This window comes from Pipistrellus hanaki (assembly GCF_964339955.1).
Source record: "Pipistrellus hanaki genome assembly, chromosome: 3".
In the NCBI taxonomy this organism is placed as follows: Eukaryota; Metazoa; Chordata; class Mammalia; order Chiroptera; family Vespertilionidae; genus Pipistrellus; species Pipistrellus hanaki.
Window position 1 is genome coordinate 80,757,583 of NC_140505.1, and position 269,321 is coordinate 81,026,903.

The following is a 269,321-nucleotide window of genomic DNA, read 5'->3' on the forward strand; positions in this document are numbered from 1 at the left end:
CACCTCTAATTCTGAAGAGTAATATCATCAGCAACATACCTTTCTGCGGTCTTTATAAAGTTCCAAATTAGTAAACACCCTTGGAATTTTAAATACATGCCTTGCCAAGGTGGGCAATATGTTTGAGTCACGATCTAGGTTTCCAGATTAGTCAAAGCTAAGTAAACAGTACCCTAACTAAATTATTTCATAAAATATTTCTTATTTATTTTATTTTACTTATTTATTTTTTAAATAGTAGAGCTGGGACTCAAGTTCTGGTTTCAAAGCTATACTCTCTCTCTCCTTTTTAAAATTTATTTCAGAGAGAAAGGGAGAGGAAGAAAGAGAAAGATAGAAACATCGATGATGAGAGAATCATTGATTGGCTGCTTCCTGCACAACCCAGGCATGTGCCCTTTACTGGAATCAAGTCTGGGACCCTTCAGTCCACAGGCCAACACTCTATCCACTGAGTCAAAGCGGCTAGGCATCTCAATTATTTTTAAAGGTTTGTTGTTATTGTTTCCTTTACGGGATGGGAGGATCTGAACATGCTCCCATCATCTACATAACACCATAATAATGTGTAAACAAGATAATCACTTGGTCTCTTTGATTGTGAAATAACAAATCATGATTAGTTCTGTTTTTATGTGGACATACTCCTGATAAAGACATAGGGTAATAGAACGAAGACAAGTCAATAAATACATTAATATCTCATTCAAGAAAAGGGAAACAGGAAAATTTGAAGTGTGACTTCATTACGGGGGTAGTGTGGTAGTTTGGGAATGGGGTGCGGGTACTTGCCTTGCTTCAGAGTTGCTAGGCTGCACACTAGCCATGCTCTCCAGCGCTAGGATTCCACTGCTTCTGGGATGCCAGCAAAGGTCCCTCCAGGACATGTGTGCTCCTCAACTCCATGATACTGTTCAGGAATGAATGTGGGAGACCAGGCACCTCCTTTTCTTTGCATCAGAAATTGTCCATCAAATGATTCACCGAAGAAAAAAATTTATAAAATTTATGGTAATTAAGCTACAGCAGTGTATCAAAATAAGTTTTTGTTGTTCTTAAAAATTAAAAGCAAGCTAAAACTTCAACTGATGGATTTTTTGGTATTTTGAGAAGTCATAATTCAAATAGAAGAGACAGCCTCTTGCTTCACATCATTAACCCTGAGACAGCTGAGGGTGTAGGCTTCTGCGGCTGCTCTTTCAGGCCTGGAAGTGAGAGACATGAGAGCCTGCCTCCTGGAAAGGGGGCCCTGCCACTTCTGCCCCTTAGAATGTTCTCCAGACTTCAACAGCTGCAGCTGGGCCTGCCAAAGGGGTGCTTTCGTGACACAGAAAGCCTTTCATTGCAGTTCTCAATGCTATTTGTGATGTTTGGATTCTTCTTTATTTTATTGTTTTCCTTGAGAGCTGCTTCTTGTTTGGAGCACCAGTTAAAACTTGGGGATATCTTTTCTTTAGATCACAGTTATTTTGTGCACACAGACAGGTATATAAGTACATTATAAGCACAGCTTTGGTCAAATGATCTTTGAGATGTGATGAGAACACCTGAGTTATTCAACACAAGCCAACATGATTCCATTTTTTGTGTTTTATTCTTCTGACTTCAAGACTTCATCCTACTTTAATGTGAAAAATTTATTCCATCCTATTTCATTTTTTAAATGTATTGATTGATTTTAGAGAGAAAGGGAGAAAGAGAGAGAGACAGAGAGATAGAGAGAGACAGAAGGTATGTTTGTTATTCCATGAATTCATTGGTTGCTTCTTTTATGTGTCCTGACCAGGGATCAAACCCACAGCCTTGGCATATGGAGACAAAGCTCTAACAAACTGAGCTACTGGGCAAGAGCTCTATCCTATTTCGTTTGTTTGTTTGTTTGTTTTTGTTAATCCTCACTGGAGGCTATTCTGACATTGATTTTCAGAATGAGTGGAAGGGAGGAGGAAAGACAGAGAGAAACATCAATGTGAGAGAGACACATCGATTGGTTGCCACCATTGCACCCCAACCAGAATGGAACCTGCAACTGAGGAATGTGCCCTTGACTGGAATGGAACCCAGGGGTGGACCTTTTATCCACTGAGCCAGGCTAGGGCTCCATCCTATTTTTTAATGAAAAAATAAACTATTAGGCCGAAACCGGTTTGGCTCAGTGGTAGAGCGTCCGTCTGCGGACTGAAAGGTCCCAGGTTCGATTCTGGTCAAGAACATGTACATTGGTTGCGGGCACATCCCCGGTAGAAGGTTTGCAGGGGGCAGCTGGTCGATGTTTCTCTCTCATCGACTTTTCTAGCTCTCTATTTCTCTCCCTTCCTCTCTGTAAAATATCAATAAAATATATTTAAAGATAAATAAATAAACTATTAGGAAGATAAATAGTTCAGCATTTTTAAGTGCATGATGCAGGGACGTTGATTTATTCACTTTGTATCCCTTGGTGATACAAATAAAAAAGGTTTTCAAGCTAACTTAGATCTTAGTAGGGTTTACATACACACACACCCACACACACAAATACATGAAGAAGTTAGTAGGGTTTCTTCCTCTTAGGCACCTGTGCAATTAATTAGGACAACAGGGAAGACTTTCATGAAAGTTGTATCTTCAGGCTTACTCTCTTGTTCTTTTAACTTAGCATTAGAGGCCCAATGCATGATATTTGTGCAGGGGGTCCCTCAGCCCAGCCTGTGCCCTCTCATAATCCAGGATCCCTTGGGAGATGTCTGACTGTCAGTTTAGACCTGATCGGGCCTAAACTGACAGTCAGACATCCCTTTCGCAATCCAGGACCCCTTGCTCCTAACCACCCGCCTGCTCTTTTCCTACTGCCTGCCTGTTCACTCCTTACTGCTTGGTTTGTTGCTCCTTAGCACTGCTGTGGAGGCGGGAGAGGCTCCTGCCACCGCCCACACTCGCCAGCCATGAGCCCAGCTCCTGGCTGAGTGGCACTCCTGCTTCAGGAGCACATTGACCATCAGGTAGCAGCTCCTGCATTGAGCATCTGCCCCCTGGTGGTCAGTGTGCGTCATAGCAACTGGTCGTTTTGGTGATTTCACCGTAAGGATCGCTGGGCTTTTATATATATAGACTAGAGGCCCAGTGAATGAATTTGTGCAAAGGTGGGGTCCATCTGTCCCAGCCCCAATTGGGGTGGATTGGCACCAGACCTGTTGGAGGAGGAGACAGCAGGAGGATGGCCGGCCAGCTGGCCCTTACTGGGGCTAATCAGAGCCGGGCTGGCTTGGGGAGGGGCAATGAGTGATTGGTGGGCAGGCCCCACTCTTGATTGGAGTGGGGGGGATCAATCAGGGGTCAGCAGCTGGGGGAGAGGCTGTGGGAGGTTGGCCAGCCAGCCCCACCCCCAATTGGTGTGTCGGGGGGTGATCAGGGATGGAGATGGCTGGAGAAGGGGCTGCAGGCCCATCAGGGGGGTGGGAGCACATTGGGGGTGGGACCTGTCACAAGGAGGGGCCAGCCCCACCCCCAGATCAGGCTGGTTCATTGGCTGCAGTAGACATCATAGCCACTGGATGTTCTGGTCGTTACAGCATTCTGGTCGCTGGTTTTTACATACACATAGTCTAGAGGCCTGGTGCACAAAATTCATGCACAGGGATGTGTGTCCCTCAGCCCATCCTATAAGCACTCTCTCCAATCTGGGACCCCTTAAGAGATGTCCTACTGCCCATTTAGAATTGGGCCTAAAGGGGCAGTCAGACAAACCTCTTACAATCAGGACTGCTGGCTCCCAACTGCTCACCTGCCTGCCCCTAACTGCTTCTGCCTGCCAGCCTGATCACCCCCTAACCACTCCCATGCCAGGGCCAGCTGGCCGGCCATCCTCCTGCTGTCTCCTCCTCCGACAGGTCTGGTGCCAATCCACCCCAATTGGGGCTGGGACAGATGGACCCCACCTTTGCACTGATTGATGTCTAACTGCTCCCCTGCCAGCCTGGATACCCCTAACTGCCTTCCACTGCCAACCTGGTCCCCTCCAATGGCTCTCCCCTGCAGGCCTGGGTCAGGGCCAGCTGGCCGGCCATCCTCCTGCTGTCTCCTCCTCCGACAGGTCTGGTGCCAATCCACCCCAATTGGGGCTGGGACAGATGGACCCCACCTTTGCACTGATTGATGTCTAACTGCTCCCCTGCCAGCCTGGATACCCCTAACTGCCTTCCACTGCCAACCTGGTCCCCTCCAATGGCTCTCCCCTGCAGGCCTGGGTCTCTCCCCCCCCCCCCCCCCCCAACTGGCCCTCCCTGCAGGCCCAGTCACCCCCAACTTCCCTCCTCTGTGTGCCTGGTCATCCCTAACTGCCCTCCCCTGTAGGGTTGATCTCCCCAACTTCCCTCCCTTGTAGGCCTTGTTCCTCCCAACTGCCCTCCCCCTGCTAGCCATCTTCTGGTGGCCATCTTGTGTCCACATGGGGGCAGCCATCTTTTACCAAATGGGGGCAGCCATCTTGTGTGTTGGAGTGATGGTCAATCTGCATATTACTCTTTTATTAGATAGGATAGAGGCCTCGTGCATGGTGGGGGCCAGCTGGTTTGCCCTGAAGGGTGTCCCAGATCAGGGTGGGGGTTTCCTTCATGTGTGGTGCAGCCTGGGCGAGGGGCCTGTGGTGGTTTGCAGAATGGCCACACCCTCCGGTGACCCAAGTGGAGACCCTGGTATCTGGGATTTATTTGTCTTTTATAATTGAAACTTTGTAGCCTTGACTGGAGGCCAGGGTGGGTGGGAAGCTCGGGTTCCTCCATCGCTGGGGGAAACCCAAGCCTCCAGCTTACTCCAGCTCTGTGGCCACCACCATATTTGTTGGGTTAATTTGCATACTCTCTCCTGATTGGCTTGTGGTTGTTGCTTGTGCGCATAGCAGAAGTACAGTCAATTTGCATGTTTCTCTTTTATTAGATAGGTTAGCATGTTGGTTTCTAATTTTCTCCTTCCCTATTCTCCCCCCAATCATTTTCAGCCAATCAAAAACCAAAGAGAATTTCTAAGACTATAAGAATAATGTATTTAACATGATAAGTCATATTTCTAATTTCAATGTATAACTTTAACTCAGGGAAAATGTCATTAATATAAGTTACCTTGTTCAAGCCACAGTAAATATTACAATTAATTTCTTTGATTTTTACCTATGAATAAACATTATAGAGTTCCTGATAGGGTCTTAGCTGTATGCTACATGTTATAACTCTTTTTAGCCTGATAACAATCAGGGATCTATCATAAAGAGTCTTGTTAACTCGAGGGAGAAATTAAGTGGAACTATGGGAAAGCATCATTACCAAGCTAGTGTTTGGTATTTGTAGTGGAGGCTCGAAGGCACCCTGTGGCATTTATTTCCCTAGCTGCTGGGAGTAATGGTAACTCCACCTTCAGCAAAGTTCTCCCCACATTGCCCTCAAAGACCACCCCACGCCCCTGCTGCCAAGGCCATGCCCCCTCCCTGAAATCAGCCTATATTTAAGGACTGGTTGATTATGGAGGGGCACTAGAGCCCACACAATTCACTGTGCCACATCAGCCAGGGCCAGGAGGCCCAGGTTTTGATCTCTATCCTACCACTATGAGGACTCAGCTGTTTCCTTTGAAGGGAAGGAAGCATTAATTTCCAAAGTAACATATCTCTAAAGTCCGCGGTAATTATAACCGTAAGTATTGAATCTTGACTATTCTCCTAAAAATTATAACTAATATCTGTCAACATAAAAAACATTCAAACAGCCCTAACCAATTTGGCTCAGTGGTTTGAGTGTCAGTCTGTGGACTGAAGGGTCCCAGGTTCGATTCCAGTAGGGGGTGTGCAGGAGGCAGCTGATCAATGTTTCTCTCTCAATGATGTTTCTAACTCTCTATTCCTCTCCCTTCCCCTCTGTAAAAAATTAATAAAAATATATATATTTTTAAAACTATGAAAACACACACAAAAAAAAAACCCACAAAAAAACACATGCAAAAAAAACTCCATCCAATCTAAACCTTTAGAGAATTTTTATTAGAATTTATTTCAGCCACACTGATGACATCCTGGGAAGCAAGATCTCAATGCTCTGGCCAAGAACCATTTTGCAGTTCTATTTGTACATGTGGAATTAAGGAGGGAAGGTAGGAAGATCACCTGGTGGGAGAAAGCAAGAAGAGCAAATCTCTATGCCTGGAGAGGATAGCTAAAATTTTGTGCTCCCTTAATGTGGTTACCCTCTGAGGGGTCGGGAAGAGAGGATCCTTCTGGCCTTTCTAAGGTTTGTTAACTGAGAACACAAGAACAATGGGCAGGGCTCAATTAAGGCAGATAAATCTTTTAAACCTGCCCTGTTAGGAATTTATGATCAGCTCATCTTTTTAGGTTACTTTCAGTCACTGAGTTTATCAGCTTTTTTTTTTTTTTTTTTTTTTAAGGTTTTAGGTTTTTTAAAAATATATTTTATTGATTTTTTTTCCCCAGAGAGGAAGAGAGAGGGATAGAGACTCAAAAACATCAATGAGAGAGAAACATCTATCAGCTGCCTCTTGCACACCCCCCACTGGGGATGTGCCCGCAACGAAGGTACATGCCCTTGACCAGATTCAAACCTCGGTCCTTTTAGTCTGCAGGCTGATGCACTATACACTAGCCAAACCAGTTTTGGCTGAGCTTATCAGCTTTATTACAGAGTCCCCTTTTCAAATAAAAGAATTCAAAATCAATGAATCAGTTTTCCAATTTAATTATGAATTTGTGGCATACAAAATAGATTTTTCTCTAAGTGTCCAGTTGACAACAGAAAATATTCTTGTAAATCATCCTTACACTGAGTTTAATTCAATCGCTTTCACTCCTTTCTTCTCTCTGTGCAGGCTTACAGGAGCAAGGGAAAGCCACTCACATATCTCACTCCATCTGGAGCCAGACACATGATCGCATAGGATAGAACCTACCTGGAATCAGGTATTCAAGAAGAAATTAATACTGTGTAAGTATTCTTAAATGGTGATTTGTGAAGGAAAATGGGACACCTTTAAAACAATTTAATAAATAATATAAAAATAATCCTTTTAGGATAAGGTTACTTTTTTGACATAAATATTATTAAGGCATTGTAACTTGCATTAACTCTATCCTTCCTGGTAGGTGCCTTAAGAGAACCTAAACTCCCTCTGTAAGTGGCATGGGGTCAGTTTCTGGCACTGACACCAGGGCATTCTTGATCTTAGGATAAAGGTTTTTACAAATTCACGTTGTCTCCCTATTTTCACCTTCCTTTCATGTTTTATACGTCCTGATTTGGGGTCCTCTCTGGTGAACACTTGGTCTTGCATCTTTTCTACAGTGGCATCCTTCATGCCCGCATTTGACTGCCGGTACTATTACTGCTTCCCCTCTCTTCCTGCCTGCTCACTGCACAGAGCCTGAGTGCTGCCAAGCTCACTCTTCCAAGGGCCTGCCTCAGCATTCAAGCTGCTTCTCCCAACAGCGAGGCAAGGCGTGGGGAGGTGAGGTGAGATGAGGCACGGTATAGTGCGAGTGATGTGGTGGGAGATGAGGTTTGGTTCTATTTTTCTACACTGACCCAATGCACAGTGGGAGGAACTATCACCTGCTCTGGAAGACCTATCATTGGTCAAAAAGGCCTAACTTTCTGGCAAAACTTTCTGGTTACCAGTTGACCATGGAAAAGCAGACACAGTCTTTCTGTAATTTGTCTCCCTAACACAGGAAAGCATCCTGCGTTACCTACCAGCTTAATGGCACTTTGCTTTTAATCTATTACTACCCAGAAGGTCTGTGCAGACTTATCGAAAGCTTTTGAAGAGGTTTTTGGAGAAGTTTTTCTACTCCCATTATCCCTTAAGTAAAACTGCTACATGAAAAGAAAGTAAAGAAACATTTAAAACCTTACATCAATCACTACTTAATTCCCCAAGTTTATCTTCCACCCCAAGTCTCCTCATTTAGTGTACTTCCCATTTTACTCACTTTCCACCCCATCCCACACATCCGTAATATTTCTATGTAAAGAGGACAAAATTAGCCCCGGCCAGTTGGCTCAATTAGTTGTAGCATCACCCCCTGCTCCAAATGTTATGGGTTTGATTCCAGGTCAGGGCACATACTAGATTGTGTTTTTGATCCCCAGTCTGGGTGTGTGGGGAAGGCAATATATCAATATTTCTCTCTCACATTGGTCTGTCTGTAACAGGGCAATAAGTATATCCTGTGTACATTAGCATAACTATAAATTTCTAGACAAAACAGGGGTTCTGTAATAAATCTGACAAGTCCAGTGACCGAAAGTAAACTTTGATTTGACCATAAATTTCTAACTGGGCAGTCTATGGTGGGTAGTCATTCCCCAGGCATACTAGTATAATATATATTGATAATAAAGAGGAGATATGAAAATTTACCATCACACCCTCATAAGATGGCTGCCTACAACCAGGCAGGCAGGGAGGTTAGTGAGGGTCGACCAAATGTCTGAACAAGCAGGCTGCGTGGAGCGACCAGGCTGGCAGGAGGGCAGTTGGGGGTGACCAGGCTGGCAGGGGGTCAGTAAGGAGTGACCAGGCCGGTGGGGGAGAGTTAGGGGCAATCAGGCCAGCATGCAGAGGCAGTTAAGGGTGATCAGGCAGGCAGGCAGGTGAGCGATTATGAACCAGCGGTCTAGGATTGTGAGAGGGATGGCCAGGACCGGGCCTAAACCGGCAGTCAGGCATCCCCTGAGAGATCCCAGATTAGAGAGGGTTCAAGACAGGCTACGGGATGCCCTCCTCATCCCCAGTGCACAAATATCATGCTTGTGGCCTCTAGTTTTTTATATAAAAGGTTTACCTGCCTTAAGCAAGCCCTGTCCATTGTTCTTACGTATCTACATTAACATACTTTTGTAAAGCAAGAGTAATCCTTTTTTAGATCTCTAAGAGGTCTGAGCACCCTCTAGGGAGCACATAATCTTGTTAACTATCCTGTAATCCAATTATAGAGATTTGTCTGCCTTGCTTTTTCCTACCTTCATATAATCTTTATGTTCTCTTCTTAATTCCAAATGTATAAAAGGAATTGCAAAATTGTCGTTTCCAAAGGACTTAAGATCTTGCATTCTAGCATTTTATCAGTTTGGCTCAAAGAAACTCACAAAATTTCTCTAGAGGTTTGGAGTTTCTTATATCAGTGTTTAAATGGTATAGTTGGCAGGATTCTGAAGAAACCCACTCAGAATCACCCTGTGGACCTGGACCGAGTGTTAGGTATAAGCAAAAACCCATTTTGCTCCACTGACTCCCACTTTGCTTTCAGTGAATTTAAGTAAGTTTTTTTTGTTGAAATTGTGGACCTCCTTGCTTAACATAGCAGGTCCAGGACTTTATTTGTGCTGCTCTTAGAAAATCCTCCAGATGGATAAGGGTTGAGATAACCTTGGGAAGGAGAAAGAAAAAAAGAGTTGCTATTCATACAACTCAACAAAAAGAAAACAAGCAATCCAATTTAAAAATGAGCAGAAGACTTGAATAGACATTTCTCCGAAGAGGACATTCTCCGAAGAAACACATGAAAAAATGTTCAAAGTCACTAGTCATCAGAGAAATGCAAATTAAAATCACTTTTAATTTTTAAATTAGATAGCTTACTGAGAATCTGAACAAAATCTTTGCTGGTTAAATGAGAAACTGAACTTTTTTGAGCTCCAAAGAAGAAAGACACTTGCTTCCCCAGCCCTAATCTCAAGTACTTTTAAGTAACAAAGAATATTTTTGAAATATGCTGAGGAAAAATTTCCTCTGAGCATGAAGCAATCCTATAGGATTATCCACTGCATTTGGCTCTTCTGGAGACATGTACGTAAAGGCTGGGCTTCCCTAGAAGTTTGTTCAAACTCTACATATCTCTAAAGAAAACTACAATTAACATAGCAAATTGTGCCTCTGAGGCTGAAAAGCCCCACAACTGTCAGCCTGCCATTAACAGTCCTGGAGGAAGATGGCCAAAGGAGGATCCTACGGAACTTCTAAGTTAACATTTTGTGTGCACAAGTAGAAAAAGCCAACTAAAATTAGGCAGAATAAATAGAAAGCATCTTTAATTGGTCTCAAAATTTCAAAAAGCGGATTTAGATAAATGGGTCAACCTGTGATATTATTTAGGTGGCCTCCCAATTATTTGAGGTATCCTTACCTTAAAAGATCCTTACCTTAAAAGGGAAGAGGTCAGTTGGAACTTGACTTATCATAGATAGATCTTGTCCCAAATGCCAAAACTAAATTTTGACCCAGCTGTTCTTTTGTAAACTAGTTTTTCTCATTGATAAAAGGTCTCTGTGTCTATCTGTGTGAAATAATGTTCCAGCTCCAGATGATATTGTTAAAAGCAACTTAAAGCACCCTGACTGGGTGGCTCAGTTTGTTAGAGTGTCATCCCATGCATCAAAGGATTGTGGGTTTGATTCCTCTCTCTCTCTCTCCCTTCCTCCCTTTCTAAAACCAATAAAAACATATTCTTAGGTGAGGATAAAAAACAAAGACAAAAATGCGTTAGTAAATAAAAGCTAGTTTAAATGTTTTAAGTAGGAAAAGCATGTCTTTTGATGAATTGATAGCAAAAATCTTTACGTTTATGTTTTAGTCAGGTTTACAAAAATAAGTTCATGTTAATCATTGACTTTAATGTCTACAAAATATGTTTCTAGAGATTAAAAATGTCTTCATACATTTGCCTTCATAGTTTTCATTAGAAATTGAGGTTTTAAATATCATATACGTAGTTAAAAGTGGTAGAAAAAAATATTATACAGAGACTCAACAGCATTCTAGAGGAACACAAGAATCAAGACAAAGATTTGGAATACAAAGAGGCAAAGGACACTCCTTCAGAGAAGCAAGAAGAGAAGAGAATCCAGAAAGTTGAAGATAGTATAACAAGCCTCTGGGACAACTTCAAGCATACCAACATCAGTATTATGGGGGTGCCAGAAGAAGAGAGAGAGCAAGACACTGAAAGTCTATTTGAAGCAATAATGACAGAAAACTTCCCCCACCTGGTGAAAGAAATAGACTTACAAATCCAGGAAGCACACAGAACCCCAAACAAAAGGAATTCAAAGAGGACCACACCAAGATACATCATAATTAAAATGCCAAGGGCAAAAAACAAAGAGAATCTTACAAGAAGCAAGGGAAAAACAGTTACGTACAAGGGAGCACCCATATGATTATCAGCTGATTTCTCAACAGAGACTATGCAGGCCAGATGGGAGTGGCAAGAAATATTCAAAGTGATGAATAGCGAGAACCTACAACCAAGATTACTCTACCCAGCAAAGTTATCATTAAGAATTGAAGGGCAAATAAAGAGCTTTACAGACAAGAAAAAGCTAAAGGAGTTCATCACCACCAAATCAGTATTATATGAAATGCTAAAAGGTGTTCTTTAAAAAGAGGGAAAAGAAGAAAAAAGTAAAGATAAAAATTATGAACAACAAATACATATCTATCAACAAGTGAATCTAAAAGTAAAATGAATTAAAAATCTGAGGAACAGAATAAACTGGTGAATATAATAGAATCAGGGGCATAGAATGGGAGGGGATTGACAATTCTCAGGAGGAAAGGGGTGTCTGTGTGTGGGGGTATGGGAAGAGACTGGACAAAAAATCATACACCTATGGATGAGGACAGTGGGAGGAGGTAAGGGCAGAGGGTGTGGTGGGGACCAGGTGAAGGGGAAGTCTCAGTAGGGGCATGGTCTTGTTGAAATGGTGGACCATTGGGGATGGGGCAATACCTTAACTATGAATAAGAGTTGAGGCTGAATTTTCCCTAAAGGGGAGGTGAGGCAAAGGAAGGCAGTCAGGTTTTATGGCCTTCATTGTGAAAAACACTCTGGATTATTTCTATCTTGTGAATGATCATGATTTGGGTTTTGCCATCTGTTATACTTTTATGTATTTTGAATCTACATCACATTTATGTAAGCCATAAAAAGAGTATTAAAAGTTATATATTTTCAGTAATCATAAACAGTTGGACTATATAGGAAAATCCAAAAAATAAATATAACTATTATTATAACTAATATTATTAGCAGGCAGGTAAAGACAAACAATTGGTTTCTGAGTTCAATATCAATCCATAGGTAAACAGGCCTTGTTGATAACTTAGGATAGCTGTGTACATCTGATATTGGCAGCTTCTCCTCCTCAAGGAGTTTTTGATGTTTTTCGTAGGCAAAAGCAAGTGTCAGAGACAGTGATGAATGCCATTTCAACAAGACCATGCCCCTTCTGAGACTTCCTAGGAACGGGCCTTCTATTTGACCAGAAGTTTGGTCTTCAATGCATTCTTAGAATTGATTTATGACCAAAGGGGGTAATTGTGGATGAACATTGTGTAACAAACCTGCCAAGTCCAGTGACCAAAAGTAATCTTACAAGGTGATCTGATCATAAATTCCTAAGTGGACAGATCATAGTAGGAAATCATGCCTCAGGCATATAACTTTAGTAAAAGGTTTATCTTTGCCTTAAGCAAGTCCTGTCCATCCAGGTTAACATACCTTTGAAATGCCAGAGTAATTCTCTTTTCCAGACCCATTGGAGGCAACCACCCTTAAGGAAGCACATAATCTTGGTACTTTGCTTTTTTTCCACCTTTCATGTAATCTTCCTCTTTGCTCCTTTTTTCCAAATATATCCTAGAAACTGAAAAACTTTAATTCTCTGGAGTATTTGAGATCTTGATTTCTTCTTCTTTTTTTTTTAATCAATCTTTATTGTTCATATTATTACAAAGGTTCCTCATTTCTTCCCCCCTCCACCAGGTTCCCACCCCACCCTCCGCCCCTTCCCCATCCCCCATTGTCTTCATCCACAGGTGCACAGTTTATGTTCAGTCTCTTCCTCCCTCCCTTTCCCCAATAGTAAATCCCTTTTCAGATAGTAAATCAGTTACTTAGCATTTTCTCATATCAATAATACCTCCACATGCCCAATGATACACTTCACACAAAAGACATTTCCAAATAGGTCAACCAGCCTCATCCAGGCCCCACCTAAGGCACTCACAGATCAACACCCCAGCGCTATACTAACTCAACACATCCAGATCTAAGCCTTCATCACTTGATTCAGCAGACCCTCAAGTTCCCGCAAAAGTTTCCAGCCATGTCTGAGAGGCAGCCATGGGGCAGGGGCAGGCGAGGAGCGAGCTGTTCCGGGCCTGGCTGCTCCGGGCCTGGCCTCTGTTGCTCTGGTTCGTTCCACAACCAGCTGCTCCGGGTCTGGTCACTGTTGCTCCCGACCTAGTTGCTCTGGACTTGGCTGCTGCTGCTCCGGGCCTGGCCGCTCCCAGCCTGGCAGCTGCTGCTCCGGGCCTGGCTGCACCCGACCCGGCTGCTCTGGGCCTGGCTGCTCCGGGCCCGGCCGCTCCGGGCCTGGCCGCTCCCAGCCTGGCAGCCTCTGCTCTGGGCCTGGCCACGCCCAGCCTGGCAGCTGCTGATCCAGGCCTGGCCACACCAGACCCGGCTGCTCCGGGCCTGGCCGCTCCCAGCCTGGCAGCCTCTGCTCTGGGCCTGGCCACTCCCAGCCTGGCAGCCGCTGATCCAGGCCTGGCCACACCAGACCCGGCTGCTCCGGGCCTGGCCGCTCCCAGCCTGGCAGCTGCTGCTCCGGGCCTGGCCGCTCCCAGCCTGGCAGCTGCTGCTCCGGGCCTGGCCGCACCCGACCCAGCTGCTCTGGGCCCGGCTGCTCCGGGCCCGGCCGCTCTGGGCCTGGCTGCTCCCAGCCTGGCAGCCGCTGCTCCGGGCCTGGCCGCACCAGATCCAGCTGCTCCGGGCCTGGCCGCTCCCAGCCTGGCAGCTACTGCTCCGGGCCTGGCCACACCTGACCCAGCTGCTCTGGGCCCGGCTGCCCCGGGCCCGGCCACTCCAAGCCTGGCCGCTCCCGGCCTGGATGCTCCGGGCTTGGCTACTGCTGTTCTGGGCCTGGCTGCTCCCAACCCGGCTGCTCTGGGCCCAGCTTCTCCAGGCCCGGCCACTCCGGGTCTGGGTGTTCCTGGACTGGCCACCCTTGGCTTGGCCGCCTCCGCCTCAGGCCTTGCTGCCACTGCCCCAGGTCTGACTGCTCCAGTGCTGGCTGTTGATGCTGCTGCTCTGGGGCCTGGCCATTGCTGCTCGGGCCCGGCTGCCACTGCCTTGTGCCTGGCCACTCTAGGCCTGGCCGCCGCTGTTCCAACATTCTGTCCTTTTTTTTTTTTTTTTTTTTTTTAAACACATTCATGTTGCAATGTTGGCTGGTGAGTTGAGTTCTGACTTAGTCTTTGATTTTTCAAGATCTTCTTTGTATTCTTTCTTAAGTAATTTTACTATCTTTTGCTCTCACTTGATTTCTTCACATTGAGAACTTCTTTGGTTTCTTCCTCCTTGTCCTGGGAGCTCAGCAGGTTGGCCTGTGGCATCCCTTTGTTCTCCGCGGGCTCCTGTGCTGCTTCAGCCTGTTGCCGGGGTCGGCGCCGCCCAGGAAGCAGCCCCCGGCCTTGGCTCCGTTGCCCGGGCTCAGCGGTCGAAGGCTCAGGGGCACCCCCCCCCCCCTGGGGGCCCCGTCGCCCGGCTCCTTGCTGGTGCCCGGCTGGCCGGTGTCTGGCAGGGGCTCCGGCTCCTCGTCGCGTTCCTCCAGTCTGGAGCTTTTTTTCTCCTTCCCGCTAGGGGAGTCTAGGATCAGAGTCAACAGACTGTGCTCTGCGCGCAGTGTGCGTGACTCTGTGGGCTCCGCTTTTCGCCGCTCCCCTGGGATTCCGCCTCACAGCCCCGTCTCCCCCTGCTCGAGCCTGGGTCCCCAGGGTCTGGTCCAGGACTGGGGTTCAGAGCAGTCGAAACTGGGGCCCAACACAGCCGGGGCTCCTTTTTCCTTCCCTCCAGGGCAATCCCGCATCAGAGTCAACATTCCTTCCCTTGCAAGCAATGTGCGGGACTCCGGGGGCTCGGTCTTTCGCCGCTCTCCCAGGACTCCACCTCACAGCCCCGTCTCCCCCTGCCTGAGCCTGGGTCCCCAGGGTCTGGCCTAGGACTGGGGTTCAGAGCAGTCCGGACTGAGGCTCAGCGCCGCCGGAGGCTTTGTTTCTTCCCGCTAGGGTAATCCAGCATCAGAGTCAACGTTCAGTCCTCTGCAAGCAATGTGCGCGCAACTCCAGGGGCCCTGCTTTTCGCTGCTCCCCTGGGATTCCGCCTCACAGCCCTGTCTCCCCCTGCCGGAGCCTGGGTCCCCAGGGTCTGGCCCATAACTGGGGCTCAGCGCTGCCTGTTCGGGGGTTCAGCCCAGGCTAGGGGTTTTATTTCCTTCCTGCTAGGGAACGCCAGGCAGCACCCAGCCCTTTCCTCCTCTCCGGCTGCGACCTCTCCGTGCACGCGTGCATGCAGGCGCGCAGCATGTCTCCGTACCTTAGGCTTTTTTTCAGCTTCTCTGATTTTCCTTCTGGTTTTCTCTTTCCTTCTTGTTGTAGAATTTTCAGTCAGTCGACTACCTGTAGCTCTGGGCAATGTCCACTCTACATTTTAATTGTATTCCATTGAAATTGTTGTGTGCTGCTGCTGTTAGATGTCTACCCGAGCAGCCATCTTGGATCCTCTCTGAGATCTTGATTTCTGAGGTGGCTTCAGTTTGGCTCAAACAAACTCTTACAAAAATTCTCTACAGGTTTGGATGTTTCTTACATCAACACATTTATGACTTCCAACCACAGACAGATCTTGCACAAAGCTGTACAGTTATCCTATATGTTCTTAAACAGCCACCTCCACCCTAAATTTCTAAATGGTGCTGTCAAACCTTTATTACTCTCCTTATGGCCTCCTCCCACAAATCATCATCAGATGGAAACTCCCTCAATCTCTTGCCTTTCCTCTACCCAACTATAAATTTATCTTCATTTACATCTATCTTTTCCTCCTTACACCTCATTTGAGAGGGTGTTTCTCCACTTTATCAAAGCTACTCTTGGTAGGAACTTTCTTATCTCCTTTTATGCTTTAGTCTTTCCCATCATCCATGCTATGCTATATTCTAAATTTCTCCCTGACTACTGCTTTCTTCCCTTATATTATGAACATGCTCAATCCTTTCATCTTTAAGGAGAAAAATGGTATTCTATCTTCTACACATTCTTTTTTCCATTCACAAACAACCTTTTTCAAATATTAGTCTATAAAAACCCTATCTGCTTCTTTACTACCTTCCCATTCACTCTTTAATCCACTTCACTTTGGCTTCCATCTGCATTCGAATAGTAAAGCAACCTCAGCACAAGGCAGAGCTGACATCCATATCACCCAATCCAACATAGAATTCTTAGACTTTGGTTTCTGTGTCATTGATCACTGACCACACTTCCTTCTCAGACTTCTCTTTCTTTTGGCACCTGTGACATCACTCTCTCCTGCTTCCATGACAACCTCTGATGATTTTTTCTGTCTTCTTTCCTAATCTTTTAAATTCTAATATTTTCTAGAGCACTTCATTTAATTTACACTTTCCCTTGGTGATTCCAAAAACACATAGCTCCAACTTCCACCTATATTCTGATATATCTACTCAGCTACCCTATGCCTTCTGATTGGAGTATTTAATCCACTTACATTTAGGGTTATTATTGATAGGTACTTACTTATTACCATTTTAATTCTGTATGGCTAGGTTTCTCTGTTTCTTCTGCTCATTATAGCAGTCCCTTTAGCATTTCTTGTAATGCTGGCTTGGTGGTAATGTACTCTTTTAGCCTTTTTCTTTTTCTTTTCTTTTCTTTTTTTTTTTTTAATCTGGCAATCTCTTTATTTGACTGTCTATTTCGAATGATAACCTTGCTGGACATAGTAATCTTGGTTTCAGATCCTTGCCTTCTATTACCTTGAGTACTTCATGCCATTCTCTTCTGGCCTTTAGAGTTTCTGATGAGAAACCAAGTGCCAGCCTTATGGGACCTCTTTTATAGGTAACAGTTTTTTGCTCTCTTGCTGCCTTTAAAATTCTCTCTTTGTATTTAATTTTTGGCATTTTAATTATAATGTGTCTGGGCATGGGGCTGTTTGGGATCTTTTTTTTTTTAAATATATTTTATTGATTTTTTAAAATTTTTTATTGATTTTTTTTAAGAGGAAGAGAGAGGGATAGAGAGTTAGAAACATCGATGAGAGTCATTGATCAGTTGCCTCTTGCACACCCCCTACTGGAGATGTGCCCGCAACCAAGGTACATGCCCTTGACCAGAATCGAACCCAGGACCCTTCAGTCCACAGACTGACGCTCTACCACTGAGCCAAACCGGTTTTGGCCTGTTTGGGATCTTCTTGCTTGGGGTTCTCTGTGCCTCCTGAACTTGTGTGACTTTTTTCTTTACTAGGTTAGGGAAATTTTCTGCAATTACTTCTTCAAACACGTTCTTTATTCTTTTCTTCCTTTATGCCTCTTCTGGCACACCTGCTATTTTAATATTGTTATATTACACATTTTCCCACTGCTTCCTTAAGCTGTCCTCCTGTGTGTGTGTGTGTCTCTGTGTGTGTGTGTTTCTTTTCCCTTTTATTTAAAAAAATTTTTTATAATAAATCTTTATTGTTCAGATTATTACAGGTGTTCCTCTTCCCCCCCCCCCATAACTCCCCTCCATCTGATTCCCCACCCCATGTCCTTACCCCTACCACTGTCTTCATCCATAGGTGTAAGATTTTTATCCAACCTATTCCTGCATCCCTCACACCCCCTTTCTATGTCTCTGATTCTATTATATTCACCAGTCCATTCTGTTCTTTCGATTTTTTATTCACTTGATTTTTAGATTCACTTGTTGATAGGTATGTATTTGATGTCTTTTTGTTGTTCATAATTTTTACCTTTACCTTTTTCTTCTTCTTCCTCTTCTTAAAGAATACCCTTAAGCATTTCATGTAATCTGGTTTGGTGGTGATGAACTCCTTTAGCTTTTTCTTGTCTGTGAAGCTCTTTATCTGATTTTAATTCTGAATGATAGCTATGCTTGGTAGAGTAAACTTGGTTGTAGGTTCTTGCTGTTCATCACTTTAAATATTTCTTGCCACTCCCTTCTGGCCTGCATAGTTTTTGTTGAGAAATCAGCTGATAGTCATATAGGTACTTCCTTGTAGATAACTAACTGTTTTTCTCTTGCTGCTTTCAAGATTCTCTCTTTGTCTTTTGCCCTTGGCATTTTAATTATGATGTGTCTTGTTTGGGGTTCTGTGTGCTTCTTGAACTTGTAAGTCTATTTCTTTCACTAGGTAGGGAAAGTTTTCTGTAATTTTTTCTTCCAATAGGCCTTTAATATCCTGCTCTCTCTCTTCTTCTGGCACCCCAAAAATCTGGGTGTTGGTACACTTAAAGCCATCCCAGAGGCTCCTTACACTATCCTATCCTCACATTTTTGGATTCTTCTTTCTTTCTGCCTCTCTGGTTTGATGTTTTTTGCTTCCTCATATTCCAGATCTTTAGTTAGACTCTTGGGTAAGGCGACCAGATTGTCCTGCTTTTGGCGGGACAGTCCCGATTTCTAAAAATTTTTCCCGCATCCCGGGCATTTTAAAAAAAGTCCCAATTTTTGGAAAGATTGGAAAGATTCTTTCCAAAAATGGGACTTTTTGGGGTACATTGATCTACAGTTGAGTTTCTGTATATTCTTTATTTCATTCAATGTATGCTTAATTTCTGACTGGTCCTTTTCCTTTTTTTTTTTTTTTTTTTTTTTTGCATTCTCATTAAGGTCCTTGAAGGTCTCATCAAGCTTCTCAGCAGTTTTTAAAGATTCTTGAGTAACCTTATAAATGTGGTTCTGAACTCTGTGTTGTCCAGTAGTTTACTTTCCTTTATCTCTCCCATTCGTGACATGCTTCTGTGTCTCCGCATTTTGGCTGCCTCCCTGTGTTGATGAAATGGCTTTGTGTGGTAGGTGACCTATAGGGGCCAGTAGCTCAGCTTCCCCAATCACCTGAGGTGGTCACTCTTGATACACCCCTTTGTGGGCTGAGTGCAAAGTCTTGGTTTAGTTAAGCCTTGATTGCTGTTGGTACAATGGGAGGAATTGACCTCCAGGCCAATTGGCTATGAGGACCCACTTTGTCTATAATGGAAGAACTGCTGTGCTGCAGACACACTTGGCTTGTGGTGCAGGCCTCGTTTCAGTGGGGCTTTGGTGCTCAATGAGTCCGCCTCCCAAATGTGTCACTTAGGGATGTGAGGAGTTGAAATCTGGTGTCTCGCTCTGACCACTAGGTACACTGGCTTCTGGACATCCAATGGGGTGCAGTTCAGCTACTGTCTGAGGCCACCCTGCAGGAGCTACAGCGATAACCACAGTCCTCTCCTCCCTGCTTGGAGCTTGGAGGTTTTGGAGCTAACTGCATCGGGTTGCAAGTTTGTTAGGTTAAACTGCACTAGAGGAGGCCATTCATATACAAAAGCCACTGCTTGGAGCATGGGTGTGTTTGTAGATTGTGTGGGTCAGAGTCTCAGGGTATCGCTAAGCTAGAGTGTGGCAAACAGCGATGGCTGGCAGTGAGCCATTTCTGCCTCTGACCACACACTCTACAAATCTTTAAAGTTATTTCTATACTGAAAATATAGGAATTGGTTTGTCAATACTTTTCTTAAGACAGTATCCAACTTCCTCTCACTGCTCCTGGATCTGATGTGAGGGCAGCTGGTTTTATGATTGGAATACCTGGGAAATGCTGCATGAAGGGATCAGCTAAAGATTTTGTATATATTTGTTTATGATTCTCTGTATCTAAATGGGAATTTTTTCTCATTGTTGCTCTCAATTCTTCAATCAGTAGGGAGGAGGAAAGTGGCAGCAGATGGACCTAAACCCGTTCTTATATTCTCTCTCTTTATATTTTGTCTTCCTTCTTTTTTATTGAGATATAATTGACATACAACATAATGATTCAATGTATATATATCATGAAATGATCACCACACTAATTCCAGTTAACATCACCACACATCATTACAACTTTTTTTCTTGTGATAAGAGCTTTTAAGATCTACTCTCAGCAATTTTCACATATACAATATAGTATTACTAACTATAGCCACCATGTCTATATTTTAATTAGTATAGTTTTATAATGCATTTTGATATCTGACATGATCATTATTTCCTCTTTACCTCTTTTAAAGACTATGTCATCTGTAATTTAAAACCCTATTTGGCTTCCCAAAATGTTCATTATTCTTATAGGGATGTACCAAACATTGGGGTAATAGTATAATACCTACTTACAGTCTTGTTGCAAAAATCAAATGAGTGAATACATAATGCTCTTGGACAATGGCTGGCAGGTAGGAAGTGCTTAGTAAATGTTGGTTAGAACATAAGCAAAAATATAAACATAAGCAAAAATTAGAATATAAGCAACAGTATAAAATCGGAATTTCCGTTTTTGGCAACTATCCTATCACCAACATCTAGAAAACAGCCACAAATATTTGCAGTTCAGTTCATTTTAGTTAAATGAATATTTATGAATACTGTGGCATACCTGACAGATCCCAGAGATCCCAGTGATGAGTAAGAACTGGGCCCTGTCCTAGAGAGGTGAAAACCAACAGGTAATTACTCTCTCTCCACTGTCTCTGTGCACACATCTACCTGAGACACTAGCTGCCACTTCTTCTCTGGTTGATTCCTACCATTGTTCACATCCTTAAAACTCTCAGCTCAGACACTACATCCCACAGAAAAGCTTCCCAGTGCCCTGAAATGGCTAAGGAACCTTTGGCAGCTCCTGTGCAAACCTGTCATGTTCTTAGCAGATAGTAATTTGTCTGTCTCTGAGCACTGACTAGACTGAGCAACCTGAGGTCAGGACCGTGGGTCTCAGCTCTGCTGCCTCAGTGCCCAGCCCAGTCTCTGCTACATAATATGTGCACAGTATATGGTAAGGAAATTAACAATGATGAGAAGACCTAGTTATCTTTATAAGAGGACTTTTTGTATAATTATGCCATAGCTTTAAAAAGCAAAGATATCTACCATACTGCAAACCATCATTTTAAAATGGCAAAATAACCCAAATTTTATGAAATCTCCTTTTTACCCTTCCTAGGTACTAAATTGCTTTGAAAGTTACACACACAAAAAAAAAAAACACAAAAAAAACCCAAAAAACAAAAAACAAAACACACACACACACACACACACACACACAAAAAAAAAAAAAAAAAAAAAAAAACCACACAAAAAAAAACAACTAGGTTAAATGGTGAGAAATTAAAATAATATATCATTGTTGTCTTGGTGAGGTAACCATGAACCAGTGACCCTAGTCCGAAAACCCTGATGGGCATCTGTAGGGCTGGTGTCATTTTTACACAGCAGCACAAATTTCACTCCTTTATAGAACTGTGGGAGAAAGGTGAATCCCCCCATGTCAGAGTATTTTGTAGAATAGCTTTTAAACTGATAAAGACATTATAATATTTCCGGTTGTTGTGGAGAAACAAAGTAAGCAAGCAGTTTGGCTAATGTTGAGGGATTAATTGCTATGATAATTCTGACTGTGGTTCTTGAGACTCCTTCTTTAGACAACACTACCATATAAATCTTATGTTCCTTCAGCGTGCAAGCGAGGAAGACTTTAGTAAGAATATGTGTAAAAATGGTTCCTAAAGTGGAAAAAGGTTTCAAATGCCCTTCCCTGTGCTTCCTCACCTTCTGAGGGTCGTTGATGAGCTCCTCCAGGAGTGTCACCCACATGCTGCCTCGGCTGCGTTACCTCCACTCATTTGGGAAAGCCTGTTACACGTGGGGACAGTGAGGCCATTACCGTTAGGGTAAAAATGTCCCAGAGAATGTAATGTGTGACCCTGAGGAAGGCTGTTAGTACTTCAGTAGATGCAGTCTTAACCCAAGATAACGAATTCCTGATTTTCAAAGTTTCAGGCTTCAGCAAGTAACAGGCAAGAGAGGCTTTGGGGTCTTGCCCATGGCAGCTGTATACTCTGCCTACTTAGATGGCTGTTGTGTCTTCAATCTTAGTTTCTATTTTTTAAAAAATTTAGTTTCTTTTTTTTTTTTTAAGTTTCTTCTTCCATAAAAATTTGCCTATGGTTCTGGCCCCTTAAGAAATACAATCACATGTAATACTTTGAGAAAAAACATAATTATGAAAACCTTGGGGTAATCTTCCATCCAAATACTTCATATTATCTGAAATTATAAAAAAAATAATAATAAAAAAAAAAGTAACCACATCCCACTTCCCAAATCAGAGCAGAGGGAAAGGGGTTTTGAATCTAGCAGTCACTCTTCAGCTAAAATCATTCAGGAAAACAGCCAACATTTAATCAAGTTTAGACATGACTTTCATGGTTGCTACAATGCTTTCATGTTAGGCTTTCTTGTCCCATTCCAAATTTTTTACAATCGCCCCTCCCTCCCCAGGGGTTTTGGAATGAATCATTAACTTTTCTTTTTTCAAGTACACTATTAAATTAAGCTGCAGCCTAGAACCAAACCTTTGTTCTTACTAGCCTTGCTTCCACGTCATTGGCTGGAATGGAAACCAGAAACCCAGTAAGCAGTCCTTATCGCCAACAAAGCAGAAGCAGGGACATTCAGGTCACACTTCTGCTGTCATGCACCATTTGGACTAATTTAAACATTGTTTTTAAGGTTTGGAAAATTAATGCTAAAATTAGAAAAGGCCAGCTTAAATTTAGATACAAATTTGTAATTTCTTTTAACTCATAAGTAATATAAAGGGTGTCCCCCAAAATGTATACACACTTTAATAGCTGATAGCTCAATTTTAAAAATGAAGTGTATTTTAATAAACACTGCCTTTATAATTATTCAAAGTGTGTGTATACATTTTTGGGAGATACCCTATCTGTCATTTCTATTGAGTAAGAAGTGGGCAGTCGTACATCCTTAGCATTGTCACGTAGGCAGGAGAGCTCCCACCACCACCACTGCACTCACCAGCCATGAGCCCGGCTTCTGGCTGAGCCGCACTCCCCCTGGGGGAGCGCACTGACAACCAGAAGGCAGCTCCTGGGTTGAGCATCTGTCCTCTGGTAGTCAGTGTGCATCATAGTGACTGGTTGTTTTGTCATTTGGTTAATTTGCATATTAGCCTTTTATTATATAGGATTATCCATGTTATTTGGGGTTGCAACGTATTCAAATTTGGAAGCAATACAATTGCATTTCTTTGAAACACTGAATACATTTCAGACTTAACACCAGCAAATCAAACTGGTTTCTCATTTGACTTCTCTTCTTTTCCTTAATTTAGGCAGAGTTAAATATAGTATATTTTCTGTGAGTAGAAACAACTACTGTATAAAACAAGACAAGTAGCCTTAATTAGTACAAATAGCTAACTAATATGTTAACTATATTAGGCACAGTGCTAAGTGTTCAACATGAGCTAGCTCATTTAGTCTTCACAATGACTTCCTGAAGTAGATATTGTTATCATTTCCATTTTCATAAGAAAAGAGAAGTTTAATAACCACTTGAGGTTACACAGCTGGCAAATGATCGGGCCTGGAGTGAAACTAAGGCTGCTGTGCTCAGAACCTGTGCAGGTGACCACCACATTATATCACTATTATCTCCCAGCAATCCACTGATATGCCCAGGCTAAACGACTGAGCAAGAGGGAGGACCTTAGGGAAACTTTGCCTTGTTATAAAGTAACTCTATCCACTGATTTTATTGTATATATCTGGTTAATAACCAAATGGTATTTCTGTTTATTATTATTCTATTTTGATCTTTTGCAAGTTTGGCTTGCCTGGATCAGTACCTCCTCCTCCCCTCTGCCTCCTATCCCCTCACCTCCTACCTGCACTTCTCCTCCCTGCCCCCTCTGCTGCCCAGAGCCTGGGCCTGGACTACTAAAGGTGCTAAAGCGATTCTACTAAAGGTGCCTGCAGCGCCAAACAGCCAGCTCACCCTTTACACACCACGGTTCCAAGTGACTATTTGGAGTTGTTTACAACAGATTTATTTGGGAAAAGGCTTTTTGTTTTATTTTTATATCTTGATTTTGATTTATTTAGACTTATCCCATCTAATTGGTTAGAAGCTTAGTACGTTTTGGTACAAAAATATGATTTGTCATTTTGCATTCTTGATCTGTTGCCTCTTAGGAATGTACAGCTCCTCTTATTTGCCATCTGAGGTAGGGGATGCTGAAGTGATGGACATTTGTATTTAATGCAGCTAATGTGCATGGATTCTAGATTTATCTCTTGCTGTATCTTGGTGAGAAAAACGAATTTGGAGTTTAGATAAACTGGTAATTTATAATATTGGAAAAATGCCAGACAGTTTTCTCTGCTTCTTCTCTCTTTTTTGTGAACAGATTCTTTATTAGGCCTTTGCCTTTCATCTGACTCCTTCTCATATGAACCTTTGACATATTTTGTATATATTGCTTATTTTTATATAGATGTATGTGTGTGTTGTATAGTTATATATTTTATTTTTTTAAATTCTGCTCTTTAATAGAATATAGTAATTGCTTGCAGGGAGAAGAATGTGACTAGAAAACAGGTGAAAAGGAGATTTAATTCCACTGTATATACTATTTTTTACCTTTAGAAATCTAAATACTATTTGTGAATTATCTACTCAAATTAATTAATTAATTTAATTTTAAAATAAATTCATTTAAGATTAAAATAAATTCTCTCCTTACGTAGGGTTAAAAGCACCATATTGTTTGCAAAGGAAAAATTATTTTTAAAAATTAGAATAATAAACTGCCAAAACCAGTTTGGCTCAATGTATAGAGCTTCGGCTTGGGGACGGAAAGGTCCCGGGTTCGATTCCGGTCAAGGGCATGTACCTTGGTTGCGGGCGTTTCCCCAGTAGGGGGTGTGCAAGAGGCAGCTGATCGATGACTCTCTCTCATCCATGTTTCTAACTCTCTATCTCTCTCCCTTCCTCTCTGTACAAAATCAATAAAATAAATTTAAAAAATAATAATAATAAAAAAAATAAACTGCTCTGGATAAATATTGTTTTAGAAAAATTCCCTCAAAAATTATTGTTAGACAAATATTATATGATCTTACATATCATATAGGTAGAATCTAAAAAATTTTTTTTAAATTCATAAACAGAAAATAGATTGGTAGTTGCCTTTGGTGAGGTGAGGGCTTGGGGATCTGAAATGGATGAAAGTAGTCGAGAGATACAAACTTTCAGTTATAAAATAAATAAGTCCTGGGGATGTAATGTATACCATGGTGACTATAATTAATAACACTGTATTGATGACTATAATTAATGACATTGTATTGCTTAATTGAAAGTTGCTAAGGGACTACTGGTAGATCTTCAAAGTTCTCATCACAAGACAAAAATTGTAACTATGTATGATGATAGATGTTAATTGGACTCATTGTGGTGATGATTTTGCAATTATACATATTTTGAATTATTAATATTGTATGCCAGAAACTAATATAATGTTATATGGCATTTGTATCTTAATTTAAAAAAGAAAATGCCTCATGGTCAGACAGCAGACAGCCAGATAGAAATCTTAGTTCTGCTACATACCTACTGAGTGTGTCTTTGGGCATATTACATAAGCTTTCTGTAACTTATTTATTCCCATCTGCAATTTGAAGATCTCATACTCTCTACTTCACAAGGTAGCTATGAAGAGTAAATGAGAACCTTTGTGTAAACCCATAGCACAGTACCTAATACACAGTAGATTCTTAATAAATGTCAACTACAAACCAAAAACATGCATAATTATTTTAATTAAAGGTTACATTAAAATAAAGATTTTTAAAGAAGACTTCCTCTAATAATATTGTCATATTCAAATATATATTACAATAACATATTCTTAAAACATAATTTTAAAGATATTTTACTATAATATCATGTTTTCTCTGCTTATACCAGTAGCAACAAAATATGGATACAGTAGTAGATACTGAAAGGCATTTATTACTAAATAGGGAAAAAAGTGTCATACTTGTGGTGGCAAACTAAAAAATTCCCTTAAAAATAAAGAGAAATACAAAGATGATGTGACCACCAGTATTTTTTTTAATATCAGAGAAGACAAAACAATAAGTACAAATATTGTCAAAAAGCTAACAAAATTATCATTTGTACATGACATTATCTACCTAGGAATAATAGAGAAGTCCATTAAATCTATTATAATTAATGTTAGGTGGGTAGTTACAAAACATTTAAAAGTCAGCAGACTATGCCCTGGCTGGTGTGAATCATTAATAGAGCAGTGGCCTGAACACTGAAGGGTTGCAGGTTCAATTCCCAGTCAAGGTCAGGTATCTGGGTTGCAGATTCATTCCTGTCGGGATATGTACGGGAGTCAGTCAATCGATGTGTCTCTCTCACATCAAGGTTTCTCTCTGTGTGTGTCCCCCTCTCTTCTTCCACTCTCTTTAAAAATCAATGGAAAATATATCCTTGGGTGAGGATTAACAACAACAAAAAGTCACTAGACTAAGTAGTGGGACAATAGCATAACCCCATGCAAAAAAATGAAATGGAAACCCTACCTCACTCCAGGCACAAAAATAAACTGCAAATGGATCATAGACTAAAAACAAGAACTAAGGAGGGGAAAAAATGCAGTAGTAAATCTTTGTGACCTTGAGTTAAATATTGGCTTATCAGATATGACACAAAAGCAACAATGACAAAATAAATAATAGTTAAATGAGATTTCACAAAGTTAGAAACTTTTGTGCTCCAAAGGATTCATTCAAGAACATGAAAAGACAATACACAAATAGAAGAAAATATTTGCAAGTTATATATCTGATTTTATCCGATATTCAGAATACATAGAGAACTCCTACAAATCAATAATAAAAGATAAATAACTAGATTAAAAATGAACAAAGGACTTGAATAGACTTTTTTCCAAAGAAGATATACAAATGGTCAAAAAGCACATGAACTAAGCTTATTGCATTTCAATCCCACTGGACCTACTACAATTCAGTCCTGGCACCACAACCCGGAGTCAGCGCAGATCCTGCACGGCGAAGAGCTCACCCTCACAAGACGGCCTTCGCTTCAGACTTCAGTGCATTTGGCCAACGGGCTGTAAGTTCAGGGGGTTCCTTACCCGCTTCAGTTCAGTAACTCACTGGAATGATTTATGGAACTCAAAAAAGCTATACTTATTATTACAGTTTAACTATAAAGAACACAGGTAAGAAGCCCTGGCCAGTGTGCCTTGGCTAGCTGAGCATCATCCCATGCACCGAGAGGTGGCCTGAGATTCCAGGTCAGGGCACATGCCTGGGTTGTGAGCTGGATTCCCAGTAGGGGGAATGCAGGAGGCAACTGATGGCTGTTTCTCTCTCATGTTGATGTTTCTCTCCCTCTCCCTCTCCCTTCCTCTCTCTCTCTCTCTCTCTCTCTCTCTCTCTCTCTCAAAAAAAAAAAATCTATAAAAACATTTAAAAAAAGAAAGAGAATACAGTAAAGAAGCAACTAATGAAGAGACACAGAGCTGTGGGAAAGAAGATATGGGGAATGACTGCTAATGGCATGGGACTTCTTTTTGGGGTAATAAAAATGTTCTCAAGTAGATAATCCATAACCTTGTGATTAAAAAGAACAATACATTGAAATGTACACTTCAAAAGAATGAATTTTATACTATGGGAATTATATGTCAATAAATCTGTCATTTAAAAATAAGTCAATAGGCTAGGTAACAGAGAGTATAATGAAAAAAATCCCATTTAATAATAACAGTATAACAAATTAATTTAACATGAAATATACTAGGCCTATGTGAAAAATTTATAAGCTCTAACCAAGGGTCATAATCAAAGACCTAAGTAAGTGGAAGAATAAACTATGTTTCTGGATATTTTAATATTGTAAAACTCAATTCTTCCTAAATTCACATATAAATTTAATGGTATCCCTAAGGATTTGAGTGAGGGGAGAGAAAATGTGCCAAAATTAGTATAAAAATATATGAAAATTTCCTCCCTCCCTCCCTCCCTCTCTCCCTTTCTTTCCTCCTTTGTTCCTACTTTTCTCTCCTCATTCCTTCTTTTTTAAAATATATTTTTATTGATTTCAGAGAGAGGAAAAGAAATGCCAATGATGAGAGGATAAATGATGGTAGGTTAAATATTTATATATAAAAGAACATTTTTAATGAGTTCATTAATTATTGGAAGAAAATATAGTTTCTCTTAGATTATTATGTAGTCTTGAAAACCAAATGTCTTTCTATTTTGCATTGTAAAATAGGCATGATTACAAAGAAAATTGATAAACTTGAATACTTTAAAAAATCTTTATGCTCAAAAAATTAAATTTCAAAGTAAGAAATTTGAAGAAAAACTAGATAGAATACATATAATTTTCTATGTAGAATACACAGCCTATCTAATAAAAGAGTAATATGCAAATTAACAATCACTCCACTGTACCCACAAGTCACACCTACCAGCCAATCAAGAGCGAGTATGCAAATTAACCCGACCCAAGATAGCTGCAGACACGGAGCAATCACGAGGCATAGGTTACCCAGCAATGGAGGAATCCAAGCTTTCTGCCTGCTCTGGCCAGCTCAGACCTCCACTCAAGGCTGCAAAGTTTCAACGGTAGAAGTTAAATAAATCCCATATAGCAAGGCCTCCACTTGGGTTTGCGGGGGGGGGGGGGGGGGGGGGGGGTGTGTGTGTGTGTGGCCAGCTGCAAACCATCACAGGCCCCTTGCCCAAGACACTCCAAGCCCCAAGGGAACCCCCACCCTGATCCAGGACAACCTGCAGGATAAACCAACCAGTTCCCACCCGTGCACTAAGCCTCTATCCTATCTAATAAAAGAGTAATATGCAAATTGTTCATCACTCCAACATACAAGATGGCTGCCCTCATGTGACACAAGATGGCCACCACAAGATGGCCAGCAGGGGAGGGCAGTTGGGAGGGACCAGACCTGCAAGGGAGGGCAGTTGTGGGCAATCAGGCCAGCAGGGGAGGGCATTTAGGAGTGACCAGGCCTGCAGGGGAGGGCAATTAGGGGCAAACAGGCTGGCAGAGGAGCAGTTAGACAGCAATCAGGCTGGCAGGGGTGTGGTTAGGGGGTGATCAGGCTGGCAGGCAGAAGTGGTTAGGGGCAATCAGGAAGGTAGGCAGGCGAGCGGCTGGGGACCAGTTAGTCCTGGATTATGAGAGGGATCCCAGATTAAAGAGGGTGCAGGCTGGGATGTGTACACACCCTACATGCACAAATTTTATGTACCAGGCCTCTAGTATATCTATAAGTATGTAAACAGGGCTCTTAAAATTCAATAGGAGAAATACTAGAACTCAATATTTTATCTCAAAGGACAGGAACAAACTGTTCAGAAAAGAAGCAAAATACATGGTCGATAAACATTTTTAAAAATCAGGTTCAGCTGTAACTAGTTTGGCTCAGTGGATAGAGCATCGGCCTGCAGACTAAAAGGACCCAGGTTCCATTCTGGTCAAGGGCATGTACCTTGGTTGCGGGCACATCCCCAAGAGGAGGTGTGCAGGAGGCAGCTAACCGATGTTTCTCTCTCGTCGATGTTTCTAACTCTCTATCCCTCTTCCTTCCTCTCTATAAAAAAATCATTAAAATATATTTTAAAAAATAAAAATCAGGTTCACTAGAAATCAAAGAAATTCAACTAAATACAAGATCCTACGTTTTATTTATTAAATTAGCAAAGATGAAAAAGCATGATATACTCAGGGTGACAAGGGTGTGGGGAAAGAACATAATCAACCACTGTTGGTGGGAATGTAAGTTGAAACAGTTTAGAAATTAGTGTTTTTTAAAATTTTAAATATAGTCACTAATCATCCAAGAGATGCAAATCAAAACAACAATGAGATACCATCTACACCTGTCAGAATGACTATCATAAACAAATCAACAAATGACAAGTGCTGGCAAGAATGTGGAGAAAAAGGAACCCTCATGCACTGCTGGTGGGAATGCAGACTGGTGCAGTCACTGTGGAAAACAGTATGAAGTTTCCTCAAAAAACTAAAAATGGAACTGCCATTTGACCCAGTAATTCCACTTCTAGGAATATATCCCAAGAAACTAGAAACACCAATCAGAAAGGATACATGCACCCCTATGTTTAATTAATGAGTTCATTAATTATTGGAAGAAAATATAGAAAAAATATTATAGCAGCACAATTTACAATAGCTAAGATTTGGAAACAGCCTAAGTGCCCATCAGCAGATGAGTGGATTAGAAAACAGTGTTACATCTACACAATGGAATACTATGCTGTGATAAAAAAAAAAAAAAAAAAAAAGAAGAAGGAATTCTTACTATTTGCAGCAACATGAATGAAACTGGGGGCATTATGCCAAGCAAAACAAGTCAGTCAGAGAAAGATAAATATCACATGATCTCACTCATTTGTGGAATATAATGAACAACATAAACTGATGAACAAAAACAGATCCAGAGACAGAGAAACATTTATCAGACCATTAAACCTCAGAGGGAAGGTAGGGGAGGGTTGGGATAAGGGGGAGAGATCAATCAAAGGACTTGTATGCATGCACATAAGCCTAACCAATGGACACAGACACGGGGGAGGGGGGTGATGGGATGAGTGGGGGGGTGCAGTAAAGAGGGCAATGGGGGGAGAGGTAGGGCCACATATGTAATACCTTAATCAATAAAGAAAAAATAAAACCAAAATTTGGTTTTTTAAACAATCTCAAACATGTACTTTTTTTTTTTTTTAATCTAGACATCACACTTTTAAGAATTTGTCCTAGGGACATAACCAGTCATTTATACAAAGCTTTATTTACTGTTCATAAAAGTAAAAAAGAAAATGATATATATTTTAATAGTAGAGTATTGATTTAAAAATTATGAGTGGCCCTAGCTGGTTTGGCTCAGTGGATAGAGGATCAGCCTGCAGACTGAAGGGTCCCAGGTTTGATTCTGGTCAAGAACATATGCTTGGGTTGCAGGTTCACAGGAGGCAACTGATCAATAATTCTCTCTCATCATTGATGTCTCTATCTCTCTCTCCCTCTCCCTTTCTCTCTGAAAGCAACAGAAATAAATAAATAAATAAATAAACAAATAAATAAATAATTGCACTTAAAAATTATGATATACCATATTATAAAATATTATGCATCTATTAAATAACATTTAAATAAAATGCATTTATGGACATGGATAATTTTATTGCATGTTGGTGAGTTAAATTACAAAATGGCATGAGTATATTTTGTAAAAATTATAAATACTATACACACTATTATGGCAAAAGTCTGGAAATAAATAAATCATCAAGGTTGATTCTGGTGGCAGGATTATGGATAATTTTTTTTTTCTTCTTCATTTATCCTATTTTCTTCTTGTTGTTGTTAATCCTCACTCAATGTTATCCCCCCCCCCCCCCATTGCCTTTTTAGAGAGAGTGGAAAGGAGGAAGAGGGGGGGGAGGGGGAGAGAGTGAGAGAGAGAGAGAGAGAGAGAGATATCAATGTAAGAGAGATACATCAATTGCTTGCCACCCACACACTCCCCAATCAGAGCCAGAGATTGAACCTGCAACTGAGATTTGTGCTTTTGACCAGGATTGAATTTATGACCTTTTGGTGGACTAGCCAACACTCTTACCACTGAACCATGCCAGCCAGGCCTATCCTATTTCCATATTTTAAAAATCTTAATTGTTTAAAGTATTACATATGTCCCTTATCCCCCCCAACCCATTGACCTCTTGTAGCCCACCCCCACCCCAGGCCATCACCACCCTATTGTCTGTATCCATGGGTTGTGCATATATGCATACAAGTTCTTTGGTTGATCTCTTCCCACCCACCCTCCCCCACCTTCCCTCTGAAATTCTGAAATCTGTACCATGCTTCTATGTCTCTGATCTATTTTGTTCATCAATTTATTTTGTTCATTAGATTCCACATGAGTGAGATCACGTGATATTTGCCTTTCTCTGACTAGCTTATTTCACTTAGCACAGTGGTTGGCAAACTCATTAGTCAATAGAGACAAATATCAACAATACAACAATTGAAATTTCTTTTGAGAGCCAAATTTTTTAAACTTAAACTTCTTCTAATGCCACTTCTTCAAAACAGACTCGCCCAGGCTGTGGTATTTTGTGGAAGAGCCACACTCAAGGAGTCAAAGAACCACATGTGGTTCAAGAGCCGCAATTTGCCAATCATGGGCTTAGCATAATACTCTCCAGGTCTCTTCATGTGTCTTCAAAGGGTAAGAGATCCTTCTTTTTTACTGCTGCATAGTATTCCCTACTTACATGTTAAAAGTAAATATGTAATAAAATGATTTTTAACAAAGAATGACAATATTCAAAAATTGAAAAGGGAATAGAGAGATATAACTGCTTTAAAAAATAAGAGACTAAATCTCTGAATATACGTTAGGTTACATTGGTGATGAAAAAATCCTTTAGGCTTTGCCAAATGGTGAACTAGACCTCACAAGGGACCGACCATAGGGGAAGAGGAGAGCCTGGACATTCCTTTTGAAAGCCTTTCTGCATGATTTTATTTTTAAACTTGTTTTATTGTTGTTACTCTACACCGGAGGATATTTTTCCATTGATTTTTAGAGAGAGTGGAAGGGAGGGGGAGAGACAGAGAGAGAAACACAGATGTGAGAGAGACACACCAGTTGGCTGCCTCCCACATGAGTTCTAACCAGGGCCTGGGATTGAGCCTGCAATCTGGGTAGATGCCCTTGAGTTGAATCAGACTGAAGGCCAACACTGTATTTACCCACTGATCCAAACCAGCTAAGGTGTGGTGCTATTTTTTTTAAATCTTACTAATGGTCATAAAAGATCTTGAAAAGTGAAAGCTAAATAAATTACACTGATAGAAATGATTTCAAAGAATCTATGATATGGGAATTGTTATATGTATGATAAATTAACGTAGCATCAAAGTCTTATTTTTTAGATGCAGCCACATTTCACTGCTGGGAAATTTTTATGGAGTGCTGCTAAACTAGCTATTTCATTTTATTATTTACTCTTCATTTCTTCCAAGAATACTTGGACTAAAACTGGACTTCCTGTTACTATACTTCTATAAGAAACAAAAATACATTCTAGCATGATGGGATGAAAACTTGGTTCTTTCTTATTGTAATGAATTCCAAGATCAATCATAAGAAACTACTCCCTGTGATAGATAAAAACTTGTGGTTCCACATAGGCCTAAGGGAGGGTTTTCTCTCCCATAATGTGTGTATATGTGCAAAGTGAATAAAGCAAGCTGTTGGCATATCCCATAGTGTATTCTAAATTCTGGCCATTATCCATTACATTTGCCTTTTACATTGTGCCTCATTCTACACAAATTGTAAAGAAATCTGCATGGTTTTGTTATTTATTATTTAATATAGAGTCCCAGTACACAGATTCATGCAAACTAAAAGGAAATTAATTAGACAAAATATTTTAAAGACTAGGGAGGTACCATGGGAGGTGGCTCCAGGGTATGTCCAGCCCATCTCACCCAGTCCCTATCGGCCGGATCCCAGCCGCAAGCTAACTTACCAGTTTGAGCATGTGCCTCCTGGTGGTCAGTGCCCATCATAGTGACTGGTCCAACAGTCAGACACTTAGCTTATTAGGTTTTTATTATTAATATATAGGATATGCTATTAATGAGGTATACTGGTGTCTTGGGTTGAGTCCCCTAGGAAATAGACTCTGAGATAAAGATTCATGTGCAGGAAGTCTATTGGAGAACAACACCTGTAAGGGAGTCAGAGGAGCAGGATAAAGGTGGGAGTCTGGGCTCAGCTACCCTCAGGGGAGCTCAGGAGGTAGATGACTCACCCAAGTTCTCTCATATTGAGACAAAGGAGTGGGTCTTTGTACTTGCTCCCCTTTTGTGTCCATCCCTCACCCGCATAGCAAGGGGTCCTAAACTTGAAGGAGCTGCTTCCTTCAGGGAAGTCCTTGGGAGGACTCAGCTGTAAATTCAGCAGCCAACACCCCAGGTATCTGGAGGTGAGAGGGCCCTGAACCTGAAGGGGGATCTGGGCTGAGTACTATAGACTGAATGTTTGTGTCACCCCAAATCCACGTGTCAAAACCCTAATTCCTTACGTGATGGCACTTGAATAGGATGGGATAAGTGTCCTTGTAAGAAAATGAAGAGACTCATGGGATCTCTCTATGTGCATACATGCACTAAGGAAAGGGCAGGATGGTGGCTCTCATGAGAACCTGGCCATGTCTAATCTCAGACGTTAGCCTCCAGAACTGTGAGAAGTAAGCATTTATTGTTTAAGCCTTCAATCTGTGATAGTTTGTTTTGGCAGTCCAAACTTTCTAAGATGCTGGGCATTGCAACAAATACTACAGATAGTAACAGCCTGACTTTACATTAACTTTGGGACATTTTCAAAGTCTGTCCTACGCAGGGTATATGCGCAAGAGACAAATTATTAGTTGAAGATAGAATTCTTTTTAAAACTTTTTTTAAATTGATTTCAGAGAGAAAGGGAGAGGGAGAGAGAGATAGAAACATTAATGATGACAGAGAACCTTTGATCGGCTGCCTCCTGCAAGTCTCATACTGGGGATTGAGACTTGGGCCTGTGCCCTGACTGGGAATCCTACCTGTGGCTTTCCACTGAGCCACTCCAACTGGGCAAGGTAGTATTCTTAAGAGAGAAATTTTGCATTTTTACCAAAAATATTTATTTTAATTCTAGAGTGGTAAGGTAGGAAAAATGATTACTCTCTACCTCCTGACCTGTTAGGACATTCTAGTAATAAAGATGTAAATTCTGTATCCAAGAGAAAAAGTTTGAATTATATTTGTTTTCTTGTGTTTCTGCCTCTGCCAGATTCGGTCCTTTTGCACTTTGTTTAGGTAATTAAAAAGCCCATAGTAAATAGCAAAAAAACTTTGATTCAAACTTTATCTTAAAAAATGAAATGCAAATGATGAAATTATATTTCACCTTATATTTAACAAAATGTAGGATATAATGACAACTACATGTTTACTCTATATGTCACATGATTGTTTAAAAATTTTGGGCACTTTTTTTTTTTTTTTTTTTTTTTAAATTTTAGAGCGTCGGCCTGTGGACTGAAAGGTCCCAGGTTTGATTCCGGTCAAGGGCATGTACCTTGGTTGCCGGCACATCCCAGTAGGAGGTGTGCAGGAGGCAGCTGATTGATGTTTCTCTCTCATCGATGTTTCTACCTCTCTATCCCTCTCTCTTCCTCTCTGTAAAAAAAAAATCAATAAAAAATATATTTTAAAAAAAATTTATAGTAGCACAAACACATGTTCCTTTTATAATTTATTTATGGAAGATGGGCTTCTATTTGAGGGTTTTATTAGTTTTACTAGGGTCTCTTAATTTTTTAATTTGAACTCATGGGGAGTTGAACTCATTTTTCTTGACCTGCCCTGTGGGATGGAGCCGAAATGGCTCTCCAACATCCCCCAAGGGGTCCCAGATTGTGAGATGGTGCAGGCCAGGCTGAGGGACCCCACCTGTGCGTGATCAGGGTCTGGGAGGAACAAAAGAGGTTGGCCAGCTGGAGAGGGACTGCAGGAGGGCTCCAGGGCATGTCGGGCCTGTCTCGCTCATTCCCAATCTACCAGACCTCAGCAGCAAGCTAACTTATGGGTCAGAGTGTCTCCCCCCTGGTGGTCAGTGCACGTCATAGAAGGTGGGTGAGCAGACTTAGTATGTCATTAGCATATTATGCTTTGATTGGTTGAATGGATAACCAGACAACTGGACACTTAGCATATTAAGCCTTTATTATATAGAATATGCATAAAATATCTCTGGAAGAAAGCACAAGAAAATAATAATAGCTTTGATTGTCCATGGGGAGAGATGATAAATGGTTATAGCACAATACGATGAGGGAAGGTAGGCACTTTATTCTGTATGGTTTTGAATTTTGAATCACAGGGATGCATTGTTTATTCAAAAATAAATTAAAAATAAAATGTCTAAAGTATTTTTAATAAAATGGAAAAGAGTATTTCTGAAGGCAATGGAAGATAAAACTAAATATTGACTTCTTGGCTATGTTCCTCTGGAACCTTGTACTTACGTGTAACTTTGGGAAACATTTATTTTCATTAGCAATTCCTATTTGGAAAATGAGTTGTTTGAATCACGTAGATCAGAGCTGAAGAGTGTCTACAAAAAACCTAACCAAGCTACTGGTTTGGACCCTGAAGCAGTGTCTCCAACCAATGCTTCTTCAGCATACCAACAACAGCATCTCAAAAAGGATTCCAATTCTTTTATTGTATTTGTTGGTGCAAACCCTTTTGGTACACAGTGAGTTAAAACAGAACTCTGCCCTCTAGGAGCTAGGAAGTTAAAAGGACACTAATTAGTACTTAGTACATAAACAAATAATGAATATGACTGACTTGTACAATATGTGTGGATTGTCAAATCACATTTCTTATCGTACAGTCATACCACTTTATCTCTAAGCAAATATATAAAGACCATCTTCTGGGTATTTGATAATGAGCCTGTGAAGTAACATCTACCTGCCAGATAATGTCAGGCAAAATGGTGATACAGGATGACCAAACACTAGTCCCTGGTATCTGGGACCACAGGGGGCAATAAAGAAGTGAGATGTAAAGAGAACATTAGAATAAAGTGTGTTGGCTCAGTGGATAGAGCGTCGGTCTATAGACTGAAAGGTCCCAGGTTCGATTCCTGTCAAGGAAATGTACATTGGTTGCAGGCACATCCCCTGTAGGGAGTGTGCAGGAGGCAGCTGATCAATGATTCTCTCTCATTGATGTTTCTAACTCTCTATCCTTCTCCCTTCCTCTATGAAAAAAAAAATCAATTATATATATATATATATATATATATATATATATATATATATATATACGCACACACACACACACACATATATAAAGAAAAAAAAAAGTGTGGTTCCACCAGAGAGGCACGAGCAGATTTCTGTGGGAGCCTAGAGGAAGGGATGAGAACTCTGCCCAGAGGACTTAGGAAGGGTTTCCTTGAAAAGAAAATCTGTAACCCAAGTTTTATTTATTTATTTTTAATATATTTTTATTGACTTCAGAGAAGAAGTGGGAGTGAGGGAGGGAGGGAGGGAGGGAGAGGGAGAGAGAGATTAATGATAAGGTCAAGCCCACAACCTTGGCATGTGCCATGTGCCCTGACCTTGAATCAAACCGTGACCTCCTGCTTCATAGGTTGATGCTCAACCACTGAGCCACACCAGCTGGCTGTAACCCAAGTTTTAAATGAGAAGTTGTTGTTGAGGGAGAATGAGAAGGACATTCCAGGCAAAGAGAATACAGTGTGCAAAAACAGCGAAGCTTAGAATAACATGATGTGTTTGTGGGACTCCGAGCAGCTTGATATGCCTACACTATCAGGTGCTTTTCTGGGAGTGGCAAGCATTGGGCCAGAAACGCAGGTTCAGACAGGGTTAGGAAGTGCCTCATGAGCTTGACTAACAAGTTTAGACTTTGTCATGTCAGTGAAATACTGTGGTCTCAGTCACCATACTGAGTGGTGGGTTCTTTGCCGTTACTGCCTAACCCTCTTTGAAGCAGGCCATCCTTCTGTTGGCTTCGTAATATAATTAGAGGCAGAATAAAGACTTGGAAGGGAAATTTCTAAACTGTTACCTCTCCCATTCTTCCTTTTTGCTTTTCTTCCACATCTAATAGTTATCAAAGTTTGTGACTATTCTGTCACAAATACCGTATTTTCCGGCGTATAAGACGACTTTTGAAACGAAAAAAAAAGTCAACTGAAAATCGGGGGTCGTCTTATACGCCAAGTATATCCCGAAAAAATGTCTCGATATGCCGCTAAATGAATCTTCCAACTCGATCCCGCACCAATCACTGCAAGGCTGCTCGGACCGCCTCTCTAACTCAGCCAATCCAAGCAGGCTTTTTATGCATGCAAATTATACATGTTCTGTACCCGAAGCTACACTGTGTTCTAGTAAAAAGCCTGCTCAGATTGGCCAGAGTCAGAGAAGCAGTCTATTAAAAAAAGAACTGGAGTTGCCTCGGAAGTGGGGGGTAGTCTTATACAGCGAATACTGTATAGGCTAAACCTATGTTTTAACTGTAAAATTAGGGGGTTGTCTTATACGCCGAAAAATACGGTACTTTCTTTGTTTTTCTTAGAATAACTTAGTATTTACCTGTTTCAGATACTGGGGTAAGGGCTTTATATACACCATCTTATCCAATCCTCAGAATGGTCCTATTTTATTCAGGGTTCTTGGTAGCAAACAGCAGGCAACTTAAGCAGAAAAGGAATTTACTGGAAAAGAATCCGGCAACTCACAGAATCCATAGGGAGCTGAAAGACTGGGTTCAGGGGGAGCCCAGAGAAGAATCAGAGCACAATTTCCCCAGACATTCCCCTCCGCACTCTGGTTTCTAATCTCCCCAGGAGAAGATTCTCAAACTGGCCCCAGTGCCTTTGTGTCACTGTCCCCAGCACAGAGAGGCGTGAGCATCAACTGGCCCTGCTCAGAGCACAGGCCATGCCCTGGATGCCGGAGGCAGGCAATAGACCAGCTTTCCCTTTGAGGCTTTCACTTGCATTTGGATTCACTCGAATTAGGGAAGATGTTCAGTTACTAGACAACAAACACGACAAACGTCCACAGTGCGTTTTGTAGACAAGGGAATAGACTTAAAGCAGGCAGATTAGTTACCCAAATAACAAAGCTAGTCAGTGGTGGAGCCAAGATTGCAGCCCAAGTCAGTTTTTCTGCAAAGCCCACGCTGTTATACAATCCTCTGCATTGCTTTCTCTGAACCATCCCAGCTCTGTTTCACAGCCCACACACCAGTCCTGCTCCTATTCCCCCCGTTCGTATTATTGCCTCCTACCTGGTTGCCCTGCCTTGTGCTCCCCCATCTCAGTTTATTCTCTACACAGTTGCCAAGACAGTATTTTTCAAGTACATCCACATCATGTCAGCCTCTAGCTAAAAAACCTGTGACTCACCCCTTCAAGAGCCTTTCTGACTAATACCATTCCACACTGCTCACTCCCTCGGTAATCAGACAATGTTGCCACAGTACCATAACAGATGTCTAATTTACACTAAGCTATCTTATACTTATTAACAGTCTTTAGCTGTCACATTTAAATGTGACTTCACTAAGATCAAAGAGCCTGGTCTCTGCTGCTTTTACAGCTCTAGTGACAGATACTAGCATGTTCCGCAGCGCCTGGCTTCTCATCTTTGAACACCAGGGCCCACCAGGGTGTTGTACTACCATCATCTATGTTACTATCTACAGAGCACTATCATTTGCTAATTCATTATTAGCTTCCCTGAAATTTCCTAGTTGCTTCATATGTTTCTCTGTCACATATACCAAGCTCCCTAACAATGTATTAAAAAAAAATTCTGACAAACAAACAAAAAGCCCCACAAACAATTGCTGACAATGATAATATTTTTTATTTCATTTTTAAAAATGTTTCTTTATTCCATCCTCAGATACTGTAAGTTAAGCAAAGGTGAAAATGATAATTCCTTTTTTCAGAGCTATGAGGTGAAAGGAAATAATATTTAGAGCAGGCTCCCCTTTCTGATTACGAATAATAAAAGAAACATAAGCATGGAACATAATATGCAATTGGGTAATCTGGCTGGCCAGGTTAGCACTTTGACACTCCTGTAAGAGAGCCTCTTGCCTGATTCTTCAATTGCCTTCATATATGGTAAAGAGCGTCATTAACATCTAATGCTGCTCTGGACCCTCAAAGACTTCTAGGTTCATCTGAATCCAGACCAAGGAGGCCAAGAACAAGAATGACTATATATTAATTCTTATTAATATATATAAATTGATTTCAAAGAGGAAGAGAGAGAGAGATAGAAACATCAATGATGAGAGAATCATTGATGAATTGCCTCCTGTAGGCCCCCTACTGAAGTTCAAACCTGCAACCCAGGCATGTGCCCTTGACTGGAATTGAAACCAGGATCCTCAGTCTGCAGGCTGATGCTCTATCCACTGAGCCAAATCAGCTAGAGTGCTTTGCCCATTTTAAAATTTGTCTTCCTTTTGCTGAGCTGCATGAGTTCTTTATATATTTTGGAAATTAACCTCTTATCAAATGTATCATTGATAAATATGTTTTCCCATATAGTGGGTTCCCTTTTATTTTGATGATGGTTTCTTTTACCATGCAGAACTTTTTAGTTTGATGTAGTCCCCTTTGTTTATTTTCTCCTTAGTTTTCCCCCCCCCTAGAAAACATATCCGTAAACATATTGCTATTGAAAGATGGCTGATAGAATTTTTATGGTTTCATGACTTATATTTAAGTATTTTATCTATTTTGAATTTATGCTTGTGTATGGTGTTAGTGATCTACTTTCATTTTTTTACATGTATCTGTCCAATTTTCCCAAAACCATTTATGGAAGAGTCAGTCTTCACTCCATTGTATGCTCCTGCCTCTTTTGTCAAATATCAATTGACAGAAATGTCGTGGTTTAATTTCTGGGGTCTCTGTTCTGTTTCATGTATTGATATGCTTGTTCTTGTGCCAGTACCGGGCTGTTTTGATTACAATGGCTTTAGTTTGATATCTGGTATTGTGATCCCTCCAACTTTGCTCTTCTTCCTCAAGATTACTGCAGCTATTTGGGATCTTTTTTGTTCCATATAAGTTTTTGAAATATTTGTTCTAGATCTGTGAAATATGGCATTGGTATTTTAATAGGGATTACATGGAATCTATAGATTTCCTTGGGTAGCATGGACATTTTGATTATATTAATTCTTCCTACCCATGAACATTGTATATGCTTCCATTTGTTTGTATCTTCCTCTCTTTCTTTTTTCAATGTCCTATAGTTTTCCAAATACAGTTTTACCTCCTTGGATAAGTTTATTCCTAGGTATCAGGCAGGCAGGCAAGCAATTAGGAGCCAGTGGTCCCGGATTGCGAGAGGCAGTCAGACATCCCCCAAGGAGTCCAATTGGAGAGGGTGCAGGCCAGGCTGAGGGAACCCCCTCACCCCCGTGCAGAATTTAGTGCACTGGACCTCTAGTTAGTGTATAAAAATGCTGTTGATTTCTGGATGTAACTTTGTATCCTGCTACTTTGCCAAATTCATTTATTAAATCTAATAGGTTTTTGTGTGGACTCTTTAGGGTTTTCTATGTGTGATTTCATGTAATCTGTGAATAATGACAGTTTTATCTCCCCCTTTCCAATTTGGATGCCTTTTACTTTTTTTCTACTTCTCATCTGATTACTGTGGCTAGGACTTCCAGTATTATGCTGAATAAGAGTGGTGAAAGCAGATATCCCTTTCTTGTTTATGTTCTTAAGAGGAATGTTTTTAGTTTTTGCCCATTGATATGATGTTGGCTTTAGGTTTGTTATATATAGCCTTTTCATGTTGAGTTATGATCGCTCTATTCCCACTTTGCTGAGAGTTTTTATGAAAAATGGATTCTGGATTTTGTCGAATGCTTTTTCTGTGTCTACTGATATAATCATGTGATTTTGTTTATGTGATGTATCACAGTTATTAATTTGTGAATATTATACCAACCTTGCATCCCTGAACTCATCCTAGGGAATTATTTGTCATGGTATATGATCTTTTTATCTTATTTATTTTTATTTTTATTTTACTTTTTTTAAATATATATTTTATTGATCTTTTACAAAGAGGAAGAGAGAGGGATAGAGAGTTAGAAACATCGATGGGAGAGAAACATAGATCAGCTGCCTCTTGAACACCCCCCACTAGGGATGTGCCCACAACCAAGGTACATGCCCTTGACCGGAACGAACCTGGGACCTTTCAGTCCGCAGGCCAACTCTCTATTCCCTGAGCCAAACCGATCTCGGCTATAATCTTTTTTATGTATTGCTGAACCTAACTTGCCAATATTTTGTTGAGGATTTTTGCATTTATGTCCTTCAAGGATATTGGTCTGTAATTTTCATTCTTTGTGGTGTCTTCATCTATCAATAGTTTTCAAATTAGGATAATGCTGGCCTTGTAAAAAGAGCTTTGAAGTCTTCATTCCTCTTGAATTTTTGTGAGTAGTTTGAAGAGGATAGGTGTTGTTCTTCTTTGGATGTTTGGCTAAACTCACCTGTGAAGCCATCCCACACAGGACATTTGTTTGGTGAGAGTTTTTTGTTTTTTTTAAAATTATTATTAATGTTTCAAATTCATTAGTTCTTATATGTCTATTCAGGTTTTCTGATTCTTCCTAATTCAGTTCTGGAAATTCTAAGAATTTGTCCATTTTGCCCAGGTTGTCCAATTTGTTGGCATATCATTGTTTATAGTATTTGCTCATAATCCTTTGTATTTCTGTGATGTCAGTTGTTACTTCACCTCTTTTGTTTCTGATTTTATTTATTTGGGTCTTCTCTCTTTGCTTCTTGATTAGTCTGGCTAAAGGTGCATCAGTCTTGTTTCTCTTCTCAAAGAACCAGCTCTTGATCTTGATTTCATTGATCCTTTTAATTGATTTTTTTTCCAGTCTCTATGTCATTGATTTTTGCTCTGATCTTTTTTATAAAAAAGTATATTGTTATTGATTTCAGAGAGGAAAAGAGAGGGAAAGAGAGATAGAAACATCAATGATGATAGAGAATTATTGATTAGCTGCCACATGCATGCCCCTACTAGGGATCAAGTCCACAACCTGGGCATGTATCCTTGACCAGAATCAAGCTCAGGACCCATAGTCTGGCATTCTAGCCACTGAGCAAAACTGGCTAGGTCTACTCTGATCTTTATTATTTCCTTATTTATATTTAATCAGGGATTTTCTTTTCTTTCCTTTAAAAAATATATTTTATTGATTTTTTTACAGAGAGGAAGAGAGAGGGATAGAGACTTAGAAACATCGATGAAAGAGAATCATCGATCATATGCCTCTTACACACCCCATTCTGGGGATGTGCCTGCAACCAAAGTACATGCCCTTGACCGGAATCGAACTCAGGACCTTTCAGTCCACAGGCTGATGCTCTATCCACTAAGACAAACCGGTTTCAGTATAATCAGGGCTGTTCTTGTTGTTCTATTTCTAGTTCTAATAGTTTTTGGCTTAGATCATTTATTTAAAGTTTTTTATTATCTCTTGAGGTAAGTCTGTAATGCTATGAACTTCTCTCTCTAGACCTCTGTTGCTGTGCCCCATGAATTTTGGGTTGCTGTGTGTTCATTTTCATTTGTTTTCAGGAAGTTATTGATTTTTTCCTTGAGGTCATTGGTAGCCATTCATCTTATTTAATAAAAGAGTAATATGCAAATTGACCATACCTCTGCTACACACAGAAGCCATGCCCACTAGCCACGCCCACCAACCAATCAGAGTGAGTATGCAAATTAAGCCCAACCAATATGGCTGCAGCCACAGAGAGCAGGAGGGAGGCTTGGGTTTCCCAGGCAATAGAGGAAGCCAAGCTTTCTGCCTGCCCTAGCAGGCCTAAGCCTCCACTCAAGGCTACAAAGTTTCAATTATAGAAGGTAAACAAATTCAAACAGAAATGGCAGCAGCCCATGAAGCTGGCAGGAGGCTTGGCTCTGTTACAGGCTACAAAGTTTCAATTGTAGAAGGTAAATAAATTCCAGATACCAGGGCCTCCACTTGGGTCACCAGGCGGTGTGGCTGGTCTGCAAAAACACCACAAGTCCCTCGCCCAGGCCACCCCACACACCAAGGGAACCCCCACTCTGATAAGGGCAAACCAGCTGGCCCCCACCCATGCACCAGGCCTCTATCCTATCTAATAAAAGAGTAATACGCAGATTGACCAGCACTCTAACACACAATATGGCTGCCCCCATGTGGTCAAAGATCCTGCCCCTATGTGGACACAAGATGGCCACGACAAAAAGGCCAGCAGGGGAGGGTAGTTGGGAGGGACCAGGCCTGCAAGGGAGGGCAGTAGGGGTGACCAGGCTGGCAGAGGGGGGAGTTGGGGACAAACAGGCTGGCAGGGGAGCAGTTAGACATTAATCAGGCTGACATTGGAGTGGTTAGGGGTGATCAGGCTGGCAGGCAGAAGTTGTTAAGGGCAATCAGGAAGGCAGGCAGGTGAGCAGTTGGGAGCCAGCAGTCCTGGATTGTGAGAGGGATGTCCGACTGCCTGTTTAGGCCGGATCCCACCAGGATTGGGCCTAAACTGGCAGTCAGACATCCCTCGAAGGGTCCCAGATTGGAAGGATACAGGCTGGGCTGAGGGACACCACCACCTCCATGCACAAATTTTGTGCACCGGGCCTCTAGTTGTTTAATAATATACTATTTAACCTCCAGGTGTTTGAATATTTTATTGTAGTTGATTTCTAGTTACATGCCATTGTGATCCAAGAAAATGCTTGATATGATTTAAATTTTCTTGAGTGTGTAGACTTATATTGTGTCTTAATATGTGGTCTATCTAAGAGAATGTTCCACATGCACTTGCAAAGAATGTATATCCTGCATCTTTTGGATGAAATATTCTGTAAATATTAATGAAATCCATCTGATCTAGTGGGTCATTTAATGTCACTGTTTCCTTGCTTATTTTTTGTCTGCAAGATCTATCTATCCAGTGATGTCAGTGGCACGTTAAAGTCTGCTACTATGACTGTATTGCTGTCAATATCTCCCTTAAAGTCCTTCAAAAGTTGGGTGCTCCTATATTTGGTGCACTTATATGTACAAGGGTTATATCCTCTTGTTGAGTCAACCACTTTAGTATTATGTAGTGATATATTTTGTCTCTTTTGTGATCTTTGTTTTGAAGTCTATTTTAACACATATAATATTGCTATCCCCACTTTCTTTTCCTATTTCCATTAACATGGAAAATTGTTTTGTGTCCCTTCATTTTCATCCTTTGTATCTTTTGTCCTGATATGTGTCTCTTATAGACAGCATATATATGATTCTTGTTTTCTTATCTATTCAGCTACCCTATGCCTTTTGATTAGAGCATTTAATCCATTTACATTTAAGATTATTATTGATAGACTGGAAGCCTGATGCATGAAATTTGTGCAAGGAGTTCAGCCCTCACAGCCCCGGCTGCCTGAGCTGGCTCTTGCTGCTCTGGTCGGCCCTGGCAGCCCCTCACAGCCTTAGCTGCAAGGTTGTCCAGATGGTTGTTCTGCTGTTCGGTTTAATTTGCACATTAGCTCTTTATTATATAGGATAGTTATTTATTATTATTTTTTATTCTTTATGTCTATATTCTTCTCTCTATCTTCTTATTTTATTTTATTGATTTCAGAGAGAAAGAGAGAGGGGGTTGGAGAGACAGAGACATCAGTGATGAGAGAGAATCATTGATCAGCTTTCTCCTGCATGATCCACACTGGAAATTGAGCCTGCAACCCAGGCATATGCCCTGACTGGGAGTCAAACCGTGACTTCTAGGTTCATAAATGGATGCTCAACCACTGAGCAACTATGGCCAAGCTCTTTCTTCTTCTTCTTCCAGCAATTGCTTTAACATTTCCTGCAATGCTGGATTAGTGATAATAAACCTATAGCCTTTTTTTGGTCTGGAAAGGTCTTTATTTCACCTTTAATTTTGAATGATAGTCTTGCTAGATAGAGCAGTCTTGGCTTCAGATTCTTGCTTTTTATTAGTTTTAATACTTTATGCCATTTCCTTCTGGCCTATAGTGTTTCTGTTGAGAAATCAGCTGATAGACTTTTGGAAGCTCCCTTGTAGTTTTTTTCTTGCTGCCCTTAAGATTCTCTCTTTGTCTTTAGTATTTGTCATTTTAATTATGATGTGGGTCTCTTAAGGTTCATCTTTATTGGAACTCTCTGTGCTTCCTGATCCTATGTGACTTTTTCCTTCACCAGGTGAGGGAAGTTTTTTGTCATTATTTCTTCAAACTGGTTATCTATCCCAGTGTTTCCCAACCTTCTCTCATGATGAGAATCACCTGGTGGAGTTGTTAAAACACAGATTCCTGAATCCCAACTAAGAAGTGCTAAAATAGAATTTTTGGGAACATATAGGTAAAATTGCATACCTAACTTAGTGCTCTGTATATAAAATCTGTCTTAGAGCACTAGTTAAGGAACATTTACCTATATGTTCCCAAAAATTCTAGTTTAGCACTTCTTAGTTGGGATTCAGGAATCTGTGTTTTAACAACTCCACCAGGTGATTCTCATCATGAGAGAAGGTTGGGAAACACTGATCTATCCCTTGCTCACTTTCTTCTCCTTCTGGAATTCCTATGATGTGTATGTTGTTCAGTTTCCTGTTGTCCCAAAGTTTCCCCAAACTGTATGCAAACTTTTAAAGTATTTTTTTCTTTTTTGCTGCTCTGCTTGATTTTTTCTATCTTGTATCTAAATTTGCAGATTCGATCCTTTGTTTTTACTAATCTACCTCTAATTCCTTCTAGTGTATTATTTATTTCAGCTATGCCATTTTTCATTTCTGACTGGTTGTTTTTTTCATTTTCTATGTCATTTCCATGCTGTTGAGCATTATGAAAAACATTACTTTATAAATTGCTTGCCTCCAATTCATTTATCTCTTTTTTCTGTTGATTCTTCCTGTATCCCCATTTTTGTTGTTTCTTTGCATTTGTTTCTGTGTATTGGATAAGAATGCTATGCCTCCTAGCCTTATTGTGGGAATCAGTTGTGTAGTCTACTTGATCTTATGAGTTGGATGCTCTAAGAATTCCCCTTGTGTGAGTTATGTGGGCTCTCCTGTTGTATTTGGGTCTTGATTGATATTGTCCCTTTTGTGGGTGGGCTCAGCCCTCAGGCTTGCTAACTATGAGTCTCAACCCAATCACATAATGCCAACTTTTATACAGGTGCTAACAGAACAAAACAAGACAAAATAAGATCAAACCAAAAGTAACAACAAAAGACTAAAAATAATACTTTAGACCTACTCTTTGTGGTGTTTGCTGTATTTTGCCTCAATGTTATTGAATCTGGCCCCTTTAGTGTGTCGATCCTGGGAGGTTCTTTGGTGTAAGCCAATGTGAGTCACTGTCACTACCTAGCCCTGGGCAGCCAACTGAAGCACAGTAGGGTAGAGCTCTAAGTTGTCTGGAAGGCAGGGCCTCCATAGCCCAGAGGCAGGGCCTGCCTCAGGTGTTGTACCTTTAATGTCCCTGTTCTGAGCTATTCTCCCTTTCCTCACAGAACTGGACTCTTCAGGGGTATCTGGGCCCTGGCCAGGATGTTTTAAACAGACTTTAACTGATGGTGATGCCAATAACTTGTAACAGGGAGGGTGAGTATTTCCTCTATTTCCAATGCCTCAACCCTGCCTTGCTTGCTGGCACCCCCTTGTCACCACACCAAGCAGTCAGGGAATATAAAATACAAAAATTAAAAAATCAGCCACACTTTGCACTACAATCTTTTATTGCAGTCAGCCCCCACTGTGTTGGCCTTCACCCATACTCCCATCAATCCAAATGCCCAAGTCCCCTGCACTGCCCGACCCAGCCACATGGACACAGGATTCCAGACCAGAGTCAGTCCCCCTTGCCTTGGGCTACAGCAGGGTGGGGCAGAGCCAGCTGTTCCACAGTTGGGGAAAGGGCCTCCTCCCCTGTGCTCAAGGTGGGCAGGATGGGTCTTCTTTCCTGGGCCACACTGTCCAGCCCCTGTCCTGCTCTCTGCCAAAATTCTTCCAGAGAATAAAGGGTCCCTCAGATTCACTGATGGGTGTACTGGTCAGACTTATCCTTAGCCCCAAGTTTTTCTGCATCACACTTCCCACAGACACTGATCAGTAAGCACTTCCCAGGCTGGTGTTGTAACAAAGCAATTGCTTTTGGTCTGAGATGGTGTGGTCTGAGTCTCCCATATGGACCAAATCACCACTGATTTGTATCACCCAATGTTATGCGGGCTCCCCTTCCCTTCTTTGTTGTTCTCTTCTTTTTCTATTTATTTGTTAATGCAGTATTTTTTCATCATTGAGGCATTTTTGGTTTTTTATTTGTTTGTTTTTGCTACCCCAACACCCTAGAGACAGAAAGGCAGTTAAAGGATAAGTATAATATTGAGTCAATTGGCACAAAAGCTCTTTTTCCATGGTTTGTATTGCTCTTGAGGAAAATTAATCTGATCTTAATCATTTTTACTCAAGAGGAGGCATCTTTGATAACATTTGCCTTGTTCTCTTTGGCTTCCATTATTAGTTGCCAAATAAATTCTAATGTTAGGAAAAATATAACTATGTGAGTCTTCTCTGCCACATTTGAATGGAAACTGTTCTGCAAAGTTATTAAGATTCAATTAATTTTAGTACTCACTGTCATTACTGAGCCCCTTCATGCCTTTGCACTGTGCTCAGTGCTAGGAGCAATACAACAGGAGAGAAAGGCTGGGTGTCTGTTTATAAAAGGCTTAGAGTACACATTCTGAGGGTGGGAAGTGCTTTTCATAAGACCCCTGTTCAGTGAGGTTTACACATATACTACAACAGTTGATTCATATGTACAATGGCTGTGCTATGTTAATCCTTGAAGCTTGCAAAAAGTTTTTAAAAGTGTCACCAGAGTGCCAGGAGGTAGGGGAAGCTGGTAGAAGGTCAATGGGGGTAAAATAAAAATATACATATGTACTACTGTTTGTAATACTTAAACAATAAAAAAAATGGGGGAAAATGTGTCATCAGATATATTCTAAGAGTTTCATATGCCATTTTGCCAGGACTCCTGTGACACCAGTAGAGTTTTGCATTAACCACTGACCTTCATTCAAGGTCCTTGAGGATAAAGATGATCTCATTCTTTGTTAACAGAATCATTTATCTTCCCCATGTGTATAATTATAGGTGTAAAATGGAACCAAAAGCAGGCACATGTATAAAAGTGTGTTATCCTCAAAAGTGGTCACAGAGACAAAATTTCCATTCCTTAATAAGAAACTGTAATTATATATCAAAGTTAGGGACTGATTCCTTCCAAATGAATAAATCATTTTGCCTAAATGATATATTTCACACAACACACACAGCCATGTAACTATTTTATATGAGGAATATCCATTCCCCATGGATTCCATTTAATTCCTTTATACATTCTATTAAACATTAGTTGATGCTGCAGATTCACAGCAGAACTGACCACATAATTGTGCAACAGAACCTGAGCATAGTCCTGACCTTTATTTTTAAACACAAATCTTGTCACACCAAGTTCTCTTTTCTTTTAAAAAAATATATTTGTATCTATTTCAGAGGGGAAAGAAGAGGGAGAGATAGAAACATGAACATTGAGAAAGAATCATTGATCGGCTGCCTCCCGCATGCCCCTCTAGGGATCTAGCCTGCAGCCAGGCATGTGCCCTGACTGTGAATAGAACAGTGACCTCCTGGTTCAATGCTCAACCACTGAGCCACACTGACCAGGCTAAGTCCTCTTTTCTTCTTGTTCATTGTGCCCTAGAACCAGTGGCTCTCTAATGATGAAATCAAGATATGAGCTGAATCAAGCTTGGACCTTGTTTTCACAAGAGTTAATCATATCTAGCACCTATCTCACTTCCTTGCACATAGCAGGAGCAGGCACTGAAAAAATATTTGCTGGAAATAAGAATAAACAAAGTCAGTGTCCATGGATTTGTAAAGTGGTCTGAGTTTACTTGGGCTACACCAAAGATTCTAGTAGATTTATGATCTTTGAATGGTAAATGATGAGTTTAAGTTTTAATTTCTGCTTTTGAGAAACACCATGTTCTAGGAATAGTAGATTCACTTCCTCTTAACCAAATGTACTTGGTGTTCCTCTGCTCTAGGTCATCAGTCAGTCCCCACCTCTCACTTCAGTCTAATTTAGGGCTAGTGATGGGGAGGTCTGCGATAGCATGGAAGTTATTAGTAAAGAAGAAACAAAGAAATGGAAATGTATAACCCTTATTCCTTATCTCTTTTCTTTGACTATTTACCCTAATTGTTATATTTTTTGCAAAGTTGGATTCTATTATACTCCCACTTCATCCTGTCCTGCCCTCTTAGTTCCTCTGTAGAAAATTCTAGGAGAGTTGTTTTTCTCCTGAAATATAGGTGACCTAACTCTTGTTTATTGTTGGTGGAAATACAAAATGGTACAGACACTTTGGATAACAGTTTAGCAGTTTCTTACAAACATAAATATACTTTTACCATATGACCCAGTGATTGGGTTCCTTGGATTTGCTCAAAGGAATTTAACACTATGTTCACACAAAATTTGAATGTCGGTATTTATAATGGGTCTATTCATACTTGCCAAAACTTGGAAACAACCAACATGTCCTTCTGTAAATGAATGGGAACATAAACTATGGTACAGTCAGACAATAGAGTAATACTTAGCACTAAAACGAAAAGAGGTACTAAGCCATGAAAAGACATGGTGGAACCTCAATAGCATATTAGTAAATGAAAGCAGCGAGTCAGAGAAGGCTACCTATTGTATGATTCCAACTATATGACATTTTGGAAAAGGCAAAAGTATGGAGATAAAGACAAAAAAAATAGTGGTTGCCAGGGGGTGGGGGTGCGAGGATGAATGGGCAGTACACAGAGGATTTTTAAGGCAGTGAAGCTTTTCCATATAATATTATTATGATGAACACATCTTATTACACATTTGTCTAAACCCACAGAATGTCCAACACCAAGAGTGAACCTTTGGATGATAATGATGTATCAGTATTCGTTCATTTATTGTAACAAATGTACCACTGGGTGGGGAGTGTTTATAAAGGGGAAGTGTGTATATGTGGATGCAGGAGATACATGGGAACACTCTGTTCTTTCAACTCAACTTTGCTGTGAACCTAGAATTTCTCTAAAATAAGTTTCTTTAAACAAATACATAGATATAGAATTTATATATATATATATATATATATATATATATATATATATAGATGAACCTTAATCCAGCCCTTTGTATACATAAAAACCCATTGTTAGCCTAAGCTTGTCTCGGCTAGAGAGAACTAGAGAGGACTAGAGAGGGAGATTAAGAGAAAAGCCTTGCAAACGCCTTGTGCTTGCTTCCATTCCAGTTCAGGTGAGCACAGGGAAAGCCACAGCCTGTGTTCTGTTACTCAGTGGGCACACAAAAAAGACATTGGTCTGATCAGAAACACTAGATGCAACCTGTGCAAGAACAAGAAGTTTGGCTAGTCTCTCATGCCGGGAAAGAAAAGGAAATGAGAGATGTGCTCATGGCTGGAGGCCCAGCCCTCCATACTGCTGATCACCTTTTCTGCACCCTTCCATCAGATTCCCAGGTCTGTGGTTCCAAGATTAGACTAGATATCTGGGCCACTTGATAAGAATAGCCTGAAACGCTTTATAAAAATTCAGATTCTCAGGCTAAGTTCCCAGAAAAACAAAATTAGTTGTTTGGTGATAGGGGGCAGGGATCTGTGTTTTTAAAAAGTTCCCAGGCTTTCTGATGTGCAGCCAGGCTGAGAGAGCCCATGAACCTACTGCTGGCAAGGGAACAAAGAAAGGAGAAGGAAGACAAAATGAGGAATGCTTATATGATGTGTCTAGAGGTAACTTCAAAAATATTCTTCTGAAGAAGTATTATTAGTAATGGTAGTTCTATATCAAGGAACCATTAGTTTTATTTGTAGAGATTTTTGTAAGCATTCCTGGGAACCACTAGTGTATATTTGAGTCAACAAGAAAATTTAAAGTTCAAAACAATGAATTTCAAATTTCTGATTTCAAAAAAGAGTGGATGTTATCTTTAATTCTCTAGTATCAGATTTTAGTCATTTGAAAAGTCAGAACTTCTGTTGCAAGAAGGTCTGGCCTTGACTTGTGACCCACTTCTGATAATTAGATTTCTCCCTTGTTTTGAGCCTAAACCATCTCCACTTCTTTTCTTTTCTCAATCTGTACGCTCAATGGCTCCCTTTCAACTCCTAGTCTTGTCCCTCTCCCCTGAAGAGGAGCTACTTGCCAGGCACTGTCTGTTTCTTCATGAATGTTCTTATTCATGTTTTACAAGTCCGTAAGATTGGTGCTGTAATTATTCACATTACTGATAAAGAAAGGGGACTCCAATAGCTTAAATGATTTTCTACAGGCCATGGTTAAGTGATTATACTCAGACCTTGTTCCCTAGCACTAACATGTAAGACCCTGTCTAGGTCCAGGCCTCCTGCTCAGAACACCAGTCCTGACTTGGGGGCTGGCATTGCTTTCCTAAGTTGTTGCTACAGATGTGAATCTCCTGCTCTGGACCCTAACTGGCTATCAAATGTCCCTGAAGCTGACTACTGCTTCTCTGGATTTCAAACTAGTGACCTAGATTCTCACTATGTGTACATTTTATCTGATGAAGCTAGGATCCCTGTTCCCTGCTAAAGAAAAAATCCAGTCTTCCTCCTGTGTGGCCCCTTTACTCTGATACCACTACCACATGCACAACACTTCTGACACCAGCTGGGTGTCCTACAGTTCAATTTACTGTCTACCTGGAGAGAGCATCAAATCCGGATGGTTAGGGGATCAATCCCAAAACAGATTGCTCTTCACTTCAGATGCCATTGCAAGTAGTAAATCCCCAGGACCCAAACTTCTGTCCAGTCTGGCTATCAGCTGGAAGTTTCGATGACCAGCTCCTTGAATTAGAATAATTTGCTAGGACTCAGGGAAACACTTATGTTTACAATTAAAAGATGTGATAAAAGATACAAATAAGTAGCCAGATGAAGAGACACTTAGAGCAAAGTCTGAAAGGATACTGACCACAGGAGTTTCTGTCCCTGTGCGCCTGGGGTGTGTCTGCACATGGATATGCTCCCTCACCGGGAAGCTCCCCAAACCCTACATTACTGGGGTTTTATGGATGTTTCCTCACATAGGCACTATCAATTATTAACTCCGTTACTAGTCCCTCTCCTCTTTCTAGAGAAGTGGGGGAAGGCAAAACTTCTAATCATGGCTTGATCTTTCTGGTAACCAGCCCCCACAAAGGAGCCCACCTGGAGTCACCTCATTAGAACAAAAGATGCTCTTATCATGTAGGAATCTATATGTTTTAGGGGCTCTGTGTTAGAAACATGTGTGTTGTTTGTGGTACAGAAATCTCTCTCTCTCTCTCTCTCTCTCTCTCTCTCTCTCTCTCTCTCTCTCTCTCTCCTACTGCTAAGCTGAGGTACTGAAGACAAGCCAAAAAAATGCATGCTGTTTTCTACTAAAAAGGATTTTCTGCTCTGTTCTGAGCCTTCTCACCAATCTCACCCAGGTCCCTATAATTGGCCTTCCAAAAGTGAGGAGTTAATCCAAAAGAAGTTGGTCCAATGACTATGCATAATTCCTTTCCTCTAATCCCCTCTCTACCTGAAAAGGCTCTATGCCCTGCTAGAGCCTCAGCCCCCTTTCTGTTTCCTAGATCAGTGGTGTCTAAACTATGTACTGTGGAATCTGTTATGTTGAAACTTTTCAAACAGTACATGGACTTGAATCATTTTAAGGATACCCATTTCCAGATCCTCAAATTTTATTGGTTCTAAAAACAATTTGCCTGAGCATGTGCCTACATTTACATCAGATATTCTCCCATTTCATATCCTTTACCCATCTCAAATCTTAGTGTGGTACTTGCCCTGGATAAAAGAAACAAGAAAAAAAAAGATACTACAAAGTATTGATTTGCGGTGATTTTAAAGCTTTATAAAGTTACTTAATCCATATATCTTTCTGGTATTTCTTGTTACAAATATTTCTGGTTAAGAAGAAAAACAAGGATATTTTGGCTCCTCTTGAGAGGTTCTGGATTCTAATATAAGATAGAGTAACGTGGTGGGAGTAATGGCTGTTTTTGTTTGTTTTGTTTTATTTAATGACTTTGTCCTTTCATCTCCTCAGTTATCAAAGAAAGCTTCATTCTGGAAGGGGAGTGCTGTGAGAGCAAAGCTAAGAAACTTGCAATAAGAATACTGAATGCCCTAAAAAATCTTTACTCATTAAATCTCAGCTACTTTCATCCTCAGCATGAGTCATTAACTAGGAAAAAAAAAAGACTATAGAGAAGCCAAAGTAGACAATATTAGTGATATTGATTCCTTTCCATGCAACATTTTTCAGTACTATCAAGTTTCAAAATACATTGGCAAAAACCATTGTGAAACTTATTTTTTTGGATTCAATGACTGTTCTTCAATAAACTAAGTAGAACCTATCTCTCAAACCATACTGAATATTTATTTCACTTATGGTCAATCATCATCTTTTTTATTTTATAAAGTTTCACTTTTTAATTTCCTAATAACAAAAAATTAAATATATACTAGTCCTAGACTGAGTATTTCTTGAGAGTATATATCGTTCCCTTCATTAAATAGATAAGAAAATTTATGATTTCTTTTTAAAAATATATATTTTATTGATTTTTTTTTTTACAGAGAGAAAGGGAGAGGAATAGAGAGCTAGAAACATCGATGAGAGAGAGTTATCAATCAGCTGCCTCCTGCACGCCCCCCACCGGGGATGTGCCCGCAACCAATGTACATGCCTTTGACCGGAATGGAACCCAGGACCCCTCAGTCCGCAGGCTGATGCTCTATCCACTGAGCCAAACTGGATTCGGCAGAAAATTTATGATTTCTAACCAAATTACTGTAACCATTTATGATATTTTATTTGCTTTTTATTTAATTATTTTCAAGAGTTCAACAACAGAGTTCAATATATATTCACACACACACATAATCACAAAAAGAATATTATACCGTTTGTTACCTTTTAAATATGTTTTTTTTATTGATTTTTAGAGAGAGATGGTAGAAATATCAGTAATGAGAGAGTTCTCAAAGATACATGTTAGGGCACAAAACAAGTCTATACAAATTCAATAAGATTGATAATACAAATTCAAGATCATTGATGTAATACCAAACATCCTCTAGGATCACAATAGCATGAAGTTAGAAATCAACTACATTCAATACAGTTCAAAAACATTCAATACTTGGAGGCTAAATAGCATGTTATTAAACAATGAATAGGTTACCAATGAGATCAAACAAGAAATTAAAAACTTTCTGGAAACAAATGAAAATGAATACACAACCACCTAAAACCTAGGAGACACAGTGAAAGCAGGAATGTTCATAGCAGTATGGGCCTACCTAAACAAAACAAAACAACAAGAAGAGAAAGCACTAATAAACTATTTAATCCTACAGCTAAATGAATTAAAAAGAGAATAGCAAGAGAAGCTCAAAGGAAGTAGAAAGAAGGAAATAATAAAGAACAGAGCGGAAATAAATAATATAGAGACTGAAAAACAGTACAAAAGATAAAAAATCCAAGAGCTGGTTCTTTGAAAAGATAAATAAAATTGATGAATACCTAGCTGGACTCATCAATAAATAAAGAGAGAGGACCCAAATAAATAAAATAAAAAATGAAAGAGGTGACATAACAACGGACACCACAGAAATACAAAGGATTGTAAGCAAATACTATGAACAACTATATGCAACAATTTGGACAATGTGGACAAAGTGGAAAAATTCCTAGAAACATGCAATCTTCTAAAACTCAATCAGGAAGAATCAGAAAACCTGAATAGAGCAATAACAACTGGTGAAATTGAAGCAGTGATTTAAAAACTTCCAGAAAACAAAAGTCCTGGACTGGATGGATTTATATGTGAATTTTACTAACATTCAAAGAAGAACTAATACCTACTCTCCTTAAATGATTCCAAATAATCCAAGAGAAATTCCAAGCTCTTTCTATGAAGCCAGCATTATCCTAATACCAAAACCAGATAAAGACACTACAAAGAAAGAGAATTACAGGCCAATATCCCTGATGAACATAGACGCTAAAATCCTCAACAAAATATCCAGCGATATCTTAAAAAGACCATTCACCATGACAAAGTGAGATTTATTCCAGGAATGCAAGGCTGGTACAATATTTGCATATCAATAAATATGATATATCACATAAACAAATTGAAGGATAAATACACATGATCCTATCAATAGATACAGAAAAAGCATTGAACAAAATCCAGCACCTTTTTAAAAATAAAAACTCTCAGCAAAATGGGAATAGAGGGATCATACTTCAACATACTAAAGGCCATATATGACAAATTTACAGCCAACATAATACTCAATGGGCAAAAACTAAAGACATTTCCCTTAAAAACAGGAACAAGCCAAGGGTTGCGCTTTAACCACTTTTATTCCACATAGTACTGGAAGTACTAGCCACAGTAATCAGATAAGAAGAAGAAATAAAAGGCATCCAAATTGGAAATGAGGAAGTAAAACTGTCATTATTCACAGATGACATGATATTGTACATAGAAAACACCAAAGACTCAACTAGTAAACTACCAGACTTAGTAAATGAATTCAGCAAGGTAGCAGGATACAAAATCTACAGCCAGAAATTGATGGCATTTTTATACACCAATAATGAACTCTCAGAAAGAGAAACTAAAAAAGCAATCCCATTTACCACTGCAACAAAAAGATAAGATACCTAGGAATAAACCTAACCAAGGAGGCAAAAGACCTATACTTAGAAAACTATATGACATTGAAAAAAGAAATAGAGGAAGATTAAAAAAAGAAAAAAAAAAGGAAGTGTATACCATATTCATGGACTGGAAGAATTAAATCATTAAAATATCTATCCTACCCCAAGCAATCTATAGATTCAAAGCAATCCCTATTAAAATACCAATGACATACTCCACAGAGCTAAAACACACTCCAAAAATTTATATAGAACCATACAAGATGCCGAATAGCTGCAGCAATCTTGAGAATGAAGAACAAAGTAGAAGGAATCACAATACCAAACTATATTACAGAGCCATTATAACCCAAACAGCCTGGTACTGGCACAAGGGGTATAGACCAATAAATCATAGCAGAGACTCAAGAAATTGACCCACACCATTAAGGTGAATTAATATTTGACAAAGGAGGCAAGAACATACAATGGAATCAAGGCAGTCTCTTCAACAAATGGTGCTGGGAAAACTGGACAAACACATGTAAAAAGATGAAACTAGATTACCAACTTACACCATAAACAAGAATAAACTCAAAATGGATAAAAAACTTAAATGTAAGGCAGAAACCATAAAAATCTTAGAGGAGAACATAGGCAGTAAAATCTCAGATATCTCCCATAGCAATATGTTTACGGATACATCTCTTAGAGTGATGGTTGGCAAACCGTGACTCTCAAGCCACATGCAGCTCTTTGGCCCCTTGAGTGTGGCTCTTCCACAAAATACCATGGGCAAGTCTATTTTGAATAAATGCATTAGAAGAAGTTTAAGTTTAAAATATTTGGCTCTCAAAAGAAATTTCAATCGTTGTACTGTTGATATTTGGCTCTGTTGACTAATGAGTTTGCCAACCACTGTCCTAAGGCAAAGGAAACTAAGAAGAAAATAAACAAATGGGACTACATCAAAATAAAAAGCTTCTGCACAGAAAAAGAAACCACCATGATAATTATCAGGGGGAAAGGGGTGTTGGTGCAGGAAGAGACCTATGGTTGAGGACAATGTGGGGAGGGAGGTAAGGGCAGAGGGTGGTGTGGGAACCGGGTGGAAGGGAGCTGGGGGGTTGGGGGGTAAGGTAAGCAGAAATAATTGTAATAATCTGAGCAATAAAGATTTATTAAATTTGAAAAAAAAATTAAAAGGGAACCCACTGTGTGGGAAAACATATTTGCCAATGATATATCTGATAAGTGGTTAATATCCAAAATATATAAAGTACTCACACAACTCAACAAAAGGAAGACAAACAACACAATTAAAAAATGGGCAAAAGATCTAAATAGACATTTTTCCAAAGAGAACATACAAATGGCCAAGAAAAAAATGCTCAAAGTCATTAACCATTAGATAAATGCAAATTAAAAACACAATGAGTTATCACTTCACATCTGTCAGAGTGGTTATCATAAAAAAAAATTTAACAAACAACAAGTACTGGTGAGGATGTGGAGAAAAGGGAACATTAGTTCATGCTGGTGGGAATGTAGACTGTGCAGTCACTATGGAAAACAGTATGGAGTTTCCTCAAAAAATTAAAAATGGAACTTCCATTTGACCTAGTGATCCCATTTATACCATGTAATACTATTTAGCCATAAAAAAGAGTGATCTGTTACCCTTTGGGAGAGCATGGAAAGCATGGACCTGAAAAACATTATGCTACATGAAATAAGCCAATTTGAGAAAGACAAATATCACCTGATCTTACTTATTTGTGAAATCTAATGAATAAAATGAATTGACCAACAAAGTAAGATCTGAAGCATGGACCAAACTGACATACCTCAATGTGGAATTGGGGGGACGAGAAGAGATAAATTAAAGAACTTGTACACTTATATGCATAGCCCATGGACACTGAATATAGAGTAGTGAAGACCAGTGGGCATGGGTAGGGGCTGGGAGGAAGGAGGCAAAGGGAGTGGTGGTGGTGGTGGTGGTGGAGAAATGGGAGATATCTGTAATACTATCAAAAATAAAAATTATATTAAAAAATAATGAGAGAGAAGCATTATTGACCAGTTGTCTCCTGCATACCCCCTTCTGGGGATTGAGCCTGCAACCTGGGCATGTGCCTTGACAGGGAATCGAACCGAGATCTCCAGTTCCTGTGGTGATGCTCAACTATTGAGCTATACCAACTGGACCTTTTGTCACTTTTTAAAATAGAATAATCTATGTTTTAATTCTAATCTGTAGAAAATTTGTTTGATCCATTTTGTAAGTAGTTGAAATATAGTTGCTGATAAAAACAACCAACATTCTGTTTTTACTTTTATTAGCATTTAGGCCATAAGTTTTGTTTCTTCAGTTTCTTCTGGGATATCTTTTTCTCTGACAAAACCTCCTCTGTTTAGAAACAAACTGCTTCTTTTTAGTAAGGATCATCTCAATGTGCCATGAACTCTGTAAGTTCTACACTGCATCTTGGGAGTTTTGTTCACCTGGAAATGCTCAGTGACCAGAGAATATACATCTAAATTTAAGTTCAGCAGTGCTCTGGATTTTTAAGCATGTGCAGCCAAGATTCAGCACTCTTTTGGGGCCACCAGCTCTGTGTCCAGCCCCACTGTTTTGCCTGGGAACATCTACCAACTCCACCATTGTAAGGACAGAATGGCACACATTGCTTCAGACATCTGGTGGCTTTTCAAATATGTATATGTTGGTGCCCTGGGAAGTTTCTTGAATGTTCTTAAAGTGAACACAAAGAGTTGAACCTCTTGATTTTCATGATTTTGTGGTGTTTTCTGGGTCAAATGAATAGTGAAGCCATTTTCAGAGGTCACTTTTCTTGCTTTACCAAAATTTATAATTTAAGCCACACATTGTATTGCGTTATGAATAATACTGCTATGAACATTCTTGTACAAGTTTTTGTGTAGATCTAAGTTTTCATTTCACTTGGATGTATATAACTAGAAGTTGAATTACTGGATCATATGGTAATTGTTCATTTGAGGAAATGCCATATTGTATTTTAGGAGGTTGCACCATTTTACATTCTCATTAGCAGTGTATGAGGGATTCTAACTTCTCCATAATTTTGCCAACATTTGTTATTATCTGCCTTTTTTTTATTATGGCCATCCTAGAAGTTCTGAAATATTACATCATTGTGGTTTTGATTTGCATTTCCTTGATGGCTAATGATATTGAGTATATTTTTCATGTACTCAATTTTATAAAAATATCCTATATAATAGAAACCTAATCCTTAAGTATAAAAAATATCCTATATAAATAAAAGCAAATCTACTGAATGGCAGAATGACTGGTTGCTATGATGTGCACTGATCACCAGGGGGTAGATGCTCAATGCAGGAGCTGCCCCCAGCCTGCTGGCCCCAGACCAGCCAAGGCGGGTGCCAGTGGGGGGCCTTCTGGTCATCCTGCCAGTCGCTCTGCAGGGGGAGGTGACCTAAGGAGGTGGTGAGGTGATGGGGGGGAGGGGGGGACTGGCTAGACAGCAGGTGAGTGGGCAGTACCAGGCTGGCTAAGATGGATGCCAATGGCCCCCTCCATCATCCCATCTGTTGGCCCTACAGATCAACCCTGATCACCAGCTAGGCCTAGGGACCTGCGCAAATTTTGTGTATTGGGCCTCTAGTTTACAATAAATGTTAATATTTATAAGCCACTAGAACTCAGACTCTTTATAATATTTATTCTTAAATTCTCCAAAATTCTTTACTATATAAAAAGGAATATGATAATCAATTTTTCTATCAAGCTACTTCTTTCTGTTCTTGATCCCCACCAAAATGCCCTTTCTTGTGGATGGGGGAGTGGGGTGGAGCAGTCTTAATTCCTTAGAGCAGGCAGTAGTTTTTTTGTTTGTTTTTTCAACTTGGGCTTCTGATAGTTTTATGCTTTCTGAAATTGCATGCTAGCCCTTTCTCTTGGATATTACTCTCACCGTGCTACTAGCATCTGTTGTATGTATTCTCCCAAGAGTTTTCCCATCCCAGGATTTAGGGCAAGGTATAGATTCCAGTCTTTCCATTATATTCTAATGGAATAGAGTTAAACAAATTCGAACCTCTTTTTCTTTCTATTCATTCATTCATTCATTCATTCAACAAATACAGTGTGCCTCCTAACATTCCAGGTACTATTCTAGGGGCTAGAAATATAATAATGAACAGTCATACAACATCCTTTCTCTCTTGATATTTCTCTTCTAGTAGAGAAAAATTATGAAATAAATAAGAAACAAGCAAGGTTATTTTGGGCAGAAGTACTGTGAGGGAGATAAAATAGGGTGACATAACAGTGTTATGAACAAATGAGTACTGCAGAGGTGGAAGGGTAAGACTCTTTAATGAGCTAACATTGTAACTGAAGCCTGAGTGTTGAGAAGAAAGTAGCCAGGAGGTGAACACGGTTGGTGCAAAGGCCATCAGCAGGAAGGAGGCTGGGTGTTTATTGGGAATTTCCAAGCCAGGGCTTGGAGAGTACTGAGTAGAAGAGGTGAAGTTGGAGATGTATTTTATCCCAAGTGCAATGGTAAGCCATTGATGAGTTTTACGGCAGAGGTGTAACTGATCTGGTTGATATTTTAAAACAAAATACTCTGGCTACTGTGATAAAAATGGATCGTGTAAGTTTGGAAGGTCAGGCTCAAAAAGGAGTAGGGAAAGGAATTAGCTTCTGTGGCAGTAGAGGCCATAGATTATGATGACTTGGGTTGGGGTAGAGATGATATAAGTGAGAAAATTCAAATTATACGTTGGAGGTGGTGCTGATAGGGCTTGTTAATGATTTGGATATGAATTGTGAGGAAAAAAGACAAAATCAAGAACAATTCCTAGGAAATTAGTTTTGAACTAATTTTGGTCTCACTCTAAAATAAAAGAGTCTTTGGGTGAGAATTAAAAAACATTTATAAAGATACTGTCTAGGGATATTTGAAACATTAAACAATTAAGTGACAAAGTGGAGTAGCATTAAATATATGAATCTGGAATTCAGGGATGAGTCAGCAGTAGAGATAAGGGTATGAAGTGTAAATCTTGAAGGGAAGAAAAAAGACATCTACTAAGAAGGGCTCCTGGTGGCTAACTGGGCTCAAATTAAAGCAAACAAACAAAAACAGAGCCTAGTAGCCACTTCTGCACAGGGGCCTCTCATGCAAATTGCACTTCACAGAGAAGTCTGCACTGAACTGCCTACCTGCACTGTATTTCTGCTATCTGAGTCACCATTATAGAGGAGTTCCTAGAACCCTATTTCAACCAATAGGACTGAAGCTTTCCCCATTCAATGGGAGCTTCATAGTTTCTACCAACCAGAGTGGATCTATTCTGATGAATCAAGACAGTGAATTTTGGACCAATCAAACTGTAAGGATTTAGAGTCCTCATTTGCCTAAGAACGGGCCAATCAGAGACTGGCTAATATGGGCAGTATTAGCCAGTTCCCTTATGGCTCTGAGCTTTTCCACCAAAAATGGAAGACTGTCTCTCCCTGGCTGAGCTAAAACATAAAAGATGTCTTTCTAGAACAGAGCGAAGCAGGCCCATGCAGAGCAGACCACTGAGGAGTAGAACAGAGATGTCTATCTGGGACAATCTTACAGCTGAGCTGTTTTCATCCTTGTTGTTTAACAATTGAATTGTTCTGCAGTGTGCTGTTTTCACAGCCATGTCTTATCACAAATTTTCCTTCTTCACCACATGTCAAGTTAGGGATTCCTGTTGGTCTTGAATTGGTACCAAGGACAATTGGTTGATAGGAGTCAGGAGCATATAGATGATATTTAAAACCAAGGTGGTAGGCTCAAAAATGGCCCCCCAAGTATGTCTGTGTCCAAACCCTAAACCTTAAAGGACCTATTGTGCACAAAGGTACTTGAAATATGTAAGCCTGACAACAACCACCCAAGATAGGTGTTATTATCCTCCACTTAATAGATGGGAAACCTGAGGCTTAGAGAAGTGGGATGCTTTGCTTTTATAAATAAAATAAAATTTTATTTAAAAAATAAAATGCTTTTATTTCCCAAAGTGGAAACTACCTTAATTACCCATTCAAGGCCTTAGAGAATTTCTGCAAAGACTCGAGGTGGTAAAGAGTTGCACTGTGCTTTGAGAGAGGTTCTGTGTGAGAAAGGTCAGTAAGCCAGGACAAGAGGAATAGGGAAACAGACAGATAGTTAAACAGCAGTTTACAGCCATATAGTAAATCTTATCTTCCCTAAACCAAAGACACGTAAGCATAAAAGGTTTGTACCTCACCCCAACCAGAGGGCAAATAGCTTAAATCCTCCTACTGAGGGAGATAGCAGAAATCCAAATACACCATTTACCAACCACACCCAAGGGTAGATCAAGTTAAGAGAATACACCTAATTTTGACACATTAGCATAAAGCTGATGAACATTCTATTGAGGTCCTCCTCTAAATGCCCAGCCTTTAAAACCCCTCCAAAGGAAGATCCCAGCACTCCCTCTTCCTTCCAGGAGCATGTGCTCAGTAGTTTGTCCCAGACAAGCCCCTGATCCTGTCCCCAAGGCCCCCATTTCTCTGACTTCTTAGTGAGTCAAAGTAGACCAGCCTAGGCTCATTTCCCCAGCCCCTTGTTTCACAGTCCCCAACTTTAAGAAACGTCCTCTAAAATTCACCTGGATTCCTGTTGTGAAAATTTTCCTGCACCAAGTTGAGAACCCACATACAACTAGCGGGCCTTAGGCAAACCTGGTCAGGGCCAGGTCCCCTTTCTGGCAACATAATCACAATAACTCCATTGTCTCTGGAGCAAGCTAGAAAGGCTGGATTGCTAGGGAATGGAAAGGAGTCAGAACCAGGAGCAATGGGGCCTGGGGTCAAGTTTGGGGGGAGAGGGAGGAAAGGAGGATATACTAGTCCTAACTTGGGAGCTAAAGTACTCTTAGCTAGTAACCACCTATATAGTTTGTTGACACCACATACGATCTCTAAACTCCCTCAAAAACACTTACATGAGAGAGTCTCTTATTTCCTCACCCCTAGACTTACACTATTAGGGGCAGCGGCTTGAACCAAGGGCATAGGATAGCCTGTTCAGTCAGTTCCCTGCATTTAGAGGTCAGTCCTGGCCGGAACTCGGCCAATGGCCAGGGAGGCTACGGAGCTCCCCGGGCAAGGAGCGCAGAGAATTGGGCAATAGGTCACTTAAAGCCAAGGGAGAGAAGGCTCCGAGAAACTACAACTCCCAGGAGCCCACGAGTGTCACTCGGGGACCTGGGCCCAGTGCAAGTTGAGAGAGGTGAGCCGACTCCCGCCGTACGTTACTAAGAAAGCCGCTCCGGACAGGTAACCCGTGCGCATGATTAATCACGTCGCCACTACATCTCTCTCTTGGCTTCTTTTTCCGGCCTCGCCCCGGCGCGCTTTTCCTCTCCCCACCCTCCGCCCTCTTTAGAAGAATTTTGGGGCGAGAGAGGGCAGGCCTCCGGCCAGCGCGTTCCCGGGAGATTAAAAAGGGAGGGGACTACACGGTGGGTGTGGACGGTGGCGAGGCTTGGAGGAAACCTCAGAGAACAGAAGGCGCATGCGTCCCGGGGAAATGTCCTGTGAGGGTTTGGGAATTGCAGAGGGGCGGGGCGGGCGGGCGGAAGTGGGCGAGCGGGCAGACGCACGCGCATTGGGCGCCAGCGCCCCGCCCCCTTTGAGGTTTCCTCCCCTCCGCGTCCTCCTTCACGCCCTCCGGAAGTGCACCGTCCACCCTGGGCCGGGCCGGCGGCCACACCCTGCGGCAGGCCCCGCCCCTTCCCGGCTCCGCCCCCAGCTCCCGCCCCCTGCGCTGGTGGCGGCGCTGGGTTGCTGCGCTGGCTGGCGGTTTCGGGGCTCCGAGCCGGGAGCGCAGAGTGGTTCCTTGAGGCGGCAGCCAGGCTATGATCGCGGGTCCCCGCCGTTCCGTCCGGACGAACCAGAGTCCTCGTTTCAGCGCGCGCCTCCGGCCGAGCGGTCTCCTCCACGCCGTCCCACCGCACGTTTGGCAGCGGCGCTCCCGGCGCGCCCCCTCCTCTGATGGCGGCGGAGATCCAGTCCAAGCCGCTGACCCGCAAGCCGATCCTGCTGCAGCGGGTCGAGGGGTCCCAGGAGGTGGTGAACATGGCCGTGATCGTTCCCAAGGAGGAGGGCGTCATCAGTGTCTCCGAGGACAGGTACGGACCTCTGCCCTTCGCCGCGAGGAGGGGCGGGACAGGTCGGCGGTCCCCTAGCCCGCGCTGGGGCTGTACCTCCCAGTCGGCACGAGTGTAGACACGCTCTCTCAAGTTCTCATTAGAATGCGCATCCTGGCGGGGCCGGTGTCTGCTACACGCCGCCGCGGCGAGGCTCGGAGCCACGGAGCTCGGACAGGGGCGTGATCTCTGGGCTTCCCAGGGGCCGGGTGTCGCCGGCCGGCGCCAGGGTAGCCCGTGGACTAACGGTATGCGGGCCGCGGGACCTTGGTCCAGCTCTGAGGCCAGCAGGGGGAGAGGAAGGAGCCGCCGGACCCTGCAGGTGTGTGCGTGAGGAGGATGCCCCCAGCTGCCTCTGCGAAAATAACGGAGGGGTTTCGAGTGCTCTGGTACAGTTCTTAGGGCTCCAAGCCGAGAAAGCAAATGCCACTCTTCTCCCAGACATTTCCATGGAATCCACATTTATTAGACATCTTATACTGAAATCAATGGGTATTGCAAGTTGTGAAAAGAGTAACTTTGGGCTTCTGGCCAAAGGAAAAGTGCCTGTCCAAAAGAAGCGCCTTCTCTCCTTTGCCTTCCTTTTCAGAATTTGCAAGGGACCAATGCTGCAAATAGCTCTCGAGTTCCTTCCCTTTGCTTGCTTCCTTTCTTCTTCTTTTTTTTTTTTCCTTTAATTTTGCTTATTTTGCAGAAGTGGAGCCATTTGTTCTGCCTTTAATATTCTCCCTTATTTGTCAGACAAAAGGGTTTTTTATTTAATTTAATGTCCGTTAATATGCAGATATTATGTTGACAGAGCTAATGTTCGTAGGAATGCTACTTGAATCTAGTAGCTAGGGTATTTTCTGGAATTGTTGTTTTGATGATATCAACTAGCATTCTAAAAAGCTTAACACTGTAGAGGTATATAGAAAACAGTAGGTTTTCTTAATGTAAGTTCAAATTATGCTTGCGGTAGAGAATACCCTAAAATTGTAGGCAGAGTGTTCATTACTGTCTTTATAGTCATTTCAGCACTTTATTTACAATGTAGCCACAAAAAATTTTCCTATTAGCTATATTCATATCATAGGTTCTTCAGTATAACCAGGATGAATATGTTGTGCTTGTCAACATCATACTGCAAACAAATGGCCACATGAATTTATTTTCTGTGCAGATCCAATCGAAAAGATTGTAAACATATGTCAATTGCAAAGCAGTGTGCAATAAACAGAGGAAATTCATGGCTGAAATGGAATACATTGATGTAGAAACCTTTTGAAATCCACAAAGAAGCCCATGAGTGTTTAATTTTTCAATAGAGACACAAGTCTATTAAAGAGATTGCTTCTGGACCTAGAAAGTTTTTTTTGTTACAGAATTGTTTCTAAAGGAATATAGGATACACATCGCTTTTCTCCAGTTTGAAACTATTAGAGATGAAACTGTCAACTGGACTGCTATTAGGAAATTCTTAAGTTGGCTGAATCAAGTAAAAGGAGAAAGGTAGTTAAACCTAAATTCCTTTAATATTAGTTTTGGAACTTTTTGCTTTGGTTGATGGTTTGGGAGTAGGGGTAGGCTTTGAGGTTTGTTTGTTTTTAACTTCAGAGGAATCTTAGAGCTTATTTGCTTTTAACAACTTATTTTACATATGAGAAAATTTAGGTCAGAAAATTTACCTGTCCAAATTCATATAGCTGGTGGTAGAGCCAAGCCTAGCTAAGTCAATCTGATTCCCCTATCAGTGTGTTTATCTTGAAGGAAACAGCTTTAGTGGGGGGCATTCAAAGTATTTGGAGAAGCTGAAGTGTCATATATGAAAGAAACTTAAAAATAAATTTCATTTGATTATTGGACAAAAGCAATGTGATTTTTAGCTATATACTACCTTAATTTTCACTTTCCTAATTTACAATGTAAGTAATAGAGTTATGGTTAAATATAAAGCCCATTCATAAAATCCAGGATTATTCTTTATGTATATTTTATTATTACATTTTATTACGTATTTCTGTACTCAAACATGAAAAATAACTGTGTTGTTTAGAACCCATTTTTGATTATGATCTTCATGAAAGGAGATTGATCTGTATTTTTGCTTTTCAAAATCTAATATCACTGTTACTAAAGATATGAAGATAGAATATTGATTTTTATCTAAACCTACAAAGCCATTTTCATTAACTGCTTCAGCCAGAAACTATTTGTTTCATTCCCAAACTGTAAGATTAAGACACAGATAATATCCCCATTCCTGAGTGGCAGTGTCCCATAACCCATATGTTCTTTTGAAACCTTGGTTTCCCTTTTGACCTCACTCTGGTAGCCTCTATCTATACCTTTGAAAACTTAACATTTTTCTATTTTAAACAGTATTATGGAAACTTGTCCTTTATCTTCTCCATAAGTTCCCTAAGATGCTATGCACATTTTTTTTTTAAGAAAAATTGATTCTTTAATAATCAATGCTGGAAAAACCAGTTAGTCATTTGGATTAAAAAAAATAAATAAAGCTCAGTGTCATCCTTAATTCTTAATCTGTATTCCAGATGGTACAATTACTTAAAGGTAAAAATTGCATAAAAATGCTAGAAAAAAACATGGATAACTTTGACAATGAATCATGGAGATATTTTTAAGTTTGGAAATATCCCCAGAAACCATAAATTTAAAAAAAAATAAATTTCACCTCTTAAAAATTTTACTTTAAACTTGACTATTTAAAAATTAAAATTTTTTAAATGAGAGAAATCTCCAGCTAAAGTCCAAAGGCAAATCAAAAGTGAGAGAAAACATTTGCAACGTATATGATAAAGACTAGTTTCCTTTGTGGCATACATTAATAAAATATAGGATTATTCGCTGAAATCAGTTTGGCTCAGTGGTAGAGCGTCGGTCTGCGGACCGAAAGGTCCCAGGTTCGATTCCGATCAGGGGCATGTACGTTGGTTGCAGGCACATCCCCGGTAAGGGGTGTGCAAGAGGCAGCTGGTCGATGTTTCTCTCTCATCGACGTTTCTAGCTCTCTATCTCTCTCCCTTCCTCTCTGTAAAAAATCAATAAAATATATATTTTTTAAAAATATAGGATTATTCATAGAAAGAAAATAAAAATGGCTGATAAACTTAATACTAATTAAAAGAAGAGTAAATTAAATCAACAAGGAAATACTATCAGATTGGCAAACACTTTTTAAAAAACTGAATTTATTGGGATAATATGTATGTCTTATTCATTGTATTATCTTTGGGGTCTAGTATCCTTTTTGGCACACAGTAGGCCCTCAATAAACATTCACTGTTAGTGACTGATAGACTTACGTTGCTCCTGAAAGCATAGCATCTTAACATTGTAGACTTTAAAAAAAATATTTTTAAATTGATTTTAAAGAGGAAGGGAGAGGGAGAGAGACATGGAAACATTAGTGATGAGAGAGAATCATTGATTGGCTGCCTCCTGCATGCCCCACACTGGGGATGGAGTCCACAACCCAGGCATGTGCCCTGACCGGGAACCAGGTCCTCTTGGTTCATAGGTCGATGCTCAACCACTGAGCCACACCAGCTGGGCTATTGTAGACATTTGATTGACATTTATTGAGTTAAGTTTATGGCCACCTATAAAGCACTGTGTGGACAGATATATACACTGTGGGAAAAAGTTTGGAGTGGGCAGTCTTAAAACTTTGGAAGTCCATGCATTACTTATTTTAGTCCATCAACAAACATGTGGGTTCCTATTGTGTTTTAAGCACATGTACACACTTCATTCATGAAAATGACAAGGTTCTTTAGGAAATTTTAGAAGATAATAAAATCACAGCCTCTAAGATTCATTATTGAAAAAAAGAATTTTCAGATGTGGAAGAGTGGTTGGATTCCATAGTTCTTGTTCTGTACATTTTACTTTTCTTTAATTTTGGTCGGTTGCCTTCTGTATGCATCCTAACCAAGGACCAAACCTGAAACCTGGGCATGTGCCCTGATTGGGAATTGAACCGGTGACCTTTTAGTACCCAGGATGATGCTCAACCAACTGAACCACACCAGCAAAGGGTTCTAAAAAAAGGTAAAATGGTTCCATAGTGGACTTGTTTTAATCTGCAGGCTCAAGAGTGGATAAAACGGTACCCTGAAACCACCTTAGCACAGTTAAAGAAAGCCTGGAACTTTACTGGATACCAATGGAAGAAATATAAGATACATAAAACCATCTGACTTAAGGGATAGATTTCTGTTGCTGTCATAGAACATAGCTTATTCCATTGGCCTTTTCTGAGTATCTCTGCTTTGGCTTTAATTGGGTTCTATCTCCGAAGGACAAGCCCAACTTTGACACTTTGGGTTCCTCATTTTCCAGCTTCTTTCTGGACTGTCTGGGGAGCAGTTTGGCATAAAAGGCCCTGAGGAGATGGTGGAGGGTTATAGGGTAGGAGGTTCTAGGGAATTACCTCCTTATATTCTGACTTTATTCGGGACCAATGTATGCAACATGGCTGTATCTGCAAGCCTGGAAGGCAGGCAGAACCTGCAGGTAAGGGGGAGTGAGGTGTTGTTTTTTTTTCTTTTCTTTTTTTCCCCCCCCTCCTATAAAGTGATCTGATTCCCAGTACTTAGCTCAAAAGAGATAGGCAATCTATGTCCATTGAATGAAGTCAAACACTGGCTGATTAATTATCTGTTTGGAATGGGATTCTAAAGCAGAATGCCACAATTAGCCTAGGAATTCCCTAATGCAAAAACAAAAACAAAAAACACACAAAAAAATAAAAATAACAACAACAAAAAACTTTTCCTTGTGCAACTTTAATAAATAGTCTCTCTCTCTTTTTTTAAGGGTAGGGAGCATCCTCATTCAAACGTTTCATTTAGTCATTAGTAAAAATTAACTCAGTGATGTAATAAACTTACTAATAGGACCAAAAAGGAAAAAAAAAGTCATTTACTTGTCTCCTGGCAGGTGCTGTGTGCCTTTAATTTAAGGATTCTTGGAAAAGTACTGGGAGTCTGATTTAGTGTGTACGACATTGACTTTGGACATTTCCTAGGACATCTCATCACTCTAAGCCTCAGTTCCTTCATCTAACAAAGAAGGGCATAGCATTTCTTAGCTGGGACTGTCACTATGATTTGTTCACATAATGACTAGGTAAGTGTCATTTCTCTGCATCACATCATCCTAAAACCTCAAATGGTGAAAAGTGCACAGAAGGCAAAAGTGGTACGCACTTTGTGAGGCAACTGTAAGATGTATTTCTGAGCCTTGGGATGGCAGCAGCTGTTTATTCCTGGATGAAATATTGGAGAGGTGTTTGTTTTGTATTGGTACCTGATACCTGGTTGAACTGGATTCACTACATTTCTAATTCTTTATGAATCCTTTCATTTCAAATACTGAGTAGTTTAGCTCTGTGTTGTTTGCAGGCCCCCAAGTAGGGCCTGGGTTGTCTTGAGTAATGCTTTTGAAACTTTTTTGATCACAAATCATAGTGAAAAATGTATTTAGCATTGCTACCAAAGACACACATTTTGACACATATACAAATATATAACAAACAAAAGTTATATAAAATGGTATCTTTTAAAAAAAAATCCTTACCCAAGGATATGTTTTTATTTTATTATTTATTTATTTATTTATTTATTTATTTATTATATTTCTTTATTGATTTCAGAGAGGAAGGGAAAAGGAGAGAGAGATAGAAACATCAATGGTGAGAGTGAATCATTGATCAGCTGTCTCCTGCATACCCCCTACTGGGGATCGAGCCCAAAACCCAGGCATGTGGCCCTTGGCCAGAATTAAACCTGGGACCCTTTAGTCTGCAGGCTGACGCTCTATCCACTGAGCCAAGCCGGCTAGGTCAAGGATATGTTTTTAATTGATTTGAGAGAGAGAGAGAGAGAGAGAGAGAGAGAGAGAGAGAGAGAGAGAGAGATTGCCATCTTTTTAATAGGAGCTGCATTGCTGGTATTTTCTGTTCTATTGCAGCCTTTTAGAAATCATGGTTGTAATTCATTCAGTGGATTGCATGACATGTAATGGTTTGAGAACAATAGCTTTAAATACAGTACATTAGAGCAGCGATTTTCAACAAATGTTCTGCAAGAGTTTTTAAAACATTCAATACCTACTATTCAGTCAGAGGCACTGACCTCTTTTTTCTTAGATTGCCAAGTAAAAAAATTATATCGGCCAGCACAATAATACCAATCTGATGGGAATGAATCAAAATTATAGGTGTTTTTTTGTTTTGTTTTGTTTTGTTTTTTGTCAGATCGGCAAAAAATAGAATGTATTTTTGGTGTGCCACAATTTTAGTAATTAGTTTATATGTGCCATGAAATGAAACAGGTTGAAAATTGCTGCCTTAGCGAAACTGTCGAAGTTTTGTACCCTCTTTCTCTCTGTTTGTAACTTTGGTGTTCTAAAAGATGGAAATGCAGTTCAATTTAAGGACCCTCATTCCATCCAGCCTGACTTATCCCTCGCCTTTCTGTATTCCCACTGGGATCATCATAAAATTGACCTTGTCTCATTAGAACGCTCCAAGTTAGAAGAAAATAAGATAAGCTCTTTCAGCCCAGAGTCAGAGAAAGTTCAGAAAAAAAAAAAATAACAGGAGTGCATGTGTTTTGGCTTCCTATGTTCATTTGTTACTGAGTTAGGACTCAGAAATGATGTCTCATGTAAGTTATAAATGTCAGTTGTTAACCTCTCTGTATAATTATATTTTTTAGTTGGGCAGATTTACCTATGATACAGAGCTGTTTAGGGATTTTAATCATTTTCCATTAGTTATTCAAGGTTTTAAAGATATAGTTTTATTGCTTTTGAGAAAGAAAGGAAGAGAGGGATAGAGAGATAAAAATATAAATGAAATAAACATGGAAAGGCTGCTTCCTACATGCCCTCTTCTGGGGATTGAGCCTGAAACCTGAGCATTGTGCCCTGACCTGGAATCTAATAAATAACCTATTAGATTATTTATTGGGTCAATAATGCTCAACCATTTAGCAACACTGGCCAAGCTAGTTATTAAATTTTTTTAGCTTTTCAATTTCTGAGGATTAGCTTATATCTTCAGTAATCATAACAGTAATCCTCAGGTATGTTTACATTTTAAATAAAGATAATTTAACCATAATAAAGAATAATTGTTTAGCACTGTGGTCGGCAAACTGCGGCTCGGGAGCCACATATGACTCTTTGGCCCCTTGAGTGTGGCTCTTCCACAAAATACCACGGTTTGGGCAAGTCTGTTTTGAAGAAGTAGCATTAGAAGAAGTTTAAGTTTAAAAAATTTGGCTCTCAAAAGAAATTTTAATTGTTGTACCGTTGATATTTGGCTCTGTTGACTAATGAGTTTGCCGACTATCTTATCACAATGACTAATTGTACTTTTATATTCTTGCCCCTACTTAAAATTGAGCCACCAACTATCTAATCTTTAACCATCATTTTGAGAGGCAGTGTATTTTCCTTTTTCTCAGTATTTACTTATTTATCTAATGTTTGTGCTATTATAAACTTGGCCCTGGATTTTCTATCATGAACAAGGCAGCCCTCTATCAAGGTGCTGATATTGTGGTAGGTACATAGTAATTTATCTGTTACTTATTTTTGGCTATTTACATTATTTTCAGTTTTGTAAATTTTATAATGAACATTGTTGTGCATATAGATGTTGTTTCCTCTGAATTTTAGATTATTTCTTCAGGAAAATTGTAAGAAGATTGCCGTATTGCTTTTAAAAAGATTTGTGGCCCATATCCTATCTAATAAAAGAGCAATATGCAAATTAACCATCAGCCAATCAGATCGAATATGCAAATTAACCCCAACCAAGATGGCTACAGCCACAGAGAGCAGGAGGGAGGCTTGGGTTTCCCAGGCAACAGAGGAAGCCTAGGCCTCCACTCAAGGCTACAAAGTTTCAATGATAGAAGATAAAACCAAAGAGAAATGGCAGCAGCCACGGAGCTGCAGAGAGCAGGAGGCTAGGGTTGCCCCCTGCAATGGAGGAAGCCAAGTTTCTTAAGCTATAGAAGACATAAATTCCAACAGAAATGGAGGCAGCCACAGAGTGAGCAGGAGGCTTGGCTTTGCTCCAGACTACAAAGTTTCAATTGTAGAAGATAAATAAACCCCAGATACCAGGGCCTCCACTTGGGTCGCCAGGGGCATGGCTGGCCTGCAAACCACCACAGGCCCCTTGCCCAGGCCATCCCATGCCCCAAGGGAACCCCCACCTTGATCTGGGTCACCCTTCAGGGCAAACGAGCTGTCCCCCACCCATGCACCAGGCTTCTATCCTATCTAATAAAAGAGTAATATGCAGATTGGCCATCACTCCAACACACAAGATGGCTGCCCCCATGTGGACACAAGATGGCCATCACAAGATGTCCAGCAGGGAAGGGAAGTTGAGAGGGACCAGGCCTGCAAGAGAGGGCAGTTGTGGCCATCACGACAGCAGGGGAGGGCATTTGGGAGGACCAGGCCTGAAAGGCGGGCAGTTGGGGGCGATCAAGCCTGCAGGGGAGGGTAGTTAGGAGTGACCAGGCCAGCAGAGGAGGGAAGTTGGGAGTGACCAGGCCTGCAGGGAAAGGCTGTTAGTTAGGGTGGATCCAGGCTTGCAGGGGAGAGCAGTTAGAGGAACCTGGCTTGCAGGGGAGGATAGTTAGGGGCAAACAGGCTGGCAGGGGAGCAGTTAGGCATCAACCAGGCTGGCAGGGGAGTGGTTAAGGTATGATCAGGCTGATAGGCAGAAGCGGTTAGTGGCAATCAGGAAAGCAAGCAGGCGAGCAGTTGGGAGCCAGCAGTCCTGGATTGTGAGAGGGATGTCTAACTGCCCATTTAGGGTGGGATCGAGCCTAAGTGGACAGTCGGACATTCCCCAAGGGGTCCCAGATTGGAGAGGGCCAGTTTGGGCTGAGGGATATGTGCTGCCACCCTGTACCCCCTTACCCCCCCTCCGGTGCATGAATTTCGTGCACGGGGCCTCTTGCAATATTTATAGTGACATATGAGAATATGAGTTTTGCCACATCTGACCAGCCATGGTTATTATTATTTAAAAATTCTTTAGAATTTACTTTATAGTGGTACTTCATTGACATTTAATATGTATTTTTTGATTAACTAGTGAATATTTTCCTATTTACTTGTTATTTTTCCTTTTGTGAATTTTTTTTTCTGCCTTTTGCCCATTTATCCATTGAATTGTCTTGGCTCTTTGAACAATTTCTTGTATATACATTCCATATATATAGTATGGATGTTAACACTACATCTATTAAAATCCAGGTAAAGTCTTATACTCTGTTGTTTGCGGGCCCCCCCCCCCCCTTTTTTTTTTAACATAGAAAACACTTACCTTTTGAAGTAATTCTTTACCCAGAGGTTCATTGAATGTTTATTTTTCTTTCATCTTAGTTATGTAATTTGGTGAAAAAACTTGTTGATTTATTTGTACTGTATTTTACTGGATGGTATAAATTGAATATTCTAATGATTTTTTAAAAATTTACTGTTGAATTACTTCAAAATCATTTATTGAATAGCCCTTATGCTTCATATTTATTTGTAAAATTACCTTAATCTCAACATTAAATTCTCATAAATCAACAAGGCCTTCTGTGGGTTCTGTTATGTTTTGAGGATCTTTGCTTTTTTAGATACTAGTTCCATACTTTTATTTATTCTAGCTAATGAGTTGTTCTTGACTGCTTGCCGTTGGTGTCTACAATAATAGCCTGAGTCTCTCTGGCCAGGACAGTGAGTTAATGGGAGAGGAATCACTTGACTCCAGATGCCTGGCTCTTTCCTGCACTTTAGAATTTCAGAGTGTCTCAGTTTCTGCACCTGTAAATTGGGAATAGTGTTTCTTCCTTGGGCTGTTGGGAGGTTTACATGAAATGATATTCCTGCATTACCTGGCATTGTTCTTGGAGCATATATGTTCAGTAAAGTTTTATATTTTGTTTATGATATCACTATGCCTCTCAGTAGGCAAGTTTTTTTTTGTTTGTTTGTTTGTTTGTTTTGTTTTGTTTTTTCTGTTGCTGTGGCTCCATTAAGGACTGTTTTAAGAATCTACCCTAGGTACATAAAGGGGCGGGGCTGTTGAAATTTTATTTGCTTTTGTATAGTTCTGAGCCCCTTTAGTTCTCTGGGTATATAAGAGTGGGGTTACTCTGTCGTTTTTACTGCCTCTTCTGAAACTTACCCTGTGAGAGCCAGTGGTCAGGAGAGGAGTATAGCAGTGGGTGTTTGTTCTCCTTTGCAGGCTTTTATCTCTCTCTCCATTTGCCACCTTGTCTTGCAGTGGTGTGCCCATTGCCCTCACTAGTTTGCTAGAGGGCAGGGCTGTGTCTTCCACAGGGAATGTGTGGAGGTCGGGATGAAATTCTAACTGAGCTGCGCTCAACTGGAAGCCTGGGCTTTGTAAACTAGCAACTAATGGGCCAAAGTCCCACTGAACAGATTTTGTCCATATACAATGTTTTTAGGAGTTTGAATGAATGGCCAAGGTTTAAAACTCTGGGTTTCACATGAAAGTCCATTCTTATATATGTGGAAAAGTGAGGTTAAAGCTGGTGGCAAATACCAGATGGATTTGTTGAGAAAATGGGTCAAAATTTTGAAACAGTTATTTGATATGCACTTTAGCTAGGAGAGTGCCACAAATTGAGAATTAAGTAACCATAATACAAAAGAAATACGTGTTTTTAAAAAATCCTTGCCTGAGGAAATTTTTTCTATTGATTTTTCAGAGAGAGTGGAAAGGAGGGGGAAATAGGAGAGAAAGAGAGAGGAGAGAAAAAGAAAACATCAGTATGAGAGAGACACATAGTTTGGTTGCCTCCCACATGAGTCCCCACCGGAGCTAGAGATCAAACCTGCAGCCCAGATATGTGCCCTTGACTGGGAATTGAACCTGTGACCCTTCAGTGTCCAGATCTATGCTCTAACCACTGAACCATGCCAGCCAGGGTGAATCAAGATTTGAAGGTTAAGAAAAAAGTTAGCTACTTGGTAGTTTATTTCCCATAGGGAATAATTAATTCATATATCAAAGCTGAAGTTTTGACTATTTGAACGCAAAATCTCAGGTAAAGTAGTTAGATACTTATGGTTACATTTAAAAATTAATTATACTTCTTTTTAAGGTGATAGTACATACCTAAGTAAAAATCAGAAGGCTATTCTGAAAAGAGTTAAGCTCTCTCCCACTTGTGGTTTTCAAGGTTTTGTGAAAGGAAAACTGATAGGATTGGCACATGCTCTGACAGTACCCTGATATAGATCTCTGTGGGCACTTTTGCTTTAGCAGCTATAAACTTTTACTTGTAGAACTGCTGTGGGGATTAATATGTGGCTGCTTCTTCCTCCTTCAGCACACTTTTCATGTATTTATCAAAACACTTCCTCACATGCATTGGAATTTTTTATTTGTCTTATGCTGTGGTCTCCTCATCCCTGTTTCTCAAGGTCTCTAGCTCGGGACTTGGAACATAATAGGCAAAACTGGAGCGATAGAATTTTGTGTTGTGTGTTAGTTCACAGTGAGAGAGAGGGTCACTGCAAACAAGTCGCCTTCTAGTAATGTGTAATGGTGGAGTCTCTTGGGTTTTCTTGATACTGTGAACAGAAACCAGCTTTGGCGTTTCCTGGGAGGAAGCTCAAGTATCTTGCAGAATACAAGGACAGACATGCATTTGGGCCTTAGGAATAGAACTCAAAACTGGAGCATATGAAAAACTAGGAAGTTCCCTCTCCTCATGGTTTTCTGTCTGCTTCATTCTTCTCTCTTGCTCACACTGACCTCCTGTGTTTCTTACTTAGTAGTCCACATGGCAGAACATGGCTGCCAGCTGCTTCTGAATTTTACCTGTTACAATCTAGATAGGCAGGGAGAGATTAACATCAGGCTCTGAGTCCCAGATCTAGCCAGGGTTAGCTGTCCACTCTGAGATTGGCCAGAAGAGTAGTCATGTTGCAGGCATATGGCAATCACTATTAAGCCTGTGGATGGGGGGTGGGGGGGGGGGGGAGGGAGGATAAGTCTCAGGAAACAGATGAAGGTTAACAATTCAGCATGTGGCCACGGGGTGGTGTGGGCATGAGATGAGCAGATGCCCTTGTAGCTTGGTATGTTGGTTATTGCTCTAGTAGCAGCAGAATAATGAGCACTGACTCTTGCTTTTCTCATGACTTTCATTGCCCCTTTTTCTTTGAAATCTGTTTATATAGCACTTGACATGTTTCAGATAACCATTTTCTTCTCATTTGCTGATTTGACATGTTGACCTCTATTTTCCTTTAGTAAATATAAAGTGAGGAATGGGTAGGTATTTCACTATGAAAGCTTGTGATGTGACAAATTTCTGAACTAATAATTAGAGTCCATATGGTAACCATATTTTCTAAACTCCAAATCAGAACACATGGTGAAATAAGAGATTTTTTTCTGTTTAAAAATATAATATTTAATTATGCATTTAACAAACTTTAAAAAATGACATAAAACTAAAAAAAGAAAAATGACATAAAACTAGATCCTTAAGCACACATGGACACAGTATGCATCCTATTTCAGGGATGAGACTGAAAAAATTCAAGGATATTAACAGTATATAATAATAGCTAACATTTATTGAGTGCATCCCATGCGCCAAGCCTTGCGTTAAGCCCTTTATATGTCTTTTCTTATTTAATCCTCAAGAAGATTTTATGAAGCTTGTATTTTACTCTTATTTGAAAGATGAGGAATCAGATGTATGTGCACCCTGGATCATCTGTCTCCACAGCCCTTCTTTTCATTCTCACTGTGCTACTCATCTCTCACTCTAAGAAGATATAGAAGGACCAGTATGTAGCCTTCTTGGAAATCACAACAGGCTAACCTAGTTTTTCAGAGGAAAAGCTAGCTTTTCAGCTAACCAATCAACAACTGATAGTACTAATTAAGTAGAAAGAGTATAGACATCCATTTTGACACCTTTGTGATGCCCCTTTTTTCTTTTTTTACCTGCTGTAAGTATTGGTATTACAGAATTGTAGATATGACTGAGTACTATTTAGGAAGACTGTGCATTTATTGATGGAAAACAGGGCCCATGAATGAGAAAGACCTTGTAGGCTGAGTGGAGGCATTTTTCGTTAGGCTTAACCAAGTACAGGCTTCTTTCTCTCACCTAACAAAACATCTGGAGATAGGTGGTCTTTATCTCTTTCTATTCATCTCCAGCACATGGCTTTCATCCTTATGGTTGAATATGGCTCTTTGGCTTTCAGCTTCACATCTGGTCATAACTCTTACCAAACTGATTATAACTCTTCCCCTTACACCCAATTCTGCCACTCTACTAGTATTGCAGGACTGCCTTTCCTTGGAACACATTCCCAGATTGGCCTGAATGCTGTAATCTAAATCCTGATATCTGGGATCTGTGGTTTCTTAAGTTCATGAATATAGATCTGAGACTTTATGATTAATGTATGTAAGTGCCTTGGCCATTGACCACTCTAAAGTTAATCAATTAATCTGGTAAATAGAAATATCAGAAAGTTTGTCAATTCTTGACAGCCTTTTAGAATCACCTGAAGTCATTCATTTGCTTTTCTTGTTTAGATGCCAGATATTGAACTGCTAGAAGAATTTGTAAACATACAACCACCATGTTTTCTAAACTTGCATTATGTTTTGTACTATTTTTGTTCCAGAATATCTGGAGCATAAGTTCCCCTGTGGGGGTTTAAGTTAGAGGTGTGATGAGTTGGTAAGGCTGAGAGCAGCTGGACCCCAGGACTGCGTGCTTTTGGCTGGGAAACCCCTGACTAGTTACTCAGTGCTGTAAAAAGGTTGGGAAGCACTTTTCGAGGGACACTCATGGCTTTTAAGTTGTATGGAAAACAACCAAATCTTCAAATCTGGCCATATTTTCTCAGTGGCATTTTGAGTAAGATATTGAAGAATGTTTTCTTTACTTTATAATGTGACTAATTTGCCCCAAATTAGTAGAATCATAGAATTGTTCATGGGCTATTGTCAAGCAGTGCCCTCTGGTAGAAAAAGATAAGAGAGGGAATTGTAGGACCCACATTAAAACCACACTTTTATCACTTAGTCTTCCTGTGAAAATTATTTGTAAAGCAGGGTCACAGGCTCACAAGGCCATGGGCACCAGAGGGAAGCAGCATGCTTTGAGAATAATAATTTACAACTGGGTGGGGTATCACTGTCAGTAGTATAAGAGGGAATAATGGGGATTGTAGTAAACTACAGAGTGTTTGCCTAATGGAAGAGAACAGCTGCTTCTCAACTCTTCGCTGGATTTTTCAATAACTACTATTGTAGAAATCCAGATTTTCATGTGAAGACATTTAATTTTTAGACTTAATGCAAAATTGTTTTAAAAAAGTTTTCAAGCCAAGCAAAATATCAACATGGGCTGGAATCCATCCTTTGTGTTATAAACATTACTTTCTTTCAAAAATAATGCGTGGCAATTTATAACATTTATTGGCAAAGTTTCCATTTAGTTTAAGTGTTTATATTAGAGTTGGCTCCTTCATTTTGTTCCCTCAGAAATTTCTGCTTCATGTTCTTCACTGAAAGGTTCTTCCCTGAACATGTTGAGAGGAGCATCTCATTATGACCCTGCTTTATCAAACAGAAACTCTTGAAGAGAGGCTCTTTTAGTAATTAGGATCAGATTAAGTCATAATTTCTATTTAAGAAACAGTTATGCACCCAAGGGAGGACAGTTAGGGGTGGCCAAGCCAACAGAGGTGGGAAGTTGAGGGCGACCCAGCCTGCAGGGAAGGCCAGTTGGGAGGGACCCAGGTCTGCAGGGAAAAGCAGTTGCGGGGGACCAGGCTTGCAGGGGAAGGCAGTTAGGGGTGACCAGGCCTGCAGGGGAGGACAATTAGGGGCAAACAGGCTGGCAGGGGAGCAGTTAGGCATCAGTCAGGCTGTCGGGATTGTTTAGGGTAGGGGTGTCGAACTCAATCAGAGAAGGGGCCAAAATCTAAAATCCAGCCTAAATCGCGGGCCGAATGGTTTACTGAACAGTCATAAACTGACAATGTCATAAACTGACAGTGGAGTGCAGTGATGACAGCGCGGTGCGGGCCACATTGCAAGGCCTGGCGGGCTGGATTTGGCCCGCGGGCCTTGTGTTTGACACATGTGGTTTAGGGGGTGATCAGGTTGGCAGGCAGAAGTGGTTAGGGGCAATCAGGAAGGCAGGCAGGTGAGCAGTTGGGAGCCAGCAGTCCTGGATTGTGAGAGAGATGACCTAGATTGTAGGGGGTGCAGGCTGGGCTGAGGGACACCCCCCTATGCACAAATTTTGTGCACCGGGCCTCTAGTTTTAAATAAAAAAGCACAAGACAGAGACTGCAAAAGGCAGTGTTGGGTGGTAAAGAAAGCCTGGTAGACTACTTGGATTACATTCCAGCTCCTTCACTTACTACCTGCATGGCTTCTCTCACAGAGGTTGAATTCATTTTTAAAATGTGCCATGATGTTTGTGAGGATTAAAGAACAGAAGGAGTTGTGTATACAGTTCCTGGCACATGATAAAACCTTTAGATATCAGAAAATGCATGAATTTAGTTTACATCCCCTAGTCAAAAGTATAGGAGATTTGTTTTTTGGTGGCTATTTTGTATCTGTAGTCCCAACCACGGTGTCAAGTATATTATAAGCATCCAACACTGTGCATTAAATAAATCTGTGAATTTATGTAATTCTTTTTATATATAGAAGTTATTTAGGGGTAAAGCAGCTATTTCTCTTGCTTATTTACTTTCAATGATATACCCACATCAGGTATTATTATGACTAGTTATTTGGGAAATGAACACTCTGTAAATGATAGCTATTATGATAATCCAGAAACTAGATTTTAAAGTAACAGAGTAGGAAATTCACCTTTCACAATGTAGCTGTCGTTTGACCTTTTAACAAAATATACAAGTGGGGAAAGGTCGGTTTCTGGATTTTAGAAATGGGCATTGTCCACAAGGAAGACATTGGATTGAGAGAGTGGACATTGAAGTCAGACCTGGGTTCAGCAGAACCAGTTACCAGCTCTGAACACAGAAGTTCTCAATTACCTGGACCTTTGCTTCCTTATGTGCAAAATGGGAAGAGTAGTAGGTTTATATCAGTGAGGCATGAACAAGAAGGTCACAGCAAGACTATAAATGCAGCATTGTAATGAGAGGGATCTAGAACCTCTTTTGTGTCTAGAATCATTTTGTTTTAAAAATTACAAATGTAATAATACTAGAACTCACACTGTGACAATGTATTTTCAGTTTTGTAATAAAGCTATACACTTTATATAATTAAATTCAAAGATATTTGCCAGCATTGTCACTTCTTTTAAAAAATAGTTTTTATTGATTTTAGAGAGAGAGGAAGAGAAAGGAAGCGAGAGAAAGAGAGAGCGAGAGAGAGAAAGGGAGGGAGGGAGGAAAAGATGGAAGGAAGAAAGGGAAAGGAAAGAAGAGGGGAGGGTAAGGGGGAGGGGGAGACGGAGGGGAAGGGGAAGGGGAATGGAAAGGGCAGGGGAAGGGAAAGGGGAAGGAAAACATCAATCAGTGCTTCCTGCATACCCCTACTGGGGGAATCAAGCCTGCAATCTGGGATGTGCCCTGACCAGGAATTGAGCAGGAGACCTCTTCGTACATAGGACTCCGCTCAACCAACTGAGCCACATAAGCCTGGGCTTTTACTCTTAATTTATGATTCACAGTAGCTACCTTAATGAAAAAGTAATAATTTTTTTTTTTACCATTTAATTCTAGAAGGTGTTAGTTTCTTTTCTATCGAATGGACACGATAATTTATCTTGCTCTAATAATCTGTGTCAGAAAGCAGTATCTCTGCCAGTGATCACTTACTTATTCAGTGATTTCATCTATATGAAAAGTACAGTAACTGAAAACCAGAAAAGAAGCAAAAATAATCTTTAGCAGCCAAATGTGGTGTAAGAATTCTTACTTTATATATTCTTCTCATATACATACTTTTTATAGATACTTACATGCTGCTATTACACTGAAAAGCCATATTTCATTGATTTGAAGATCCACATTTTTTTCACTGTTATTTAATGCTTTTTTGTCGTCAGGATTAGTAGGTTGCAACAATTATTTTTTTGCGTAAGATTCAGTGAGTTGGGTGGAGCGGCGGGTAGACGTGCCTGGACTTGTTCACACGGCAGAAAGGCAGCAGCAGAGAGAGGGCCAGCCCCACTGTGCACGTGCTTTTTCCAGCTTCTGGATGAGTCAGTGTCCCATTAGTGAAAACAAGTTACAAGGCCAAACCCAGCGTCAAGGAGTGGAGTAATCGACTCTGCCTCTTGATGAGAGGAGCAGTCAAGTCACATTGCAAAGGAGTGGGATTTCTGAGGGCATTTTTGCAAACAGTTTACCATGATATAACAATGAATATCATAGTTTAGTCAGTATTTTTTTTTCTCAATCATAAATGAAATAAATATGACCCATGGATTCTTAAGGCTGATGAAATATGGTATATATATTAGGTTTTTAATGAAAACTATGTATTCAATGTAAGAATCCTATCTAATAAAAGAGTAATATGCAAATTGATCATCACTCCAACTCTCAAGATGCCTGCTCCCATGTAGTCAAAGATGGCTGCCTCCATGTGGACACAAGATGGCCACCACAAGAAGGTCAGCAGGGGTTGGCAGAGGGGAGGGCAGTTGGGGGGTGCCAGGCCAGCAGGGGAGGGCAGTTAGGGACAACTAGGCTGGTAAGTGAGGGTAGTTAGGGGTTATTAGGCCAGCAGAGGAGGACAGTTAGGGCGACCAGGCTGGCAGAGGAGGGTAGTTAGGGTTGACCAGGACAGCAGGGGTAGGCAGTTAGGGGCAATTGGGCTGGCAGGGGAGCAGTTAGGCATCCATCAGGCTGTCAGGGGAGTGGTTAGGGGCAATCAGCAGCCAGGCAGGCGAGCGGTTGGGAGCCAGCAGTCCTGGATTGTGAGAGGGATGTCCCAGATTAGAGAGGGTGCAGGTTGGGCTGAGAGGGACACACACACATACACACACACACACACACACCATACACGAATATTGTGCACGTGGCCTCTAGTTTAAAATAATAATGAAAGTGCTTCTCCTCACCCCTACCCCACATCTCAGATTCTGGAGACATTCTCCAAGAACATTTTGGCTGAATGGTACCCCATCCTCTCAAAAAAAGATGCCCCCATCCTAATGTCCAGATCCTATGAATATGTTACCTTAAATGGTAAAAGGGACTTGCAGATGTGATTAAGTTAAGGGCCTTGAGATGGGAAAATTGTCTTTGATTATTGGGGTGTTCCCAGAGAGATCAGAACGTTTTTGTTTTCCTTTTGTGTATATATAATTGATTTCAGAGAGGAAGGGATCAAGGGGCGGGGGGGAGGAACATCAATGATGAGAGAGAATCATTAATCGGCTGCCTCCAGCATATGGGGATCAAGCCTGCAGCCCTGGCCTGTGCCCTTGACTGGAATCAAACCTGGGACCCTTTAGTCTGCAGGCCGATGCTCTATCCACTGAGCAAAAGCTACGAGGGCAATTACAAAGATTTTTAAAAGAGGAAGGCAGGAAGATTAGAGTCAGGATAATGCAATGTGCATATGGAATCAGAGATTGGAATGATGTGACCACAAGTCAAGGAATGCCAGCAGCCTCTAGAAGCTGGAAGAGGCAAGAAATAAATTCTTCCCTGAGGCCTGCAGGAGGAACTGGATGCTGACACCTTGATTTTAGCCTCTTTTAAAAAAACATATATTTTATTGGTTTTTTACAGAGAGGAAGAGAGGGATAGAGAGTTAGAAACATCAATGAGAAAGAATCAGCTGCCTCTTGCACACCCTGCACTGGGGATGTGCCCGCAACCAAGGTACATGCCCTTGACTGGAATCGACCAGCTGCCTCCTGCACACCCCCTACCTGGGATGTGCCCGTAACCAACGTACATGCCTCTGACCGGAATCGAACCTGGGACCCCTCAGTCCGCAGACCGACGCTCTACCGCTGAGCCAAACCAGTTTCAGCTTGGCTGAACACTTTTTAAAAAGGAAATAGTCTTTTCCTCAAATGTACTTAAGTATTTTGTATTTATTGTGTGGAATTATTAGCAAAAATTATTTTAACTAGTACCAGGTGATGGGTACTTGCTTAAGTACACATATTTCATTCTCATTTCTAATTTTTCTCACTCCTAGATATTATATAATTCTATCTTTGCAGATATGAAAAGTAAGGCAACCAAGTAATGTTATTTGCATCCAATAATGTTATTTGTTTGGTAAGGATTGGTGTGATTGTACCATTTACTTGCGAGATTTCCGGGGAAAAAGCATACTGTCAAATCTGTTAATGGACAACAATCATGAAAAACATACATTGTAGATTTGTTCTTAGGGTTCTCTGTTTATCTGTATTTCATCTGTATTTGATTGTTTTTGGACACCACTTAACAATGTTTGTGTCAACAGCAGACCGTACATATGACAGTAGTCCATGGGATTAAAATGGAGCTGACTGGAAGAAATGAGAGGAGATGTAGTTCAGGAGGAATTTCTTTTTTCTTTCATGGAAGCAGTACCTGTGGGGCTTGAGAGATTCCCTCTCACTCACAGCACTTCAACTCTGAGTGCACCGATTACATCCCAGTGGGTTATATATTTTTAAAAAATCTTAATATTTATAATAGATACAAAGGCTCTACAATATAAGCGATAAAATAGTAACTATTAAAAAAACAAAAAATATGGAGAGGCGGATACTTCTGAAAAAAATACAGATAGTAAAAATTATTTAAACAAAATAATTAAAGCAATGTAAATTAAAATAAAACTTTAAATTCTCAGCTTGATAAATATTTTGAAAATTTGACAATATCCAGTTTCGTAAGGATCTAGGGAGAAAAGCCACTATTTTCTGTTATTGGTAGTCCTGTTAGCCTGATACCATCATTTTGGAGAGCAGTCTGATAAATACTACTGTCAAAATGTGAAATGTACATACCTTTGACTCCACAAACTGACTTTTTGGGGTGAATATTACAGAAATATTTGCATGATTTTATAAGGATGTTTATTGTAGCATTGCAATTAAATTAAAATGTGGAACAAGCCCTGGCTGGTTTGGCTCAGTGGATAGAACCTTGGCCCGCAGACTGAAGGGTTCCGGGTTCAGTTCTGTTTAGGGGCAGGTACCTCAGTTGCAGGCTTGATCCCCCGGCCCTGGTACAGAGGTGTGTGTGTGGGGTGGGAGAGGGGAGGAGGAGTAGTGGAGGGAGCAACCAGTCAATGTGTCTCTCTCACATCAATATGTCTTCCTCTCTGTCTCTTCACCTCCCTTCCACTCTTTAAAAAAAAAAAAGTGGAACAAGCCAAAATCAGTAAGACCATGTTTAAGTAAATTATGTTGTGGCCATACAATGCAATTAACTGGAAAGCTATCTATGGACTATAATGCAGGAAGGTTGCAAAGTTAATATGTATACTATTTTTGTGATACCTCTTCCACTTAAAAAAAAGCATCTATATATGCATATAAAATAATCAAGGTAAGCAGTCTGATGATTTTTCACTTTTTTTTAAGCCTCACCTGAGGATATTTTTCCATTGATTTTTCTTTTAGAAAAATCTGCCAGAACTGATTTTTCACTTTTTATATAGGTAGAGGTATTATTTGATTTTTTTGCAAAGGCGAATTAGGGGTATGTGTATTTTCTTAAGAAGGAAGGAAGGAAGGAAGGAAGGAAGGAAGGAAGGAAGGAAGGAAGGAAGGGAAAAGAAAAGAAAAGAAAAGGAAAGGAAAGGAAAGGAAAGGAAGGAAGGAAGGAAGGAAGGAAGAAAGAAAGGAAGACTAGTAATGACTTTTTGAAAAGTAGAATTTTCAAAAATAAAGGGATATATAAATTTTTTATTCTATAAAAATGCTTAAAACGGTGATTTTTATGCCCTGCTTTCTGGGAGTGGTGTCAGAGCCAATGATGGATTAGTAAATAATCTAAATGATAGAATAGTGGGGGGGAAATACTATCTTGTATGAATCAGGATAGGCTAGAGTATATTTTAGTTATAGACAACATCCAAATCTCAGTGACTTCAACTATTGAGTGTTATTGGTGGGTTTTATTAATAGCTGGTGAGCTAACAGACTTCACCAACTTGGGAAAGGGGCTTGGCAGATCCAGCCCTGCCTTTTAGAGACTTCTTCTCAGAATTGACAAATATCAGTTCTACTTCAACAGTCAAAGCAGGTCCCATGGTCCTGCCCAATTGAAGGAGGCTGGGAAGTGCTATCTTACCATGTATTCAGAAGGAAGAGAATTCAGAGTATTTGTGAACACAGCATTTGAAAAGGGGTAGTATTGGAGAGGAGCTTCTAGAACAGTGTCTAGCACATAGCTATGCATTATCATTTTTATAAATATAGTAATTTACACAAAGCTAGACACATTTTATTTAAATGTATATAAGATATGATTTGCATATTGATGAATCAACAGGCATTTGTTGAGTTTACTTCTTTGTACTAAATCTGTGAATGACAAAAATATATATTTTTGTTCTCACCACAAAAACATTCTGTAACTGGGTATGGTGATGGGTATTAACTAGACTTATTTGGTGATCATTTAGCAATGTATGCAAATATGCAATCATGTTTAATCTGAAATTAACACATGTTGTATGTCAATTATACCTCAATTAAAAAAAAAAAATAGAAGAATTTTTAGCCTGATATCTTAATGTGTTTTTAGTCACATGTGTGGACTGAGTGGAGATGGTGCCCTCAGCACTTTTTCTGAAATTGTGTAAGAGAGAGTGAATGTTAGGTCTCCTGTCCATTGCAGCCACTTGTACAAAAGCCACAGTGATTTTCATGTAAATACCAATGTCTTTGACATATACACTGAGTGGTCAGATTGTTATGAACTTTGAATGCATAATAATCTGGCCACTTACTGTATTGCCTACATAATAAAAGACTAATATACAAATTGTCTCCTTGACCAGGAATTCGACCAGCACGCAGGCCAGCCAACTGCCCATGTCCCCTCCCCCTGGCCAGGCTGGCCGGACCCCACCCATGCAGAATTCATGCACCGGGCCTCTAACACACACACACACACACACAGTGGCTAGGTTATTGTGCGATCAGAGATCATAATAATTTGGCCACTCAGTGTATAATTAATTAATCCCTGCAATAGATGAATGATGGATTTTGATTTTATCAGGCTCTCCTGATACAATCAGATCATAAAAAATCATTGTACCACTGAAGTCCTTCTCAGATAATTAAATCAATGGAAGCAACCACCTTATGAATCACCACTTTTAATAAATTTTTATAGGGCAGGTCACCAAACAAGTATCTTTTTTACTTTTATATTTATTTCAGAAGAGAAGGAATAGTAGCTTAACATAGTTGAGTAATTCTTATGGGTCAAATTTTGTATAGGGTTTTAATATCATTATATCATTGACTCTTCAACAACACGCTGAGTTTGTATAATTATCCTCATTTATGAATTCAACAGAATTTTGTCTTGGGCCACCTGGGTTTAGTGCTACATTTTGGCAGCACTTTTTATGAGTATCAGTAAAGAGAGGATAGAAAAAACAATTAACATTTTTTGAGCACTGACCATGTGCCAGCACATTACTTCATTAAAATTTTGCTCTAGGCTAACAGATGGCCTATCTCTGATCCTAACTAGGAATTGGCAGTATATTGCTTTACTAGTCTACCTCTGCTACCAGCTTCTGAGCTTCTTGAGGGCAGGGGCTATATCTTGTTCTTCCGTGTATCCTCAGTGGTTTCCCCCATTGTGTAGCAATAAATAAAGCTAGTTAAATGAATGCCTGTGTAAGTGGATGGATGAATGAGAGGACTTAGATGTACCACCTGGTCTCTTATCTGGAGAACTATGATTAACAGATAATTAATGGATCTTGAAATGATCATTGGGTATTTGAAGGGTGTCCTGAACGTGTTCAGCCTGTCTACCTTGTGTAAAGTAAAACTACCTCCTCCTGTCACCCTCATTGTTAGTATACCGCATTCTCAAAGGATGTTGCTGGAATGCCCCTGAACACAGAACATCACAGTTCTAGATGATGGGCAGCTTGCCAGAGCAAAACAATAAAGGCTTAGAGTGCCCCCTCCCTGCCTGTCACCACTGTGAATACTGAAAGAGGGTGTGTTGCAAATGGAATGAGCAGTGCCACATGCCTTTCATCAAGCATTAATCACAAGACTGCTGGCACTTACCCACATTTGGGAAGGCTAGAAAAGTGAATGAAATATGTGATGCCTTCTGCTGCTCTAAAAATGTTGTTACTGAACAGATACATGCTAAAAAATGACACTAGACCACCAACTTACACCATACACAAGAATAAACTCAAAATAGATAAAAGACTTAAATGTAAGTCATGAAACCATAAAAGTCCCAGAAGAAGCCATAGGCTACAAAATCTCAGACATTTTTCATAGCAATATGTTTACTGATACATCTTTTAAGGCAAGAAACTAAGGCAAAAATAAACAAATGGGACTACATTAAAATAAAAAGCTTCTGCACAGCAAAAGAAACCATCAACTAAATTAAAAGGGAGCCCACTGTATGGTAGAACATATTAGGTATGATACATCAGATCAAGGGTTAATATCCAAAATACATAAGGAACTCATACAACTTAACAAAAGGAAGATAAACAATCCAATAAAAAAAATGGGCAAAGGACCTAAATAGATACTACTACAAAGAGGACATACAGATGGCCAAGAGACATGAAAAAATGCTCAAAGTCACTGATCATCAGAGAGATGCCAGTTAAAACGACAATGAGGTATCACCTCACACCTGTCAGAATGGCTACCATCAACAAATCAACAAATGACAAATGTGGGTGAGGATGGGGAGAACAGGGAACCCTCGTGCACTGCTGGTGGGAATGCAGACTGGTGCAGCTCCTGTGGAAAACAGTATTGAGTGTCCTAAAAAAATTAAATATGGAACTGCCATTGACCCAGTGATCCCACTTTTAGGAATATATCCTAAGAATCCCAAAACACCAATCAGAAAGAATGTATGCACCCCTATGTTCATAGCACAATTTACAAGAGCTAAGATCTGAAAACAGCCCAAGTGCCCATTAGTAGATGAGTGAATATGTGGTACATGTATAACATTTTGAGTCAGAAACAGTGGTTACTTATGGAATCACAGGCAGAGAGAATGATTTCTTTCTTATTTTCTATTCTGGGCTGATCTTCCTTACAAGTCCCTTCCCAATTTGGATATGGACAGGCTGAGGTAGGTGGGGGAAGCTAAAATGAGTAATTAGTCTGATGCAGGTAATATTAATTTTTAAATATACAAACTTTTGATTTTCACATTTCCTCTCCCTCCCTGTTCTTCACTAAGATGGCATTTGGGTGAAGTGGTGGGGAATGGTACAGGAGTGGATAGACCCACCTGGTGAGCTTCAGATCCTTTACCGCTCTGTCCTGAGCAGCTGCTCTGATCTGGTGCCTAGACTGGAGATCGCTGAGGGATAACCTCCCTGCCTGGAGTTGCTGCTGAAGACTCTTGCTGGGAGAACTCCTGTTATGCTCGGTCATGTCTGGTGGTGCTCCTGGCAGGCCCCACTTTACTTTGGCTCTATCAGGCATGCCTACCCTCTGGGTCTGTGCCATTTCCTTGAGCCAGCTACACATGCTTCTAGTGTTCTGTGAACCACTGGCTCTCTCTAATTGGTCTCAGGTAAGCTGAAACAGTTTATAAATTTTAAATACTGAACCTGGTAGAGGGCAGGCACCCTCTTAAAATGAAAATTAACGCGTTGGGATTTTGGGATAACATTCATTCATTTGCATTTATTAAACATTTGCTAACAATATGGCCATTACTGTGCTGGGTTGTGATCTTAGAAACACAGGTCACACAGTTCTGTTCTCCAAGAGCTCACAGTTCGGTCAAGGAAGTAGGAAAGTAAACTGTTACAGTAGAGAAGTTGTAGTAGAGAAGGATGATTGTATATAGCCCAAACTGGGACAATTTTCTTTAATATATATTTCTCTTGATATCAAAGAGGTAGGGAGAGGGAGAGATCAATAGATACATCAGTGATGAGAGAGAATCATTGATCAGCTGTCTCCTGCATGCCTCACACTGGAGATCGAGCTCACAACTCGGGCATGTGCCCTGACCGGGAATCGAACCGTGACCTTCTGGTTCATAAATCTATGCTCATCCACTGGGCCATACCAACCAGGCTAAACTGGGACAATTCTAAAGGTAAAGGTACAATTAAAAATGGTTTAAGATGGTAAGTTTTATGTTATATTCTTTTTCTACAATGTACAAAAAAGGTGAAGGTAGGTGCTGTTAATGCTCAGGCCAGGACAGTAGACATCAATCAGGGCAGTTCTGGGCAAACCAGATGAATGGACAAGCTGCACTAGAAAGATGAAAGGGTGCCAGGAGGCAGAGACAGAGCAGGGAGGATGATACAGTGCCTTACTTTCCTCATCTCTAAAATGGGGATAATTATAGCACTTCTTTCATGTGGGTAGTTAGGAGAATTCAGTGAGCCAATTCAGGCTCCTGGAATACTACCTAAGAGTTGTATTTTTAAAATCTCCTCACTTATTTTTCACTAGTCAGTCACCTGTGGTTTTCCTTCATTGTAGATCTTTAGATTTTTATATGTATTTTTTACACAGTAACCTCTCCACAGATGTTTGTGGCTTAATCTTTCATACCTCATTATACCCTCCTCTGTGAAAATCACTCATCTCCCAGGCACACCACATGTTAAAATACACATTTAGTGAACTTTTGGAAGTTACCTTATTTCCAGCCCTTTCTCATTTCCTCTAGAAATTCTGGTATTCTCTGGTGCCTGTCCTTCCAATCTTGTGGTTGTTTTTTTCTTTTCACAATAGGCAATTACTATAGGCAACTCTTTTTAAAGGAATGGATCCTTTTTTAATTTATAGAAGTAATTTCTTTACTACCCCCCCTCCCCCCAAGCTTTTAGAATAAAGTGGCAGAATAAAGAGACATAATTAAATGACTGTTCTTCTACTGTCACTTACTATTCTTTTCAAGAGCAGATTTTGAGGTGATTGAACCTTATTTTGAGATAACATGATAAAGGAAGAAGGATTAGAGAAAAGATCTGGTTGGGAGAAACCAATATACACTGAGGGGGAGGGGACATGGGCAGTTGGCCAGCCTGCCTGCTGGTCGAACTCCTGGTCGAAGGAATAATTTGCATATTCTCCTTTTATTATATAGGATATACCCTGAGTGGCCAAATTATTAGGCGTTCAGAGATCATAATAATTTGGCCACTCAGTGTATAGTGACTGATTCATTTCAGTAGAGGGCTATTCCAGGCACACATTTACTTGCGATAGCTGTAGACATATTACTGCTGGATTCTGGTAGAACTTGGTAAGAGCAGGAGTTCAGATTTCATCCTCTCTCCTGGGCCTTGACTATTTGTAGTACTGGTCCCAAGAACAGTGGTGTAAGCCATCACTCTTGCATGGTTGTGACTCCTAATTTGCTTTCCTTGGTTCCCTTCATCACTGGAAATGGTAAGAATCTTTTGTATTGGGATCTCTATGTGACTGCATTAGGCTGCGTTCACTCTGTTCATCTTATGTTAATTTAGCATGTGTTCAACAAATGTTAGTTGAGTTCTATCAGACACTATTCTAGGCAGGGGATAATATTAGTAAACAAAACAAAGATCCTTACCCCTGTGGAGCTTATATTCTAAAGAGAAATAAACAATAATCATAAAAGGTAAGTAAAGAAGAGGTTAGAAGATGATGAGCACTGTGAACAAAATCAGAGCAGGATAAAAGGACTTGGGAACACAGATACGGGGTGGACGGAGGTGGAGTTTCCACTTTCTAAAAAGGAATGGCTAGGGTAGCTCTCACTGAAAAGGTGATATTTGAATCAAGATTGGAAGGATGAGAGGATTAGCCATGAAGCTGTCTGGGCATGAATTTTCTTGGCAGATGGAACAGCCAGTGCAAAGGCACCATGGCAGGAATGTTCCTGATGTTAAGCAGGGAGGCAGTGTGGCTAGGAGGGCAGTTCTAAGAGACGAGGTCAGGGGGGACGTCACAGGATGAAAGATTGTGTTACAGACCATTATGAAGATGGTGGCTTTCCTTCTGGTAAAACAGGAGCCACTGCAGAATGTTGAGCAGGAAGTGATGAGATTTAACTTGTTTAATTGTGTCACCTGATTGTGTGAGAAAACTAAGTGGAGGGTTGGGTGAGTAAGGACAGAAGCTGGAAGGCCAATTGGGAGGTCATGGCAGTAGGAGAGGTGATGGTGACTTTGACCAGGATGATGGTGGTAGTGAGAGGTGGTTGGGTACCTGCCACAGGTACCAATAATATCATAATTCAAACTTAGTGGTTAATGGTCAAGTATACTGCTTAAACAGCACTCTAGCCACATACATTTCTGGAATTGCTATGATGATTTCTCCTAATTAAGCACGCATTCAAAACTCATGTTTCTTGGGTTTAATCTTGTTTTAACGCTGGAAAGAATGTAGCTATCCTTTAGCCCCAGTTGTGTAATAAAAGTGAAAATGTGTATCTTTACACATTAAAGGTAATAATTCTTTTTAAAAAAGATATTTAGCCCTGGCCAATTTGCTTGATTAGAGTGTCAACCAGAGCACTGAAGTATCTCAGATTCAATTCCCAGTCAAGGGCATGAACCTGGGGCTGCAGGTTGGATTCCCAGCCCTGATTGGGGTACATGTGGGAAGCAACCAATCTCTCTCTGTCTTCCTTCTCTCTCTTTTACTCTTATCTAAAAAAATCAATAGAAAAAATATTCTTGGGTAAGGATTAACAAAAAAACAAAAAACAAAAAAAATCCCATAAAATAAAAAGCTAATAAGCAAATAGACCGAATAGAGGAACAACCCAAACAACCAGTCGCTATGACATGCGCTGACCACCAGGGGGCGGGCGCAGAACATGGTGGGCGTCAGGCAGGGTGGGATGGTGGAGCAGATGTGTGGGGGCGCCAGATCAGGGCAGGGTGCTGGTTGCTGTCATTGGGATGAGCCTCTGGTTGTTACTGATAATTCTTTGTTCTTGCACCTGCTGCCGACACTGGCTGTGCTCGCACCTTCTGCCAGCACCAGAGCCTCTGCTTGCACCCACTGCCAGCGTTGGTCCCACTTGTACCTGTAGCCAGTGCTGGAGTCACCGCTTGCACCCACTGTCAGTGCCTGGCGCCAGTCCTGATCGCTCTGCATCGTCAGTGGGTATGAGTGGCAGCTGCTCGCCCTGATCACCCCTGAGGGCTTCTCTCTCCGCCCCTCCCCACTCCTGAGGGGCAATCGGGGCAGCAGCTGCTGCTCGCACCTACTGATGGTACCGGCCCTGCTAACACCCACTGCTGGCACCAGCCCCAATCGCTCTGCACTGTCGTTAGCTGGTGCAAATGGGGCTGATGCCCTCAGTGCAGGGAAGGGTCAAAAGTGGGAGCAGGGATGCCGGCAATGAAGGGACTGAGGACCGTGGCAGGAAGGGCTGGGAGAAGGTGCAGAGGATGAGCAAGACTCACTCATGTGCCCACTGCAGCCTTACAGCCCACAGTTCTTTTCAAGGTACATGAATTCGTGCACTGAGCCCAGAGTATCTTTGGAACATACAAAGCAAAATTGCTCCACTCTTCACCACACCAACCACTACCAAAATTTGGTACTTATCTTTAATGAGCTAATAAAAATATGCCTCGATTTGGAAGGTTTCAGTTCAGTACAAAAAATGGCAGCCATTTGTAGACTAAGTACCTTTGGACTTGAGAACTAAGCAAAAATATTACTGAGGCCATGTGGAATTCAGCCCATCTTAGCCAGCTCAGAGTGCAACTAGCCCTAGTTGAGGGCCAGATGCTGACAGGGCAGAGCTGAGATGCAGCCAGGACTTCAAAAAGGCTGATCTTGAGAGAGGGAATTTTCACCTGACGTAGCACTTCAGTGAGTTATTTCTGTTGATTGTTTTAATATTGTCATATGTTGTTCATACTGTCTAATAAAAGATTAGTATGCAAATTACCATCACTCAGACATGCCCACGAGCCAATCAGGAGTGAGTATGCAAATTAACCCCAACCAAGATGGCTGCGGCCACTGAAAGAGCAGGAGGGAGGCCTGGGTTTTCCTGGTGATGGAGGAAGCCAAGCTTTCCACATAACCCTGGCTGGTTAAGGCCTCCACTTCAGGCTACAAAGTTTCAATTATAGAAGATAAATCCCAACAGAAATGGCAGCAGCTACAGAGCTAGAGAGAGTAGGAGTCTAGGGTTTCCCCCAGCAATGGAGGAAGCCAAGATTTCCTCACACCCTGGCTGGCCCAGGCCTCCACTTAAGGCTACAAAGTTTCAATTATAGAAGGTGAATAAACTCCAACAGAAATTGCTGCTGCCACAGAGGGAGCAGAAGGCTTGGCTCTGCTCCAGGCTACAAAGTTTCAATTGTAGAAGATAAATATATCTCAGATACCAGGAGCAGGTGTTGGGTTGCTGGGAGGATATGGCCAGCCTGCAAACCACCACAGGCCCCTTGCCCAGGCTGCCCCACCACACCCCAAGGGAAACCCCACCCTGATCCGGGACACCCTTCAGGGCAAACCATTTGGCCCCACCCATGCACAAGGCCTCTATCCTATCTAATAAAAGAGTAATATGCAGATTGACCATCACTCCAACACACAAGATAGCTGTCCCCATGTGGTCAAAGATCCTTTTCCCATGTAGACACAAGATGGCCACCACAAGATGGCCAGCAAATTGGATGGGACCAGACCTGCAAGGGAGGGCAGTTGGGGGTGATCAAGCCTGCAGGGGAGGGCAGTTAAAGGTGACCAGGCTGGCAGAGGAGGGAAGTTTGTGGTGACTGGGCCTTCAGGGAAGGGCTTTTAGGGGTACCCAGGCCTGCATGGGAAAGCAGTTGGTGGGGGAACCAGGCCTGCAGGGAAGGGCAGTTAGGGGTGACCAGCCTGCAGGGGAGCATTTAGGCATTAATCATGCTGGCAGGGGAGTGGTTATAGGGTTATCAGGCTGGCAAGCAGAAGTGGTTAGGGGCAATCAGAAAGGCAGGCAGGCGAGCAGTTGGGAGCCAGCAATCCTGGATTGTGAGAGGGATATCCGACTGCCTGTTTAGGCCCTATCCTGGTGACAGGCAGTCAGACATCCCTCTAGGGGTCCCAGATTGAAGATGGTGCAGTCTGGGCTGAGGGACACACACTGCCCCCCCCCGCCCCTCCCCCCCCCCGCATGCACAAAGTTTGTGCACCGGGCCTCTAGTATGTTTATGAATGAGGCTGGCTAAGAATTTTTAGTGTTGCCGAAACCGGTTTGGCTCAGTGGTAGAGCATCGGTCTGCGGACTGAAAGGTCCCAGGTTCAATTCTGGTCAGGGGTATGTACGTTGGTTGCTGGCTCATCCCCGGTATGGGGTGTGCAAGAGGCAGCTGGTCGATGTTTCTCTCTCATCAATGTTTCTAACTCTCTATCTCTCTCCCTTCCTCTCTGTAAAAAATCAATAAGATATATCTAAAAAAAAAAAAAAAAAAAAAAAAAGAATTTTTAGTGAACTCTTCTTGATAGATGGGTGATCCAGAGCCTCTGGCTGCCACTCTAGTGCCTAACAGTGAGGATCTGAGGTGGACTGAAGGGAATGCTGAAGGGGAATTAATATTTTAGAATTTTCTGTGAAATCTGGAACTTCTAAGTTAGGGCATGAAGCCCAAGTTTGTCTTTCAAACATAAGTTCTTCAACAATAAGCCCTAGATCTTTTCTTGTCCTTACACATTTGTAGCAGCATTTGCATAGTAGGGGGAAAACAGGGTTTTGAGTGGAACTGGTTTAGTTCAAATTATTGGTGAGGCTTGAATAAGTTAACTGCCTTTAAGCCTCAGTTTCCTTCTCTGTACAACTGGGTTTTTTGCAAACCTACTTGTTAGAGGTTTTGAAGGATCATACTAGGCCATGGAGAGTTACAGGAACCATCATCTGTTGTGCAAGGCTTATTAAATATCTCCTCCCTCTTTTCCACCATTGGCTCAAACCATTAATTTTAATTGGTGATTTAACATCATAGCTGTTTATAGTTTAGTTTTTTATAATGAAGTATATTACATTTCATAATTTTATGTGATTATTGTGGCAGGGCCTAAAACAAAAGGAAACAAACCTAACACATTCTATTTCATTGAATTTTTTGTTTACAATTTAATGTTTACAAATTCCTCTCTGTAATATCTTATGTCACATTACTAAAGACAGCAACAAAATAACCAAAAAGGCAGAGATTCATTTCCATTTCTTGTGGCTGGAGACAAGTAGATGCCATTTAGCTGCTTTACTCTGCATGTCATGTTTAACTGAGTGGGATTTATTTACTTGAGGATTTGTAATATCTAAAAAGGGCCTTATAAATTGATTGACCAGCATTTAAAAAATAGGATCATAAGTATCAGTAAAGCTTAAGCAGAAGGATAAATTCTTGCAGGGTTTATATATCTTCTAAAGATATCTTTCTGTGCTCAATGGAGCATTTGTGTTCATAACTGATTGATTTTGATGTATTGTATTTAAACTGCATTGACAGTTTTCTTGTATATGAAATGAGAAATTTGACTAGATTATTGCTCAAGTGTCCTTTCAGTTTAACATTGAAATTCTAAATTCCAAAATTTTAGTTTTAAGCTAATGAGAAGACCAGTTGCGGGGGCCAGGTATGGTGGGGATCTCCCTTTTCTGCATCCAGCACGGAAAGAGAGATGAATGAACCGGTTCTAAGTGGAGGCAGCCAGGGATTGAGAAATAATAAAAAGAAAGAAGATGCAGAAATAGATTTAAAAGCTGGGAGCTGGGTGGGACGCCATTCTCTCTGGTGGAGAGGCAGGACAATGATGACTGAGCCCATCAGCACATTTATTCTATACCCCCAAATACCAGGAAGTAACACCAAAACTTAAGATGAAAAAAGGAGCTTATTTGCATTCCTAAGTAGGCCAGAGCATTCCTGTTGCTTTTCTGGATTTACATATCTAGGCCTGCCCCTGTCAACACCTGGGCTGTTATGAAGGCCAAGCTGATTACACCCTCCGCCATCTTGGGGAAATGTGTATCCGAGATGCAGCTCTGCCAGTCGTCCAGGACTCAGCTGACAGTTTAAAGAAATGCCCATGTGCCTTCCAGGTGGCCCTCTACAACAGTCTTGGAGATGCCTCTGAAATTCGTAGATAAGTGGGAAGCCCCTTGAGCTGTTCTGATTACCTCATGATGTGAGGCAGGGTAACAGAAGGAAGTCACTGAAGCACACCAAGTGGATAGTGTAGGTTTCTCCTGGTCAGCTTTGGTCTCTATTTAAACATTCGTTTTGCCTGCAGTAGGTTTAGGAGCACTGATTGTTACTGGTGTTAATTAAATGTCTAAAAGAATTTGAGCCCCTTGGAAATGATGCAGTATAACCATGAGTGTATTTTAATATTGTCTTATTGAAATATGGTACAATATATGAAAAGAGAATGTTATTGGGATAAATTGTATGTAAGTTTCCCAATTAATGTGATTTTGGGAAAGGCTCTTGAATTATTAAAGCTTCAAGCTCCTCACTGCAAAATGCTCTATTTACCTATTTTTATTTTTTTCTATTTATCTTTATAGGTTATACTAGTATAGTGGATAATGAAATAAAGTTCATGTGATAAGGGCTTCAGTAAGTACTATAAAGTGCTATACCCTACATAGACCATAATCATTAATATCCTGAGCTTTTTTCACTAAACTGCTGTGCTGCATGTGGTGGAGAATTAGAAAACTCAGACATATAGTTAATAAATTTGAAAGAATTCTTATTGGAAAACAAGGAGAAAGTACCTATGTCATTATGGCCAAAGGATAACTGAGCTTCTTTCTTTAGCAGCACTTCTCTTTAATTTTTTGATAAATGTAAATATTTTTTCTTTTCTCAGTTTGTACATGTATTAAATTTTTATAAAAAAAATAGGTAAAGCACCAAAAAGTACATGAAACAGGAGGTAAAAAACCACTCACTGTCTCACCATCTTACAGCAACCACTGTTAACAGATTTCTATGAACTCTTTTCTTTTTCTCTGATTTTACAATAGTAAAGATCATTTTATATATACAATCTTAAACCCCGCATTTGCCTAACATGATGTCCCTCACACACTGGAAGTGATGGACAGAAATTCGGAGCCTTAGCCACATAGATATTTGAGCTACTGAATCAACCTGGAGTGCCTGCCTTCTAATTTATATTAGATACTTTTTGTTTAAGTCACTTTAGTTAGGTTTCTTTTATTTGCAGCCCAAACAACCCCAAACTGAGAAAACTGTCTTTAATTTATTAATTCCTCCCATGCATGATTTCTTCCTTTTTTTTTTTCCTACTGAAAATATTTTATTGGCCTTTTGTATTGAACCTGGAATTTATTTGCCAGGAAGGATGATCCCATCATACTTCTGCTGGAACCAGTACACGGCCTTCTTTTTGCTGATTCTGTGTTTGGCCCTAATGCAACCTGTCCTGCGTTTCTTGTCTGTGATGCTGAAACTTGGCCTACCAGTACCATATAGATGTCCAGGACGTAGATACCAATGCTTGGGTCATATTTGATCCCCAGATTGAGGTGTTCTGGATCCCCAAACCAAAGTTTCCAGTAACTGAGAAGTAATTTTTTTGTAATTTGTACTCTCACACCTTCAGAACTTTCTCCAAGATTTCTTCTGCCTCGGACAGTGCAGTGGACAGCAATCTTTTCATTTCTCCTGATGCCAAAGGATCTGACAGTGTACCTGGCTGTGGAGAACACACGGGTCTGGCCTGAGAGCTGCTTCAGGACCTTGGCTGCCTGGACCAGTCTGTCTCCACTTTCCCACAAGATGCTGAGGCAGAGCCTGTGGATGTGAAGTTCCCTTATGGGTTCTCCTTCTCCCCTTAATCTTGCTCCGTGATGAGAAACAGGAAGAGATTTCTTCCTTTTAAAACATGTGAATGTAGACTAAATTACTGAGTGGAATTTGTGGATTAAAGATTATACACTTTATTAAGTTTTTGACCTCTGTGGGATTTCCTTTATTTTCTTGCCAGTTCATTGTGAGATTTTAAAACATTTTTTTTAAATGAAAATTTTGGAGTTTTAAACTGGTACAGTTTCCTTTCCTTCTTCTTAAAAATGTTTGGTTCACTACAGTATCTGCAATGTTATTTCTTTCTTTATATACACTTTCTTTTTTAAGCATCTACTCTATGCCTGATACTTTTGCACATGTTTCCTCATTTAGTAACCCAGTGTGTGTGTGTGTGTGTGTGTGTGTGTGTGTGTGTGTGTTTAATAGGCATATTTTACCCGTTAGTATTCACTGAATATTTGGTCTTACCCATGGCATCTTATGTTAGGTTTTCAAATTATTATGCTTTCTTATTGTTTACCCTTTTCTGAGTTTTGTCTTAAATTTTCTTTAAATTTCCTTGTGACTTGGAAGCTAAATATGTCTAATTTTTGTTATAATTGTGGGTACGTTTAACATTTGAACTTATCATTGGAGCAGTAGCTGTGGAGCTCCCCTAAACTATATAAGCTTTACCACATTCTTTTCTTCCTTCCCTTTATAGCCTAAATTTTGTTGAAATAATTATAAATGTTTGTTCACACAATTTTTTTTAGCATTTTGCTTTCAAGCCTCCTTGCTGAATATTTGTATCATGATTTCAACAACTTTAGCATACATAATTTAGATCACTGTAGTTTTGTTACTTTTATTGCTCACTGCTACTTGTTTTATACTTATCTATATCTATACTTTCAAATATCTTCTACTTTCTTGAGTGCTTTTTAAAAAATATATATTTTATTGATTATTTTTACAGAGAGGAAGGGAGAGGGAGAGTCAGAAACATTGGTGAGAGAGAAACATCAATCAGCTGCCTCCTACACACCCCCCACTGTGGATGTGCCCACAAACATGCCCTTGACCAGAATCGAACCTGGACCCTTGAGTCCACAGGCTGATGCTCTATCCACAGAGCCAAACCGGTCAGGGCTTGAGTTCTTTATTTTAATTTATTTTTTAATTGGTTGTATGTGCCCCTTTCTTAAGAATTTTTTTCCCCCAGAAAGAATATGCAGAAAGTACATTGTTATCTTTCTATGTCTATTAATAGTTTTCATTTGCTTTATAGTCATGATAATTACAATATTGATAATTTAGTTAAATTTGTGATTCTTACTAGGTCACAGTCTTTTACCTTCCAAGTCCTACAAACTTTACTCCATGGCCTTTTAGCAGTTAGTAGGACAAGTGAGAAGCCTGATGTCCATCTCATTCATATAACCCCCCTTTTAAAAAAAAATATTGGTGGCGGTTCCTATGTCTATTTAATTTTTTTTTTCTCCTTGACATTCAGAAATTCTGGGATGTGTGGATCTTTTATGATTAATTATGCCAAATTCTGTGCATAATTTCAGTTTGAAAAACTCATTTTAGCCAAAACCGGTTTGGCTCAGTGGATAGAGCATCGGCCTGCGGACCGAAAGGTCCCGGGTTCGATTCCAGTAAGGGCATGTACCTTGGTTGCAGGCACATCCCCAGTAGGGGGTGTGCAAGAGGCAGCTGATCGATGATTCTCTCTCATCGATGTTTCTAACTCTCTATCCCTCTCTCTTCCTCTCTGTAAAAATTCAATAAAATATATTTTAAAAAAAAAAAGAAAAGAAAAACTCATTTTAAGCCCCTGCCATTATTTACTTAATTAATATTTCTGCCTTATTTCTCCTTTCTCTTTCTGGATTTCCTGTTATATACATATTTGATTTTCTGGGTCTGTTGTTCAAGTTTTATCTTTTTCACTGATAATTTATACTTTTTTATAATTTTCCTGTGAATTCTAGGAGATTTTGTTGAGGACTAATTTTATGCAGTAGCCAGTCTGCATTCACTGCCTCCATTCTTTAGGCCACTAGCTTCACATTTTGCTTTCAAATCCTGTTTCTTGTTACTCCCTTTTCGCCTTTCCTTGAAGCAATGTTTGTTATCAGTGATTCACTCTCAGTTTGAAGTCCGCTGAGAATGTAAATTTTAAGATTTGTAAGCTTACCTAGTTTCTTGCAGTTATTCAGATTATTCCATGTCTCTCAAAATATTCCAGTTTGCTTGCTTGTCTGCTTGCTCATCTGCCAATTGAGGTCTAGTTTATTCAGTATGGAAAACTGAAATAATGCTTTATTGGAAATTGTGTAGACCGTGTTCAGTTCTTTTGATTACAGGCAAACATAGGGTAAAAGTTAGATTTATTGTAATTTCTCATCAGCAGCTTAGAGATCTAATAGTTTTTGTGGGGAAGAGGTGGATCTGTCTGCAGTGGGAGACAGCTGCAGGGCAAAGTCCCCTTTGTTGCCGAACAGTCTCTCTTTTGTGTTGTCTTGGCAGCTGTGAGCCTACTGGAGTAGTTTCCCTTCCCCGTGCATAGCTGGCTGGCCCGGCATCCAGGCAGAACCTCTAGCATGACTCTGTCCAGCCCTGCCTTGCTTCCAGCCTCTGCTCCTACCCAGAAGCTGTCTGCAGGCTCTGAAGATGAGATCCTGGTGGACTTGGCCCCTCTCTGTGTAGTAGAGTTTAAAGTTTGAGACTGAGCCATTGTGTTCCAATCCTAGCTTTGCTACTATTAACTGTGTAACATTGGGCATCTTGTTTAACCTCCCAGCACCAGTTTACTCGTGTGTATAATGTATAATAATATTTAAATTTATTAACACTCTGAGGCACTTAGTAGGGTGTTTGGTTCTCAATAGCTAATGAATCAGTTTTATTGTTGAATTTTTGGGAACTGGCTGCTGATTATGATTAGGCTCTTTATTCACTACTCCCTTTTTTAAACTATCTCCTGCTCACTCTCCTTAAGGGTTCAGGTTTTGGATGGGGTTCCTGTGAAGTGGTCAGTAGGTGGTGAAGAATTTTCTCTGTCAAGTCAGTTGGGTCATTTTAGCAAGGAATGATGAGACAAAGTAGTGGTCATATGCATCGTGTTGGTTCCAGGTATTCACATGATGCATATGACCACTACTTTGGGCCAAAACTGGCTCTCCGACATCTGCCAAGGGGTCCCAGATTGCAAGAGGGCACACGCCAGTCCAAGGGACCCCACCAGTGCACGATCATGGCCGGGGAGGAATGCAGGACATTGGCCAATCAGGGAGGGTCCACAGGAAGGCTCCAAGGCATGTCTGGCCCATCTCGCTCAGTCCCGATCAGCCAGACCCCAGCAGCAAGCTAACCTACCGGTCAGAGCATCTGCCTGCTGGAGGTCAGAGCACATCATAGAGACTGGTCAACTGGTCGACTGTCTGCCCCTAATGGTCAGTGCACATCATAGTGAGCATATCATTAGCATATTAAGCTTTGATTGGTTGAACGGATGACTGGACAACTGGACACTTAGCATATTAGGCTTTTATTCTATAGGATGGTCTTTATTATGCTAAGGTATAACCCCTCTCTTCCCACTTTGCTGAGAGTTTTTATCAAAAAAGGGCATTGGTTTCCTAGCCATTTTGGCTCAATAGATAGAGTGTCAGCCTGTGGACTGAAGGGTCCCAGGTTCCACTCCAGTCAAGAGCACATACCTTGGTTACAGACTTACTCAGGAGGCGACCAATCCTATGTTTCTCTCACATCAATGTCTGTCTGTCTGTCTGTCTGTCTCTCTCTCTCTCTCTCCCCTCCCCGACTCCCCCTAAAAATCAATGGAAAAATATCCTCATGTGGATTAATGCGCGCCCCCCCCCTTCCCGCCAAAGGGCATTGGATTTTGTCTAATGCAGAAAGCATCAATTGATATGCTCATGTGATTTTTGTCTTTCAATTTGTTTATTTGATGTATCACATTTATTGGTTTGTTTTTTATTGTACCAGCCTTGCATTCCCCCAATAAATTCCACTTTGTCATGATGTTTGAACTTTTAAAGAAATTGCTGGATCCAGTTTGCTAATATTTTGTTGAGGATTTTAGCATCTATGTTCATCAGGGATATTGGAATGTAATTCTCTTTCTTTATAGTGTCTTTATCTGGTTTTGGAATTAGTTAGGCTAATGCTAGCCTTTTAAGAAGAGCTTGGAATTTTCTTCCTTTCTCTTGGAATTTTGGAATACGGTAGTTTCAGGAGGATGGGTGTTCTTCTTCGAATATTTGGTAAAACTCCCCTGTGAAACCTTCTGGGTCAGGGCTTTTGTTTGCTGGGAGTGTTTTGATTACTGCTTCTGTTTCATTAATAGTTATCGGCATATTCAGGTTTTCTGATTATTCCTGATGGAGTTTTGGAAGATTGTATTTTTTCTAGGAATATGTCCATTTCATCCTTGTTAGAATACAGTTGTTCATAGTATTTTTATTAAGGATCCTTTGTATTTCTATGGGGTCAGTTATTACTTTCCGTCCTTTGTTTCTGATTTTGTTTATTCAGGTCCTCTCAGGAGGTAAGACAGTTATACGTTGGGCAGTTGGAGATATTTCTTAAAATGTTTTGACTTTTGCTCATTTTTAGGTTGATATGTCAGTGAGCTTCATTTACCTGCTGCAGCTCATATTTATGCATGCACATTGCACTCATACCTTGGCAAACACACTCTGATTTGTAAACATGCTTTAGACTAAAAAAATCCTTATTTTACAATTATTTTAGTTATCTTGGCCATGGTTAACTGGTTATTATCAAAACATACCTGTAGGCCATGATCGGTAAAACTTGGGAAATACCAATCCTAGCTGAGAGGTCAAAGAGGAAATTGGCCTTGACCCATTTAGGCAAGGTGGAAAATAGCCAATTCTTTGGCTTTGTGTTCTTTTCGACATAGAAGTTAAAGTCACAGCAATTAAAAGGACTCACAAGATTTCACAAAGTATGCTTACATAATAAGGCTTAGTAAAGACAAGCATGCAATATAGCAATAGAAAGAGAACACAGCAAACATCAGGGAATCCAGAACATTCCAGGTTCTTTGTCATTTGTACAGAATGTTTTTTGTTTTGTTTTTGGATGATGAACTTTTAAGATACATGTGAAATAGCATGGCCTAGGCAAATAGATCAATAGAACAGATTAGAAAGTCCAAAAAGAGACCAATATACATATATAGTCAATTGATTTTGACAAATGAGCAAAAGCAATTTGGTGGAGAAAGGATTGTCTTTTCAACAAATGGTGCTGGAACAATTGAATATTTGCATATTAAATGAACTTCAATCCACGCCTCATATATGTACAAAAATGAACACAAAATGGGTCATGCATAGACTTAAATGTGAAACCTAAAGCCATTAAGCTTCTATAATAAATGTAGGACAAACTTTTTGTGACAAGAATCTATATTTTAACAAAATCTCCAGGTTATTCTTGTACACATTAAAATTTGAAAAGAACTACCCTGTAAGATGTGTGTGGAAGGATGAATGCTAGTTATACAGGTCACAAAGGGCAAGGGGGGAGAAGATGCTTCAGCAGAGGGTCAGCACAGGCTGAGGCATGAAGGTATGAGGAGTGAGGGCAGTTGTACCATTGAACAGTTCATGCAGGAGTTTTCACCAATGTACAGTTAAATAAAATGACAATATAATGAGCTTTTATATCTAAAATTTACCAATTTTTAGAATTCTAAGATCATATCTTTCTTTGTAAAATGAAAATGCTAGCAAATTATGGATTGTTTTTGTTTGAAGTGAGTGTGTTTTTCTTGGCAGAATAAAAAGCTGACAACCCTATGTTTAACACTTTTAGTTTTAATTTCTGTTTGCTTTTTCTGACCTATGAAATCCAACAAAAAGTATGCCTGTTGACTGAGTTAGAGAACTAAGTAGTTTGATAGAGTATTGGGCAGCTGGGGTGGGTGGGGCCAGAGAAGCAAACAGAGGTCAGATCTTGGGGAATCTCATAGGCCATAGAATTGGACTTGATCCTCAAATCATTGAAGATTGTGACATAATTGGATTTGCATTTTAGAATGATGACTTCTCAGTGGCTGGGTGAGGGATCAGAGAAGGGTGAAAAAGGAGACAAGAGACCAGCCAGGAAGCTCTGTGGATATCAGTGAGAGTGTGACTAAGACAATGTTGATTGTAGAAAGAGGATAAACTGAAGGCACATTAAAGAGGAGGAATTGATAGGAATTAACAACCTATTGGATGGAAGAGATAACTTTATGTTACTTAAATTATTCTCTAACTATATGTTGGTGAATTTTGTGTGCCCAAGTAAGTGCAATCATCACAATTCCCAGAATTCTTAAATGGATTAATATAAATGACTATTGAGTAGAATCATTGAACATCTGTGCAGTATAGTCCCTCAAAGACAAATAGAAACTCATTAAAATGAGATTAGAGAGCTAATCTATCTTCATACTTAAATACCCATTCATGAAAAGCTATGATGTGTGAGTCAGAAAATGCTGATTGCATTCATTTTATTACATAAAGTGGAAAGACTGGGTACTTCTAAACTTTTCAGACTTTAATTTTTGCAGGGATTAATTCAATACTGCTGCATATTATGTAAAGCAATAATTTACATATGCTTGCTTTACAAAATGGCTTTTGGTAGAGGGGGTATGTGGTATGTCAGCCTTAGCTCAAAATTTTTACAAAATTTAAGAACTTTTTTGTAAGTATCCTGAAAGGAATATTAGAAAATAATTTTGTTTTGGCCATTATTTTTACCTGAAATTCCCCACAAAAAACATACATGAGTTTTAACTAATAAGCAGAAGGTCATTTCTCTAGCTTCTCTATGAATAGAATGAGTTTACATGTAAGATTTTCTGTGGGCATGGCTTAAATCAAGCATGCTTTCCAAGGTCAAGACAGTGAATTATTTGTGGTAATAGACTTTTCTTCAACCAACATATAAAGAGTTTTTGCTATTGTAGGTTCATCTGCACTTTGTTGCACTGTGTACTTTGATATATCAAGGCGATTCTATGGAAGCTTACAGGGGACATTCAATGTGGAAGGGAAGTCCATGTGATTTTGATTTATGGGATCTATTAACATTCATGAGTATGTATTATGTATCTCAAGAACCCACAGGAAGAATGGTTGATTATAGGAGGAAAGGATATTTGTATATGGTGGGTTTTTTTTTTTTTTTTTTTTTTTAAAGATAATGAGATTTTTCAACCATTTATTCCACTTAGTGTTTCCCAGTAGTAAAGGGAATTTAATCTCCTAATGCAATACATTTAAGCACTACAGAAAATAGACATTTTCATCTACTGAGCTAACTTCAAGCAGTCCATGTACTGTTGTCTTCTTTATCATTGACATATACTATGTAATTTATATATTCAGAATATTTAGCATGAGAACTTAAAAACTTTTTCTAGCTGGATATTCTGATACTTTGTATCAATTTCTTTTGGGCATATATGCTAATTTGCCTTAGCTATACCTTATAAAGCATAACTTTTTAAAAATTGTTCATTCATTTTAGAGGCCCAGAATTATTTATCTATTCTCTAGAAATAGTGTTTCATTTATGAACTATTTATTAATGCCATCAGGGGATATTAAACCAATTCAAATTGCTAAGTGGATGACAAAAGTGTCTAGTACTTTTTTGAATTAATACTATTTCTCTATTCATCAACTGTACTCTCAAAGGAGGCTATGTCTTTCTATGACATACAATTATATATAGTTATTGGTATGAGCCAAGACCTCAAGGTTAAAAAAAATTATAATGGGAAATTTCAGACATAAATAACACACAAAATTAATGATGCTCGAATCCCCCAGTTTCAATGATTAACCTTTTGCCAATCTTGTTTCAAATATCTTCCCTCCTTAGTTTTTGTTGGGACGGGTACTGGGATTTACTTTAAATGAATTTTAGTTTACTATAGTATTTCACCTGTTACTACAGAAAATATCAGTAAATAATAACTTGTTCTGCATTCCATAATGCCATTATCACACAGAACTAAATAATAAATTTTTAAAAATATTATCATCATCATAGTCTGATCAGTTCATCTGGGAGAGGAAATGATAACTTTGGCTTGATCTGGAATAATTCCTTGTCATTCATTGCCTTCATTTCAACTTTAAAATCTCCTTGAAGTTGAGCTCCTCTAGAAGACTGGGTTTACTTTTGCTTCTAACTGGTTACTTGAGGACATTATAAGTCTAGATAAGACAAATTAAAATTAAATTCTCCACATGAGGCTTTTCAGATTACACAAGTAGATCAAATATATACTTTTTTTTTCATGAGGGTCAGCTGGTGGAGAACAACTTAATTTTAAAAAAATGTCCTCAATTTTATCCAGACAAGTTTCCATGCTGTTCCATTTCTGCATAGAAGGATTTATTTCTGATAAACTCTTACACTAAAGGTGTAGTCTTTGGGGTCCCAGTTTAAATAGAGTATTTTATTAGATTCCTCATGTTGGCTCTAGGCCTTTCATCCTATATCCCATGCTCTCTGTGGTATTGAAAATGAATACTGAAGCCCTAGCTGGTTTGACTCAGTGGTTAGATTGTCGGTGCAAAGGGTCGTAGGGTTTGATTCAGGTCAAGGGCATGTACCTCCATTGCAGGCTCCATGGCAATCTTGTGATTCTCTGACATTGATGTGATTCTCTGACATTGATGTTTTTCTCTGTGTGTATCTTCCCCTCCCTTCCATTCTCTCTCTCAAGAAAAGAAAAAGAAAAAAAGTCAATGGAAAAAATATCCTTGGGTGAAGATTAATAAAAACAAAAACAGAAAACAAAACAAAAATTCCCCCATAAAATGGATATCCAAGAACTCTGGGATCCATCAAAATCTCTTAAGGTTTTCGATAATTATGTTTCTTCTAGAAACATATCTAGGATTTGGTTCTTCCTCCCATTCCCCTGCCACTACTGCATTCTGATATGGTGATCACTATAGCAGACTCTCAGTTGGTCTTTCAGCCTTTAATTTTTCTCCTGTCTAATGTTGCTCATTACTGCCAAAGTCTTTTGAAAACATCCCCTTTCATTATGTAACCTTACCCCTTATACATGATTCAGAAGTTCTCCTTTGTTCCATTTTTTTCATAGGATATCAATTCTAGTTCCCCAAACTCTTTAAGTTAGGTTGGATTTGAATGCTGGATGAGTACCCTGCTGCCTCACCGTGCAATGTGCTGCAGTGGACGAGGGAATTCCTTGTACACATTCTCAGGGTCCGTCTGTTGACAGTGTCTTCTAATAGCTGCATCTTTGGCAACACTATGAAGATTGAGTTTTAGAGAGAGAGAGTCCTTTTTCTTTCCTTTTAAAATTAAAAGAAAATTTTATTATAATAAAATAGATACAATATAAAATTTACCATTTTAACCATTTTTAGTGTATAATTCAGTGACATTAAACATTTTCACAGTGTTGTGCACCATCACCACTTTCCCAAATGTAAACTCCATACCCATTAAACATTAATTCCTTATTCTCTCCTCCCTGCAACTCTTTGTGTTTTTAAAGTGTGAAATTCTTGGTCATTTTGCTACATTTAACTACCCTGGAAAAGAGCAGTTCATCAGACTACAGATTCAGAAAGTGGCAGCCAGGGGCATTCTTGACTCACTGCTGTTTCATTAAGTCCCTGTTGAGCATTACCACGCACCTGCCTGCTGTAGCAGGCTGTAGCACGGGAGTGGTAAGTAGGCTGATACAGATTGTGCCTTCCCACTGCATACAGAGCCAAGCACTATATTTAAATATAAATTGTTCTTCTAATGATTTCATCCATATTCCTCCTAATGGGTAATATTGATGAACACTCTCATATTGTTGAATTGCTCAAACTAACAGTTCAAGACTTGTACTCACATTTCTCTTTTCTGTGAGGAACTCTGGCTGAGGAACAGATGGCATCGCTGATGATAATAACCAGGAACCATCCACCCAGTCTCACTGATCTTCTGGTGCATTCCTAGTGCTTCCCTATGGGTTATTCTTTATCATTGTACTAGGAGTGTGTTCATTTTTCTCTTCTATTTCCCTTTTTTTCCTTTTTATGTATTTATATAACCTCTTCAAGCAACTTCTATGCTAAGTACCATATGTATTCAAAATAAAAATATTGTAGGTATTAAAGATAGAAATACTCAAGATAAAATTTTTAAAGTCCTTAAGGAATTTATCAGCTCATGAGGAGATGGACTTGCTGATTGGCATTGACAGCTAATATCACTGTCCTAGTATATGCAAGATACAGTATGATCCTGGAGTTTAATTTTCCTGAGGAGTCCTGAGGCTTGAAGAGAAATTATGCTAATATGGGAGAGTAGATATGCAGGCAATGCTGGTAAGAGTGGGAATAAAACCACAGTTATGCAAGGACAGGAAGCTGTGATTAAATGGCCACTAAGAATTAAATCACCAAGAAAACAAAATCTTCAAAACAAGTCTCCAGTGCGAGGAAACTATTTGCAGACACAGAGCAGGGCTTTTTAGAATAAAACTTAACAGAATAAGGTCTTGTGGTGGCTTCTTTTTCACAAGCCTCTTACTAATGACTGATAAAGACAGCAATTCCGTGTATTTTGTGTGTGTTTATAATTTTTCACCTAGCAAATAGGTCCATTTAACTTCATTTTATAGTCTTAAAAACAATGAAGATATTGCTTCGTGGTTGTGATTTTTAAAATTGTAAACGACAGCCGAAACTGGTTTAGCTCAGTGGTAGAGCATCAGTCTGCAGACTGAAAGGTCCCGGGTTCGATTCCGGTCAAGGGCATGTACCTTGGTTATGGGCACATCCCTGGTAGGGGGTGTGCAAAGGCAGCTGGTCGATGTTTTTCATCGACGTTTCTAGCTCTCTATCTCTCTCTCTTCCTCTCTGTAAAAAATCAATAAAATATATTAAAAAAAATAAATAAATAAAATAAAATTCTAAACGACAAAGGTTTCCACACATTTGGTTTGAGAGAGATGACCCTGCTGGTTAAAATGCCAAGGGGAGATCTGTAATTATTCCACCTGGCAGAAGCACATGCCTGCAAATGACCAGAATGGTTGTTACTATTTTTAAAGCAGGAATGTCATTAAAAGCTCAAGGTTTTGAAATATAAAACAGCCACATATCTTCTCCAGCTTCTGATTGCTAGGTTGCTTTGCTACAGTTATGAGAAAAAATCCAGGTGTCTGTGATTCTGCGAAGTAGTTTATGTCTGGTATAGCGGGATTATTAACGCTTGGAACTGAGCTACTTGGCAGAGTGGTATAGAAGCTGGACAGCATCCAGCTTGAGCCCTAAACCCTGGATGCTTGATTCACGCCACACAGCAGCAGCCTCCTCCTATTCATGGAGACATTCTCAATACAGAGATACAGAGTGTTCTGTAGGAGATTAGGTTTAGTTTATTTATGACATGTGATCTGAATGAATATAATGAGAATTTGGCTGGCAGTATGTTTTATTACAAATTATCATAGAGAAATAGGCCTTTTCAAAACATCTTTAATCTTTCAGGTATGTTTTCCAAGAATTTCTGCAACATTCTCTGCAATAGAGGCATTCTTCCCCCCCCCCCCCCCGCCCTCTCTCTCCCCCCTCCCCCCTTAAGCAAGTGACTGAAAACTACAGAAAGATATTTATTAGAAAAATATTCCCTAAAAATAGAGGGTCTTCAAAACACAGTAGGTTTTACTCTCCACCCTCCCTCCCCTTACTTCAGTGGTGGCAAAAATAACAATTGTCCCCTGGAAAATGAAACTCATTGCTATGGTAACTAATGAAGGTTGCATCATTCTAGCATACATTTTTTAAAGCCTAGATTTCAACATGGGTAGACGCCCATCTTTTTTTATTCGGTAACTTAGCAACCTGTGGTATACTGTTTGTGACCATCTCTAATTTTTTCTCTCAGAAAAGTGACCTATATAGGTTTTTATTTTATTATTATTATATTTTAATTGTAGCTAGCCCTAGCTGGTTTGGCTCAGTGTATAGAGCTTCGGCCTATGGACTGAAGGATCCCAGATTCGATTCCAGTCAAGGACGCATGCCTGGGTTTGATGGCTCAATCCCCAGTGGGGGGCATGCAGGAGGCAGCCGATCAATGATTTCCTCTCATCGTTAATATTTCTATCTCTCTTTACCTCTCCTTTCCTCTCTGAAATCAATAAAAATATATTTTTAAAAAATTGTAGCTATGTTTTTCTGAGAATTTGGTTCATTTCTTAGTTATGTTTATAATGATCTTATTTTCTGGCCCCAAAATTAGGACACGTGGAATGCTTGAGAAGTAAAGGGTTTTTCTTCTACTTCTTGGTGTCTCACATTAAAGTCTTCACAGGGCTTTTTTGTTCTACACCTCTTAACTGTTGTTATTCAGGGGTTTGTCTCTGGCCCTCTTTTTCTACTTTGTGTGTTAGTATTTATTAATTATTGTATTATTTTAAAAAATTTTATTAAATTTATTAGGGTGATATTGCTTGATATGATTTCAATCTTCTTAAATTTATTGAGACTTGTTTTGTGTCCTAATATGTGGTCTATCTTAGAAAGTGTTCTATGTACACTTGAAAAGAATGTATATTTTGCTTTGGAGTGAAATACTCTGAAGATATCAATGAAATCCATCTGATCTAGAGTGTCATTTAAGGCTATTTCCTTGTTGACTTTCTGTCTGGAAGATCTATCCATTGATGTCAATGGGTTATTGAAATTCCCTACTATGACTGTATTACTGTCAGTCTCTCTCTTTTTGTCCATCAAGATTTCCTTTACATATTTAGGACTCCTATGTTGGGTGCTTAAATGTTTATAAGGATTATAGCCTCTTGTTGGATTTCTCTTTTTATCATTATGTAGTGTTCTTCTTTTTCTCTTACTATAGACTTTGTTTTTGAAGTCTATTTTATTTGATTAAGTATGGATACCCCAGCTTTTTTTTTTTTTTTTTTTTTTTTGTATGAAGTATCTTTTTCCACCTCTTTACTTTTAGTCTGTGTGTGTCTTTTGTTCTGAGGTGGGTCTCATATAGACAACATACATATGGATCTTATTTTCTTATTTATTCAGCTACCCTATGTCTTTTTTTGTTGTTGTTGTTTTGTTAATTCTCACCCAAGGATATTTTTTTCCATTGGTTTTTAGAGAGAGTGGAAGGAAGGGGGTAGGGGAGATGCACATCAATTGGTTGCCTTCCACAGGCACCCCAACCAGGGCAAGGGATAGAATCTGTAACCAGGTATGTGCCCTTGACTGGGATCGATCTCATGACTCTTCAATGCACAGGCCATGCTCTGGCCACTGAACCCACCTGCCAGGGCCTCTAGTCTTCTGATTGGAGCATTGAAGCCATTTACATTTAAAGTGATTATTGATAGGTACATATTTATTGCCACTTTATTCTTTATAACTGTGTTCCTCTATTTTATTTTCTTCACCACCACCCCCTCCTCTCTTCCTCCTCTTATTCTTCCTCCTCCTTCTTCTTTAGAAGACCCATTAACATTATAATACTGGTTTTGTGTTAACAAACTCCTTTAGCTTTATCTTGTCTTGGAAGCTCTTTATTTTTCCTTCAATTTAAAATGATAGCTTTGCTGGGTAAGGTAGACTTGTAGGTACTTGCTTTTCATGACTTTGAATATTTCATGCCAGTCACTTCTATTGAGAAATCAGCTTGTAATCTTTTGTGAGCTCCCTTATAGATAACTGTCTCTCTCTTGCGGCTATTAAGATTCTCTCTTTGTTTTTAACCTTTGCCATTTTAAATTGTGATGTGTCTCGATGTGGGTCTCTTTGGGTTCATCTTGTTTGGTACTCTGGACTTGTGTTTTTCCTTTACCAGGTTAGGGAAGTTTCAGTCAAGCTTTCTTCAAATAGGTTCTAGATCCCTTGCTCACTCTCTTCTTCTGGTTACCCCAGTGATATAGATTTTGTTATGCTTCATGTTGCCTCAAAGATCTTTTAAACTGTCCTCATTTTTTTTTTAATTCTTTTTTTTTTTTTTTTTTTTTTTTCATTTTGCTCCTCTGACTGGGTGTTTTCTGTTACCTTGTATTCCAAATTGCTGATTTGATACTCTGCTTCATCCAACCTACTAATTATTCCTTCTAGGGTATTTTTCATTTCTGATTTCTTTTTAATGATTTCTATGTCTTTTTTTATGCTTGCTTTCTTTGTTTTGAAGTTCTCACCAAGTTCCTTGAGCATCCCTATAACTATTTTTTTTTAATTCTATATGCTATAAGTTGCTTGCCTCCATTTAATTTAGCTGTTTTTCTGGATATTCTCATGTTCCTTCATTTGAGGCCAATATTCTTTGTCTCCTCATTTAGGCTTTCTCTTTGTGTTTATTTGTGTTAGGTAGATCTTCTAAGACTCCCAGTCTTGGTAGTGTGGTCTTATGTAGTAGGTATCCTGTGAGCCCCAGTGGTGCAGTTTTCTTGATCACCTGAGCTGGGTGCTCCAAGAATGTCCCTTGTGTGGGTTATGTAGACCTTCCTGTTGTAACTGCATCTTGATTGCTCTTGGTCCGTTCATATGTGAGGTTGACCCTCCGGTTGGCTGACAGTGAGGATCAACCTCGACCACAGCATACAGCTGTTCTACAGGTGCTGACCCCATGCTGAATCTGGAACCTGCTGAGATCTCCCTTTGGATCTAACTTGTGAAGCTAACTGTATCCTGCTCTGATGTTATCTGAAGCTGGCCACTGGGTGTGTTGATTCTGGGGCCTTTGGGAGGGACTCTGGTGCAGGTCAATGTCAGATGCTATCTGTGGCTGGCCTTTGGCAACATGTTTGGAGCTGCCAGCAATCCATAGTTTGTGGCTGCCTCTGCTGGGCCCGAGTGTGCACAGGAAGTTTCAGGCTGAGCACCGAGGCTAGCTTTTACTAGCACCGGGCCCAGGAGCAGGTCAGCAAAAGTCCCAAGGCACCCTGCAGTCTGCTTTCACCTGCTCCACCTGCTCAGTTGCTGAAAGAGCCTCTGGTGGTATGAGGTACCACCTCATGAGTTACATGAGGTAGGTTCCCAGTGTGGCACCAGGTAGGGGTGAGTGGTGTTCACTAGATTGCTAAAGGTTTAAACTCAGTGCCAGTGATGGGTCTGAGGCCCTTCAGCAAAGGTACCTGCCACCCGCCAAGGGTCTACAGACCTCTGTGGTGGGGTAGGGTCTCAGGGAGTTGACAGGTTGAGCAGAGTTTATCAAGCCCAAACAGTTCCAATATTTGGCAGCCTGAAGAGAGGGCTCTGCACTGCTTGGGAGTGAGAGGGAAAAATGGCCCCCATTCTAAAGTCACACAACTCAATCCAAGAATTTGCCTGGATCCCTTGCTTAACAGTGTGGAGCTACTATGAGTTGGGAGAGTGGGGCCAGGGAATTCTGTGAGGGGATGGTGCCAGTGAGGCTTGGGGAAGGTGGGAGGAGTGGCCCCTGACCCAGAGCCACACAAATCAGTTTGCCCCAGACTCTTCCCTGACCTCAGCAGGATGGGGCCTGGAGAACAGAGGGTGGGGTTTGAGGATTCCCGATAAGGGGCAGATGCCAGTCAGGTTCATGAAAAAGTGGGGCGAATGGCCCCCACTCCAGCACCGCACCACTCAGTCACTGACACCCCCGGAGTCTGCCCAGATCTCTCTACCCTGTCCTTAGCAGCTGGCTTCTCAGCAGCGAGTCCTGAGGATGGGGCTATTGCATTCCCCTAGGCTGATGCTATAAGGAGGGGAGTGCTCCACTCAGGAAAGATGAATCTGTGATACAGAAGAGTGACCCAGCACAGGAGTCCCAGCAGCTATCCCATTAGCTCTCTCCCCAGAGCCACAAACCCCAGTCTCTTTACACAACTGCAGTCCGTTCTCCCGTCCTCTGTGCATTGGCTCTTTAGGAAGGTACCTTTTTCCCTAGCAGACTTCTGTCTCTCCCTGGCATACAGAATTCCCACTGACTTTCTCAGCTAGATGCTATGTGGGCACCTTTTCCCGGCTCTGGTGCTCTGGGCTGGAGAGTCTGTAGGGGGGTTGAAATCTTTGCAGCTGAGATGTCCCAGCTGAGATCTCACATCCATGGGAGTGAGGCCAGCTCTTTTCACACCTCCACCTTTCCCACTAGTCTTAATATGGCTTCTTCCATAAATCCTGGGTTATATGACTTCGATTCAGCTAGTCTTCAGTTGGTTATTCAGATTTATTGTTCTATATTTTAGTTGTAATTCTAGTTTGGTTTTGGGAGAAGGTGAGTGTAACATTTACCTAGTCCACCACTATTTTGGATCCTTCCAACCTGGAAAATGGGCCTGTTGCAACACTCTTTTATGAATAGCTGAGACACTAGACATGGAAGAACCTTACACGGTAATGAAATGCAACAACAGAGGCTATTAATGCCAGGTACCACATGACTCTTCAATCTTACCAGTACTCTTTTATACTTATTCATCAATGACTTAGCTATTGCTTATGTGCTGGTGTCTCTCACATCTTAATTTTCAGCTCAGGTCTTGCTCCTGGACTTCAAGTTGATAGCCCTAACTGGATCATCTCCAAACTCTGCAAGTGCAAATGAAGTCAACATTGTCTTCCAAAAAACTCACTTATTGATAAATGGCACGCAGCACCCTACATCACTGTCCCGGTTACTTCAGGGTAATGAGACTTATTCCAGGTGTACGGGCAGAAAAAAGAATTTTCCTCCCACATTTCTAACTTCTTCTGCTGGACTAATAATCAAATTAACAGTAGAAAATGTCCAGATTTATTATGTATATACATATGGAGCTTCCATAAGAATATGAGATATGAAGGCACATTGGGCAGTTGAGCCGTGTCTGTCCTTCTGGACAAAGGAGGGGAAGTAGGGGTCTGGGACTTCCAAAGGAAAGCGGGCAATTTCCTGGTTGATGAGTAAGAGCAAACATGGAATCAAACAAACTAACTTGCTTGGATCCTTCCTGTCTGCCACACTTAATTCACAGATTCTGAGGCGAATATGCTAAAGTTTCCTTCCTGAAGCAGGTTTATTTGAATTCCTTGAGGCAGGTAAAGGGGAGGGTCAAACGTTCTTTCTGAGTCTTTTGTTTCTGAAAAATAACCAGCTTAAAATATTCAATATCTCAAAAGGCATATTTTGGGGTGGCAAACTCTAGTCCCTTTCACAGGCTTCTCCCAAACAAACAAATTTATGGTTGGTGAGTGGCTGCTTATCCTCTAACAGCTCCCCATTGTCCTCAAAGTGAAACCCATCCTCTTCAGCAGGGCGTAGGAGCCCTAAGTGGCCTCAGGCGGCCCGCTGCCTGCTGCTTTGTCCCGCTTGTTTATCATTGTTGCCACCTTGCGCCCTCCCTGCTTGCTCTTTCCTCCCTGTGCTCATGCGCTGCTCCCCTGATAGGAACATGCTACCTCTCCCTCTCCCCCTTTCCTCTGGTAAGTGCCTCCGTACCTGTATTTCCGACACCATCACCTCTGGGAGGCTTTCTCTAACATTTCCTAGCCCAGGCCATGCAGACTACTGGGCTGAGGGCTGCCTGGAGGAAGATATACCCATTCTAGTTAAGACTGTAGCTTAGGAAGGCATTGGATTCGATTCCTTAGAGGGAGTTTGGGTGGAATGGGAAATAGCATGGTAATATCATTCCCTTATTTAAATATATATATATATATATATATATATATATATTATTGATTTTTTACATAGAGGAAAGGAGAGGGCTAGAGAGCTAGAAACATCGATGAGAGAGAAACATCGACCAGCTGCCTCCTGCACACCCCCCACTGGAGATGTGCCCACAACCAAGGTACATGCCCTTGACCGGATTCGAACCTGCGATCTTTCAGTCCGAAAGCCCGCACTCTATCCACTGAGCCAAACCAGTTTTGGCTCTTCCTTATTTATTTAGGGATGAAGTAAATGCTGGAGCTGTAGAATAAAGGCTTTATAGTTCTTTCCCATTATCCTACCCAGCACAGTGTAAAGATACTTTGCTATCAGCCCAGTTTCTTTGCTGCCATGTCAGCACAAGGCCTCTGTGCAGATGTAATTAGAGAATTTCCTGATGGTGGACAGATGGGAATTGAGTGACTATATAGAGGGATTTTAAAAAAAAAAAACTTTATTGTTGAAAGTATTACATATGTTCCATTTTTCCCCCCATTGACCCCTGCTAGCCTGCCCCAGGCCCTCAACTGCCCTATTGTCTGTGCCCACAAGTTATGCATATATTCATACAAGTTCTTTGGTTGATCCCTTCCCACCACTTACCCTCTGAGACTGGACAATCTGTTCCATGCTTTTATGTCTCTGGATTTATTTTGTTCATCAGTTTATTTGTTGATTAGATTCCACAGATGAGTGAGATCATGTGATACTGTCTTTCTCTGACTGGCTTATTTCTCTTAGCATAATACTCTCCAGGGACCTTCATGCTATCTAGAGAGGGATTTTTGACCGATTCTTTTGAGCTGTCACAAATAATGAGCACCACCTTTGGACATGGTGTGGGGCTTGGCCCTGGGTAGATGCCAACTATGATAAAATGTGATTCCTTCTCTGATTTTATTTAGAGCTCAATGAAAGAGCAAACCAGCTCTGATCATAGTGGATATTTGATAAATGCTACAATTTATCTATTTTTACCTTGAAAAAATTTTTTAGATTTAAGGAATAGTATTTAAGGCTGATATTTAAAAGTAATTTTTTTTTTTTTTACCTGTTGACATGTAGTCAGCTGGGTCCAACACAATAAGATTATGCTGTTTTCAAAATAGCCCAGCCACTGGCTTACCTTGCCTTCCTATTTTTGAAGTGAGCATTGCTTCTCTCTCCCAACTCTCACAGTGTCTGTTTCTGCGTGGTGTTGAGAGCTTGAGGGAGAGGATGAGGCGGGGAGAAGAAAGCAGGACCCCACAGTGGGGGCGGTGCGTTGTATGTGGTCCTGTCAGGCTTTGTGGCGGGGTGAGTGTAGCTGCCCTGCATTTCAGCTTGGCCATGCATCTTTCTTCTCCAGTACACTGACCGCCACTGGCTTCACGATGGCTTTTAATCACAGCTGTGTTTTTTTCTGAAATTCCTTTTAAGGAAAAAGATTTTCACTCATTATTAAAAACTTTTGGTTTTAAGAAAAATTAATACATGCTTTGTATAGTGGAATTTACATTTATCTAGGAAATTCCAGCCATCCCAATTGTATATTTAATCTCTTGGATGCAATACCTTTTTTCTTTTTAAAATTGCCATTATTCATCTAAAGTTAAAGGAACAGATACTTTTCTTTAAATTTTTATAGATTGTAAAAATTATCAATTGTTCTAATGTTGGTGTAAGGAAGGTAGTATACTTATTTTATTTTTTAAAGAGATTATTTTCCTTTCTTTTTTAAAAATTGGTTTGAGCGAGAGAGAAACATTAATGAGTTACCTCCCGAACATGCCCTGACCATTTCAAACCCACAACTTGGGTATGTGCCCTGACCGGGAATTAAACCACACACCTGTGGGAGTGTGGGACTTTATGCTCCAGCCAACGGGGCTACACTGGTCAGGAAAGAAGAGTACTGAATTTAAAATGTAACTAGTGAGCATCACTAGTTAGGGCAAATTACTAGTGAGCATCACTAGTTAGGGCAAATTACTTAAGTTCTATGGGCCTTAGACTTTCACCTCTAACGGATGATTTTGTTTCATAGGGCTATTTTAAAGATGAAATGTATAGGCAAAGTGTTTCAGGGGCTATTTCTATAGAAAAAAATTACTATTATTAAAATTTAAAATTAATATTATCCTGCCACTCTTTGACCTATATAACTATTTTTTTAAAAATCTTAAAGCAGCAGTGGCTGGGTAGCTGAGTTGATTGGAGTGTACATCTGTGTACACAAAAAGGTGAGGAGTTCGATTCCTGGTCAAGGCACATACCTAGATTCTGGGCAACCGAATGATGTTTCTCTTTATGTGTAAAACGAAAGGGAAAAAAAAATCAGTGGAAGCATCCTTAAGTGAGGATTAAGAAAAAACACTAAAACAAACCTGCACTAGTTATATTTATGCATAACACTTCACAAATTTGTGCATCATCATTGAGCATAGGCTGTGCTAATTTTCTTTGTATCATTTCAATTTTAGAATATGTGTTGCGGTAGCAAGCACGAGGCATACTTTCTTTACTGGGATTTTTAGAAACACTAATGTATATTTTAGTATATTTATATACACCAATATATAGGATGTCCCAAAAAATGTATACAAACTGTATAGCTCAATTGATGTTGCTTTCTTTTCAAATTTAACCCATTGGAATTAATAATTATTTGAAGTTTGTATATAATTTTGGAAATACTCTGTATATAAGACATATATTCATTTCTATGTATATATACACTGAGTGGCCAGATTATTGTATGTATACACACACACACACTAGAGGCCCAGTGCACAAAATTCGTGCACGGGGGGGTAGGGGGTGGGGTTGTCCCTCAGCCCAGTCTGACCCTCTCCAATCTGGGTCCCCTCAAGGGATGTCCGACTACCTGTTTAGGCCTGATCCTACCGGATCAGACATCCCTCTCACAATCCAGGACTGCTGACTCCCAACTGCTCACCTGCCTGCCTTCCTGATTACCACTAACCACTTCTACCTGCCAGACTAATCACCCCCTAACCACTCCCCTGCCAGCCTGATTGATGCATAACTGCTCCCCTGCCAGCCTGATTGCCCCTAATGCCCCCCCCCCTGCAGGTCTGGTCACCTCTAACTGCCCTCCCCTGCAGACCTGGTCTCCCTCTTCCCCAACTGCCCTACCCTGCAGGCCTGGTCTCCCCTAACTGCTGTCCCTGCAGGGCTGGGTCCCCTGCAACTGCCCTTTCCTGCAGGCCCAGTCGTCCTCAACTTCCCTCTTTTGCCAGCCTGGTCACCCCTAGCTGGCCTGATCACCCACAACTGCCCTCCCCTGCTGGCCATCTTGTGGTGGCCATCTTGTGTCCACATGGGCAGCCATTTTTGACCACATGGGGGCAGCCATCTTGTGTGTGGGAGTGACAGTCAATTTTCTTATTACTTTTTTATTAGATAGGATAGAGGCCTGGTACATGGGTGGGTGCCCTACAAGTTGTCCCGGATCAGGGTGGGGGTTCCCTTGGGGCATGGGAAGGTCTGGGCGAGGGACCTATGATGGTTTGCAGGCCGGCCACGCCCCCAGCAACCCAAGCAGTCTGGTATCTGGGATGGATGTATCCTCTATAATTGAAACTTTGTAGCCTTAAGCGGAGGGCAGGGCAGGCCAGGGCAGGTGGGAAGCTTGGCTTCCTCCATTGCCAGAGGAAACCCAAGCCTCCTGCTCTCTTCAGCTTCATGGCTGCCACCATTTTTGTTGGGACTTATTTATCTTCTATAATTGAAACTTTGTAGCCTTGAGCGGAGGTCAGGGTGGGCAGGAAGCTTGGCTTCCTCCAGCTCCTTGGCTGCTATTATATTTGTTGGGTTAATTTGCATACTTGCTCCTGATGGGCTGGTGGACATGGCTTGTGGGTGTAGTAGAGGTATAGTCAATTTACATGTTTCTGTTTTATTAGATAGGATATATTAGAGGCCTGGGGCATGAATTCGTGTATGGGTGGGGTCTGGCCAGCCTGGCCTTGGGGAGGAGACACGGTCGGTTGGCTGGCCTGCCTGCTGGTCGAACTCCTGGTCAAGGGAACCTTTTATTATATAGGATATACACTGAGAGGCCAGATCATTATGCGTTCAGAGATCATAATCTGGGCACTTAGTGCAGCGTTTTTCAACCGCTGTTCCGCGGCACACTAGATGTTGCCTGGTGTGCCGTAGGTGCAGACAAGACAAGAATTTTATAATTTTTCACTATTTTGTTTACTTAATATTTCATAATAAAGTAATTATAAAATACTTTCTTTGTGTTTATTTGATTCCTATTCAAGAGAATTACTTTATATATAGTCAATATAGGCACAGAGTTAAATTTTTTAACATTTTCTAATGGTGGTGTGCCTCGTGATTTTTTTCATGAAACAAGTGTGCCTTTGCCCAAAAAAGGTTGAAAAACACTGACTTAGTGTATATCAATATCATAAATTTATAACTGTAGACCATTTGAATGGCAATTACATGTGAAGCTATGTGCACATAGGTTGTTATACTACTGTGATGTTAGATGAATCAGTGCTCCCCAAGGCCAGATATAGAAATTATAAGGTGGTATGTATCATATATCTTGTATATCGTGCATGTCAGGTACATTATGTATATCACATGTCATATATATATATATATATATATATATATATATGTATGTATGTATATATCATCTTATACTTTAACTGCTGTAAAGGAGGAAGAAGAGAATGTATTTTGGGTAGGCAAGCAGCAGTCTGCTACCTTGGACTACCACCTACTTTTATTCATCCAACAAATATTTCTCATATCCATATTCCATACACTCTGCCAGGTTTTGGGTAGACAATCTTTATCCTCATGCTTATTTTGTAGTAGGAGAATCGTATAATAATTATGTTTACATGCATATAGATCACATAACAGATTGTGGTAGTGCAATGAAGGAAATAAGTGAAATAGTAATGCCATCCCTCCAGAGTCATTGCTTCCTAATCCTTATGCCCTTTCCTACCTTTCCTACATGGCCTTACATAGATATATAATAGCTCACAGCTCTTATCTCAAATCCCTTATCTCTAATCTTTTAATCATATATTTATTTATCTACCCACGTAGAATTTCTGCACAATGCCTGGGACATCACAGATGTCTCAGTATATGTTAATGAAATGCATAAAGGAATGGATAAATAATTTACAGGACACCTTTATAGATTGAGTATAAAATACCTTATATCAAGGATTAAAGTGTTCAATATGTTGACAAAGCAGGAAAAGTATTGGATCTTGAATTTTCCCATGCTATGGCTGATTAATTCATTTTTAAAAAATAGTGATGATAATGACAATGATGTTTATTGGCAAAACTTGAATGCTTGCTATGTGCCTGTGCCCTCTCACAATCCCTGCAGGCCCAATCCAAACTCTCCTTTAGTTTTAAATGTTCTATTTAATCTTCGCAACTACTTCACATAATAAGTTATAATTATATTTCTCATTTTTCATTAATTAGGAACTCAGTCAAAGACACATCCAATATAAATGTTAAAAAGTGAACTAATGACTCTCACCCATAATCTAGTTTTTTTCCAGTATTTCTCTTCTCAGTGAGTGACAGCATCATCTGTGTATTTGGAAAAACCCAAAACTTAAGGAAAGACACTCCTTCCCTTCACCTTGTCTATCAGTTAACATTTATTCAGATCCTGGTAATAAAATCTACCTAACAGTGGCTTAAGGTAAAAAGGAATAAAATTATTTCACAAACAAATCTAAAGTTAGTCTAAAGGTTGTTTCATCAGTTTTGTTATTGAGGCCTGGCTCTTTCTGGCTTTCATCTCTGCCATCTTCAGTGCATTGGCTTTTGTCAAGCTTGTTGTCACATCACTGAAAATGATTTCCTCAACTTTAGGCAAAGCCTTTATTGATTATTTTTTTTTTAATTTTTATTTGTGCTGAAATTTATAATAACATACAATTAACCACTTTAAAGTGTATAATTCATTTTGATGTTAAGTGCTTGCATTCATAGGGTTGTGCAACCACCAGCTCTCTAGTTTAAAAACTTTTTCTTCACCCCAGAACACTTCATTACCCACTAAGTAATCACTCTCCATCCATCCCTACTGTCATCCCTTGGCAACCTCTAAACTGCTCTCTGTCCCTATGGATTTGTCAATTCAAGACCTTTTATATTAAAGGAATCATCCAATATGTGATTTTTTTTTTTTTTAAATCTGGCTTTTATTTAGCATAATGTTTTTGAGATTAATCAAAATTTAACATATATCAGTACTTCATTCTTTTGAATGGTCATTATATATATAGACTAGAGGCCGGGTGCACAAATTCGTGTAACAGTGAGGTCCCTTGGCCTGGCCTGTGGACATTCCCCAAGGGGTTCCAGGTTGTGAGAGGGTACAGGCCAGGCCAACAGACCCTACCGGTGCACGATTGGGGCTGGGGAAGGACCATGGGAAGGCTCCAGGGCATGTCTGGCCCATCTGGCCCAGTCCTGATTGGCTGGACCCCAGCAGCAAGCTAACCTACAGATCAGAGTGTCTGCCCCTTGCTTGTCAGAGCATGTCATAGTTACCATTTGAATGGTAGAATGGTTGCTTAGGCTTTTCATATATATATATATGTAGATGTTGTATTTTTATTTTCTTTATCTCAAAGTATGTTCTAGTTTTCCTAATGAATTCTCTTTTATTTATTAGTTGCTTAAGGTTATGATGTTTAATTTCTACATATTTGTGATTTTTTTCCAGTTTCCCTCATCTTATATAATAAAAGGGAAATATGCAAATAGATCAAACAGCAGAACAACTGAACAACCAATCAAAGTGTAATTTGCTAATGATATGCTAAGGTTGCTTGACTGATCACTATGACGTGCACTGACCTCCAGGGGGCAGATGCTCTGACCGGTAGGTTAACTTGCTGCTGAGATTCGGCCAAAAGGGACTGAGCAAGATGGGCACCTGGAGCCCTCCCATGGTGCCTCCCCAGCCAGATCAAGCACCAGTGGGGTCCCTCAGCTTGGCCTGCACCCTCTCGCAATCTGGGACCCCTTGGGGAATGTTGGAGAGCTGGTTTCAGCCCAATCCTGCAGGCCACTCCCCTTGGGAAGGCACCAGAGGCAGGGCTTATGGCTGGTGAGCACTGCTATGGCAGTGAGAGCCTCTCCTGATTGGGGACTGTTAGGGCACGAGCCTGTGGCAAGCACAGTGGGGCTTGGTTGAACGGGAGCGGCAGGTAGGAGCTGCAGGCAGCATTGGACTGCGGGTTTTGGTCCGATCCCTGCAGACCACCCAGAGGGACCCCACCCGTGGATGAATTTGTGCACGGGGCCTCTAGTTGATTGTAGTGTTTCATTTATTTATGATCGGAGAGGATATTTTCTATGATTTCATTCTTTTGAAGTATATTGAGAATTGTTTTATGGCTTAACATGGCCTGTTTTGGAGAATGTTGCATGTGCACTTCAAAAAAAAGTGTGTTCTGCTTTCATTGGGTGGAGTGTTCTCTATATCTGTTATGTCTAGGTGGTTTATAGTCAAGTCATCTATTTCCTTTTTGATCTTCTATCTAGATGTTCTATTCATTATTGAAAATGGTGTATTGAAGTATCCAATTATTATTGAAGAACTGTTGATTTCTCATTTCAATTTGTCAATGTTTACTTGATACCATTTTTTACTCTGTTTTTTGGCACATACATATTTACAATTATAGTAGCTTCTTGATGAATTGGATCTTTTGTCAATTCACGGTGTCCTTCGGTATTTCTTGTAACAATTTTTTACTTAAAAACATTTTGTGTGTTATTAGAATAGATCCTCTAGATTTCTTGTATTTCACATCTTTTCAAAAAATTATTAAGTTATTAGAGTGACATTTATTAATAAAATGATAGGTTTCATATGTACAGTTCTATAATGCATCATCTGTATGTTGTAGTTCACAACCCCAAGTCAAGCCTCCTTCCATACCATTTATCCCCCCATTATCCTCTTCTACCTGTTCCTAATACTCTTTCTCTGGTAATTACTATGGGCCACTGTTCCTACAACTGCCTACTACAGGAATAGTGCATGCATGATGGTAGCTACTAGCAAAACATGAAATTCACTGGCATACCAGCTTTTTACTTCATCAAGCATTCCCTTGTGTCCTGCGAGTATGTAGCTAGACTTTAGAGTTTTGTATTTGTTTTGTTCTTAAATATTTTTTATTGATTTCAGAGAGGAAGAGAGAGGGGGAGAGAGACAGAAACTTCAATAATTAGAGAGAATCATCAATTGGCTGTCTCATTCATGCCCTACACTGGGATTGAGCCTATAAACCAGACATGTGCTCTGACTAGGAATCAACCATGACCTCAGGGTTCATAGGTCAAAGCTTAACTATTGACCCATAGTGGGAACCTCCAGGAATCAGACCCTACACCAAATCAACTGTTGAGATCACAAGAACTGTCAGAATCACTGTTGAGAAGGCAAGAACTGTCAGAATCAAGTGATTCTGATAGTTCTTGCCATCTCAACAGTTGATTTGGCGTAGGGTCTGATTCCTGGAGCTTCCCACTAAGCCATATTTATGATGTCACTCCTGCATTCATTCTTGTTGAGGTATTCTCCATATTAAAATGTAATGGCATATATTATAAAAATAATTTAAATGAGGACTGATATGTGTGTAAATAGTATATGTATCAAATAACTTCTTACAAATCACTTACCATTATGCCTGTCCTTCTCAAAAATTAGGATAGTTGACGAGAAGGATGGGATTCTGTAAGTATCTGTATTGTTACTGTATATCACTACACTGTATCTTGTGTTCATGCAGAGATAATGACATTTATTTTGTCTGTAGTCAATCTAGTCTTTTTCCTAATATTTCTTATAGATGACCTACTGATTAACTGGGGAAAAATCTAAAGTATTTAAAACTTAGTCTATGTAGTATGAAGACTTAAGTATATAGTTTGTTTAGGTAGTGTTCAACTCTCTGAGGAAAATATGTACTTTCTTTGTCTTATTTTTATCCTGGATGATTTAAGAATATGGAGTGTAGGTGTAACATGTATGTTCATATATAACCTTCTAGCATATGAGTGGAGAACTGCTCATTTCTCTTTGATGTCTGCTACTTTCTGTGGTCTATGGAACACTGTCCCTTTACCTCTTAGTTGTGTTTGTTTTGGTGACTTGTGCAATGGCCCACTCTTGACTACTTTTTTCTTTCTTTTGCTCCTCCTCTCTGAGCTCTCTATCTGGCCAGCTGGCCTGGAATGTCACTCATAGCTTTTGCTATAGGATTTCATTGTTTCATGGTGGGCCCAAAGACTGGTTCTTTAGCTCAGGAAATGTGATTCTCAGAGCTTATAATTGCCAGGCCATGCTTGGAAGAACTGTCTCTCAAGACTGGCCTGGCCTGGACTGGGCGGTAAGACTATGTAATTTACTACGTATTTACTATGTAATCCTTCTCCGTGTGTCAGATACTGCATATTGCATCATTTTATCTCTTTGCATTTCTTTCAGTAGTAAAACCTAGTAGCTCCCAAGCACATGAATGTTTCCAGCAGACTTGGGGGGGAGGGGGAATCATAAACACAGAGAGGCAAAACAACAACAAAAATAATAATAATTTTCATTATCACCATTACATGTGCTTATATAGACATATGGGGATATTTCAGGAGTCATATATAATTCTTAATGGATACAAGCCTTAAATTTAGGATCTATAGAGAGGCATATGTGGTATATTCGCATATATGTATATATATTTTATATAGTTAATATATATTGTGTATAGTTAAGATATGTTTCATATAAATATGTATATGTGTGTATAATTAACAGGTCTGGTTTCTATCAAAATTTTCCTAGGACTAAAAATACTTATTTCAAAACACTTTTTTTGTTGTTGTTGTTACAGGACAGTTCGCGTATGGTTAAAGAGAGATAGTGGACAATATTGGCCAAGCATATATCATATGATGCCTTGTAAGTATCTGAATTTCTGTCTAAAAAACTAAACATCTAAACATTGATTTCAATTCCCCTTCCTTCTGAGATTGCCTTCTCTGTATTTTCTTCTTGAGTAGTGATGCCTGTGGTTGGGATTATCAATGGAAAGTACCACAGTAAATCACTGTAGATTTTCTAAAGCTCTCAGTATGTAAAATAAGAAATTTGTTCTGAAATTGATTATATATGCATAGTTTCTGAATGAGATTATTGGAAGGACTACAGCATATAGACTGATTACAGCAGTCTCACTCTGTTCTCTGACATTTCATTTAACTTTTTTGTAAAGTACTTCCTGAGACAATTTAAAGTTTTGTCCAGTGATTATATCTGTGAAGTAAATTTGTCCTTGCATTGTAGTTATGTTATTTGTTAAAATTCAAGACATTTAACATTGAACATTCAGTTCTTAAAAGAATTTTCTTAGGATTGAAACAATCTAAATGGAAGTCAACCTCATTTCCCCAAGATCTTACATGAGAAATATGTCCTTACACTGATAAGTAGCAAATCTTTCAAATATACTTTAAGAAAAAGATATGATTGATTCTTAGATTCTTATACTGATAGATATTCCCTTGTAGGGAGAGAAGACTTAGCTCTCCCAAATAGGAACTTTCTTTTCAGTTAGTATTTTATCATTAAAAAATAATGAAATTTGGTCGTCCTATTCCATTTTGCTTTAGTGTAAAACCATTATTTTCATTCGTCATCAGTTATATTAGTAAACATTTTCCTTATTCCCCTTCTTTCAGATCTTAATTAAAATTGATATCCTAGAAAAATCCCTCAGATTTGCTGTTCGGGCTCATATACCCTCTGGCTTGCTGCAGTTTGCACCTTTTTTCTTGATACAAGTATCCCAGTTTGAGAACTACATGCTATAAAATATAACTAAAATAAATTCATGCTAAATTGTAGATGTGATTATGTTTATGCCTCTGGCAAAAGAATACTGTAATAACATAAATAACAATTTGCCTGATTATGAACAAATGAATTATTAAGGATGTGATGGCTTTCTGTGATTTTGAAATTATCTTTGAGGTTTTATGTGTCTCTAGAATTTTGTGTCATAACCACGGAGCTGAACAAAGTACTCAACCCTACATTAGTGAAGAAGAAACTTCTTATAATTCTGAATACTTACATTTGTCTCTTACCTATTGTACCTCCAGCAGACACCATTATATGTAAAGGTGATAATGGGGACTTAGGTACAAGGAAAGGGAAATGAATTCTCTGATTGATTTTTTTCTTGACTTTTAAATGGTATGAACCAGTCTGAGCAGTGGTCTTGCTTTTTTATCAGAATTGTTACAACATCTCACTGAAAGAGACGGGGAAGGTCTATAATCCAAAAAATTGAAGTTGATCCCAGAGACTGGTCATTTCCTTGACTGCAAAGGCAGAGGAGAGGCAGAGCTGGGCAGAATGGTGAAGGCTTGGGAAAGCAAACAAGAAATGTACTTGAGATAAACATTAATAGGAACCTCATGATGACACAGGATCCTAAGCAATAATTTATAGAACCCCTTAACATATACACATTCATACACATTTAAGTGTCATTCTCTGATGCTCTCTTTATTTAAATATCACTGAGAATACAGAAGAAGCCTTGAGTTGCATTTTCATCATTTATTAAGTTGTCTGCAAGAATGGCTAAAAGGCTGCTGCAGCTTCTGCACCTGGCAGAGGTGCTCAATAAATAAATACTATTGAAGACTTGAATCTGTTAGTAAAGATGAGTTTCCCTGAGGACATTATTGTAATTTTCATAATGACTGAGCACAGCCTTCTAATCATTTGCATACTTTACCTGTGGTGTTCTAGTATAAGGAGTAAAAAGGGATTACTTGGACATTAAAATGGAGCCCGTAGACCAGCAGCAACAGGATCACCTGAGAACTTATTAGAAATGCAAATATTGGGTTTCAGTCCTGATCTTCTGAATCAGAATCTGCATTCTAAAAAGATCCCTAGCATCTTACAGTTTGAGAAGATTGTCTTGTGGCAATTTATACATTTATATGAACGCATGTAAAGCCTCAGACATATTTGGTGTTGATTTGCAAATACATAGGTAAAAGTATACATTCTAGTCAAGCATTTACTCTGTACCTACTATATACAGACCATCAAGCTAGGTGCCAGGATTTGTAAAATGAACAAGGCATACATATGGTCAAGATGATATCTATAATCTTTTGTTAGATGATTCCACTACCATGGAGAGATAAAATAACAAAAGACTGTGTTCTTTATAATTGGTCAGAAATTTGCTTTTATGTCCCTAGGAATCATATGCATTTAGATAACATAGTCACTGATGTCTGAACAAGAATTTAAGTTTTGTTTAACTTGCAAGAGGCATGATTTTATTTCATAAGGAAATATGCTACATTTTTGGTTTATTAGAAAACATGAAATAGTTTTTCATTTCCAACAAGTTGTTTTACAATCCTTTCTTTTTAAAAGTGTTTTTGTCAATATTATCCTTAAATGACAGATATGTGATATTAGTTATAAAATAAGTGAAAAGGTACAGTGTATCTATTGTAGATGCTGAAATATGGACACCACTCAGTGGGCATGATCACATTGTGTGTTTATAGTAGTAACCAAATTCCAAATAAGACAAAATATCTTGTAGATATAATAATGGCTTATTTTGTCCATTAAAACACCTTTTAAATATAGTATTTGTCATGTACTGGATAGCACTGAGAATTTTAAGTTTAATGGAGAGAAGGAAACAGAAGACATTAGATGAGAAAGAATGACTACTGAAGGCTAAGTTTGGTGGCAGTGAGTGAGCCTAAAAGGCAGTGTGATAAGGCTGAGTGAACTTGTGGGAGTGGAAGACCAAAGAAAGATGAGTAAACTCATCATGATAACAAACACAGCTGCGGCTCTGGGAGTATCCTCATACCCTGTCTTTTCTGTGGAACTCCATGTCCTCTGTGGGAGGGAGCCAGGAGAAACCAGACTTGCCTGGTTAAGGCTGTTTGCCCTTGAGCCAATCTGATTTTCCCAGGAATTTATTGTAGAATTTCAAGTAGGAAATGCTAGTCTCAGTGTAGGCTTGTCCCTTGAGCTGGGAACATGTATACCCTAGAGCTGTGAGGCATTTGTGTGCTTGAAGAAGCAGTGAAAGCTGATTTGCTTAAAGGAAAGTTGAACAAGGAAAGAAGAACTATTTGGTTCACAGAGAGATAATCCTGAGCCAGTGATGCTGAAGGTTTTTCTCATCCTCCTCCTAACCCCCAGAAACCTGGCCTGGCTTCTTCCTTTGAGTTCAAGAGATACTCCCTCTCTTATTGTGCTTAAGTTCTCTCCAGTGGGTTTCTGTTCCTTGCAACTGCAGGAATGTGACTCAGCCTAGCCCTGGAATTAGTATACCTCCTTCCCTCTGTTCAGTTCCTCTTGGATCTCTATAATCCTTAGAAAGAAAGGACTGAGCCATGTCCCTGTTGCTGTCACTGTGAGGTTAAGCTGATAATAGTCTGGGAAAAGTGGGGGCAAGTAAAGAGCAGTATAAAGAAATATTTTTCCTGTTTTCTTAATTTCTGTGGGTAGTCCATTCAGCAGATTTTAAATGTTTCTACTGAACGAAACACCATAGATACGGTGGTTAAATATGGCAGATGATTCCTGTCTTCCTGGTGGGGAAGGCAGACCTAAAATAAGTACCACCTATGATGCACGGTGAGTGTTAAAACACAGGAAGTAGTCATAATGGAAACATGGTCACAAAAACTCCAGTTAAAATCCCTGCTGTCTTTAGAGAATTTGGGTAACTGATTACTTGTTTTGTAGTTTCCTAAAAGTTGATTTTATGGATGGGTGAGAAGTAGGAGCATCTCCTTATCTAATATTCTTTCAAAAAGAAATATCATCAATAAAGATAAAGTTAAAAAAATAATACCCTCTTGCTAGCCAGTGTAGTTGAGTGACCCATGCACCAAGAGGTCGACAGTTCGATTCTGGATCAGGGCACATGCCCGGGTTGCGGGCTCAATCCCAGGTGGAGGGCATGCAGAAGGCAACCAATCGATGTTTCTCTCTTATTGATGTTTCTCTCTCTCCCTTCCTCCCTCTCTAAAATCAATGAAAAATTTTTAAACATCCTCTTGGCATATCTCACATAGTATCTATTTATTGCCTATGACAAGATCAAGGCACAGTCTACTCTCCTGGGACCTACCTGGGTTTAGAAACCAGAAAGGGGCTTCGTGATGGTATAGGGTTGAGGTTTCTGTTGCGTTCATTTGTGTGATTATTTGTTTCAGGCATCTAACAAATATCATTTCAATCACCACATTGCATCACACTACACAGGAAAAAACACACATACACATGAAAAGCACAGGCATTTCTATTTTCATGGTTGGGATATGTTAGATTTACTTTACCAACTGAGTAAGGTCAGACACAGGAATGGAGAGAGATCTCAAGCAGGAGCCAGGATGGCAGGTATTTGAGATTTTTCTTACTCTGTTAAAGTATCGGGTGTCATGTCTTGGCCTTTGTTGCCAGCTTTTCCCCATGGGCACAGAGAATAGGTAAACAGCTTGTCTGCCCGTGATTAGTGAATGGGAAGTTAGAGGGGCACAGCCTCAGGACGAGGGTGTGTTGGATAACAGGTAAACTTCTGTCAGTTCTGCTGCTGCTTGGACAGGCAGGTGGGATTTACTTTGGCTTCTAAGTGTTTATAACTTTGTTCCCAAAGCAAAACAGAAGACAGTTTTTCAAAGATTAGTTACAGATAAAAGGCACACCTAACAGAGCCATCAAATGACCTCTTTTGTCATATTTCCAGCTTTCTGCCATGGCCTGAGGGGATGGTCTGTCCAGTCTGATGTAGTGGTTGGGCCTCTCAGTTTTCACACAAGTCTGGTGTTATATACTAGTTAACTTATTTTCTATATACTTAGTTAACTTTCTCTCTCTCTCTCTCTCTCTCTCTCTCTCTCTCTCTCTCTCTCTCTCTCTCTCCTCTTATTGTTTCAGAGAGGAAAGAAGAGGCAGATATAGAAACATCAATGATGAGAGAGAATCATTTATTGGCTGCCTCCTATAGCACCCCTACTGGGGATCCAGCCACAACCAGGGCATGTGCCCTGACTAGGAATCAAACTGTGACATTCGGGTTCATAGGTTGATGCTCAACCACTGGGCCACTCCCACTGGGCTCTCTCTCTATTTTTTTAAGTTAAATTTATTGGGGTAACATAGGTTAATAGGGTCGTAAAGGTTTCAAGTGCACATTACTATGATACATGAGCTGTATTTTGCATTTTGTACCCACCACCCATAGTTAATTTATCATCTGTCACCATATATTTGGTCTCCTTTACTCTTTACCACCCACCACCCCTTTTCCTCTAGTAACCACACACTGTTTTCTGTGTCTCTGTTAACTTTTAAAGTATACGAACTCTAGTTTTCACTGGAAAACATAAATTTTAACTGTTTACTTCCTAGTTTTTACCTAAAGCCTGGTTGAAAGTCTATTTACGGTGGCATCATGAAATTCGATTATTCATTTATATTTTGTTTTTTCCCCACTCTGTGTTAACCCTGTGCAGAAATTCCTTCATTCATTGTGCTCTCATCTCAGACTGATGTGTACATTATTGCTATTTTTGAAGTTATTGTCTATCATAATGCTCAGTCCTTTTGATGAGAAGCACTAAGTAGTAATATTTTTCAAATAAGTGAGTGAGAAACCCTTTGCTTTCTCTAAGGTGGAACTTCTCAGCAAGAACATCACTACAACATACTAGGATGGCCCAAATGGCTTACTGGCTCCGAGAACTGATCCCTGTAGCAGAGCAGGGGTAATCTACCCTGTTTCCCCGGAAATAAGGCAGTGTCTTATAGTATTAATTTTTGCTCCCAAAGATGCGCTAGGTCTTATTTTCAGGAGATGTCTTATTTTTCCATGAAGAAGAATACGGTACACATTTATTGTTAAGTGAAAATAAAGGAAATTTATTACCTGTGTACAGTACGGTAGTACGGTAGTTGTCAATACAAACCAGACAAACTGTGAATCCTACAGTATCAAGAATTTACTCATTTATTCAATGACAATCATGTCATCATCTTCTGGAACATCATCATAACAATCCAATTCCTGAATTTCCTGGTGAATTTCTTGTGACTCCATTTCTTTCAGAATCAGTGGACCAAATCTCTCATGTTTAGCAATAGCACTGTCTTTAAATGAGTACTTCTTGTCAAGGTAGCCTGCTCGCAGTGCATTTGCAATGCAACTGTCAGTGATTTTCTCCCATGAATTCTTCACCCAAGTCACAACTTCTTGCAATTTAGGTTTCACAAAGTTTCCACCCTTATTTCTCTCCATTCTATTTTCAATGTAGTCATTAATTTCCATGCTCAAATTGTCTTTGAATGGCTTGTTTATTGCAATATCAAGAGTATGGAGATAGGCCGTCATTCCTGCGGGAATCATTATCTGATCTGTTTTTCTTTCGTGAAGAAATGTCCTCATGTCTTTAGTGCGGTGAGTGCTGGCTGCATCCCAGACTAGCAGACCTCTTTGGCTCCCTCACATAACAAACGGCAGCATTAAATCGACCCACTTTCTTATAACTGCTTGTGTGGCCCAGGCTTTTTCAGTTTCAAGAATAAAAACGCCCAAAACACGTTCAATCTTTTCCTTCTTGCTCTTAGAAATGATTAAAGATGGGATTTTAGTGCCATCCAGACGAATTGCCAAAATAAAGGAAACACGTGCACTTTCGTAAGCAGTGGAGGGAATGGAGCCTAGGTAGGCCTTATTTTCGGGGGGATGCCTTATATTTCACTCAGAAGGAAACCTATGAGTAGGTCTTATTTTCGGAGGATGTTTTATTTTCGGGGAAACATGGTAGTCATCTTGGCCCTAGTATTCTCTTCCTTTCACTCCAGTGGCATACACATCTAATTTTCTGTATCTACCATGAGGTGAAAAGGTTTGGAGGAGCAGTTCTAAGGACCTGGTACATGGTTCTAAAGGATAATGTGAAATGTGAAACCTATTTTGTTTCCCAATAGATCTATATTCTAATTTCTTGCTGTTCTTATGTATTTTCTTAGTCATGACTTTTTGCTTATTCCTATTGTTTGGTTTTATTATATCTGTTTTTGTTTTTTTAAGCCATTTCAAATTCTTTATGAATAAGGTAGGGAATACATTAAGTAAATTATCTTAGGTAAGACAAATATAGAGATGAAGTTTGAACACAGTTTTGCTGTTTACATTAAATTCACCCAAAGATAGGAATTGTTTAAGATTGGAGTAAAGCCCAGCAGTGTGGCTCAATGGTTGAGCATTGACCTATGAAGTAGGAGGTCACAGGTTTGAATCCTGGTGAGGGCACATGTCTGGGGTTGCTGGCTGAATCCCCAGTGTGGGGCATACAGAAGGCAGCTGATCGATGATTCTCTGTCATCATTGATGTTTCTATTTCTCTCTCTCCTTTCCTCTCTGAAATCAGTAAAAATATATCGTGGAAAAAGAAAAAAGAAAAAAAAGATTGGAGTACATTAGTCCTCCTTTATCTGTTGTTTCACTTTCCATGATTTCAATCAGTGTGGTCAAACATGGTCTGAAAATATCAAATGAAAAATTCTAGAAAAAAACAATTCATGAGTTTTAAATTGAGCACCATCCTGAGTGGTGTGATGAAATCTCTCCCTGTCCCACTTGGGTCATGAATCATCCCTTTGTCCAGCTTCTCCCTGCTGTACATGCTCGCTGGCCTCTAGTCTCTTAGTAGCCCTTTTGGTGATCAGATTGAATGTTTCACGATGCCAGTGCTTATGTTGAAGTAACCCTTATTTTACTTAATAATGAACACAAACTAAAAGAATAAGATGCTGAGCCCGGCTAGAGTGGCTCAGTTGGCTGAGCACTATTCTGTGTACAGAAAGGCTGCCAGTTAGATTTTCATTCAGGGAACAACCTGGGTTGTGGGTTAGGTCCCAGGGAGAGGTGCAAACAGAAGGCAACCAATCGATGTTTCTCTCCCCCTCTCCCTTGCTCTCTCTCTCAAATTAATAAAAAATTGTATTAAAATTTTTTTAAAAGAGTTATGGTGTTTGGCAATTAACATAAGTCAAAGAGAACCCATATAGTGCTTCCTTTACGAAAACATGTGTGTGTAGAAAAAACATAGTATATATAGGGTTTATATAGTATGTATATGAATTTTCAGGCATCCATTGGGTTCTTGGAATGTATCCCTTGCAGGTAAGGGGAGAGGGGAAATACTGTATTCAAAATACCTTGTAGGTTGTTAGAACTTGTACCTGGGAGGGAAACTGGTATTTGATTTTCATTTTTATTACTAATTTGCTGAGTCAGCTTTGGGCGAGACCTTTACATTTTCTCTGGTCTGAAGTCTGACAGATATACTGTCCATTTTCTGGTTATGAGATATCTACACTAATAAAATAGAAAGATGCAAATTGACCATACCTCCGCGATGCCCACCAGCCAATCAGGAGTGAGTATGCAAATTAACCCGACAAAGGTTGTGGGTTAATTTGCATACACGGCACCGAGCAACCTGGGTCCCTGGAACATCCTTGGGACCCAGGCGTCTCCTAGCCTGTAGGCCCGTGCATAGGCCCTGAGGTGCCAGGGTCTCAGAATGCCCCAGGTCACTCCAGGCCTACGGATGCAGGCACCAAGTGGCAGGGAGTGGGGCGGCTGCTTGCATGTGCACCAGTGCCAAGCGGTGGCCTGGGTCCATGCCCCTAGCCCAGCGCCCACAACATGGGATTGGCTGCCAGCCTTGGGGGTGTGCAGTCCTGGGCCACGGGGACATGCCCATAGCTCAGTGGACACAATGCTGCACATGAGCTGCAGAGGAAACACCTTTTCTTTAAAAAAAAAAAAAAAAAAAAAAAAAAAATATATATATATATATATATATATATATATATATATATATATTGATTATTTTACAGAGAAGAGGGGAGAGGGATAGACAGTCAGAAACATCGATGAGAGAGAAACACAGATCAGCTGCCTCCTGCAGGACATCCCCTGAGACCTCCCAGTCTGTAAGAGGGGGAAAGCTGGGCTGAGGGACTCCCATCCACCCCACAGTGCACGAATTTTGTGCACTGGGCCCCGAGTCCTAAATAATAAAAGGCTAATATGAAAATTGTCCCTACAGGCGGGATTTCGACCTACTGGGAGTTAGATGTATGCACAATACCCGCCATGTTTTGCACCAGGGGATAGTGCAAAACATGGCGGGTATTGGTGACAGGGTGCTGGCAGCGGGCGGCAGTTTAGGCGCTGCCAGTTCTGATGGGCCCCGAAAAGAGCAGGACCATGGCAGGATGGTGGAGCAGGTGAGCGGGCAGCACCAGGCCAAGGTGGGTGTGAAGGGAGGCGCTAGCCAGCAGCCAGCAGCCTGAGTAAGGAAACCCCCAATTGGCCTGATTGCCGGCCAGGCCTAGGGACCCTACCCATGTATGAATTCTGTGCACCTGGCCTGTAGTATCAAATAAGTATTTGTAAAGTCCTTTCAGGTTATTGGTGTTTAACAAGGTATACATGCTGATCTTAACCCAGAGGGATTAGGAAAGATTTTCTAATTTGTGAGGTTTTGACTAGATTGGTTTCCTTTTCCTATTTGTTGGAACTGTAGTCTTAGAAAAGCAATTTTCAGCTGGTGACTTGTAAGAATTTTTTTAAAATATTTTTAAAAATTGATTTTTAGAGAGAGAGAGAGGAAAGGAGAGGGAGAGAGACATATTGATGTGAGAGCAGGACATCGATCAGCCAACTCCTGCATGCCCCCCACTGGGGATCTAGCCTGCAACCCAGGCATGGCCAGGACCAGGAATTTAACTGGTGACTTCTCAGTATTCGGAACAACATCCAACTGACTGAGCTACGTGGCCCAGAGCTGCAATAATTTTTAAAACATTCAATATCTGGCTATTAATCCAGGACACTGACCTCTTTTTCCTTAGATTCTCAAATTAAAAAATGACAACAACCAGCATGTTAGCCATCTGGTGTGAATGAATCAAAACTATACCTACTTTTTTTTGTCAGATTGACAAAAATATATTTTTTTGGTGTGCCACAGAATTTTAGTAGTTTATGTGTGCTATGAGATAAAAAAAAAAAAAAAAAGGTTGAAAATTGCTCCCCAGAGCAACAGACAACTTGCAATTGAGGATTTAGAATATTAAAACGGTTAATATTTCATATGCTTTTTGTCTAGGAAGGAAATGAGTTATTCTGTATGTAAATTGCAAATGGGAATTTTCCCATTGGTGAAGTCAAAGGACAACTTTAATATTTTAGAATATTAAAGTCTAACAGATAAACTGTCTACTTTCTGTGAAAGTGGTTCATGTGTTATCCCCCTTCTGTTGGGTTTATTGAAGTTTGGGGAGGAAATTCATGTAGTTACATTCATGGTAGAAAGGTATTGAAAATAATGGATTTGGCAGTTCTGATTTTATAAGCTAGTGTTTGTTTTGGTCACTTTTAGATAATATCTTTAATTGTATTGAGGCAGTTTCTTGGCAGATGCTCATCCTGTTGTTTATACCTTATTTCAAATAACTTCTTGGTTGCTAGTTATGATGTATATTGTTCCTTTGTTGGTTTCTATTTTATATAGGTTATATTATGGAACCATGTGTAAAAACAATGTATTGTCTATAGTATTTAGATTTTTAAAAATAATGTTATCTTTTCATTTTTATGTTTACTAAGGTGCCTAAGGAACTTTTGATTTTTAATGGAAATGAAGGAAAACTGATTATTTAAACCGAAGATAACAGATATTAATCTGAATAATCAAGCCATTTATTTACCATACTCTTGTTTGATTTTCATTGGACAGTAATTTTATATTTGCTGTAGTTATTAGATCACTTTGTACAATTTGTTAGGGAGAAAAAGTGACTATTGACAATCACTATAATTTTTTTGATGTCATTCACTAAATTAAAAGAAAATAAATGGTTCATTTTGTTTGAGTACATAAAATATTTGACTTAAATGAAGAAGTGTTTTTAGGCACTCAAAGTCATAGATATAAGTGTTCTTAATAAAATAAAACATGGGTTGAATATTGTAAACATAATAGAAACTATCTTGTGACAAACAGGGCTAAATGAAGTAAGATCAGGAAATTAAATCTTTGCTTTGTGGTGGTGGGGTGCTCCTTGAAGGCTCTGTATTCAAAGCCCTTTAACTTAGAATTTTGACATTTATCTTCACCAGGATGCCTTTAACAACTGAAGTTTTATTCATGGAAGTAATGTTGTTTACTTAGTTTTAAAGTTCCCACCGGAAAATTCCATGAAGATTCATGTTTCCTGCCAAAATATGCCTGTAGCATTGCAAAGCAGTCAGTGTGATTGAAATTCAGGCTTATCGTCAGTGAAACATCTGTTGATTTGAGCAAAGTTCAATCGATCAGCAAAGGACAGAAAATAAGTCATAAACTGAAAGAATTATAGGTGTAAATAATAGAAATTAGGAAACTTTTTCCCAAGTAGAAGTATTGTGAGAATCCTGCTCTCAACTACATTTTTTTTTTTAAAGCAAGTACAATATTTTTTTTAAGATCAGGGATGGAAACCATTTTTCTGCCAACAGCCATTTGGATATTTATAACATTATTTGTAGACCATACAAAATTATCAACTAAAAATTAGCCTGCTATATTTAACTAACTCACTCCTAATACCTTAACAACGTCAGACCAAATGATTTCTTAGGCCTTATACAGATGTTCCTCACCCCTGATCTATGGGGTAGAAGTATTAGAAACACAAGCGGACAGTTTCTTTCTAATCTACTTAATTATTGACTTTGTTGAAGTTGATGTTGGTCTCTTGAGTTCCCTTTTCTTAGGACTTGCGTCTCTTGAGCTTTTCCCCTTTCAGTTATTGTTATAATTGCCCAGGTTGGAGTTTCTTCTTATTTTATTTTCTTCTAACCTTTAAGCTGAATACCTGCCTGAAACTACAAAGATTTACGTTTAAAAAATACTCAGTAACAGACTTAATAAATGAATTCAGCAATGTAGCAGGATACAAAATTAGCACCCAAAAGTCTATGGCTTTTTTTATACACTAATAATGAACTTAAAGAAAGAAACTAAAAAAAAATCCCATTTACCATTGCAACAACAACAAAAAAATTAAGATACCTAGAAACAAATTTAACCAAGAAGGTATAGGACTTGTATTCAGAAAATTACAGGATGCTGAAAAAAGAGATAGAGGAAGACATAACAAATGGAAGACTATTCTACCATGTTTTTGGATTGGTAGAATCAACATCATTAAAATGTCCATACTACCCAAAGCAATCTATGAATTCAATGCAATCCCCATTAAAATACCAATGACGTACTTTGAAGACTTAGAACAAATGCTCCAAAAATTCATCTGGAATAAAAAAATACCCCAAATACCTGCAGCAATCTTGAGAAAGAAGAGAAAATTGGGGGGACCACAATATCAGATATCAAACTATACTACAAAGCCACTGTTCTCAAAACTGCCTGGTAATTGCATAAGAACAGACATATAGACCAGTGGAACAGAACAGAGAACCCAGAAATCGCTCATTATGCTAAGTTCATATTTGACAAAGGAGGCAAGAGCATACAATGGAGTCAAGACAGTCTCTTCAATAAATGGTGTTAGGAAAATTGGACAGATATATGCAAAAAAATGAAACTAGACATCAACTTATACTATACACAAAAATAAACTCAAAACGGTTAAAGGACTTAAATGTAAGACAGGAAATCATAAAAATCTTAGAAGAAGCTATAGGCAGCAAAATATCAGACATTTGTTGTAGCAATATCTTTACCGATACAGCTCCTAGGGCAATGGTAACTAAGGAGAAAATAAACAAATGGGACTATATCAAAATAAAAAGCTTCTGTACAGCAAAACAAACCACCAACAAAACAACAAGAAAGCCTATTGCATGGGAAAACATATTTTCCAATGTTATCTCTGATAAGGGGTTAACCTCCAAAATTTACATGGAGCTCATTCAACTTCTCATAAGGGAAATAAACAACCCAATCAAAAAATGGGCAAAGGACCTAAATAGATACTTTTCAAAAGAAGACATTCAGAAGATCAAGAGACATATGAAAACATGCTCAAAATCACTAATATTACAAGAGATGCAAATCAAAACGACAATGAGATACCATCTCACATCTGTCAGAATGGCTATCATCAATAAATCAACAAACAATAAGTTCTAGAGAAGATGTGGAGAAAAAGGAACCCTCGTGCACTGATGGTAGGAATGCAGACTGGTGCAGCCACTGTGGAAAATAGTATGACATTTCCTCGAAAAATTCAAAATGGAATTCCCATTTGACCCAGTAGTCCCACTTCTACGAATATATCCCAAGAAAACATCAACACCAATCAGGAAGGATATATGCACCCCTATATTCATAGCGGCCAATTTACAATAGCTAAGATTTGGAAACAGCCTAAATGCCCATCAGTAGATGAATGAATTCGAAAACTGTGGTACATTTACACAATGGAATACTACGCTGCTATAAAAAAGAAGGAATCCTTACCATTTGCAACAGCATGGATGGAGCTGGAGAGCATTATGCTAAGTGAAATAAGCCAGCCAGAGAAAGATAAATATCACAGGATTTCACTCATTTGTGGAATATAAAGAACGCCATAAATTGATGAAGAAAAATAGATACAGAGAAAAAGAAGCATCGAACAGACTGTCAAACTACAGCGGGAAGGCAGAGGAGGGTTGGGGTGGGTAGGAGATCAGCCGAAGGACTTGTATGCATGCATATAAGCATGACCAATGAACACAGCCGCTGGGGACGGGGAGTGGGGGCATGTGTGGGAGGGTAGGAGAGTCTGGGGGGAGGTCCATGGGGGGGAAAAGGAGACATATGTACTACTATTTGTACAAACAAAATAAAAATACCCAGTAAGTGTTTAATTTTTAAGATAAGATTTTGGCTGGCCATGAAGGTATAAAGTAAGAGAATGATTATTTTCCATTGCACATAGCCTGCACCAATTTCTTTTCTATCTTATTTTTACCTTTCACTATCTTAAAATATATTGCCAAATATACTTCCTTGACTGTCATAAGTCTGAGACGGAGAAGGGAGATGGCAAATCTTAATCAGATAGCATGTAAGATGTTTTTGTACTATTTTATGAAGACATTGGAATCAGTTTTTTCTAGATTTCAATAAAAACAGTGAGAAAATAGGAAGCGAGGAAAAAAATAGGATATGACATTAACAAGACTTGTGGCAAGGCTTTGGATTTCAGTTATGGGTGGAGGGTTGGGGGGCGGTGTGGAAACTATACAGAGCATGTATCAAATGTAAACAAAAGCCAACCAGATAGTCCAACACCAAAAAGGAAATATTGCGGATAAAGAAGGGATTGCAATCTAGTACATGCAGCCGTGGTAAGCCACAAGCATACAGTGAAAGAAGTGGAAAGTCCCTTCAGGGGAGGGACGTTAGAACCATAGAGTTCTTTCTGTAGGACTTTCCTACCAACATAGGGTATGGGATCTCTTCCCACAGGTCCTCCCAATCCCTGTCCAGGTTGCAGGCTCCATAAATTTTGACACATGGTATACATGAGAGGCCTTAGCAAATGGGATCACCCTATAAAGATTACTCTGATGGTTATCCTTTCTTATGGGAAACAGTTAAAGGTGGGGGAAATATATCTTCAGGTTTTGTATCATGCTGTATTTATTTCAATTTGAATTCAGGGACACAGTTTTGATAGTCATAGAGGGAAGGTGTATTGTAATTTTAGAGTTCTGGTCAGCCATTACTCAGCCTCTGGGGAATGCAATTTTAAGGTAAAAGAGTAGAGTAATCTCTCAGGGAGTTCATCTCTGATGAACTTGCAGCCATCAGAGAGACCATTATATTTTTATTGACTTACTAGAGGCCCAGTCCTCAGCCTGTCCTGCACCCTCTCCAATCTGGGACCTGTTGGAGGATGTCCAACTAACGATTTAGGCCCAATCTATCAGTCAGACATTCCTCTCACAATTCCTCTCATGGGACTACTGGTTCCTAACCACTCGCCTGCCTGGTTGCCCCTAACTGTTTCTGTCTGCTAGCCTGATCGCCCCCTAACCACTCCCCTGCTGGCCTGATTGATGTCTAACTGCTCCCCTGTCAGCCCACACCCAACTACCCTCCCCTGCTAGCCTAATGGCTCCTAGCTGCCCTCTCCTGCTGGCCTGATCACCCCCAACTGCCTTCTTCTGCCATTCTGGTCACCTCTAACTACCCTACCCCTGCTGGCCTGTTCACCCCTAACTGCCCTCTTCTGCTGGCCTGATCGCCTACAACTGCCCTCTCCTGCTGGCCATCTTGTGACGGCTATCTTGTGATGATGTGAGGTAGGCGATCTTGTGGTAGTTATCTTTTGGTGATGTCGTGTGAAGGTGTGACGCCACCTAGGTTTTTATTATATAGGATGATTATTAGTTTTCTGTCACTGAAAACTGAAATATTATTTATGAAACATCACATTTTTGTAACCTCACTATAAGTATTGTCCTACATCATATTTTTTGTTTCCTCCCTTATCTTCTTGCCAGAGGATTCCCTTCACCATCCTATCTAATAAAAAGTAATATGCAAATTGACCATATTTCCACTATACCCACTAGCCACACCCACCAGCCAATCAGAGTGAGTATGCAAATTAACCCAACCAAGATGGCTGCAGCCACAGAGAGCAGGAGGGAGGCTTGGATTTACCAGGCAATAGAAGCCAAGCTTTCCACACACCCTGGCAGGCCCAGGCCTCCACTCAAGGCTACAAAGTTTCAATTATAGAAGGTAAACAAATCCACCCAACAGAAATGGCAGCAGCCACTGAGCTGGAACAGTAAGAGGCTAAGGTTGCCCCAGGCAACGGAGGAAGCCAAGCTTCTGCAGCCCTAGACCTCTGCTCCAGGCTACAAAGTTTCAATTATAGAAGATAAATAAATTCCAGCAGAAATGGGGGTGGCCACTGAGCAAGCAGGAGGCTTGGCTCCGCTCTAGGCTACAAAGTTTCAATTGTAGAAGGTAAATAAATTCCAGATACCAGGGCCTCCGCTTGGGTCACTGGGGGACATGGCTGGCCTGCAAACCACCACAGGCCCCTCGTTGAAGCCACCCCACAGCCCAAGGGAACCCCCACCCTGATCTGGGGCACCCTTCATGGCAAACCAGCTGGCCCCTACCCATGCACCAGGCCTCTATCCTATCTAATAAAAGAATAATATGCAGATTAACTATCACTCCAACACACAAGATCAAGATAGCTGCCCCTATGTGGTCAAAGATCCTGCCCTCATGTGGACACAAGATGGCCAACTGGGGAAGGCAGTTGGAAGGGACCAGGTCTGCAAGGAAGGGCAGTTGGGAGGCACCAGGCCTGCAATGGAGGGCAGTTGGGGATGATCAACCCTGCAGGGGAGGGCAGTTAGGGGTGACCAGGCCGGCAGAGGAGGGAAGTTGGGGGCAAACAGGCTGGCAGGGGAGCAGTTAGACATCAATCAGGCTGGCAGGGGAGTGGTTAGGGGGTGATCAGGCTGGCAGGCAGAAGCGGTTAGGGGCAATCAGGAAGGCAGGCAGGTGAGCAGTTGGGAGCCAGCAGTCCTGGATTGTGAGAGGGATGTCCAACTGTCCCTTAAATGAGCAGTCAGACATCCCTCAAGAGGTCCCAGATTGGAGAGGGTACAGGCAGGGCTGAGGGACACGCCCTCCACCGCGCATGAATTTTGTGTACCAGGCCTCTAGTTTATCTATAATTAACATTACTGTATCTTACTATCCTTCCTCACACAGTTTTGCCCCTTTGATATTTTCTTGCATGGATGGATGGGAGCACATTTTGTAAGGACCATAGCACTAGTCTTTCAGAGGTTGCTTTTTTGATAATTTCTGGTAGGTTGAAGTTAGAAGGATCTCTGTCTTGATCTCTTTACTCCCCTATTTCCCAAAAGGAAAGACATTTACTATAGCAACAATAGGGGCATAAATATTTTTTTCAATCACTCCCTGCCTCCTTAACCTTACAGGGTTATGGGCAGCTAACATAGGAACTATTCCTATGGGAATGTCACAGTTGGGAAATGGTTTGAGGTGTGTCATAAGACTCTCCCACCAAAAGTCTTTCTCTCTCTCTACACACACACACAAGCACGCACACACACACACACAGGTTTGCTTGAAGCTTTACCATGGTGCCTCTTTGAAGAGATGTTTGCCCGTTTGGGATATCTGCAAAGTATTGCCCTCTATATCTGACATTCCCTGTCTGTAACCATCTTGTGTTCACATATATGGGTTCTAGAACAACAGAATTTCTATTAAAATTTCTTTTATGTTTCCTTATAATAGGAAAGGTCTTTTCCTTTTGAATTCTGGTGGTATTGCTTACTATCAATATAAAGTGTTTTAAACTAAGGTAACATTGGGGACAAGTCTTATAGTTCTTATATATAGTTGGTGTCAAAATCTAGAAATTCCTTGATGACAGCCATACTACCATATATATCATTCTGTCACATGCCTATGAGCATTGTAAATTTGACAGAATGACAAGAAATTTGGTAAATGAGGGAAAAACAATGACTAGAGAAATAGTAATGCAGATTTAGGGAACAGGCTGTGCAATATTATAAAAATGTCTTTTAAATCACATTAAAAAGTCAATGGCTTTTCTAATTATTATATAACTAGATATGAACTTTGGAGGGAATTACATAGAAAATGCTTTTACATGGTCAGGCAGATAGCTAAGTAATACAGTTATCCTTGACCAGTCCATAGTCTTTTGGGCTGTGATCAAATTTTGCTTTACATTCCCATACTTATCCTATCTAATAAAAGAATAATATTCAGATTGATCATCACTCCAACTACTAGATGGCTGCCCCCATATGGTCAAAGGTGGCCACCCCCAAGTGGACACAAGATGGCCAGCAGGGGAGGGCAGTTGTGGGTGATCAGGCCAGCAGGGGAGGGCAGTTGAGAGGGACCAGGGCTGCAGGGGAGGGCAGTTGAGAGTGATCAGGCCTGCCGAGGAGGGCAGTTAGGGTAACCAGGCCTGCAAGGGAGGGCAGTTAGGGGAGACCAGGCCTGCAGGGGAGGGCAAGTAGGGGTGACTGGGCAGACAGGGGAGGGCAGTTGGGGGTGACTAGGCCTGCAGGGAAGGATGATTAGGGAGACCAGGCTGGCAGGGGAGGACAATTAGGGGTGACCAGGTTGGCAGGGGAGCAGTTAGGTGTCGATCAGGCTGGCAGGTGAGTGGTTAGGGGGTGATCAGACTGGCAGAAAGAAGCTGTTAAGGGGCAATCAGGAATGCAGGCAAGTGAGTGGTTGGGAGTCAGCAGTCTTGGATTGTGAGAGGGATGTCCCAGATTGGAGAGGGTGCAGACTTGGCTGAGGGACACACACACACACACACACACACACACACACACACACTGTGCACTAATTTCATACACCAGCCTCTAGTATTTAATACATTATTCAATTTAAAAATTGTAATAGGAATAGCAAAATACTAAGTAAAGACAATGTTAAAGAAGTAATCTTGTCACTTGAACAAACTATATTTAGCTTTTCTGTGTATATTTTTATGTGTTTATGTAGATTATGTAGTCGTAATCAATGTATTTTTGTTTGCTTTTTTTTTTTTTAGCTAACATTATAATTTTTCATAAAATCATTGGATTTTAATTTTACCTACAATATCGGATTATGTGACCTGGCATAATCCTAGCATCTGTGTAGAAATTTTGTCAACATAGTTTGTAGGCCATGGGCAAGAAAGACTTTTTTAGGGCAGTACATTAAATACCATTTGATTACTTTTTTCCAGCAGTGTTCCTTTGGGAATCTAGTTTAATTTGTGGCTAAACTGAAAGAAGATATATTGCTGTACTAGTAGAAGTTCATGGGGGAAATTTTTTTTGTATGTTTCTGTTTTCTAACTGTATCATGATTGAAAATTAGAAAAAAAAGTGATTATGTAGTTTAGAAGATCTTTTGATTGTGGGTCAGGGCCTTTTTATAGAAAGTGAAAAAAATATTACTAATTGATGTGTTTATGAAATGGCTCTGTTAGTAGAACTTGAAGTTCTTTTATAGTTTAAAGATATCTAAGTTAGATGTTTGAAAGTAGGACTGTGTTTGAGTTATGTCTTTGAACCTTTTCTAGCTTTTTCTTCCTGTGTGACCTTGGATAAGATATTTAATCATAACTGTGTAAAGTAGTAATAAAAATATCTGATGCCAGTTATGATTATGATGATGAATAGTTCATGATCTACAGCGCTACTGTGAAGATAGGGTTTTTAAAAAAAAAAAAAATTGTGTAGGACTCTTTAGAACAACTATTTCATTATAGGACAAATTGTCAAAAGGCATCCATTCTTACAAGCAAGCATAGGTCGATAAGGCAGGCACCTGGAAGCTGACTGTTTAGCAAGCACTTCCTGGCCACACGTGGCTTCCAGACATGCTTAATTTACTTAAGCTGAGGTCATTCTTGCAGAACCAGATAGCCCTGTCCAGGACAGGCTGAACTGACTCACCTGGTTTCTTTCCTGTAGAGCCTGGCCCTATGTCAAGTTGGTTCTTGTTTAGATTGAGACAAATCCTCAGTCTTTTATAATTAGTAGCTTCCAGCATATCCCTTGAATGCTAAGGATAAAAGATTTCTGCTAGTCTTCATACCCCAAATCAATTGTGATTCAAAATAGATTTTTATACTAGTGGGGGGACAATGAGATCTTTCTTATATTTAACTACTTCAGAAAAGATAGTGTTGTTTTTTGGTGTGTGTTTTTCTATTAAAGTTGGGGTTTGAGTGGAAGAGACAGATAGGCTGGTGACAGAAGGATTACACAGCACAAAATATTATTAATCTAGTCAAGCAAACTGAGACTTGATATGGACAGAACAGCTGAGACCAAACCCCTTAGAACTTATGTAGTTGAGAATATCTTATTTGTTATATTGATTAAAAGGGTAACTGAAAAACTAGGGTTGGCTATAAGTTTACTGTTTTCATTTTTGATGGTTGGGAGTTAAATGAACTGTTTTCAGGAAATAGTGGCCAAAATAAAATAAATTGGCCATACACTTTTAGCTAGTCACTCCTGCATCAATGAGAATCATTGTTTTGTTAACTTCATCAACATGTTCATTTCTTTCAGCTCCATGTTCATGCATGTCTTTTAACCCGGAAACAAGAAGACTGTCCATAGGTCTAGACAATGGTACAATCTCAGTAAGTATACATAAATAAGATTTCCAGTTAAAATTATTCCCTTCCTGTGGAATATGTATATATGTATTGTGATGAGAATTATTTATTAGTTTTTTTCCCAATTAACATGAATTTTCTTGCTAAGTAAAGTAAAAATTGCAGTGCAGCAATTTACATTGAGGTATAGGGAGTGCTATCATTAGACTCAACTTAATGCTGATAAAATTCAGCTTGATTTACAGTGTATACAGTGCCTAGAATAGGGCCAACAAGTGAACTACATGAATCTGTGTGTTAGTGGGAACAAGCTGTGATACTAGTGGCTTTGATCAGGTTGTTAATAATGGTGTCATATGCTTCAGCACACAAGTGACAGAGCACCAGGGAAATGACTTTTTTTAGACCACATATCTGATCTTCTCTTTGATATTCTATGTTTTCCTTCCCTTCTTTCTTTTGTTCCTTGTTGTTCTCTTAACTCCCTGTAGCATGTGAGTTGAATTTGGTAAATTTGTACGAATTTTTAAAGAAAACACAGAATCTACACTTAGACTAAATAGTAGATCCAGGTAAATATTAGACCCTTCAATTGTAGATCTCGAGGGAACTGAAGTTATTAAAGATTGGGATCTCAAGTTTTATCACTTATTGTAATCTTCTTTTTACATACAGTCAAACCTCATTTCTCAAACATCTCCCATCTAGAACTGTTTGGTTCTTGACCAAGTTGTTCATAGAAAAAAATGTCTTGAGTTCAAGCCAAACTTCTGTTTTCAACCTGACAACCCTTTCAAGATGATATCTCATCATGACAAAAAGTGTCTCTCTGGCAATAAAAGAGAATGCTTTTGTTGCTGGCAAAACTGAAATCAAAGATTAGCAGAATTTTAAAACATAAAGAGGCTATCAAGAGTGCTGATGTTGCTAAGGGTATGGAAGAAACAGTGATCACAACTGAAGAGGTAGGAAAACTGAAGATTTGGATAAATGAAAGCAGCCAGTGACAGCCATTTCAGAGGCAGTGTGATATATGACCAAGCAAAGATGCTACATACTGACCTGAAAGATATCCCTGGACCAAATGCTAAAAGTGATTCATTTAAGGCTAGTATTGGTTGGTTCAATAGCTTAAAGAAAAGAAATGTTTATTTATAGATTAAATAGTATATTAGACATGTACTGTATATAAGAAAGATTAAAACAGGGAATAATTTGGGGGTCTGGAATGAATTAATTCAATTTACATTATTTCTAGTGGGGAAAAAATGACTCGGTTTTCAAACAAATCACTTCCTGAATAGCCTTCTCGAATGAATTAAGTTCAAGAACTGAGGTTCCACTGTGCTTATTTTCAACTTGTATATTAAGTAGTAACAAACTGATCTGATAAATTCTCCAATTTGGTAAATTACCCAGTATGTATTACCTTTCATTCTGGGAAGAGGGGCCTTCCTTTGGGATCGTGAATTAGAGGACTCTATTCTGGCCACACTTTGCCACAGGATGAAGGATCTGAAGGGCCAAGAGGGTGTGCCCATCTTAAGCCCTCACTCTGTCCACTTCCATGTTTTCTGTGCTGTATAAAATTAGTAGCCTTAGCCTGAAGGGTGGCTAGGGCTTAAAGTGGGTAGGATGTCCAAACGTGTGAACAAGCTCTCTCAAGTTGTTGATTGAACTAGGGAATGTGAAGAGAAGGGTGTGGGCTGGCACTCCCATGTCACTACACCATAGTGTGGAACTTCAAGGAGTCTAAAAATTCTAAATTAGTATCAGTATCTCCAGGTGGTTGAAAGTATATTTATCAAGGTTGGAGGAAGAGACCATATTTTATTTAATAGTTTAACTTGATTTATAATTTGAATATTTAGATGTATGCAATGTAGGTCTCCATTTGTAGTCTTGACCCCTTACTAGGAATCTGAACAGGTGGGCATGAAATTTTCAATTTGTTCATTAATCAAAATATGTTTGGTGACCTTTATATTGTTAACTATAAGTTAGCCTATTGACAAATATTTATGGAATTTCTGTAATATTCGATGCATTTGGTAGCTCTGAAAACTCTATTCCTTAGAAGAACAGAAGAGAAGTTCATGGTAAAAATTTTGTTTACATTAAGAAGAGCCATTTAAAAAAAAAAGTGAGATATAGTTGGGATAAATCTATTTTTAAAAGATATAAAGCAAGATAGTTGGATTGCTTAATGAAATAAAGTGTTTATTACAAAGGAAATCTGAAAAGATGAGCTAAGACCCACATATTGCTCAATAATTCATGGAATAGTTATGTATAACACTCACTGTTTATGAAAGACTTATGTGTACATAACATATGGGTGGTTCTTGGCATTTTTGAAATCAATGTAAGTGGTTATCAGGTGCTGATAAATTTGGCTTTGGAGTCAAGAAAGGTAAACAACATAAGTTATGGAGAGTTCTGGCTATGTATTATAAGAGGAGAGACCATTTTAGCGATTTTTTTGGTTTTGTTTTGTTAATCCTCAGCCGAGAATATTTTTTTCCATAGATTTTTTTTTTTCTTTGGACTCTAAAGTTTAGAGAGACTGGAGGTGTCAGACAGAGAGACAGACACAAAGATCAGTTGCCTCCTGCACATTCTCTGACTGGGACTAGGGACTGAACCTGCAACCCAGGTACATGCCTTTGACCGACCAAATATTGAACCATGACTCATTGGTGTACAGGCCAGCACTCTAACCACTGACCAATACTGGCCAAATTTAGGTTTGGTAAAGGGTGGGGAGACTTTTGAGATAGGAGGGAAAGATAGAGACAGTTTTGAGATATAAGAGTGGAATGCCCTTTCATTTTCCCCATGAATTAACAAGTTAGATTACTGTATTTTCCAGTGTATAAGATGACTTTTGAAACGAAAAAAAGTCAACCGAAAATCGGGGGTCATTCATTAAAAATTTAATTAAAAAAAAGAACTGGTGTTGCCTCGGAAGTGGGGGGTAATCTTATACAGCGAATATAGGCCTAAACCTATGTTTTAACTGTAAAATTAGGGGGTCGTCTTATACTCCAGAAAATACGGTAACTAACAAGCTAAAATGGGGTAAGGGCATATTTTCATGTCTCTTACTTGCTTTTTCTGACTTTATAACCCCAAACCCCTTCTGCCATCTTGGTGTACAAAGTCTCAATTATTTCTTAAGGCATTGTTCAAATGCTTACTTTCGTTTGTTTGTTTTTTTCCTTTTTCTTTTTTGGATAAGAGGTTTCTGAGCCGTTCCAACTGAAATTATACACACAGTACTCAGTAGGTTAGCAATATTTTATTACTTGTTTTGTAAAAAGGTTTTTTAAAATATTTTTTATTGATTTCAGAGAGGAAGGGAGAGGGCGAGAGAGAGAAACATCAATGTTGAGAGAGAATCATTGATTGGCTGCCTCCCGCATGCCCCCCTTTGGGGATTAAGCCTGCAACCTGAGATGTGCTCTGACTGGGAATAGAACTGTGTCCTCCTGGTTCATAGGTTGATGCTCAACCACTAAGTCGTTCTGGCTGGGCTGTAAAAAGTTCTGAAGTCTGTCTCTTCCATTAAATACAGTATTGATGTTGAGGATTTGGTCAATCTTTTATTCATCTCCTCTCCCAGCAGATATTAGTGTGGTTCCTTGAACAAGTTAGGGATACAATGAATAATTTGTCCAAGTTGTTAGCTAAAGTACAAACACTATTATTATATATAATGAAAGCTACATAATATATAATAAAAGTTTAATATGCAAATCGACCAAACTGTGGAATAATCAGTTGCTGTGACTTTCACTGACCACCAGGGGCAGGTGCTAACTGCAGGAGCTGCCCCCAGTCTGCAGGCCCTGACCGGCAGCGTCGGTGGTGGCAGGGGTTGGGGTCAGCAAGCAGGTGGTGCTATGCCAACCAAGGCAGGTAGGTACCAGCAAAGGCCCCCTGATTGCCCTGCCAGTCACCCGTAGGCACAAATTTTGTGCACCAGCCCTCTAGTCTATATATATAAAAGCTTAAGCAACCAGTGTACTGGTTGTTATGATGTGCACTGACCACCAAGAAACAGTAAACTTGGACAGAGGAAAATAGTAACAGGCAATTGAGTCTATGAAAGATCGCAAGCAGGTGGGGCTGAGTTGCAGTTCGCATTGGGAGGCCGGGCCACTGGCCCAAATTCTGCTGCTCCCAGGCACCGCTCCAACCCTCTGGTTGAGTTCTCCCTGGGAAGCCAGGACCAAGGGATGGAGAGAGGGGAAAAAGCGACCACCAACTCCATCCCTAGCACCTGTCTCCTTCTATCAGACCAGAGCCACCCCAGGACTTTCAGGACAGCATGTGAAGTGGGTAGCCTCACCGCGCAGCTATTGTGACTCCCCGGTCTGCCCAGGCAACCTTCGGGCACTCATCCCACTTCTTCGAACCTCAGTCTGCACTACCCTAGTGACCCACTTCTCCATAGCTGGGTGCGACAGACCAGGAGATGCCAGGGTGATGGTGGAAGACTGAGCAGATGCTCAGCTGACTGGAATGAATGGGGCAGGATGAGTGGGAGGGGCTCCTCCCCGGCTGCCTGCCACTGTGAACACACTACTATATCCCTTGGGAGATGTTGGATGCTGGTTTCTGCACTATCACCACAGCTCACGCTGAGGGACCCCACCAGTGCACAAATCCATGCACCAGGCCTCTAGTTGAATATACCGTGTTTCCCCGAAAATAAGACATCCTCTGAAAATAAGACCTACTTACAGGTTTCCTTCTGAGTGAAATATAAGGCATCCCCCCAAAAATAAGGCCCCTGCTAGGCTAAACATGAGAGATTTGGTCCATTGATTCTGAAAGAAATGGAGTCACAAGAAATTCACCAGGAAATTCAGGAATTGGATTGTTATGATAATGTTCCAGAAGATGATGACATGATTGTCATTGAATAAATGAGTAAATTCTTGCTACTGTAGGATTCACAGTTTGTCTGGTTTGTGTTGACAACTACCGTACTATCGTACCGTATACAGGTAATAAATTTCCTTTATTTTCATTTAACAATAAAGGTGTACCGTATTCTTCTTCATGGAAAAATAAGACATCCCCTGAAAATAAGACCTAGCGCATCTTTGGGAGCAAAAATTAATATAAGACAGTGTCTTATTTTCGGGGAAACAGGGTAGCTGGTTGTAAGAATGCTTGCTTAAATTCTGAGATAGTTTATTTGTATAGTTCTATTGTTCAAAATATTTTTCACAATGAAATTATTCTCTATAAGAGAAGAAGTAATGCCAGTAGTTTAATTCATCTTGAGATTTCAGAAATGCTTTCTATTTGTTTTTGTTCTTGGTTAATCCTCACCTAAGGACATTTTTCCATTGATTTTTAGAGACAGTGGAAGGAGAGAGAAACATTTATGCAAGAGAGACACATTGATTGGTTGCCTCTGCAACCCAGGTACGTGCCCTTGACCAGAATCAAACTCACGACCCTTCAGTCCGAGGGCCAATGCTCTATCACTGAGCCACACTGGCTAGGGTAGAAATGCCTTCTGTTTTAATGTTAAAAGAAGTCAGTCCAATTGTGTTAATTGCTATTTATGCTGATGTAGGACTTTAAAATTTTCTGTCATAACATATCATGTATTCCAGCCAACTAACAATTATTTAAATATCTACTGTGTGTAAAAGATTATGCTAAATCTCCTCACTCTACATGTTGTGTCACCCTGGGCAAGTTGCTTTACTCTTAGTTTTCTATTTGTAAAATGAGAATAATGTATCCGTTTTATAGAGCTGTGAGGATTATCTGGTATCATATATGTTAAGCTTTTAGAACAGTGCCTATGTATATTAAGTGCTCCATAAATGTTAGCTCCTGGCAACATTGTTGTCATTAGCAGCAGCATCCTCCACTGGTGGTAACCAGGAAGCCTTGGGTATAATCTGTGTCACATGGATTTAGTTGGCCAGTTCCAAGAAGAGGAAGTGGCTTCATGGTGGCATACTCCTTGATTATTCAACTTATTCCTAGTCCCATTTTCATTCAGTCTTTGCTGCCTTATCACAGTAATTTACCAGTAATTTGCAAAATGTGGACTGTCAAATGCCATTTTTTTCTGTAGTTGTTTTTTTTTTATCCAAGTTGTTGCCATTTTAATTTTCATCACCCTCAGGAGAAGGTTGGGCTCAGAGAATTGTGCAAATTGCTAATGATACTCTGCATGGATGACTGGGGAAGATGTAGCAAACTTCTCATCACAAGAGGCAGCCTTACTCCAGTGGAGTAAGAGCATAGAGCTATCTGTGGTCCTGCAATTTTTTTTTTAACACCAGGAATCTGTCACAAATCTTTTATAATCATTTCCATGTAGACATGTGAAAATAATATCTTCTGTGTGCACAAATATTTTTCTAATTTTTATTTTAAGTTAATTCTTTACACAAACATATCGGGCTATGGTTCTCATGTCACTGTCCTTTAGATCACAAGGTTCAGAGCCTAGGAATGCTGATATGGTATTCCATATCAGTCACCTTTGAAACGCATTCCTCCCAAAGTACCTTGACAACAACAGATTCATGAAACTACCCCCAAGGAGCCATCTACCCTTTATTCTTTTTCTATAAAGCTTGAGAACTTGAGCCATACTGTGTGAAGGACACAGTTATTCTTTTATAGTCCCTTTGTCACTGAATTGCCATCATCTCATGTTCCTACATCTACTCTGATCTGAGAGAGTCTCGAAAGCAGGCTTTTTCTAGCCTTGCTGCCTGGAAGCTTACATTAGAGAAGGGAATGGCATTGAGTCTGCCCTGATCAAGGAAGAGTACAGGGCTGGGGTTTGCTGCTGGGCTTGTGTTTCTTTGTTTTGCTGCAGTTGGATGCTTGTGACTCAGGGTGGTGGTAACTCAGAGGAGGTTTTGTTTACAAAGTGGACTCCCTCCCTGTTTACTTATGGCTCCGGTAGCACTACACCTTGAATGTAGGTGCCACAAGTCACAATTTACTCACCTATTCCTACAGATGGGGGATCACTCTACTCACAGTTACCAGTGAATATGACATTTTCGTAAATACTCTTAGTACAGGAAGAAAACTATCAGTATTACACATTAACCTCAGAGAGGCAGATTACCCAATTGCCCAAAGACCGCTGACTGTACCATCTTGTAGAACAGCACAGCTTTTCTATCAGCAGCAATCACTCAGGTCCAGCTGGTCACTTGGGTTGGAGAAGTAGGGCCGGTTCTTTTGCCCAGAGCTGTCTGTCATGGCTAGAAGAGAAAGGAGCTGAAAAGGTGGCTTCCAGTGGGTTGGGTAATTAGTGTGCTATTTTCTTTTCTTTTTTTCCTGTTTTTCTCAACGTCTTTTAGTTATATTGTTATCTACTGTCATAGCCTGTATTCTTATGCTTTTGTCAGTTCTATTGTTTTGAATTATGGAATCATTTTACCATACTGTCAAGCTCAGTCCCTAGTAAATCTTCATTTCTTCTTATTTTTTCTTTATTGATTAAGGTATTACCAATGTGCCCTTGACCAGGATTGAACCCAGCGACCCTTTGGTGGTCAGGCAGACGTTCTATCCACTAAGACAAACTGCCTAGGGCTCTCCGGATGTTTTGTTTGCTTGTTTATATATATATTGTTGGTTTTTTACAGAGGAAGGGAGAGAGAGAGTTAGAAACATCGATGAGAGAGAAGCATCCATCAGCTGCCTCCTGCACACCCCCCACTGGGAATGTGCCCGCAACCAAGGTACACATGTCCTTGACTGGAATCGAACCTGGGACCCTTCAGTCCCCAGGCCGACACTCTATCCACTGAGCCAAACCAGCTAGGGCTCTCCAGATGTTTTTACTGGCTCTTCCTTTTCTGGCAAAGCCTTAGATGTCAGTGCTCTCCAAGTTTCTGCCTTGTGCTGCAAACTTTCTTAGTGATCTGTGCCTGCAGCTTAATTATCCTACATCTACAGTTCTCAAGATGGCCCATCTGTCCTCCTGAGCCTGAACTATGACTCCTAGCTGCTTACATGGGAGTCTCTAAGACTTTGATTTAGCATATTCTAAATAGAAATAATTCTCTTTTTCCTAATATATGCTCTTTCTCCTTCCTTTAGTAAATGACACACTGAGGAGACACAACTAGAAGTAGGAGTTATAGTAGATCTATATTTCTCTCTCAAATCTCACAGCTATCAATTCCCTGGTCTACTGACTTACCTCAGAGCTATCTCCAGATTCTCCTTTTTTAATTATTTCCACCATTACTTTAAATCTTTCTGTCCCTCACAGCATTTGCTTGGACTGTTGCAGTAAGCCCTGACTATTCCTACTGTCTCTTGTCTAGTTTCCTGTAACTACTCTGCCATCACATATCTAAAATTCTAATGTAATCATGCCACTCCTCTGTGTATAGACTTTCAACAACTTCTGGAAGAATATAATTCACATTTCTTAATTCTGTCCACTTTGTTAGCTTCATTTATTACAAACTCTTACCCAAATATACTTGTATGGTTCACAAATCCATGCCCATATACTTGGGGTCCCCTTGCTAAAAGAGGCTGTTACCCTTACTGACCTCCTGCTTCCTTCCCCCTGAGGAACTCCTCTCATACCTTTAACAATTAGCTTAAAGCCCCAAACCCATTCTTATGAGAAGCCTGTCCTTTCCCAGAGCAGGGTTAAAAGGCCCTTCTTAAGGCCTCTCATAGCATTTAGTTGAAATTTCTGCTATAATATTTATGTGTAATTAATTATTAGTTTATATGTATATTACATACATAGTTTATATGATTGTATATTATGTAAGATAACAGAATTCCTCAAAATAGTAAATAGGAGAAATTTAGAAAGTTCTAATTTTCTTGTTTTCTTTTTTTTCCCCCCTATTCATTTCCCCCCCTCACAAATAGGATTTTTATTTGTTGCCATTAAATGACTGTACTGTAAACATATTCTTGGACTGTGGGCTCATTCAACTTTAGCACCTGTCTCATTTCCAGTAGGTTTTCTAGAATTGCTACCTTCACCAGGAAGCTCTGTGAATTTTCTCAGTTCAAACTTGGGCTTCTTCAGCACTTTACTTTTCTAACAAAGACATCATGAAGTAGATAAATAGTTTGACAATACTATCTGGAATCATTTTATTGACCACTTCTTTCAAGTCATTTGTCATCATCTTCTTTCAGACATGTGGACCTGTTGATGCTGAACGTAAGAGGTCTTCTGAATCTGAATATTGCTTTTTTTTTTTTTTTTTAGTAAAACCAACACAGAATAGATGAAGCAAATAATCACCAGTAGTCATGAGCTTCAGTCATGGTCTGCCATTTTTTTTTTTTTTTTTTTTTTTTTTTTTTTTACCATGGAGCTTATTTTTCATGGGGAAGAGTAATGCTATGGAAATTAGTCCGGTAGTTTTTGCCCTGAACATCCTCAGTAATTAGCTTGAATTTTCTAAATGCAACTTTATCATTCTGCAGATCAGTTAGGTTCACTTCAAAAACATGACCCTTGAAACCATCAGATGTGATTTGAGTTCTCGTGACTGGTGCTTTTCTATAGTTCGTATATTGAACATATCTGGTGCTTTCACATCACACCAATCTTCCTTAGAAAATGGATCATCCACTTCTATTTTGGCTCCTCTTCTCTGCCTTTCATACGGTGCTTGTTCTTGCTGATCACCATGGTGCTGCACAGAGAGCCAAAAGACTAATTTCCTTGTTTTTTTTGTGTGTTTGTTTGTTTTTAACCTCCATTAGCCTGAGCAACTTGAAGGCAGGAAACATTACATGCATTGGTATTTCCAATACCCAGTAGAGAGCTTGCACAAATTGAAACCTCAGTAATAGTTTTCAAGTGAATGAAAACCAAGATAGTTACATCTGTGTTTCCTTCCAGAGTTTCTTTATTCTTTTACTTTTATTCTTACATTCTAATCATTCTTATAGAAGCCCTTGTTTCCCACCAACTGTGATATGGAATAAGTGATTGTTTTATTTTTCTATCCCTTTATCAGGTAGAGTTTATTCAGAATTCACGGGAGAAGTCATTGTTAACACACTTGGCCTCAGATGTCAGGGGCAAATATCCTGGTTGTTGAGGTATGAACTGCCCCCAGAGAAAGCTGCCTCTGAATTCCAGCTCTGTCATCTTTTAGCTGGATAATGATGTACAAGTTGGTTAACTTCACATAAGGCTCAATTTACTCACAGTAGATTAGGAAGAATATGTGCCTCACAGGATTGTTAAAAGGATTACATGAGGTAATGTATATAAAGGCCTCAATAAATATTAATTACTATTTTTATAGCAGAAATTCTGTTCACTTCAAGAAAAGATTAACTTTAATTTACTTTTTTTAAATCTGAAATTAGAGTTTTTGACATCATTATTTGCCATCTCAAGTTTAAAGAAATTTTTAAAAACTCTGAATTTTTAAGCCAGTTTGTTTCTTGTGAGCACCATTTTTGGCTCCTAAAACTGGGTTAAATAGGTTATGTTTGTTCATTACTTGCTATCTGCACACTTATTGGTTTAAATAATGTTCAGGCTGAAAATCTGTTAGTTTAAATCCAGAAAAATGTAACAACATTTTAGCACAAAGACCATGGTTAGCACCAGGTAACTTTATAAGACAATTCATCACAGTGAATATAAATATCAAGTCATTATTTTGTACATCGGAAACTAATAAAATGTTATATGTTAATTGTAAAAAAAAAAAAAAAAAAAAAAAAAAAAAAAAGCAACATATTATGGTGTTTTGCTATTGAACTAGGAAGTAAAATACTGATTAGTCCTGAGATTTGAGTTAAAATCAAGTGCTCTTTTATTTTTTGGCATTAATTACAAAAAGTAATAGCTTTAGCAATTAGGCTCTCTTCCTTTTTACTTTGTTTTCTTTCTTTCTTTTTTTAAATATATTTTATTGAGTTTTTACAGAGAGGAAGAGGGAGGGATAGAAAGCTAGAAACATCGATGAGAGAGAAACATCGACCAGCTGCCTCTTGCAAACCCTTTACTGGAGATGTGCCCACAACCCAGGTACATGCCCTTGACCAGAATTGAACCCGGGACCTTTCAGTCCACAGGCCAATGCTCTATCCACTGAGCCATACTGGTTTCAGCCCTTTTTTCTTTTATTGTTTGAACTAGAGGCCCGTTGCAGAAAGATTCCTCCAAGAATAGGGCTTCCTGTGGCCATCTCCACAGCCCTGCCTGCTTCCCTCCCTTCTCTGCTGCCCTGCCTCCTTCCCTCCTGTCTCAGCCACCCCACTTGCTGCTCTGCACCTGGATATGCAAATTAACCACCATTTTGGTTGGGTTAATTTGCATACTCACTCCTGATTGGCTGGTGGGCATGGCTTGTGGGCATAGCAGAGGTATGGTCAATTTGCATGTTTCTCTTTTATTAGTGTAGATGTCTGATGATTGTATATATTTTTATTCAAACCTATTGTGGTTAGCATTGAACCCCCAAATTGAGGAATCTAGTTCCTACTTCCAAGCCTATTATTTTTTCTTTTCTGACATAGGCTTGTTTTATTTTATTACTAGAGGCCCAGTGCACAAAATTCCTGCACTCGGGTGGGAGGAGGAGTCCCTCAGCCCAGCCTGAGCCCTCTCACAGTCTGGGAGCCCTCAGGCCTAAGTCGTCAGTCGGACATCCTTAGCACTGCCGTGGAGGCGGAGAGGCTCCCACCACTGCTGCCATGCTTGCCAGCCATGAGCCCACCTTCTGGCTGAGCGGCACTCCCCCAGGGGGCAGCTCCTGCGTTGAGCGGGATCAGACTGAAACTGGCTCTCCAACATCTCCCGAGGGGTCCCAGATTGCGAGAAGGCACAGGCCAAGCTGAGGTAGACCCTTATAATATTAGTACAATTAAAATTTTGACATGATAAAAAAACAAAATGAATGCTTATTCCTTTATAAATATTTACTGATTACCTCTCCTACATGGCATATTGAAAAAAATGCTGGACATATGGGAGACACATGTATTAAGAAAGAAAACAAAAATTCAATTTTTTTCTATTTAAAAATCTATAAGGAAAGATAAAATAATGTGATCACAGGTAGCTCTAATTAATGCAGATTGTGATCAAGATCATAAAAGATGAGTCTGTTGAATTTCAGCAAAGGTAAGATTCATTCTGCCTGGTGAACATATGAGCAGACCATTCAACCTTGCCTAGAAGGGTTAATATCGAATATGAAAAGTGATGAAAATTGGGGAAAGGGAACAGTTTCCATCAAAGGAGAGATTAGTACAAAGGCTAGGTTGTGGGGATGTGCAGGCCACTGTCAAGCACAAATGTAGTTGAGTTGAAAGTACATTGGAAGGGATGTGAGTTCAAGAAGGATAGTAAAGTTCTGATTACTAAATATGTAAGAGAAATTGATTGGAGAGAAAGGATAGTTGGCAAAGGTACCTCCCAGGCTTGCAGAAACCGGTTTGGCTCAATGGATAGAGCGTCGGTCTGCAGACTGAAAGGTCCCGGGTTTGATTCCGGTCAAGGGCATGTACATTGGTTGCAGGCATATCCCCGGAAGGGGGAGTGCAAGGGGCAGCTGGTCGATGTTTCTCTCTCATCGATGTTTCTAGCTCTCTATCCCTCTCCCTTCCTCTCTGTAAAAAATCAATAAAATATATTTCTTTAAAAAGATACCTCCCAGGCTAAGCTCGCTTTTTAGTCAGTATACTACCAAATAGTATACTGACTGTCAATGTCCATGGCATACCTACTAGTAGTATTTCTAAGCAATAGACTTAGGTAACAGAAAATGAGGGAGCCATGAGTTGTACTTATGTTTCTTTTGTGTTATATATATTGCCATCTGGATTTTCTGAAATGTGCAGTGATTTCAAAATTTGCACTGAAATATTTTCCTTTGCTGATAGAAATTCAATGAGACATTCACCCAAGTTTCAATATCCTTTTGAAGAGGCGTTTTGAGGTTTGTGTAATTCAAAAGATCTGTAGATAAAAAAGAATGAGTCATTGTACAATGCAATCTCTAAGACCCCTTACAAATTCTAAAATTCCAAGAAATCTAAAACCTAACAACCAAAGGTCCAAATTTCTTTCACCAGTTGCTTTCATCAGTTGGAACAGTAGTTGCCAGCCTTGACTCTCAGGCTAAATTTTATGACATCAGCTCTAAGTAATTTTCAATTTTAGCAGACAGCTTTTTTGTTCAGAATAATTGTCAAAAGGTTTGAGCCATTTTTTGTTTAAAAAATAAGTATTACCAATTAGAGTTTATGTAAACTGATCTGTCATGTAATCTTCTGTTTAATATAATAGCAGAACTTTTATTGTGTTTAGAAGTTATTTAAAATATGCAGTCTCTTTCACTATCTTAGAAGGGTAATGAAGGCATAGTACTTTAGTGGCTTTGTTGTGTAATACATCGTTGTTCTGGCTTCAGATTGTGGCCTTGAGCAGGGTAAATTCCTCATTTGTTGAATAATTTCCAAGAGCATCTGTCCTTAAAATTCTGAAATTTGCAGTCTTGGAAGTAGTTGATCTCAAATCTGTGTGTCATTTTTTCTTTTACCATCTCCCTTCCATCCTTTTGGGAGAGGTATTAAAAAATCAACTGCATCTAATTAACTTGCATTCATTGCTGGGGTGTGGGAAAGTGTAAAACCATGTTGCCATTAAAGCAGTGGTTCCTGACCTTTTTTGGCCTTGCCCCCCCTAAGCATCTCTAAAATCCTGATGCACCCCTCCCTCCCCCGTGACATATAATTCTTAATATTCAAAAAGTGAACTCCTATTCACGTGGAGGAAGCCTAAAAGGTCATTAACTTGTTCATGTGGCGCCAGAGAACATGGTGCCTATGGAAGAGAACAAGAACAAAAGGACAATTGAAGTATTGAGGAAGAAATTGTTAAAAAATAATAATAATATCAAGTGATATGAAAAAATAGCAAATAAAGTTTCAAAACATATAATAGAGAACTGAATTGCATAAATATGTCACAATATATATTTACATGCTGTATATGAGGCCCCTAGAACCATAAGAAATGCAAAAATTTCACTCTTATTAACTCATTCTCTAATTGCTCCCCTTAAAAGTCAAATTACCTCCCTGTGGTACATGTGCCTCAATTTAGGAACCACTGCATTAAAGAAAAATGATGTCAGGTAAACTTTAAGTTAAGCATCCAGGCAAACCTAGAGAGAGAACAGATTATGTGCTGAAAGACCTTAAAGTTGCATTTGTATGTTTTGTTTGTAAATCTGAGTTTGAATGGTAATTTATCAAAAGAATTTGTAAACCTGAATTTGTTTCTTTGTACGCAATGTTTTGAATCTAGAGAGGCTAACAGCTGCTCTTATTACACAAGCCTCAGTTATCATTTCTCTTGCTTCAGATGCTTCCATGTATTGTGACATATCAGTCTTTTAGATATATGACTAGGGATTTCTTACAAAGTTCAGAGCTGAGGCTGGGGATTTGCAACTAAAGCATTCCTTCCTCCCATTTCTTAAAATTCTGAGGTCAGAAAGATTAGGGTCCTGTTCAGCCTGTGTGGCTCATGGTTGATCATCAACTTATGATGCAGGAGGTCACGGTTTGATCCCCGGTCAGGGCATATGCTCAAGTTGAGGGCTCAATCCCTGGTGTGGGGCTTGCAGGAGGTAACTAATCAATGATTCTCTTATCATTGGTGTTTCTCTCTTTCTCTCCTTCTCCCTTCCTCTCTGAAAGCATTAAAAATATTAAAAAGAGCCCTAGCTGGTTTGGCTCAGTAGATAGATCATCAGCATATGGACTAAAGGGTCCCAGGTTCATTTCTGGTCAAGGGCATATGCCCGGGTTGCATGCTCGATCCCCAGGAGGTGGAATTCAGGAGACAGATGATCAGTGATTCTCTCATCATTGATGTTTCTCTTTACCTCTCTGAAATCAATAAATATATATAAAAGAAAATAAAAGATTAAGGTCTTTAGGCATTACAGGCACTTAACCCACTTAGTTTCTGGATGTGAGAGAATGTTCCATTGTTTGGTAGCCATTGAAGCCTCTTTTCATAATTTATAAACAAACAATAATAATTCTTTGAAGTCTGCAGGCAAATTGACAGAATCTGAAATGATGATTAATCAAAACCAAAAGTCAGGTCAGAGAGAACCAGGATGGCTGCATATGTAAACTGTACTTGCTGCCTCCCACAACCACATCAAAATTACAGCTAAAATACAAAACAACCATCATCCATAGCTGCTGGAAAGCTGGCTACAACTAGAGAAGTAAAGAAGACAGTACACTGATACTGGTAGGACGTGCAGAGACACAGAATGGCTGCTTTTTTAATCAGGAGGGAGATTGTCTCTGTGGAGGCCTCCCAGAGGAGCAAGGGGTCCTCGCCCCACACCAGATCCCTAGCCTGGGGTTCCAGAGCTGGGAAAAGAAATCCCCCTAACTATGGGCTTTAAAAACCAGTACGGATTGGAGCTCAGTGACACAGAGGCTGCTAAATTGAATTTACAAGGTCCTGCTTCCTCTGAGCTTCAGCACCAGGGTGAGGCTCTGAGGGACATATTTGTCTGACATGGGGGCAAGAACTTAGAGGTGGCTTTCTCCCAGATGGAGGTGCTTGCAGGGACATTGTTCCTATGCTGGGACCTCCCCAGTTGCAGGGCTGACTAGCAGCCACTTCTGTTTGCTCCACCCTGATGATTCCCTAAGACCCCACCTCCTCCATTTACAACCCCATGCAAACTGTCTGCAGTGGCTTTTGCATATGAATGGCCTGTCCTTGAAAATCTCAAACAAGCTGCAGCTGGATCAGGGGCCCCCAAACCTATCAATAAAAGACCTAACATCTGGCACCAGCACCATCCTGCATTGCTTCCTAGCAGGGCCTTGTCTGGGAACTTCCAAACCCAATGCAAAGAGGAGGAATTGGCAGATCTCTCTGTCGCTCCTGCTGAGTAGTCCCAGGCAATTGGCTGACTTTGCACCTATCTAGAGACCCAATAGCCAGTTTACCCTGTAGTCAGTGTCAGACCATACCAGATTACAACTCTATACATCCATAAGCAACACACTCAAGGGGAAGACTCAATGAGCACCAAAGTACCACTGAAGCAAGTCCTGCTCTGTAGGGGTGTCTCCTGCAAAGCAGCTGGTCCTCACAGTCAATTGGCTTGGAGGTCAGTTCCTCCCAGTGACACCAACAGCAATCAAGTCTCAACTACAACAAGACTATGAACACAGCCCACACAGGGTTGCACCTAAGTGCCCAGCTCAGGTGACTGGGGAGGCTGAGCCACTGGGCCCCATAGGACACATACTACACAAGCCAATTCTACAAACTCAAGGAGACATAGCAGCTCTCCCCTATTTAATACATAGAAATAAATACTGGAAAGCAGCCAAAATGCAAAGACGAAGAAAAATTAAAGAAATGAAAGAAAGCAAACCACTGGATATAGAGTCCAAAACCACAGTTACTAGTATAAGGCTACTCAAGAACCTTCTAGAAACCTCAAGGGACTTAGTGTGACTTCTAAGGATCTTACTGAAAATGCCAAACACAAGGAAAAAGACAAGTAAAAAATTAAGCATACACTGCCTGAAATAAAGAATAATATACAGGGATTCACCAGTAGAGTAGAAGATTCTGAGATTTGAAATATGAGGAAGCAAAAAACACTCAACTGGAAGAGCAAAAAGAAATAATTCGAAAATATGAAGATAGTGTAGGAAGTTTCTGGAACAACTTCAGACATACCAATATTTGCATTATGGGGGTGCCAGAAGAAGAGAGAGGGAAAGATATTGAAAACCTATTTGAAGAAATAATAATGGAAAACTTCCCCTACCTGATGAAAGAAATAGACTTATAAGTCCAGGAAGCACAGAGAGTCCTAAACACAAGAGGAACCCAAAGAGAACCATACCAAGACACATCATAATTAAAATGCTAAGAGCTAAAGACAAAGAGAGAATCTTACAAGCAGCAATAGAAAAGCAATTAGTTACCTACAAGGGAATGCCCATATGATTGTCAGCTGATTTCTCAATAGAAACTATGTAGGCCAGAGGGAATGGCAAGAAATATTCAAAGTGATAAATAGCAAGGACCTACAACCAAGATTACTCTACCCAGCAAAGCTATCCTTTAGAATTGAGGGTCAGATAAAGAGCTTCACAGACAAAAAAGAAAGAAAAAAAAAAGTTAAAGGAGTTTATCACCACCAAACCAGTATTATATGAAATGTTGAAGGGTATTCTTTAAGAAGAGGAAGAAGAAAAAAAAGAAAACAATAAAAAAATATGAACAACAAAATGGCAACAAATACATACCTATCAATAATTGAATCTAAAATCAAAATAAATGAGTAAGAAATCTAATGAACAGAATAAACTGGTGAATAAAATAGAATCAGAGGCAGGGAAATAGAATAGACTGACCATCTCAGAGAGAAGGATGATGGGAGGATGGGAAGAGATTAAACAAAGATTTTGTATCCATATATGCATTACCTATGGATACAAGACAATAGGGTGGTGAAGGCCTGGGGTGGGGCAGGAACCAGGTGGAGGGAGGCAATGGGGGTGAGGGGAAAGGGACATCTGTAATCTCAACTGTAAAGATTTTTTTTTTTTTTTTTAAAGGTCAGCACTGAACCAGTATTCTCAAAGTATTGTCTGTGAGGTCAAAGCTATTTTCATAATATTAACATATTATTTGCCCTCTGTACTCTTATTTTTTTAACAAGCATACAGATGGAATGCAGAAGTAGAAATGAAGACCCAACTGCCTTCTTCTATTAATCAGATTTACAAAAATGAAAAACAATTCCACTTTCGGCTAAATTTTTTTATTTTGTAAAATATTCTTTCATAATGAATGTTACTTATAGTAAGGTAATAAATTTATTATTTTGATGAATTAATATTTTTAAATTTTCTTAGTTTTAATTTTTAATATGATAAATATCAATAAATGCAACCAATTGATGCTGGATGAATTAATGGGCCAGATTTCTCAGACATGAGTGGAAATGGGGCTCTTGCAATATCTTCAGAAAATGAACTTTCTAAGATTTCATGCGAAGATGGGATCTGGAAAATTATTTTTTTGTGTGTGGAGTTAGACTTCTCAGGTTCCAAAGCCCATGCCCCTAAAGTCAGTCCTGGAAAAGGTGCATCTGGGAAGTCAATAAAGCCAGAAATAGGGCAAGTGTTGAGAGTTTCTGTTCCAAGTTGCAGCCAGGTGTAGTTCGGTATTTAATCCACATTAAAGTCTGGTAGTTCATGTGTGGAGCCCACAGGGCCATGAGCCATGTGGCCGCAGGGGAATGTGCCCCCATGTAGGAGTTCCAGGAGCCAGGTGCCATGGAGCCAAGAGAAAGTGGCTTCTTTGTTTAGAAGTTATATATTTAGATTTTATGCTTCTGTGCCTGTTTCCAGGTTTGATGGATAGGCAAGCATTTTCCCACATCATTCAGACTTACTGGGTATGAGTCTAAACTGCCTTTGTCTAGTCCCTTCTCCCATCAACCAGCAGGGAACAGACTTGGAGAGTGTTAAATGCAGCTCTTTTTGCAAAGCTGTATCAAGGGCTTGCCTGTATTATCTGGTCCCCCCTTTCACACCTTTCCTGTGAAATAATAAACAGGCTATTACAAGGCATCACTATGGGATTCTTCAATAATTTTTAAGAGTAAAGGGAACAAAGGGAACAAAGTTGGAGAACTGCTGATTTAAACAAACAAACAAACAAAACAAGTAAGAGGTGCAAATTCCAGTCTCAGCCTTTTCACATCTATAAAAAGATTAGGATATAAAGGTATTTACTTCCATTTAAATATTTGAGCTGAAGTCATTACTTTTCTGGAATTTCTTTTTAAAATTCTAAATTTCTCAATAATTTTGAAACACTGCACTTTTATAGTATAAAACTAAAGGCCCGATGCACGAAATCTGTGCATTGGGGGGTGTCCCTCAGCCCAGCCTGCACCCTCTTTATTCTGGGACCCTCGAGGGATGTCCGACTGCCCGCTTAGGCCCAATCCTACTGCAGTCCTGGATTGTGAGAAGGATGTCCGGGACTGCAGGCTCCCAAATGCTCACCTGCCTGCCTTCCTGATGGCCACTAACACTTCCTGCCAGCCTAATCACCCCCTAACCACTACCTTGCCAACCTGATTAATGCCTAACTGCTCTCCCCTGCAGGCCTGATCCCCCCTAACTGTCCTCCCCTGCACACCTGGTCACCCCTAACTGCCCTCCCTGCAGGCCTGGTCCCCCCCAACTGCTCTCCTCTGCAGGCCTGGGTCCCTCCCACTACCCTTCCCTGCAGGCCTGGTCGCCTCCAACTTCCCTCCTCTGCTGGCTTGGTCACCCCTAACTTCCCTCTCCTGCTGGCCATCTTGGGCTGGCCATCTTGTGTTCACATGGGGGCAGGATCTTTGACCACATGGGGCAGCCATCTTATGTGTTGGAGTGATGGTCAATCTGCATATTACTCTTTTATTAGATAGGATAGAGATCTGGTGCATGGGTGGGGACCAGCTGGTTTGCCCTGAAGGGTGTCCTAGATTAGGGTGGGGGTTTCCTTGGGGGTTGGGGTGGCCTGGGCAAGGGGCCTGTGGTGGTTTGCAGGCTGGCCACACCCTCTGGCGACCCAAGCAGAGGCCCTGGTATCTGGGGTTTATCTATCTTCTACAATTTAAACTTTGTAGCCTTGAGCGGAGCCAACCCTTCTGCTTGCTCCATGGCTGCCACCATTTCTGTTTGGATTTATGTATCTTTTATCATTGAAACTTTGTAGCCTGGAGTGGAAGCCTAGGCTGGCAAGATCAGGGGGAAAGCTTGGCTTCCTCCATTGCCGGGGAAACCTAAGCCTCCCTCTTGCTCTCTGTGGCCATAGCCATCTTGGTTGAGTTTATCTGTATATTCACTCCTGATTGGATTATGGTCATGGCTTGTGTGTATAGCAGAGTGATGGTTATTTGGATATTACTCTTTTATTAGATAGGATAGCTTCAAGGGTCAACTTCTGTATAATATAGAAGTAAGTTTATTTGATTTTTTTTTTATTATGCTCCATCTGAATTCAGAAACTTATCACACAGTTTGCAAGAATATACATAATGAAAACAAAAATGAAAATAAAAATTGGAGACAATGCCAGGGAAAATATTTGTGTGTAAGTATGTGTGCACATACATATGAGTGTCTTCTTGTCATGGTTATGTAAAGATGGACCAGATGTGTTACACATGATGTCTTCCTCTGTTTAGCTACTTCAGTGATAAAAGAATTGCCTTCTATAGGCCCTGATGAAAAGGTGACTGTTTTCTTTTAGTATTTATTAGTTGAGCTGAGATTGGATGCTTCGCCAATGATTGGCTAGGGGCCTCATATGGACTATCAGGATCCTGGTGAGGAAAGATGTGTAGGCTGGTTAGATTCCTGCCTGAATTTGAACCTGGAAATATTAAGAGAGATAGCCAATGGTTAGAAAATGAAGCTGAAGGTTACATTAGAGAGAGGCTGAGATGGCTACATGCAAGCTCCAGTTGTGAGGAAAAAGAAGCTGAGTTTTCAGAAAAGACTGGTTGGTTGAGAAAGGATGATAGATTGCATTTAGAGAAAAATACTGAGATGCAAGGAGAGAGGCCCTCAGCCTGCAAGAGAGACAGAGCAGGGTGAGCGCAGCTTCAGTGGCCAGCAGCTCTCCCACGTGGCCTCTGTCTCTTTACAGTAAACTCTTTCTTCACTGGTTTGAGTTCCTGACAACCAAAAGAGCCTCGGTGAAACCTATAATAGTACATGTTTCCAGATTATAAAGACTAGCACAGGTTATATGATGAAGACTTTAATTTGATTCTGAATTACCTGGTAGCCAAGGCAAAAAAGGAAACACGGTTAATTATGAAACTGTATAACAAAAAGAAAGCAGTCCCCAGCCAGTGTTGCTCAGTGGTTGAGCATCATCCTATGTATGCGCCAGGAGGTTACAGTTCTGTTTCCCAACTAGGGCATATGCCCAGGTTGCAGGCTTGATCCCCAGTGTATGGCGAGCATGAGGCAGCCCATCAATGATTCTCTCTCATCATTGAGGTTTCTATCTGTCTCTCCCTCTCCCTTCCTCTGTAAAATCAATAAACATATATATATTTTTTTTTAAATGAAAGCAATTTTAAAGGTAATAGTTTTCTAACGCTGAGTTTAAAATCAATCAACCTCAAAAAAATCAACCTCTTAGCATTAAATATTAAAAATAGAATTACCATATGATCCAGCAATACCACTTATGAGTATATATCCAAAAGAATTCAAAGCAGGATCTGGCAGAGAGATTTGCACATTCATGTTCATTGTAATATTTATACAAATAGCCAAGAGGTAAAAGCAACCCAAGTTTTTATTGGCAGAAGAATGGCTAGAAAAAAATGTGATATGTGCATATAATGGAATATTGTGCAGCCTTAAAAAAGAAGGAAATCCTGTCACATGCTTCAATAGTGATGAACGTCAAGGACATTTTGCTAAATGAAATGAGCCAGTCATTAATGGACAAATAGTGTATGATTCCACTCAGAAGCCGTATCTAAAATAGTTAGAATCATAGAAACAAAAACTAGAAAGGTGATTGCCTACGGAGGGAGCATTAGTGTTTAGTGAGTACAGAGTTTGTTTTGTAAAATGAAAATATTTCTAGAGATCTGTTGCACAATAATATATATACTTAACACTACTGAACTATATACTTAAAAATGATTAAGATGATAATTTAATGTTAATCTGTTTTTACCACAATTAGTTAAAAACAATTAGTCACCCACAAAGCAATATATTTGGCAATATCTTGAACATTTTAAAGCATATCAGAAATAGATATATATGGAAATGTAAACTGAGAAATTTACCAATATAGCACCTCTCAAAAAGATTTTGTCTTTAGATCAGTTTTTTTTTTTTTTTTTTTTTTTTTTTTTTTATGGAGGCAAATGAAGAAAGAAGACCTCTATTCCCACCCAGAAATGTAGGACCTTTGAGTTCATGAAACTTTTTATGTTTGTATCTCCTCTCTTCAGTTTATGGCTTTGTGTACGCACACATGTAAGAGTACCCAAATACTTTTGCTGGGCAATTAAGCAGATGTCAACATTCCTTCCTTCATTCTTTAAAGTATGGGCTGAGTTAAGAGGTCCTGTTTAGTTTTTGTATGACCTTGCTGATTGGTTTGTGATGTACACACAAGGGGATTGAGGATGGCATGCGTATAAACAAGCACAGGTCTTGTATATTCTTCAATGGCAGAGCATGCCAGCAACTTTTCAGTATGATGTTGCCCAAATAAAATAGTATTACCATCTGACTGACTCATTCTGCAGGACCTGGTTTTCATAAAAATCCAGAGACAGGAGCAATAGTGATAAACAGAATAATAATCACTAAAAGTAAAGCCTATTTCTTTATCTTTCTGAATCTAAAATTCAAGTTAACAAATTAGTTTACAAAAATTATCAAATATTTGAAAAGTATTGTCAAGTTTCATTAAATAGATATACACACTTTGGATAAAAAGCACTTTTCTCATATCTACAGAATATTTTCAAAATCATTAATGTCCTGACCATGAATACAATCTTTTCAGTACTTTGAAAAGGTAAAGAGGTGAACAGATTGGTGGACACAGACAAGGAAAGGGAAAGGGGAGACCATTGGAGGACTTTCTCAATATAAGCCAGGAACACTAGAAATTAGCTACAAAAGATAACCATAAATATAACTGCTTATAAATAAGAATTTTTTCCTAAGTAACTGCTAATTTAAAGAGAAAGTCAACATATGAATAATGTTTCTGTAATACAGTATTCCTTCCTTATCTGCAGAGGCTATGCTGCAAAACCGCCTGTGAATGCTGGAAACCACTGATAATACAAACCTGTGTATACTGTGTTTTTTCCTATGCATACATAACTGTGAAAAATTAGACATAAAAAGAGATTAACAGTAATAACTAATAAGAAAAAGAACAACTATAACGATACTGTAGTGAAAATTGTGTGAATGTGTTCTCAAAATCTCTTATTGTACTGTACTCACCCTTGTGATTACAGGAGATTACAGAATATCTGCCTGATGAGATGAAATGAGGTGAATGAATAGGTGTAACACATACTGAGTTGATTGGCAAAATATTAAAATACAAAATAGCCGAAACCAGTTTGGCTCAGTGGATAGAGTGTCAGCCTGCAGACCGAAAGGTCCTGGGTTCGATTCCGGTCAAGGGCACGTACCTTGGTTACGGGCACATCCTCAGTGGGGGGGTGCAAGAGGCAGCTGGTCCATGTTTCTCTCTCATTGACGTTTCTAGCTCTCTATCCCTCTCAATTCCTCTCTGTGTAAAAACCAATAAAATATTTTTTTTAAAATACAAAATAGAATTTGATGTAATTTTATAATGATGTTTGCTTTATACATTCTGGCTTTACCAAAACATATTTATTCATTTAAAATTTTTCTTTTTGCTTAATATTTTTCTTCTTTTTTGTAGGAATTTATTTTATCAGAAGATTATAACAAGATGACTCCTGTGAAAAACTATCAAGGTAGGAATGAGAACAGTGCTTTCATTTACCTGGACTTTGAAATGTTTCTTAATGTCTTCCACTGCCAAAAGAGAGGCCTTACTTTAAAATAGTCAGGGGGAACAAAACTTAGCAATTTGAAGTTAATGTTATCCCAGTTTTAGAAGTAAGATGCTGAGCCTAAAGAGGTAAGGTGACTTGCCTGTGGTCCCTTAGCTGGTAAGTGCAGGGCATGACCTGGTCACTGGGACTCAGGAACCCACAGCCTTTGTCCTTTGTTTTCCTCCTCACAGTGCAGCAGGCATGGGAGTGGGGCAGTGTTAGGGTGAGCTGCTTTACATGAGGCTCATTTCCTTTTTGTTAAATGTTTTAAAAGGCTCAGAGTGTTTGTTCTATCTAAGGGAGGGAATTGTGGTTGTATTGTATCTTCAACATGGATGGCGTACCATAGGCCATTTCTATCCTATGGATCAGGGATAATTTTTGTTAAGATTATCCAGACCAACAATGTCATGGGATCAGAACATTGGAGGTGGACCTTTTAACACTTAGAGGTCATTTCATCCAAATCTCTTGGTCTTCATCTTGCATGGTCATCTAGCATTTCCTCTAATACCTCCAGAGACATAGCAACCCCTCCTGATTTGGGAAAATTCTGTGAATTATATTTTTTAGTTTTATATTTTGAACCAAAATTTATTTCCCTATAGATCTATTCTTTAGTCTTTTCACATGTTACTTATCAAATACTTGTTGATCACTTGTCAAGTATTTATTGAATACAGTCATTGTTTCAATAACTGAGGATTATAATAGTGAATAAGTGATATGTACTATCTGCCTATAATCCTAATATTGATATATAAAAACCCTGGGACTATCATGACCAGAGGCTTGACCAACCGGAAGTCAGTCCTGCAGTCAGCGCTGGGTTGCTGTGGTGACCCAGCACTGACTGCTATGGCAGTAGGCCTGGTGACCCAGTGCTGACTGCTGAGGGGGCTGGAGAGAGGCCTGAAGAGAGAAGCAGGGTCTAATCCGTAGCCTCTGTGGCAGCTGTTGATCAGCACTTGCCTCTCTCCAGGCCGGGCCAGCAGCCATGCCTCCATTTCTCTCCAGGCCTCCACCAAGGCTGCTGATCAGCCCCACCTTTCTGATCAGGCCCCATTCTTAGTCCCAGAGACGCTGACTGGCATAGAAACTGACCAATCAGAACCAAATCTGGGTCAACTGTGAGGAGCCAATGGCTGCCTAGGAGGCAGAGCTTTTGACCCCGACTGGGATAGAAACTGACCAATCAGAACCAAATTGGTTGGCAAAGGAGGGCAGTTGGGGGCAAGATCAAACTTGCAGGGGAGGGCAGTTAGGGGTGATCAGGCAGGCAAAGGCAGTTAGTTAGGAGCGATCAGGCTGGCAGGGAAAGACAGTTGGTGTGAGATCAGGCTGGCAGGGGGTGAGATCAGGCCGGCAGGGGAAGGCAATTGGAAGAAACCAGGCCAGCAGGTGAGGGCAGTTGTGGCAAGATCAGGCTGGGGGGGGGGGGGGGGCAGTTGGGGGTGAGATCAGGTTGGCAGGGGAGGGCAGTTGGGTATGAGATCAGGCCAGAGGGGAGGGCAGTTTGGGGTGATCATGCAGGCAGAGGCAGTTGGGGCGAGATCAGGCAGGCAAGGGAGAGCATTTGGCAGAGATATCAGGCTGTCAGGGGAGGACAGTTAGGGGCAATCAGGCAGGCAGGCAGAGAGGTTGGAGTGATCAGGCAGGCCGGCAGAGGCAGTTAGGGATGATCAGGCAGGCAGGCAGGTGAGCAGTTAGGAGCTAGTGGTCTCAGATTGCAAGAGGGATGTCCGACTGCAGGTTCAGGCCTGATCCCACAGGGGCCCCCAATTGAACAGGGTGCAGGCTGGGCTGAGGGAACGAACCCCTCTTCCATGCACAAATTTTGTGCACTGGGCTACTAGTAGTTTGTAGTCATGTGGAGGAAACAAACAGGTAAACTGATCATTAAAGTGTTATGTGATATAAGGGAACTTTCGAGATCTTGCTCCTTGGCATATGTTGTCAGTTTGGCTCAAATAAACTCCTATAAAAATAATAATGTTAAGTGTTAAGTGTTAGAATATTCCCCTGTAGGTCTTTGCTCAGCCTATTAGAGCCTCAAAAACTAAGTATACTCTCTCTTAAAAGAGCAATGAAAATTCCAACCCCTCTCCTTTTTTTCCTTCTCTTTTCTAGCCAAAGCAATTTATATTTTTCTTTACATGACCTGAGTTTTTGTTCTTTAAAAATATTTTTATTATTTTGGTCACAAATCTTGGGATATCATGTTGTACTATTGGGACCATTTTTTTAAAAAGTGACACATTGTGGTTTGCAGTCTCTAAGATGTCTCCTAATGATTTTTGCCTCATGGTATTTATGGTCCTCCTCTCCTTGAGTGTAGGCTGGATCTAAAATACAGCAAAAATTGAATATTATTTCTGAGATTAGATTATAAAAAAATTTCTGGGGCTTCCATCTTGCTGGTCCTCTCCTGCTCTCTTGCTTTCCTGTTCTGATGGAAGCCAGCTGTCATGTTGTGAGCTGCTTTGAGGAGAAGCCCAGGTGGTAAGGAACTGAGTGGAGGCCATGTCAACTGTCAGCAAGGAACTGAAACCCTCGGTTTAGCAGCCTATGAGGAACATAGTCATGTCAACAGCTGTGTGAGAGGGCTTAAAATCAGCTCCTCCTTTTATCAGGCTTTCAGATGAGAGCACAGCCCACACCTTGATTCCATTCTGTGAGAGACCTTTCAGCAGAGACACCAAGATTTCTGATCCGCAGAAATTCTTCTGAAATGACAAATGTTTACTGTTTTAAGCCACTAAGTTCTGGGTATAATTTGTTGCATAGTATATAATTAATACTCACATATAATGTGATAAGTACAAAATCATATTTCCTTCTTCTCCTGGGCATTGTTCTTCTAATATCAAAGGTAGCAGCCACTTTACACTGTGAGCTCATATGGAGCAGTCAAGTCATCCCCTCAATAGTTCTACTTGAGTTGTTATCACGCTATATCTCCTATACTTTTGAAGCTATTTCCTGTGGGGATTTTGTTATTTTTTTTATTGTTTTTAGCTTAAATGCTTGACTTCACATTCTGTTATTCATCTTGTTTTATTTAGTCTATCTCTTAGTTCATCAAGATATTTTGAAATCCTGGTTGTCATTTAACTCCCACTTAGTTTTGTATTTTTCTAAACATATAATCAAAAGAATATATCATCCCTAAGTCTTTGTTAAAAATAGTGATTGGCCCCCAAAGATGCACAAATGATGAGTATATCACTAAAAACCACTCTTCATATGCCATTATTCTTTGGATCTCTTATATCCAACTTGTTTTATATATATCTAACTATATCAAAAGATAACTTATTTATTTTCATTTTGTTTACAAGAGGTTATAAAAAACTGACAACTAGATCACTGAAGAGATCCTTTCATCCCAAACACCTAGAGAAATGGTAAAATGACACTTCTTGTTGCATGCTTTTTTTCCTTTGGTTAATCCTCACCCAGGGATATTTTTTCCATTAATTTTTACACGTGGTCTTAGCCAAAAGGCCGAGAAGTGATTTTCCATTAATTTTTAGACAGAGTAGAAGGGAGGGAGACACAGAGATAAACAGATGTTAGAGAAACACATCCATTGGTTGCCTCCCACTCATGCCCCCACAGGGCCTGGGGATTAAGCCTGCAATCAAGGTACAAGCCCTTGATCAGAATTAAACCAGGAATCCTTAAGTCAGAGGGCCAACACTCCAACCACTAAGGCAAACCAGCTAGGGCTTGTTGCTCTTTTTAGTGCACCGCTCATGAGATAAACAAAAGGAGTATTTCCATGTTCCAGAAGCACAGAGAAAACACCAACGTCAGAGTGATATACGTATGACCTGACATTGCAGATGTCCTGGGGAGATAAAAAGAGCCCCGAATTGCTCGAAGCTTTTTTATGGTGTTCACTGAGGGACAAGAGATGAGGCCTAGGGCCTGAGTGAGATTCAGAATTGTAACAGATTTTCAGATAAAGCTGGAATCCATAAAAGGAAATAACCCTGTGAAATCGAGAGGAACAAAACCCTTCTGATATTGGCTTAGAAAACTACAGGGAAATTTATTTCTCGTCTCAAATCTGGATAGAAGAGCCAAGTCTCCCATGAAAAATCAAAATTTCAACTTTTAAGGTAACAAACTTCTGACCTTAAAAGTTCTTATAAGAAAAAAAAAGTGTAGCCGAAACTGATTTGGCTCAGCGGTGGAGAGTCGGTGTGTGGACTGAAAGGTCCCAGGTTCGATTCCGGTCAAGGGTATGTACATTGGTTGCGGGTACATCCCCAGTAGGGGGTGTGCAGGAGGCAGCTGGTCGATGTTTCTCTCTCATCGACGTTTCTAGCTCTCTATCTCTCTCCCTTCCTCTCTGTAAAAAATCAATAAAATATATTTTAAAAAAGTGTAATTATGTGAGGTGATAGATGTTAACAAAATTTAGTGTGGTAATCATTTCACAATATATTTGTACAGTGTAACCTTGATTCTCAACTTTAATTTGTTCCAGAAGGCTGTTCAAGAAACGATTTGTTCAAAAACTGAATCATTTTCCCCATTACAAATAATGTAAATAGAATTAATTTGTTCCAGACCTCCACATGATTCCTTGTTTTAGCCTTCTTTATATACAGTACATGTCCAATGTACTGTTTAATCTATAAACAAACACTTATTTTGTTTAATTCTTTGTAGCCTTAAAGGAATTATTTTCAGCACTCATTCCAGAGGTATCTTTCAGGAGGTCAGTATGCAGCATCTTTGTTTTTTTCACATATCATTGCCTTTAAAATGCTGTCACTTAACTGCTTTTCACCTATCCAAATCAACAACAGTTTTTCTACCTCTTCAATTGCTGTGATCATTGTTTCTTTCACACCCTTAGCAACATTAGCATCTTGATGGCCTTTTATGTTTTAAATTGTGCTAATTGTCCATTTCACCAGCAACAAAAGCAAAAACAAACAAACATTTCCTGAGATGTTAACAACAGGAGGTAAACTGACAATAGATAAATTGATTCTGGAATTCTCTCCTTTGTGGACTGAGAAATACTTTTTGTAATGCTGATATGTCAGCAGGAATGAAAGGGTTATCAGTTCAATAACTGAAGCGTGGTTCCACAACCAGACATTTTTTCTGTGAACAACTTGGTTGAGAACTGAATTGTTCCAGATGGGATATGTTTGAGAACTGAGGTTTGACTGTATGTCAAATTATTTTGTTGTACACCATAAATTAAGACAATATTATATGGAATTTTATAAAATATTTTTGGATTTAGAGTACAAATTTATTATTTTTTTTATTTAATATATTTTATAATGATCAACAATCTGAAGGAGACCATTTCATCTTTTAAAAGATTTTTAAAAATCAGAGAAGGTGGAGAAACCAGAAGGAAATTATAAGCCTATAAAAAAATAGATAGAACTTTTATTTTACCTATTTTTTCTAGTCTACCCACTAAAAAAAATTAGTGGGTAGACTAGACACAGAATAAATTCCTGAAATAGTAGATAGATTTGATATTGGTGAAACATCTTTAAAGTACTGAAAAAACAAAATTGCCAACATAGAATTCTAGACCCGAAGTATCTTTGAAAATAGAAGTGAAATAAAAATTTTTCCAGACATACAATCTCTGAAAGAATTTGTCATTCATTGACCTGCATTGAAAGAAATGTTAAAGAAAATCCTTCAGGAAAAAAGGAAGTGATGTCAAAGGAAAATAAAGATCTGCACAAAAGAATGAAGAAAGCACTAAACATGATAAGAATTTCATAAGAACTGCAGTTAGCCCTAGATATTCATATGAGTATTGATTATAGAACTTACCCAATGATACCAAAATCTGCTGATGCTCAAGTCCCTTATATAAAATGGGATAGAACAATGAATACAGTTTGCAGATTAAAAAAAAAAATGTTTTGACTAGTGGCTGATTGACTCCATAGATGTAAATAAAACCCATAGAAACTGAGGGCTGACTGTAGTTATTGAAAAAATTATATATATATGTATATATATACCATGCTGTTCAAACCCATTTGCTCAAGAGTCAACTATATATGATCTTTTTTATTATTATTTAAATTTCTTTTAAAAACAACTGGCTATTTAAAAATAATGACAAAGTAGCATGATGTTCATAACACTATATATATAAAATTTATATGTATGACAATAATAGTATAAATGCCAAGAGGTAGAGAGAAATGGAAGTATACTATAGTCAGGTTCTTATGCTGTACACAAAGTGATGTAATATCATTGAAGGAAGACTGTAAGTTAAAGATATATACTACTAATTCTAACACAACCAATAAAATAACAAATCAATATGTTAGAACTACTAGGCCAACCAAAGAAATAAAACAGAATCATATGATAATTCTCAGTTACTCAGGGGAAAACCAGTAAGAGGGAAAGGGGGAAAAGAACCGATGAGAAAATAGAAAACTAGTAGTAAGATGATAAATTAAAACCTAACAAATTATCAGTAATCACATTAAATGTGTATGGTCTAAAGCCAATTAAAAGGCAGAGGCCATCAGATATTATAAAAAAGGGAGACCCAAATATAAGCTACCTACTAGAAATGCACTTGAGCTATAATAACAAATAAGTTAAAAGTTAATGATGGCAGAAGATAAACTATGCAAACACTCGTCTGAAGAAATCTGGAGTGGAGCAGCTCTGTTAGTATTAGTCAAAGTAGATTTCAGAGCTAAGAATACTACCAGAGATAAAGAAGATCATTTCATAATAATAAAGTGCTCAATCCCTCAGGAGGGCTTAAATGTTTATGTACCCAATTAACATAGTTTTGAGTTTTTAAAGTAAAACCTGACATAGCCCTAGCAGGTTTAGCTCAGTGGATATAGCATTGGCCTGTGGACTGTAGGTCCCAGGTTCAATTCTGGTCAGAAGCACATGCTCAGGTAGTGGGCTCAATCCCCAGTAGGGGGTGTGCAGGAGACAGCTGATCAATGGTTCTCTTCATCATTGATGCTTATATCATTCTCTCCCTCTCCCTTCTTCTCTGAAAGCAATAAAATAATAAATTAACCCTTTGCACTCCAAACCATTCTGGACATTGGCTACCAGCTACTCTCGATGCTACTTTGCGGCGGAAACGTGCATTTACAGACCCTCGTATTATTTAGTATAATTTTGGAACCAAGTAATGTATTATAATGATTTTTGGACTTATATGAATTGGGTGATATCGAGGAATGTATATTTGCAAAAAAAACAATATTTTATTGTTTATAATTTTGTACAGTATGATAAGTTTCTAATTGTTATTACTAATTACAAGATATTTATCAAAATAGCTTTCACCAAACAATTTATTCACTAAGAAAAGAATCACTTTTCCGATTTTCTTACTCGTTAGATCTATGTGCTTTAAACCAAAATGAGCTCAGCTTTGAAAATCTTTTCCTCCAGATGTAGACTTGTTTATTTGTAATTATATATCTCACTATACAGTGTGCGCTATGTTCGAAAACCGACCTTTCTTCTACAAACTCCCCTTATCGCTCTTTTCAAGTGGCGTCGCGAAGTGCTTGGACCTTTGTGAGCATGCATCTCATGTTCTCTTCTGACACAAAACCCGCTGACATTTCTTGTATATATCTTAGTAATTTTACGATATTTTGATTTAATTTCTTGTGCCATTTCAAGATAAAACTTCAGGGAAACATGCATGTCTCAAGTTTGCGTTGCGTTGAAATAACTCAATTCCCCGTAATCACTAATAAACTGCAATGTCCCCTGAGAGGGGACATCCGAGTGATATGCTAGAATTCCGATGTCTTCTGAGAGGGGACAGCGGAGTGCAAAGAGTTAATAACTAGATAGATAATAAAAATATTTTAAAAAACTGATATAATTCTCTCTAAAAATCAATAGAAAAATATCCTGCAGTGAGGATTAACAAAATATATATGTCACAAATAAGTCTGAGGAATCATTCAGCATCTTTTTAAAAAATATATATTTTATTGATATTTTACAGAGAGGAAGGGAAAGGGACAGAGAGCTAGAAACATCAATGAGAGAGAAACATCAACCAGATGCCTCTTGCACATCCCCTACTGGGGATGTGCCCGCAACCAATGTACATGCCCTTGACCGGAATCAAACCTGGGACCCTTCAGTCCCCAGACCGGCATTCTATCCACTGAGCCAAACTGGTTTCAGCTCATTCGGCATCTTGCTGGTGCTATAGCTGGACAACTTAGATCTTATTCATCAGCCTGCTTAACTGTTCCTTTTTCAGAAATGTACATATCATCCAAAAATTTTCTGATTTCCTGTTTTTAACTGTTGAAGCTTGCTCAATCAAAGCAGCTGAATTTCATACAAATTCAGTTTTGTTCCTTCAAGTATTAACTCATCTTTCTGGGCTTGAGAGATTGACCAAGCAATGCCTGACCTCATCTGAACCCTGTATTTTTCACCCAAGAAATTTCTTATTTCAACAAGAGAACCATTCTCCTGAATAACAATGTTGATGGGGACGTGAGCATACACAGACCTCATCTTGTAACAGAATCCCATGATCATGTTCTGTCCGTGACTGCAGATAGTGTGAATGGTGGCCAGTTCCTTTCCATTTGCCAACCATTTGTCAATCCGGAGCCTCTTCTTTTTCCTTCCAAGGATACTGAGTTCTACATTGATGTGATTCAAGTCCCTCTCCAGGGTGCCTCTGGGGCCCTTCACAGTAACTGTGCATCCCTTCAGAGTGATGGTGACATTTTCTGAAATGTAGATAGTTGGATTGCTGAGAATGGTTTTCATCCTCGGAGTAGATAAGGCTGTGTTTTTGTTTTGAGAAGTGATAAATCTCTAGTCAGAGAGAGAGATAGAGACAATGCAAATTACCAATATTAGGAATGAGAGTAGTGATATTATTATAGACTAGAAGCCTGGTGCACAAAATTCATGCACTGGAAGGGGTGGGTATCCCTCAGCCTAGCTTGCAACCTCTCTAATCTGGGACCCAACAAGGATCAGGCCTAAACTGGCAGTCAGACATCCCTCTCACAATCTGGGACTGCTGGCTCCCAACTGCTCACCTGCCTGCCTGCCTGATTGCCCCTAGTTGTTTATGTATGTCAGCCTAATTACCCCCTAACCACTCCTCTGCCAGCCTTATTGATGCCTGACTGCTCCCCTGTCGACCCGATTGCCCCCAACTGCCCTCCCCTACTGGCCCAATCACCCCCAACTGCCCTCACCTGCTGGCCTGGTCATCCCTAACTGCCCTCTCCTGCAGGCCTGTTCACCTCTATCTGCCCTCCCCTGCCGGCCTTGTTGCCCCCAACTGCCCTTCTCTGCAGGCCCGGTTCCCCCCAACTTCCCTCCCCTGCCATCCCAATCACCCCCAACTGCCCTCCCCTGCTGGCCTGGTCACCCCTTTACTGCCCTCCCCTGCTGGCCATCTGTGGCATCCATCTTGTGATAACATAGTGGCAGCCATCTTGTGATAACATGGGCGTGGCCATCTTGTGATGACATGGGACAGCCATTTTTTTACCACTTGGGGGTGGCCATCTTGTGCAAGGGTATGATGGTCAATTTGCATATTACCTCTTTATTATATAAGATTCTAGGGATATTTAAAGGAAAATAGGAATATTATGAACAACTTTATGCTAACAAATATTACAACTTACCTGAAGTAAACAAATATTTGAAATTTCAAACTGCTACAGTCACTCAAGAAGAAATAGATAATCCTAATAGTCCTATATCTAGTAAAGAAATTGAGTCTATGATTAAAATCTTCCCACAAGGTAAACTCCTGGCCCAGATGGCTTTACTGGTGAATTTTGCCAAAACAAGGAAAAAAACAATTAAAACTCTGAGAAATTGAAGAAATAAAAGTTTTTAACTCATTTTACAAATTCAGCATTAACTGGCACTAAAACTAGACAGAGACAGTTTAAGAAAAAGAAAAAAAATCTGCAGACCAACATCCTCCATGAAAATAGATGGAAGAAATCTAACCAAATGTTAGCAAATCTAATTCAGCTATATATAAAAAGGATAGTACATCACAACCAAGTGAGGTTTCCCAGGTTTACACCCAAAGAAATGAAAACAGGGACTCAAACAGATATTTGTATACCCATGTGCATAGCAGCATTATTCATAATATCCAATCAGTGGAAGAAAATGTGCTATGTACATATAAAGGAATTTTGACACGCACTACAACATGGATGAACCTTGAAGACATATGCTAAGTGAAATAAGCCAGTCACAAAAAGACAAATATGGTACGATACCACTTATATGAGGTACCTAAAGTAGTCAAACTTGTAAAGGCAGGAAGTAGAATGGTGGTTGCCAGGGGCTGGGGGAAGGTAAATGGGGAATTAGTGCTTAATGGGTACACAGTTTCTATTTAGGAATATGAGAAAGTTCTGGAGAGTAGATTGTGATAATGATTATACAATAATGTAAATGTATTTAATGCCACAGTATTGTACACTTAAAAATGGTTAAAATTGTAAATTATATGTTTTATTTTACCACAATAAAAAAGATTGCATATATAAAATTTCTTAGTAGAATATCTTAAACATAGTTCATCAGTTCATAAATATCAATTCCTCTCAAAAAAGGTGGAGGGGGAACTAGTGTTGAAAAAGATGTGGAAAAATTGGTACCTTTATACACTGCTGGTGGGAATGTAAAAAGGTGTAGCCACTTTGGTAAATAGTTTGTCAGTTTCTGAAAGAGTTAAACATAGTATTTATACTCCTTGTTATACAGGAGTTGGCAAAAGTAGGTTTATAGTTGTTCATAATAAATAATACAGTTATTAATAAGTAATAATACAAGAATAAACTCAGTTTCATGTACTTACAACTGTAAACTACTTTTGCCCACTCCTATACTCACGAGAATTGAAAGCATGTATTCAGATAACAATTTGTACACAAATATTCATAGTAACATTGTTCATAATAGCCAAAAAGTGAAAACAGCCTAAATTTTCATTCATGGTGAATGGATAAATAAAATGTGGTATATTGATACAATGAATTATTATTTGGCCATAAAAATAGGAATGAAGTACTGATACATGCTATAATATAGATAAACTTGAAACCATGCTAATAGAAACTAAACACAAAAGATCATATATCGTATGATTATATTTATATCCTATCTAATAAAAGAGTAATATGCAAATTGACCATCACTCCAACATACAAGGTGGCCACCCCCATGTGCTCAAAGATGGCTACCCCCAGGTGGACATAAGATGGCCACCACAGATGGCTGGCAGGGGCGGGCAGTTGGGGATGACCAGGCCTGCAGGGGAAGGCAGTTGGGGACAACCAGGCCGACAGGGGAGCAGTTAGGCACCGATCAGGTTGGCAGGGGAGTGGTTAGGGGGTGATCAGGCTGGTAGGCAAAAGCGGTTAGGGGCAATCAGGCAGGCAGGCAGGCAGGCGAGCGATTGGGAGCCAGCAGTCCTGGATTGTGAGAGGGATGTCCCAGATTGGAGAGAGTGCAAACTGGGCTTAGGGGCACACCTCCACCCCTTATGCAAGAATTTCATGCACTAGGCCTCTAGGGAGATAATAAAAAAATATGAGAATCCATAGAGACAGAAGTAAATTAATGGTTTTCCAGATATGGGAGGAGGAGAAATTGAGGATATGGGTTTATTTTAGGGCTGAGGGTGATGTTCTGGAAAATTTTTCATGATGACTATACAACATTTTAATATACTACAGACCACTGAATGGTTTAAATGGCTAATTCTATATTATGCAAAATTTATCTCAATAAACATTAAGATGTAAAATCCTTTAAAAAAAAAAAACTAGTAAATTCAATAATATATAAAGAGAATTATACACCATGACCAAGTAGGATTTATTCCAGATATTCAAGGCTGGTTCAGCATTTGAAAATTAGTGTAATCCATTCCAGCAAAGGGCTAAAGAAAAAAAAAAAAATCATACCAACTGATGCAGGAAAAGCATTTGATAAAATCTGACATCCATTCATGATTTAAAAAAAAAAAAAAAAGCAAGTTCTCAGCAAATTACAAATAGAGGGGAACTTCCTCAACTTGATAAGGAGATATGGACAAAAACAAAACAAAACATAAAACCACCACCTATAGTTAACATCATACTTACTTGTGAGAAACTAGATGCTTTCCCTTCAAATGATGTCCTTTCTCACCACTGCCATTCAAGAAGCATAGGCTTCAAGCCCAGGTTTCTGAAGCTTAATGATATGTATGGACCTCTAAAAGATTTCTTTTTTAATAAAAGAATTCTGTCACCCTAAAAAGAGGATGTGTTTGATTTGGGGGGTTTGGCTTTTTTTTCTTTTTCAGAGTCATAGCCTGACACAGAGAAAGAAACCCAACTTGGCAGAGAGACTAGGGCTTTAATTCCAGCTTCCTCACTCATCGGGTGTCTGCCTTTGAACAAGTCCCTGAACTGCTCTTTCTCCTCTGGCACATGGCGGCAGCTCAGAGGGCTAACACCGCCCCGCCCCCCCCCACCCCCACCCCGCCCGCCGCTAACCCCTCCTTACTTTGTGGGCCACTGTCTTCCCCTTGGACTTAGAAAGTAATAAATAGGAGGTCAAAGGTGCCTTCATGAGGAAAAGGGGCAAAGTTCTGGGAGCCATGTTCTGCCTAAAATAGATGCAGGTACACTTGGACTCATTAGAGCAGTAGTTGCCAGCCAGTGGTCCGTGAGTTCCGAAAGGTTGGCGACCACTGCTTTAGAGAGTTTGCTTTTATCCCATTGTTGGTGGGACTTCATTAGACATCTGATGACACAGACATGACAAAATCTTCAGAGTTTCTCCAGGAAGTCACTCTTTTAGTTAAAGATGTTTTATCTTGATTGTGGCTTATACTCTGAAAAGCAGACATTTACTGTAGAGAAGTCGTTCTATTGCTTCCCTTTAGATTCTCACGCTTCAACTACCAGACTTTAAGACATCAGGCATTTGGTGAAATGACTGTCCTGTGGGTATTCATTCTGGTTCTGAGTGTAGTGTTCAGGAGTCAATCCAAAAGGGCCATCTTTCCAAGGCTAAGTAAGGTCTGTAAAATGAGGCAACCCCTCCCCTCCCCCACTCTTGCAAGATCGGTCACTATAACTGAGATAATATATTTAAGTACCTAGTACTTGTTAGACACACAGAAAAGGGCAGCTGATCAAAATGGGAAACTGCTGTCTTCTCTGTCATTGCATCACACCTGTGATCAGTCTACTCACCAGGCTGGACCAAGCAGCCCAGGTTCCAGGATGTTAATCTCTGTTCCAGTCAGCTCTGTTCAGTGGCCACAGACCCCTCTTCCTTACCCTCTGGGATTGTATAATAAGAAGAAAGCAAATATTTTACTGATTTTATTTGGCAATGTGCTAGACCTTGACCAAAATACTGAACTGTATTGTGCCTCAGTTCCCCAGGGAGATGGAGTAGATGACATGAGTGGTTTCTTCTAACTCTGAAGTTGTGTGATGCGATAATCCTATGATGTTGTTACTCTTGTGTATGAGCAACCCTGAGAAATATGTTCTCATTATCACTTTTATTTAGCACTTGGGCCTAATTCTGCCCTCCATTCCAAGAGTTTGATTTCTTACAGACAGTTGATCTAGAACTTTGTTGTATATTTATAAGCCAGACTTCATATATAAGAATGGGGGCGTGCCCCTTTACAGTGGCATGCCCTCACTGATGCTGAGAACCCCTTTTCTACTTGTGTTAACTTGTTCTGGGAGGGGAGAAGGGAACAGCACATCTCTGGGCCATGCTTACAGCCTCCTCTAGGATACTTATGGCTTGTTTTCTTGCCTCTTGGTTTTCAGCACATCAGAGCAGAGTGACGATGATCCTGTTTGTCCTGGAGCTGGAATGGGTGCTGAGCACGGGACAAGACAAGCAGTTTGCCTGGCACTGCTCCGAGAGCGGGCAGCGCCTGGGAGGCTATCGCACCGGTGCTGTGGCCTCGGGCCTGCAGTATCCTTTGCTGGAGAAAACTCCTTGGTGGGAACTTAGCTGCTTTCTTTCAGAAAGTTTTTTATTTGCTGACTTAGCCTGCTGATTAAGATGCCCATAGACTTTTCTAATGAACAAATCCTCATGTGGGAGGAGTAAAGTGAGCTCAGTTCACCTAAAGAAAATAGGTTGTGATCTTCTGTGGTCCAAAGCCTGACATCTGGTAGAACACAGCCCAGATTGTGAGTCTCAGCTGTCATAAGCAATTGCAGGACGGGAGGATAAAACCATCACTGAAATACAGTCTGTTATTTTTGTACAGAAGTAATTTACACATAGATACTAATGTTGTGAATATGCCCGTTGGTGCCTGGCAGAAGAGCCACAGTATTCCTATTCATTTAAAAAATATTTGAGAGGCTACCGTGCCAGGACTTGAGTAGGTCAGCTGGTATCTATAGGCTTTGTTATAGGCCCAGGACTTTTCCATGATCTGTAGAGTGGTACTATTTCTGTCTCCCAAGTCTAAGGACCATGTGCTCAGTGTGAACACCTACTATGCTGAGTAATCCTCACATCTGGGCTCCTGCAAGCAGGCTTAATAAGTTTGGATGGTGCTACCATTGTAAGGAATAAAGAACCCTGCCTTTGATTTAAAAGGCATAGACTTCTCATCACCTTCTGGCAAATAAGAAAATAGGTGGGAACAGATCACTTGTCAGCCAAAGTAAGAAGAAATAGTAAGACTTGCTTTGAGATTTTCACCTTATTTGTAAACTTGCTTATTCAGCAATTCTCAGCAGTCTGAAGAAATACTTACAGTTTCTTTGCAGTAGCTGCATTTTTGTGTGTATGGGGTAATGTCACTTTTTCCCCCCTCACTGGAAGGGCAAGATGAAGAAATTAAGATAGCTTTCATAGAAGGTTGTAAAATGGCAAATTACAAAGAAGACCAAAAGCAAGGACAATAACAAATGAAGAACAGAATCAACTTATCTTTGAGAGGGTGGTACTACCTGTTAATAAAAGAAATTCCAGAGTTTACTTTTTAAAGTAAATGAATTGGCACAAATTCTCTTGCCAACACATTAATGATTTCTTATAGTGTTAGGGCTGAAAGAGCCTGAGTTCACCCCGTACAATGCCTCACATGAGTCAGCTGAAGCCCAGGGATTGCCATGGATCCTCTGTGTGGTGACCCAGCTAAGGATGTAGGAAAATCACCGCTAGAACCTAGATTCTGCTTGGACTGTTGTTCCTCCCATCATACTGCGTTACTCTTTTAAGAACAGAACTAATGGTACCAATATAATTGGTCTTAATATGCTGGCTTCTCTATTACTAGCCACACCTAGTGATTTATCTTCTATATCACTAACCAACCCAAGGTGTAGAGAAATATAAAGATCTTGCCCTTAGGGAGTTTTTATTGATTTTAGAGATGGTGGAGAACGGAAAGAGAAACATCAATGTGAGAGAGAAACATCTGTCCACTGCCTCCTACACACTCCCTATTGGGGATTGAGCTGCAACCTGACTGGGAATCAGTGCACGGGATGATTCTCAACCAACCCACACTGGCCAGGGCTAGTTTACTTTTTAAACTATTTGAAAATGAAACACAAAGTTAAACTTGACTTGACTTTGGTAGCCTTTGTCCCTTGTTTTTTGACTGTTTCCTTTGGCCATAACCATGTAGCTTTATCAAGTAAAGTGCGTGCGTGCGTGCTTGCGTGTGTGTGTGTGTGTGTGTGTGTATGAAAGCCTGTGGCTTCATTTCCCAGTATCCATGACTATCCAATCTAATCTTGCTATTAAGATGGAAGGGAATTGTAGTACTACAGACAGACAGACCCTTGCAGAAGATTCCGTTACTTCCACCAGCTCTGCCTCTCTAGCTCTAATTTTGGAGCCACAGTGCCAGCTCTTATTCCTAGGAGCATATACTTCCTGGTAATTTTCCAGTGCTGCACATCGATGGCATAACAGCACTGCTCTTACCAGAGTCTCCCTTTTGTAGGCCTCTTAGTGGAGAGTAAATATGCAATGAAGTAGATGGATAAAGGAAGACAGAGAATGACCAGTTTACAAATTGAATTCTTTCTCAATAACTTCAAAATCTTTGATTGTGTTGGCTGAAGATCTGAATCTTCAGATATTAAGTGGTCTAAATAATAATAATAATGCAGAAAAGGATATAAAAAGAATAAATTACATTTGCAGTCCTTAAGGGCTTATGTAGTTTTTCTATTTAATGTTAACTTTGTTCACCAGGAATACAGTAAGGTAAAGTAAAAACAAAAAAAGAACTAATTCTCAATTTTCATAATGTAGAAACTAAAGGCTCAGAGAGGCTCAAATAGCTTACGTGACTCTCCGAGGTCACATGACTGTTATCTGAGAATCAGGAATAGAATTTGAGTTTGATAATCTTTTAGCTACTTCTCTGCAAAACCGGATGCAGTAAAATGGAACTATTTCTCAGAAGTCCCATGGCAGTTGAAGTTAGGAAATGAAACTGTTTCCCTCCCCACTTCATAGTTCGTATATTTGTCAGGACACTATCCAGCCTCACCTTTCAGTCCTGTCATTTGGACATTTTTTTTTTTTTTATCACATTTTCCACAAAATAGTTAAGATACTTTTCATTTTAACATTCTGTTCATGTTGGAGATATTTTCAAGATGTCACCCTACATAGTGAAATGTCTTTCCACCAAGTAGTCTCTTAGATCTATTCCTGTTCTGGGAAAGAGTACTGAAAAGATATTAAGGTTATCTTGGTTTTCATATTTCCTCATGTCATATTTAATGCCTATCACTCTGGCTTTGAGGTTGTACTATAATTTTATTTCAGCCCTCTTCCAAATAGCATTTGTTGAGTTTATATTTTTTAAAGAAAATCTTATTATTTACCTACAATAGTAAAGACTACTAGGCATTTAGTCTTTTTTTAAAAATCTTTGTTCTTATAATCAATCAAGATAAATATAAATGATCTTATTTTGTATAAATCTTTTTTGTAATCATCACCTGAAGACATGCCTTTTTTTTTTTTTTTTTTTTTTTACTGATTCTTTCAAGAGAAAGAAAGAGGGGTGGAGAGAGAAAGAAACATTCATGTGAGTGAGACATCAATCATTGCCTCCTGCACTTGTCCCTAACCGGGCATTGAACCCAAGACCTTTCAGTGCATGGGAAAACACTCAACAAATTGAGCCTCCTCAGCCAGGGTTATCTATACTAACAAAAGGGTGATATGCTAATTAGGGCGAAAGTCTTCTGGACAAAACCACAGTGGCTGTGGCTGCGTGGGCCGAGGTGCAAAAGGCCCAGGCTCAGGCTGGCAGTGGCAGCAGCAGAGGGGTAATGGGGGCGGTGCCTTCCCCTGATCCTCCAGGTTGCCTCCTGCACAGGGAGGCCAGACTGCAGCTTAGGCCGGGAGCTGAGGCAGAGGCAGTTAGGGGCAGGCAGGCAGGAAGAGGGGTTAGAGGTGATCAGGCAGCAGGCAGGCAGGCAGGTGAGCAGTTAGGAGCTAGTGGTTCTGGATTGTAAAGGGATGTCCTAGATTGGAGAGGGTGCAGACCGGGCTGAGGGAACCCCCCTCCCATGCACGAATTTTGTGCATTGGGCTTCTAGTTTCATATAAATCATAATAGAGTTTCACATATATATATATATATATACTTGTTTGTAGAATATTACTTTTCTCCCTTGTTCTTGATGCTGGAAACATTTGTTATGCTTTGTTTTCTTTCATTATTTTAAAAAATGTATTAATATGAAATTTTCCAAAATATGTACCAAATTGGAAAAAAGGATAATATAATGAACACCCACATATTTATCACTCAGATCTACTGTTAATTCTTCTATCCTTTTTTGCTTTCTCTTTTTGCTGGAGTATTTTTTTTTAAATATATTTTATTGATTTTGTACAGAGAGGAAGGGAGAGAGATAGAGAGTTAGAAACATCGATGAGAGAAAGTCATCGATCAGCTGCCTCTTGCACACCCCCTACTAGGGATATGCCCGCAACCAAGGTACATGCCCTTGACCGGAATCGAACCCGGGACCCTTCAGTCCCCAAGCCGACGCTCTATCCATTGAGGCACACCGGTCTCAGCTGCTGGAGTATTTTTAAGCATATTCTAGACCTTATGTCATTTCATCCTTATATTCTTCATGTGCACCTCTAAAAATTATGGATTTTTTTTCAATAATCATATTACTGCTAAAATTTTGTAATCACTCCTTGATATTATTGAATAATTGATCCATTTAAAAATGTCACTGTTTCTAAAATGGCTTTTTGCAGCGATTTTGTTTTATATTGGGTCCAGACAAGGTCCACACATTGGGTCAGGTTGTCATATCTCCTCAATCTCAATCTAGAGCAGTGACTGCACCTCCCTTTGATATATGCCGCTGTGGAGGTACTGAATCAGTTCTCCTGTAGACAGTCCCATATACTAAATTAATCTCTGCTTCCTCGTGTTGTCATTTAACCTGTTCCTTTTCTTGCCTACCCTTGTCCCATATTTTTCTGTACACGGAAAGTTGCCTCTGAAATCTTGATTCAGTTCAGATTCAACTTTTGTTAAGTATATTTGGTAATTGTGTTGTGCTCCATGTTGCTTCACAACCAGAAGCGCATAGTGTGGGTTGTTGCCCTTCCAGTGAGGCCAAGACTGATCAGTAGTTCAGCTTCTCCCTGCAGTGCAGTCCTTCCCATTAGCTTTTCATGTAATGGTTTCAATTACTGATCTTTGCCTGAACTAGTTCTTTCACTGATGTCACAAAATGGTAACATTGTAATCCTATCGTTTTTGCACATGTATTAGTTGGAATTCTTCTATAAAGTAGGACTTTACCTCATTTAACTAGGGCTATTTGATTATCCTGAAATACAATTAGCACAGCAAAAAGCAACATAAATTCTTAATTATTTCTCTTGTTGCTCATTTTTGGATATTTAGTGCCATGGATACCTCCAGTGGGAATCTTTTACAAACTCTTAGATTTTGTTTGTCTTTTAGACAATAATATTAATTATATTTTAATAAATTGCTCTTTTTTTTAATGCTCTTAATGTCCCATCTTTGGCCCGTAAGAGCCCCATCATATTGGTTCCTGTGTCTTTTTATTTTCTTGATAAATAAAACGAAACGTTTATTTACACCAAAGAATTCTAACACTGGATCTTTTACAAATGAAGGACAAAGTACTGTATTTACACAGACAACAAGGGGTGGCAGGGCTGTCACAGAGTGTGTAGTTTTCCCACAGTGACAGATCTGCCATTTCAGTTTCGGTGGAGACATGGCTCCGCTCCTGCCTCTCGGATACCTTGACAAGCCTGAGGGGCAGGTCTTCTCACGGGATGGCATGTGAGGAAAGGGGAAGAAAGTAGAAAGCTTAAAACGAAGCAATGTGGCCACACTTCTCAGCAGTTCTTAAAGCGTTGTTAACATGAAACCTATATAGACATTTTTCTTTTGTATAAGCAATTAAGTTTATTAACTGAATTCAAATTGAAAAAGATTTTGCCTTCCCCCTCTTACCAGCTATAGAGCATATTGGGAGATAAAAAGAGAGAAGACCAAGGTAAAGAGCCTGGGAGGGAAGGTTATTAAAGTTTTCATCTAAAGTAAAACTAAACTTATAAGTGATTTGGATTTAGGGTTAGGCCAATAAGACATGATTCATCTCTGTGTCTTTTTTATACCCCCACAGCTTCTGATCATTTCCTTGCTTTTTGCACAACTGTCTTAAGTTCATCTGTACCTTTCCATCCCACTCCTGCAATCAGCCACTTCTTTTAGTGAGGAATAGTATTTAGAGATAGCTAGAAAATATATGTATGAATATTCTTATAAAATAAGTAAATTATCAGTGCATATAGTATTGTTTCAAAATAATAATAGTAATATTATAATAACAAAACTGGATGAGGTTTTAGATTTTTTTGCAGTTCTCATTGTCCTTAAATATGTTCTACGAAGGATGCACAGTCAAAATGCTGTGCTTTGAAGTCACTTGAAATAATTGTGTTAACTATGTGGTTATATCACCAATTTGATAATTAGGTTCATTCATTTTACATTATTGTCAATTTGGGGGATTTTTTAATTTTATAAATATTTTTAATGTGTAAACGAATTACAAGATTATAAAATGGAAATGCTATAATAAGAGAGAAGTCTCATTCTCATTTCTGTACCTTCAATTGTTTCTCCCTTCTCCATAGGCAACCATTTTTGTTAGATCTTGATTTATCCTTCCAGGGTTTTCTTTTCTAAGTATGAGCATGCACACACTTATACTAGTATTTATATTTTCTCCCTTTTTTACACAAAGGTAGTAAAGCATATAACTCTTATATACCTTGGTCCCCCCACACACACACACTTAATAATATATCCTGAAAGTTACTCCATGTCAGTTTGCTTATGGAGGTCTTTTTTTCCTCCCTCTGCATGGGTATGTCATAGTTAAATTAGTAAGTCCCCGTTTCATGGGCTTTTGGGTTGTTTTCAAACTTCAGTTGTTACCATAATACAGAGTGAGTAGCCTCTGTCATGTGTCTTGTATTTTTGCCAGTGTATTTCTGGATAGGTCTCTAGAGGTAGGATTATTGTTAGGCATTATCAAGCAGGAAATCTCATTAGAGACTCAGCTGGTCACATAGGAGGCCTCTGCGTGGCATGCACCAAACTTCCAGACTCCCACAAGGAAAGTGGGTGTTGGTCATGAACCATATTGTTTGTGCAGTTGAGGCACAGTTAGCCACTCTTGTCTGTTAATGGCAGAAACCCTCCTGAAATCCAAGTTCCCAGATGCCATGTCAGCCTTTTAGACAACCTTTCAAAGGATAGCAGTCAGACCTGCTAGGTTAATGCTTGATTTGCCTAGCAACATTTTCCTTTCTTGAACTATTCCTATATTTTGCCCATTTTTCTATTAGGCTTATGGTGTGTTCTTTTTTCTTGATTGTTCTTTTTATATATTAGAGATTTGAGTCTTCTGTGGCCTAATTTGCAAATGTTTTTTTTTTCCAATTTGTCTTTTAACTTTGCTTATTGTATTTGTTTGTTGTTTATGTTTTTGATAGTAATAGCTTTTTCCATTAAGGTTATAAAGGAACTCGTCCATATAGAACACATATTTTTTTAATTTTTTAGATCTCTAATTCATATAGAATTTGTCCTGATATATAATGTGAAATACAAATCCTATATAATTTTTCCTTTTTTTAAAAAAAAAATCTATCTTTATTAGTTGAAGAGCCACCTTTAGTAGACATGTAACAAATTTCTCTATGCTTTTAGGTCTATTTTGAGACTTTCTGTTCTATGCCAGTGGTCCATTTGTCAATTATGCATCTGTGCTGCACTTTTAATTAAATAAACTTTATAACATGTTTTAATATCTGATAGGGCTAGCCTTCTCCATCGTATGCCATATTACTGTTATTTTCAGAATATACCTGGCTTTTCTTGCTTATTTGTTTTTCTTTAGAATCAAAATATCTAACTCCAGGAAGAAAACATGTTGATATTTTTATAGGAATTATAATAAATTTATAAATTCATGTGAGAATTGCCATCTTTGTCATGTTGAGTCTTACTGTCCACAAATACTGTCTTTTCATTTTGTTATGTCCACTTTTGTATCTTTCTTACATTTATTATTTTTATAAATCCCTCCACTCAATTTCGAGAAAAATCCTTAATGCTTATATGATAGATTCGATGTTGAAACCCGGCATGTGTTTATTGGTGACCATTCAGGCCAAGTAACCATCCTCAAACTGGAGCAAGAAAACTGCACCCTGGTCACAACATTCAGAGGACATACAGGTGGGACTGAAAGCAAAATCCATGTGCCATTGCTCTCTCAGGAGCTCACACGTGCTGCATGTTCTGATTTCAGATAAGTTGTGAAAGTGACAGGGTACACTTTGGGCTTATACAAAGATACACGTGATATACTTAACTGATTTCAGAATGATTCATTAGAATCTAATGTCAAAAGTTCTCAATATCAATACAAACAAAAGAGGACTCAATCTATTTGGAAAATGTTGGTGATTTGCTTCTTTGTCACATTGCCCCGGCGAGAGCCAGGGTTGGCATGTGTTAATGAGACGTTGTTTGAGATTGTGTGGCAACTGCACAAACCCCTGAAAGCCAGAAGGACAGCTGCCTCAGTCTGTCCCTGCCACCATTGGAGCTAGGAGATGGCGGGCAAGACTGACTCCCGCTTCCAAGACAAGTGAAATGAAAGAGATGTTCGTCATGGGGGTAACCAGGTTGTATGAAAAGATAAAAGTTCTTCTTTAACTTCCCTTTCTTTTGGGCTCTTTCCTGTTTAAAACCAAGGCTCCCTTTATGTTACTAGCCTACTCAAAATCATTTAAACAAGGTAATATAAAATATCCACACAGCTTTTGAAAGTCTTGAATAGGTGATGATGATTAATTTTTTACTAGTATTTTTAATGTGTGATGTTAACCTTGGGAAAAAAGTCACTGCCTGTTTTCATGGTTTTTAATAGGCTTTATCCTCTGCAGCTTACACCCATGGTTGAGTACACAACAAGGTTAATATTGAGTGTAGGCATCATATAAGAACAAAAGTAGGTGAATGAGAATGTAAAAAGGGATAGTACCTAGGTCATTAGGGATTTCCTAAAGGGAAAAGAAGGAATGGGAGAAAATTGAACCCAGAGAAAAAGATTCTTAAAAGATCATCTGAATTATCTCTACACAGAAACATATCCCCTGTGGCTAGGACTCAGTTCTCTCTGGTTGGATTACTATTTTTAGCCACTTAGACCTTGGCCAATCCTGGCCTGGTAGGAATCCAGAACTCTCCCACCTCAGGAATCTTAAACTTATATGTTTTATTGCTAACTTCAGTCTCCTAATCTTCTGCTTCCCCAAACCCTTATTCCAACTCCACTTGCTCTTCCCCTTGTTGAGAAGTCTGTCCTTGATCCCTCAATGCCCTTTGTTCCCCGCCCATCTTTTCTTCCTTCCCAGTGTGTAGCCCCTTTAGCCATGTGCTTCCCATCATGCTCAGCTCAGGGCCCTTTGTTCTTCCTCTGTACATTTTGTCCATGATTCACTCACTATCCACGCTCTCTCCTTGTGCTCTCAGCCACTGACTGGATCAGGACCCAGCTGCAAGTTACTCTGGGAGTCTTAGCCCATCATCACAGGCAAAGTCAGGAACTGCCTCTTAACCCTTGCACATGAGTACTGATCCTCAGTACACTCCTCCCAATCCCTTTAACAGCTTTCCCTCAGCCCCCACTCGCTCCCATTCCAGCCACTTCCTTCAAAGAAAAAGATATCATCAGATAGAAGCTTTAAAAAAATGTTTTTCTTGCCCACCCATATTCTCACCAACAAACTTCTCTACCCCCTCCTTCTGTCTGTCCCTTCTGCCTCGAGCAGGAGCTTGCTGTCCTCTGGCCCTAGGCTCAGTCTCCTCAGGGTCTCCGCATTAAAAGTCATTCCCTTTTCTCCCTTTTGACTAACTCACTTCTCAGTTTGTTAACATGCCAAGGTTTCTTGCCTCTCTGATAAAAACAAACAAAAACCTCAGTCCATGTCCTGTTGTAGCAATGTCTTTTATATCAATGTTTTTTTCTCTTCTTAAAAAATTGTCATAAATTATACCTAATCTTAAATATACCATTTTAATTATTTTTTACTGTGCAGCTCAATGGCATTAAATACATCCATACTTTTTTGCTACTATCACCCACCATCTATCTCAGAACATTTTTCATCTGCAAAGCGGAAACTTTGTGCCCATTAAACACCAACTCCCCTCTTCCCCCCAGGCCCTGGCAAACACCGTGCTACTTTCTGTTGTCTATGAATTTGACTGTGAACAGAATCACAGTATTTGTTTTCTGACTGGCTTATTTCATTTAGCATAATCTTCATGTTGCAACAAACAGCAATGCTTTAAGAGAATATACTTTTCCTCGCTGCTTCAAATTCTTCATCTCCCATTTCCTTACCAACCACCTGCAATTTGGCCTGTCTCATCACTCCACTTAAACTGCTTTCCCCAAGGTAGCCAGCCAGTGGCCTGCTGGTTGCTAAACCCAGTGAACTTTTTTTAAACTATGTCCTACTTAAACCTTCCAGCAGCGACATTTTACGTTGTGGCAATTCCTTCCTGCATGTAACTGGCCTCCTTTGGCTTCTGTGACACGTGCTGTCTCCCAGTTTTCTTCTGCATCTCCAACTGCTCTTTCTCATCTCCTTTGTGTCTCTGTGGTTTTTGCCCTGGACCCTTATCTCTTTACACCTGTGAGCTCTCGTTGATCTCAGCCACTATTCTCAGTCACAGAAATAAAAGGCACCGTCACTGTCCTAAAATTTCTTACAAAAGCTAAACCAGTAATTCTAGTGCATGGTGGCAAGGACAGTGGGGAGGCAGGCCCTAAGCCTCGGAGAACAAAGAATGGCACCTAACTTGGATGCAAGTGGGAGTTAGGGAAGGCCTCCCCAGGGAAGATGTGGTTTGAGTTTAGATCTTTGGGGGAGGAGTAAGAGTTGAATTCATGGAAAAGTAAGAAGAAAATAGGCAGGAAAAAAAGCCACATGGTCCCAGGCACGGAGATTTGCAAGAGTGTGGCTCTCTTGGGAACACCTAGGAACTCTTTGGGCTGGAACTCTGAGTATGAGGTAGGGGCAGCCAGAAAGGAAATGAGAGTCAGTTCAGATCATTGAGGGCATGTCAGTGAGACACCATTAAAGAGGTATTTGGGGTCTTTTGTTTGTTTGTTTTATTGGTTTTAGAGAGAGGAAGGGAGAGAGAAAAACATCTATTTGTTGTTCCAGTTATTTATGCATTCACCGGTTGCTTCTTGTAATGGACCATTAAAGAGTTTTTAAAAGCAAATATGTTAATTTGATCAAAGTTAAAAGATTGTTCTGACAGTGAGTAGAGAGTGTAATTGGAAGGCTAGTACCTGGAAATGCGGTAATGTGGAAGCAAGGAGTGGATAGACCTAAGGTAAAAATGTAGGTGGTGGACTAAGCAGCCATAATGGGCTGGCTAATTCCCAGATTTGGTTTAGGTGGAGGTGGTGTTGAGCCTGACCTTTTGGCTCTTTAGTAGTTAGGCTTTCACCATATGATGGCTAATAGGAGTGCTCTGAATTCTGTTTTGCTGCCTTCAGGTCAGAAAAAAGGTAAGTAGCTTCTTCTTACCGCTATATGGTGAACCAGATGTGGCCCAAGGGTTTTCTTGTACTGCGAGTTAGTTCTAATTCAATTTAATAAAGATGTAAATGGTCGTTATGCCATGAAGCGTAATAACCGACCAAGTAACAACCGGATCAGGGATCAGCAGGAGGGTGGGGCAGAGCTACAAGCAGGCAGCGGAGAGCTACAGGAGGGGGCAGGGCAGCAAGCTATGAGGGAGGGGCAGTAGGCAGAGAGCTACTGAAGGGCAGCAGTGAGCTACTGGCAAGCTACTGGTGCATGGATATGTGTGCAGGGCTACTAATATAAAATGTTACCTTGACGTTGTGTTTTGTCTTTCTCAAAATGTTTAAAGCATTTTCATGTGATTTTATCATGAGGTGTCTTTGAGGAAGGCAGAATATGGCCCAAGAAGGTTACTAACTAATATGAAGGCAAATGTAGGAGGTCACATATTTAACTTGCTAATTTTCCTGGACAATAGTATCTACCCGTTGCCAGTCTGGCTATAACACAACTCATTTAAAGCTAGGATGTCTAAAAAAGTCCATGGTGGTCCAAGCATGTTACTGAGTTCCTCCTATGTAGAAGGCCCATTTTGGCCCTTGAGAGGTCCCAAACTTGGGCAGACACAATTCTGGAAAAGGGGGTTTTGTAAGGATTGATTTAACCTCCCCCCTCCCTTATTCCATAAACAAAGACCTTAAGATGAACCTATATCCATAAAGTGATCTTGGAGGTCTGGTCAGTCCAGATCCACAGTCAGAAGCAGACCCGTTTTTGGTCTGTGTGCAGGGCCATAACATTCCCCGTCACTCTGTTATAGTACAGAAGGTCATAAAAATGTGGGTTGTGATGGAATCTGCCTAGTAGTCATACTCAGAGGCTCTGACATAGCATTTACTAGTCTAAGGGGACTTAATAAACTAGTTTTATGTTCTTATGCTTCCTCTGCTGGTTTTATTTCTAGACTCTAGAGCTAAATGCCAAGTATTATAGTGTTTTGCTAGTATTGCAGAAATTAGAATATTTTTCTACCAAAAAGTCATACACTCACTTGAAGAAAGGGGAAAATATCAGATTTTGACCACTCATAGTATTAATTTATATTTTTTTCTTTTACTTTTTAGAAACTTTTTTATTAGTATAAACATATTAGAAACGGGAGGGCTTAAATGTAAATCTGTCAAGCATACTAATCAATGAAAAATTAAATACAAACTTTTTCATTAACTGATAAGAAAATTATTGAAAGTGAAAGAGTAACTAACAAATAACAAAAACAAGGAAAGACATAATTCAGTACAAATATGAAGATTCAAATAATTGAAAACATAATTTTTGTTTACAATGGAGACTTTCAATCAATCTGGTTTATATAAAATGTAATAGATGGATATTTTCACCCTGAGTCTCTAGTCTCTATTTGATGAGTGCTGGATTACGTAGGTGAAACAAGCATAATGTTTAATTTAGCCAACTTCCAGTCATGGGAATATCAGCATTAAACCAAAACTTGCAGATAATCAATCATGAGTGTCGCAAGTGCTATATGCTGCAAGTGCTGGATGCCATGCATAAGGTGCCTTGGGAGACAATAACAAGAGAGCTGTCCTTGTCCAGAGTTAAAGAGAAGCCTTCGAGGAAGTGGCACATAAATGACACCCTAATGAAAAAGAGGAGATACCGGTGGTGGGATATTCCAGGCCCCAAATGTGTGAAACAAGTGTGACTCCTGGCGCGGGAAAGTGTGAACAGCGGCATGAAGTCAAACGGCCCGTGTGGAGAGCCAGGGGAGAGGAGTGCAGGCCGACCTTTCAGGCAACGTTAAGAACCTCAGACATTGTCACAGGCAGCGGGAAGCCAGTGATGAGGGTAAACAGGGTGGTAACAGGTTCCATTTTAACAAGTCTCTGGCAGCAGTGTGTAGTGGATGGAGCGGGGACAAGAATGGATGTGAGAAGACTGTTTAGAAAGAAAGCAGCTGCTGGTGTTCCTAGAAAAGGTGACCTTTGTTTGGACTTAGGGGTGGCAGAGGGCATGAGGAAGAAGAGGGATTCAATTTAGGAATCTGTTTAGGAACCTGACAGGCTCAGGGGAGGCCTGCACCATGGCCTTAAAAACTCAGAAGCATAGAGTAACCACATAAGATGATCTGAAATTAAAACATCCCAACTAAAAGCAGTGCATGGTGGGTAGTCATGTCATAGACCAGTGTCTTTTCCTAACAAAAGACAGTCTTTGCCAAAAAAAAAAAAAAAACTGTTTAGGAGATGCTGATTCAGCAGCACTTGGCCATTGCAGTAGGAGTGGCTCCAGGTTTCTATCTGGAGCACAGGGTGGGCAGTGATGCTATTTACTGAGACCAGGAATATTTGAGGTGGAACAGGTCTGGGAGAGAATATCACGATGCTTTAATCTGGACAAGAGGGCAAGGAGACAGCTGGATGTCCATTTGAGGGTCTCAAAAGGAAGGTGTAGCTTAGAGATAGAGTACATTTACTAGTAGCTTTATCAAAACACTCATCATTCAACCTGGAGCAAAATGCAGTAACTGAAAGGTCAACTATTTCATTCAAGAGGCTTCATGGTCTAAGGACTTACTGTGACTCTGCTTTAGGCACATTTATCCTACATACCTTCACCTTGCCTGGTGTGACTGGAGGTATCAGTCATGTACTGGTGAAGAGAGACCTGCAGATTCTAGCCCTGATTTTTATAGCACTCCACAGAGTCTAGCTTTTGTAAGATTGGATGTAAAAGTCTCCAAAAATTTTTGGTAACATGTATTAAACTTTTTAAAAATATTTATACTCTTGGTCTGGTAGCACATTTGGGAATCTCTTCTAACTAGTCAGAAATGTGAACATAGTTTTATGTTTAAAAATATTCATCTTAGCAAAATTTATAAAGTTAAAAGTTGAAAAAAATCTAACAATGAGTGACCTAAATTCAGGTATGTCTATGTGTTGGGATATTATGCAGCCATTAAAAATTACATTTATGAGAGTATATAATAGTGCAGATAGATTTTATAATGATTAAATAATTCTATTTTTAAAATAAATTTATTTATATTAAAATTATTCTGTAGATCATAAGGTGGAGGTCAAAGTCAGGGAAACGCAAATAATCTAACCTTGAAGAGAAGCAGAAAGGTGGAAGAAATGATTTCTGTCATTTAAAGCATCACAAACCCTGGGAACCAACAGCCATTGCAGCTCCTGGCTCTCCTTCTCGTTATGGAGGGCAAGGAGGATGGCCTGGGTGTGGGTCTGAGCAGAGGTGCATGTGTCTGCATTCCTGTGGGATGCAGGCTGGCTGAGTGAAAGTGGATGCCTTTCCCTGCTGTGAAACGTGTTCGGTAGAAAGGACTGTTCATCAGGAAGCTCTGTCTGCTGAGAGATGCAAGAACCCACCTGGGAAGGAAGAGACTATTCCCAGCCACATTTCTCCATCTGTCTGCGCCCCTCTTAGTGCACTGCCTTCCTGCTGGGCCTCTACTCCCAGCCTCTGCCGAATGTCTCTGTAGTGATGCTTTATTGCTCTGGTTTATTTTCCTCCCATTGCTCTCTGCCATCCACTCAACAGGAGTAAACATTTTTGGAGCACCTACCGTGTACCAGACACTATGCACTATGCTTGACTGCAAAGATACAGAACCTAAAGTCTATGGGGACAGATTTATAATCCATTAAAGCTACAGTGGGCGAGTGTGACAATGAAATGTGCACAGAGGTGGCAAGCTCACCCAGATTAAGAAGGGGATGGGAGGTTGGGAGAAAGCTTCCTGCAGGAGAGGACACCTGAGCTACTCCTTGAAGGAGGAGAAAAAGGTACTTGGATGATAAAAGATAGGACCAGCACTCCAGGCAGAGGGAGTAGCCACATGTCCCTGACTGAATGCTCCATAAACACAATGTGCATGTCCTTGTTCTCAGCGCTAATACCATCTTATCATTGTACATTTGTGTTTACATTAGGTCTGAGTTTTATTTGATTAGATTATATCCACAGAGCTTATCACAGAGCCTACTGTATAGATGATCAATCCATGCTTTTGGAACTGACATGAAATAAATGCCGTGGTTTACAATTTATAAGCCAACCTCCAATGGACACTATGGTTAGGACATGTACATAGAGCTTGGATAGGACCCTGCAGTTATTTGTTTCCCCTCATTCTCATTCTGTTGCCTGTCTTTTAGCTTTTCCTTTCATCTTTTCCACTCTTATTAAAGAATGGTGTAATTCTCTGAGCCTTGGGAGGGTGCTGAGTATACCCTGACATGTTTTGGCCTAATTATCTTTTTTTCTTTTTTTTCCTTTTCCTGGCTCTGTATTATGAAGAACTCCCCTTCTCAGCTCTGGCCCCTTACAGCCTAATACAATGTGGAAAAATTAGAGATCGAACTTGTTTCTAAAACTTTAATTGATCTCATAATGACTGGGAGAGCAGTGTGAGATGCTCTGAGGGAACTAGCTGGTCACTGCCTGAAGGCTGGCTCAGCAAAGGATACTGCCATAGAGATGGTATAGATGAGGTCTCCTGCTCTATAATAAGAGCTAACATTTATTGAGTGATTCCCATGTGCTAGGCACTATTCTGTGTCCTTATAGTATATTAACTTATTTAATCTCAACAAAATTATCATCCCTGATTTACAAAGCAAATTTCTGAGGCATAAAGACATTGAGTAACTTGCCCTTGTCACATACTTAACAAAAACAGAACTGGAATTTGAGCCCAGAAACTGATTCTAGAGCTTGTGTACTTATATACCATAGCCAAGTGCCCAGTTTTGTCATCATAAACTATCCACCTCCTATAGTCACCAACAAAGAAGGCCAGAGGGCCTTATGGTGCAGTATTTGTAGATGTGGATGTATTGTATGTTGGAAAAAGTTGCAAGGTATTTATCATATGGCACTTAGTAGATTCTATTTAAGTGTTTCCATGTTTTTTCTGATAGGATGCAAAACCTGTCTAAGTCTTTAAGTCAAATAAACCTTTCTAACCATTATTTTTATCGATGACCACCACTATTTAAATCTGACATGTTGCCTTAGAGAGCCTGGGTTATCCATTTTATATTTAGTCTTAATCTATCCAGGCTGTCCTAACAGATTACTATAGGCTGGGTGGCTTATGAACAAAATACATTTATCACAGTGCTGAAAACTTGGGAGTCCAAGATTAAGGTGCTGGCAGATTTAGTGTTTGATGGGGCCCAGCTCCTGGTCTATAGACTAATGCCTTCTCTCTCTAACCTCTCTCAGGAGTGAGAGAGCTCTCTGGGGTCCCTTTCATGAGGGCACTACTCTCACCATTCTTCAGGGCTCACCCTTAGGACCTAAACACTTCCAAATATTGAGGATTCAGTTTCAATATTTGGGGCATGGGACACATGTTATATAGGGGAAATCATGCATTTGTCATCTTTCTCTTTTCTATCCCCTTAATCCTAGTGGCTTAACCAGTCAAGCAAGACCATCTCCAGAGCTTCTCCTTCAGATGAGCATTTCCTGGCTTAAAAGGTGTGAGTAATAGAATAGATAAAGGCTATCATTTAAACCACACTGGTTAGACAGAAAAAGAGATGTGAACAAAGCACAAATTCATGTACTTATTCCTTCATTCAGTCGTTTGCTTATTTGTCTGAGCTTATTGAGTGCTTACTATACAAGGTAGGATTCTAAGTTTATGGAAACTATGGTGAATAAGCCAAAACCAGCTCTCCTAGAGCTTATATTATGTTAGGACAGCAAACAATAAATAAATATGTATTATTACGCCAAGGAAAAATAAAAGAAGGAAAGAGGTAGGAGTGGTGAACGAAGATCTCTCCTAAGGAGGTGACATTTGAGCAATGACTTGTGTTAAACGAGAGAATGAGCCAGTGATGATGTAGGGAAAGATCACAAGCAGAGGCAACAGATTGCAAAGACCATAGTGGGAATGAATCGTGCATGCCACAGGAGCAGCAGGCCTAGATGGAGTGAGTAAGGTGGAGGAGGGGAAGCCCCACGACAGGAGCTAGATCATGAAAGGCCATGGACAGTGGCATGGGAACCACAGGAGTGATGGGAGCAAGGGTGTCAGAATCTACTTTGTGTTCTTCAGTGACCACTTCGGCTACTGGGCAGAGAATGGACAACAGGAAGAGGAGTAGAAGCAAAGAAACCTTATAGGAGGCTATTATAATAGTACTAGGTTTTTTTGTTTGTTTTGTTTTATTTTTACTTTTCATTTTAAAATAACTTTTGACCCATATTCCCCAAATGTTAACATCTTTGAATATTACAGTAAAAATATTAAAATTAGGAAATTAACATTGATATGATACTGTTCTCTATTCCACAGACCTTATTCCCAGTTCTCCAGTTATCACACTAATATCCTCTTTCTGGTTCAGAATCCAACCCTGGACCACACAATTTATTAGTTATAATGAATTTTTAGTTATCTTTAATCTGAAACACTTCTTTAGTCTTTCCTTGTCTTTTAAGACCTTGGCATTTTTTAGTACTAGCTAGAATGCCCGTCCCTTGTAGAATGTTTCTTCCTTTGAGTTTGTTTGATGTTTCCTCATGGTTAAATTCAGGTTATGCATTTTTTTAAATATATTTTATTGACTTTTTTACAGAGAAGAAAAGAGAGGAATTGAGGTCAGAAACATCGATGAGAGAGAAACATCAATCAGCTGCCTCTTGCATACCTCCCACTGGAGATGTGCCTGAAACCACATGCCCTTGACCGGAATCGAACCCAGGACCCTTCAGTCCACAGGCTGATGCTCTATCCACTGAGCCAAACCGGTCAGGGCAGGTTATACATTTTTTATAATACCCTACAAAAGTGATTTTATGCTTTTTAAGTAGTGCATCATATCAAAGTACACATGATTTGGCCTGCTACTGATGATGATAACTTTGATCCCTTGGTTAGGATATGTGTCTGCCAGGTTTCTCCACTTTGATTACCCTTTGTAATTCACAAGTGTTTTATGAAGAAGTACTTCGGAACTATGTAAATATTGTTTCTTATTATATTTCTGTCCAATAACTTTAGTATGAATGGATGATTCTTACCAGAAACGAGTATGACTGTGGTGATTGCCAAATTGTTTTTTCTATTAGCATTATTCTTCCTACACTTTTTAGTTGGAATTGTACTATAAGAAAAACTTTTACTTATTTCCTATTTATCTATGCAATTATTTATAGTGGAATAGACCCACAAGTTCTCACTAATTTCTGTGTGAGGACCTTGTACTACCATTTATTTATTTTGTTGCTCAAATTGTCCCAAATTTGGCCATTAGGAACCCTTTCACATTGCCTCCTATTCCTTTTTCACACGTCTCCATCCTTTTTTGAGCATGTCTTAGTTTTTGGTACCACATAATGTTCCTGGCTCAGCTTGTACACTGCTTGCTGTAGCCCTGGAATCAGCCATCTAAGCAGCTCTTGTTCCTTCTATTAGTGACTAGTATTTAGAAGCCAAAATTTGGGTGCTGTGTGTGCTCATTGTTAATGAGATGTAATTACTTCTAGGCTCTTTCAGTAGACAAAGCTAAAAAATACATGTGTACTCACACATCGGTAATTATATATTTTTGTGATTTCATATTGCTAAGTCCAATCTAACACAAAGAGATCATTCTAACCTTCCTCCTCTTATTTATAACTCCTGTTATAATAGTGAGAAACTCAGCTCTCATTATCCTCAATACATTTAGTTAATCCTAGAATACACATAGAACAGTTCCAGAATTGTTAACACATCACCCTGTGAAATACAAGCCTATTACTCAGAGTACAATTTTCGTGTACAAATCTTTTTATATTTAACCTTATTTCCATTTTCCAAAATCACTTTTATCACTTCTCCCCATGCCCTGCGTTAGTGTGGCTGTATCAGTCATTTGTAATACAGCTAGGTTTTTCTGTTTACTGTATATTCCATTTTAGATCCACCACACACATCTAGTTGATTTTTATTATTTACTTATTTTGAGTATATAAAACATAATCATGGTTCAAAAACTCAGAGTCAAACAAAAAATATATATACTATGACAAATGTCACTCTCCTTCATCCCTGCTCCATTTTCATTCCGCAGCCTCTCCCACACACCTGCTATTAATAAAGCTCTTTAATTTCTCATTTACTCTTATTTTCTTAGGTAAAAGTTCTTCTGCACTTTGTCTTTTTCACTTTACAGTACATTCTGGAAATCACTTTCTATTCATCCAGGAGATCCTCATTCATTTTCAGAGCTATGTAGTACTGTGTATAAGTGTAACATGGTTTATTTTCCCACTCTCTTACATGAGTATTTAGGCTGTTCCCAATGTTCAGCTATTTAAAACAATACTGAAATAAATAGCCTTGTGCATGTATATTTTTGTATTATTTAGTGGAACTGGGGGCAGTATCTTCAAGATAAATACCTAGAAGTGAAATTGCAGGATTAGGAGCTAAGTGCATATGTAGTTTTGTTAGATGTGACCTTCCCCACTTAACTGGTTTGCATTCTCATCATCAATGTATGTATTGTTTTCTTCCACAGCCTTTACAACAAAATGTGTGTCATACTTCTTAATTTTCCTTGTATGATAGTGGCTCATACAAAGATAGCAGTAGAGATAATGAGAAATGCTTAGATTCTGGATATATTTTGGAGAAAAAAACAAATTCAAGAGTTTATGATGGATTGTTTTGGAGGCTAAATTCTGTTTAAATATTAGGCATCAAGATTAACAGTAACTTATATTTATTTGTTTGACATTCGTGAAGCTTTTTTTTTAAAATATATTTTATTGATATTTTAATATCAGGAGTGGCAGGCGGCAGGCAGTGGGAGAGAGATAGAGAGCTAGAAACGTCGATGAGAGAGAAACATTGACCAGCTGCCTCCTGCACACCCCCCACCAGGGATGTGCCCGCAACCAACGTACATGCCCCTGAGCGGAATTGAACCTGGGACCTTTCAGTCCGCAGACCGACGCTCTACCACTGAGCCAAACCGGCTTCGGTGACATTCGTGAAGCTTTTGGTGACTCTCACCTTCCTCTTGAGCTGGCGTTATTATAATAGTCCAAAAATACTGTAAAAGGCAATGCTAACTGTTCTAACAAATCATTTCTAACCTTTTAGTGCCTTGATGCAGCAGAAGTTTATTTATTGTTCATGTAACAATCCAGTATAGGTGTTGCTAATTTACAGTTCTTTCCAAGTGGTGATTCAGGCACCTCAGCTCCTCCTAGAATACATTCTTCCCTGTCCTGGGGTCTTGGAGACCATTGGCAGGAAGTGGGAAAGGGACATCTTAACTGCCTTGGTCTGAAAGAGATGCATATTATTTCCACTTACTATCCGTTTCCTTTAGGGGTTCTGTTGCTGAGAAATGGTCACATGCCACTTGGCTGTAAGAGAGCCTGGTAATGTGGCCCTTACAGGACAGCGGCTTTCCAGGGAGTACGCTTTATATGAAAGAGGGAATGTGAAGTTAGATGGACAGTTAGCTAATGCTGCTACAAATGTTTAACAAAATAAGCCATTTGGCTACTATGTGGGAACAAATAACATGTTTTTCAGAATGGAATGCATATCTTGAACTAATACATGGACTAATACTGAAGGATTTTTTTTTTTTAAGTATAATCATGGAGTTTAATAGCAGGGAAAGATGATGAGTTCTACAGGAGGAGGAAATATTTAGCATTGAAAGGTTAAGTAAGCATCACAGAGTAGTTCCAAGTAAGATTTATGGATTTTTTTTAATCTATATATATAAAAAGCCTAAGTGACCAAACAACCGGTCGACTGGTTGCTTTGAGGCACAGGAGCTGCCCCCTGGTGTCAGTGCGCTCCCACCGTGGGAGCCGCTCAGCGGAGTGGCAGAGAACCTACCGAGTGGCGGGCAGTGGCAGCAGGCGCAGCGGGGCCTGCGTGAGCAGGAGTGGCAGGCGGCATTGGACTGCTGGTCTTGGCCCGATTCCCACCAGCACACAGATTTGTGTTTATATATATTTGTGTTTTCATTCATCTGCTCCTTCATTCATTCAACAGACAATAATACTAGGGCTGTCTGCTGCTGGCTGTGTGCTTGGTGTGTGTGTGTGTGTGTGTGTGTGTGTGTGTGTGTGTGTGTGTGTGTGAGGGAGGATGAGGGCAGGAAGTAGTGAGGGAAGAGGAGGTGGGAGCTGCAGGGCGTATTTACCGGGGGAAGTGATGTTAATTACATGGATAGAAATATATATAAGCAGAATGCTGTGCAGATACAGGAAGAAGCTATTAAATACGATTCAGTATAGTAGGTATTTTTTTCCTTTTGATCTTGAAAAAAAAATCTCAGGCAATTATATAAGGGAAACTTTTCTAAAAGCTTTTAAAGGAAAGCACTTTATTAGAACAAAATTATCATCTAAAGAAGAAAAACATCAGATTGCAACAAATAAGAAGCTATTTTATGTTGTTTTTAGAATATAGTATTTTTCTTAAAGAACCGTACATTTTAGAATTTTTTCAATGTAAAAGATGAGTACTTTTCACATTCTTAATTATTTGTAGTCTTTGTGCTCATCTTATATGTAAAAAGTTAATACTATACTCTGTGATTTATAAGGGTATTGCTAAAGAATAAAATCTGTCATATTTTATAGCCATGCCACTAGAGTGGTCCTATGTAATTGATCCACTCTGATTCTCATACAATCAGATGTTGTAGGTGACAGCTAGGTTGGTGTTATCAGTAGTAATAGTCATCCTGTCACCATCCCCATTTTAAATAATTGAGAAGACTGACACTTAAGGATGTAAATGATTTTCCCAGAATCTGTAAATTTAAATTTGCAAGAAAATAAAAATTTTTTTTAATATATTTTATTGATTTTACACAGAGAGGAATTGAGAGGGACAGAGAGTTAGAAACATCGATGAGAGAGAAACACCGACCAGCTGCCTCTTGCACACCCCCCAGTGGGGATGTGCCCGCAACCAAGGTACATGCCCTTGACCGGAATCGAACCCGGGACCTTTCAGTCCACAGGCCGACGCTCTATCCACTGAGCCAAACTGGTCCCGGCGAAAATAAAATTTAAATTTAGATATTATAGTCTATAATATAGCTGATATTCAAGATTAAATAAATCTAATTGAGCTTTTTAAACCTAATAAATTTTCACCTACTGTGGGGGTAGGAAATAGCAATTTAAAAAATATGGCTGATATTTCTAAACTGTGCAATATTTTCCATTCTTCTTAGAATTATGACTATTGTTTAAAGGTCAATAAATTGTCTTTTTCATTGTCTTTAGTCTTAAGAGAAATTCATTTTATGGTACATTTAAATTCTTGGAAACTACTTTAAAATGTGGAATTCTTATTCTCAGAGCCAATTCTCTCTTTGGGGACTTATTGTTTACTCTTTCAACAAAAACATTGTATGCCAGGAACTGCACAAGATCCTGACTCATTTGCATTCACATTTTATTGGTGAATAATACTGTTACTCTGTGACTAATGTTCCACTGTATCTGTCTCTCAGGTGGGGTGACTGCTCTCTGCTGGGACCCGGTCCAGCGAGTTTTGTTCTCCGGCAGCTCTGATCACTCTGTAATCATGTGGGACATCGGTAGGAGAAAAGGAACTGCCATCGAGCTCCAAGGACACAAGTAAGGCTGTTGGTGCTTTATAAAGAACTCTTGAGAAAAAATTCCCAGCTGAAAACTGGAACAAAGGAGTGCGGTTCTGTCTCCATGGCAGGATCTTAGCCTGGGAGGAACAGGATAGGAAAGCAAATAATGGCCACTGTGATTTCTGTCTGTGTGTAAGTAAGTATGTTTACTTACTTATACCCCGTTTTATCCCACAGAGGATTTGAGAGCTCTTACAGAAACCGTAAGATAAAATAATGGCAGCAAATAAATAAAAGGTAAAAGTTAGAAGCAGGAAGAATATAAATGTAAAAATTTGAGCTTAAAAGAAAAGTTTAAAAGAACAAGCTATGAAGGCCTACAGAATTTCTATAATTGAGGTCAAATGTGGCATCAAGATTCCTGGCAGTTTAAGGAAAATACAGGAGATAATATTCTTCCTTGCAGAGTACCTTTTGTACTTCACCAAGTATTTATCAGGCTCTTCTTAGGACAGATTTCAGGGGGCTGAGAGGAAGAACTGAGAAATTTTTGTTGTTTCCTGGGAGCAGTTCTCAAACTTGGCTGGGCAATGAGAATCACCTAGGAATTGGTTTAAAGGAGTGCCCTGTCTTTAAAGATCCTGGTCACTGGTGTGGAGCTGAGGGCATCTGAATGATAAAGGGCCCCCCATCCCAGGCAGCTCTCTGCTGGTGAACCTCAGATCACACTCTGTTTTCCTACACTGTGCTGCCCACAGTCCCTGGGGACAAAGTCTGATCATGCTGCAGAAAAGAACTTTAGATGTGCTGTAGAACTCTAATCTAAATTATTTTTAACTTGTGAAGTTTTCCAAATGATATTGAGAATGACTGCAGACTTCCATAAACAAATCAGTAATGTCCCAATGAACTGATTTGTTTTAGCTCTTTTCTATAAATGTGCTTAGAAACAGTAGTTTTAAAACAGTCTCCTAAGCAGTTAAATCTACAATTTAGCATTATTGAACTAATTCAATTTTAGAGGGCCCGTGCACAGATAATTATTTTAGTATTATAGTTTAGTGTTGGAGAAGTAGCTACTAAACCCTTCCTTCCCATATTACAGAGCAGACTGGTTGTCTGAGGCCACAGCTGGCTTGTGGGGCCACTTGAACCTTGTCATCTGCTCATTAGAGGCATAGTTCCCAAATATTTATCTCCAGACAAGGTGACATGCATCAAGATCATGTAGGAGTTGACATCATCCATGTTAAGTGAAGAGAGAAATCAAACACAGTCCTGTTTAATAGTACTCTGTTATTACCTAATCTGCCAGATAATCCCTGTCACGTAGGTGACATAAAATGCAGGTTTTGAATGAAGGTCAGTAATATTTGTTGGACTCATTCAGATGAGCTTATAACTAGCTTTATTCTTACACAGTGGTGGATGAAGACTGCAAGCAGTCTTGAATGACCGTCCACAGTGTGGGAAAGTGTCCCAGTGCTCCATGCCAGCATTACCGTGTGCTGAGCACCCTGATGGAGCGTGGTGTTCTAGGACACTCACACCTACAGTTTGGTAAGAGGAAAAACTATAAAGTTGAGGTACAGTCTCTCAGTCCCAGAGAAAGGAAACCTAAACTAATGGGTTCTCTAGTTTCTAATAAATATAGACTTGGTCTTTTAGAAAATGAAACAGACCATACTTGGAGTTTATCCTGAGAAGATCACACACTTAGAACTCAGCGAGGCAGGTTGATGAGATTAGGAGCCACCAGTGAGAACAGCTTTAGATAGGAACAATGGCAGAAGGCTTTTGTTAGGGACTTTATTTAACTCAAGTTTAGTAATAAAGTCAACTCTATGAGGAGCTCTCAGGTCAGAGAGCTACAATAGAAGTAAACTCCTCAGCATCAGGTGGTGTCACCTGTTGGAGTGGTTTAGTTGTGAGTACCTGAGGGGAGTCATGGGAACTGTTGGAAGTAGGAGGATGGGATTCACAAAGAAGGTGTGGGAAAGAAAGGGCCAAGGCATCAGGCAGGGAAGGAGAACTCATGGGCCCCCTTTCACAGCAGCATTCCTTTGCCCTGAAAGTTGGCCGCTGGATCAGTGTTCAGTGTTCAGTGACTCTTGTATTTAAATAATGCCTAATATTTAGTAAAGAGCTTTCAAAACCCCCAGAAATCCTCCTTCCTCTCCCCCCCCTCCCCCCTCCCGCCCCCCACCATACACACACACAGTTTAATCTTACGATAACCCTCTGAAAGAGAGAAAGCAGTTATTTTTTTAATCTTTATTATTGAAAGTATTATAAATATCCCTCTTTTTCCTCCCTATTGCCCCCCTCCACCTGGTTTCTACCCTGCCTTAGGCCTTTGCAACCTTATTGTCTGTGTCCACAGGTAATGCATATAAGATCTTTGTTAAATCTCTTCCCACCCCACCCCACCCCCTTCCCTCTGAGAATCGTCAGTCTGTTCTGTTTCCATGTCTCTGATTCTATTTTATTCACCTGTTTATTCTCTTCATTAGATTTCTTATTTATTTTGATTTTTAGATTCAGTTGTTGATAGATATGTATTTATTGCTATTTTATTGTTCATATGAACGATATTTTTCTTCTTTTTCCTCTTCTTAAAGAATGCCTTTAAACATTTCATATAATACTGTTTGGTGGTGATGAACTCCTTTAGCTTTTTCTTTTCTATTAGGCTCCTTATCTGACCTTCAAGTCTAAATGATAGCTTTGCTGGGCAGAGTAATCTTGATTGTAGGTCCTTGCTATTCATCACTTTGAATATTTCTTGCCACTCCCTTTCAAGCTGCATAGTTTCTATTGAGAAATAAGCTGACAGTCATATGGGTGCTCCCTTATAGGTAACTAACTGCTTTTCTCGTACTTTTAAGATTCTCTTTGTATTTTTCCCTTGGTATTTTAATTATGATGTGTCTTGGTATGGTTTGCTTCGAGTTCCTCTTGTTTGGGACTATCTGTGCTTCTTGGAGTTGTAAATATTTCTTTAACCAGATAGTTTAAGAAAGTTTTCTGTCATTATTTTCTCAAATGGGTTTTCAATATCTTTCTCTCTCACACTTATGGCACCCCCATAATGTGAATGCTGGTATGCTTGAAGTTGTTCCAGAGATTCCCTTCACTACCTTTATATTTTTGGATTATTTTTTCCTTTTTTCTTGTCTGTGTGTTTTTTCCTTCCTCATATTTTAAATCATTGATTTGATTCTCGGATTCTTCTAGTCTACCTTTGAATCCCTTATTCTTTATTTCAGTCAGTGTGTACTTAATTTCTGACTAGTCCTTTTTTGTGTCTTTGGCATTGAAAGTCTCACTAATGATCCTTGAAAGTCTCACTAAGGTCCCTTGGAGGTCTCATGAAGATTCTTGGGTAGCCTTATAACCATGGTTTTGAATTCTGAATCCAATAGTTTGCTTCCATTTCTTTCATTTGTCCCTGCATTTTGGCTGTTTCCCTGTGTTTGTTTCTATGTATTAAATAGAACTGCTATATCTCCTGGTGTTGGTAGAGTAAACTTGTGTAGCAGGTGTCCTTTAGGGCCCAGTGGCTTATCCTTTTCAGTCACCTGAACTGAGTTCTGTAGGTGGGTACCTTTGTGGACTGTGTGCACAATCAACTTGTCGTTAAGACTTGATTGCCGGTCAAGGGCATGTGCCTTGGTTGCGGGCACATCCCCAGAGGGGGCTATGCAAGAGGCAGCTGGTCGATGTTTCTCTCTCATCAACGTTTCTAACTCTGTCCCTCTCAATTCCTTTCTGTGTAAAATCAATAAAATATATTTAAAAAAAAAAAAAAAGACTTGATTGCTATTGGTGTCATTAAGAGAAATTGACCTCCAGGCCAATTTTCTGTGAGGACCCAGCTGGGATTACAGTGAGAGAGCTGCTGTGCAGGAGACACCCCTATGGAGCAGGACTTGCTTCAGTGATGCTTTGGTGTTCACTGAGTCTGCCCTCAGATGTGTCACTTATGGATGTAAAGAGTTGTAATCTTGTGTGGTCTCCCACTGACCACTGGGTACACTGGCTCTTGGGTCTCCAGGGAGATGCAAGGTCAGCCACTGCTTGGGACCACCCATCAGGAGCTACAAAGAGATCTGCAGATTCCTCATATTTGTATCAGTTTTAGAAGTTCCCAGGCGAGGCCCAGCTCTGAAGCAAAGCAGGCTGCTGCTAGTGCCGGGTCTTGGGCCTTTTATTGATAGATTTGGGGCACTCTGGCCCAGCTGTTGCTTGTTTGAAAGATTTTAGCAAAGTCTGAAGCTTTAGCAAGGACAGGCCATTCAGAAAAGCTGCTGCCACAGATATGGTGGGGTCAAAGGGAATCACCAGGGTGGAGCAAACAGAAGTAGCTGCCAGTCAGCTCTGTTCCTGGGAGATCCCAGCACAGGAACAATGACCCTGCGAGCACCTGCATCTGGGAGAAAGCTGCCCCTGAGTTCCTGCCCAGATGCCAGACCATCCAGTTTCTCTTTGTATGTATCTGGGTCACCAGGAGCCTCACCCTGGCTCTGGAGCTCAGAGAAAGCAGAACCTTGTAAGTTCATTTCGTGCACTAGCCCTTTAAGAGGAACAGCAGCCTCCTTGTCACTGAGCCCCAATCCCTGCTGATTTTTACAGCCCATAGTTATGGGGACTTCTCTTCCCAGCTTTGGGACTGGGAGTCTAGTATAGAGCTGGGACTCCTTGTGCTTCACAGGGGGCCTTCCCAATTAAAAAAAGTTGAGACTTGATTGCTATTGATCTTCCTCTCAATTAAAAAAGTGGCGCACTGAGATACTGGTCCAGCCCATTCTGTGCCTCCGCCCCTCCTACTAGTCTCAGTGTGCTTTCTTCTTTACTTCCCTAGTTGTAAGACTTCCATTCAGCTAGCTTTCAGTCGGTTCTGGATGATGGTTGTTCTTTATTTTAGTTGTAATTCTGACGTGCTTGTGGGAGGTAGCGAGTACCTGCATTTACCTATGCCGCCATCTTGGTTTCTCTCCCCAGATATCATTTTTTAGATAAAAATACTGAGCTACCATCCATAAAGACTTTGTGGCAGTTTAAGTCTCCCAAACCTTAGTGCAGTTTGAACTAAGGAAGTTATTTAGAACCTTCTTTGTTTTCAGCACTGCACTAGGTACCAGAGATAGAAAAATAAAGATTGAATAACACATGGTCCCCACCATGTCATATGATGTTTTCTCTTTTCTAATTTAGAGGCCAAAGAATTTCTGCTTAGGGGTTGAGGCTGCCCTTTTTTCTGTCCTGCACTCACTTATTTTCCTACCTTCCTCAGGGTGACTAGTGCTATTAAGAGTTCCAAATCAGGGACTGAATTGGTCAGTTGGGAAACTGGGGAGAGCAGATAGTACCAGAGCTTCCCGCCCTCATGGTGGGGAGACTGCCTTCCCCCTTCTGGAAATGTCCAGCCATAGCGTGGAGGACAGCTTCACTCGGCTTTGTCCCAAGTTCTATAGCTTCATACACTCTTTCAGCAGCAGAAATACAACATTTTAGTAACTAGTTTGATTTTGTGGGTAAGCACCCCATCAAAACAGAGATAGCTTTAACACTAGAGTAACTGAATGATAACAGCAAAAATGTTTCCAAGTCCAAGGGGGAAATAGGTTAAGAAAGTATGCTTCTATACAAAATTTTTTTGCATTGCAACCATTTTGATATTTTTTGTTCCCTGCAACAAAGGGAACATAATTATGTGCTAGCTCTGGAGAGGGAAAGGAAAAGGAAAAGGTCCAGTTTTAGGGGCCAGTTATGTTTTCCAAATGTCAGTTAACAGTTGTATGAATTTTATTGAAGCATAAAACTGGACATTTATTGCCCCATGCCCACCTTGTCAAATCCAATAATGATACAAGGGCTTTTAAAAAAATTATTATTTTTTTTATTTCAGAGAGGGAGAGAGAGAGAGAAGCATCAATAATGAGCGAGACTTATTGATCAACTACCTCCAGCACTCCCTCTACTGGGGATCAAGCCTGCAACAAGGCATGTGCCTTTGACCAGAATGAAACCTGGGACCCTTCAATCCACAGGTCAGCACTCTATCCACTGAGCCAAACCAACTAGGGCACAAGGGCTTTTTAGATCCTTTTTTATTCTTAGATAATATCTATCATTCCATGAGCAACTTTAGGACCATAATTTTTCTTATAACAATGTTTCTAAGACTTTTTGGCAATTTAATTTAATGGTAACGATTTAAAGTAAAGATAAAAAGTCTGTGTGGCTGAAACTGATTTGGCTCAGTGGATAGAGCATCGGCCTGTGGACTGAAAGGTCCCAGGTTCGATTCTAGTCAAGGGCATGTACCTTGGTTGTGGGCACATCCCTAGTAGGGGGTATGCAAGAGGCAGCTGATTGATGTTTCTCTCATTAATGTTTCTAACTCTCTATCCCTCTCTCTTCCTCTCTGTAAAAAAAAAAAATCAATAAGATATATTAAAAAAAAAAAAAAAGTCTGTGTGGTCCCTTGTGATGGGTCTCTCCTTGGGATCTACAGGTTGCCTGAGGCTTGGTCACAGCTGTGACCCTTGGCACTCATGGCTTCTGTATTTTCTTCCTATTCTCACAACCACAGCCATAGGTTTCTCTCTTCCTACTCACTTACCATGTGTATGACTTTTGTTATAATCATCCACAAAGTCCCCGATACTATTAGGAGATGGAAAAGGGCCTAAGCTGACATTTGGGCAGATGTTAGCCTGTGCCTGAAAATCCGATTCTGTTAAGAGGATAATGACTTCTTTTCCCTTTTGCTTAAGAAGCCTCAGACACAGGACCAGCTTCATTGGTTCTGTAACCTATGTAGCCACACAAGGCCCCATGCTTAAGATGTCCTCACACTTACTTTAATGCTCTCCTGTCACTGTATTGTAATTCTCAAATTTTTAACAAGGGGCCTGTATTTTCATTTTGCAGTGGGCTCCCCAAACTCTGTAGCTGTGCCTGATCAGATATATGTTACCTCTGGGGCTGGTGAGAAAGGAAATGAAGCCATCCCACCGAGTAGAGACTTTGTAATGGCAGATACTGGTGGCTGTGGAAAGTGGGGTTTTTATGCAGATATAAGATCATTGGCATTGCAGCACTCACCCATGAAATAATAACTAGTTTTGAAATGCTTTCTAGTATAAATGCTACTGGGATATCAGATGAAACAATTAATGCAAGGTATAGTTTATTCTTTATAACCCTTAATCTGTGAGCCTAGGGGTGTTCTCTCACCTTGTTTTTAACTGCAGGGTGTTTGTATTTTGAATCAGTAAATTAAGAAGTCCCTGAGCAGCTTTGTTGCAAAGCTTGGAATCCAGCATTCATCACTGTGTTCCACTCTTCTGTGTTGGAATGTTAATAGTACTGGAGTTCCATAAATAATGTGTTTGTTGCTGAATGTTGCTGCCACTTACGAGTGGCAGTACAGTTTCTTTTGGAGCTTATTTTGGTTTTACAACCAAATCAAGATGTCTTAACAAGTGAAATGTAGTTCAAATTATAGGATTACGAGTCTGTTCAACTAGATAGATTTTCCTTCTTGCACCTGAGTGTCAGAATGGTGGCACTCCAAACTTTAAAATATAGAAAATAACCAGGACAGATAGAAAACATGATTTTTTTAAATGACTATGTGCCAAAGATTTTATATTAGTCATTAATTAATACAGGAAATAATAAGATGTTATAACTAGTTCCAAGAAAAATCCAAAGACTAGATAAATGCATAGGCAATGGAAAATGTGGCAATAAATTTGTAAGTAGAATCACAATTGACTACTGCCCTGGGAGAGTTGGGGCATGGAGATGAGTTGTATCTTCACTGGACAAGATTCATTTGCAGTAATAGCAGTTTTCTATAAATTACTGAACTATAAAATAGTTCAATTAAATGTGCAGACCCCTTTAAAAACAGATAACCCAGAAGGGTGTGCTAGACAACACCTAACATTCCATTGAACAGATATCCAGTAATTTCGTTCTGCCCATTTCAAAGTCACAGTCTACCTGACAGTTTTCCCCCTCCTCTCCTGTAATTATAATCTCAAAGATTATTGTTAATCACAAAAAAGGGCCAGTCTCATAAGGTGTGGCCTAATTATTTACATTGGTGAAGTGAGAGTGGTAATTCGCATATTGGCCTTCTTGGTTTGCTTTGCAAATATACAGTCATACAGTATTAAATAACTATTAAGTAGCCTACAAAATTAATTTCTCTCTGGAAGTTTTCATAAGGAATCTTGGGTTGGGCTACCCCAAGGCTAGGAAATCAAACCACAGAAACTCTACACCATATTTCTTTCACTATAATAAGCATAACCTTGGTTGAATTCCTCGAGATTTCCCACATTTGCTAGGTGCTTGCCTTGGTAGCTTTTTTACCACCTGTAAGGTACTGCAAAACCAGGTACCAGGCCAGTTTCCTGGGAGAACTTTGGAAGCTTGGCTCCATTAGTTCTTAAAGTGGCTAGTCATATCTAATTCAATGAGCATCATTTTCTAATGATATTCTAAGTAAGGGCTTGGTTGCTCAATTACATCCTACAGATAGATTCTAACTGAACCTATGAAATAGGTATATTGCCATGGAAATTACGGACACTCAGTAACAGTTTTTAATTCTGGGAGTTCACTAAGAACTGGATATCATTTTTAAATGTTTTCATTTAGCTTCTAAAAACAGAGTTTAATAAATTGTAGGTTAGAACTAGCATAAAAAGCTAAAAAAAAAAAAAAAAAAAAAAAAAAGGCATCCTTACATACTCAGAAAATGGAACATTAAAACATTAACAGTATTCCAGAAAACATAGTAAGATTTCCTACTTTGGTTCATTCAGTCCTTTATAATTAGTTCTTGTTCTGCTAGTTCTTGGTTTAGTAGTCCACACTCATGAAGACATCTGCATGCAGACTTAAAAGCTCACAAACACATATAACAAATTTCTACTGTGACAAACACATCACTTTTCATCACCTTAAAGTGGCAAAAATGAATCCATTCATTGACATGACTCATGTAGCATGTCTTAGAAAAATAAGAAGCAAATACATATAAACTTAATATGCTTTGTAATCAAAGTTTCAGTATTCTGACTTGGAAATTATCTAACTAGGTTGGTGTCCAAAGATTATTAAATGGTTAGCTCAAGTTATTAGTCTTTTTTAAGTTACTTAAATATTTAAGTTATTTAAATTATCTTTAAGTTGATATGCTATGAAACGTAATTGCTATTTATATAAAAAGTTTATCAGGAAAAGTTTTGTATTTAATTGAACATAAATGTATATTTTTTTATAATCTTTTTTTTAAAATATATTTTATTGATTTTTCACAGAGAGGAAGAGAGAGGGATAGAGAGCCAGAAACATCAATGAGAGAGAATCATCGATCAGCTGCCTCCTGCACACCCCCCACTGGGGATGTGCCCGCAACCACGGTACATGCCCTTGACCGGAATCGAACCCGGGACCCTTCAGTCCGCAGGCCGACGCTCTATCCACTGAGCCAAATCGGTCCCGGCATTTTTTTATAATCTTAAACATACAAGCATAATATTAGCTTATTTGGCCCATTATCCTATATAAATTTAGGAGAAATCAACCCAAATAAAATAAAATGTACAGTTACATTATACTTAACACTGATAAATCAGAGAAAGACAGCTGTGTTTAAAACTTATCATACTAGTCTCATTTGCCAAAGAGTTACCTTAATTTTGTGAACTTGGATTCTAAAATATTTATTAAGTTAAATAACATTTTCTGTAAAATAATATTTATTTTTAAATCCAGTAAATTTAAAGTTATATGGGTTCAATTTTCTTATTTTCTTGAAATTTAGGAATATTCTATTTGTAAGTACTTGTTATCTTTATTAACCAAACAGAACACATTTTATAATTTAAAATGCGCTATAATCTAATTTCTTGATATGCTCTGGGAATAGGAAAATGTTCCATATACTACAAAAGATAAAAGCCTTGCCCGTTTGTGTGACTCAGTGGTTGAGCTTCAACCTATGAAGAGTTCAATTCCCAGTCAAGGCACATAACTAGGTTGTGGGCTCGATCCCCAGTAGGAGGCATGTAGGAGGCAGCCAATCAACGATTCTCTGTCATCATTGATGTTTCTGTCTCTCTCTTCCTCTTCCTTCCTCTCTGAAATAAATAAAAATATATATTAACAAGATGCCTGGTGCACAGATTCGTGCATCGGTGAGGTCCCTCAGCCTGGCCTGCGCCTCTTGTAATCCCGGACCCCAGGGGGGCTGATGTTGGAAAGAGATCCGGTTTTGGCCCCATCCCAAGGGACCCCATCGGTGCATGAATCTGTGCACCAGGCCTCTAGTATGCATATAAGATCTTTGGTTGACCTCTTCCCACCCTCCCCTCTTCCCTCTGAGATTTGTCATTCTGATCCATGTTTCCATGCCTGTGCATTAAGCATCTGCTCCCAGCGGTCATTGCACATCATAACTACTGGATGGTCGGGTGATCGTTTAGGCTTTTATATATATAGATTAAAAAGATACAGACTTTTCTGAATTGTAGGCACAAACACATAGAGCTTAATAGTTTTAGTTCTACAGCTTCAGCCACGGGTCAAAAGTAAACACAAAACATCACCAGTCCATATTTCAAAGTGCTGCTCTTCTTCCCGAGGGCACAGAATTCTTAATTGATTTGAGCTCAAAATAGAACAACATTCAAACAAAAATGACCAAGAACTCAGATTCCCTGCTGTCTCCCACCCAACAGAAATTATATCTCAAGAATTTTTTGTTAGATATCAGCTTGTTAGACCATAAAACTGAATTCTCCATCATGGCTGCCACCAAGAGGGAATGATTTGTCAGCCATAGTAGTAAATTGTGCTACTATGAGCATATGGGTGTATAAATTCTTTCTAAATCTTAGCTACTGTAAATTGTGCTACTATGAGCATATGGGTGTATATATTCTTTCTGATTTGTCTTTCAAATAATATATTCCTAGAAGTAGGATCACTAGGTCAAATGGCAGTTCCATATTTAATTGTTTGAGGAAATGCCATACTGATTTTCATAATGGCTGCATCAGTTTGCATTCCCCCCAGCAGTGTGCTAGGGTTCCCTTTACTCCATAGACTCACCAGCACTTGTTTGTTGTGGTGAGGTGATACCTCATTGTGGTTTTAATTTGCATCTCTTTGATGACCAGTGACTTTCAGCATTTTTTCCTGTGTCTCTTGGCCAGCTGTATGTCCACTTTGGAGAAGTGTCTATTTTGGTCTTTTGCCCATTTTTAATGTATTGTTTGTCTTCTTTTGTTAAGTTGTATGAGTTCCTTATATATTTTGGTTATATAAAATATACCTTTTTAAAAACAAAATCATGACTCTTGAATAAGTATAACATGAACACATGCACATAATTGTTTATATAATCATTTATGGAAAGAACCAGTAATATGTCACAGCCAATTTAACAATCAATCAGTCTTTCTCCTTAAATGTAACAAAGATTGGCTGGCCTCAGGATCTTAAATAAGCATTTTGACTTTTAAGCCTTGAGTACCCTCCCCACGGTTGGCATATTGACACTTCCAGCCCATTTCTAAGGTCTGCATTTGGGGCTCAGCAGTGAGTGTGCTCATTCCCTGACTACTGAGCTTCCTTCCCTCTGGGCTTTCACTTGCTCTTCTGCATGGAGGCTAACTCCTGTTTTCTTTCACAGTGACAAAATCCAGGCCCTCTCCTATGCACAGCACACACGGCAGCTCATCTCATGTGGCAGTGATGGTGGCATAGTCATCTGGAACATGGATGTGGAGAGGCAGGAGGTAGGTGCACTGGGCTGGGCTCTGCCATCTTGGCTCTGCTGAAAAACAGCTCAGCCGCCCTCCTGCTGATTTCTTTCTTTCTTTTTTTTTTAATATGTTTTATTGATTTTTTTACAGAGAGGAAGGGAGAGAGATAGAGAGCTAGAAACGTCGATGAGAGAGAAACATCGACCAGCTGCCTCTTGCACACCCCCTACTGGGGATGTGCTCGCAACCAACGTACATGCCCCTGACTGGAATCGAACCTGGGACCTTTCAGTCCGCAGACTGACGCTCTACCACTGAGCCAAACCGGTTTCAGCTGATTCTTATTTCTTTTACAATTAAACCTTGAAATAAGACATGATATGTTCGAAGAAAAAAATTTGGGTAGAAAAGGAGTTTCTATTTTTTTGCCTCTCACAAATTGGCATTTAACATTTAAATGATGGATATTTCATAATAATTTAGACTGAGAGTAAGCTGTGTACACTTTAAATTTGTTGCAACGTTCACAACAAAATTTCAGATGAGAAAAAGGGACCTCTATTTTCAGGTGATTAATCCTAGGGTATAAAGTGCCCAATGAAAACAGAAAACTCGTGTATTTTATGTATTGATAGAAACGATCACTCGTGTGGGAGAAATGGTATTTGATGAAGTAAAATTCTTTAGTTATTAATAGAAATATTCAAAATAAATATTTTATGCTTCTTTATGAGTCATCTCCTAGATAGTTCTCCAGATATAAATATACTAGAGGCCCGGTGCAGGAAATTCGTGCACGGGGGCGGAGGGGGGGGTCCCTCAGCCCAGCCTACACCCTCTCCAATCTGGGACCCCACGAGGGATGTCCAACTGCCCATTTAAGCCCGATCCCAGTGGGACGGGCTTAAATGGGCAGTCAGACATCCCTCTCACAATCTAGGAATGCTGGCTCCCAACTGCTTGCCTGCCTGACTTTCTGTTTGCCCCTAACCGCTTCTGCCTGCCAGCCTGATCACCCACTAATCACTCCCCTGTCAGTCTTGATTGATGCCTAACTGCTCCCCAGCCAGCCTGTTTGCCCCTAACTGTCCTCCACTACAGGCCTTGTTCCCCCCCCAATTGCTCTCCCCTGCAGACCTGGGTCCCTCCCAACTGCTCTTCCCTGCAGGCCTGGTCACCCCCAACTTCCCTCCTCTACTGGCTTGGTCACCCCTAACTGCCCTCCCCTGCAGTCCTGGTCCCTCCCAACTGCCCTTCCCTGCTGGCCTTATCACCCACAGCTGCCCTCCCTTGTAGGCCTGGTTCCTCCCAACTTCCCTTCCCTACTGGCCATCTTGTGGTGGCCATCTTGTGTCCACATGGGGGCAGGACCTTTGACCACATGGAGCAGCCATCTTGTGTGTTGGAGTGATGGTCAATCTGCATATTACTCTTTTATTAGATAGGATAGAGGCCTGGTGCATGAGTGGGGGCCAGCTGGTTTTCCCTGAAGGATGTCCTGCATCAGGGTGGGGTTCCCTTGGGGCATGGGGTGGCCTGGGCAAGGGGCCTGTGGTGGTTTGCAGGCTGGCCACACCCCCTGGCAACTCAAGTGGAGGCCCTGGTATCTGGGGTTTATCTATCTTCTACAATTGAAACTTTGTAGCCTGAAGCAGAACCAACCCTTCTGCTTGCTCTGTGGCCACAGCCATTTTTGTTGGGATTTATGTATCTTCTATAATTGAAATTTTGCAGCTTTAAGTGAGGCCTGGGCCGGCCAGGGTGTGTGGAAAGCTTGGCTTCCTCCATCACCTGGGGCAACCTTAGCCTCCTACTCTTTCCAGCTCCATGGCTGCCACCATTTCTGTTTGGATTTATGTATCTTCTATCATTGAAACTTTGTAGCCTTAAGTGGAGGCCTAGGCCAGCAAGGGTAGGCAGAAAGCTTGGCTTTCTCCATTGCAGGGGAAACCCAAGCCTCCCTCCTGCTCTCTATGGCCGTAGCCATCTTGGTTGGGTTTATTTGCATATTTGCTCCTGATTGGCTTGTGGGTGTGACTTGTGGGTGTGGCAGAGTGATTGTTAATTTGCATATTGCTCTTTTATTAGATAGGATACTTTGACATTTTAAGCATATATTACTAAGTTTTACTTTCTTTTTTATCTTTGAGTGTCTTAACAACTGATAGGTTTACTGAATATCCCCTTTGACAAGTAGATTGAAGATAACTGTATATTCTCATTTCCCTAGAATGATGGTGGGTAAACTTTTCCATTGGCAGTGTATGCTTTTTATATTTCAGAAAAGCAACGCTGTAAAAAAAGATAAAAGCAATTTCCCAACTTCTTTCTCTGCCCTCACCCAATCTCATTTCAAGAAAATGTTACCCACAATCTAATGCCTTTCAAATGTCAGTAATTAAATGCTTCAGAAGATTAAAACTTGATTTGCTGAAACCATAAATCCACAGGAGTTCTATTAGTAACTAATTAAAATGATCATTATTATTAGGAAGCAGGGAATTATAGAATACTAGAGGCTCATTGCACAATATTCGTGCAAAAATAGGCCCCTCAGAAAGTTCCCACTCCCAGGCCACCTGGAGCTGGCATGTCTCTCTCTGTCTCAAGCACCACTCCAGGAGCTCCCTCCGCCGTCCCCCTTTCCCTCATAGCAGGCTTCACTCCACTCTGCACCTACATATGCAAATTAACCTCCATCTTTGTTGGGTTAATTTGCATACTCACTCTGATTGGCTGTGGGCATAGCAGAGTGATGGTAAATTTGCATGATTCTCTTTTATTAGGTAAGATTGTTTTTCAAAGTACCCTTTGGCCCAATCAGTATAAAGGCATGGAAATCAATGCATTGTGTGCTAGCCATGCTGGCCAGACTATCCCTTTGAGTGTGGTTCTGCATGGAAGCTGCTGAAGGTGAGGCACAATCACAGCCAGTCTGCCCAGCCTCTTCCCTGGCCTAATTGGCCCAACCTGGGCAGAAGAGGACCAGCAGGCTCTTTCCCCTCAGTGCACTGTGGGAGGAAGAAGCGTTCCTCTACCCCCAAGGTCTTTCAGCTGGTCTAAGTTTCAAATAGACGTGGAACAGATTAACAAGAAAAATAACCAAATGTGACACATATGTATGGGAACTCCACATATATGAGAGAGTCAGAGAATTTACATACATGAGAGGTTCAAATACAGAGAGGGAAAATGATGTAATAATGATGTTCTAAGCTAGGAATCACCTTGGGACTTCAGAAGGAAGGAAGGTCATTGTAGGACAGTAAGAAGAGCATGTTCAGTAATTAGAATTTTGCCCTGCCCTATAGATATTCTTTAAGGGACAGATAAAAGTTTTGTTGGCCTTGCAGGGTCTCAAGTGCCTTTAAGCTCAAAAGAATCCCAATACCATCAAGGCACATCTTGGTGTGAGGGGTGACTCATTCTGAGCAGCAGGCAGGCTTTGCCCAGGATGGACAAAGGCCCAAAGGAAGATAATGAAACCAGGTGGTTGGTGGGCAGTCCTTAGAGCCATCTTGCTTAAAATTATGCCTTTTGACATCCAGATATATGAGCACTCGGTACTTGTTGACTATTTTAAATCTTATTGAGTGATTCAGAACTCTAAATGAGCAGTGGAGATGGTTCCATCCATTTTTTTGCAAGTATCATATAAACAGAAATCCCGAGATGTATCTGGTATGGCGAGTGCTGTGCAGTGCTCACCTAGGGAGGTCTGAGACTGAGGAAGCAGTCCCTGCTCTGCAGCGCTGGCAGGCTTTCTAGAAGAAAAGACATGTGAGAGAAAACTATGAAATGGCACAAATGAATTAATTGCAGTAGACGTAAGATAGGGCATTAGTCCTGGATATTTAGGAAGGGATGTTACTATTATCATCTGATGTTCCCAGAGAAAGGTGTGTGGAAGGACATAGCTCTTAAAGATTGATGGGGTCTGAACATGCTCTGACCAGGAAAAGAAACAGCCAGAGTAAAAATCAAATGAACGTGAGAAATTGTGCTTCTGTTTCTTATAAGCATATCCTGATTCTGTTTCATCAGTGTAACTTATATCAAGTAACCTTAGGTTACTGTTTCTCACTGTGACCTGCTGTGTGTTTTATTTGACAAGACCCCTGAATGGTTGGACAGTGACTCCTGCCAAAAGTGTGATCAGCCTTTCTTCTGGAACTTCAAGCAAATGTGGGACAGTAGGAAAATTGGCCTAAGACAGGTGAGTGTTATGGCTGCTTCATCAAAATGTAATAGTGTGGAAATAACTTTACCTTGTGATCTTAGAAGAAATAAAGGTAAATTATTATCATGGCATCTCTTTGTGAGTGCACATTAATTTGTTCCCTTTATCTGCTATAGCTCATTTCTACTGGATTCAGTTTTATAGAGATTTGTCCCCAGTAAGTAATTAAGGGATAGGACTTTAGAATTCTACTGACACTTATTGAAATATACCTTAGAGTTAGAGGGATCATGCTTTAGCTCATATTGGTACCAAACCATGCAATTATAGAAGTGGTATTTATTAATTCTTAATAATTTCGGTGTTCCTTTGTCTTAGTTTTTGTTATTTGGATCTACTTATAGTATGACATTTCAGTCTGATTCCATGCTTGGGTTTGGTCATCCTTAAAACACCAGAAGTTGATTTCATTGCTCACCTAGATCAGGAGTGGCTAGAGTATAGACAATGGATTGAAGCAGGGTTCATTCCAATTCTTCTTCGTGAGGCAGCATAATCTCAGGAGATGGCACTTCCTCATTACACTCAGCTGTACTATTGTATAATCTGCCTGCTGGGTGTTTCTCTAGAAATCATAATGATGATAACCAGAGGACCTAGAATGGGGTAAGGAGGCAGAGGGGAGGTGGCAGTCAGATGTGTTTCCCAGCAGTCCTCATTCTGAATAAACACGACGGGTGTGTCCCTTTCAGTTTGGGGGCAGCCTTATTTAGCATCCTCAGCTAACTGCTGTCGATCAGATCACCGCTGAGCATATCCCGAGCTGCCTGATGAGTCCCGGTTCTCTCCGCAGCACCACTGCCGCAAGTGCGGGAAGGCCGTCTGCGGCAAGTGCAGCTCCAAACGCTCCTCCATCCCCCTGATGGGCTTCGAGTTTGAAGTGAGGGTCTGCGACAGCTGCCACGAGGCCATCACGGATGAAGAGTGAGTCCCAGCAGATTGTCAGGGTGAAGGAGAGATGTGAACGGGAGCTGCACCCCGCACCGCGGGTGCGACTGCTGTGCCCTCACTCCTGCTGGGTTAGACTGTGTTCTCTCTGACTTGGGAGGGAAGAGTACACACAGAGAATGCATCCCTGTGCTCTACTCAACACAGGGTGTGTGCATTGCAAATAGGTGTTCTTCAAGCAGAGCCTTCTGGATACTCATTTTCTTGAGAAGTGCTCAGGAGTTCAGAGTCCAGGAGTCACTTTCGAGCCCAGCTGGTATCTTCCCCAGGAGCCAAATCAGCCCCAGGCTCTAGAGCAAGCATGTCAGACTCGCAGCTTATTGGCCGCATGTGGCCCACAATTAATATTTTTGCAGCCCAGCCAATATAATGGTATATAAGAAACGTTTTAATAAAAATTTTGTAACCTAATTTTTACAATATCCTGTTATACATAATTATTAATAATGATCTACAATGTTTACTAATGACTGATTACTATAATTGCATTGCATTCATTTCCCTTATATGCCTTGCACGCAGGTGCACCATTTCACTCCACTAATACTAGCAGTGAATATTTTAGCAGCCAATTGCCATGTCATTAGTCTTGTACGGACTTGTCTGGCATGCACAATAGGAAATATTTCATTTTCAGAGAACAAGAAAAATAGGTTTTTTTGTGTTACACTTATTTATGCAGTTACTCAGTGTCTGGTAAGTTAATGTTCAAGAAAAAATATTATTTTTTATTAAAATGTTCTATTATTTTTTTTAAAATATATTTTATTGATATTTTACAGAGAGGAGGAAGGGAAAGAGATAGAGAGCTAGAAACAGCGGTGAGAGAGAAACATCGACCAGCTGCCTCTTGCACACCCCCCACCAGGGATGTGCCCGCAACCAATGTACATGCCCTTGACCGGAATCGAACCTGGGACCCTTCAGTCCGCAGACCGACGCTCTACCACTGAGCCAGACCGGTTTCAGCAAAATGTTCTATTATTTTATGTTAACGTTTACTCATTTATTTCAGCCCTTTGTATTCAGCATGTCTCTATCGAAATAAACCTACGTTTCTTTGAAAATTGAAGCGTTTTTTTTTTTTTGTGGCCCGCATAAACTTAAACCTTGTTTATTTGGCCCGTGTTAGCCTTTGAGTTTGGCATGCTTGCTCTACAGGTTTCATTTTCCAGGAAGAGCAAAGCCACTTTACCTAAGAAACAAATGCTACCAGTTGCCCAACTACTAAGTCTGGCTGGTCAGTCTTGCCCAGAAACCTAGGACCTTAGGTTGCTGTGTCTGTACTTAGTATGTGGGACAAATCTATGCTGTCTCTTTAGTGTTGGCTAATTAAAAACTGCCCCAAAAAGTGACTTCTGGACTCTGAATTCCTGAGCACTTCTCAAGAAAATGAGTATACAGAATATAAAAACTGCCCCAAATAAACAGAATGCTCTGCAACAAGTTTTCCTCTTAGTGAATTACAGCAGAATTTCATAGGAAAAGGGCTGTCTAATGCCCCCTCCCCCACATACTTCCAGCACCTTGTATAGAGTAAGACCATGTAAGCACTAGATGGGTGTCTTAAAAGATGCATGTAAATAGAACATTTAAAATGCACCAGAGTAAATGAGCATTTAAAGGGAATTCATGCAAATTAATAAAGTATTCTTTTACAAATAATTCTAACTTATGTGCTTTCCATTATTATTTATCTGTATCATATATAAATTAAAATGCCCTTCCAGAAGTATTTCTGTTCACTGATTACTTTCCACTCATCATTCATGATGAAATGAATATTAGTTATCATTAAAGAGCTGCGTGTGATCTTAGAGATACTCTAGCCTAATTCTTCATTTTACAGATATATAAAGACACGGACCTAGAAGATCTAAGGGTCTGCAAATTAAACCTAAATCCTTAATTCTGAATATTTTAAAGTAACCACTTTTGTTATGCTGAAGATCTAGTAGATTTAGTTATAGATTAAAAGTAGAAAGCAAACGTCTTCAGAAAGCCCCCTGGAACATTTGGGAAAAGCTTTCTCCTTCCATGTCCCTGCCGCCTCTCCCACACCACTGCTCCGCCTCTTCTCCTGCCTTCAGACCCTGGGCAGCTGACAGACCTTCTTACTGAAAAATATGCACAGATTAAAAAACTGCAGAACAGAGAACAGTGTTTGGTAGAGTATTTTACCAGCAAGTCCTGAGATCAGACTTAGCCAAAGCACTGAGGTATTTCGTTTTCTTTTTTAATTTGTCAAAAAACACAGAGATTTTCATAGGCTCTATTAGAGCAACAAGTACCGTATTTTTCGGACCATAAGACGCACCGGACCATAAGACGCACCAGTTTTTAGAGAAGGGAAATGAAGAAAGATTCTGAAACAAATAGTGTCCTAAAATATTTTATATGCATTAAAACCCAACATCACAGTCATAAACACATGTAATCAACCCTGTAAAGTAAACAGCAGCATTTAGAACCATTTTAGAGCCGGGCAAGCACACAGAGACCACACAGAGCCGGGCAAGTAAAAAAACTTTTTTTACAGTATATGTGTAGGCTATATTTGGACCATAAGACGCAGGGACTTTTTCCCCCCACTTCTGGGGGGGAAAAAGTGCGTCTTATGGTCCTAAAAATACGGTAATCTATAAGGGACTTTTGAAACTCTTTCCCATTTTGGAGAATATCAGAATCCTTTATTTAAAAAAACTTTTTACCAGGTCCACCAGGGAATAAAGGTAGATCTGAGCAACATTCCTAACAGTGAGGCTGTTTAGCCATTAGGCTAAAAGTTAGAGTTTAATGTCACTCTAGATACCTTTCATTCCCATGTCATGACTCCTCACTCTTGAAAACATTCTTTGCTTCCTCCAGACGAGCGCCCACAGCCACTTTCCACGACAGTAAACACAACATTGTGCACGTGCATTTCGATGCGACTCGGGGATGGCTGCTGACTTCGGGAACCGACAAGGTTATTAAGGTAGGAGCTCTCACGTAGGAGCTCTCCCTGCTTGGCCCTGTGTGATATGCAGGAGCACCGCGGCTATGTGAAACCTGCTCGGAAGGGCTCCCGCGGCAGTGAGCATTTACATACACGGCCCATGCCAGGCCCTGGTGTGCACACCAACATAAGACATGCTCTTCCTGCAAGGAGCAGCTAGTCAGTTGGAGACATCTCTTAAAAAGACAGTTAATAATAGATCACATATGCAGTGGCAGAAGAGGAATGCAGACAAGAATCGCTTTAAGAGTTCCATTGAGGGAGGCGGTGCTGCTGAAGGTGGCCCTGTGAAGGAGGAGGGATTTGAGATGAGCGTTGAATGAATGGTAGAAGTTGATGAGCCAACAGTTAATAAACAAGACCTTTTCCCCGTGAGACCAGTTAGTCCCCCAGGGTCCCTCTGAGGACCACAGCAGAGGTCCCGATGGAAGGGGCCACACCTGCCTCGTTTTCTGAGAAACACACAGGCATACAGCACAGGCTTGCGCAGCGCACTGAGCTCTGCTTCCCAGGCCCATTCTGGCCCATCCTTACAGGCAGCAGCAGGACACGTTGGTTTAAATAACCCCTTTTGGAAGCTGCCACGTCTCTGAAACTTTAAGCAAGTTTAAAATAAACTCTGGAGTCTCAGATCCTTTATTTTTTAAAATGGACCCCTTGAATTGTTTGGAAATTTAAAAGTGATAAGATATTGAAAGGACACAGCAATCCGGGGCACCCATTTGCTGCCTACTATAGTTTAGTTCCCTCCCCCTTAAATGGCTCTAATCGCTTTTAGTCTCCATTAGCCGGATAAAGATGTCCAGCTGCCATGGTCCTGCTTTTGAGGTTTATGTTATAGTACTTTTTGATGGAAAATACTATTTTAAAGATTTCAGAATCATGTTAGTATAATTAGCTGCTTCTTAAATTTAAAAAAATTTACTGGAATTTAATTATAAGGACTGGTTATCATCAACACAATGTAATTCTAGTTCATTGTATATCTCCTTTTTCTTTTGACAGTTGTGGGATATGACCCCAGTAGTATCTTGATGACACTCCCAGGCATCTGAAAGATAGTGTTTACTCAAGAAATGATGGTTCTAATCCAAATCGTTACTGGAGCTGTAAAGCAGACGTGTGAGAAGAGAGAACCTAAGGAAACTAGCTGAGTTTGCATATTACCTGCGCACAGTGGTGAGCCGGAGAATGAACACTTGGAGGGGACTCTTTCAACTTGTTCATACAATATAAAAGAAGATATTTTTTTAACAAATGGTTTGTACAATCTGGCTTGCTGCATTGTTTGAGTATACTGTAAACTCTGTGGAGTGTTTAATTTTTATATTTTCAATACTTCGTTTTAGTTGTTGCTTTGTGTGTCGGAGAAATGAGGGAAATGTCTGTTCAGGGTATTTTTGGTCATTTTAATGCAGTTTCCATGTTTTCTTCACTTGGGCACAGATCGCCTGGTCAGCATTTTTTCTTCTCTATGTATCTACTCTCGCCTTCATCTGCTTTCACCAGAGTGTATGTATTTACCTCCTTATAAACAGTGTTTCTGCTTTCCCAGAAATTCTCTTCAGTTGAGAGATTCGGAAAGCCATTCATGTGGACTTACCAACTGACTTCTTGAATCACCTGAAGAACGATTGTAATGTCTAACTTATTCATGTTCTTATATCAAGTAGAAATGACCTGATGTTTCTTCCTCCGTTTTCTCTGTCTTTCCCATGTTAAAAAATGCCTTGAGAAAGCTGTTCCCAGCCATTGTCAGCATGGGAGTAGATGATTATAACTCAGAGCTTCAAGTATCAGTGCCTGGATCATTTCTAATTCAATTGGAGCCCTCTGAGCCTTTCATGTTTTAGTTTTATTGACATAGCTCTCCCTCACTTGTATTAAAAACAAACAAAATATTATGTCCTAAAAAAAAAAGGTGTTTTAAGCTAGTTTTTGTGTGAGACATCACCTCTGAACTTGACCATATTCGTTATGTGAGGTTGAATCCTGTTCTCTTCCTCACCATCTGTATTTTCTCCCCCTTTAAAAACTAGAACACTTATACATAAAAGGTACTGAATCTTACAGCTCTCATGTCTTCCTGTTGGAAATGTAAAAAGGGGCTTTAGAAAATCAGTGTGAAGAACTCTGATTTTAAGGGAATCTAATCAAATTTGACAAAAGTGAAATATTCTGTGTTTTAGTGATTCAACTCACAATAATGAATTCCTTTAAAAAAAAATCTTATTCTCACCTATAAAAGTAGAATTTAAATGAGTGGGCAAGCATGCACTATGTGCTTGCCCCATTCTAAGCTCATTACATGTCATCACCTCATTCAACCCTCACCTGTTGGGGGGTTTTGTGGGAATCGCTAACTCTCTTGGGGATTACTATCAGGTTAAATAAAACTTTCAGGTTAACAGCCCAATTACTTGCCCATTCTCTCCAAGTTCTACCTCCACCGTCTCCTGTTCACTTCTGATTTGACCATTTTTTAGTGGTAGTATTTTAAATTCTCCTGGTTTATTTCTCCTTTACTGGAAAGCAAATTTTTCACTCATGATCATTAATTACTTTTCTTTCTAACCAAATGAACTACCAACCATACTTTGGTACCACCCCTAACACTGACCTAGCTGCTTCCTGCGGAAGGAGCTTCCCACAGTGACTGCTGCAGCATCGGTGCTCCCCGTCAGCCACAGGGCACAACAGTCATCACCCGAGACATCAGGCCAGCCCACTGGCCATCCCTAAGCTCAGACGCACGCGTGTGTGTGCACAGAAATGATTACCAGTTGTCCCTTCACTGGCCCCTTCCACATTAACCTTGCTTGCCATCAAGCTGTTAAAGTCAGAGTCCTTACTGCATGATTGCTCTGTGAGAGAGCTTTAAAAAGGGAATTAAATAAAAATATCCAGGTGTCTGTTTTGTAATTGATTACTAGAACCTGCAGCCATTGCTAAGTTGTACATAATGGAGAACTATGTTGGAATTGAACAATAGGGATGGACCACTGTTTCCCAGCTTTTGGAACACGCAGAGGAAGACACAGTGTTAGAAAGGCATGGACCTGGTCAGGTCTGGATGACTCACACCCCGTTGGGAAGGTGATTGTCCCTGTGGGATCACACGTGTACCTCGGTGGCTCTGTCTGTGACCCTGCACGTCACTGTGGCCATCTCCCTCCCAGCGTGGCTGTACCCCAGTCCATAGAGCCACTCGGAGACTGAAACCACTTGACACTTCATTGGTGAGAGAGCCGCAATCACAAACCACAGCTACGTCAGGGTATCCATTTTTCTGCCCTTTTCTTTCTCCTCAAGTAAATGGGTGCTTGAATCTGTCTGTTTGTAATACTGTGAATTATGTTGAATCTCACTGTTTTTGTAACTCGGCGATCTGTGTGTTGGGTGTCTTCCCAGGCATCTTATGGAGATGGAGCTCCATCCCCAAGGGAGGAAGCTGCACCGCACTTGCCTTCCCCCATCCATGTGGACTGTCTCGGTTCTTGCTTTGCCCTGTTGGGTTTGCACTTTACATGCCTTTGTCTGTATTACTGCGACACACAGAGCTCTGGCAGGCGAGGCCTACATGGCTCTGTTGGGAAAGTGGCAGAACTGCACGTAGTTCTTTCTTTGGTAGGATCAAACCAATCACGTGCTCTCAGTTCCTCCAAAGAAACGATATTACTGGAACCTTTGACTGCCTGTATGTCTCCACAGTAGCAAAGGTGGCTTTACATTAAGCCCTTGATGTTGTGTGTCTTTTATATGAGGTCAGTCAACCATGATATATTTGTTTGAATTATTCAAAGAATCATAAAATCATGAAACTGGAAGGGATCTTCAGAGATCTAGAATGTTCCATGCACAAAGCACTAGTTCTACCAGGCTTTAGACTAGCTGAGGTGTAAACAAGAGAATCTAAAAGAAGGATTTTCAAGCAAATTGCTTTTGAACATTACCTGGTAATGGCACGATCAAGGGGAGCGACTTCAGTGCCTTGAGACCGGGCTCCTGGGGAACCAGGTTTGTTCCTTATCGAGCAGATTTGACCCTGTGTTTATGGGGTAGAGGGGTACCATGTAATAAGGCAATTATTGCAGGTCTTCGTCAGTATAAACGTCCCTGCACTTTCCCCACAGACCGCACAGTGGCAATACTTAAGTGGAAATCCAGGGACGTTGTAAGTGCACCTCCAGCCCAGTTGTGTGAAGACTCATAACAAGTTGGCCTTGAGTGAGTTGCTGGGGCTACAGCATTTGCCCTTCCTATGGAACATTGCATGTTTTGAGATTAATTTTTTAAAGCATAATTTGTTTTTGCTTAACATTAATCTATTTTTAAAGCCTGAGTTTTGACTTTTAAGCAAAGAGATAGCTCTAAACTATGTATCAAAGTTACTGAATATAAATATTCATCAAATGACACTCTTTGCCTTTTCATATAATTTATTGTATAAAGCCCTTGTTTGCTAAAATTTACATTTTAAAGTGAAGGGAAGCATTTTGCTAAGTTAAATAATGCTAAGTTAAATTTTTCCTGATGTGAAAACATGGATACCTAGCAATTTGATTGTAAAACACAGAAATTAAGTTCCTTTTTAATGCTCAGTTATCTGGATAATCCTTGAGATTCCAGTCCATTTCGGCCAACCATTTGGTAAGGGCTCCCTCTCTGCCAGGCTTGGAACTGGGCCTGGGATGACAAGGTCCATTTCCGGGCCAGAGCGGAGGCCACGCAGATGTGGAGATGGGCCATTTCAGTACAGGGTGGGTGGGGCCAGAGGGACTTGGCTGAGGAAAGTCTTTGCTGATCTGGGAGCGAGCTGACGGGTGAGTTGAAGAAGGAAATGACTTTCCAGCCTGCAGAAACAAAGGCCCATGATCTGGCATCAGCCTGCTGCATCGGTGGTTTGCAGTTGCCAAAAAATATCAAGTTCTGGGCCGCAGTCCTGGAGCCTGTGCTCTCCTCACTCTGAGACACAGATGCTCCTGACTCCAGAGAGGGAGGCCACACATATTGGCCTTGAGGCGTGTGTTTACCTAGAGGCTCATCAGTTTTAGAGACAAGGTTTTCCTGCCATCCAGGCTAGTATCAGAGTTACTTTTTCTTTGGAAATGCCTAGAATTGTTTTCTTAAAAAGACCCATGGTAACTAATTTCTGAACTTCCGGGTACACGGCAGCTCGCTGGAGGCACTGAGGCGGATAGAGCCGGAGACCATGCAAGGACATGGCCTGGAGGGATCTAATGGCACAATTACGTAAGTAGGCTGAGCTAGCTTCTCCCCTTGCAAAGGAATGACCTTGACCTGAGCAGGAGGAGATTGTTCTAGACAGCTGGCACCACACTAACATGCAGAGCCAAGCCTTTGGTACAGAAGCAGCGTTGTCTCAGTGCAGTGTGGCCAATGTGATCAATCCTCCTGGCGTGGCCCTCTCCAAGCAGAAGGGAACTTTTTCCTCAATGCAGTGACAGTGAAAGGGGCGCTGCCAGGCAGGGGTACCCCACCTCTCACCGCGGGGCTTGGCACTTTCTAGTTCCTGCTGTTCCTTCCATTTGCCTTTGACCTTCAGTACCCAAGTATCATATGTCCATAATTTAGTTTCAGAACATCCATGTTCATATTTCAACTTTAACTTTACAACCATGTAGCATATACTACTGATTGAGGGGTTTTAATTTTGTCTTTAAATGTTGTCCTTCCCTCCGAGAAGCATATATAGGCCTAACATACCAAAGAAATATCTAAAAATTAGATCTGTCCAAAGTTGGAATGGGATCCCTCCTGTTAGTTTCCCAGGCCGGGAATGGGACAGTATGGCCCCTTGTCGGTGATGTGGGAAGGAGGCCACGCCCAGAATGAGGGTGGAGTTTGATGATTGTCCTTAGGAACCCTTCCAGGCCCAAGATCCTGTGACTCCATGAATGTCATTATGGAGTCAGTGGCCGAACCTGGGGACTGACTTAGCTCAGATAAATGGGAGCATATTGCAACATCTTTGTCTTCTGTTCTGCCTTAAAATGTTCATGTTTATGAGTCAAAAGTGTATCTGACTTTCTTTGGAAGAAAGTGTCAGGGACTACAGGTTGGTTTAAAAAAGGTTAAATTTAGAATCTGGCCTTGATATTCATGATTCTTTCCTCCTCCCCTTTTCCCCTCTTGGTTCTCTGGGAAACATGAGAGGGAGAACTATAACATAGAAAGGGAAATGGTTTGGGTGGGGGGGGGGGGGAATGTTTCACTTACATACACTTTTTTTCCCATTTAAATGGATGACAACCTTATGTCAGTAGCATACACCAATATGAAGTATGGACCAAAATACTGTGTTATTGGTAACCATTGTACTCTCATGTATATTGTGTTTTATGCCATTTGCCTTGCTTTTAAATGACTTTTTTTTTTCAATGTACTGTTTTGTGAAAGAAAACCTATGAAAAGTAAGACTGTTATTAACTGGACAACAGGGAAGGTGCTAGCCCCACCTCATGCCCGTCGACCCCTGTAGCCGTAACCAGGGGCGTGGACATTCTCCTCTGCCCGCCCAGCGGTCTGTGGCCACCCCAGAGCCTGGCTGCAGTGGGCATGTTACTTGAGGATATTTTTTTTCTTTTTGAAGTGAGATTCTCCAAGGGATCCAACTGACGGTGTAAAAAGCCTGAAGATAGAACAGATTTCTCAAATGTGGTTTCTGTCACTGATTCTATCAACCAAACCAAGCAGCCTTGACATTGACTTCCTGAATGTGATCAAGTGGGACTGAGCAGGGATTCCCTACAGTGTTAAAATGTCTATTCAGTTCTACTTCAGATGCTGCTGAATGTTGGGAATGTATCTAAACTCTGCTCACTTTCCCACTGTGCTTCCCTCCAACTGAACTGTACGTGTCGCCATTACCAATGTACGTTAGCAACGCAAAGTCGCCTCCATGGTTTAAAATAAATATCTGTGGAAACTATCTGCATCTGTGGCCTCATCGTTGCTGCTGTCCAGCTATAGCACATGGCATGTACACCCCAGCAACCTGCTTTGGGTTAACCATGAGGGTGGGGGTAGGTCTCTGGCTCAGCTGTCAGGACCCCTAGGAGAGCAGCAGCAAAGGTGAGCCACCATTCACCCCAGACTCTGAACACAGCAAATGGGCTGTAGCATGTAGTCCCTGTTATGTCCTCTGTTACCTGCAGTTAAACTTTCCAAGTGAGGACAAAGGGCTTCAGGGCAAAGACAGCCAGGGAAGGCCTCTCTGACATCATTAGGCCCGTTTTATGGACAGGAAAGTAGGCGGGAAGAAGTCAACGGTCTGCACAATGTCCAACAGCCAGTGAGTGGGGTGGCTGGGAAGCACTTCACCCTCAGCCCCTGCCCCTGGTGGCGCCCTTCCCTCAGCCCACCTGTGCCCCGAAGCCTCCAAGGCCCGGCTTTCCTCCTTCAGAAAAAGAGGTGCAGTCGAGTGGAGTCCATGCTTGCTTGGCCTTTCCAGCAGAGCCACCCAGAAAACCCCTTCCTTGGGCTTCTTGGCTGAGAACCTGAATCAGCACCTGGGTGTCCCTCCGCTGTGGGCGGTCAGTTATGTGTATGTCTCCTTGAGCACCAAGAAGGTGTGTAAATATATTCTGAATCTGTCCATTGGTTTGTTACAACTTTCCCTGAAGTCACTAACAAGTAAAATGGTGTAATTTAGAGGTTTTATCTAACCGTAGCACTAGAATGCTAGGTGCATTATTGAAGCCACCCCTAATCTTAAGCAAATGTAAAGTAGGCCTCATGTAATTTGTTTATGTAAATGGCCACTATCCTTGGTTACGCCCTCTGCTGATGCACAGTGCATTCACTCCTCCCACCTCTGCTCCCCTCACACTGACAGTAATGCAAAAATCTAAAGAAAATCACATTCTCAGATAAATGAGAGATTGACACAGGAAGAGAATCTGTGTGAAACCCTGGAAGATGAAGGCTAGCTTATTCCCAACCATAGTCGTATTTATTTTAAAATAAAAGTTACACCCCTTGTAGGCTCCTCACTGTAACGGCATCTTTGGGGGGGAGGGGAAGTGAATATGCTTTGTCCCTGCTCGGCACCTTCTCGTGTTTCTGGCTCCTGGCCGGTTTAAATCTCTGCGCCAGCTCTTCCAGGATTTCAATTAGTTTCTCCTCCTCAGCTGGTGAGGAGGATGTTCTAGCAAGAGGCAAGTGTGTGGGGACTGATTTCTGATATAAAAATGAGAGGGGTGGGGACAAAGATAAGAACATTGCAGCAGCCTGGCCTGGCCTCTGTCTGCCCTGCTTGGCCCCAGGTCCGTCATCCCACTGACACCTGCCAGGGAGCGGCCCCCATGGGAGTTGTTCCAGCCCAAAGGGTCCCACAGAGTGCCATGGCTGCTACAGAAGGGAGAGGGGTGGACAACCGGACCTTTGCAAGTGGCTGAGGGGAGGGTCTTCAGGCCTATATCCTACCCTGTTTCCCCGAAAATAAGACAGTGTCATATTAATTTTTTCTCCCAAAGTTGCGCTAGGTCTTATTTTCAGGGGATGTCTTATCTTTCCATGCACTAGGTCTTATTTTCGGAGGATGTCTTATTTTCGGGGTAACACGGTAGCAGGGAGGCTGGGGGCGGGGAGTGTGCTGGGTGGGACCTGATGGGCAGTAGCCAGGGCTGGGAAGGAGCACGGTGGGAGAGGGCACACCATCCTCCACACTGCAGGGTCACCAGAGCTTCATGACAGCTCAAGCTAGGGTGGTTATCTGTGATGGGAAAGAGAGCAGATCCTGGCTTCTACCCAGGTCTCTTCTGCTGCATCTTCTCTTAGAGCTTGCCCTCAGGATCCTGTTCAGATAGAGACACAAACCTGAACAGACCCAGGGAAGCAGGGGCGCAGTGCTTGCTTCATGCTGCTGCCTAGACCCATTCCCCTGGGAATGCTCCACCCAGCGCCCACAGGAATGCCTCTACCCAGACAGGAATTTAATGACAGGGATCACAACCTGAGCACTTATGTCCTCAGGCATCTACTGAGTTCAGAAAAATAGATGAAAAACTGTGTGTGTGTGTGTGTGTGTGTGTGTGTGTGTGTGTGTGTGTGTGTGTTGGGGGCGGGTGAGGGGCTCAGAGTCAGGTGAAATGCTTCACAAAACCTGCCTGATAGGTAAAGAACCATCTTGCCAAGGAAGCCCAGGCACAATTCCACCCCCACCCCAGGCTTTATGGAAAGGAGAGTCGACCTCAAAAGACCCCCTAGCCTGTGGTTTTAGGGAAAGAGAGTATCAGCTGCCTTCACACGGGGAGCAAGTCACCTTAAAGAAACAGGCCACTGGGCTGCACAGTGGCGACAGGGTAAGCGCCAGCCCCAGGACTGAGGGCCACAGAGCACAGCCTGTGCCTGAGCCCGGCATGGACGGCCTCACAGCTGCAAGATAGGGGATGGGGCACAGGTTCATCGGTACAGCGGTCTCAACTGAGGAGACTGTGGCTAGCATCTTTTTAGTACCAGGATAATAAGAAATGGGGTCATAGATTGCTTTCTTTCTACTTCAAAATAGACAATCTGGAAGAAATTGATAAATTCCTAGAAACACAACCTTCAAGATTGATCCAAGAAGAAACAGACAATCTGAACAGACCAGTAACTACTAATCAAATTGTAATCAATAAACTCCCAACGAACAAAAGTCCTGAATCAGATGGCTTCACAGGTAAATTTTACCAAGTATTCATAAATAATTTACACCTATTCTCAAACTATTTAAAAAGTTGAAGCAGAGGGAATGCTCCTCAGTTTGTTTTATGAGACCAGCATTACCCTGATTCTAAAACCAAAGACATTACAAAAAAAATTATAGGCAATATCCCTGATGAAATAATTGCAAATATCTTCAACAAAATATTAGCAAACCGAATTCAGCAATATATTAAAAAGATCAAGTGAGATTTATTCCTGGAATGCAAAGTTGATTCAATATTCACAAATCAATTAATGTGACATACCAAATAAATGAAGAATAAAAACCTTATGATAATATCAGTAAATGCAGAAAAAGCTTTTGACAAATATAGCATCTATTATATTTATGATAAAAACTCTCAGCAAAGTGCAAGTAAACAGAGCATACCTCATCATAATAAAGGCCACAGCTAATATCATACTCACTGGGGAAAAGCTAAAATCGTTTTTCTTTAAGGTCAGGAACAAGACAAGGATGTCCACCATTCTTATTCAACATAATACTTGAAGTCCTAGCCACAGTAATCAGACAAGAAAAAGAAATAAAAGGCATCCATATTGGAAAGGAAGAAGTAAAAATGTTATTTGCCAAAACCGGTTTGGCTCAGTGGATAGAGCATCGGCCTGCGGACTGAAAGGTCCCGGGTTCGATTCCAGTCAAGGGCATGTACCTTGGTTGCAGGCACATCCCCAGTGGGGGGAGTGCAGGAGGCAGCTGATCGATATCTTTCATCGATGTTTCTAACTCTCTATCTCTCTCTCTTCCTCTCTGTAAAAAAATCAAAATATTTTTTAAATGTTATTTGCAGATGACATATTATATAGAGAGAATCCTAAAGATTACCCCAAAGAGCCATTAGAGCCTAGCCAGAGTGACTCAGTTGGTTAACCCAAAAATCTGTGGTACCAAGCAGGTTGCCAGTTCAATACATACCCAGGTTGTGAGCTCAATCCCCAATCCTGCACAACTGATCAAATCTCTTTCACATCAATGTTTTTTTCTCTCTCCCTTTTTCTTCCTCTAAGCATTTTCTTGGGTGAGGAATATAAAACAACAACAACACGATTAGAGCCCTGGCCTATGTTCTTCAGGGGTTAGAACATCAGCCCATGCACCAAAGGGTTCAATTCCCAGTCAAGAGCTCATACCTGGGTTGCAGGTTCAATTTCCAGTCCGTCAGAGTGCATGCTAGGGGCAACTAATCAATGTATCTCTTTCACATGTATCTGTTCTCTCTCTCTCTCTCTCTCTCTCTCTCTCTCTCTCTCTCTCTCTCTTCTCTCCCCCCCCCCCCTCATCCTCCTCCTCCTCCCTCCTTCCCTACCTCTCCCTTCTTTCCTCCTTCCACTCCCTAATAATCAATGGAGCCCAGCTGGTGTGGCTCAGTGGTTGAACATTGACCTATGAAGCAAGAGGTCACCAGTTCGATTCCTGGTCAGGCCACATGCCTTGGTTGCAGGCTTGATCCCCAGTGTGGAGTGTGCAGGAGGCAGCTGATAGATTTTTCTTTCTCATCGATCTTTCTATCTCTATCCCTCTCCCTTCCTCTCTCTCGAAAATCAATTAAAAAAAAAAACTGTTAGAACTGATACATTCAACAAAGTAGCAGGATACAACATTAATAGTCAGAAATCAGTTGCATTTTTATATACCAATAACAAACTACCAGAAAGAGAAATTAAGAAAACAATACCATTTGCAATTGCAAAACCTAGTAATAAGTTTAACCAAGGAGATAAGAGACCTATACTCAGTAAATTATAAGACATTGAAGAAAGAAACTCAAGAAGACACAAATAAATGGAAGGAAGAATTAACTTCATTAAAATGTTCATACTATCCAAAGCAGTGTATATGTTCAATGCAATCCCCATCAATACAAATGGCATTTTTCACAAGACTAGAACAAATAATCCTAAAATTTATATAGAACCACATTATACCCCTTATAGCCAAAGCAATCTTGGGTGGGTATCCTTCCACGCACTGAAGGGTTCCCGGTTCCATTCCCAGCCAGGTAGTGCCTGGAATGGGGCTCGATCTCCAGTAGGGGGCATGCAGAGTGCAGCCTATATGTTTCCCTCTCACATCGATGTTTCTCTTTCTCTTTCTCTTTCTCTTTCTCTTTCTCTTTCTCTTTCTCTTTCTCTTTCCTTCACTCTTTCTCTAAAAAATAAAATAAAATAAATTAAAAAAGGAACAAAGTTGGAGGTATCACACCACCTGATATCAAGGCTGCAGTAATAGAAACAGCATGGTAATAGCATAAAAACACACATAGATCAATGGAAAAGAATAGAGAAGCCAGAAATAACCTCATACCAATATGGTCACTTAATGTATGACAAAAGAGGGAAAATGTACTATGTGGTAAATATAGTCTCTTCAATAAGTGGTGCTGGGAAATCTGGACAGATACATGCAAGATAAATGAAACCATATACAAGAATAAATTCAAATGGATAAAATACTGAAATGTAAGATTGAAACCATGAAACTCCTAGAAGAAAACACAGGCAATAAAATCTCTGACATTGGTCTTAGTCATGTTTTTGGATATGTTTTCTCAGGCAAGGGAAACAAAAGAATAAATAAATGGGGAGCTCACCTTGGTCAGGCAGCCACAAGCATGTCTCCATGAGGAATGAGAAGTATTGAGGAGCCATGCTCTCCCACACCCCTAGCCTGGGTCTTCCCTGGTGGGCTTGCTGAGAACAGCCTCTTGCATTTACAGCCAGACACTGCAAAGCAGATGCTCATCCATGCCAGGTCTCCTGGACACCACAGAGCACCAGATGCACCTTTTCCCATGGGGTGTGGGTGTAGCAAACATGCCGTCCCAAGGCAGGTACTGTTTGGAGCCTGCTATCTCATTTAATGATTTAGTGCAGCTTTCCTTTCCCACAGACGTTGAGAGATGGCAGAGTTTTCAGGTCTCAACAGCTTTCTTGTACAGATGCTGCATAATTTACTAACTTGTCTCCTATCGTTAGTGCTAACATGAGCAACCTGTTTTCTATATCTTTTATTTCTTTTTATATAATAAATCTTTATTGTTCAGATTATTATAGGTGTTACTCTTTTTTTAACCCACATAGGTCCCTTCCACCTGATTCCCCACCCCACCCCATGCCCTTACCCCCACCACTGTCTTTATCCATAGGTGTAAGATTTTTGTCCAGTCTCTTCCCGCACCCCTCAAACCCCCTTCCCCCTGAGAATTGTTAGTCCAATCCCTTTCTATGTCCCTGATTCTATTATATTCACCAGTCCATTCTGTTCTTCAGATTTTTTATTCACTTGGTTTTTAGATTCACTTGTTGGTAAGTATGTATTTGATGTCTTTTTGTTGTTCATAATTTTTACCTTTATCTTTTTCTTCTTCTTCCTCTTCTTAAAGAATACCCTTCAGCATTTCATGTAATCCTGGTTTGGTGGTGATGAACTCCTTTAACTTTATCTTGTCGGTGAAGCTCTTTATCTGACCTTCAATTCTGAATGATAGCTTTGCTGGGTAGAGTAATCTTGGTTGTACGTTCTTGTTGTTCATCACTTTAAATATTTCTTGCCATTCCCTTCTGGTCTGCAAAGTTTCTGTTGAGAAATCAGCTGACAGTTGTATGGGTACTCCCTTGTAACTAACTGTTTTTCTCTTACTGCTTTCAAGATTCTCTCTTTGTCTTTTGCCCTTGGTATTTTAATTATGATGTGTCTTGGTGTGGTCCTCTTTGGATTCCTTTTGTTTGGGGTCTGTGAGCCTCCTGAACTTGTAAGTCTATTTCTTTCACCAGGTAGGAAAAATTTTCTGTCATTATTTCTTCCAATAGGCCTTCAATATCCTGCTCTCTCTTCTTCTGGCACCCCAAAAAATTCAGATATTGGTATGCTTAAAGCCGTCCCAGAGGCTCCTTACACTGTCCTCACACTTTTGGATTCTTCTTTCTTTCTGCCTCTCTGGTTGGTGTTTTTTGCTTCCTCATATTCCAGATCTTTGGTTTGACTCTTGGGGAACATTGATCTATAGTTGAGTTTCTGTATATTCTTTATATGCTTAATTTCTGACTGGTCCTTTTCATTTTTTTGGCATTCTTATTAAGGTCCTTGAAGGTCTCACTAAGCTTCTTGGAGGTCTCATCAAGTTTCTTAAAGGTTTTTAGAAGATTCTTGAGTAACCTTATAAATGTAGTTCTGAACTCTGTGTCATCCAGTAGTTTACTTTCCTTCATCTCTCCCATTCGTGACATGCTTCTGTGTCTCCTCATTTTGGTTGCCTCCCTGTGTTGATGGAGTGACTTTGTGTGGTAGGTGACCTAGGGGCCAGTAGCTCAGCTTCCCCAATCACCTGAGATGGTCGCTCTTGGTACACCCCTTTGTGGGCTGAGTGCAAAGTCTTGGTGTAGTTAAGCCTTGATTGCTATTGGTACACTGGGAGGAATTGACCTCCAGGACAATTGGCTGTGAGGACCTGCTGTGTCTATAAAGGAAGAACTGCTGCACTGGAGACACACCTTGTTTCAGTGGGGCTTTGGTGCTCACTGAGTCTGTCTCCCGAATGTGTCACTTATGGGTGTGAGGGATTGAAACTGACTACTAGGAACACTGGCTTCTGGATCTCCAATGGTGTGCAGTTCAGCTACTGTCTGAGGCCACCCTACAGGAGCTACAGCGAGAACCACAGTCCTCTCCTCCCTGCTTGGAGTGTGGAGGCTTTGGAGCTGTCTGCACCAGGTTGCAAGTTTACTAGGTTAAACTGCACTAGAGAAGGCCATTCATATTCAAAAGCCGCTGCTTGGAGCTTGGGTATGTTTGTAGATTGTGTGGGGCGGAGTCTCAGGGCATCTCTAGGCTGGGGAGTGGCTAACAGCAATGGCTGCCTGTCAGCTGTCTCTGCCTCTCAGACTGCGTTCCCACGTCTCCCCATGTCTCCCACCCTTACACAGCAAACAATTTTTCTTGCATGCAGCTCTGCAAGCAACCCTCACTTTCCAACTCGATGGCAGACAAGCTAGCTTCTCTCCAGAAATGATTTCAGGGAGATTGGGAGCTTGTCTCTCTTCCAGTTGAAGAAAACAATGCCATCCTCCAGCCGGGATCCACTGCCAGCCCGTATCGCGCTCGCGCCCCCGTACCTCAGTGTTTCAGCATTTGTGCCCTGAATGCTCCTTTCTCTTTTCAGTCTAGTTGTAGAGCTTCCCCTCAGCCAGCTTTCCCGTGGTTCTGGGTGATAGACGTTTTGTCTTTTAGTTGTAGTTTTGAAATTGTTGTGCATGGCAGCAGTTTAGGTGTGTTTACCTACGCCGCCATCTTGATCTCCCAGCCTCATTTCTTAGCATAAATTCCAAGGATGATTATACAAATGCTAAGGCTTCTAAGAAACTGACTTTCAGAAAGATGGCTGTCGTGGATGGCAGAGCCTGCCTTCCCTAAACACTGTGGCCAGGCCAGCTGGGACGGCTCACCTCTCTGTGCCTCAGTCTCCCTCTGTAAATGAGTGTGATAGCCATGCTCATTCAGAGGGACTGTGAGGACACCGCACACACACACACACAGCGCTGAGGGGGCCCTGGACACCTCGGTGTCCTGTGGGGTCGGTTGCTGTGGCTGCTGCTTGGGGAGGAGGGAAGAGCTGCTGGGAGCAAGGAGTTGGGAGGGGCAGATCAGAAGAGAGCTCAGCTGTCCTTCCCTGCAATTCCAACACTTTCCAGATCATTCCAGCTGTCTCCTTTGTGATTATTTGCCTTTGTGCACTCATGATTTCTGAAGCCTGGGCAGTAGTGAGGTGGGCTATCCACGGTGCCCAGTGACCGCCGGCTGGCTTCCCTGGGCCCCTGGGCCTCCTCTGTGGCCCTGCAATGCCAGAGCTCCCCAGCTTCCCCATCACTGCCCCCGCAGTCAGAAGGGCACACAGCCACGCCAACCCCAGGCTGTGCACCAGGCAAACTGGGAGCAAAAGCTCCTTCTGAGGACCAGCTTCTCCCCTTCCACCCAGCCTGCCCCTCTCGGTGGAAATGAAGCAATGCCTTCGTCCTCGTGACACCCGTGTTAGGTCGCTCCTGGAAAGATTCAATCCTGAGGCTGTGCAGATGTTTTTAGATGAAACGCTAGCGACATGAAAATGAAAGGCTACTGGTGCAGCCTACCTGGGAATGTCAGCCCAGCAGGGACGCTTAAAGGAGAAACGGATGCCTGGTGCGCTGGGGCCACTGCCGGCTGGGAGCCACCTGCCGCCTCTGGCCAGGGTGAAGGACGCACAAATGGGAGAGGAGTCGCCCTCAGTGTGAGGCCAGGGAGCTGGCTGCCCAAGCACAGGACCAGCCCCTGCCCGCCCAGCTCAGGACCCCGCAGTGTGCACAGATCTCACCTTCTTCCCTACCAGGGTCTTCACCCAGAGGGCCTGACTGGGCCCTGGGCTGTGGCCTGCCCTCTCCCAGGAGGTGCCCCAGAGAAGGAGAATGAAGCAACAGCAGAGGGCACACTGCCTGGGACCTCTCCAGCCCCTCCCCTTCCTGGGATCAAAGCCCCTGAGCTCCCAGATCCTCTGCTCTCGCAAGTTGCATGCGTGACTACTCTGGGCATGTGCTCAGCGAGGGCAGGGTCTGTGCCGCTCGCTCTGGTGCCTCACGTGAACTAACTCCTGCTTCAGAGCGTAGGAAACATGCTGAGATGCTTAGAGAACGTATCAGTTGCACATTTTTTTAAAAAATCACTAAAGACCCAACTTATACCTCAGCTGTATCGAGCTATTGCCCGGCCTCAGGGCTGTTTGACACGCTCTGCGAAGAATTCCACCTGGGCCTTGTTTATGAGGAGCAAATGCTCTGTCCCATGTCCCCCAGGAAAGCTTTAAAGGACTCCAGCCCCGCCCGGCCAGCGTGGCTCAGTGGTTGAGCGTCAACCTATGAACCAGGAGGTCACGGTTCCATTCCCGGTCAGGCACACGCCCGGGTTGAGGGTGGATCCCCAGTGTGGGGGGTGCAGGAGGCAGCTAATAGGTGATTCTCTTTCATCACTGATGTTTCTATCTCTCTCTTTCTTCCCTTTCCTCTCTTAAGTCAATTTAAAAAATAGCAAACAACAACAACAAAAAAGACAACTCCAGCCTTGCTGGCGGCTCACAAACAGGGAGCCCACAGGTGAACGGAGGGAGAGCTGACATGGGGGAGCTGTGTAGCAGGCTTTGTGGGATGGCAGCAGGCTTTCTGTAAGAACAGGCCCTTTCATTCTTCAGAAGTGAATGTGTGTCCCCTTCAAAGGTAGTCCTGGGGACACAGAGTGGTTCCTGTGGCATCTGCCTGGCCGGCTGGGCACTGGCCAGAGGAGAGAGGAGGGGCCTCCCACAGCCCTTGTTCTCTGAGCTCTGCTGGACAAGGACCCTCTGCCCGGCTTCTGTTGGGATCCCAGCTCTCACGTTTTCTCTGTGGGCTGGGAAAGGCCGCTGAGAAGAGAGGCGGCAGCTCTGTGACTTCCCCGGAGTACACTGACGCCCCCCACCCCAGCCCGCCCCCAGCCCCACCGGCCTGAGCAGAGCCGGGCTCCGCTGCCGCTAGGATTTCTCTCCTAGCCGGGGAGCAGTTTCAGGTGCTGCTGCAAATTCCTGAAGTCCAAATTAGTGCACACCCCAGAACAAGCCTTGCTTGGTAAAGAGCCCATGTGGCACATTAATGAATGCAGCCTTGAGAAAAGACTGTTCTGTGCATAGACCGCAGTTCCCTAAAAAGCTGTCCTTTCCGACGGTAGATCATTGGTATTCAATTTCTGAACCAACATTCTGTCTGAGGAGACTGTTTTCTGCAATGAATATAATGGAAATTTACAAACAGAGGTTTATAATACCCTCTCATTCCTTTTCTCTGTCACTCGGGGTATTAGTTTCCTTGTTGCTGTTGCAACAGATGGCAAACTTAGTAGCTTAAAACAACACAGATATATTCTCTCACAGTGCTGGAAGTCAGAGGTCTGGGATGGGTCTCATGGGCTAAAACCGAGATGTCAGCAGAGTCTGTTCCCCCTGGAGGTGTCAGGGCCAAGGCCGTGCCTCACCTGCCCCAGCGCCTGCAGGCCACTTGCACCCCTTGGTGTGAGGCTGCTCCACCCCATGCCCTGTGTCCCTGTCACACCGCCCGGGACAAAGCCCTCCTGTCTCCCTCTTATGATGATGTCGCCTTGTGATACGCTGGGCCCCCCTGGATAGTCCAGCATGCTGTCTCCACCTCAATAGCCTCATTTCCGTCACTTCTGCAAAGTCCCTTTTTGCACGTGAAGGTGACATAGTGTCAGGTCCAGGAATCGGACGTGGACACTGGGGGCGGGAGGGCATTATTCTGCCCGCCACAGCAGAAAAAAGGCAGCTCACACAAACTCCCTTCTTCCTGATTTCTCCAATTTATACCATTTCTTGTACTTTTAAACAGTTATTTATTGATCTTAGAAAGAGAGGGAGGGAGGGAGACAGAAACACCAATTCGTTGTTCCATTTATTTATGCATTAATTGGTTGATTCTTTTTATTAATTAATTTGAGAGGTCGAGAGAGAGAAACATTGATGTGAGAGAGAAACATCAACTGATTGCCTTCTACATTTGCCCTGACCGGGAATGAATCCTGCAATACTTCATTCTAACCTACTGAACCACACTGGCAGGGCCATTAGTTGATTCTTGTCTGTGCCCTTAACGGTGATGGAACCCACAACCATGCTCGGGGATGATACTCTAACTAACTGTCCACCCGGCCAGAGCCTTATTTTTATTGTTTCAACCCACTGGGAGAGTTAGGCCTGTCAACTCGTCCATTCCATTTATTTTAGTTTATTTTTAAAATATATTTTATTGATTTTTTACAGAGAGGAAGGGAGAGGGATAGAGAGAAAGAAATATCTATGAGAGAAACATCGATCAGCTGCCTCCTGCACACCCCCCACTGGGGATGTGCCCGCAACCAAGGTACATGCCCTTGACCGGAATCAAACCTGGGACCTTTCAGTCCGCAGTCTGATGCTCTATCCACTGAGCCAAACCGGTTCGGCTCGTCCGTTCCATTTAGCATCATGTTCTCTAGAAAACGTACCCACCACCCTGACCTGCCTGCCACCCGCAGCCGCCCCTGCTCTTCAGAAGCCTCCCTCCCCCGGTGTTTGCCAGCTCTCAGATGGCACAGCTCTCAGGGGAGAGCCTGCAGTGATGGCTGGTCTTCATGGCTTTTTGCACGGTCCAGCCTCCCATCCCACATGGACTGTGTGAGCCACGTGTGGACAGCAGCCACCCAGCCACGACCACAGGCAGGATGAGGGGAGGCGGAGGTGCCCCTGAGGGCAGAGGGGCAGGCTTTGGGTGTTTTCCAGGGACTCCTGACTGGCAGGGTGAGCACTGGCGTCCCAGTCTATGCATCTGCACCGAGCGAGTGTCATCACCAGCGTGTGTCCTGGGGAAGAAGTGCCAGGCCAGCCCTTACCGTGGCCTGATCCCTCCCAGGCTCCCTCAGTTCCTCCCTAGACCCACCTGGACTCCGCCCAGGTCGGGCACCGCTGCTTAATTTCAAATTACTAAGCAGACGTCCCGGAGGCCCACTGCCAGAATTTGTTTTCCCTGTGGATGTGGGAAGAATGGCCCCCTTAGCACAGCTGGGGCTGCAAAGGTAGGGCCACTGACCTCCCATCAGGAGCAAAGTCATGTGCTTACAACACAGCCGAGAGTCCACGCACCATCCTAGGGTCATGTTTTTCTCTTCCACACAGGGATCGGTTGTGAATATACATACCTGAGGAGGCACGGAGCATTCTGTGAGGGTAGGATGGTGGTGGCCCGGGGTGGGGAGAGGGGGGGGGGGGAGTGGCCCGTTTACCTGCACCCTCCGACGAATGGCAAATAGCTCCCTGAGCTGCGGTTTCCTTCCTCTTTGGAGGATTTTCAAATCCAAATGCTGCCACCAGCCCTGGCTGCTACTGCTTGCGATTTTGTTCCTCTCAGTCTTCTCAGGTTTTTCTTTCACCAGAATTAGAACAAAGATGCCTTGGAAGCTCATGTACTGAGAACAGGGGGTGACCACTCTACAGGAAGGGGAAAAGCAAACCACACACAGACTTTGTGGGGATAAAGGTGCATGCACACATATGTTCGTTTTTCTACTCTGTGCATGCAAGTATGAATAGGAAATAGGCAATTTAGCCGCACTGCGTATGCCCCAAGGGTGGCGCTAAGTAAAATATTTGCTTCTTTTGCTGCACATTTCTGTACTGTTTGAATTTGACTATTTTTACAATGAGCATATATATAATTTTATGATTTTCCTGCAATCATAAGACATATAACATTTTTAATGAAATGAGGAAAAATACACTTGAAGTCTATTTGACATGGGAAGATAGTCACAATATATGGAAGGAGAAGTTACAAAATGGCAGAAGCAACAAATTCCATTTTCTGAGGAAAGATGTGACAAAACAAAGAGAAAATATTTGCAAGGATGATATTTTAGTGCACTAAAATGTTAAAAATGCTTATCTCTGAGTGGTAGGATTCTTATTGCTTTGGTCTTATGCCTGTCTTCACTTTTTAAACATACATCACCTTGTTTTAAGGGGGGGAGGGGTAGTTAAATGCCCCAACCCCAATGTGAGGTGGGAAACAGTTCGCTGTTCTAAGTGACAGGGCCCTGGGCTGTTTCCTGGGCCACTGGGGCTTCTGCCTGACCATCTCTGTGCACTGCTTTGCTCCCTGCTGTGCCGTGGCCCTGCCTGTGCCGTGGCCCTGTCAGTGCCGTGGCCCTCCCCGTGCTGTGGCCCTCCCCGAGCCGTGGCCCTGAACACAAGCTCGAAGAAGCAGCCTGGCAACGCAGAAAGGGCCCTGAGGGGGCGGAGGGATCTTGGAGCCCTGGCTCTGGCACCTACCAGTGATGCTACCGTGGCAGGTTGACATAGCATTTTTGGCCTTCATTCCTTCACTTGTGACAGGGAGCTAAGAGCTGGCTATCCATCCCTCCTGGTACCAGAAGGTGTTGTAAGGAAATAAAATGTGTGTGTGGCCTGGAACGCCCCCTGTGCACACTGGTTGCTGTCCTTCGGCTCCATATTGCTATCAATGGTGACTGCATTGCGACTCACCCAGACAGCGTTCTCCGTTGTCCACGGCCGGTTAATTTTGGCTGCCTCGTTAGTATCTGTGAATTTTTAAACTCTTGTGCACACTTGGTCTCTAACAGCTGCTCACCTCCACCCAGTGGCCTTGAACATTCACTTTATATTCATTGCTGGTGGTTTTCTCTGTGATTTAATTTGTGAAAAGCAGGAAGGACTCTGCCAAAAGCTATCTGCCCCGTCAGCCTGCTGCGGCTGGATTGTCATAAAAGACTCCTTTGAGTAAAGGACATGAAAGCCGGAAGCAGGACCCGCTCGGCAGGTCTGCAGCCCCTCCTCTGCCAGGCCCACTGCTGCCCCAGGCACAGGGCTGGCACCGGGTCTGGGTCCTGCGAGGCTGGGATCGCCCGCCCCTCTGCCTCCCGCACCCCTCCTCCCTGCCTGCCGCCTGCTTCAGCCTCCGGGAGAGACACTGAGGGGGCTGAGATGCCCCCAGTGTGACCTACAGGATTAGGGCACTGACCCTCTCCTCAGGGCCCGCCGGCCGGCGGGGAGGCGCTCTCTACACACCCCGCACAAGCAACAGCACCATCTTCGGCAACAGGCCTCCCGGGGTTTTCTAACTTTTAAAAATATTCCTTATCCCAAGTCCACAAAAGGGGCCCCTCCCACCGCCTCCCGGTGCCGCCCCCTCCCACCGGAGCAGATCGGAGGCGTCCTGTTTCCTTACAGGGTTTGCCTCCGAGGCATCTGCTTTCATTCTCAAGGACACACGGGGCTCTTCACGCGCAGCAGGCACTTCTCCTCCCTGAGGAGAAATGGAAGCACCTCTCTTTCTGGCTACAATCAACTTCTCATCCTCCAGCCCCCGCCGGTTTCTGAGGTCCTTCCGCGTGCCCTCAGGCAGCCAAGAGAAGCCCAATAACAACCTGCTAACAACATACAAACATGTAAGTTAGATGAGTGTGCATAAAACTTTTATTAAGAGAATTGGAACCCCAAAGAGGTTCAGTCAATTATCAAGTTCCCAGCAGCTCCATCCCAAGTAGAACAGATGGCAAACCTCCCTCTTCGTGAGCCCCAACCGGCACCCCTGCCCAGGGAGTCCGAGTGCATCCTGCTGGCCAGTCTTTGTCCTCTTAGGAGGAGTTGGCGCTGGGAGCTCCTTGCCCAGCTCACAGACAACCCCTCGGTCCCCCCACCCTCCAACCCCCCACCCCTGGGCCTGTTGTTAACACCTGAGCCAAACTCACTCTCCAGCCCCAAAGCTCCAGGTTCCCAACCCAAAAGAGCAGAAAGTGTTGGGGCATGGCTTCCCCTTAGGGGTGCTCCGCATTCTCTTTGGAACAACAAGCGAGTAACTGAATCCTTACCCCGCCAGGCACTGTTTGCCCCTTATGGCCTTGACCCCTGGGCAGCGGTGACACCTGACCCAGGCTGTGCCAGGCCAACCCTCCCCAGCGGCCTGTGGAAACCAGGCCTTGAACTGAGGGCAAGTTGGCTCTGTGGCAGCCTTGTTTGGGCCACGTGCGGGGAAAGCAGAGAGAGCCGGGCCTGGCAGGGGGGGTGGGGGGGCAGCTGTGATGACAGTCTGCGCGGGCAGTCCCAGGGCAGCAGAAAAGTTCACCCAGCTCCTCACAGCTGTGTCGTCCTGGCCCTAGCCCCCCAAAAGCCCAGCTGTGCCTCTTCCACCAAGTCCTGTGAGGGCTGCCCTGGTATCCCATTGATAAATTACTTTTGTTTAGTCGTCTTGAGTGGGTTCCTGTTACTCTTAATTAGACAATCCCCTGAGACACTCAGCTTCTCTCAGCAAGAAAGTTCAACCGCTCTTTGGTGCTCAGCAGCTCACCTTCAGAATAAGGATGCCCCGGGAAGGCGCGGCAGGACGTCTTCGGAAAGGCTGATGGTGCTTTTGGTCATTCACATCTCAGAGTGATCTTAGCGACTTGGTCTTAGCTCTAAGACCAAGGAGCTAAGATCAGGAACATTTGAAGGATTCAGAGTTGTTGTTTTTTTGTTGTTGTTGTTTTTTGTTTTGTTTTGTTTTTAAATATATTTTATTGATTTTACACAGAGAGGAATTGAGAGGGACAGAGAGTTAGAAACATCAATGAGAGAAAAACATCGACCAGCTGCCTCTTGCACACCCCCCACTGGGGATGTGCCCGCAACCAAGGTACATGCCCTTGACCGGAATTGAACCCGGGACCCTCCAGTCCGCAGGCCGATGCTCTATCCACTGAGCCAAACTGGTCCCGGCCAGAGTTTTGATGAGAAAAACAAGGAGATGTTTTGGAGTCGGAGCCCCTGAGAGAGGGCCGGCCTCGCTGTGGGGGAGGAAGGCACTTTCAGTCACTAGGAATGTGCCCACGCCCAGTCCTGCTCCCAGGGATAAGGAAACAATTGATTAGGACTCATTAGCATTTTTAATTTGCACGATGCCTTCCTTCCAAGGAGCTCACTGTGTCGCAGGGGTTCATGATGAGAAAGATTTGGGAGTGGAATTGATGCTGGACAGCGTCTTTTAAATAAGGCAACGAGGACCTTTATTACCTGGTACCTGACTTGAAGCACATCTCCCTATAAGCTAATGAAGAAGGGATGTAAAACCATGCCCAGCTTGGGTAATGCTGAAGGAGAGATGCAAAATCCTCTTAAAGCATTGCTAAAACCATGTTTCCATCAGAATATTAAATTTGTGGTACTCCCACAATCATCCAGTATCTTGGGTATGATATATTTTAATAGCATTAAAGTTAATTATTGTTTGACTAGAGGCCCAGTGCATGAAAATTCATGCACTGGAGTGGGGGGTCCCTCAGCCCAACCTGCACCCTCTCACAGTCCAGGAGCCTACAGGGGCTGGTGGTGACTTGGCGATCAGGGGAAGGCGATGCCCCCATCACATCTCTGCTGCTGCCAGTTACTTGAGCCTCAGGCAGCCCCAGGTGGCTGGGCGGCTGGGCAGCCACCATCCAAGGCTTGCCTGCACTTTGGGCTGGCCCTGGGCAGCTGAGGGGCTGAGGGACTCTGGAGGCAGGCACATGGGGGGGAGGGGGGGAGAGGAGGGTTAGGGGGGTAGGCGGGGAAGGGGAGGGGGATGAGCTATCTTGTGGCTGTGTGCTCCACCATCTTTGAGGGTTTGATTCCCGGTCAAGGGCACATGCCTGGATTTCAGACTGGATCCCCAGCCAGCATTGGGGCAGGTGAGGTGACCAATCCATGTGTCTTTCTCACATTGATAGCTCTCTCTCTTTGTCTCTTCCCCCCCCCCACCCCCACCCTATCCCCTCCCACACTTCTTCCCTTCCACTCTCTAAAAATCAATGGGAAAATTATCTTCAGGAGAGAATTCACTAAAAATTAATAAAAATAGGGGGAAATTAAGTAAGTATTGAAAGTAATCAGGAACTTTTTCTTTACTATAAAAATGAATAAATCAGCCTTAATTATAAATATACACCTGAATACATTAAAAAATTTAACCTCTGTGTGGCAAACCAAAATACCAAAAACAAAATTAGAAAGTAATTTGCTAAAAATAAGAGGGAAAGGCACATGTGATAAAAGTGTCAAAGGAGGATTATAAATCAACACTTTAAAAGATGATAATCACAATAGAAAAATGGGCAAAGGACACAAATAGGCAATTTGCAAAAGAAATACAAATGCCCAATAAACAACTACTACCACCGAGTTCAATATGACTTACAGAAGAAATGCAAGGGAGAATAAGATGTTATATTTCATCTGTCAGTTCTGCAAAGATCATTCTTTTGAGAACTATAGGACACAGCGTTTGTTAAGAAGAGGAGAAATAAGCCCTGAGAATGCTGAAGGGAATATAAAGTACTATATTTTTTTCTACAGGCAATTTGGTTTTGTATATCAAAAGTCTTTAAAATGTTCACATATTAGGTCCCTGTAATTTCATTGCTTGTAATCCATCCTAATACAATAACCAAAGCGGTCCACAAACATGTGTGAAAGTGTTCATTGTAGAGATTTTTCAATAGTAAGAAATTGGAAACAAACTAATATCCCACAATAGGGGATTATTAATGGAACATTCATCCAATAAAATATATGCTAAATAGAAGTAACATTTTTAAAGAATACTCAATGACATGAGAAAACATTTATAATATAATGTTAAGTAGAAAACACAGGCCCTGAATGATGTACACAGTGTGCTGGTTCCAATTGGGAGCAGTGCCAATGCATAGGAAATGGCTTTGAGAAAAGAAACCAAAAATAGTAATAGTAGTTAGATATTAATGGTGAAATTATAGGAGAGTTTATTTTTATTTCCCTATTTACATATTTTTACTTAATTTTGTAACTATATTTATTATATTAATATTTATTTGTACACTAGTGGCCCAGTGCATGAAATTCAAGCATGAGGGGGTGTCCCTCAGCCCGGCCTGCACCCTCTCCAATCTGGGCCCCCTCTAAGGATGTCCTACTGCCAGTTTACAGGGATCGGGCCTAAACCAGCAGTCAGACATCCCTCTCATAATCCAGGACTGCTGGCTCCTAACTGCTCACCTGCCTGCCTGCCTCCTGCCTGATTGCCCCTAACCTCTCTTCTTGCCAGCTTGCTCGTGCTCAACTGCCTCCGCTGCCAAGCTGCTCTCTCCCAATTGTCCCCACCAGCCTGATCACCCCCAACTGCCTCCAGTGCCAGTGTGCTAGCCCCTAACTGCCCCCCTGCTCACTCCAAACTGTCCCCCAACTGTCCTGATCACCTCCAACTGACCCCCACTGACAGCCTGCTCACCCCCAACTGGCCCCCATGCTGGTCTGCTTACCCACAATGGCCCTGCCCCCCACTATTCTTCATTTCCCACAAAACCTTTCTCCTCAGCAAAGCATTTTACAACAGAAAAGTCTGCTGTTGTTATAACAGCCTCACCTTCTGGAAGATGCCCAACAACTATTCATGAGCCTCTGCTGAGCTTCTGCACCTGCGGCTCTAGGTGGGCCCTGAGGGTCAGCAGGGGAACGAAACGGGCATGGTGTCTGACTAGAAGCTGGTCTCTAGGTGACCAGCATGTGAGAATGTTCACAGAACAGTCATGTCCTAAGTCAGCAGTCAATGTCTCTTTCTTTCTTTAATTTCTTAATCCCCAGCTCCTCCACTCAGCAACCGAACTGTTTCTTTTTCCGTGCAGGATGGAAAAAGCCTGATCACCCATAACTGCCGTCCCATCCTGGCCTGATCATCCACAACTCGGCCTCTAACTGCCTCTACCTCGGCCCCACCACCATGGCTTTGTCCAGAAGGTCTCCTAGAAGGTCTCCCAGTCTAATTAGCATATTACCCTTTTATTAGTATAGATTTTTATTTCTTATTTTCTAAATGAATACACATTTGCTTTATAGTTAGGGAAAAAAAGTGATCTTGGTCCTGGCCAGTGTTGCTCAGTGGATAGAGCATTGGCAAGGTGCATGGAAAGGGGCATGTACTTTAGTTGCAGTTCCAGCCCTGGTCAAGGCACATGCAAGAGGCAACCAGTCCAATGTGTCTCTTTCATATCTCTCTCTCTCTCTCTCTCTCTCTCTCTCTCTCTCTCTCTCTCTCTCTCTCTCTCTTCTCTCTCTCCCTCTCTCTCTCTCTCTCTCTCTCTCTCTCTCTCTCTCTCTCTCTCTCTCTCTCTCTCTCTTTTTCCCTTCCCTCACTCCCTTTCACTCTCTTTGAAAAGCAATAGAAAAAATATCCTTATGTGAGGATTAATACAAAAAAATTATAATCTTGAACAAATACTTCCTCCCCTATCCTCCCTACACACAAAGTTCTAAGATGGTACCTGCTGAAATGCACAGATTTCTTTATTTGATTGGCTGTGTGCTGGGAAAGGAGTGTGGCTTAAGGGAAAGGGAGAAAGGAGACAAATGTTTGGAGGAAGGGGGGAAAGGAGGAGTCATAAAGGGACCTGGAAATGGTCCAGAATGTGGCATGTAGCTGAAGCCATACTGGCCTTGCTCCAGTGTCCACAAGTTGGTTTGAAGTGATTGGAGGGGCCTGGGCACCTTGAAGGTTAGACTCCAAAATGGAAGAAGGGAACCTAGGGGTTGTAGCCGAATGGAAATTCTCTCTTCTCTCTCTCTCCATTTCCATCTTCCTCACTCCCTCCCTCTCAGTGGCTTCTTAAAGAAGAGGTGGTACAGATCTCATTTGAGAACAATGATGGAGGTGGAGCAACAATGAAACTCCAGTGAGACACTGGGTCTGGCTGTCCATCTTTTCTTTTGTGACTACAGTTTGCAGTCCAATTTTGCCCAGAATCAGACTCTTAAGAAACATGAACCCTGACTTGGTCCAAGGGTTCCTCATGAGGCCACCTCCTCTCACTCCCAGAGTCTCTCTCCTGCAGTCTTTGCAGTGGGAGGGCAGGCATGGACCACCCCCACATCTGCACAGCACTGCATGGAAGGTTCCTCTGCATGTCTACAGTACTTCTATTTCCCAGATACCGTGTTTCTCTGAGAATCCGGAAGGTTTGTGAGCTGAAAGGAAGTCTTAGAAGCTAAATGGTGAATGGGTAAAGCTCAGGGTAAAAATTATTGACAAGTAAAAATATCTGGCACCAAACACATTCAGTGTCTAAGGAAATATTCTACCTTGGAAGTACTGTTGTTTGCTTTCCTGGTACCCTCACTCCCTTCATGGATGAAAAGAGAACTTACCACATGTTGGTGTAATTGTTTGTGTGTCTAATCCCCCACTAGACCTGGAGTCCCTCTAATTTCTGAGTCCTCATCAGTAACCACAGTGTCTGACTAGGTGATCTATAAATGTTTATTGAACAAATCAGATATTTTGTTCACTAAGTATGTGGGTTTATATTAACCACATCAAACTCAGACAACACATTTCCAAAGAATCAGAATGTAATAAAACAGACCTTTGTGGTACATTACTGTTTGACAATGTTTATGTTCTTTGGACTCTGTGAAATGACTTGTGTTGGTCAACTGGGCATTAGCAGATGTGAAGCAAGAACAGGCTTGAAATGTGTTTGCTCACTTGGGCTTTTCCCATTGCCATGGAACATACTCTGACCAGCCAACAGTCCAAGAAGTATTGAGAATTTGCAACATAGTATAGACCCAACTTGTTGCTTGGAGACAGCCCACTGAGCTCAGCTGAGAGTAGCACACAAAGCAGACTTGCATAAAAGTCAGCATTAAATGTGTGCATGCTAATTAACGTGTGCCTCTGAGATCTTGGAATTGCTTGAAATTCGTGCACGAGGAGGGGTGGGGCGTGTGATGTGTGTCCCTCAGCCATCCTGTACCCTCTCCAATCTGATCACCCCCTAACTGCTCCCCTGCTGCCCAATTGCCCCTAACTGCCTTCCCCTGCAGGCCTTGTCACCTCTAACTGCCCTTCCTTGCTATCTTGGTTGCCCCTAACTGCCCTCCCCTGCTGGACTGGTCACTCCCAACTGCCCTCCCATGCAGGCCTGATCACCCACAACTGCCCAACCCTGCCAACCATCTTGTGGTGGCCATCTTTGACCACATGAGGGCAGACTTCTTGTGTGTTGGAGTGATAGTCAATTTGCATATTACCTCTTTATTATATAGGATAAGTAGCAGATATGACCTTATGCTAAGATGCACAAACTATACTTCTGTTGTCCTTTATTTAGGAAGGTGAGTCACAGACTCTGATTGTAGACCACTCCTGACCCTCAGTTTCCTTGTCTGTGAAACCTGTAAAGTTGTTATGAGATAATCCAAGAACACCTGGGACAGCTCCTTGCACATGAAAAGTGCTCAGCATGTGCCATTATGATGATGACGATGTTTCTGGACCTTGGGTGCCTACTGTAAACGGCAGTTATCACTGGGCGTGGGGACATGCCAGAGAACTTCTAATAACAGAATGTAGAGTGACAGGCCATGTACCCGCCCTGAGGCATCCCCTTCCAAACGGCCTGAGCTGCACTCCCCTCCTTCTGCCGGGGGACGAAGGCACCGCAGCCTGTTTATTACAGTCAGCTACTCGATGACACCACTGTCCTGCGGGAGGTGGGACCGGAATCATTGTGCCTGAGGTGGGAAAGCCTGAGAAGTGTCAGAGTGTGGTCTGCCGTCACTCAGGCTGTGGCAGGCTGCCAGCCTCCCTCCCTCTGTCTTCACTGCTCATGGGCTCTCCCTGCCGCTGATGCTCACAGGCAGACGGTATAGGGCGAGAAACCCCCAAACATGATGAGAACGGCAACTGAACACAGTCTGTATCGTGAGGTCACTTTGCCTCCGTTCTTCATCTACCCACAGACTTACCCAGGGCAGCTCGGCTTTGCCTTACAGTAGGGTAAATTCTGAAAGTCTTCCCAGGGCCACCAAATGTTAAAGAGAAACTTTATCTATTATAATTCATCTACTGTGATTTCTCCATAGAGAGCCACGGAGGCATGGGCTCTGTCAGTATCTCACATTTAATTCCAGCTTCTTACACCTTAGGATCTGGTGATAAATTCTGCAAATACTGGTGTTGTCCTCTCCTCAGAGTGTCAGGAATCTACTGGTGTTTGCCTGGGGATTGAAAACGTTTCCAGAGGCCCAAAATGAATCTTAGAAAATCAAAAACAGCCTATCCCGTCTTACATAACCGGGCTGGGAAAACATGTTTCACATTAGAACGGCAGCCGCAGTTTCCCAGGACTCAGGCAGAGGTCTGGGTTGTTCATTTGGCTCTGGACCTGCTTACGAATGACAATATTTTAGCCTGTCTGTTTCTGCTCAGACACACTAAGCTGCCCCCTCCATCACTGACATGCCTCCTTGTACAGTGCACTCTGTCTTCCATTCTTGAGAGGATGAATAGATATCAAAGCAGGAGATTATGCTTCTCAGAGAGGTTGGAGTGATTGATAAAATGTTTCTGACACAAAAAGGAAATGAAAGTGAAGAGATATCAAGGTCCTTAGAAGCAGACCAGATCCATACAAAAGTACGCCATAACCAGCCATAGAATCCAAAGGCAGCCTTTAAAGTCAATCACATCTGTCTACATTCTCAGCTAATGTAAAGGTACCAGACTGCCCTATAAGTTGCACCTGCAGCCCTGGCCCACCTCCCCTGGCATGGCTTGTTCTTAGCACTTCTGTCACAATTATATAATGCAGAGTTTGAGGAGGAAATGCTGGCGGTTGGTAGAATTGCATCCGAGATATGAACATGGGCTGTGGAGCAGACTTGGGTTCAAATTCTGGCTCCTCCACTTGACCTTGGCCAATGTATGCAACCTGTCCCAGTGCTGGTTTTTATCTGAATGTACAGGTAGGAACACCCCAGGTGGTCATGAGGGGTCAGTGACACATGTGTAGACACAGCACTCATGGTGCCCAGCATGCAGTCACACCCAGTAGAACTTAGGGTGGTGGTAAGCCGCAGAACTGATCCATTCTGTGCAGGCCCACTGAAGTGCCCTGCATTTGGTTTAATCTCTCTTGTCATTATATTAAAGCTAGAGGCCTGGTGCACAAATTTGTGCACAAGTGGGGTCCAGCCAGCCTGCCCCAATAGGGGCCCATTGGGCCCCGGCCAGGGGGAAGAGCCTCAGGCAGTTGGCTGGCCAGCCCTCCCCATGATTGGGGTATTGGGGGCCAATTGGGGGTGGGGTTGGCTGGGTGGGGGGCGGCTGCAGTAGGGCTTCAGGGCATGTCTGGCCCATCTTGCTTAGTTCCTATCAGCTAGACGCTAACCTACCATCTGAGTGTCTGCCCCCTGGTGGTCAATGCATATCAATAGCAACCAGTTGAGAGGCCTTAGCATATCATTAGCATATTACACTTTGATTGATTGATTGAACGACTGGACACTTAGCATATTACGCTTTTATTATATAGGATTCTCAATAATTTTTGAACAAGTGCCCCTGCATTTCTGTTTGGCACTGGGCCGCACCTGGGAGGCCGCCTGTGGGTCCTCACCATCCAAGGCAGAGATAAGGCACACCAGCACGACCCCGCATTTGGAGCTTTGGCAATGATGCCACATTTGGAAAAAAGTCAAAGATGGAAATATTTTGTATTAAACCTGCACCATTTTACAGCAAGCTGCTAGATATTTGTAGGAAAAAAAACAAAGCAGCTCCAGCACTGGGGAGAAAGGTTCTTCCTCGCCTTTTGGCTTCTGGTATTTCCCTTCTCATGGAGAGAGTACAAGTCTGTCCTCCCTCAGCCCCTCCTTCCTCCGTCCCTGGGAAACGGAGCACTTCATAATAAATTCGATAAACTCGGGAGCAACACAGGGGCACACTCAGCTCTGCTGCCCCTTTCTCTTCTCCCTGGAAAGGAGATGCCCATCCTCGGCCAGCCAGCTGCAACAGGTGGCTCTAACTGTTGGGTCCAATACTAGGAAGCCTGTTTGCTTCTTACTGAGCATGCCCTTCAATTAGCCTTATCACTGACAACAGTGCTATTTTGACCTGCATCTATTATTCTATTGCCTTACTCCTCAATCTGCCCAGTTGTTGGCTAGGAAAAGGGTTGCTGTTTAGTGGACACCCTCAACAACCCCAGCACCCACATCAGCCCCTGCCAGGCATCTTGTCACTTATTTAATTAAAACACGTGGTTAAAAGTTTATGAGAAAGTGGTGTAGATACTGGGGAGAATCTCCAAGCTCCAAAGCACTGAAATAATCTATTCCGGACCTCTTGGTTCAAAAAGGAGAATATCCATTCAACGTAATCCCTATTAAAATACAAACAGCATATTTCAAAGATCTAGAACAAATACTTCACAAATTTATATGGAACTGAAAAAAGACCTCAAATAGTTGCAACAATCTTAAGAAAGAAGAACAAAGTTGGAGGGGTCACAATACCAGATATCAAATTATATTACGATGCCATTGTAATCAAAACAGCCTGGTACTGGCACAAGAACAGGCATATAGATCAATGGAACAGAACAGAAAACCCAGAAATCAACCTAAGGCATTATGCTCAATTAATATTTGACAGAGGAGGCAAGAGCATACAATAGAGACAAAACAGTCTCTTCAATAAACGATGAAGGGGAAATTGGATAGGTATGTGCAAAAAAGAAAGACAGAAACTAGACTCCCAACTTACATAATATCCAAGAATAAACTCAAAATGGATAAGAGACTTAACGGTAAGTCATGAAATTATAAAAACCCTAGAAGAATCCATAGGCAGCAAAAACTCAGAAATCATCCTAACAATATGTTTGCCAGTACATCTCCTAGGGCAAGGGAAACAAAGGAAAAATTAACAAATGGGACTACATCAAACTAAAGAGCTTTTCCATAGCAAAAGAAAGCAGCATGAAAATGAAAAGGATTTGCCAATGATACATCTGATACAGGATTAACTTCCAAAATATATTAAAAAAAAACTCATGCAGTTCAAAATAGGGAAGACAAATAATACAATTTAAAAATGGGCAAAGGACCTAAATAGATACTTCTCCAAACAGGACATACAGATGTCCAAGAGACATATGAAAAAATGCTCAAAGTCACTAATCATATGAGAGATGCAAATTAAAATCACAATGAGGTGTCACCTCATACCTGCCAGATTGGCTTCCATCACAAATCAACAGGTGATAAGTGCTGGTGAGGATGTGGACAAAGGGGAACCCTCGTGCACTGCTGGTGGGAATGCAGACTGGTGCAGCCATTTTGGGAAACAGTATGGAGTTTCTTCAGACAAAATTGCAACTGCCATTTGACCCAGTGATACCACTTCTGGGAATATATCCTAAGAATCCCACGACAAGAATCAGAAAGAATAGATGCACTCCTATGTTCATAGCAGCACAATTTACAATAGCTAAGTTCTATAAACAGCCCAAGTGACCATTAGTAGATGAGAGGATAAAAAAGTACGTGGTACATTTACACAATGGAATACTGTGTAGCTGTCTCTTACCCTTTGAGACAGGATGGAGAGATCTGTAGAGCATTGTGCTAAGTGAAATAAGCCAGTCAGAGAAAGATGAGTATTGTATGATCTCACTCAGATGTGGAATCTGATGAACAAAATAAACTGATGAGCAAAATAGGTCTCCAGACATAAAAGAATGAAAGACTGTGGAATCTCAGAGCGAAGGGGTGGGGGATGAGAAGAGTTTAACTAAAGCACTTGTATGCATGTATGCACGATCCATGGACACAGACAATGGTGCGGTAAAGGCCTGAGAAGGGGGCAGGAGCAGATGCGGGGGTGGGTGGGTGGGTCAAAAGGGGTCAAAAGGGGACATCTGTAATAGTTCCAACAATAAAGATAAATTACATTTTTTTAAAGAAGAAAAAGGAGAACATCCAAAGTGGCTAAAAGCCAGCTACCTTGGTTCTCGAACTGTAGTGTAGAATTGTCTGGAGGGCTTGTTAAAAAACAGATTTCTTGGCCCCAACCCAGAGTTTTGGATTCGGATGATCTGGGGGTGGGTCTAAGAATGTACATTTCTACCAGGCTCCCCGGTAATGTGATGCTGCAGGTCCTGATTTGAGAACCACCGATGTGGCATCGATGAGCAGGAGCCAGCCCCAGGCACCCTTCGTGAGCCACCTTCTTTTCTCATGCCTGCACCCTCCTCAGCCCCGGCTGGGAGCTCCCTGGGCTGCGGTTTTTATATTTGCCTGCCTACCTGAGATGAACTTGCTCTCCTTGCCAAAATGATGTCTATAACGAGCCTCGAGCTTTCCAGAAAAAAAAAAATGTTTCTGGCATTACCACATATTATAAAACAGAGTGTCTTAGGAAGAAAAATTAATGTAGTGAAGGATAAACCTAAAGCAAATGCAATCATGCCATGGACAAAGAGCCCAAAATGTTGATGGATGTTTTTCTGATCCTTCTGTACTGTCGTCGCTGCCTATAAAACAAACAAGAAAACCACATACAGTAACCAGAAAACTGGTTACGATGTTTTAAAAGTCCATCTTCTGTGAGCTCTCTTTCATTGACCATGTAACCCTCATTGTTGATCTAGAAATTGCCGTCGCCATTTCAAAGTAAAAGAACACAGGGCCAAAGGACCTGTTTCCAAGCCTCCACTGCCACCACCGTCCCACATTCAAGTGACGACCATGCCACTGCCCCTTCCCTCCAAACTCCTTCCAGGAAAACGCCACTGTGCAGCAGGCTCGGCCATGGAATGTGAAGAGATCTCCAATTATGAGGGCCTGGCCAGGCAGCCTATTTCATAATAAGATGCTCCAAGAATTTGTCTAGAAATATGAAATTTTAAGTTTTCTAGAAAGTAGCCACATTAAAAAAGGTAAAAAAAAAAAAAAAAAGAAACAGGTAACATTAACTTCAATAGTATATCTTATGTAATTCAATGTATCCAAAATAGTATCCTTTCAAGTTGTAATCAATCTACACTAATAAAAGAGGAAAATGCTAATTGACCGTACCTTTGCCATGCCCACAGCCAATCAGAGCGAGTATGCAAATTAACCCAACAAGATAGAGGTTAATTTACATACGCAGGCCAGGGTGGTGTGAAGCCTGCTATGAGGGGAAGAGTGAAGCAGAGGGAGCTACTGGAGTGGTGCTCCAGCCAGAAGCGAGGACTTGTCAGCTCAGAGCGGCCTAGGAGTGGGGAGATGCTGGCTCCTGGCAGCTGTGAGTGAAGCCAAGGGCTTATTACATGAATACCGTGCAATGAGCCTCTAGTAAAAAACATTACTCATCGTTTTTTCTCACACAGTATCTTCAAAAATCAGTTGATTTTTACACTTACAGCACATCTCAACTTGGACTAGCTGCATCTCAGATGCTCCACAGCCATCCCGGACAGCAGGAGCCCAAACCTGGCCCCATGGGCACGTGGAGCCCTTGAGAAACTCTTGGGTAGAAAAGCAGCTCAGTCTAGAGGGAGGTCCCTGGGAGGAACCGCGGGCAGCAGCCGCCTGCCACAGCGGCTCTCTGTGGAGCCCACACTGTGCTGCTAAGATCTGCTGATTTGCAGCCGGCCGTCTGTTAGACTAAACTTGTTATTCTCATTTTCCCAGAGCATCTAGTTTTAATACACCAACCCCAAATCTACAGAGCTCAGGAATAAACGTAAAGCTTGTCCTTTTGTGAAAAGTGGAGTAGCCTTATCCTCCACAGCACTTATCCCGCGGACGCCTCTGCTTTCCCCGCAGACCTAGGCCGTGTGTCGTTAGGGTGAAGCTGGAGGTGAACCTGACGGCCTGAACAGGCAGCACCGGAAGGATCCTGCTGGAAGGTCAGTGTAAAGGGAGTCAGCTTGTCCTCATGTTTATACAGCTTTCTGGGACATTGATCATTAATGTATGTTGGTGCTTTTGTCCTTTTTCTCTATACCCAGCACATTAATCAGACTTGTATGCTCAGCCCTAACTGGTTTGGCTCAGTGGATAGACCGTCGGCCTATGGACTGAAAGGTCCCAAGTTCGATTCTGGTCAAGGGCATGTACCTTGGTTGCGGGCACATCCCCAGAGGGGGAGAGGGGGTGCAGGAGGCAGCTGATGAATGTTTCTCTCTCATCGATAGAAAGTTTCTAACTCTCTATCCCTCTCCCTTCCTCTCTGTAGAAAATCAGTAATATATATATATATATATATATATATATATATATATATATATATATATATATATATATTTTTTTTTTTTTTTTAATAAAATAAAATAAACTTGTATGCTCAGCATCCAGTGAACAGAGGATACCCCTCTGGGCTCCTCCCCCACCCCAGGCAGAGGTTCCTGCTGCTGCAGAGAGCTGAGAACTGAGCCTACAGACATGATTCTGAGCAGCAGCCACAAGTCCTTTGATAAAGCAGAGAGTTCAGCACCCTGCCTCAATGTCATCCTTAGCTGAGCCACAGAACCCAAGGCTATAGTCAGAATTTCTTTCTACTGATCTTAAAACATTATTTTCTCACCTTGAGACAGAGGCTCAGAGAATAAGAAAACCCACATTATCGTGACTCAGAGTCTGTAGTCTGCTTGAATACCATATCCAGCTTAAGCCTGGCACAACTGAATTTCCTCTACCTTCAAAGGATAGGGAAAGCTTGTCTACTCAGGACGAGGTTCTTTTAAAAAGCCTGCGGAGGCCCTTGCCCAGCCAGAGCGAACACAGGCTGCTGACTCACACTTGAGCCTTCTGCATAACCACCTGAAACCCCCTCCCACCCTCAGTGCTGGTAACACCCATACAAAACCCGGTTCAAAAGGCAGCAAAAACAGGTGAACTAAAATCAATTCCGCTTTCAACATTCCACAGCCTCCCTGAGTTTCTGGAAGCACCCGAGGTGTCTCGGCATGAAAAGGGGAAGCGGCAGAGAACTGAGACTCACTGTCCCAGACAAATCAACCAGAGGGCCTGGTGCCAGGAACACCGGGAGAAGAGGAAGGAAGTCATCCGTCTCCCCCTGGGAGGAGGCAGGAGGCCAGGGAGCACCAGAAGGAGAGCCCGGCAGCTGCTGTGACGGGGGAGGCACTGGGAACAGAGGTGATGCATGTGTGTACAAACCCGGACGCTGACTGATCTGTCTGTGGCAAGGCCTGCCCTAGGAGCCCCGGGCCCCACTGTACTACCTCTAAACCCTGGATACTGACATTGGTTATGAAACTGGACAAAACACACTGAACCTTTTCCGTGGATGAGCCACCATCTAGCTGCTGTGGCATCTGGGAGCCATGAGGTGACATCATGGCAACCCCTCTACCCTTGTCAGAGGGTGAGTCTGCTGAGCAAATGGGAAACAGTACCGGAAGGCGCCCTCGGGTGGACATGGCCATGTAGGAATGAGGAGTAGTTAATATCAATGTGGCGCACTCAGGAAGCTGAGCCAATAATTCCCAGGAAGTTGGAGATCCACACTGACCTGGGAGAGACGGAGAGTAGAAACCCCTGTCTTTTATCTCGGTGTTTTAATGTTGATGGGAATTCCCACAGGCCCTGTGCACACTTACATCAGGAGTGTGACAGGAGCTACGGTGCTGCCCAGGCCCTGCAGCTCTGTGATCTTTCCCCTCAAACTTTAATTCCAGTCTAATCATGAGAAAAACATCCCCCCTCCACCCTCAATGGAGGGGGCTTGTCTGTATACCACAAAATGCCAGACCAACAGTCCTCAAAACTGTCAACATCATCAAACACTAGGAAAGTCACAGACACGGTCACAGCTAAGACAGGACAAGGAGGCACGATGACTGAATGCAATGTGGTGTCCTGGGCAGACCCGGGGAACAGAAGAGAGGCACTGAGTAAACACTCAGGCCATCTAAGTAAGGACTGCAGTTAGTAATAGTGCATCGACACTGGCTCATTAGCTGTAACAGATGGACCACACTAACATAAGATGTTAACAAAGGGGGAAACTGGGTGTGAGGTCAATGGGAACTCCACTGTTTTCAAACTTCTTTGTGCATCTAAAATTATCCTAAAATTTAAAGTTTATCTTAAAAAGTGTTGAGCAAGGACACAAATGTCTGGCGTCCTTCCTCTGGGGCAGCGGGACGATCATGAGCTGCGCTGTAAGCTGGGGAAGGAGGCCCGCTCTGGGGAACCCCAGGGATACCGAGCCAGGGACAGTGGCTGCTGCCGGGAGTGGGCCCTGTGAGCATGTTCCTCCCCCCAAGCTGTCACACCCTCTCCAGAAGGAGCGCCGGGTAGGACAGTCTACACGCCTGATCTGACGAAGCCGGTGCACAGGCAGCTGATTCCCACCAGACGGTGCCTTTCCTGGAGCCCAGCTGGCCCACACTCTCCTGAGCCGGCTGGCCTCCTGCACAATGTGCCCAGGCCCTTCTGGCTGAGGGGCCATCGCTCTCTGATGTCCACCTGACCATGCAGCCAGGACCAGTTCCTCCCATGCCCCCCGCCCCCCCCCCCCCCCCCCCCCCGTGCTCTGCCACACACCCCTCTCTCTGAGAGCTTGCTGGCTTCCAACTGCCACAGAGCAGGGCAGAACTAGGGAGCTGAAGCAGAGAATGCAAGGTTGGGAGGGGTAACATTAGTACAGGGGTCCTCAAACTTTTTAAAGTGGGGGCCAGATCACGGTCCCTCAGAGAGCTGGAGGGCCGGACTATATGAACTACTAATTCCTACTGTAACACCTCGGCTGCGCTCACTGCCCAAAAAACCTGGCGGGCCGGATCAGACTCCTCTGTGGGCCGCATGTGGCCCGCGGGCCGTAGTTTGAAGACCCCTGTTAGTATAAACAATATTGAAAAAAGCAATAGTAGCTTCTATTGATTGAGGGTTATATGTCCTACAATAAGTCTCAACTTCCCAGGTCGTAGCACTTACATGTTGTGTCTGTGAGGGTCTAACAGAGACCTCTGTCAACAGAGGTAGAACGCAGGGGGAACTCGATGGGACTGCAGGAATAACCGGGATCAGTCAGGGCAGGAAGCTCCGACCAGCCGAGGCGGAGGAACAACAGAGGAGCTGACAGGAGCCCAGGCCAGGAGCCAAGGAGGCCACCAAAGGAGGAACAGAAAGAGGTTCTGCTGTTGCTGTGCAAGTCGAGTACCCTGCTTCTGCCTTCCTCCACCGCCACGCTTCCTCTGACACCCCCATGGCAACCCTCTCCCGCCCCCACTGTGCCACAGCTGGGCAGGCAGGCCCAGGGCGCACACAGGCTTCATGCAAAGTGTTTGTTAACCACTCGGACCCCCACAGGACTATGAGGGGCTGTATCTGCCTCTGTCATTTCTATCTCCAGCTCCTAGCACTCTGTCTGACATAAGGTTCACACTCAGATATATGTTCAACAATGAACAAAGTAGTATCATTCCTACTTCTCAGATGAGAAAACAGGCTCTGGGAAGCTAAGAATGTTGCCCCAGCCCACAGGGCTAGTGAGTACAGACCGAGGACTCAATTCAGAAGCCAGCTCCCCCCCTCACTCCTCCCCCACGTGGGGCTGTGCAGAGGGGCCTGCTCACAAGAAGGAGGAGCACTGAGCCCTGGCAGAGCCTAGGGGCCTCATGGAGTCAGGGGAACCTCGCCCACAGGATGCCAGCGGGACCTCCGGCTGTCAGTGCTGCAGAGACACAAAAGAGGAGGGAATGTCCCATCTTGTTTAAGTCGTTCTTATGCATGTATGTGCAGGGGGTGGGCAGGCGGTGAGGAGCTCCCTGCCTCTCTGCCCCAGGAAACGAGTTTGCTCCCCTTTCGGAGCCATATTCTTCCCAAGGATGGTGGAGTTGGCAAAAGGATGGCTCAATATTATGAACAGGACCATATTGTCATCTTTTCCCGTATGAATCCACTTCGTAAAAAATGTGGCCCAAACCACAGTGGGCAGGGATCCAGGCGGCCCCTCTGCTGCTGGTGGCCTGAGATTAATATTCTGGCTGCGTCTTGTAGCAGCACAACCTGAAGTTATCAGCAGGCAGACAGCCGGCGTTCAGTCTCAAGAACTGCAGCCCGAATGGCAGGGCACTTGCAGGCATTAGAGGGAGATTTAGACGCCTCGCTCACGCCAGCACTGAGCCTCTGTAAGTCATCTAATGGCCTGAGACTAGGGGTTTCTGGTGAGAAACAGCTAATCTGAAAATGCTATTGAGGAAAAAAATAATAACCTTCATGAGCAGGTGCAAAATGTTTTATTCTATATCGGGGGGATTCTCTTTTCTTTGGCCATGGTCCAAGCCTGAGGGATGGGGTGCTGTCCGCCGCACCCAGTCCCCTCCCGTGGGCCCCTCCGTTGTGGGCAGTTAATGCAGCAGGTTCACGGGTGAGAGAAGGAGACTCTGGGGTGGAGAGGGCGGGAGGGGGGACGTTCTGTAGTGACGGTGAGGGGCTGTGGTCACTGAGGGCCATCCTCAGGGGCCCCTTCTCTCCACTTGACAGTGAGGTTCCCACCCAGGGCCAACTTCCTAAGGTACAACATGTGCAGTGCACAGGCCCCGCATTCAGAAGGTCCTGTGTTTGGGGAGAATCCAAGATGGCTGCACAGGTAAACACCTAGCCGCAGCCACACACAACAATTTCAATAAAATACAACTAAAATATAAAATGGACATTACCCAGAATTACAGGAAAGTCGACTGACTGGAAATTCTACAACAAGAAGCAAGGAGAAAGCCAGAAGGAAAATCAGAGGAGCTGGAAAAGCCTGAGGTACGGAGACATGCGGCGCGCAGAGAGGATGGAGCCGGAGAGGAGAGGAGGGAGGCTGAGTGCCTGGCTGGCGTTCCCTAGCGGGAAGGAGATAAAAGCTCCGACTATGCTGGGCTCCAGTTCCGACTGCTCTGAACCCCAGTTCTAGGCCAGACCCCGGGGACCCAGGCTCACACAGAGGGAGCTGGGCTGTAAGGCAGAACCCCAGGGGAGCAGTGAAAGGAGGTCCCAGAGGCGCTCACATTGTGCACAGAGAAGGGACGGTTGGCTGTGCCGAAGGATTGCCCTGGCGGGAAAGAGGCAGGGGCTCCAGACTGCTCTGAATGCCACCTCCAACTCCACTTCCAACTGAACTGAACCCCAGTTCCAGGCTCATTGGGGGAGAGACTAGACTGTTTGGTAGCAGGCAAAATTCGAGGGCACCTTTCTCTTAGATGTGCTTGCAAGGAGTACTGAAGGACCCTGAGACCCAGGAGCCGCATAGGGCTGGGCTGACGGAAGCCAAGCCTGTAGGTTCCACCCTGAAACCCCCCTCCCCTCCAATCAGGGAAGCTGCAAAAATGCGACAACAAAATAGATCACAAACGAAAGAAATGGAGGACAAAAAGCATCTGGATATAGAGTTCAAATCTACGCTTATAAGGTTTTTCAAGAATTTTCTAGAAAAGGTCGATAAGACCTATGAGGATATGAAAAGGGATCAACTAGAATTAATAAGGAATCAATGAGAAATGATAAGGGATCAACAAGAAATAAAGAATACATTGTCTGAAATAAAAAATATTATACAGAGTCCTAAAAACAGAATGGAAGATCGCAAGAATCAAGTCAAAGATTTGGAACATAAAGAGCCAGAAGACACTCCTCCGCAGAAGCAAGAAGACAAGAGAATCCAGAAAATTGAAGATAATGTAAGAAACCTCTGGGACAACTTCAAGCAAACCAACATCAGAATTATGGGGGTCCCAGAAGATGAGAGAGAGCAAGATATCAAAAACATACTGAAAGAAATAGTGACAGAAAACTCCCCCCACCTGGTGAAAGAATTAGACTTACAAGTCCAGGAAGCGCACAGAACTCCAAACAAAAGGAATCCAAAGAGGACCACACCAAGACAAATCATAATTAAAATTCCAAGAGCAAAAGACAAAGAGAGAATATTAAAAGCAGCAAGAGCAAAGCTGGTATTTACCTATAAAGGAGCACCTATATGATTGTCAGTTGACTTCTCAACAGAAACAATGCAGGCCAGACGGGAATGGCAAGAAATATTCAAGGTGATGAATAGTAAGAACCTACAACCAAAGATAATCTACCCAGCAAAGCTATCACTCAGAATCGAAGGCCAGATAAAGAGCTTCACTAATAAAAAAAAGCTAAAGGAGTTCATCACCACCAAACCAGAATTATATGAATTGCTGAAGGGGGTTCTTTCGGAAGAGAAGGTAAATAAAGATAAAAATTATGAACAACAAATACGTAACTATCAACTAGTGAATCTAAAAACCAAGGAAATTTTTTAAAAAATCTGATGAACAATATTAATTGGTGAATATAATAGAATCAGAGGTATGGAAGGAGAGTGAACTGACGATTCTTGGGGAAAAGGGGAGAGGGGGATGTGGGAAGAGACTGAACATAAATTGTGCACTTATGGATGAGAACAATGGGGGGGTGGGGAAAGGGCAGAGGGTGGGATGGGAACCTGGTGGAGGAGAGCAATGGAAGGGGGAGAGGGGAAGGAACATTTGTAATAATATGAACAATAAAAATTTATTAAAAAAGAAAAGAAAAGAAGGTCCTGTGTTTGTTTTAATGCTCTGCCTTTGGTGTCTTGAAATTCTTAATTTTTGCACAGGGCCCCACATTTCCATTTTGCACTGGCCCCCACAGATTGCACAGTTGGACCTGGTTCCACTCTCTCAGAGGAGCAAGTCCACAAAATGTGAGCCAGGTTTGGGTGCTCCTGTCAGAAAGCCTCTCGGCAAGGCCAAATGTT

General features: G+C 41.1%; 1 protein-coding gene and 2 pseudogenes across 4 annotated transcripts; 1 reads left to right on the forward strand and 2 right to left on the reverse strand.

Annotated features, from left to right (window-relative positions):
• The first annotated feature begins 63,816 nt into the window (after positions 1-63,816).
• Positions 63,817-234,384, forward strand: WDFY2 (WD repeat and FYVE domain containing 2). Of its 2 annotated transcripts, XM_084879439.1 has the most exons (13): positions 63,817-63,908; positions 64,543-64,762; positions 126,476-126,543; positions 146,849-146,922; positions 170,438-170,492; positions 184,442-184,592; positions 192,320-192,432; positions 207,359-207,485; positions 219,174-219,279; positions 223,361-223,462; positions 224,280-224,410; positions 227,303-227,411; positions 228,438-234,384. In XM_084879439.1, the coding sequence occupies exons 2-13, from the start codon at positions 64,626-64,628 to the stop codon at positions 228,465-228,467; spliced, it is 1,203 nt and encodes a 400-aa protein (XP_084735565.1). In that variant the 5' UTR covers positions 63,817-63,908; positions 64,543-64,625; the 3' UTR covers positions 228,468-234,384. The 2 variants fall into 2 exon arrangements, with proteins under 2 accessions (XP_084735565.1, XP_084735566.1); XM_084879440.1 differs by lacking the exons at positions 63,817-63,908; positions 64,543-64,762 and adding an exon at positions 69,894-69,916.
• LOC311618803 (small ribosomal subunit protein eS1-like) lies at positions 155,861-156,595 on the reverse strand (annotated as a pseudogene). The gene has a single exon. The product of its transcript is annotated as a small ribosomal subunit protein eS1-like (transcript).
• LOC311619013 (large ribosomal subunit protein uL6-like) lies at positions 178,608-179,444 on the reverse strand (annotated as a pseudogene). Its single transcript has one exon. The product of its transcript is annotated as a large ribosomal subunit protein uL6-like (transcript).
• Positions 234,385-269,321: the final 34,937 nt, after the last annotated feature.

Excerpts from the sequence above, each read along its gene's own strand:
- WDFY2 (XM_084879439.1), top strand. The coding sequence starts at position 64,626 with ATGGCGGCGGAGATCCAGTCCAAGCCGCTGACCCGCAAGCCGATCCTG. Across the intron at positions 170,493-184,441 it reads TCCTGTGAAAAACTATCAAG|CACATCAGAGCAGAGTGACG; the intron begins GTAGGAATGAGA and ends CTTGGTTTTCAG. Across the intron at positions 227,412-228,437 it reads GAACCGACAAGGTTATTAAG|TTGTGGGATATGACCCCAGT; the intron begins GTAGGAGCTCTC and ends TTCTTTTGACAG.